General features: G+C 32.4%; 5 protein-coding genes and 3 long non-coding RNA genes across 8 annotated transcripts; 3 read left to right on the top strand and 5 right to left on the bottom strand.

The window, feature by feature from the left end:
- Positions 1–16,347: 16,347 nt before the first annotated feature.
- On the bottom strand, positions 16,348–17,631 carry LOC139492652 (uncharacterized). Its single transcript, XM_071280805.1, has one exon. It carries the CDS (start codon positions 17,629–17,631, stop codon positions 16,348–16,350), a length of 1,284 nt encoding a protein of 427 aa, XP_071136906.1.
- A 2,025-nt stretch (positions 17,632–19,656) lies between these two features.
- On the bottom strand, positions 19,657–24,463 carry LOC139490687 (NXPE family member 2-like). Its single transcript, XM_071277608.1, has 3 exons — positions 23,779–24,463; positions 22,121–22,170; positions 19,657–20,781 (listed from the first exon to the last, which is right to left on the bottom strand). The coding sequence occupies exons 1-3, from the start codon at positions 24,387–24,389 to the stop codon at positions 19,997–19,999; spliced, it is 1,446 nt and encodes a 481-aa protein (XP_071133709.1). The 5' UTR covers positions 24,390–24,463; the 3' UTR covers positions 19,657–19,996.
- On the top strand, positions 21,926–29,048 carry LOC139490688 (uncharacterized). The gene is made up of 2 exons (XR_011656375.1): positions 21,926–22,005; positions 28,903–29,048. It is a non-coding gene; the product is annotated as an uncharacterized lncRNA (long non-coding RNA).
- Positions 29,049–40,810: 11,762 nt separating this feature from the next.
- LOC139492653 (uncharacterized) lies at positions 40,811–41,356 on the bottom strand. Its single transcript, XM_071280806.1, has one exon. The coding sequence runs from the start codon at positions 41,354–41,356 to the stop codon at positions 40,811–40,813; it is 546 nt and encodes a 181-aa protein (XP_071136907.1).
- An 8,260-nt stretch (positions 41,357–49,616) lies between these two features.
- On the bottom strand, positions 49,617–56,138 carry LOC139490689 (uncharacterized). The gene is made up of 3 exons (XM_071277610.1): positions 55,271–56,138; positions 54,547–54,603; positions 49,617–52,033 (listed from the first exon to the last, which is right to left on the bottom strand). The coding sequence occupies exons 1-3, from the start codon at positions 55,866–55,868 to the stop codon at positions 49,767–49,769; spliced, it is 2,922 nt and encodes a 973-aa protein (XP_071133711.1). The 5' UTR covers positions 55,869–56,138; the 3' UTR covers positions 49,617–49,766.
- A 9,029-nt stretch (positions 56,139–65,167) lies between these two features.
- On the top strand, positions 65,168–66,246 carry LOC139490690 (uncharacterized). The gene is made up of 2 exons (XR_011656376.1): positions 65,168–65,289; positions 65,882–66,246. It is a non-coding gene; the product is annotated as an uncharacterized lncRNA (long non-coding RNA).
- Positions 66,247–72,095: 5,849 nt separating this feature from the next.
- Positions 72,096–188,855, top strand: LOC139490712 (midasin-like). The gene is made up of 104 exons (XM_071277642.1): positions 72,096–72,260; positions 73,967–74,175; positions 74,900–74,972; positions 78,860–78,990; positions 79,855–79,965; positions 80,637–80,808; positions 81,509–81,718; positions 82,842–83,077; positions 83,346–83,460; positions 84,108–84,262; positions 86,571–86,748; positions 87,378–87,484; positions 88,076–88,224; positions 89,401–89,461; positions 89,791–89,905; positions 90,821–90,905; positions 91,461–91,573; positions 92,335–92,471; positions 94,027–94,131; positions 94,602–94,787; positions 98,939–99,014; positions 99,287–99,552; positions 100,360–100,538; positions 101,461–101,552; positions 102,112–102,228; positions 102,622–102,768; positions 103,088–103,232; positions 103,610–103,889; positions 104,422–104,554; positions 104,931–105,200; positions 105,859–106,055; positions 106,709–106,878; positions 107,563–107,769; positions 108,528–108,733; positions 109,587–109,709; positions 110,028–110,225; positions 112,710–112,817; positions 113,459–113,566; positions 114,465–114,545; positions 117,524–117,751; positions 121,582–121,710; positions 122,069–122,219; positions 123,190–123,303; positions 123,943–124,114; positions 124,734–124,850; positions 125,272–125,356; positions 126,038–126,310; positions 128,126–128,316; positions 129,068–129,369; positions 130,517–130,640; positions 130,958–131,037; positions 132,017–132,147; positions 132,662–132,798; positions 136,492–136,793; positions 137,642–137,997; positions 145,534–145,665; positions 147,062–147,282; positions 148,003–148,393; positions 149,711–149,902; positions 150,509–150,739; positions 151,035–151,118; positions 152,572–152,741; positions 153,265–153,523; positions 154,130–154,397; positions 154,949–155,025; positions 155,394–155,537; positions 155,942–156,037; positions 156,346–156,440; positions 156,944–157,052; positions 157,413–157,572; positions 158,103–158,212; positions 158,617–158,721; positions 159,045–159,182; positions 159,522–159,657; positions 159,933–159,982; positions 160,288–160,384; positions 162,427–162,541; positions 163,278–163,383; positions 163,845–163,960; positions 164,457–164,541; positions 164,972–165,163; positions 165,754–165,824; positions 166,734–167,086; positions 167,528–167,622; positions 168,299–168,535; positions 169,441–169,578; positions 170,415–170,687; positions 171,293–171,463; positions 173,092–173,230; positions 175,498–175,616; positions 175,814–175,909; positions 176,228–176,389; positions 176,833–176,934; positions 181,323–181,427; positions 181,928–182,119; positions 182,634–182,834; positions 183,222–183,311; positions 183,935–184,050; positions 184,416–184,590; positions 184,787–184,860; positions 185,809–185,923; positions 186,778–186,990; positions 187,656–187,703; positions 188,378–188,855. Exons 1-104 carry the CDS (start codon positions 72,216–72,218, stop codon positions 188,513–188,515), a joined length of 15,990 nt encoding a protein of 5,329 aa, XP_071133743.1. The 5' UTR covers positions 72,096–72,215; the 3' UTR covers positions 188,516–188,855.
- LOC139490713 (uncharacterized) lies at positions 142,517–144,277 on the bottom strand. Its single transcript, XR_011656379.1, has 3 exons — positions 144,203–144,277; positions 143,394–143,462; positions 142,517–142,617 (listed from the first exon to the last, which is right to left on the bottom strand). It is a non-coding gene; the product is annotated as an uncharacterized lncRNA (long non-coding RNA).
- Positions 188,856–204,557: the final 15,702 nt, after the last annotated feature.

Raw genomic sequence — 204,557 nt, forward strand, 5'->3', positions numbered from 1 at the left:
ATAAGTTATAACTAAGTACCTTTAAGTGCATGTTTGTTTACATTCTTTTATCCCGTTTTTCATACGCATTGCTGCTGTGCGGTAGCCGAAGTTCTGACGAGAGATTCCGTAGTGAAGGTCACTATATATGATAATAGTTATCAAATTAAGGTACCAGGACTATAATTTATAGTACGCCAGGCGCGCGTTTCGTCTACATAAGACTCATCAGTGACGCTCATATCAAAATATATATAAAGCCAAACAAGTACAAAGTTGAAGAGCATTGAGGATTCAAAATTCCAAAAAGTTGTGCCAAATACATCTAAGGTAATCTATGCCTGGGATAAGAAAATCCTTATTTTTTGAAAAATTCAAAGTTTTGTAAACAGGAAATTTATAAAAATGACCACATTATTGATATTCATGTCAACACCGAAGTGTTGACTATTGGGCTGGTGATACCCTCGGGGACGAAACGTCCACCAGCAGTGGCATCGACCCAGTGGTGTAAATAGTTATCAAATTAAGGTACCAGGACTATAATTTATAGTACGCCAGACGCGCGTTTCGTCTACATAAGACTCATCAGTGACGCTCATATCAAAATATTTATAAAGCCAAACAAGTACAAAGTTGAAGAGCATTGAGGATCCAAAATTCCAAAAAGTTAAGCCAAATACATCTAAGGTAATCTATGCCTGGGATAAGAAAATCCTTAGTTTTTCGAAAAATTCAAAGTTTTGTAAACAGGATATTTATAAAAATGACCACATTATTGATATTCATGTCAAGACCGAAGTGTTGACTACTGGGCTGGTGATACCCTCGGGGACGAAACGTTCACCATCAGTGGCATCGACCCAGTGGTGTAAATAGTTATCAAATTAAGGTACCAGGACTATAATATCTGCAAATTCGAGTACTGGAAGACAATGTATCAAAAGCAATTAAACTATTAATATTTTGATCATATAAGGGATTTATTTCACGTCCGTTTTTTTCTAATAAAACTTAGCCATTCAAGTGTATAAAATAATTCATATTATTATTTAATTTGAGGTATCAGATGACATATCGTTTTTTGTTTAACATCATCATGATTATAGGGAATAAGTATTTGGTTAATAGACGTATTTTGAAATATACAATTATTGGCCAAAATACAGATTTAATAAACAGTGCCGCAATCATGAATGACGTTTTTGATTTTGAAAACTTAATGAAAAGAAAACAATATTATATAGGCAAAATATGATGATAACTCATTTAAAGTTTCTAAACGACATTCCAGCTGGGTACCCATACCCGTTAGTTCAATCGTTCCCGTAAACACATACACAAATTGAACTTTTTACTATATTCAATATGATAAAACCCTGTTAATTTAGACAAACTGAAAGTGCTGGAATGATTCCATCCTTCTTATATGCTTATATATTTCTGATATCAAAATAAGTTCTATCCAGCAAAAAGCCATCAATAGCATCGCTTTTTATTGTTTTATGGAACAGTCAAATTCAGCTTGTACTACGAAATCATATTCATAAAGGTATGTTATAGAGGTAAATATATTAGGCATTAAAGTCCCTCTTAATATAAAAATACGTCAACTATATTGTGACATCTTAGCGAAGTTCTACTGAAGGCTAATGCATTTCATCATACGGGATAACACTGTAACTCAGACTATGTTCTGTATTACTTTTGTCAATAGTGATAGACTGGTTTGAATTGTTGAAGAAATGTTTTCTACCTGATGCTCTTTAAGGAACCTTTACAGAAAAGCTCAATTGAAACCATTTAAATATGTAGCATCGGTGCTTTAGATGGATTCAACTTATTTATACATATCCGTTTCTTCAGATACTTATACATAATATATAACATTCACAGCTGATGTACTTTTTTTTCTTCAAATGTTTCATCAGTTCACAAGTAAGTGCCGTTGTATCGACAATATTTATGAAAGACTGTTTTAATTCACCGTTGATTTTTTATAAGTTATTACAGAAGTTTTCAAATTCATTAACCAAAATTGACTTAAGATGAAGTTTATTAATTTCTAGTCTTTTGTTCTGTCATAAAGCTTTCCACGTAACAGCCGAAATTGTGACGTTTGTCAGAGACCTTTAGCTTGTTTGGCGTCTTCAATAGTTTAAAACATTTTATTTCCTAAATACGCAAATTGATGACATACAAGTGAATTAAACTTGTGTTTAGAGGTAATTAACTGAATATGAAGAGTACATAATACAGAACTCACTTTAGTACTTCATAATGACAATTGAATATCAATATTATTTAAGGAAATTTTGTTATCTTACGTCATGTTGTTTTTTGGGTCTGCATTTTAAACTGAACAAAGTTTAATATACTCATCATAGATACAAGGATTGACATTTTGTTTTTGCGCCAGACAATGTTTCGTCTGCAAAAGAATACCTTTGGGAAATAAAAACTCCTCAAGCACTAGCATCAACCTAGTGGTTGTAAATAACTTCATCATAGAACCAAGGATTGACATTTTTTTTGCGCCAGACAAACGTTTCGTCTGCAAAAGAATACATTTGGGAAATAAAAACTCCACAAGCAGTGGCATCAACCTAGTGGTTGTAAATAACTTCATCATAGAACCAAGGATGGACAGTTTTTTTGCGCCAGACAAACGTTTCGTCTGCAAAAGAATACCTTTGGGAAATAAAAACTCCACAGGCAGTGGCATCAACCTAGTGGTTGTAAATAACTTGATCATAGATCCAAGGATTGACAGTTTTTTTGCGCCAGACAAACATTTCGTCTGCAAAAGAATACCTATGGGAAATTAAAACTCCACAAGCAGTGCCATCAACCTAGTGGTTGTAAATAACTTGATCATAGAACCAAGGATTGACATTTTTTTTGCGCCAGACAAACGTTTCGTTTGCAAAAGAATACCTTTGGGAAATAAAAACTTCACAAGCAGTGGCATCAACCTAGTGGTTGTAAATAACTTCATCATAGAACCAAGGATTGACATTTTTTTTGCGCCAGACAAGCGTTTCGTCTGCAAAAGAATACCTTTGGGCAATAAAAACTCCACAAGCACTAGCATCAACCTAGTGGTTGTAAATAACTTCATCATAGAACCAAGGATTGACATTTTTTTTGCGCCAGACAAACGTTTCGTCTGCAAAAGAATACCTTTGGGAAATAAAAACTCCACAAGCAGTGGCATCAACCTAGTGGTTGTAAATAACTTCATCATAGAACCAAGGATTGACAGTTTTTTTGCGCCAGACAAACGTTTCGTCTGCAAAAGAATACCTTTGGGAAATAAAAACTTCACAAGCAGTGGCATCAACCTAGTGGTTGTAAATAACTTCATCATAGAACCAAGGATTGACATTTTTTTTGCGCCAGACAAGCGTTTCGTCTGCAAAAGAATACCTTTGGGGTATAAAAACTCCACAAGCACTAGCATCAACCTAGTGGTTGTAAATAACTTCATCATAGAACCAAGGATTGACATTTTTTTTTGCGCCAGACAAACTTTTCGTCTTCAAAAGAATAACTTTGGGAAAAAAAAACTCCACAAGCAGTGGCATCAACCTAGTGGTTGTTAATAACTTCATCATAGAACCAAGGATTGACAGTTTTTTGGCGCCAGACAAACGTTTCATCTGCAAAAGAATACCTTTGGGAAATAAAAACTCCACAAGCAGTGGCATCAACCTAGTGGTTGTAAATAACTTCATCATAGAACCAAGGATTGACATTTTTTTTGCGCCAGACAAGCGTTTCGTCTGCAAAAGAATACCTTTGGGCAATAAAAACTCCACAAGCACTAGCATCAACCTAGTGGTTGTAAATAACTTAATCATAGAACCAAGGATTGACATTTTTTTTGCGCCAGACAAACGTTTCGTCTGCAAAAGAATACCTTTGGGAAATAAAAACTCCACAAGCACTAGCATCAACCTAGTGGTTGTAAATAACTTAATCATAGATACATAGATTGACATTTTTTTTGCGCCAGACAAACGTTTCGTCTGCAAAAGAATACCTTTGGGAAATAAAAACTCCACAAGCACTAGCATCAACCTAGTGGTTGTAAATAACTTAATCATAGATACATAGATTGACATTTTTTTGCGCCAGACAAACGTTTCGTCTGCAAAAGAATACCTTTTGGAAATAAAAACTCCACAAGCAGTGGCATCAACCTAGTGGTTGTAAATAACTTCATCATAGAACCAAGGATTGACATTTTTTTTGCGCCAGACAAGCGTTTCGTCTGCAAAAGAATAACTTTGGGCAATAAAAACTCCACAAGCACTAGCATCAACCTAGTGGTTGTAAATAACTTAATCATAGATACATAGATTGACATTTTGTTTTTGCGCCAGACAAGCGTTTCGTCTGCAAAAGAATACCTTTGGGCAATAAAAACTCCACAAGCAGTGGCATCAACCTAGTGGTTGTAAATAACTTAATCATAGATACATAGATTGACATTTTTTTTGCGCCAGACAAACGTTTCGTCTGCAAAAGAATACCTTTGGGAAATAAAAACTCCACAAGCACTAGCATCAACCTAGTGGTTGTAAATAACTTCATCATAGAACCAAGGATTGACATTTTTTTGCGCCAGACAAACGTTTCGTCTGCAAAAGAATACCTTTGGGAAATAAAAACTCCACAAGCAGTGGCATCAACCTAGTGGTTGTAAATAACTTCATCATAGAACCAAGGATTGACAGTTTTTTTGCGCCAGACAAACGTTTCGTCTGCAAAAGAATACCTTTGGGAAATAAAAACTCCACAAGCACTAGCATCAACCTAGTGGTTGTAAATAACTTAATCATAGATACATAGATTGACATTTTTTTTGCGCCAGACAAACGTTTCGTCTGCAAAAGAATACCTTTGGGCAATAAAAACTCCACAAGCACTAGCATCAACCTAGTGCTTGTAAATATCTTAATCATAGATACATAGATTGACATTTTTTTTTGCGCCAGACAAACGTTTCGTCTGCAAAAGAATACCTTTGGGAAATAAAAACTCCACAAGCACTAGCATCAACCTAGTGGTTGTAAATAACTTCACCATAGAACCAAGGATTGACAGTTTTTGTTTGCGCCAGACAAGCGTTTCGTCTGCAAAAGAATACCTTTGGGGTATAAAAACTCCACATGCAGTGGCATCAACCTAGTGGTTGTAAATAACTTCATCATAGATACCAGGATTGACATTTTTTATTTTCGCCAGATGCGTGTTGTAAACAGTAGATTTTTAATTATGGCCATATCAATGATAATTCATACTTATATATCCTAAACTAATGAATGACAAGCAGATAAACTGAAATTGAATTCATTAGAAAATATCACAATAATGTAAACTAAGAGGATTATCTTATATAGAATATAAATAACTAAGTAAGAAATGCTAAACTTACAAATCCTATATCACCAAAGTCGTTTGATGTTTTACTTAAATGTATATGAATGGTGGTAAAATATATTTTTATTTGACTGTTGTATAGTTTTTCTTGAAATTTTTTTAGAGTATGTAAGTACATATTCCCATGTGCAAAAAAAAATTATTGATCCCCAATTTGATTTTATAAAAACTATTGAACCCCTCGTTTTCCACTTACAGAAAAAAAAGCTTGATCCCTCCTGTATTCCGACCCCTTTCCATGATAAAAAAAATTCTTAGTCCCCTATTTCATTGGTATCGATTTTTAGAACTAAGTTAATTTGTTAGATAATTTGTAAAGAGTATATAATATAATCAAAGCCACTTACCATTACATGTAATATATAATGTGGTTGCTAGCGCTAGGATCCTTGCATTGAGAAAGTTTGTGTCTACTTGATCATCTAATGACATAACATCCAAACTGTCTCAACGTGACAATGTATCTGCCTATTGGCAAATTGTTTAATTTTGCCCTAATGGTACATGTAAATTTTAAACCAAACCTGTCGTGTCCACATTTAGAAATAAATAAGTTTGTGGCAAAAAGTATAAACATAAGCAGAAGAGATCAACAATCGATAGCACATGAAATATCTTGTTTGATTGAAATTTATAATATTGTCCATGCATGCATTAGCCAAAAACTTTAACGCCATTATGCCTTTCGACGATGAAACAAAAACAAATATGCAAGGTATTGAAGCGATAATGTGCAGACAAAACTAAGTCGTGTGAACTTAATTATAACAAGAACTTATTGAACAGTCATTATTTATCAGCTGAGGTCTCGGTGTATTTTATTGGGGTTGAGAGGGGGTTATTACCACTAATATCACACAGCAGCGGGGTGACATCAAACACTTTATTTTACTGAGGGAGGTGGGTCATAAAATGAAAGTTTGGATGTCAGTCAAGTATATGAATTGTTAACAATATTGAAGTAAGCGTGCAATTTCTGTCATTTTTTAACCTTTGGTATTGCAGCACCAGCTGGATGCCCAATTTCACAAGGATAGTGAATCTGATCACTCATCTCTTATGGTTCATTATCTATAGGATGTGAAAATTTACAACCCGACTTAAGGTGATAAAATCATGATATTTCTGGGGATAAATGTAGGACTATAAAAGCTGTGTATATTCCAAAATCATTTGTAAACAGGTAAATTATTACAAAGATATATAGAAAAATAATACATAATGTTTCAATTAAGGGTCTTCAATTTTGCTGCGCAGCATGGCATTCGCACACACAAAACAATACATGGAAGTTTTAATTAAAAAAAAAAGGTTTTGAAACTCAACCCTATCCTTCCCTTTGTGATATGTAACTTTGTGATACAATTTCAAAGATATCCATACACTTACACATTGTTATTGTTATTGTCCGGAAACTACAAAAATGCTTCTTTTTGGCCCCTTTTTAACAACTAATTCTTTAACTGATGGTATCATGACCTCAAAAATAAGTCTTTGTTAGATCTTTAAATATATATTTCTGAAATATTCCTCAAAAATGTGTGCAACAGGTCAAGTTCATGTTTTCCACAAAAAAACTACACATCCTCAAATTTCTTATCATTCCAAAATTTGCTAGTCCAACTTAAACACAATATCATGGTCTTAAAACACAAACATGGAAGTTGTAATAATAAAGAATGGTATTGAGATCAACATATAAATGATATGTTTCGTGTAATTATCGTATACATGTATATTTCATGTTTCTTCCCATTCGATTTTTATAATCTTTATGCCCGCGTCACACTGTCCCGATTTTTACGCCGATGGCAACACGATTATGGAAATTTTCAAAATCGGGAGTGATCGTATTCAGATCGGGCTATTCGTAGTGCCATCTTTAACCATCGTAAAACCATCGGCCACTTTTTCTAGCCTTCGGGGACAACTTCGGGAAGCGTTCTAAATCTTTTAACATGTTAAAAAATCCCCGAAGGTGCGTCCGATGTTGAGGGTTCGTATTGAGTTCGTATCACCATCCTCACCATCGTAACGTCACCGGGAATGCATCTTTGAACATCGTATTGCATTCGTGTTTCCATCGTTTCCATCGGGCAGTTTTGACATTACGATGTCTACACGAATGAATCACGAAGCTACCCGAAGGTCTTACGATGGCAACACGACTTCGTGAAGACCTCGTAATCCCGTCGTGTTGCCATCGAATAAAAGTACGAAGGCGACAAGATGGAACTACGACGGCAATAAATCCAGCTAAATGTAAGTTAATTTTTGCGCTAAAATACATTTAAAGTGCCATGCGCGATATGCACTGATCAGTCTAATACGACAATTAAGAAAGACGTTCACAAAACATGGAGCTCATATCATATGATTCTATGAGAACAAGAAAGGCGACATCGTTGTTTCTATTAATTCAAATGGAACAAGAAGAGTAGCTATTACAGGCTCAGGATTTACTTTTAGAAGTAAAATATTATTTTTTGTCAATTTTTCATATCAAGTAACATAATGAAATCATAAACGCGCCTCGTACACCAACACTGCAGGTACACGTATATAGGGAAACCAACTTTTTCTTCATTATTCTGATTTTTTATGTCTCGCCTGAGTTGTTGTCACACGAATGTTTACTCCATAACCATTTTGTTTTCTATATGTCATATTTTGCCGCATTTGTTGCTTTCCCCACATCATTCCTTTTGTCTATATTATTATGATATTCTCCTGGAAAGAGCTCCTTTTGAATAAAAGGAATCAACGAACCTATTACCTTACCTTTAAGATAAATCAGTAAACATGGGCATACTTATGGGTGATTATTCAGACTAGTCACTAGGGCACACATTTTACAGTTCAAACAAGGCAATGCCGAGCGTGACATCCCCTCGTATGTATTATATTGCGGACAAATATGGACACTATATTTGTATATGACACATGCAGAAAATGGTAAATTGAATATGCATATTTGATACATAAACTATTTTTTTAGAAATCAACCAAAACATTCAGTAACTGGAAATATCTTTAATATTGTCTTTACCCAGCAGGTAAAAAATGAGCAACCAATTTCCTGTGTATTATGCTATTTCAAGGAGAAAAAACAATAAAATTGAGAATGTAAATGGGGAATGTGCCAAAGAGACAACAACCCGACCATAGAAAAAAACAACAGCAGAAGGTTACCAACAGGTCTTCAATGTAGCGTGATATTACCGCACCCGGAGGCGTCCTTCAACTGGCCCCTAAACAAATATATACTAGTTCAGTGATAATGAACGCCATACTAATTTCCAAATTGTACACAAGAAACTAAAATTAAAATAATACAAGACTAACAAAGGCCAGAGGCTCCTGACTTGGGACAGGCGCAAAATGCGGCGGGGTTAAACATGTTTGTGAGATCTCAACCCTCCCCCTATACCTCTAGCCAATGTAGAAAAGTAAACGCATAACAATACGCACATTAAAATTCAGTTCAAGAGAAGTCCGAGTCTGATGTCAGAAGATGTAACCAAAGAAAATAAACAAAATGACAATAATACATAAATAACAACAGACTACTAGCAGTTAACTGACATGCCAGCTCCAGACTTCAATTAAACTGACTGAAAGATTATGATTTCATCATATGAACATCAGGCACAATCCTTCCCGTTAGGGGTTTAGTATCATACCATCATAACATATATGAGAAGAACATAACCCGTGTCATGCCAACAACTGGTTTTTGAATAATTGTGTTTAGTTCCGATGCAAAGACCCTATAAGTGAATCAATATTAACACCAAAATATGAAATCTTTAATGACCTGACAACAGTATCGTAACTATACCCCTTCTTAATAAGTCTATTCAAAGGTTTTGTTAGTTTTTGAGGTGAATACTGACACCTTTGTGCTTTATAAAGAATATTTCCATAAAAAATTGGATGTGAAATAAGTCCATCTGCATGACCTTGACCTTTGGCCTTAAACGTAAGAAAATTTCAGATCATTACAAGGAGGAACACTATACCAAATGTAGTTAAAATCTTTTGAAGCATATTGGTTTTAGAGTGTCCACACGGGTGATATTGCCTTGTATTACAACTGCCACTGTGACCTTGCATCGTAAGCTGTACACGACGTCTTTAAGACATCGTATGGTCATCGCACCATCATCGTAATCCATCGTGTAGCCTTCGTAATCCATCGTGTAGCTTTCGTGATCCATCGTGTAGGCTTCGGCTGAGATATGAAGCTTAAATACCGGTCTTCGGTTAACCTTCGTATGTCCATCTTTTGCTATCGTATATAACTTCGACACCATCGTATAGACTTCGTTATTCATCGTACTTGCTTCGGTCACTTGTTAGTATTTTAACGAGATCGGGACCAACTTCGTACGAACTTATAATTTTCGCATTCGGGTGTTCATCGGATATAAAAATCGGGACAGTGTGACGCGGGCATAAATATTATTTTTTTTAATTGAATAAAAAGTCAAGACAAACAATGAATAAGACAGCAATCTTATGAAAAGACACGCGGTAAAGAAGTCACGTTTAAATACAAAATGTAATACCTGCTCACACGTCCATTCGTTGTCACGAAAATATATGTTCTATATATACCAGAAAATAAATCAAGTCACTTGATTTTTATTTATTTTTTTATTTTTTTTGTGTTTTAACGTTTTATTTTTATAAAGGTCCTGTTTACAAAACTTTGAACTTTTCGAAAAACTAATGATTTTCTTGTCCAAGGTATAGATTACCTTAGCCGTATTTGGAACAACTTTTTAGAATTTTGGATCCTCAAAGCTCTTCAACTTTGTACGTTTTTGGCTTTAAAACTATTTTGATATGAGCGTCACTGATGAGTCTTATGTAGACGAAACGCGCGTCTGGCGTACTAAATTATAATCCTGGTAATTTTTATAACTATTAACGCCATTTTTTAAGCACCGCATTTAGGTTTTTTATAGGTGGTCAGTTTTTATTGTTGGAGGATGCCGGAGTGCACGGAGAAAATAACCGACCTCGATCGGAAAACTGACAATCCTAGTCAACTACGATTGGAGTCGAGTGCACCCGCACGAGCGGTGTTCGAACTCACAACCTCAGTGTTGACTGGCTTAAAACAGTAGTAACAATTTAGACCACTCGACCACCGAGGCTCAAAGTCACTTGAAATAAAGTAAATTTTTCACACTGGTGAATGCTGTTTTCTAAAAGTCCCATCAATTTTTATAAAAACAAAATGACTTTCTACTGCTTCAAGTTAGTACTTAAAAGTTTAAGAACATGTTGGGTTTTTTTTTTCAGGCACGTGCTCATAACATAAATGCAAAGATGTTATTGTCTAACTTGTATTTGCTCCCATTTAGATAAAAATATTGGTCAACCTGTTGGTAAATAAATGTCTTGAGTGTGACGTGTGTTCATGTAAAAATTATATAAACTTACCTTTAAATAACATTTCTAGGACAATGCCGTGTTCGTTGCTGTTTTTCAAGTATAGCTAGATTTACAGTATCCTGTTAGCCGGTTGAAGTATGTTGTACTGGCAAATACTTGTGATTGTTCCTGTAATGTTATTTTTTATTTCCCTAATTCGTTGACAATTTATACCTATCTGAACTCATTTTATAAACAAATTTAATCAACATATGGTAGTCGTCGATCTCAGAACATGATTAGATGAGTTTCAGGGTCATAACCTTTATCAGCTAACTGAATGAATCAAATATGATAACGGGTGTTACTGAAATTGACAACTTTGTGAAATATGAAAAGCACTCGAAGGGGATTTTCGTTCAATTCACATTTTTTTTTTTAATCATTAGAGAAACAGATTCTTGTATAGTTACTCGTTGATTATCGGATTTATCCAAATCGATAGTTAAAATATAAAGTTAAAAACAAAATAATAATTTAATAATCTCGATTGAAAAATTCGATAATACACTGGTATCAGTGTGAGAATCTACATACATCAAACGTTAAACTGTGGATTCATTTATTTTCGTTGGTACAAATATTCGTGGGTTACGAAAAAACTTGCCTGTTCGTGGATATCTAATTTCGTGGTTTTGTCGAAGTCTGCGTATAAGCCTATAGAATATTTGTTATTCGTTGAACATTTAATTTCGTGGTTCACATGTACCCACGAAAGCCACGAAAATTGGTATCCAACGAATAATAATGAATCCTCAATAACTTTTTTTGTTCAATATTGACGATTTATAAAAAAAAAATGAAAAACAAAACAGCCATTCAATTATCAATATCATACCGAAAAAGAAAAGAATAACCCTACAGTTGTTCCCTTGATGTACTGTTTAAAGATTTATCTTCTCAAGAAACACCAATCATTGTGTTTATTAGTTTAACCTTTAAATGGAATTAACTTTAATTCAAAAACAGTATTCCTTGATATATCATTGTTAAGTATCTGATAGGTTTGAGGAGTGAAAAAAAAGAAGATGAGGTTGTGTTTTAATTGGTTTTTCTATCGTCCGGTATCACTTTGATAACGGTATATTCAGTTTTTATTGTGTGGATTAATTTATTATCACTAAGTTCGTATGCCAAAAATAAGTTAATCCTTGTGCATTATAAGGTTTGGCTTTGAACATTACTGTTGGAGGTTGAGCCAAGCTGTTGACATATTGGCTTTTTGCTAATTAATTTTTAAAATTATTTTTTTAAATTTTATTTTTGTATTTAACATTTGGTCCTTCCGATGGTTATCCGGACTAATTGGTGAAATACTAATTATTTTTGAGTATTAGTGGGTATTCAACAAAATGTGTTCTTACAGCAAAATATTCGTCGAAAGAGTCTCGAATATCCAAACTTTCAGGCCATCTGTGTATATTTGTTCCATTTTGTCCAGATGTGCTACTTATTTGATAGTTCATACAAGTCAATTAATATTCTGCCTCACTGCTAACCAATGTTGACTGTTGTATGTCTGTTAACTTTGTTATGTTCACGCATTGTTGTCAATATAATGGAATTTTATGCGACTGTCATACAAGTGAGGGGTTTGGCTAGATATAAAACCAGGTTCAATCCACCACTTTCTACATGTCTGTACCAAGTCAGAAATATGACATTTTTTTCCATTCGTTTGATGTGTTTGAGCTTTTGATTTCGCCAGTTAATTAGGGGCTTCCCGTTTTGAACATACCTCGGAATTCAGTATTTATTGTGCTTTTACTTCTTAGCAACAAATCAAAACTAACAATTGTTAAGTAATAATTTCAAGATGAGGTGTGCATCTACTGAAACTGACATTTTCTCGCCACGATGAAACAACACACAATGATGTATAAAAACCTGAATAAGTACTAGTATATTGTCAAAATGGACATAAAAAGAATACCCACATATATCTAAGTATAACTATGATTTGTTGTTAATGCGAATATTTTGAATTAGCATGTCTTTAGGTGCAATTTTTGTTACAAAACGTGTACAATTGGCAATATTTGTTAATATGAGGAAGGCGCTACATTTAATGCCAGCTTTATACTAAGACTATACTATGTATATCCATTGGTTGTTGGTTGTTTAACGTCCAGTGGCAAATATTTCATGCATGTTCAGGACTAATGTCCTAGGCTACATTAACATATAGTTTTTGTCTAAAATAAAATTATAAGTTCAGATGGAAAATGTTTAGGAAACGATCATTGAACTTCAAATGGCAGGAGGGGGTTATGGTATTTTTCCTAAAAAATATATTCTTATTCCCAAATTGATGAAAAAAAATCTGTTCAAGCAGAGGACAAAAAAAATATTTTGAATCCAGAGCTTCACCAAAAAAGATTTTATCTTTCAGATATGCAAAATAAATTTAACTTTTATATATCTAAAAATATTTTAAACTTCCCAAACCGCACAGGTAAGTCTGTACACAGTAATTTTTTAGGTGATAATACGGCTGTATTTGCCAATTTGTAACGTTATGATGAACCTTAATACTATAGTGTTAAATTTTGACTAAATAATTTTAATTGAAGCGATGAAAGGGTTCAGTGAAAACAATCTGACTCAAACAAAAAACTTTCATATTCCTGATCATCTTCAATTTGTTAGTTCTACATCAATTTCATGTCCTAATTTAGAGTCAGTTTAATGACATTTCTTGCATATTTATTTTTTTTAGCTCACTTTTCAAGTTTTTATATGACAGTAAAATAAATTTGAGAATGGAAATGGGAAATACAAGCATGTCAATAATTTGTTTTCGAGTAATGCTTCATAGTTGTTTTCAAGAAGACACATTTGATTTCAAGACAATAACTTTAGTATAAGTGAATGGATCTCTATGAAATTGTACTAGAAGGTTCAATACACAAAAGGAAGATTAGAATTGATTTTGGGGTTATGGTACAACATTTTTGGGGGTGTTTTTTATCAAAATTTTGGGTTTTTCTTTAAAAATTTACCATATTTACATTGATTATACTCATCTAGTATATAGATACAACAAATACTGATTTGGCAGGAGATGCACACAAAATAGGGTGTTTTAATTATTTTATCTGTAATTTGTGCATTTTTACTATGATGTGCACTTTTTCATAATGTCGACATGAGTATCATGATAAAGAAAATATATTTGGTAAGTATATTCACAATTGACACGCGCCAGTGCGAGGCAAAAGGATCTCCTTTCCCTTTAATTCCCAAAATTGCACATGGTTTTTTTCTCACAGAAACACATGAGTTATTTGGTAAATAAAACACTTGTCATTGTATAAAACTTTCAGTAATAAAAATTAAGTTTAGCCTTTTTGAATGTTTCACTGATTTTGTGAAAATTTTAAAAGAAAATGTACAAAACACTTGATGAAATTGCAGCAGCATTATCTGCAGAATTATTGATAACTTTCCTCACTATATATTCACAAGGATATAACTAACATATTGTCCATGCTATTCTGATCTTAGTTTTTATTCATACATACATGTATACTGGCATGGCTGGTGCTGTTCCAAGTTGTCTTCTTTTTATGTTTCTTTTGAAGTATTTGTTTAACCTGTTCCGTCACTATAAAGTGTTACAATTCTTATTTAGACGCAACACACAAATAGTGACCAAAAAGGTACCGCTTTCACATGAGAGAAGCTAGGAAAAAATAAATGTACACATTTTCAATATTTTTGTAGGACTTAAAACTATCAATATCATATGAAATTAGGGAGACATGTAAAAGAGACTTCTGCTAAATAGAAATGTTTGGGTTCACTTGATATCTGTTTTCAAATTAGTCCATATTGAAGTTTGAAGGGTCCCAAATTAAAATATGTTTGATTTCAACTGACATAAAAAAAAATGTGTTTTTATATGCTAAATATACATTGTACATCTGTGGTCATATCAGGCTGTGCATGGCAAAGCATTTTATAGCCTTTAGGTTTGTACTTTTTTTATTTTGGACATGAAAATAAATGTGTAGTTTTGTTGTGAAGTTGCTAACATGAGAGTACCCAAATTGCACCTATATTGTCATTTTTTTTTCTCCAACTTTTTTTTATAATCCAGACGAAAGTTTATTCTGTGCTTATTTTTTAGACTATCTTTGTTTACAATATATTTACACCAATTTAATTTTGAGTCCATGCAGAGTCATAGAAAAATGGGTTTGAACTGACCTCCAAACAATCCATGATTCTGTAATGAGGTCAGTACCCAAATTCCATACATCATTACATGTTATTTTAAATCCTTAAAACTGGAATATAAACAGATGTTTTGTTTTATTTCTTCAAATATTTTGAACAATTTGACATTATTCCATGCTTCAACTTTTATTTTTGAAGAAAAGGATGCTGGTAACAAATTTAATTTGCTCATTTTAAAAAGATGATAATTAGATACATGTAACTGCACATGGTGAAAGAAAACTTGTTAGATTTCCACAGCTTTTTTTGTTGAATAGGTGCAATTTTGGTTACTGAGTGCAGTATTGGTACTGTGATGTTATATAACCATAAGTGTGTATTGCTAAATAGGTTGAAATGTGACTGTTGCAGTTTGAATTTTTAAGGATGTAGCCCACATACACGACATACTCCTAAGTAACATGCCCTATACATATATATACCTATCAAAGTCATGGTATTATCATGGGTTATCATATTAACTCCATCGTCCCATAAAATCCTATTTTGCATCGTCAAAAGTCGAATAACAGCTTTTGTTTATTTTTTTTCAAATATTTTGGACAATTGGATATTTGTCTATGCTTACTTTTTTTTATTTAAGAAATAAATACTTGAAACATATTGTATTTGCTAATTTTAAAAAGATGACGTTTTGATGACGTCGCATGGCGACGTTTCAGTACATTTTGCTTTTTCAGTAAACACTTCATCTGTTGATAAATACTGTGAACGTTTTGTGTATATTATCTAAATATATTTACCTATTTTGAAAGACATTGATAGTATCAAATCATAAAATACAAATTGTTTAGTCTGTAGGAGATCTTGACGTACGCTCTGTTGAAGGATGTCAGCTCATCGACAGCCAACTGACAGCCTCGAATGCCGTTTCTCACTCTCTTATATACCCCAGGGCGAATATACTATTTTTTGGATAGGGGTGTTCTCTAAATGTTACCCTTACGGAGCATAGAGAGTCCCTTACGATCACCCCTATAACTTTCGACTCTGCCACTAATTTCTCCGCAAAACGTCTTAATCAACACAACGCTTCTTTCTGTATAAAATATGCATATATAATAAAGATTCTCCAGATTTATAACCATAACGACCAATAAACATTACATAACCCACGCCTCAATCTACATGCGTCCCGCATGATACATTCAAAATTACAAAATATAATTCAACAAAATTTATACACAATATGAATTTTACTTATTTACATAATCAGCAATACAGGCTGGTCTCTTACTCTGGTGACGACCACTGTCCTCCTCTAATCTTATTGAGACATGCCTCCTTTTCATTGGGCGTTTTCCTCCTATAATATTTAGCACAACTAGCGACATATGCCCTAAGGTCGGACTGTATACCAGGCCAATAGTAAGACTGACATATCTTCTCTCGAGTCTTATGCGTACCTAAGTGACCAGCATACTCTGTGTCATGACAGTATTCTAATACTTGCTTGCGCTCCGACATTGGAATTACCGCTTTTAATTTCACAATGTTCCGTTCCCGATCGTCGTGGCGTCTAACTACTACATCACCATGGACTTCTAAACACCCAAACTGACTCCATAATGACCTCATAGAGTATCCCTTACCGGATACCTCATTGTACTGTGGCCTTTGACCCTCTGTCAACCACCGCTTAACAAGTTTAAGGTCCGAGTCATTTGATTGTAACTCTATTAAAGACAAGTCTTTACCTTTGTGCTGCATCTGACTTGTGACTATGTTGACCGGACTTTGTTCTCTCTTAGACCAATCACGGTCCGTTTTTGACTGTCTGTCTGATGTTAACCGACAAGGTTTTCTACAAACATCAGTATATCTCGTTTTTGTACCTTCAAAGAGCAGGGGAACACTAACGTTATCAATATGTAATAGGTTAGCAGACACGTCAATCAGACACTTATTTTTCTTCATAAAGTCTAAACCTAGAATGCCATCGACATGTAAGTCAGTTACAACAGCCTCTGAAATAAACTTCTCCTTACCAAACTCAAGTGTAAAACTACCCTTACCATTAAGGTTTAAATATTTATCACAAACTGACTTTATCTGTGACTTTGTTTCACTTAAATGTGGCCTACACAAGTCAGGTATTAAATCATACACTCTTGTAGAAACTAAAGTTAAGGTAGCTCCAGTATCAACCACAAACTTTACTAATACATCTTGAATACTCAATTCAACAAAAATACCTTTACTCTCTGAAGCTGAAACAACATCCACTTTGTCATTGTTTGAAGACTTAACTTCAGACTTCGGTGTCTTGACCGTACCGTCTGTATATGTTCTGTTGTTATCTGTTTCCCGAGTACTTTGCTTCTGATTATTACTAGAACAATTTCTTGCAAAGTGCCCTATCTCTCCACAACTAAAACAGGGACCACTCCTTTTCCTTTTACTTTGTGTGTTATTTATCTTCCCCCTTTGTTGGAACTTTCTTTGGGACTTTAAATCTGTAATCTCTTTTGTTATGGTCAGTAAATTATTCTCAATCGTCTGCATCCATGTCGTCATTTGTCCTATAGATACAGCCATAACAGGACTATAAGGTGTTTCTGTCTGTTTGTCACTAGTAGTATATGTCGTACATGACCCATACTGTTCAGTGTTTTGCCCTCAGTCGTGTTATAAGCTTCAAGTTCAACTGCCAACCGTATAGCATCGTTAAGACCTTTTGGACGAGACTGTTTAATTCTCAGTCTCATTTTAGAGTCTACTAACGCATCTATAAATTGTTCTTTGGCGAGCGTGTCCCTTAATTCTAACGGAGCAGTCGGGTATCCCAGATTAGAAAGTCTTCGAACTGACTGACCTAACCCGGGCAAAGTGTCACTTGTTTTTTGTCGACATTCCTTGAATTGAACTCGATATAGTTCAGTTTGACTTGAAGGAGCAAAGCGTTCCTCAAGTGCATTAACTAGGTCTGAAAATATTTGTCTCTTTACCTTTGGTAAATCACCAAGGACTACTTGAGCCTGTCCAATTAGTGACACGGCCAAGTACAAACCTTTTTGGTGTTCAGACCACATATTGACTAGGGTACACATCTCAAAGTGTGCTAAGTAATCGATCCAAGAAGTATTGCCATCATATTTTGATGGTTTGATTTTCACATCATTCGAACCAGAGAAAACAGTATGAGCAGTACTTTGATTTTTCGTTAATTCCTGTTTATGATGGAAATATCGATCTTTACTTTCAACAACCTTCGGACGTACACCCTGATCTCTAGGTGTAGAAGATATAAAACCTTGTCCATGTTGTATTGTGCTCTCGCTAAGAGACTGTATTTGTATACTTATTTCAGCAATCTGATCGTCAATATTTGCCATATTTATTACAGTACAGTGTAATCAAAATGAAACAATTTTTATTAAATAATACACTCGTGTTACAACTCAGCCGTGACTTACAACTATGCCTCACGGTTGATTCACTTTAATCTTTTATTAAAGTAAACATTGATGTTAACTGACAATAAATTAAATGCCGATCAATCAATCAAATAGTATTTCATAGACAACTTGAATCCCAACCGCTAGCCACCAAATATGTAACGTGTAACCAGGCGTTGATATCCCAAACGTCCGTTCCAGTCAATACTTGGATCCAAGTTGTCCACAAACAATACGATAAAACTAAAAACTACAACTATCTATGTTATGCACAATGAACTAAAATATACACACTGATTCTTTGTCGAAATAAAGTTACAACAGACAAATATATATACAACTATAATACAACAGAACAGCCTGTCCTCAAGATGGGACGATGTGTCACTAAAAGACAGTATGGCTGGTACAGTCTGTCTGTATCAGACAGCGTGTGCTGGTACAGCCTGTCCTCCGACTGGGACAGTCTGTCACTTTCAGACAGTGCGAGCTGGTACAACTTGTCCTCCGAGTGGGACAGTCTGTCACTTTCAGACAGTGCGGGCTGGTACAGCCTGTCCTCCGAGTGGGACAGTCTGCTATGTCAATCCTATCAACGTGTACGTCCAATTTGTACCCAGTACAAAGTGTCCTCTGAATATCAAGGCTCTTCCAGCACTTAATATATCTGACGTACGCTCTGTTGAAGGATGTCAGCTCATCGACAGCCAACTGACAGCCTCGAATGCCGTTTCTCACTCTCTTATATACCCCAGGGCGAATATACTATTTTTTGGATAGGGGTGTTCTCTAAATGTTACCCTTACGGAGCATAGAGAGTCCTTTACGATCACCCCTATAACTTTCGACCCTGCCACTAATTTCCCCGCCAAACGTCTTAATCAACACAACGCTTCTTTCTGTATAAAATATGCATATATAATACAAGATTCTCCAGATTTATAACCATAATGACCAATAAACTTTACAGAACTTTGTTTTGACCTCTCACTTAAAATGGAAAAATGAAGCAGACGAAACATGGCGTCAGATGTTGTTGTCCAAACTTCGGTAATTTCCGTGGTACAATAAAATTTAAATAAACTTCACAAGTTACCAAAATTTCTGAATTCTTGTTTTTGTAAACAAATAAAAATTCATGTCGTATTTCACATCGAAATTATTCCTATCTGTCCCATTTTTTCAAGTTCGCGTTGAAACGTTAAATTGGCAGCCATTTAAAAAAAATAGTCGTACGAGATTTAACGAGAGTGACGAAACTTTTCAGATGGGTCGTGTAGAGAGAGTTATCGTTCTTTATTCCAAAACGATGCTTCTACCATAAGTGCCAGCTAAAGCTGGCATATAAATTGCAATGTTTCTGACAGGGTAACATTTTTATTTCATAAATTAGATACAATTGTTTAAATTTCATATAGCATATTGAAGAGGGACGAAAGATACCAAAGGGACAGTCAATCAGTTAGTTGAAGTTAGTTAATCAGTTAACAAATATAGGAAAACAATTCATGAACCATTTGAAAGACTATATCCTTGGTTGGATGCATTTCATTATTTTCAGAAGCAACTGTGATATCCCATTGATTTAAATAAACAACTTTATGTTTGATATTGTCAAAAATCGGGAATAACAATTTATCATGCAAATATCTGACAAAATCATATGGAACAACTTCATCATTCTTAATTTTGTGTGGACCTTTAATGAATATCTTAGCGCTAGGCACACGATCCAATAGTTCAATAATGGCATCTTTAGCGTTCCTTACGTGATCTTCATACACTGATACTGGAACAAAGCCCATATGAACATACCAGTGCAGAACAACGATCGGGTTTTTAGAACGTATGACCTTGAGGTGATATCTTGCAGGTAAGAAAAAATCTAATGTGGCATCAGGTGTATAAGTGAAAAATGGGAACTCATGCGCAGCATATTTTACAGTAATGTTGTCTCTCTTATTTTTACTGAAAGCGTTGATCGTTCGATGATAACCTCGTAGATTTCGTATATTCGGTATGACAGAGTATGAAAGATTTAAAATCTCAGTCATTTCCACAAACCATTGTCGCTGTGTAGAATCTCCAACCATATAAATCTCCCTGTTTTTAAGACAAGATATAAGTTTTTTACTGTGTTCAACTTTGTTTTGGCATAAAAGATTATGCCATGTTCTATTATAAAAATATCCCATCGGGGACGAACTGTTCCATGTGACTGAAGGGTTTATTTCTCTGCATAAAAACTTTGTCGGACATATGGTTTTATCTGCAATAAACAAAAACGCTCATTGATATTCAGAAAGCGTAGATAATATATATATAAGCCAATATAAAACCTTCGAGAATCATAAAAAAAATCGAAAATTGCCAATCAGAATCACAAAGACAAAACAGACCATATTTTACTTTTGTGTATTACTTGAAACTAATAGAAAAATATTTTCAATTTTTCACACTCTGATAAGTATTATAAAGAACAGTAGCATAAAAACCTTCAAGTGGTAGTTACAGCAGCCTATGTATACGAAAAGACAGTTATTCGGTTGGAAGATAATGGTAGGATAAAAGCCTGTTGATTTTGGGGTCAATAGGTCAAATGTTAAAACCAATGCAGCTACAAAAAGAACGAATTGGACAAATGGTTTCTAGACGGATTTTGAGGTCAAAGGTCAAGGTCTCTTACTTAATGTTTTACTTTAATTGATATGGCAAAAGTCTAAAGCGCACAACTAATACAACTTATGATCTTGTTGGTTTCCTGCCAAATTATGCGTTCTAACTGTCCTTTTTGTATCCTTTGACCCTTTTTCAATCAGGTATGCTTGAATACAAAAATATTATGATGTCATACATGTAAATATATGCCTTTTGGTGTTACTTCGAAAACTTGTTTGTTGCTCGTCTTTCATTTTTGCTATGTGCTTTGTTTATTTGCCTTTTAATATTTTCTCGTTACATATATGACGTGGCTCTGTGCTATACATCCCGTCATTGTGTTATTATACTATGGTGAATTTATGTATTCTTGTCTTTAATTTTTACTAATATTCTTGGTCTGTATGCCATTTTCTGCTTCTTTGTTACGTGTTTGTATGGGTTGTTTTAGTGATAAGGATTAAAGCACAATATTGACTGCTGTTTTATTGACTTTTTACCTATTATGTCTGTTTGTTTTGTTCACGCATCGTTGGCAATATTATGGAATATGCATTGTCATACAAGTGAGAGGTTTAGCTTGCCAGGTTCAATCCACCATTTTCTTCATAAGAAAATGCCTGTACCAAGTCAGTAATATGACAGTTGTTAAATCCATTCGTTTGATGTGCTAGAGCTTTTGATTTTGCAATTTTGATTAGAGACTTTCCGTTTTCAATTTTCCTCGGAGTTCAGTATTTTGTTGATTTAACTTTTTAGATCGGAGAATGGGTTATACAAAACAATCTACTTTACACGGTACAGCCAAGTAAAAATCTCAAACCAGCATCCTCAGGTATTCTTATCAGAGTATTAATTAAAAATCTAAATAACTGTTATATTCTTCTTAAAGCGAATCTTTTAACAAATTCGAATATCGAATACCTTTTGTTGTTTTATTAATAACTTACCACCATGTACATCGACTTTAATTTCCTTGATGATTTTATTACTGGTAGAACTGCAAGTAAAAATAAATTTAAATTTTATGTTTGAAAAAAAAAGTTACTTCGTCAACTTTTCCACTCAAAATATATTGTCAATGATTTATCCTTGTCTTTATTCATTTACCTTTGGTAATGTATGGTTTTCAATATATTATGTAACGGAAATGATCACGTTGAATAACATATATTTTGCCTTTTTTACAAAACATTTTTTATCTTTGTATATTAAACTGCATAACAGTAAAATTACTTTATTCAAATCGTAAAAGACATCAGAGTTAAAGTTAGCCAATATGTCAGTTATGCAAATAATTAACGTTTTAATAATAACCACAATTATTATCATGTTTAGACCAATCAAAACATATAAAATCCATACATATAACAAAATAAAAGTAACAGGATGTGGTATGCTCCACCAGAGACCAAAGCAGATGACAGCGACATCTATAAGTATATACATATCCTTACAGGATTGGCAAATCCCATACAATATTGTTCACTTGATAAGGCATTGGCATGCCATAATCTGATATAATTAAAGAAAGAAACCAACTGTCTGCTTCATTTTAAAACTATTTTAATGAAACACAAATATGGTAGACAATAACCAACGACACCTAGCTGTGAATTACAAGATCCTTACTTTAGACATGAGCATAAAGAATGGTAAACACGTGTGTCAGCACTCAGTCCTATCATAACGTGACACAGCTATGAAACAGTACAACTGTAACAAATTGCAGCTATCTATTTATGTATATAAAATTGAGAATGGAAATAGGGAATGAGTCAAAGAGATAACAACCCGACCAAAGAGCAGATAACAGCCGAAGGCCACCAATGGGTCTTCAATGCATCGAGAAATTCACGCACCTTGAGGCGAGCTTTAGCTGGCCCCGAAACAAAAATGTATACTAGTTCAGCGATAATGGACGTCATACTAAACTCCGAATGTATAAAAGAAACTAAAATTAAAACTCATACAAGACTTACAAAGGCCAGACGCTCCTGACTTGGGACAGGCGCAAAAATGCGATAGTTAATATATTTATTTCATATAGGACTATATTTTATGTTAGGGCTTAATTTAACTAACACCAGACTATATAGTCAAGCAGATAGTTAATGTGTATCACGTGATTAAACACATATTCGTCATTATTCATTGAAGTTTTTACTGCATAATATAATCTTCTGTTCTTTTCATCAATTTAGATCAACCAAAGATGTGTGCAAATAGTTATTTTCATCCGTTTAATATTAAAAGGAATCTAAGGGAAACAACCCAAATGTATACTAAATTACATGCAACGTTCAACATTACCGGGAAGTGTGCAGGTGTGCAGACTGTAATTGTTTCAATTATGACTCGTAAACTCACTCCAACTGAATTTTTTTAAATGATACAAGTTTTCTTCCAACCTTCCTGCCTAAGTAAACATATAATGTTGTAGCACTTTTTATGCTCTCAGACTATTTCCTTTCTGGTAATACTTAAATAAACGTCTTTGAATATAAGTAAGATACGACTGCGATAATTCGGTTAAGGAAAAGAAGATCAATGGTGTATTGAAAATATATCCTTTAAAAACACACCAATTAGATATAACGATAACTACCTTAAGAGGAACTTCTGTGTCTTGGAAAGTTTCGAATCGATATTGTTACGGTCATCTGCTTTCGTATCTCCTTCTGTTCTAAACCAGTCGGTACATATAAACCCAGGTGTATCTGGTAATGAACAAAACCATCGCATTCCATAATTAAATGATGTAAAGTCACAGAGATCATGGTTTGTCAGTGTGTGAATCCCACATATACCTTTACCAGTTTCACCACGAGCATTCTTAAAAAATCCAAATATAGGCCGCAACATTCCATTCCTATATATATGGTTTACAAATAGTCCAATGGATTCTTTCGGAAATGCCAGCTTAATTGTGATATTCGGAGATCCGCTCCATAATGCTTTTATCACTCCCATATACGTACCATTACCATGATCTACTACATAACCCGCTGAACCTGCGCCTTTCCCTTTCTCAGACATCCAAATGTTTATAAATTCACCACCACCAGTTAAAACGTCACCTTTTTCATTATGGAGAATTATTTTAAGTGTTATTATATCACCAGTACTAAATGTAGCTGATGTATTGTTTATTATTTCTACTGTAGACTTTGGCAAATAAACCAGAGATTTACCGAATTCGACGCTAGTAAAGTTCATATATTTTTTATAATACTTGAAGTCAGTAGTTGTAAAAGTTCCAATTTCTTTTTTGTATCCAAAAAACGCAATCTGGTATCTGAAATTGTAAAACTTATATATCAATATATATATTTGTTGGGTTGATGTTTAGACAAGTTGTATATACATTATGTACACAGCCATGTATCACCATCATTGATGGCGATCCGGTGGATATGTTCCAGACCGTATGAGTATTTGGACCGTACGCGTACGGTCTGGACCGTATGCGTACTTTTTCAAAATACTCATACGGTCGGACCGTACGCGTACGGTCTGACTAATATTAAGAAGTTGCTGAAGTTTATTAAATACAAATGCATATAACAGATCAACATAACGTAACTCTCAAATTGTTATAAAAAAGTGCAATTGTAATTGAAATAAAAACTTTATATTTTAACTATTTAACAGATTCACGCTATTTAAGGTAGCACAATACAAAGATTTTTTTTACTTCCAATCACTAACCTTTGAAATGCTGTAACTTTCTTATGAATGCATAGAAAATAATAAAAGAGGTATATATGGATAGATAAAAGATTAATCTTTTAAATAAATGCAATATTTTTATTATGCAATCATTATGTAATCAATTATTATGTAATTAGTGGCAAAATCTGGGTAAGTTCACTTGAATGAATTTAGCTCTATCATCTCTTTAACTATACAGAAAGTTTTAACGAAATCTTAATCAACACATCAAGGGCTTCAAAAGGGTGTCTCAGATTGTCTCTATGGTATTCCATTCTCTCATAAATCTCTAATTAGTGTAAACATCCTAACCACATAAAAGAGATAATTTTTAATTAGGTGTAAAATTTGTTCTATACATTCTATCTGAAATCTGAGACACCCTTTTGTAGATAATGGCCATAGGAACAGCATATAATATACCTATGCAGAAGCTAATTTCATTTGAAAGTGGAAATTTGCTAAAAAATATTTTAGACACAGTTAACATTATAATTGGTTACATAATTGTTGCATAATACTAACATGGCATTAATTTGAAAGAGTAATCTGTTAGCTATCCAAAACTACCACTTTTATAAATTTGCAAGCATTATTAAGAAAGTTGCAGCATTTTGAAACTTGGGAGTTGGAGTTATAAAATCTTTGTATTGTGCTACCTTAAATCTGTTAATCTCTTGTATAAAGTATGTCGATCAGTAATAGTTAACATGAATTGAATAAGATCACTGAAATTGAAGATATCGGAAGTAAACATAATGTGAGAGAACAACTGTTTTCGAATATTTATCAACTTTACCAAAAAATGTAAATGCAAAGGAAAATGCATAAACTGCAAACATTTAAATGTAAAAAAATTTACGTTACTTGTGGAAGCAAGCGTCACCTTGGGTGAGAGTCCCAAAATATATAGGATTCAGATATACAATTAAAAAACTATTTAATTTCAATAGTTCGTTTGTTCATTTAATCCATCTAATTGTAATAATAACAATTTGTAAAACAAAAAAAAACAAAAATTGTGATATTAAACGTTTGTTTAAATTTAACCCATATGATGACATGTATGGTTAGCTCGTACTGGACCATACGCGTATACTCATACGGTCCGACCGTACGCGTATGGTCGGACCGTACGAGTATACGTATATGGTCCGGACCGTACGCGTACGGTCCAAATACTCATATGGTCTGGAACATATACAATGAAATGTAATGTCAATTTTTTTCTATAGTACTGGACAGGATAAAACTTTCCCGTGCCAAGTTTTTCTTTATTTGAAACAAAGATAAATTCTACACAAATTTTTTAACAGTGCAAATTTAACAAAATAGGGGAACATTAATGGTGGTATTACACCTAAAATTGCACCTTTGACCTTGTGAGTTCTCTCATGTGTTAAAATTTCTTGCTATTGAAGTGAAATATTACAAAAAAGAAAGATTTTGAGTGAATTGAGTCTCCAAAACACATTTTATGAGAAAATTTCCTTGAAATAGGACTCTACCATGAATATTTAGTTGATAGAACAAGCCATTCTTAGAGCTTTTCCTCCTTATTTCTTATATTCTGCTATGATAGAACATTTACCTAGGAAATACTTTAATAAAGATATAGTTATAAATATACGAAATTATTTTTAATGCTGTAACAACAAATTATGCACTAAAAGAGAAGCCTTATAATATGTCCCTCTCTGGAACGCGGCGTAAATTTAATTTTTACGTAAGGACTTATTGAAACCTCCTTTGAGACTTTTATATGGATTGTTCATTCTGCTTGAATACTTCAATTACTCATTTCTTATGACATTTCTATCATATGTGAGTGAAAGTTATCCCATTATTTTTTATTTATTGGCCTGAAAGTTGAAATTTGGAGGAAATGAGAGGTATAAATTGACAAAAAGAGACCTTATGAAGAAGACAAAGAGGTTCATTAGTGGTATTTATCTTCATAAAATCATCTTGTGTATCATATTCAACTGTTTGTAGGCAGATGAGATAAATATATGATCATTTATTGGTCCACACTATATTCTGTCTTGATGCGGCTTGGTTTGGATTTGTAGAATAAATTTTGCTCGAATCGCTGTAGATGTCGTCTTTCTTTATACTAGATTTTTTCTCAAACTGTTGAACTGATTATGACAAAACTTGACAGGAATGCTTGAAATAACCAGTATTACAAAGGAAAAATGTTACATTCAATTTATTAAACAATAATGTCTTCTTTAAACATCATAGATCATCATAACACATCTTTTTTTTCTCCATAGAAATGCAAAATAGCATCGAAAAGGGGCGCTTGTGTAGGAATAAGTATCTATAAGAATTTAACATTTACAATACGTACCCGAACAATTTTGTAGTTACGAGGTAAAGTGTTAGGACTGCAAATAACAAAGACCACAAGACAAGTTTCTTATTCAATTTGAATAAAGTGCACCTTCTAAAAAAATGAATTCAACTTGATATAATGTGAGACGATATGAAATAATAAAAATGATAATTTTTATGAAAATGAATGTCGATTGTGAATACATATATGACGTCCTTATTACGCTTTGTAAACAAAGCCGTGTTCTAATGAGCACAAAATATGTTTGACACATGCGCACACATTTACTGTTTATATTAAAGTTATTTCCATCGTTATCCTATAAAGTATATACTTTCAAGTAGCTTACATAAACTTTTATAATATATGTTATATTGAACAACATATATTTACCCTGCTCGTATTTTTCAAATATGAAATGTAATGTACAAACTCCTCGGGGAGGAAACTGTAACAGCTAAACATTTTTACGGCATTTTCTTACGCTTCGACCTATAAACATACTGTATTTGTCCTATTAGAATAGAAATAATTCCTTCATGTCATGCTCTATGCTCATTTTAACATGGGTAGGCATTATATTTTACCACATTTTACACCTCGCTAACGTTCAGTGTAACATATCGACAAATATAATGCATACCCATGTTAAAATGAGCATAGAGCATGACATGAAGGAATTATTTCTTGAACAAACTTCAGATTTGTCTTTCATTTTTTGGTGGCGTGTTTTGTATATGCGACTTTTTGTATTTCTTTGGTTCTTATAACGTGACTCAGTACTTTAAAAGATCCCGTCGGTATGATATTTTTCTATTTTATGTCATTATGATATATTTCTATTATGAATTACAAAATACGTTGAACCATAAACGTCAAAATCATTCAATCGTGTAGTGGAATTAACTATTTGTGGATTCTTATAAATTCTATATATAACTTTTGGACTATTTTCAATCTCGGTCTATATCTGAAATTTATTCTTACATACTTTTGATTTTTTAACCCAATATTCTAACATTGCCTATGTAAATTTTAAAATTGCTTGTATGCACATTGAACGACAAATCTATGTGACGTATAAAATTTTCTGACGTCAGACACACAAATCAATGAATGTGTTTGTAGATAGATGTTTTTGTGTTTTGTTAAATTGTTCCTTTTAAAATTGTTATACGATGATGACTGATGTACTCATATTTTGACTATTTTATTTATTGTGTCTGTTTAGTTAACGCATCAATGTAAATATAACGGAATTTGATGAGACTGTCATCAAAGTGAGAGGGTTAGCGCTATAAAACCAGGTTTAATCCACCATTTTTTACATTTTAAAATGCCTGTACCAAGTCAGGAATATGACAGTTCTTGTCCATTCGTTTTTGATGCGTTTTGTTATTTGATTTTGCCATGTGATTATGGACTTTCCGAATTGATTTTCCTCTAAGTTCAGTATTTTTGTGATTTTACTTTTTTAGATACACATTTGAACGTTATTAATGTAATAAATGTCTTTTAATATGCATAATTGATATATTCGCATAGTCATTATGATATCGTGTAAGGTTATACGGCGATTTGTGTAAGCTAGGTTATACTGCAATTTGTTTATATTTGGTATGCAACAGGGGTTTTGCATTGAAACTTATAATATGGTTCTTTTTTGTCTACTTTCAGTTCGTACGTAAACCTGTGTAACACCGTATACTAGATCATGAACTTTGTATAACGTTAGACAACTGGGTGAATGTAAAAATGTATGCGATGCACTGTATGTTTATTGGACAAAATTTTGCGACATGAATAAAGTATCAGAACTTTCAGTGTATTTTCTTTGCGACGCCCATAGCTACAGATGATTTTGTTTGTTTTACGTCAACCATGGATTAAAACATTTTATTTCTTAAATATCCAAAATGATGAGACACAAGTGAATCAAACTTGTGGAATTATCTCTCCAATGAGGTCTTTATCCATGTCTGCCTCAGGAAAAAGTAGCCTCTACAATTTTTGCGTTTCGAGAACAGGTAGAAAATTGTCTTTAAGAATGTTTTGTTGCTAGTGACGGACAAATTCCGGATTGTTATGCTTTCTTACTAATAGTTCGTTATTCAATGTCTTTGAGAACGGATATTGAATGGATGTAAACATCATCGAGTATAAAAGCATGGCCTCCCGTACACCATGGACTGACTATTTCAGAACTAAAATAAGTTGGAGGATATTTCATTAGCCTCCATTTAAAAACATAGATTATAATGAGAGAATAATGGGTAGATTGGGTGCTAAAATACAAAGTAAATATTGAGAATAGAGAAAATGACCTAAACATGAAGAGTATAGAATAAAGACCTCACTTTAGTACATTGTACTTCAAAATGAGAATTGAAAATCAATACTATTTTTTTTATCTTACGTCATGTTGTTCCTTTGGGTCTGCTTTTCATACTGAAAAAAAATAATATACTCTTAACCTATAAACGGCATGCAAATTTACTGAAATGAACTTCATTTGAAAACACCACAAATGATGTAAACGAAGAGGATTATCATATAAAGAATGTAAATACATGTAACAGTAAGAAATGTAAAACTTGCAAATAAGACTAGAACTTTTCTGATGTGTGTTTTGTGACAAATTGCTTTATAGTGTATTTATTTTTCGATTTTTCATCTGACTCGTTTAATGTTGTCCAACCCGTTTTTAAGTGATGTTATACTCGTTTCATATAATATATTTTACTGTATACAATGTTGTTTTACATTGCGATCTGATATCGGCTTTGTAAGTATAATTTTCGAGTGATTAGTAGCTATATAAAGAAAGATTGTTATTTTGTTGTTATTAAATATTTGGTAACTACTGTATTAGTATTAGCTGCTGTACAGGACTTCCTCCAGACCTATTAAAGCTACAGGCATCGTTGTTGGAACCATCAGAGCCGACATCAATTCAAAATAAAATTGTAGTCTGCGTCGACCAGGGCTATAAGAAGACCCAGAACTCCATAGACAGGTGACCGCAATATTAACAAACATTTGGGTAAACTTTCCACAAATGCAAAGATTCCCATCACCAACATTCATTCTTAAACCTCAAGACTTGACACCGTTTTTATAGAGTCGTAATGACTAATTGCCTTTTTTTTACTAGAAATATATATATATATATATATAATTAATTTACGGTGTTTCGGGATTTTTTTAGCTAAGTTTTATTTTAGCAAGGGTCCCTTCTCAAAAGTCTCCCTATTTAAAAGTCTTGTTTTTGCTAGGTGCTCTTTTAAATTTTTACTGCGTTTATACGCAATGATAGGCATCTGTTTAAATATTGTTTCACAATATTCATCTCTTTGCAAAATTTGCCAATGTTTCTTAATAGCTCTGTTAAGATTTATAACTGTAGGGTTATATTTAGTTACTAGTGTAAGTGGAATTTCCCTTTGTCTAAAATTATCTGACAGAGTACTGCATCGTTTAATCTTGTGTTTCACATCTTTTATGTTTTTTGCAGTTTCCAACTTATCATAGCCTCTATCTATAAGTTTATTCTCCAAAGTCAGAAGATGTTTGTTAAGATCAGCTTCGTTGCTATTGTTTCTTATGTGACGAATTGTTTCACCTGTTATAATACTTCTAAAAGTATGTTTAGGATGTGCACTTGTAATTGGGAGGTACTGATACGTTTCAGTTGGTTTGACATGTAACCTGATGTCAAGGACACCACTCGATTTAAAACGCTCCCCTTTGTACACCTCAGTATCTAAGTACGTCAATCATTGAAACACACTATAGAATTTTATTCAATGACCGCATAATAAATCATATTTACAAAATACATCAAAACACAGATGGAGACAAGAAATGTAAATGATGCATGCATGTCAGTTAAAACTGACACTAGTAGTACCATGAAATTTGGACCCAGTTATAGTTCTGATTAATGAAAAATGACCCCAATGACAATTCTGGATAATAAAATTAGCCCCACTTTCTAATATAGAATGATAGAAATTGGCCCCAGTGACCATGCTGATAGTAAAATAGAAATTGACCTAGTGACAATCAGTATGACAGTTACGTTGAAACACCAATAGTACGTGCTAGGAAGCGTGCGCTGTCTGGCCGACAGAACCAAGCCGAAAAGGAATTTATATGAAATTGCTGAAGGGGATAATTTCATTATACCAAGTCATTAGTATGGTCGTGTTTCAACTGATCTTTGAAATATTTCAAAACTTATAATTCAATCTGGAGAAATTTGGTACCACATTGGAACAGCTCTAGGAATTTTGTTAAAGAATATTTGTCTATAAATCAAATTGAACCTCATATGTAATCACATTTACAGTTCATGAGCTTCAACTTTTACTACGTGAAGCAGTTAGATAAAGACAACAGTCTGTAAAAAAGTTTTCAGAAACTGGTGGTCTTTGTCTTTCATGTAAATACGAAAATAACAAAATATAAAGGCAAACGATGTTGTGCAATTCCCGCAGACATAATTCACTCAAATGCTCAAACAAATGATATAGAACTGTTTGTGTATTGTGTAATAAGGTTTATTGTATTGTCATTGAAAAATAGAGTGTTGTGTTGTTGTCCATTCGTTTGATGTGTTTTGTCATTTGATTTTGCCATGTGAGTAGGGACTTTCCGATTTAATTTTCCTCTGAGTTCAGTATTTTTGTGATTTTACTTTTTTTATGCTTTTTTTTATAAAAATAAAAAATGTACAAGTTATGAGTGAATTTAGGTCAAATTTTGAACAAATTTTAATTTGCACAAGTACTTTGTGTGTACAAATGTCAATTTGTACAAAGAAGAAATACAAATTGCTATTTGTTTAATATTTTTGTACAAGTTATAATTTATACACAACATATTTCAAACAATTTCGTATCAAATTAATAAATTTATTCGTATATAATTTTTTTTAAAGATAATACATACCGAGACAATATAAGTTAAGTTTATTTTTTAACACTAAAAGCAGTTGTTCATACTTTATTTCATTGGTATCAATTTGAGAATAAAATAATTTGTAAAAAGAACACTTTTAGACATCCACAAATTATTATTGTACATAAGAAAATTAAATCCGCTTACCATTACGTGTTATATATTTTGGTGGGATCCAAATTGTTAATTTTACACATTCCTTGAGAAAATTTGTTTCCAAGTTGATCATTTCATTACATAATATTCGTCGCAACGTGGCAATTAATCTGCCTATTGGCAAATTGTTTAATTTTGCCCTAATCGTACATGTAGATGATATATCAATCTTGTTGTGTTCATTCAACTTGTTGAGATCAACGATCGATAGCGTTACATGCAAAACCTTGTTTGATTGAAATTGATAATATTGTGCATGCATGCATAAATTAAAAACTAAAATGCAATAAAGCCTTTTGACGATGAAACCAAAAGAAATATATAAGGTATTGACAGAACAACGTACAGAAAAAGTATTGAAGGAATAATGTGCCGAAAAAACTTATGTGTGACCAAAAGATCAAGGTACACGTCGGAAAGATATTTTATAACAATAACTGATTCGGGTTTGGGATCAACAGGGCCCTTATTTCCACATATAGAGATAATAAAAAGGTGGTTTGCAAACATACTCACCAAAGTGTCAACATTGATTGAGAGAAAGGGTTCACTTACCTTCAATCGGCATAAATATTTATTTCTATAACGATATGAACACTTATTGTCCTACAATCTGTTGATGTTTATATTTCAACATTGAAGAAGGCCATATTTTACTTTCAAACTGTGTATGAAATCTTCTCACTAAATCTGTAGGAATAGTTATCAAAGGTACTAGGATTATAATTTTATACGCCAGACGCGCGTTTCCTCTACAAAAGACTCACCAGTGACGATCAAATAAAAATAGTTATACAGCAAAACAAGTTCAAGATCATTTATGACCAAAAACTCCCATAAGTTGTGCCAAATACGGCTAAGGAAGTGTTATGATAGATATTTTAACTTTGGAAGCCGTGGTTGATTTATTAGTTGAACTAGTTTTCAGTAACTAAGAGTATTCTAAGACCGGTACCCCGTGGGTTTGCTATTTGAGATTGTTGTCCGTCATATATTTTCTTCTTCTGTTTATTGTTTATAGCATAACGGTGTCAGATCACTATATAGCTAATTCAAAATCCAAATCTATTCATCAAAATTTTTCAATTTTCACAGTGTGAAGTTACTATAAGTTTAATTTCATAGAAAATAGAACTATGTTTAATCATACATGTATCACCTTTCTACATGCCAATTTTCAAGCTATGTTTAGAGTCTTGTAACGAAGTACAACCGTTTGGAAGCTAAGAACTACTAAAGAGACTCTGGTTTTCTGGAAAATTAGTATACCATGGAATGTATTAAATCTCATTTTACAATGCAAATCCGTATACAAGTTTTAGGCAAGGTTCATTTATGGCACAACTTCATCATTAAACACCAAAAAGGTCACAATTTGGTTCGTAAATGGGTCTATTTCGAATACCTTTAGGCCAAATAAATCAGTTCTTTTCATAAAAGTACATAATATTTTCCAAAGTGTGGACAGTTTGTCAAATTAAGATGATTTTGTGCAATTTTCAGACCTAAAAGCTTGAGGAAAACCTTGGCCGCCACCTACAAACTAAAGAGTTCTGTTATCAAAAGATTCAAATTTCGATATAGAATTCATTAATATAAAAAAAACTTTTTTTGATCGTAGATGGCAGCCGAGGTTAATTATGCCAAAAACAATTAAAATTGTGTAAAAAAAATATCAAAATTGACCTTATAAACCAAAAAAGTTTATTTAAGAGTTATAGCTTCATAAACTTTAAAGGAAGGTGAAAATCAAATATACTTTTGACTTAATAGTATTATCATAAGTATTTCTATGTGAAATTTGAATTTAAAAAGAAACAATATTAACCATCAAATATTTAGGGCCAAATCTAACCCTTCGTGAACCCTCTCCTGTTAAACCCTGGTCACAACGAACCAACGACACATCTATGCAGCGGCACGAAACAAAATTTGGTTAAATCGCGGGTCATCTGTGGTCGTCGTACGACAATCGCATGACAGTCGCATGACATTTTGAGCATCGTGGCGCTGTCGTGTGTCGTGGGACGAAAATTGGACATGCACCTTTTTTGCTCTACGATTTTTTTGTCGTGTCAGTCTTGTGGCTGTCGTGAAAGTGTCTTACGACCGTCGTGCGATAAACATATTGTTGTGAGTATCAACATAAACCATTTTAATCAAACAATCGTCGCACGACTGTCGCAAGACACTTGTGATACAGTCGCACGATTGTCTAACGAATACCAAATTTCGAACGATGCTCGCGCAACATTGATTGTCTATTGTTTGACAGTGGTACGTTCGTCGGCCAACATATTTTAGTTATATTTATAATAATAAAATTCGGCGGTAATGAATGTTTGGAAAAATATATCGTCTAGAGAATGACTATTCCATCAGAACGATTATGCTTGGTCCTGCTGAATAGGCGCCTTCCCGGATTCCAACAAGGGCAAAATATGGTTCTGTAAGCGTTGATTCGAGCCCGTGAACAGTAAAGGAACCAGCGAAAAACCGGACATTGGTTGGTAAGCCATGGATCAAACGGCGCATGATGTTTGGCCATAATAGTACACTGATATAAGAGTTGGAGCGGGAATCTGCCGTTGATATCGTTGGATTCATACAGATGGAGCCTGGTCGTTTCAAGATATTTCTCTGAGAGATGCGTCACAGTGGCAAAACAGTCGTACGACAGTGGCAGGACAGTGACACGACAATAACACGCGCATCCCATGACATGAAAACCTGAACAATAGCCCCAAACAACTCACGATCGTCGTACGATTATCGCACGACTGTCGCACGACTGTCACACGACCGACTTGTGACATATCCACGACAGTACAATTACAATTCTTCTGTTCTGTCTTGTACCCATCGTGGAACCATCGTGGACATGTCTTAGCTGATGTGACCACTCGAAATATTTTTTTGACCAATTTGCACGACAGTGCCACGACAACTATTTTATATATTTTCTACGACAAAATATTGTACGATCTGTTGTGACCGGGGCTTTAGTACCAAATGGTATACATATATTTCTCTTTCATCAACAGTTTAATTTCTTCAAATATGGAGGTGAGTTTAAGTAAACAATGATACCAAAAACACTATTTTTTTTCGAAGGGCTACTTTTATATATGATCTGAAATATGAGTGGTTTAATTGGTGGTCTGACCCCTAAAGAAGGCCAATAGTTGCATCTTTTGAATTCTTTCAATTGGTTTCTTTTTTGGCATTCATTTACTATACGAAATGTGTTTTGTCTATTTTTGAACCCCATACGATGACACCACGCATCGTTGTAAATATAACGGAATTTGATGGAATATGACAGTTATTGTCCATTCGTTTGATGTGTTTTGTCATTTGATTTTGCGATGTGATTAGGGACTTTCCGATTGAATTTTCCTCGGAGTTCATTTTTTTTGTGATTTTACTTTTTAAAGTAGTTATATCAATCCTTTGGTCTCTGTAGGACAGTTGTCTCATTTCCGCAATTTTACCACATCTCCTTATGTTTATCTCGTTTTATTATTTGTTTTGAAACTTGAAAATATATTGTCTTTAAAGTGAGCACATCAATCAATCGTATTAATCAAATAATGTGCATTCATTTATTGTCAAGGGTATTAATTTTTTTTTATTTAGGAATACTTACATTTCCATGGATATTCGTGATTTAGCCAGTCTGCTTACAAGCATTTAAACAATCAAATTCATTGCTCATCTATTTACACGAAAATTGGTATCACAATAATAATGAATCCAAAGTAAAATATGATGGATAACTCCAATTCTGATGTATTTTACAACATTAGTAAAATAAGCACAATGTTGTGTTTAATGTAGTAAAACATAAGCTGAAACATTTAATGTTGATCGAAAATGAAATAAAAATCATCTTATGCAGTATGAGTCTCAAAATTGAAAATATATTGAATCAACTACAATATAAATAAAAATATATGAATGTCAATGAGAAAACTCTCCATCAAAGTCACTATATTAAAAAATAAACAATTAATGGTCAAAGTACGACCTTCAACACCAACCCTTGCTCAAACCGTATAGCAAACTACTAGGGACACCGAAATGACTAGTATAAAGCAATTCAAAGAGGAAAACAAACTTTTTCAAGCTATATAAAATATGATGGCAACTATGAACCATACCAACAAACGACAACCACTGAACAAAAGGCTCTCGACTCAGTAAGAAGAAAAAACTATAATTACCCAGATTTGTTTTAAATTTAGTTCCAAAAGCATAGAAATTTGACTAAGTATTTTCAGTAGGAATTTCATTCTTACAAACAAACGTGAAGCCTGTGGTGATTTCCTCTTGTTGGTGAATTGATTTTAACATTTTTATATTATCTCTTTTTGTCCTTTTGTATCACCAGCCCAGTAGTCAACACTTCGGTGTTGACATGAATATTAATAATGTGGTCATTTTTATAAATTTCCTGTTTACAAAACTTTGAATTGTTCGAAAAACTTAGGATTTTCTTATCCAGGCAAATATTTACTTAGCCGTATTTGTCACAACTTTTTTTGAATTTTGAATCCTCAATGCTCTTCAACTTTGTACTTATTTGGTTTTATAAATAATTTGATATGAGCGTCACTGATGAGTCTTATGAAGACGAAACGCGTCTGGCGTACTAAATTATAATCCTGGTATCTTTGATAACTATTTACACCACTGGGTCGATGCCACTGCTGGTGGACGTTTAGTCCCCGAGGGTATGACCAACCCAGTAGTTAACACTTCGGCGTTGACATGAATATTAATAATGTGGTCATTTTTATAAACTCCTGTTTACAAAACTTTGAATTTTTCTAGAAACTAAGGATTTTCTTATCCCAGGCAAAAATTACCTCAGCCGTTTTTGGCACAACTTTTTTGGAAATTTGGATCCTCAGTGCTCTTCAACTTTGTACTTGTTTGGCTTTATAAATATTTTGATATGAGCGTCACTGATGAGTCTCATGGAGACGAAACGCGTCTGGCGTGCTAAATTATAATCCTGGTACCTTTGATAACTATATTCAATTTTAATTTAAACAATGTTTGTTTTTGACTTTCAGCTCTCAAATCATCAAGAAATTAAAGATTTAATTGATTTAAGATTATGTGCTATGTGTGCCAATGGGACAACTCTCCATCCAAGTCACAATTTGTAAAGGTAAACCATTATGGGCCTAAGTACGGTTTTCAACACGGAGCCTTGCGTCACAGAAAAGCAAGATATAAAGGGCGCCAAAAATAGCTAGTGTAAAACCATTCATACAGAAAAACTCACAGTAAAATTGTTTATACTAAAATGAATGTGATATTTTCATTTTTGTAAGTCAAACGATCTTAATTGAAATTGTTGTTTTTAACTGGAGATTAATGCAGGATTCCAAAAATATCAAATTGGTATGGTTTGGTTAAGCGATTAGCATGTTTCAACTAAGTGTCTAGAAATTCGTCGTGGTTTTGATTAAATTTATCATGGCTTAGATCCAAATTAATACATATTTGTTTCAGCTTTATAATTAAAGTTTATTTAAAGGCGCGTGTGATAAATATAGATTATAACATGGCATTTTTAGTATCCAACCCCTTATCAGCCCTAGGTCATGATTTCAGCCAGAGAGCCGACAGGCTCGAGGGATGATGTTGACCATTTATCCAATTTTCGTTTTACACAAAGAAACCAGTGAGGTATATTTTCCGGAATTAGCCGAATGACGTCGATGTCATCCGATAACGTTACATCAAAGCATGCGATATCAACCGGAAGCAGTTGATATGAAACGGAAACATTTGATACATAGAGATTAATACATGGCCTTTTCCATATCGTGCTGATATGGGTCGAGGGATGATACCCAGGCTGATATGCAAAAGGCCATGTATTAATCGCTTTATCATATACTTCCGACAATAGTTTTATGTAAGGCAAATAAACTAATGCAATAACTAAAACAGTCAAACATTTTATAAAGAAAATTAAAATTATGAATCAAATATACTATAGTTGTCCAACAACAGCATCATTAACTCCTTGTATATTTATGGTAACATTTCCTATAGAGGCATTTTGAAACATTGAACATTTGGAAGAGTTTTACGATCATTACTACTCCATGTTTGTTGTACTATAAAATGATTCATAATTGTCAATGGCATTTGTTAGCAAGTATTAAACTATCCCCACAAAAGTTCCCGTAAATTTTGACGTCGTCATAAAAAACATCTGACGTCACAATGGAAAAGTAAACAACCGATACCGGAAACACCGGAAGTAACTTGCACGAGAGGCACTGATATGGGTTTTTTGCACGAGTGGCACTTGATATGGGTTATCAGCCCGGGTGGGAAGATATGGCTTGTGCACTTCCGCCCATTACACATATGCAAAATCTATCATATTAATGCTAAGTATATGATAAAAACCGGAATCAGTTGATAACAAAAATCATATCACACGGCTACGGCTACGTCAATTCTTCAAATTTAGTGAATAAATATATGTACAAATAAGATTTATCAAAGGTTACAATTATACCATTATTTTAGTATGTGATAAAACAAAGTTACACAATTTACCCATGACAATAATGTATGTGAAGTTGGCAGCCGGTTCGTTATTCGTTATTCGATATTCAATATCGAACCGGCTGCTAGCAGTCGATTGGATATTCAAGTTCAAAATTTTGTTGAAAATAATTTTAAAAAAAGAAATACTTGATAGCATTAAAAACATAATTTTCATAGTTAAGAGGATTGATAAGATATGTAGGAAATCGTTAAATGACATTTTCAAGCTGTTGTAAATTTTCATTGTCCTCGAATATAAACCCTTTTCTAAGTTTCATGTTTGTCTTTATGTAGTATAAATTTTGTCAATAAAACGACTGCAAAGAAGTACTTTTGTACATGATATATCTTTTAAAAACAAAAAGAAAAACTGATAACTCTAGAAAAATTTAGAATAATAAATAGAAATATTTATGGAAAGCCGCAAAAACAAATCTTCGGCCATAAAATGTCAAAATTTTAGGACAAAGGGCACAGGGCAAGTGTGAGAGCCCCCTGATCTCTCAATCTGTCTAATATTATGCACACATTTAGTCAATTGGTAGATACAAACGTGATACTTCCTGTCTTCAATGTTTACGGAGCGCCCAAAGTGCCAGTTGGATATTCAAAATAAATAACGAAAACCAACCCGAGACCACTTAAATGAGATTGAGACACCCCTTGTCATTTAATGTCCATAAAATTAAAGCCAATCATAGATTTTGTATATATAAAGATTGTATTAGAAGGATTTTCCAGAATAATGTCATATTCGATATTTACGGAGCGCTTAGATTGTCGCTTTTTAGCCAAAAAATGTAAAATATTTAGATCAAAGGGCACAGGGCAATGGTGAGAGCCCCCTGATCTCTCAATCTTTCTAATATTGTTCAGACATTTTGCAAATAGGTAGATACAAACGTGATTTAAAGAAATTTGGGTACACTTTCTGTCTTCCATGTTTACGGAGCGCCCAAAGGGCCAGTTGGATATTCAAAATATATAGCGAAAACCAACCGGAGACCACTTAAATGAGGTTGAGACCCCCCTTGTCCTTCAATGTCCACAAAATTCAACTAAATCATAGACTATGTATATATAAAGATTGTATTAGCAGGATTTTCCAGAATTATGTCATCTTCGATATCAATGGAGCGCTTAGATTGTCACTTTTTAGCCCAAAATATCAACATTTTAGGACAAAGGGCGCAGGGCAATGGTGAGAGCCCCCTGATCTCTCAATCTTTCTGATATTATGCAGACATGTAGTCAATAGGTAGATGCAAACGTGACTTAACGAAATTTGGGTACACTTCCTGTCTTCCATGTTTACGGAGCGCCCAAAGTGCCAGTTGGATATTCAAAATATATAGCGAAAACCAACCCGAGACCACTTAAATGAGGTTGAGACACCCCTTGTCTTTCAATGTCCATAAATTTCAACCAAATAATAGATTCTGTATACTAATATATAAAGATTGTATTAGAAGGATTTTCTAGAATAGTGTCATCTTCGATATCTACGGAGCGCTTAGATTGTCACACAGATTGCTGTCTTCGAACCTCATCGTTGATTTCATCGATGCCGTACGAGCCGGTATACGTACTTAGTACAATGAAAAATCAGTGGGTGTCTTCTCGGGAGAGTAACAGAAGGAATTGTTACCCACATGAATGTTGGGAGTGGAGTAGTAGGTCTTCAGGTTTACCAATGCCATTTCGTAGGTCTTCGATTCCTTAAATTGTAGTGGGGGGTGAACCGGGTTAGTATGCGGCTATCGTTTCCAGAGACAATGATGGAAAACCCTTGTTTTGGGTCTGTGTTGTCGCAATTTGCTGCAACAGTGTGGTGTCCATTTATTTTTTAAAACACGAAGTTCATCTTCTGACCGTCAGATTCGAACTAGAGGACTCTGTCAGAGATTACAAGTGCAAATGCTTCGGTGTTGGCGGGAACATTGCGCTCGAATTTGGCTCGAATATGGATGTCCACCGTGGATTCTGTTAGCCACTCGGACTGATGACGTACATCGATGATAAACAGCGGGTATAAGTCAATGAAGTCAGAGGGGTTGACTTCACCGTTACTGAGGAGGGTATCAATGTTGTAGAATTTCTTTCTGAAGTCTGCAGCCTCATTGAACACTCTGGCAACCCTGTTTTTGGTAAAACCGGCATTAAAGTCGACGGCTGAGTAGCGTTCAACCTTGAGGGTGACATGGATATTTTGCAATCGACAGTGATTGAACACGGAAGTATTATGGGTTTTGTCACTATCTCTGTCGGTTTGGAAAGCAACAATGATATATCTAGGCTTTTCGCGACCACTATTGGCAGCTAGGCGCCAGTTTAACTGTGAGGCTTGGGGAACGGCTATGGAATCGCACAGTCTCATGCGAAATCCACAGTGGATCTTTGATTTATTCTGGATGGTTGTGTACAGTCGCATCTTGTTTTCGTCTGAAGAAGTGACGTGAGTGACGAACCAAGAGATCTTACACAGGATTATTTTTGCCACGTTAATGACGTCGGCTGCCCTCAGAATGGCATTTGAATTGCGAACGAGTGAGAGTTCGTGCCTGAACCCGTACACTATTTTGTTGTAATCATCTGCGAATCCCAATATATGTTTCAGGGGGATGGCAACCAGAGTACGATCCTTTGTTGTTGGGCTTGGTGATAATGTCTCAGTGGCGGGCTGCAAATCCAGTGTTCTCAGCCACGGCATCGGTGGAAGAATCCTTATACCTCAGTTGGTCGAGACCCTGCGATTTGGAGAAGTCGTCGGGGTAGGTAACATTCCCAGCATAGTAGTGGTGATGCCGGGGTCGTTAATGTGTTCAATCTGCTGGCCGGAGAGCCGATAGCAGATAGTTTTGAATACATGATACCATTGTGAAGGAGCGACACGATATCAACGTCGGCATATGCAGTGCCGTCGTGCTTTTGAAGTCGTCCTTCTACCAAGAGATAACTCTCGATGGGGTGGAGGAACAGGTCCTGCGTTTCGATGTTGATTCGTATCTCCGCTCCAGAGTTGGTAAGTTGGGCGCCGGCTTGAGGTTCGTATTCGTGAACCTGGTACTCATATTTTTGAAAGACTTTCATCGAAGGTCAACCCTCCTGTGATTGTAGGGATGTCAGACATAATGTATTTATTTATAGCGTTGGACGAAGTCGTGGATAGTAAGGATGTTACGACCAGAGAGGAGATTGTTTAACTGTGTTTGGTGCTGGGGCTTACTGCGTTGAACTGGGTTTTCGAGGGCGGGTAACTTTGTCAACGACATGGTCGACAGCTTTGGCAACCACCTTTTCAACACCTTTAATGGCTGCATTGGTGGCGGCGCTCATGGCCTTCCTTCCCAAGGTCTTGACAGCAGAGGAGGTGAACATGCGACCAGCGATACCGGCGATAGTGTCAAACAAACAACCGTATGCATGCTTTCAAGCATAGCCTTTCTTGATTCTTAACATTTATTTACAGGATACTACGATGGAGTTGCTTGTATTCCTTGATGCTGATGTGTTCACCTTTCTTCATGGCATCGAGAATCGCTACAATCTCGTTGCGCACACCATTGTTTACAGAACAGTAGGCAGCGTTGTACAGATCCAAGCGATCGAGGAGCTGGTTAAAGTCGGAGGGTAGAAATACGGTTTGCAGTCCGCTACCATGCTTATCTTCCTTGTAGATGTGCGACACAATCTTGTAACTCTTTATCGCCTTCGGGTTCTCGAGAGGGTTAATTGCCTTGATACATGACACCGGAACTTTTCAGGATCTCTGCTTAGTCGATTCTGGTTTCTTTTTCACCATGAGTTCCCAGAGACCAAGGGTTCCTTTGTACCTCACACCATCCACGAAGTATTAACTGGTTAGCTTCCGATGAAGATACCATTGTTTTCAGACCGCGATCCAAAGATGTGGTTGGCGGAAGGGTTGATACTGAGCTGCAAATACTGCTGTGCTCGAGGTCCGAGGATGGTGTCTGTAGGTGGTGCGATGGGTAGTGGGTAGCCAAACTTGGGCGGTTGAGAAGGGAGGTCTGTCACTGCAGCAGGAAGGTCTACGATCGTTTCTGTGATCGGTGAAGCTGCATCTCGCTGAGCCTCAACCACAGGCTTACCAACTTGGAAAGGTCCCGGTTGAGTCCAATCTTTTCGAGGCGAAGCTGCTTGTTACTGGCTTGAATCTTCTGCTTGGTGTCTTGCAACTCCCTGACGATCGCCTCACACTGTTTAGGGTCTGTAATCTTGATAAACGTCATTTATTTATAGCGTTGCCGTGAACGCCCTAAGCGTTTGTTTGAACGCCCCTAAACGTTGGTTCGAACGCTCCTAAGCGATGAAATGCACATGAAGATATAACACAGCTGATACGGTTTCCTTTTTTTCGAAAGATTCAAGTGTCTGAGGCATAGGTCTTTACGCGGTTGACATCGGTATGTGCACTGGTGGCCTCGAATCATCTTGGCAGGGCATTGGGGTTGAGCAAAGCGCTCAACCTTATCATAATGGCGACCAGAATTCCATGTGTTTGTGATTCCTCACCTTGTCCTCTACGAGCTCAGCATTACACAGCCAGCACTGTGTCCTCCCGGTGATTTTTCTTGTCCTCTTCCGTCAAGACAATCGACTTCTGAAGGTTGTTTTCGGATTAAATGGCTTTAATTTCTTTTTCAAGGCTTTCAACAAAGACATGCTCCGCGTCTTCTACTGGCTTCTGCATGGTACACATTACCGGTGCCGTCACATACACACTGTCGTCAAAGCACCTGATGTAAAAACAAAATCCCGACGGCGTGTGCTTCTGGTAGGCTTTGGTATGTGCTTTAGGTAGCAATACACAGTCCAAAATATGGTCCAAAGGAAAATGTTAATCAATTACAGTGATACCTTTCCTGAAACCATAGGCACATATCTATCAAAAGGTACAAAAAAAATCATATGCATTTCTGCTCGTTTTTCCATAAAATTGAATTGAAAAAATCGAGCGTCAAATCTTTGTTGATAAACACTAAAATAAGTTATCGACCTATGGGCGGTACGGATAGGAAAATACGGACTGTCAAAAAGATAAATGCCCTATAAAACATGCTAAAACAATCTAAATGTTCATATAAACCCACTATATAATTAAGAAGGCTATATTATTCTTCAATTATCTAAAAATCAATTTTATTGTACAAAAACTTTCACATTTAAAAAATTCACCATGGCCATAATGCGAAACTAAACTTTTAACTGTGTATTCCTACCTTATCGTTCTTAGTTTCAATCTTCTCGGTTTCAACCTTATCGGTAAAGTACTCAAAGTCCGCGTACACCACGAAATGGACTCTCATCAAGTGGATGTTGTTAACAAAGTTCAGCTGGTATATCCCTTCCTTTGGCAGCTCGATCTTGACTGCCTTGTGGTTGACGCAACACTCATTGTTGGTCTTTAGGAGTTCCTTGCTATAAAAGTGGTTCAAGCACCTGTAGCACAGGTAAATCTCTCCATCGTGGTCCGAAATCTGGTTCGACACCAGCCGGGACATATTTTGGACCCAGCAGTAGTTCTTTCGCCCGTCGTCACTGTCATGTGTCCAAATACATTAACCGCCACGGTGGAATTGGCCTTCTCAAAGGAGTAGGTCCGGTAAGGGCCGATTTCGGCCTCAATTTTCAAGTTCAACTAATGAAAGATTTTAGACACTTTCTAAACACTTAAGTGTCTATTTCAATTGATTCAATTAGTTAATGGGGAAGATTTTAACTTAATAAGTCATTTAAAAAGCCCCGATTCAAGCTTTAATATGAAAAATCTATCAAATATGCCAAAAAACGTCACTTTTCAGATGATTTTTGTCAAAAATGAAAGTGTCCGCATCCGTGTTCATCCTTAACCTTTATATATATTATGTATTATCATCAAATACAACTAACATTTCAATATTATGAATGAACACGAATGCGGCCACTTTCATTTCAGACGGAAACCGTCTAAAATTTAACTAAAATGCTAAAATTGTGAAGATTTCAGTAATTTAGCATGACTTAATGATGCTAGTACCCGATATGTGTGCATTGTTTTGTCAAAAACAGCCCATATTTATGTAGCAGAAGCATTCTACTTTGCAATAAATATCTAAACGATTACATTTTCACAATTTTCTAAAACTGCTATATTTTGAGGCCAAAAAGGGGTCTTACTAAACCTACTCCTTTGTTAATATCCTTAAGACTAACTAGATTGAGCTCTTTCTGCCAGTGGTGGTACTGTGTAACTCTGTCAGTTTGTTTTGGGTCTACCTCGTCATGGTGCAAGGCCGAAAGTATGGCCCACTTGAAACACTCTTCGTCGTTATTTTTAACATTGATTCCAGCCTTCTTGGCTTTGATTCACGCCCGCAAATCAATGTACTGTTAATATTGACTTGAAGTTTTACAATTGCCTTCAATGTCCAGCCACTTTTTTCATTGTGCAATCTTTTCTCCGATCTTTTCATCCATCTCTTTAAGGGTTTCAACCAAGTCCGTGGTTCAGGTGAAAAGTAGCCCACGTTCTAATCATCTATCTTACCTGTTGGGTTAATCTTCACAAAGGAACAGTGCAGCACTACATTTATTTTTGCTCCTTTCAATGCCCAATCGTCTATAAGTTCCACCCTTAACATCCGAGAGACCACAAGGAAAGTCTGCAAATCCATGTCAATAATGGGGGTCATCTTCCAGGTTGTAAATACATCTTTAAAGGTTTTCTTTAGTGGATGTACCTCAATTTTATCCCAAATGGCTTTCCTATCTTCTCGTATCTTTTCCTGTAACTTCTCCAGCAGTCGATCTTTCGACAGCCTGCTAACCCCTATCAACCCATGTTGTTTTGCCTGGGTGATAATTTCCTTCCTCGTATAGAGTTGGGACGGCGCTCAAATAATGTTGGTCTACGTTTCGATCAACTAAACCAACTGATCTTTCCTCATCCGGGAGTACCATCGGAGGTGGTTCATTTTGGCAATACATCTCAGGTCTTTGACGTTTTCAACAACTAATTCCATTTTAGCTAATGGATCCATGTCTTTATCCTAACAAACCAAAATAAAACCTATTTAGGTCACCCAAAACCACAATCCCCAATTCAATGGTTTTTAGACCCGGTTTTCGATCTTTCGATCCGACCGTCCTTATCAAAAAATATAAAAGTCGTGGTAATCATACCCGGTTCCTCTGGGGTTTTTTTTCATTCCATAGCTCACAATTTGCTGAGCTCAATCGGTCTCTCTCTTTGCCAAGACGGTGGTCAGCTGCTTGTTTAATCTCTCACATCCCTAAGTGCGGACAGTTGCCCCCTTCCAGCATAAGCTTATAATTTGTGCCTACCTATTAACTAAATGTATTCATAATATTAGACAGATTGAGAGATTAGGGGGCTCTTACCATTGCCCTGTGCCCTTTGTCCTAAAATTTTGAAAATATGTAGCTGAAAAGTGACTATCTAAGCCCTCCGTAGACATCGAAGACGATATTATTCCAGAAAATCCTTTTAATTCAAGCTTTAAATAAACTTATTCTAAAAGGTTACCAATAAACTTATTCTAAAAGGTTACCAATTCAACACTGTAATAAGATCATTGAATATTGTTTTTATTGGTAAAAATATTGATTTTGTTATCAGACAATTAAAAGCAAACTAACTATTACTAGTATGTTATATACATATGCACATTCATGAATCTACAACATGTCGATACCTGTAACTTGACATTGCACAAGGTCATGTTTTTCTCTGACTGTTTATGACGTCTTTACACTAAATCCATTGGATGTAGGATGTGTACGGATTGATAGTGTAATCTTAATTGCATGATTTTTTTATTAGTTGTTAGTGTCTCTGAACTAGCTGTCAGATAACTGCAAGTACTCTCAGATCTGTTCCTTGTGTCTTTTTGTTGTAGGGATGTATAAGTACCCGGCCACGTCTACTCGTATTTTTGTCAATCTGATGAGTTAACATTGTTCACATTGCGATAAGACGTGTCACGGTACTTGTCTATCCCAAATTCATGTATTTGGTTTTGATGTTATATTTGTTATTCTCGTGGGATTTTGTCTGATGTTTGGTCGGTTTCTGTGTGTGTTACATTGTAGTGTTGTGTCGTTGTTCTCCTCTTATATTTAATGCGTTTCCCTCAGTTTTAGTTTGTTACCCCGATTTTGTTTTTTGTCCATGGATTTATGAGTTTGAACAGCGGTATACTACTGTTGCCTTTATTTAAGCCTTTATCAACTGATTTTTATAGTTCGTTCTTATGTTGTACTGTTATACCACTGTCCCAGGTTAGGGGGAGGGTTGGGATCCCGTTAACATGTTTAACCCTGCCACATTATTTATGTATGTGCCTGCTCCAAGTCAGGAGCATGTAATTCAGTGGTTATCGTTTGTTTATGTGTTACATATTTGTTTTTGTTCATTTTTTTATATAAATAAGGCCGTTAGTTTTCTCGTTTGAATTGTTTTACATTATCATATCTGGGCCTTTTATAGCTGACTATGCGGTATGGACTTTGCTCATTGTTTAATGCCGTTCGGTGACCTATAGTTGTTAATGTCTGTGTCATTTTGGTCTCTTATGAACAGTTGTCTCATTGGCAATTATACCACATCTTCTTTTTTATATTTATATATTCAGAGTCTATGATTTAGTTGAATTTTATGCACATTGAAAGTCCAGGGGGCTTTCACCTTCATTTAAGCAGTCTCAGGTAGGGTTTCACTATATATTTTGAATATCCAACTGGCACTTTTGGCGCTCCGTGAACATGGAAGACAGGAAGTGCATTCAAATTCCTTTCAGTCACGCTTGTATCTACCTATTAACTAATTATCTGCATGATATTAGAAAGATTGAGAGATCAGGGGGCTTTCACAATTGCCCTGTGCCCTTTGTCCTAAAATGTTGACAATATGTAGCTGAAAGTGACAACCTAAGCCCTCCATAGATATCGAAGACGACATTATTCTAAAAAAATCTTCTAATACAACCTTAATTTATACAGAGTCTATGATTTAGTTGAATTTTATGCACATTGAAAGTCCGGGGGTGTTCACCCTTATTTAAGGCCTTAGCGGTCTCAGGTAGGTTTTTACTATATATTTTGAATATCCAACTGGCACTTTGTGCACTCAGTAAACATGGAAGGCAGGAAGTGTACCCAAATTGCTTTTAGTCACGTGTGTATCTACCCATTAACTAAATGTCTGCATGATATTAAAAAGATTGAGAGATCAGGGGGCTCTCACCATTGCCCTGTGCCCTTTGTCCTAAAATTTTGACAATATGTAGCTGAAAAGTGACAACCTAAGCCCTCCATAGATATCGAAGACGACATTATTCTTGAAAATCCTTCTAAAACAACCTTTATATATACAGAGTTTATGATTTAGTTACATTGAAAGTCCAGGGGGCTTTCATCCTCATTTAAGCGGTCTCAGGTAGGTTTTCACTATATATTTTTTTTTGGGCGCTCCATAAATATTTCTATTTATATTCCTTAATGTTTCTAGAGTTATCGGTTTTTCTTTTTGTTTTAAGAAATATCATATATAAAGGTACATTTTTGAAGTTTTTTTATTGACAAAGATCTATATTACATAAAGACAAATATGCAAGTTAGAAAAGGGTTTGTATTCGAATTAACGATAGCTTGAAGAGGTCATGAAACGATTTCCTACGTATCATATATATCAGTCCTCATAACTATGAAAATCATGCTTTTAATGTTATTAAGTAATTTTTTTTAATGATTTTCAACTAAATTTTGAATATCCAACCGACTGCTAGCAGCCGCTTGGATACTGAATATCGAATAACGAACCGGCTGCTAACTTCACACACATATGACAATATATGAATATTTTGACTTAGCCATTTCAGAAGAGATAATTCTTCTTTTTTTTTTTATAATAAGAGAATTTAAACGGAAAACTCAGCATTTTTATGCTTAAAATGCTCATTACTCATGAACGATATAAGTGACATCACCAAATTTTGAATTGATCTGTGTTTTGTGGTGATATGTATTGTGTATAAGTTATAACATTTGGTGTAGGCAAACTAAAGTAACAGAACGGAAACCAATTTTTGGGACGTATGGACGGGACTGACTTTTTAGACGTACGTACCTGACGGACAAGGGTATCACTAAATGACCCCTCCACCAAAACGGTGGAGGCATAAAAATAAAAATTTGTCTTTATAAGATTCGTGATTTCTTAAAGTAATTAGTTGGCTTAGAACTCAAGGAAATGCAAATACTCACAGCTCCGTTCTTTGTGTCTTTATTATATGACTTGGTTATTTTGTTTTGTATCGATCTGATGAATCAAATTTTTTTCAACTGATTTTTATAGTTCGTTTTGTTTCTGTATATCACATTTGGTTTTTGCTTATTGTATTGAACATAAATCAGGCCGTTTCATTTTCTCATTCAGATTGTTATACATTCAATTTTGTCGGAGCCTTTTAATTATTACTTACTAATAGTTGAAGGACGTACGGCGACCTAATATGTACGTCATTTGGTCTGTTGTATACATGGTAAAATTTGTCTCATTTGAAATCATACCGCCTCTAATTATTAAACTATGTGCATTTTTTTCCAAATAAAACTACTTAAAAATGGTATTGAAATGCATAAATATATTATCTTAGAGGTTTCTTTATACATGCGTGTGCTATAATGACAACTGCAGTGTTTGTATCGAATTATGTCTATGTTCGTGTCATTTATAACATTGCATTGCCCGACTTCCATTCACTTTATTAAAATGCCATACATGAATATGATAACTGTTTTAATCTAAATCGACAGTTTCAACATCTTTGTTCATGTTGCTCTATAACCGATATAATATCAAAACGCTGTTTTTTCACTGCAACGTCACGTGGTGTTTTGTTACTCATACTACATAGTCTTGTGTCAGCGCCATATTTCAGCAATAAATGGACTAAATCTTCATGGCCGTTCTCGCAAGCACAGTGAAGCGGAGTGTAAAGCGCTTTTGACTGAATGTTAACGTCTGCTTTGGCAGATAAAAGAGCACGTGCAACATGCAGGTATCCATCGTAGCATACTCTGTGTATACATGCAACACCAAAGTGATCTTTCATGTTCACAAAAGCTCCTTTTTTGATAAGAATAGTTACAATATGATGAAGGCCTTTCTTTGTAGCGCAAAATAATGGTGTCCAACCTTGAGTTGTATACTGATTTATATTGGCGCCATATTGTATTAAAAGAGTAACTATTTCAATGTTATTTTTTCCGCATGCAAGATGCAAAGGCGACCAATTTGTGTTTGATGTCAAACGAAGAGTTTTCTCTCGTTTGATTAGCATTCTTATTATATCATTTCCATTGCCATCAAAAACAACATTTGGCCAGCCAGCAGTGGTGACAACATTGGATTTAGCACCCTTTTGTAAGAGAATAGTTACTAAATCAAGGTCCATGTTCCAACAGGCGTAATGCAAGACAGTACCAAAGTCAGCATGTTCTTTATTAACATCAGCTCCGCGAGAAAGAAGTAAACGTGTGATATCCCTATTTTTCTTAACACATGAGATTAACAAAGGCGTAAAACCGCTGTTATCAGTTGCATTTGTGTTAACCTTGTGATTTAAAACCATATGCACACAATCAATAGATTCACTGTAGCATGCACCATGTATAACATCATTTGTAGGGTCTTGATCATCTAAAAAGAATTTGAGGAGAATTTTGTTGCCTGTTCTAGCTGCCCAATATTGTACTGACAATCCTTTATCATCAATGCACCTGGTGAACTTTAAATACTTTGATCTAGTTACTGATGAAAGATATGTACACCAAAATGTAGTGAATCCAATATTATGTACGGATTGGCTTTGAAATGTAGTGTCCAAATGACCACTAAGAACATCATCAGTTAGTCTTTTCGCAAGCGTTTGAAAGTATGGTTCCCTTACTACAACCATTGTTTCATCATTCTGGACGCCATCGGCCTTGCATGTGGGATAGACAGTAACTCGTTGCTGGATAAAACAGGGAGTTGCATTTTTCAGCACGAATTCAATATCTTCACCTGCTAAAACAACACCAATCGTTTCAGAAATTGACTCATGTACGAATCTATATTGACCATTGTCATAAACGACATAAATTCCTAGCATATGTTCAATGCCATTTCTAAAATCTTCTATGCGTGTTACTTTTGGTAACTTTCTTATTTGTTTAATGCTTTCAGTAGCTTCATGTATCCTAGTATTTTTTGTTTTATTGCAGCAAAGGTATTTCATCCATGGAAAAAATGATGAAATTGCCTTAGACTTCTCATAATAATCACTATGCATTAGATGACAGTTCAAACATCCGTCAAAAAGCATTAACAAAACAAGACCTGCGAAAGCAATGTTGTTTGTCTTTGAAAGAATAATTATTTCGTCTTTCAGTTGATTAATTGGATTTTCAAAAAATGCAGCACCTTGATTCCGAAATTGCTGATCTGAAGCAAACAATCGGCATGATATCGGAAATCGTGGTGTGGAAGTCGTTGATATTGAGGACTCGATATTTATATCAATTTCATTATTTAAATGACTTTTCAAAATCTTGACTCTTTCACTTGGAGTCAAACATCGGCATAGGTCATTGATATCAACAGAAGGTCCAAACAAAACAAGTTTTGTAATAAGGTCTAGGGAGTCCCGATAAATTGAGCGTCGAGTAGTTGCTATAATATACGTATGCGTTTTGTCGATACAGCCGCGTAACAGATCTTGCAATTTTAGCCAGGCTTCAACTTTCTCTGGGACCAATTGCGATTTTCCAAAGCAGTCATCAACGAATAATATCTGTTTAGATGTTGGGGTCCATTTTGATTGCCATTCATGGGGTGAATCTACTAAATGAAACTGGAAGCCTTCGATTAACGATTTGAGGATAATGTGCCATGCACTGAAGGTTTTTCCTTCTCCTGGATCTCCAACGATTAACACAGATCCGTTACGTATTAGTTGGTTTTCAATATCCAGAAAAGCACGTGTTTCAACAAAACAACGGTCCTCCTTGGCCCTGAACTCAATGATCAGTTTGAGTTGATCTGAAAAGAGAAAACATTTTTTGCTAGGGATATTGAATTAGATTTTTTCCAAACAGTATAACAAGGAAAAGTCTTTATAGTAGTACTTGATTATTTAAAACAAAAACATAAAGGATGCATGCATATTCACAATGGAGGTGTGTGTGTGTTTCAGAAGGTAATACGTGACGAACATGTTTACATTCGTAGAGAAAAATTAATAAGGAATCAAAGGATGCATCAATTTTCTACTTGTACCTCGATTCAACAATTCATCAATAAAAAAGAACCGTAAGACGTAAGAGCCATCTCGGACTAGTATTGCTTTATCAGTGACAACAAGCGTGTTTCTTATGTTTAATCTGCGGCGTTAGATTATTATGTGTAATAAAGCAAAATATACATAATAACGAATTAGAGGACATGTCTTTAGTCTTAAATTAGGTAATTTACATATTCATAAACAATTGGTACATTTAAATTTTCTCACCTTACTACAAGAACAAGTATTAAAATTTAAACAGCGGTTTGTTGATAGGAAACTAGCAAGGTATGATATAAAGACCTCAGCAACGTCTACCCTATAATCAAGGTTCTACGGAAAGGTATGAAATCATCCCTTGAATTTTTTACGGACACCATCACAAGTTGGTTGGTCATTATTGAATATCTGTTACACAGATGACGACGGATACATGTACGTTCTAATTGTCCTTTTTTCTACGACTGTGACCTACCGAATTAGACTTATCACCGGCCTTGTACTTTCATCACCAACAAGACGGGTGTAACATTTTGAGCAGAACCTGCTTATTCTTATGGGGAACCTGAGATCACCCCCGGTTAATTGTGTTGTTTCTGTTGCTCAGTCGTTTGTTTTTTATCTTGCGTTTTTTTTTTATGGTTTTTCGTTTCGTCGTTGTTTTTTTTCGGCACTATATATTACCAAGTTTCGAGTTGATTGGACTTCAACTTAATCAAAAACTACCTCGACCATAAACTTTAATCTGAAGCGGGACAGACGGATGAACGAACGAACAAACGAACGAACGCACGGATGCACAGACTAGAAAACATAATGCCCATAAAGCATAAAAATTTATTGTTGAAAGTCAAAGTAGTGATTTGGCAAAAATGAAAGTAGGTAGAGGTTAGAGGGAGGCAGGACCTTTTTTGGGACGTCGGAATCGTGTGTTTTTAAGCTTGGGATTTGGGGATTAAACCTTATGGGATCCGGGAATATATTTTTCGATTACGGGATCTCTGGATATGAATCTCTCTTAATTCTGCATCTCGGAATTTCATGTTTTTAAGCACGGGATTTCGGGATAAGGACTCCTCCTATCACCCCTTAGTTGGTCTTAGTCATTTATACAAGATTCATATCCTACCATTGACATGTTAATAAGGGTCTCAAAAGAAAAAAACACTGATGGACTGTCCTAGAAGCATATTTCATTCGAATAATAATGGTCTATATATAAGCAGTTACATTTATTTCATATTTGAAAGCGGTGCAAATTTTTAATTTAATTTCACTTTTACCAAAAGATGCATTGTAGCAAAGGAAAAGAATAATTATGGTCTGAGGCCAGAAACACGAAAAATAACTGAATTTAACAGAAAGGAAACAAATATCGGACTTTGGAAAAAGAGAGAGGGCTTTTGATACCTTTTATGAAACTCTCCATACATAATATCTTTTACAAAAAATCATCCTACAACAGTTCACAAGCTGAATATGCCCGCGATTTCGCAGGTGTGTTCTAGTATTATATTTAAATGGCTTAATTGTTATTTCAAAACCAATATTATTTGTTCCATCTTTCTACAGGGCATATTTTTTTGTTTTGTTCTTATTTGCCTTTTCGTATTTCTTGGGAATAACTACAACTACAACAGGTATTTCGAAATGATGAAAAATGTTTAACATGTATCAAGGACGTATTTCTAACAAATATACGTCCTTGCATGTAAGAACTGATATAGACAAGCTTCCTTGTTCGAGTCTACAAAAATATATGACCTATTATGTAACCTCTCAATTGATATGTAAAACAGGAGCTTCCTTGTACCCTTAAACATATACTGAGCATATATAAATCTGCAATACTTACATGACAATATGGATTGGGTTTAATGACTAGAGAATAATACGTAATAGACCAGTTAATTTTTTAAACTTCAGGATAACATTCAATTTGCCTTGTATAAATCGTACAGTAGCCAAAAATTTATCGAATGAACTTTTTATATCCCACAACAATAACTTTCAGTTCACAATAATGTATCAACAGTTAGACAAACAAATAAACTTATCTTACCTCCTATACATTTCTATGAACATGATTGAGTAAAAGCAATCGCGTGGAAACCGTGTAAATTTCAGGTTAGTAGGCGTTTTATAAAATTTGTTATGTTTAAACAATGAATTACATAGTAATCTTATGAAAACACATTTATTGGGCCGGCTTGTAATAATAACATGCGGTAATAGAGTCCCGTTTAAAGAAAACAATTAATAGAAAAACTACCTTGCTCATCTGGCGTGGCCATAGATGTCACAATGTTCAGGATGTTTGCAACTGATTCTGGAAAGAAAACATAACTTATATTAACATCTATATTCACTCGTTATGTTCTTATACAAAACAAATGATGCATATATCTATCCTGAAAATATTTTCTATAGATATGTCTTAAGCATCGTATTATACTACACAAACAGGAAAAATTATATGAGTCTGAAAGATTGTGTAACAATACCGATAAATAGATAGAAAACAAAACACTAAAAAGTGTTGAATATCATTGCACAAAGATGGAAAAACTGAACAGATGATATAAATTATATATCATTATATATGTATAATTTATATCATCTGTTCAGTTTTTCCATCTTTGTGCAATGATATTCAACACTTTTTAGTGTTTTGTTTTCTATCTATTTATCGGTATTGTTACACAATCTTTCAGACTCATATATATATATATATATATATATAGATTGCAGTTGCGTTTAAACTGCGAGTTACCATTTTTTACATAAGAAATTGCCTGTACCAAGTCAGGAAAACGACAGTTATTATCCACTCGTTTGATGTGTTTGAGCTTTTGAATTTTCCATTTCAGTTTTGTTTTTAAATTTCCTAGGAGTTAGGTATTTTTACTTTTTCATTTCTACGTGGCTTTAAGTTTCATATTGAAAAATACGATTGATAATTCACAAAAAGTTGTAAACAATCTGAAATGTATTACCTTCTACAGCGTCTAGTCGTTTCGAACCTTCTGACACCCAATCCGAAAATCTCCTCATATAGTCTTCATCACTGTCGGGGTCCAATGACACATACCTCAGGCGATATATTATTTGTTCATACCTCTGTCCGCCAAGAGAAATCAATGCTTTAGATAACACTAGCCAATTTTCCTCAAATATATATTCCTGTAAGCATGCACGTAGAACGTGACCGTATATATCATTTCTGATTTGTCTTATTTTCTCGATGTTTGCACTAATACTGTTATCTGAGGGATCTACTTTATTTCCCCAGCCGTTCATCGGTGGTTCCATATTACACGTTTCCCGAAGTAAAGTATAGAGTAAAGAAATGTCAAAATCGTTAGACAACGGTTTACCATTGTCAGGGTATAGTTTCTTTTTTTGGTATTCACGTAGATTTGGTTTTTTCTTCAGTTTAGCTTCGTGCTTGGACAAAAAAATGAATAGATCTGCTGGAGGAGCAAAGTTGTCGAATACGTATCGAAATACATCTGTTCCTACATCTAACAAAAGACGACACAGTCTAGCATAGTTCGAGGATTCTTTTGTCGTAGAATATATATTATCACTCATGTTAGCCCCCTGCAACAAGGTACACAATGCCAAAATAAACTAGAGTTCTATTTACAATGATTTTATGTTTTATTACTTTTACCTGTGGATAGTAAATTTGTTTTCGATAACATTTATAATTTATAATGTTGAATTCCAAACATGTAAATATATTTAGGTAAGGTTATCAAACTTCCGCTTAAAAGATCATACACATACTAAATTATGAGCGTCGGTACATGTACTGTTGCTAGGAAGTGCTTGTTAATAATTCAAAAATAGTTTTGATGGCAACTTGGTAAAATGTGTACTATTAGAGCAGTTAATTAAAGCTAGGTGATTATTCAAAATGAGGTTTCTCTATATGATGTAACTGTACCTTATTATTCAAAATATGTTTCCAGTAAATAGAAACAATCATCTATTTTTTCATATTGAGTTGTGTCTCCTTCAGTTGATTTTTTATAGTTTGTTCTAATGTTGTGGTTAGTGGAAGTTTGAGCGTTCGCTAACATGTTTAACCCAGCCTCATTCTGTATGTGCCTGTAGTTAAGTAGTTGTCATTGGTTCATGTCTGTCATAAAAGCTTTTGGTAAATTGTTTTGTGATATAAAATAAGCCGTTAGTTTTCTCAATTGGATTGTTTTATATGTGCTATGTCAGGGCCTTTTAATGCCGACTATATGGTATGAGGTTTTCTAATTGCCTACATCCACTTCATTGGTGGATAGTTTTGTCTTATTGACTATTATACCATATCTCCTTAATTATATCAAGAGTTGTTAACGAAATTTATAAAGTGTTACTAAGACCATTGACTAGCACAGGGTCGATATTGATACTGGTGGACTGTGTGTTCCTAAGGATGTCATCTTAGTAGTTCGTACTTCAGTACTGACATAATTTATAACATATTTTACTGAATGATTCTGTTTCTAAAATAAATTAGTCAAGAAAGGTCCCACTCTTTCATGCAAAGTTGACCTTTAGCTTAGCTAAATTTTGCTCATCGATTTTATAAATTCCTTTTGATAATACATGTATATCCCATCATGTTTCTGCATATTTATACATCATTGTGTTCAAAATGTTAACGTTGTTATTTTCATTTACTAACACTGGGTCAATACCTCTACTGGTGGACTTTAAGTTCAAGGGTGATAATAAGCTCAGAGGATTGTGCTTTGGTACTAACATGATTTTTAACATATTTTTTCTACAATTACCCATTGTTTGAATAAAGAAATTACCAAAGAAGGTTAATTTCCAACTCCCTCATGAAAAGTTGACCTTAGCTGATTGTGGCACTTCTTTGTGTTCTTGTTGTTCAAATAGGGCTTACGTTTCTATTAATTCATCCATGGATTACAAACGAAATATTCTTACTATCCCTATCTTCTACTGTTCACATTTAAACAAATTTATCATTTTCTTTATTGAATTGTTTCAATGTTACAATGATTTTATGTTTTATTACTTTTACCTGTGGACAGTAAATTTGTTTTCGATTACATTTATAATGTTAAATTCCAAACATTTAAATATAACTAGGTAAGGTTATCAAACTTCCGCTTAAAAGATCATACACATACTAAATTATGAGCGTCGGTACATGTACTGTTGCTAGGAAGTGCTTGTTAATAATTCAAAAATAGTTTTGATGGCAACTTGGTAAAATGTGTACTATTAGAGCAGTTAATTAAAGCTAGGTGATTATTCAAAATGAGGTTTCTCTATATGATGTAACTGTACCTTATTATTCAAAATATGTTTCCAGTAAATAGAAACAATCATCTATTTTTTCATATTGAGTTGTGTCTCCTTCAGTTGATTTTTTATAGTTTGTTCTAATGTTGTGGTTAGTGGAAGTTTGAGCGTTCGCTAACATGTTTAACCCAGCCTCATTCTGTATGTGCCTGTAGTTAAGTAGTTGTCATTGGTTCATGTCTGTCATAAAAGCTTTTGGTAAATTGTTTTGTGATATAAAATAAGCCGTTAGTTTTCTCAATTGGATTGTTTTATATGTGCTATGTCAGGGCCTTTTAATGCCGACTATATGGTATGAGGTTTTCTAATTGCCTACATCCACTTCATTGGTGGATAGTTTTGTCTTATTGACTATTATACCATATCTCCTTAATTATATCAAGAGTTGTTAACGAAATTTATAAAGTGTTACTAAGACCATTGACTAGCACAGGGTCGATATTGATACTGGTGGACTGTGTGTTCCTAAGGATGTCATCTTAGTAGTTCGTACTTCAGTACTGACATAATTTATAACATATTTTACTGAATGATTCTGTTTCTAAAATAAATTAGTCAAGAAAGGTCCCACTCTTTCATGCAAAGTTGACCTTTAGCTTAGCTAAATTTTGCTCATCGATTTTATAAATTCCTTTTGATAATACATGTATATCCCATCATGTTTCTGCATATTTATACATCATTGTGTTCAAAATGTTAACGTTGTTATTTTCATTTACTAACACTGGGTCAATACCTCTACTGGTGGACTTTAAGTTCAAGGGTGATAATAAGCTCAGAGGATTGTGCTTTGGTACTAACATGATTTTTAACATATTTTTTCTACAATTACCCATTGTTTGAATAAAGAAATTACCAAAGAAGGTTAATTTCCAACTCCCTCATGAAAAGTTGACCTTAGCTGATTGTGGCACTTCTTTGTGTTCTTGTTGTTCAAATAGGGCTTACGTTTCTATTAATTCATCCATGGATTACAAACGAAATATTCTTACTATCCCTATCTTCTACTGTTCACATTTAAACAAATTTATCATTTTCTTTATTGAATTGTTTCAATGTTACAATGATTTTATGTTTTATTACTTTTACCTGTGGACAGTAAATTTGTTTTCGATTACATTTATAATGTTAAATTCCAAACATTTAAATATAACTAGGTAAGGTTATCAAACTTCCGCTTAAAAGATCATGCACATACTAAATTATGAGCGTCGGTACATGTACTGTTGCTAGGAAGTGCTTGTTAATAATTCAAAAATAGTTTTGATGGCAAATTGTGCTAGTAGAGCAGTTAATTAAAGCTAGGTGATTATTCAAAATGAGGTTTCTCTACATGATGTAACTGTACCTTATAATTTAAAATATGTTTCCAGTAAATAGAAACAATCATCTATTTTTTCATATTGATTTGTGTCTCCTTCAGTTGATTTTTTTATAATAAGCTCAGAGGATTGTGCTTTGGTACTAACATTATTTCTAATATATTTTTTCTAAAATTCCCCATTGTTTAAATAAAGAAATTACCAAAGAAGGTTAAGTTCCAACTCCCTCATGCAAAGTTGACCTTAGCTGATTCTGGCACTTCTTTCTGTTCTTGTTGTTAAAATAGGGCTTACGTTTCTATTAATTCATCCATGGATTACAAACGAAATATTCTTACTAATATCAACTAAATTGGTTCTTATATTTTTTTATTCTATTTGTGTAATCCCCCCCCCCAAAAAAAAAAAACCCAACAAGAAACTTGACAAACACAAGGATATGATTGTTTATTTTAAATGCTATGATGTATTCTTGATTTGTTGCCTCAAAAATCTTTATCTCCCTATCTTCCTCTGTTCACATTTCAATAAATTTATCATTTTCTTTATTGAATTGTTTCATGTTATGTGCATCCCTATTACTGAATATTACCTGGCATATCTAAAAAAAATATATAATATTTCACAAACTCCAAAATAAAAAGATTTTATTTTTCTCACAAATTACATTTAACAATTGTGTATAGTATGATGGTAATACATGTTTACTCTATACAAGGTCAAATAAATACATTCCATAATGACCTTGACCAGGACACAATAACAGTTACCTCTGATGCAGCTGTCAATGACATTCACTTATCTTGACCATTTGAAGTCAAAATGTTTTTCTATATATATGTTTATATATATTATATGATATATACAAATGAGCAATCAATTGAAGCACAAAATGAATTTGGCTTTTATGGCACAAATTAAATGTAAAACTTAGGGATGAACTAAAACTTGAGTAAAGCAATTGTGAATAGCTTTTTGTTAAATAAAAAATAAAATTGAGAATGGAAATGGGGAATGTGTCAAAGAGACAACAACCCGCCCAAATAAAAAACAACAGCAGAGGGTCACCAACAGGTCTTCAATGTAGCGAGAAATTCCCGCACCCGGAGGCGTCCTTCAGCTGGCCCCTAAACAAATATATACTAGTCCAGTGATAATGAACGCCATACTAATTTCCAAATTGTACACAAGAAACTAAAATTAAAATAATACAAGACTAACAAAGGCCAGAGGCTCCTGACTTGGGACAGGCGCAAAAATGCGGCGGGGTTAAACATGTTTGTGAGATCTCAACCCTCCCCCTATACCTCTAACCAATGTAGTAAAGTAAACGCATAACAATACGCACATTAAAATTCAGTTCAAGAGAAATCCGAGTCTGATGTCAGAAGATGTAACCAAAGAAAATAAACAAAATGACAATAATACATAAATAACAACAGACTACTAGCAGTTAACTGACATGCCAGCTCCAGACTTCAACTAAACTGACTGAAAGATTATGATTTCATCATATGAACATCAGGCACAATCCTTCCCGTCAGGGGTTTAGTATCATACCATCATAACATATATGAGAAGAACATAACCCGTGTCATGCCAACAACTGTTTTTAGAATAAATGTGTTTAGTTCCGATGCAAAGACCTTATCAATGACTCAATATTAACGCCAAAATATGCAATCTTTAATGACTTGACAACAGTATCGTAATTATATCCCTTCTTAATAAGTCTATTCAAAGGTTTTGTAAGTTTCTGAGGTGAATACTGACACCTTTGTGCTTTATAAAGAATATTACCATAAAAAATTGGATGTGAAATACCTGAACGTATTAAAAGTCTGCATGTTGAGCTATATTTACGAATAATGTCTTTATACCGATGATAAAATTTAGTAAAAGTTTTGACTAGTTTGTGATATCGAAAACCCTGGTGTAATAATTTTTCAGTAATACATAAATTTCTCTCGTTAAAATCTAAAACATTGTTACATACACGAGCGAATCGTACAAGTTGAGATATATAAACACCGTAAGATGGTGACAAGGGAACGTCACCATCTAAAAACGGATAATTAACGATAGGAAATGAAAAATCATCCCTTTTATCATAAATTTTAGTATTCAGCTTTCCATTAGTGATATAGATATCAAGATCGAGAAAAGGGCAGTGGTCATTGTTAGTATTAGCTTTATTTAAAGTAAGTTCAACAGGATAAATTTCATTAATATACATACTGAAGTCGTCATTATTGAGAGCCAAAATATCATCCAAATATCTAAAAGTATTATTAAATTTGTTTATCAGATGTTGTTTCGATGGGTCTTTGCTTATTTTTGTCATAAATTGTAACTCATAACAATACAAAAACAGGTCCGCAATAAGTGGTGCACAGTTAGTCCCCATTGGAATTCCGATAATCTGACGATATACGGAATCCCCAAAGCGAACAAAAATGTTATCTAGTAAAAATTCAAGGGCATATATAGTATCAAAGCATGTCCAATTAACATAGTTTTTTTGTTTATTGCTACTAAAAAATGACCTAAAAGAGTTTGAACATATATATTCACATTCTGATTTTTTGAATGCCCATTTAATTAGGTATGTGAATTTTTTCTTAATGAGAATGTGAGGCAATGTGGTATACAGGGTAGAAAAATCAAAACTTTGAACAGATTCAAAATCACCAATATAAGCATGCAATTTATCAAGTACTTCCAACGAGTTCTTGACACTCCAAAAGTAATTTATTCCACTATTTTCGAAGGCCTTATTTGAACAATTTATTATCAGGTTTTTAATTGAACCAAGTGTGCTGGTAAGAAGAATAGACAATTTAGTAGTTGAACAATGGCTTGAAGACGAAATAAATCTATATTTGTAAGGGGTTTTGTGTAGCTTCGGAAGCCAATACATAGTTGGGACTTTCATTGTATTTGGCTCTGCTTGTAAAGCGGTGCCTAAAAGTTTATGTTTGTTACAGATTTCGTTTTCTGAAAATGGAGTCAGTTGGAATGTTGGTGAATTGGTGATTTCCTTTTTCAGAACCTCAATGTAAAATTTACGTCAAACAATAATAATATTATTAGCAGCTTTATCTGCCGGGACAAAAACAAATTCCTTGGCTAGTTCTTTTAGTTTATGTTTGATACGAGAAATAGGTTTATTGTTGTAAGGGTTTATAGTAAAATGTTCTTTAAAATGTTGAATACGTATATCAACTATCTTCATTACTGAATTAAAGAAAGAGTCCAAAGATTTTTTGTCAGCTTTTTCCCGTTTTATCCATTTCATACAGTAAGTATGGAGTGAGTCGTGGATGATATTACGACACTCATTCCAATTAATAATTGACGGGGGACGATATTTAGGTCCTTTACTGAGGAATGATTTTAACTCTCGGTCTTGAACGATGTTAAGATCTCCTGTAATAACATGGGAAATGGGGCAATAAATATATTCGGAATTACTGCAATTACATGAAGTAGGTGTATTTTCACTGATATTAACATCTTTACACAATTGACTATAATTAAACACAAATTTCCGGGTAGATTTCTTGTAAATATAACAAATAAGAGGTAGCTCAGTATTGTCAAAATATCCAGGAATTTGTTCTTTAACAGAATGGTCGTTAAATATACCGGCAATATTTACAAAATCAAAGCCTTTATTGACATACTTAATTTTAATAAAATGTTTTTTATGATCTTCAGGGCGATCAATTTTGGGAAATAATTTAGAATAACAATATGCCATAATAATTTGAACAATTTCATACTTAGGACTGCTATATGAAATTGTGTTGCAATCCTCCAAAATTTTATTTAACTTATTAACCGGTAACGAACAGAGTTTTGTTAACAGATAATGTCTGCCGTTGTTTTTTGAAATAGAAATTAGGTCCGAAATATTGGTATGATTGGCCCGAAATCTTCTTTGATTGCGATTTGTTCTACGACCGTGAGAACGTTTTTTACGAACAGTTTTAGAAACTATATCCAAAATGTTAACGGAATTGGTTCTAGATATATTACCAATTCCCATGATATTATCATTTAGACCGAGAGGGTAAACTGTCTGTAATTTTTTAATCAGCATACATTGAAGTTGATTATATCTGATGTGAATTGAGAATCAAAAATATATATACATTAGTATCTGTGTTTATATATTTATCTTCTGTGTGACTATCATAATCCTTTGAATAAAAGGTTAGGCCAATAACTCCTAATTTATTTAACACCAGGGTCTACCAAAATTGCTTTTAATCTTTATTTAAACATACAGTATCACAGCTTCATGAGTTTACTTACAAAGTCTGAGCTATTTTAAGGAGTTTTCATATTTCTGAACATTACTAATTTTTACTGGCTTAATGACTAAAAAAAAAGAAAATTCTTTAAATTTATAAAAAAAAATAATAAAAGTGATACAGCTTTGGCCAAAACAAAAATCTAAAAAGATGGAAAGAAATTTGTTGTCTTTCAAATATTAAAATTTTATAAACTTGACAAAACAATTTACCTCATAAAATTAAATCCAGAAACATCATTTTTTTTGTCGTGTTTTAAATTGCATCCAATTTGTTTAGTGCTCAATTACATTTTTGTATGGTTATTGGCAAAATCAGAAAACCTTTCAACGTATGTTATGGACACCAATATTCCAAGTAACTCTAGGTACTATGAACTTTCTGATTGTAATCCAATGATTAAAATAAATACAGGGGAAATTGGCCATACCACTTCAACATTTCATTACATGTAACATATATATATTTCTATTCTAATCTATTCTTAATCTGTATCATCCACAAAATGTATTCCCATTTGGTTAAAAACATGTTTTTAGTTGAAGACTGTTTATGTGGATATCAAGAAGTCTTTAGTTATCTCATAGGTGTAAACTACAGGCAGTTTATTCATATCTAATAAATTTCTTTCCTTTCGTAAAATTCTATCTTAACATTAGGAGTTTTAGTGATCTAAATTCATTTGAAAATCTATATTAAGAAATTAAGGAAAATGATATAAAATAAATTGAAAATTGTATGTTTTGACTTTGCAAATAGGTTTAAAGAAAAGAGTACTCATTTTTTTTTCTCTACCAAACAATTTATAAACAACCGATCAGTCATTACATAAGCTGAAAAAGCCTGTACCTAAGAATAGCACTGCTAACTAAGTGAAAGTGTTAGTACTTAAATTAGTCTACAAAAAAAAATGATATCAATACAAATGCAACATGAGGTGACGATTTATCTACAATGATGACCATTATATATATATTGAGAAGGCACACACTGCTGGCTATCTGTTTATCTGACTGCTAATACATTACAATAAATAGGGAAACAAATGTAACCTCATTGGTTGATATCTTTGGCGGAAGTACATGTGATACATCCTCATTCTTTCAATATCCAAGCTGTGGGAAGGTCGTGCTCCACGTGTTGTCGGCAAAGTTACTATATTCTTTAACTTTTACTTACATTTGCCTTGGTGGCAATATAGCCTTGGTGGCTTTAAGACCTTGGTGGTCATTTATATATGCCTTGGTGGCAAAAGACCTAGGTGGTCATTTATATATGCCTTGGTGGCAATAGACCTAGGTGGTCATTTTTATGATTTTTTACATTTGCCTTGATGGCAACAATGAATTAAAAATACTAGCCTTGGGGGCGTCAAGACCTTGGTGGTCATTTATATTCGCCTTGGCGGCTTCTTGATAGAACTAGATGGTAATGTTTGACCTTGGTGGCAAACTGATGTTTTGGGATTTAGACCTTGTGTAGATATTATCAACCCAGGTGGTCAGATATTTGTTATGCCGTGCGCCGGTTAAGCGCAGGGCAAAGTGCTATCGCTATATAAAATATATGTGGAAGTGGGGGCTTTGGCCATTTTGGAAAATTGTAGTTGAAAGGAGAATAATAAATTGTTTATAGGGTAAATAGTTTCTTTTGTTACTTTTGACTGTGTTGTGGACTTTTCATTTATTTTTACATCGTACATACTGATAGAAATGCTATTTAAAGACTTTGTTAGAAAAGAATAGAATTATTGAGAAAGTGGAATAATTTAGTGTGACATGTCACTTGATATTCATGTTTTTTATCGGAGTGATGTGTATTGAATTATAAGGTGTCTTCGTCGAGGTCCGCGTTCAGCGGTCTTTTTGATTGTACATAGAATTGAATAGAATGTTTTTGTTTTCAGATGGTGTTACCTACAGCTTTGACAGAGTGACGAATGAAGGAGAAGTAATATGACATTGCACGATGATTCATGTCAATGAGTTTCAACAACCTTTTTAAAAGGAAAGGATTTTTTCTAATCAGAATATGGTGAGAACAAATTGCAAATGAAGTAATGTTTTGATTTCTGAAAATAGGAAAATAATGCAAGGGGAAAATATTGATACTACACTAAATTATGTATGTCTGTGTTGAGAAAGGCAGAAGATGCCAATATGGCACGGTACTAAAAAAAAAAAAAAAAAAAAAAAAATGTGATGGAAGCAGCTTTATGTTCAAATGAACCTATTTAAAAGTAATGCTAATAATTTTTCCGTAATTTCATGATGTTTTCTATTGGATGTGTAATTAATTTCATTGATGTGTTGAAATATGTCACAAAAATCTTTTTGTCATGGGAGATTAAATAATGGTTGCAATATTTTTGTTTTGTTTTGTTTTATCTAAATTAATAAATAAATATAATGTTGAATGATTTTGTATACTAGTACAAATGTATACTTAAATTTAATGTATGGTTGAATTTTTTAATTTAAATTTCTTTGTCTACAGTTCGAGGGACACTGATTCCCTAGTGGTTTTCCACGTGGATTGTAGGCAAAGGGATTTTTCCTTTTCAAAGTGTGACTAATGCTGTCTTTAGTACAAATACACAATTTGTTATTGGTTAATATATTTTCAGTAGACATGTGAAGAATCGAGTGGAAATACAATTGTCAATGTTCCTGATTATGAAGTAAAGAGTGTGTTTGATTCAACAACAGTAAAGAAAGAGACAAGCCAGAATAGTTTACACTTGGAGGTTAAGTCCCTTTGCTTACAAGCTTTCCACATGCTGAAGATGTTATTAGAATAATGACAATGTTCATTTTGATATGAGTTCATTGCCTTTACTCAACTTTTAAAAGTCTGTATGTGGTCAAATTCATGAGAATTTATTGAATTATGAACGATTTATAAAGAACTGTTTACATGCATCTTTAAATGTTTAGAAGTGTTTTAAAGTAATTTTAAAAGGAATAATATTTAATAAAAGTGTTGAATTTGTTTTGAGTATTGGGAATACTATTCCTTAAGGGAAAGCCTTGCTAGTGGTATATTTTGAGATTGGCCTGCAAATATGCTGTATGGACTATAGAGTTTTCTATGCCCATAACTTAACATGAACTGGATGCAAGATTATATCAATCACTGAGGATATGTGTATAACCTCATTGGTTGATATCTTTGGCGGAAGTACATGTGATACATCCTCATTCTTTCAATATCCAAGTGGTGGTTGGTTTAAGGGCTATGTTTGGTCAGGCAATACATATTGCCTGTTTGGGTTGATGAGGTTCTTGATAAGTTCCCCCCTCTCCCACCCATAAGTACCAAAATGTGGATATGTTTTTATATTTATATTTCAATATTAGTTTTACATGTATGCATTTTGGGTTGATGAGCACGAGACAACATTAGAAAAACATGAGCATTACCATGGGATCATGTTGACAAAACAAACCTTTGCTTTATCGATTTTCAAGGGAAAGGTCAATTAGGGCAAGTGTATTGGCATGTTTGTGTTTGCTTTTTCATTACAACAGTAAAAATAATATAATCTGGGATGAGACATAAGACATAAGACATTAAGCTTTATTTAGAGTCGGTATAAGCAAGCAATTACAAACATAAGCTCTGAAGAGCTTTTAAAACCGACATAACAACAAGTAAAACAAAACATACATATCGAGTCATGCACACAACATTAAACATATAAAGCAAGAGTTCATATCAGTATATAACCATGCAGCACAAAAGTGGATGACAATAATGTTGATTATAATGCTTCATTTTATGAGCTCCAGAGTAGTTTTATAACTGAAAAACAACTGTGCACTATATCCAGTGAGCTCTTCTGCATTGCATTGTGCATGGTAGTCCACATTTTGGTTTCTGAAACGTTAAGATATTATCTTGTATTCGGTTCTTTCCTCTAGAGTTTTCTATGCCCATAACTTAACATGAACTGGATGCAAGATTATATCAATCACTGAGGATATGTGTATTTTCTTTTTGTAATCTTGCATACATGAAATGAACTCACAACAACATAAGACCCATGCCCCTTTTCTCAAATATAGAATTTCCATTACTATCTTTCCATATTTATTTAAATGGACTGTTTCCTATGAATATTCAAGTAAAAATTTAATAGCTTATTTCTAAGTCCACAGCAGCATATTATAACAAGTAATTGCACAGATCAAAATTAAACAATATATTCAAACGCCTAGATAGCTTGACAATTTAATACAAATTGTAGTGTTCTTATGAGGTTGTTTCCCTTTCATTATATTGACTGCAATTAATTGTGAGACCCTCATTATATCAATCTAATTAAAAACCGATCTCTCATCGCTCCTGTTTCTGATATGTCGCGTGGGAGATCTAACGAAACCCGCTTTGAGGTCACATGTGAGTGACCTCGTAGGTGTGTCTTTTTCGACCATTGAAATTGAGTCTTCTACGATCTTGGAAGTTTAACGTAAGGCAAAGGGATGTAACTCATTTTATTTACGACTAAATCGTCAGTCAAAATAATTCATAAACTTTTTTGATTGGCTTATTAATAGGTCGTCAACTCATTTGCATATCTTTATAAATTCATAACTTTTAGTTCACTCACATGTGACCTCAAAGCCGGTTTCGTTAGATCTCCCACGCGACATATCAGAAACAGGAGCGATGAGAGATCGGTTTTTAATTAGACTCCCACGCGACATATCAGAAACAGGAGCGATGAGAGATCGGTTTTTAATTAGATTGTCATTATATACAATAATATATAAACCTTTATTAGAAAGTATATTGGCACATCGTCTACAAATATACATTTCTGTGACAAAACAGAGAAGTAAAAAATGTCAAAGTTCAATTGTGTATAAATGACACATTGGCAATCATACAACTTCTTATTTTTTTTTAGTAATGACATATATATTTGAGAACAATATGTTTTTATATGAAGGCTAGTAAATATTTGAAGTCAACATAAAACAAAAATGAAATTTTATGCGACTGGCATACAAGTGAGAGGTAAAATTTGCTAGCTATAAAACCAGGTCTAATCCACCATATTCTGCATTAGAAAATGTCTGTACCAAGTCAGGAATATGACAGTTGTCAAAAAGTTTGAGAATAAAACACGAATATCTTCTTTTGCATGTTTTCCGAACAAATTCAGAGTCACATTAGCATGATAAGGTTGACTGAAATATGTCTGCTTATTGTAGCATCTAACAGGATGACGCAGCTATACATAAGTTGGGTGATGCGTCCATCACAGGCGACACTTACCCTGTCGAAGTACCTTTATTTGTTTCTTTAGTTGATTATCTAGATTTAAACAATGGTAAACTACTGTTGCCAGGGGCGGATGCATGAATTTTCGAAAGGGCGGGTGCTAACCCAGGGCAAAGGGGGGATGCAAAACATATGTCCCGATATGTCCCGATACAAATGCATTGATCGGCAAAAATAAAGGGGGGTGCGCACCCCCGGAACCCCCCTCCCCTGGATCCGCCACTGGTTGCAATAACTCATCAGATTGTGTAGACCAAAGAATTTCATTTAGGCATTGAAGTTAGATACTCTGCATCACAAGTAATCATGGTCTTATATGGCGAACCCATGCTGTTTATAGATGGTAATTTCATTTGCCTGTGCAGGATATATAAATTCGATGCAACTTTCCTGTCCCTATGTCAGATGTCTCTGTATTTGATGTATGGATGTTAACTGTATACACCCACTTTGATTGAGGGTCTCAATGAAAATTAGACTCGTACCCTTGTTAATAAAGAATTTCATCACGACATGACACAAGGTAAAGCAATTGATAATAAGAAAACAGTGTTCGGGGAAATGAACTATTACAAAAAAAAAGTGTAAGCTCAAAGGGTCAGTTTCAAAGGTTTATTAACTGTACGATATCATATCCAACAATACAGCGCAAGAAACAAAATATGCGGAAGAAATAAAATGTTCAGAAAACAACTGAAGGTTTTATACCAATACACCATAAAATTGATTTGAGAAAATGTCACTGCTGGTTGAGTTTTTATTCCCCGAGGGTATCACCAGCCCAGTAGTCAGCACTTTTGTGTTGACATGAATTAACATCTATATGGTCATAATCATAATTTAACTGTTTACAAAACGTTGATTTTTTTAAATACTTTTATTTAAAAGCTTTTCTACCTCAGGAATAGATTACCTTAGCAGAATTTGACAAAACTTTTTTTAACTTTTGGTCCTCAGTTCTCTTCAACTTTGAACTTTTTTGACTTTTTTTTGACTTTTTTTTTATTCGAGCGACACTGATAAGTCTTTTGTAGACAAAACTCGCGTCTGACGCATATACAAAATTTCAACCCTGGTAATCTATGATGAATTTATTTACAGAATCAAATGATAGCTAGATATACGCTGATTCCCAAAATATGTGGTTTTTATACACTTTTGTTTTAAATAAGGGAGATATACAGAAACTAAACAGACGAAAAGATCAGTAATACAAGATCAACAAATAAGAGAGTTTTGTCATGAAGTATATTCTTGTCTACAAACATAAAATGATGATACTAATGAGACAACTCTCCACAAGAGACCAAATGACACAGAAATTATAAACTATAGGTCACTGTACGGCCTTCAACAATGAGCAAAGCCCATACATCAAAGTTAGATATTAAAGGGCTCGAAAGGACAAATGTAAAACAATTCAAACGAGAAAACGGCCTAATTTATGTACAAAAAAATAATATGTAGCGCATCAACAAACGACAACCACTGAATTACAGGCTCCTGACTTGGAACAGGCACATACATAGAGAATGTGGCGAGGTTAAACATGTTTGCGGGGTCAACCCCCCTCCAAATCCCTAACCTGGGACAGTGGTGAAACAGTACAACATAAGAACGAACTATAGAAGTCAGTTGAAAAAGAATTAACTCATCAGAAGGATACAAATAGAAATACATCTTACAAAAACGCAGGGTGGACTTGACCGGGTACTTGTATATCCCAACAACAAAAAGACACAATTTATTAAGCCATGAAACTTCAACGTGGTAATTTCTATTCTTAAAATGAAATTTAATACATTGTTTTCCATAGTTATCAAAAGCATATCAATTAAAAATGTAATAGAATGATTATTCATGATAAATGGCATCTAAATTACACAATACACACTTTCTAATTTCTCATCTTCCAGTTTTCGTGTTCAGAGTTCGAAATTTAAAAAATAACGATATATGTCTGTCATCCAAATTACTAAAATATTTCTCAAAATCCAAAGTATCCTTACATAAACGACAATTCAATGCGTTTGGTGATTCATGTAGACTTGCTAGCCAAGTTTGTTTGAACGGATCTATTTATTTGAATGTCTGTTGTATGGTTACATGTAACCATGTTTTGTTAACAAAAAAGATGTTGTTCCATTCATATGAGAAGCCTCACGTATTTAAAATTGATTTTACTTGTTTTTACCATAAAATATCTGCACTTTATTTGATAGTAACTTATTTATACAAAATAAAGGTAATTTATCAGGTTTTCCAGTTACCAACTTAAAACGTTAATAAATCCTTCTTAATTTGATTGCAATTTCTAATGGATATCTTCCCAATTCACCATATATAATAAAATCAGGAGTAGACTTTTTTTTCTTCACGTAATAATTTAAGAAAAACTTTATGGGATAATGAACACTTTCGATTTTTGAATTCATTTCAAAAACCTCAAGCTTCACACCCATACAGAAGTATTGGGTTGACAATTTTATCAAATAAATCAAGTTGGCATTCAATATTGACAGATTATAGATATAAGGAGGTGTGGTATGAGTGCCAATGAGACAACTCTCCATCCAAGTCACAACTTATAAAAGTAAACCATTAATTATAGGTCAAAATAATGCCTTCAACACAGAGACTTGGCATACACCATAAAAAAATAAGTTATATAGGGCTCCAAAAATGACTAGTGTAAATCCATTCAAACAGAAAAACCAACGGTCTAATCTATATATAAAAAAAAAAAACGCTTATGGATCACATCAACAAAACGAAAACCACTGAACCACAGGTTCAAGTCACAGGACATGTGCAAACCAATACAGCGGTTTTTAAATACGTTTTAACAGGCTCTAACTTTCCAAAGCATCCTAACCTGAATGTATCATCACAACATAGTAAGACACACTTTAAAATCTCGACTGAAATGGCTCAATTAAAAGACAAAAACAAGTAAGCATTCGCTGAACGAATATACCGGTATTTGATCTAATACACAATGTAAATACAATATTGATATAAAAAGGGGAGGGGGGGGGGGGGGTGTAAAACAATTTCAGCGGAAAACAACTATTATAATCTTGGAAAAAATGGCGTTTGATAAAATAACATACACAGATAACTTGATATAATCATTTTGTTGTAAAGAGTACATGGAGTACGGAAATATTTTTTTTTACGAAATAAATAAATTTGTTGTTCAGAGTCAGTAGTATGAGAACAGAAGGATAAAGGGTGGAGAGGGTTCTAACCATATGTTCCATTTAAGAATGCATTAGTCGGGGAAAAAAGCACTGATAATACTGATATATGTCTCTGGTTCAAGTTTTTAGAAAAGAAAATCATGTGGCAAACAGTCAAATGCTTTAGACAAATTCTACAAAAGCATATTTTTTTGTAAATTGGAAAATGGACATGCTGTTGACTGATTTTAGATACTTTCAGTCAGGGAAAACAATGATCAACAATGGTCACCTTTACCCACAAAGCTACAAAGTTCTTTGATTTGGCATCCGGAATAATAACATTTAACCGTTAAAGTTTTTATACTAGAATTGCTCACGAATTTCCGGTCGTCTGAACACACGTGTTTTTGTTGACATGAAATATGAATTGGGTTCGTTCTTAAAGAAACAGTTCATTGTCGAAAGAAGATAATAACTGGAAAGAAAATGTCAGCTTTGAAGCAAATTCAGCTTCTGTTCGACAAAGATCAGGTAACCATGCTTTGTTACACAAATGAAAATATGTGACCAACATGACCAACTGAAGTCCCACTGAACGTTGAAGAAGAAATTGTTATTTGTTTTAATACTATGATTTTTTTGCATTGATGTGGAAACGTAATTTTTATGTTCATTGTGCTACTTTTGATTATTTACGGACGTTAGATCTGGACCTTAAATTGTAAAAAATATAAAAAAAACAGTTGACGTTCAGCTAGCCACCTATAAAAAACAAATTAAAAATTGTGAGAACCTCATTGTTTATATTAGTGTGTATGTCAACATTTTTTAAATGAAATTTAGTCATCATTTTATATGTTCTTTTTTCTTTGCATAAGCAAATTTATAGATCTAACCTTTTGATAAAATTGAGAAAGGAAGTCTATTTGCCAATTCCTGTACATTTTTATTGACCCTGTTATTAGAGATCCCTTTTTTTGGTTGTCCACATGAGGACATTAAATTTTATTTACAATGGAGAGCTAGCAGGAATGGCACATTTACCTGTGTGAAATGTAAGTAAATTTTCTAATTAAATAATATATGTCTGTTTACGGTTACCCGACCTACCCTGTTTTTGAGCGCCGACCCTAAGTCATTTTATTTCCGTTGTAAAGTGAAACATAAACTGAACTCGTGCCAAAAGTGAAGTAAGTATTGCCAATAATATAAATCCATTGCCTGATACATCCTAATGTTCACAATCGTGAATATGTCAGCTGTTTTAAGAAAATTCGTGACTCGTGTGATAAAATAGACACTTTGCCACCATTTTTCCAACTAATAACAAAGGGGAATATCCAATCATTAAAAATACAGGTGAACTTAGCCCATTATCAACTCAGACCAAGATAAAACGCAACTGTATGACTCAAAATCATGACACCAAAAGTAAAATGAAAAAATAAAATAAAATGGAAATATCGACAAACCTACCCTATTTATTTTAAGTATGTAACCTTAAACAGACATTTTTTTTTTGGCCTTACATTAATTTGTTGTTAACATGGTTAAGCTGAATATTTTTGACATCAGAAATTATTTTTCATGAAAATTTTGGTTAATAGCTGATACAACACTTTCAATTGATAATGTTTTGCACTGGCAAAAGCCAATTTTGTCCAGTATAGAACCAGTCTACGATTGACAAGGGAAAGTAATTTGTTTAAAAAGTGTGTAATAACAGAATCAAATCCGTAATTGGTAAATGGACTATTTGGCTTTTATTTACATGATTTAGAGGAATTATATATACAGAATGTGTTTTCATCCTTTTATCACCATCACTGGTGATCCGGTGGATAAAAATCTGTCATAGAGTTGTCACTGGTTCAGTTTGTTAATCCTCAACTCCTGGAAAAGAGTAAGATTGAATGTCATCTTTCTTGCACAGATTCTTCTACCAGACATACATTTACACCTATAATGTAAATTTCTTTGCTATGATTTTTTGTTTTTCAGATATTAACTGATAATTGACATAGTTGTGTTTGCTAAAATTATTTAGAGACTTCAGACAACACAACTTGTCTAATGGAAGACTCACACATTTTTATATTACATGTTCTGTTCTTCGCTGTATGTTTTTTTTTTTATCCTTTTTTAAACTTTAGCTCAAAAATATCCAACCCTTATTCCTTATAAAGAAAAGACTTTTATTTTGAAAATTTATTCAGAAATAATATATCTTTTTGCAGATTTTGTCAGTGCATCAAAAACAAGATTTGATGAACAACTTGACAGAACTATTTATTAAACCTAAGTTTACAGAAGATGTTTGTAAAATTTGTCGCTGTGTGATATTGGATATTGTTGCTAGAGCTGCAGAATCAGTGAAGAAGGATAATCGGGAAAATTTCTATATTGCATTGAGCAAGGGCATTACAGTGTGTCCTGATTTAAGAAGGTAAATATTCTTAGTTAGTATTTTCAATCAACCAACAACACGCAGCCAATAGAAATTATTTTTGAAACCTGGTTAAATGTGCGGCCATAAGGAGTCGCTTGTACTACATTTTTGCTTGGTGTTCAACAGCGTGGTTTAGAAAAAAATAATGTATCATCAACAGATTTAAAAAAAAAAAAAAAGGACTCAAGTCAGTGCTAAACTAAGAGGAATAGTGCTACTTTCTAAGGCAACCCTTAAAAATATTTTGGTTCTCAAACCCTACCAGAAGGTAGAGAAAGTGGGTAGGCAGACATTTTATTTTATTTTTTCTTACGTCAGGACAATTAAAGATTTTGAGTAGGCAGCAAATTTATTGATAGGTAGGTTTAACATTTTTAGTACATGGTCTATGAATCTTTTCTTCCTTAATTTTTTGTGATATCTGTATATTCCCTTCTAAAAAGAAATATGAATTCAATTTAACAATGGTGAAAGAAACAGATAATTGCAAAACTAAAGCAAGTAGGGATATATATCAGACATATTAGAGACGGCAGCAAATCCCCTCCTACTAAAAAAAAAAAACAGAAACGCATACACAAGAAACCAACGTCACTGTTGATTGTTCCTTTTATTTAATAAAACATTTATTTCCTTTTTATTTCTTTATTTGGGCAAGGTAGTTAACCACAAAAATTGTATTATATTATGATCATGATTATGATAAATATATCTTCCATAGTTATGCAGCTGATTATCTTCAAAAGAACAGTAAAAGTTTACCTCTGACAGAAACAAAACAGCACAGTTCAAAGGTGGGTAGTCTTAAAGAATATTTGCTGCTTGAATAGTCTAGATAGAACAGCACAGAAGATACTTGTCAATGAATATTTACAATTTCTGGAACATGACTCCCTGAAATTTAGCATCTAGAAACATGCGAAAACAAGCATTACAGTGTGATGATAATATTAGATATGAGTTGCTCAGCAACTTCATATTTATCTAATACATAAAGCAAGGGGAATTCTTAATGAGCAATATCTAACAAAACATCTTGTGTACACCCACTGATCATGGATTTTTTTTTTCAATATGTAGTGGTGAGTGGGGTTTTCTTCAAAATCTATTAAACTCCTTGTTAAAATGATATAACATTTTGTATTTTATTGTCTTGATATATCTATTGCAAGCACTAGACAACATGTGTCAATGCTTTTGTTTTAGACAGTAGATTATGCAAAAATCCATTTATATTTTGTAATTGACTTAACACTAAATCATGGTGACTGATACAGTACGCCCAGAGAGTTTGTAATCGCGAACTTTTATCACCGATTTCCGAGTGTAGCGGTGTGACACCGCGAATCACGGATTCTACTCCCAATTTCCTCCAAAGATTCTCTCCCAACACCGCGTGGCTGTTAATTGGTTTATTGCCCATCGGATGAACTGAAAATTAATGACGCGTGACAACATAATCGGATTAGCCAGATTTATTACCTTTGTACATTTAATCGATCTTGATTGCACCTGTGTGCTTTAAAATACGTTATTTAAATGTCCATTCATTGTCAGATAAAAGTGTGACATTTTTATTTAAAATAAGATAATTATTCTTGTATGTATATGCCCATGTCATTGTCATATGAAATAAAACGTAAAAACGTATAAAAATACGAATAAAACACTTATTTAGTATTTTCATTATAGTCCGATCAGGTCATAATTTTTGTTTTTTCAACAAAGTTTCAACAAAGATGATTTTACCACAATTAGAACCTTTTATGACCTACTCAGTGAGCAAAATCCGGTTCATTAATAGTTTAATATTATATAATTAATATCAACTGGCTTAAAACAAAATGATGTTTTTACGGTAATTTGTACAATCTAAATCAAACCATAGAGTTAATTTATCGGACCAACAAGTGAACTCTGTTACTTTCAATTTATTTTGAAATGTAAAATATTATGTTTCACTACCTCGGTAGATTACTGACTTGAAATATTTGAATTTAAAAAAGAAACAAATAGTTTTGTATGCAATGTGGCAGCCCTATATTCATAAATACTGAGATAATTCCCCGCCCAGACACAACACAATAATCACAACCTTATTTAATTATATGAAGAAATAAAATCATGTGTTTTTTATCTGTTATGATCTGTTATTGATCTTTTATTTTTTTAAATAAAATTGGATTGGCGCAATCCGTATTTTACTGCTCGTTAAAAGTCCTCGGCGAAATATAAAAAGAAGTATTTCAACAATTTATACTATAGAATATTAAAATGAAATTATATCGTACAAGAAAGAAATATGTAAAAAAAAATGTGGATCGGATTTTTACGATCGACACATTTTCACAGAGGATCTCACCAACGCCCATCAGGAACTGAACGACATGCATCCTGTTTTCATCTACCATTAATGTATAGTGTTGGCTATGGAAGTATAAATAATGTCCAGGTTTATGTCCTCTGTTGACTGAGAAACGTATAAATAAAAGGCTGATGTTCGTTTATTCAGAAAAGGAATAAAATTTAGAATCCGGTTAATCAATTGTAAAAGGACCTTCTAGAGCCTCAATCTTAACGCACACAAATGTCAATCATTACAAAGCAAGTTTAAACCTTCAATGAATTTTCCCACGGTTATCCAGAAAGGTCACCTGAGTTTACTGTTACATGATACTATTTCCCGCCAAATAAAAATCTCGTGGACAAAATTGATGTCACTATTTTTAGCATTCAATATTGTGAGCGAAGTCAAGTTCAAGTTCAACCACGCACTGTTGATCACTGAGATGCGTGTCGTCTTCCCACGGCAATTAATTGTTTTAAAAATATTTAAAGATCACTGTTCTAAATACAACACAAAAGTTTACATTCATTGTGCGTAAATGAATATTATGCAACGACGAGTTGATGCAGCTATAGCAGTATTCCTGTTGTAGCCGAAATGTATTATATCCTAAAGTAATGCTAATCGTGAAGAGAAAATGCCGTAGACTTATTAAGCATAACGAATGGTGAATAGTATTTTCTTTTTTACTTGCATATACAAGTTTTAAGACACGTAATTTTCTTTAAACTCACTGCTCACATTTTATACCTTCAGCGTTAGTTTCCGTTTAATTTCACGCAAGTATGTCTCTTTTCGTAAGTTATATAAATTACCGATAAATAAAAAACGAGGTCATAATCAAGTATAGATTTTTTTTATAAAACTTTAATGCAATTGAAAGCATTAACAACAACGTTTTGGATTTTAAAACTTTTATTTTGTAATCGTAAAATGGAAATGGTGTAGAATTATTAGCATAACAGATAGTGAATAATATTTTCTTTTTTACTTGTAGTATAAAAAACTTTGAGACGTGTAATTTTTCTTTAAACTGCCCTCATTTATTCTCCGTTTATTGTTGCACAATTATATCTCTTTTAGTAAATTAAATATTTATTTACTGATAAAAAAACGGAAGTCAAAATAAAATATAGTTGTTTAAAAACTTGATTAAAATTGGTACAGTGTAATTGAAAGATTGAAAGAATTAACAACAACGTTTTGCTTTTTATTTTAATCTTTCATTTGTTTCAAGCAATCAGATATAACCTGATAATCAATAGACAGGAAATACAATTGTTTAATTACATTAGAAATCTCACATACCTTGACTGTCGCGTGCCGGCATAGATCAGACGGATTAGGGCAATTAATTACCTGGTGTCACACCGCGTCACACCAGACTGGGAGAGATGTCGCTAATACAATAAACAAAAGGTAGCGGATTTACGCGGAAGTCGGAGGGAATACTCCCAAATTTCTACGAGAATTTTGGGAGGGATGTCGGAGTTTCCTGGTGTTACACCAGGAAAAATATCGGAGTATGGAGTTTGGGATTACAAACTCCTTGGGCGTACTGTATAATTTTGTCAGGTATTTTTAACCTTATTTTAGGAGGTGAAAAAAATTTCAACCTTGTATAGTAATGAAAATAAGAATACCGTATTTATTCTATTTAAAGCCCCCTTCTAATTAACGCCCCCCCTACCGAAAATCGTGTGTTCAAAACTTTTGACTTCTAATAAACGCCCCCATTTTGTAGTTAAAAAATAAAATTGAAACTTACACATTACAATATTGCAAAGACATCGACCCGGTCACTCAGAAACATGAAACGAAAAATCAATAATGCCCATGTTTTAATCCACTCCGATAATACAACACAGTGTGTACAAGTTCCAAAAATAGATCTGTCAGTTACACAGTACGCTATTAAGGTTCAACGTTATAAACAGGCATGCATTTCTAAACTAATATTGAATAAATTTATACATCAAATGTTATTTTTATTGCACGCTTGTTCATTTGAAAATGTTAACAAATTATTTGATGAGGTCACATTACCGATAAACGCTATTTATATATTATGGAGACAATAAGAAACTTGTGTATGTTACTATAGTCTGTTTCAACAAAATTCAGGTAAAGGTCAATGAAGTAAGGTACGAAATTCGTTTCTCTAATTGATGCCCCACTTTTGGAAATTGTCTTCGCCCCCGGACGTTTATTAAAATAAATACGGTAATTGAGCTTAACAAAAATTATAATCAATATTTTGGAGGCCTGAAATTTATAAATAGAAGTTTAATAAACAGATAAAGTTTCATACTTTTTAAAATATTTGAATTTCAGGCTGTAGTTAAAATAGCAAAAGCAACATGGCGATTGGTCAAAGAAATAGGGGACAGTTTGAAGAGTTGTATTCAAGTGGACAATGTTTTAAGTTTCCTGTCACAGTATAAGGACAACTTAGAAGCTTCATGGTAAAAAGTGTTTATTTTTCTGATAAAATGAAACAACTGTATAGCAAAATGTATCATGAAAAAATCTGTCAAAATAGCTGTTTGCAACTGCAGTGAACAACAACAAATTATTGAAAAGTTTTGCCTATTTTATGCTTTGAGTTTATACAAAAGCAACGTACAAATTTGTACAACTATATATACTAGTTAAGCCAAGCAGAATCAAAATGAGATGAAGAAAAGAATCGGATACAAGCTGAAACCTAATCACAATTACAGCTCTTTTTATAGTGCTAGCAAGACGAAGGCTTGTTTGGTTTGCTTGCTTTGTTTGAATCAATGTTTGCTCAAGCATTGTAATTAAGATTGACATATGAAAACAACATAAAAAGGCAGATTTAAATTTGTATACATTATATTTAAATTTGATTGGACATTTTCAAATAATCAAATTTACCTATACACAGGTTTAACTCCGCCTACTTTTATTGTTTGCAGATGTCAATCTTAATTACAATGCTTGAGCAAACTTTTAAACAAACAAAGCCAGCAAGTCAGTTTAAGTCTTGCTAGCATTATGAAAAGACCTGTAAGTATTTGGAAAAAAAAAATTTAAATTTAAAAGTAACCAAAAAATGCCTCAGGTTGACATCAGACTTGACTTTGGTTACTTGTATTGAAACAGCATGTTAAACAGATTTTGTCTGTGGTACATATAAAAATTTTGTGTTTGTAAACAAATTTTAAGTTTACATGGTTTAAGAGGAAAAGATTGTTGTGATTTATTCTACATTGGTATATAGATATTGGTTTTACATCTAATTTTAAAGGTTTACAAAATTATAGTAATGTGATAAGATAATGATTATTTATATAAATGTACAGGTTTTGTGGAAATGCAGTGGCTCAGATGCTATGCATGTCATCATCACAGAGAGAGGAATTCCTGTCCAACTTCTTCCCAGATAAATCAGTGTTTGCTGACTATCAAATCAGGTTTGTTAATACAAGAATTAAGGAAATAAATTAAAGGTCACTGAAAATTATGGATATTAAGCTGACGAGGTTAATAAGCAGATATATGTTACTTTTAACATTTTTATTCAAATGAATTATATTTCCAAGTGTTGTAATTGTAATATAGAAGACATTTTATATAATTAATAATGATGAATAAATTAAACCATATTTAAAACAGAGAGTTACAATATCAACTTTAAGCCAACAAAAATTTCAACTACATGTATGAACATTTTGTTTGAGAGTTTGAATGCCATTTTGATCAATAAGATTTTATTACCATCCATAGCTTCATAGGAGGTAGGGGATAAGATTTAGTATCAGGGGAGATAACTGTTTACATGATAATATTTGATAATGTCCTGTTGTTTAACGTTTTCTTAATAATCAAGCATACATAACTAGGTAATCTCCTTAAAGGAATTAATGTATAAAGTATTGTGAGAAAGAGAGTAAGGTACAAAACAATTTTGAATGGAAACCTATGTTTTTATTAATTGATTTTTTAAAGTAATATGTTGTTTATATCATATAAACAACATATTTATTATCACAAAGTTGACAATCCAATATTAAACTTCTGTCTCACCTAAAGTGCAGAATATATGCAGTTAATTATATGAATTAATGTAACTCATCTTCTGTAGGTATGGAAGTATGTGTAGAGACCATACCACTGAGGAATCAGGAACACAGTTAGCTGGTCTCAGTTCCAGAATACAGGAGGTCTTGGCATCATTTACTGAGACAGATTTTCATCACAGTATTGTTATGGTAGCAGGCATCATGCTCCCTAAAGCTGTAGTAGTAGAAGATCTTGTAAGTGATCAACCCCTGTAGCTAACTTAACTATTTTCTTAAAGCCTTGAAACTTCAATAAAAGTTAGATGTGGTTTTATCCTTATTCATTCTGTACTACAGAATTGTTACTGGCTGATTTTTAACTACATTAATATATTAAATCCTATTATACTGCCTCAATTTTAACATAGCTGAATGAGGACATTGCTTATTTGCATGATATGCTGTTAGAAAATTGTCTTATTAATCATAAATCAGTTCTTGACCAAAGTTGAATGCCTTTTTTTTAATATTTTACACAGGAAATGAATCAAACCTTGAATGAAAAATATGTGAAAAATGCATGCTGTTTCACAAATTTATGGCCTTAAAAAGGGATTAGTTTAATCTCATATCAAACTTATGTTGTATAATTTCATTTTGTTGACTAATACTGTGGATTCATTATTATTTGTTGGATATCAATTGTCGTGGATTTTGTTGATACAGTTGAACCATAAAATTGATTTTCAACGAATAATGCAGACTTTGGCAAAACTACAAGATTCAATATTCACGAACATTTTTAAAAGTTTTCCTTGATTCATACAAATTAAAACCAGGGAAAATAAATGAATCCACAGTATGAGATTATGTTGAGCATGTTGAACAATTTAACTTTTTTAAATGCAGTCATTTTGTCAGTTGCAAAATCACATTAAAATCGTAAATCTTATAGATGACAACCTGCTCATTGATACCTGTTGAATCCACTGTCAGTCATCTGAGAAGTCTTGCCTTGGCTGTAGCCTCTGGGAATCCTGTACTACTCCAGGGACCTGTAGGGTGTGGTAAAACCTCGTTAGTAGAACACCTGGCCCAGGTAACAGGTAGACAGAAATCACCAGCACTGATGAAAATACAACTTGGTGATCAGACAGATAGCAAGGTAAGAATAAGATTATTAGAAGTAATTATCAACAGATCACCTGATACAAAGGTACATTGACAGCAACTTCACAAAAAAAATTACATCTTGGTTCCAAAACTACCTTGTCAAGTTGAAAAAATATTGCATAAATGCTGGGGAAAACCTTGTAATAATTGCCATAGTTTGTAAATATTAAATAAATGCTGAGAACGACCTTGAATTTGTGATGTTCAATAAAGACCGTTTCATTATAAAATACTTGGAACCTATGGAGAAACCACCTGTAGTGTCATATTATTATTTCATATTTTCAAGATAACTATAACTAAACAAGAAGATTGACTTTGTTCACTTTCACCAGCAGTTTTATTATGAGCAATAAAAATATTCATTCAAGTGTAAAGTATTTAACAGGCTGATCAATTAGGGAAATACTTTCTGTCTTTAATAGTTGAAATCCTCAATTTATTAATTAAGTTGATTTTTATGCCCCACCTACGATAGTAGAGGGGCATTATGTTTTCTGGTCTGTGCGTCCGTTCGTCCGTCCGTTCGTCCGTCTGTCTGTCCATTCGTCCGTCTGTTCCGCTCCAGGTTAAAGTTTTTGGTCAAGGTAGTTTTTGGTGAAGTTGAAGTCCAATCGACTTCAAACTTAGTACACATGTTCCCTATGATATGATCTTTCTTATTTTAATGCCAAATTAAAGTTTTTACCCCAATTTCACGGTCCACTGAACATGGAAAATGATAGTGCGAGTGGGGCATTTGTGTACTGAGGACACATTCTTGTTTTTATTTTTATGCCCCACCTACGATAGTAGAGGGGCATTATGTTTTCTGGTCTGTGCGTCCGTTCGTCCGTCCGTCTGTCCGTTCGTCTGTCTGTTCTGCTCCAGGTTAAAGTTTTTGGTCAAGGTAGTTTTTGATGAAGTTGAAGTCCAATCGACTTCAAACTAAGTACACATGTTCCCTATGATATGATCTTTCTAATTTTAATGCCAAATTAAAGTTTTTACCCCAATTTCACGGTCCACTGAACATGGAAAATGATAGTGCGAGTGGGGCATTCGTGTACTGAGGACACATTCTTGTTAGCAGTTATGCATATTTTTGACAAGCATTATTAACATTTTTCAAACAGGCATTACTGGGCACTTACAGATGTACAGATATACCTGGAGAGTTTCTATGGCAACCAGGTATATTGACCAGGGCTGTGACTGAGGGTCATTGGGTGGTGCTTGAGGATATAGACTCTGCTCCAATGGACGTTGTATCAGTGTTACTACCACTGCTGGAGCGGAATGCTCTGTCTTTACCAGGACATGGAGACAACATTCATACTTCCCCAAACTTTAGACTGTTTGCTACACAAAGGTACCCTAGTTACTTATATCATGTACTGTTATATAACATTCATACTTCTCCAAAATTTAGACTGTTTGCTACACAAAGGTACTCTAGTTACTTATATCATGTACTGTTACAACATTCATACTTCTCCAAACTTTAGACTGTTTGCTACACAAAGGTACCCTGGAGTTTTAGCTTGAATCAAGTCATATCTAATTATAAACATGTACAATCGTAAAAATGTCTGTTATATAGCTTATTTATTGTTTCTTAACTTTAATTTTTCTTTCAGACTTCTTGGTTCACACAGTGGATGGCATCGTCAGCATAATAACAGCTCAGTTTTGTTGGAGAAAATGTGGACAAAGATTAGTGTGGAACCACTGTCTAGAGTGGAATTAGAGCAGGTTTGATAATATATTAATAACATAATTCCAGAGGATATTAGAAAAATTAATCATCTCTTGTGTTTAAATAAATCTCCATAGTTTGCTAGGGGCCTCAGTGGCAGAGTGGTCTAAGTAGTTAATACTGTAATCACTAGCCAGTCAACACTGAGGTTGTGAGTTTGAACCCAGTTCATGCAGGTACACTTGAATCCAATCTTAATGAACTAGGATTGTCAGTATTCCTATCGAAGGTCAGTGGTTTTCTCTAGGCACTCTGGCTTCCTCCACCAATAAAAACTGGCCACCACGAAACACAGAAAAAAATCATAGTTTGCTACAACTTGTAGTTGATGTCATCTTCATAGATTTTGGATTTAACATGAAAAATACCAAACCATAGACAACTTTTAATTTGTGCACTTTCTTGTAAGTTTCCTATCACAATGCTTATATTATTATGCATAGTAAGAACTGATTATTTGATGAGGTTATTTACCCTGATTGACCCTGGGTCGACTAGTGAATTTGTTCATAAAACACAATTTAAGATTAGTGTATTAACTGAAAAGGTTAAGAATAAGGGCAAACAATAAACTTAAAATGTAAATGGAGATTTTTTTTTTAACAAGGTTTAATCTGTTAATTCCTTTCTGTTTTACCTACAGGTAATAACAACACAATATGCTGACCTTAAGCCTGTAGTAGATAGACTATTAGACATATACTTCATGTTATCAGCTGGTAAACATGACACGGAAGGGAACCAGGAGGAATCAGTCGGCAAGTTTCTGTCACATGATGGCAGACTAATATCTACAAGGTAAACAACAAAACCACCCGCAATTTTTACTTTAATGATTATTCGTCTAGAACAAAATGACATATATGAAACAATTTACCTTATATTAATATTATAAATATTTTTTTTTAGTATAACCTGGAATTGAACTTCTTGCTAATTTCATATTTAATATAATTTAATTAGTATGAGCTTCGTTTTTATACGACCGCAAAATTTGAAAATTTTTTCGTCGTATATTGCTATCACGTTGGCGTCGTTGTCTGCGTCGTCATCGTCGTCCAAATACTTTTAGTTTTCGCACTCTAACTTTAGTAAAAGTGAATGGAAATCTATGAAATTTTAACACAAGGTTTATGACCACAAAAGGAAGGTTGGTATTGATTTTGGGAGTTTTGGTCCCAACATTTGAGGAATTAGGGGCCAAAAAGGGCCCAAATAAGCATTTTCTTGGTTTTCGCACCTTAACTTTAGTTTAAGTTAATAGAAATCTATGAAATTTTGACACAAGGTTTATGACCACAAAAGAACGGTTGGGATTGATTTTGGGAGTTTTGGTTTCAACAGTTTAGGAATTAGGGGCCAAAAAAGGGCCGAAATAAGCATTATTCTTGGTTTTCGCACAATAACTTTAGTTTAAGTAAATAGAAATCAACGAAATTTAAACACAATGTTAATGACTACAAAAGGAAGGTTGGTATTGATTTTGGGAGTTTAGGTCCCAACAGTTTAGGAATTAGGGGCCAAAAAGGGACCCAAATAAGCATTTTTCTTGGTTTTCGCACCATAACGTTAGTATAAGTAAATAGAAATCTATGAAATTTAAACACAAGGTTTATGACCATAAAAGGAAGGTTGGTATTGATTTTGGGAGTTTAGGTCCCAACAGAATAAGGGGCCCAAAGGGTCCAAAATTAAACTTTGTTTGATTTCATCAAAATTGAATAATTGGGGTTCTTTGATATGCCGAATCTAACTGTCATGACTGTGTATGTAGATTCTTAACTTTTGGTCCCGTTTTCAAATTGGTCTACATTAAGGTCCAAAGGGTCCAAAATTAAACTTAGTTTGATTTTGACAAAAAATGAATCAGTTATGTTCTTTGATATGCTGAATCTAAAAATGTACTTAGATTCTTGATTATTGGCCCAGTTTTCAAGTTGGTCCAAATCGGGGTCCAAAATTAAACTTTGTTTGATTTCATCAAAAATTGAATAAATGGGGTTCTTTGATATACCAAATCTAACTGTGTATGTAGATTCTTCATTTTTGGTCCTGTTTTCAAATTGGTCTACATTAAAGTCCAAAGGGTCCAAAATTAAACTTAGTCTGATTTTAACAAAAATTGAAATCTTGGGCTTCTTTGATATGCTGAATCCAAAAATGTACTTAGATTTTTTATTATGGGCCCAGTTTTCAAGTTGGTCCAAATCAGGATCTAAAATTATTATATTAAGTATTGTGCAATAGCAAGTCTTTTCAATTGCACAGTATTGCGCAATGGCAAGAAATATCTAATTGCACAATATTGTGAAATAGCAATTTTTTTTTAATTAGAGTTATCTTTCTTTGTCCAGAATAGTAAGCAAGAAATATCTAATTGCAAAATATTGTGCAATAGCAAGATTTTTTTTTAATTGGAGTTATCTTTCTTTGTCCAGAATCAACTTAAATCTTTGTTATATACAATATACAATGTATATTCACTTTTTACTACCAACTGATAAATTAAAATAATCTTTACCATTCAGTGATAACAAGCAGTTTTTTTACATCTTAATATTTTATGATGTATTTAAATGAGTAGTTATTGTTGCAAACTCCATTAGAAATTTTAATTGAGATTAGTTTTGGAATAAGGGAAAGGGGGATGTGATTAAAAAAATTGGGTTCAATTTTTCTCATTTGAAATTTCATAAATAAAAAAGAAAATTTCTTCAAACATTTTTTTGAGAGGATTAATATTCAACAGCATAGTGAATTGCTCTAAGAGAAAACAAAAATTTTAAGTTCATTAGAACACATTCATTCTGTGTCAGAAACCTATGCTGTGTCAACTATTTAATCACAATCCAAATTTAGAGCTGAATCCAGCTTGAATGTTGTGTCCATACTTGCCCCAACCGTTCAGAGTTCAACCTCTGCGGTCGTATAAAGCTACGCCCTGCGGAGCATCTGGTTAAATGTTGATACAGTTTGGTCAGGCACAATTTTATATTTTCAAGAAAACATATCATTAGGGTATCATTTTAGAAAATGAATTTCAAGAATAATAGGTGTACTACTAAATTAGTATTAAGGCAAATTTTACAGTTTTTCATTTTTACAGGGATTTAATGACATGGTGTAGAAGAATAGCAGTGGACTTTGACCTCTCCTCTACAGCTACAGCTAACCTAGTCCTCCAGGAAGGTTTAGATTGTTTTGTTTCATGTCTTTCTTCACCACAGAAAAGATTGTTAGTGGCTGAAGCCATCGGTGCCAAACTTAATATCACTAAAGTCAAGGTAATTGATCAATGTGTAAATGTATTGGTTGATACTGACATTAGAACTAACCTGAAAATTTAAATCTGCATTAAATATTAATCCTAGTGTATGTTTCAGTTGAGTGACCATATTGATACGTTTTGTTTGTGTAATTGCCTGATTGACCCAGGACCCACCTCCTATTAAGTTTATGACTTAAATGACAAATGTTGTGGTTCATATATTGTTGTGGGTACCAATTTTTGTAGATGGAGGAAAATCATGTATTTTTTTGCTATTTGATTTCCTGGTTTTACCTAGATTTGCATATAATCTTATAGACAATGACTATTTTGTTGATCATTTGAATTCAAGGTTCAACTTTACTAATGAAATCCAGGAAAACTGTTATATATATATCACAAATAATAAAGATAAACATTCGTTCCGTTTAAAAAGTATTAAATATTGTCAGTTTAACAATTACATATTGAAACTTGTTTTTGCCACTACAACAATTTAAAATACTTGTTATTCTATTACTTTATGTACAACAACACAACAACACCAGAAAGTAATTTCCACTTTTTGTCATTTGTTAAAGATGAGATCAGTTATATATTTCAAGATCTTAATGTGTATATGCATCATGTGATTTTATATTTCAGGCTGAATATTACTGTTCTAAATATAAACCAGAAGTGAAAATAACTCAAAACAAATACAACGTAGGGAGAGCTGTACTTCAAAAGTCAGATGATTATGTTCTCTCCAGGTTTGTGAGATATTCTTCATTTTCAATGATTATCACAGTACCCAAATTGCACTGTCAAGGTACCAAATTTGAACCCGTTTTACAAAAAATTCAAACAAAAAGTCCACAAAGAGTCAATTCTTAAAAATGAGCAATCAGAATAAGTCATAGGCATCCATTTTTATGCCCCATTTATGGGCATTATGTTTCCTGGTTGGTGCATCCATCCGTTTGTCTGTCCCGCTTCAGGTTAAAGTTATCAGGTTAAAGTTTTTGGTCGAGGTAGTTTTTGATGAAGTTGAAGTCCTATCAACTTGAAAGTTAGTACACATGTTCACTATGATATGATCTTTCTAATTTTAATGCCAAAGTAGAGATTTTCTCCCATTTTCACAGTCCACTGAACATAAAAAATGATAGTGTGGATGGGGCATCCGTGTACTGGAGACACATTCTTGTTTACAAACTGTACAGAAAGTGTTGACTTATGACAAATGTAAAGAAATAGAACCAAACATAAGTTATTGAACCGTTGATGCATTTTTTTTAGCAATAACAATGATGTCTTACAATACATTTATATAACACATTATTTTTATGTATCTTTTCTAGGTCTCATTCAACATTTTCCTTTACTCGTCAGTCATCATCCTTGTTGGAAAAGGTAGCAGTCAGTGTGATGAGCAGTGAACCAGTTTTACTTGTTGGAGAGACTGGTACTGGCAAAACCTCTTCAGTCCAGTATCTAGCCCAGCAATTAGGTATGCTTTTATGTTAAATAAAAATATTCATGTACAGTTTCATGTTAATAATAAAAAAAATCTACACTCAATTTAATTGTGATCGAGCTATGATTGAAAGATTGGTTGTTAATTCTTGATGCCATTTTTGAGCTCACTGGCAAAAGTGGAAAGCAATTTTGAAAGGTGGAAGATATGGAATGCTTAAAAAGAGAAACGGCCATGTTTGGTAGGAAACTGGCAATCCAAGTCTAATGTGCCTGCCACATAGTTGGTGTTTAATTATTGATTACAGAAACTTTGATGAGAGCCATCATAACTTTAGATGAACATGCTATACGTTGTGATGTAGTTTTACATTTTAAAAGCTTATTAAGGGGGCTCGCGGGTCTAAATGATTTTTTTTATTTAATATAGGATTTCTCTTTATTTTTCTATAAATGAACTTTATCTTATACTTAATAGAAAAATGAAATAAAAAAATGGGGTCACCGTTCATTTACGCTCACAATCTGCCTTTGAAAGAAGCATACATTTTTGTTGATGTCCTTTTTTTCTGTTGAACTAATAGGAGAAAAAACGGTGATATCGAAATAAAAAAAGAAGTAAATTTCAGAAATCGCTCAAATTTTACAATTATTTAGTTTATGTACAGCTTATTTGAAAACAACAATAAAAAATATAGGTCACCGATAAGTTAAAAAAGATATTTCAATTTTAATGCCAAAAAATGGCATTTTTGCACCAAAGGGAGATAATTTGGAGCTTTTTACATGATATCTACATTTTAAAAGTCACCTGGGGTCAACACAAATTGATTTTTTGGAACGATTTTTGTACCAAATGATAAAGTTACAACTATTAAAGGTTGTAAATAAAATTTGTATTGAAAAATTAATGTTTATTTTTTTTCTGAAAATCTTATACCCGCGAGCCTCCTTAACTGCATGTTTACCCAATACTTACTTATTCTACCACAGAATGACCATGTATTGAAATATTCGTCACATTTATCTTAGGACTGAGAACCAGTGCCAATTTATATTGAAATCAAATACCTAGCTTCATGTGTACATGCTATATTAAGTGATGTGTTTTAATCTCTTATCAATTTCCTGTTTATCCTAAAACTTGTAGTAGGGGCATGATAAGGGCTAACAGTAACGATAGGTCATAGTTCATCTTGATATATTTCAGGTCACACTCTGAAGGTTGTGAATATGAATCAGCAAAGTGATAGTTCTGATCTACTTGGAGGGTAAGTAATATAGTAAGTGATAGTTCTGATCTACTTGGAGGGTAAGTAATATAGTAACGAAAAATGAAATATTCATAGGGCTTAAGTCTACTGTGGTTTTATTCATTTGGTAGGTACACATTTTCATGCATGTATAGAAAGTGCTTATTCTCATCATTTAGCTGTGACTTATTAATAATTGACAATGACTATTTTTTATTTAAGATTGAGGATGGAAATGATAAATAAGTCAAAGAGACTCAGAGGCAGGCTTTAGCTGGCCCCTAAGCAAAAATATGTACTGTTTCATTGAAAACTATATGACCACATACACATGTACTTTTTTCCAGATTCAAACCAGTTGACATAAAACATGTAGTGAAACCTTTTCATGAAGATTTTGAAATTTTGTTTTGTGAAACATTTTCCAGAAAAGAGAATGTTAAGTTTATTACACATTTGCAGGTAAGTTCATTATCTCATAGGTATGGCAGGTATAAATAAGAAAACAACACATTTTTAGGGTTCAACAAAATACTGATAGTGAAATCCAGTTTTCCATAACTAAGCTTTCATACAACTTTTCTTTCCAAAAGTCTTTATGAAATTTTGAAATTATTATACGTTGTTAGGAAGTTTCCATGGGATATGTATAACCTAAAACATTATCTGCTGAATAAAGAAGACTTTTCAAAAGAAAAATTTATTATCTCCCGTGGAACCTCCTAACAAGGTATTGTAATTTCACACATATTTAGTTAAATATAAAATGTTTTAATTCAAATGATGTCTGATTCTTATGAATATAGAAGACTTTTGGTCAGAATTTTTAATCGGTTGTAATAGGTAGAGACCAACACATGCAGTCAAGTCACAGTAATTTTCTTACATTATCTTATTTTCATGCAATTGGATGTTGTTTTTTTTAAATTGTGTTACATGTGTGCAGACAACTCATTCATACTATATTATTTATCTTTTTATGCCCCCACATAGGGGTTTCTTGTTTCTTGGTCTGTGTGTCCATCCATCCTTCTCTCCCACTTCTAGTTAAAGTTCTTGGTCATGGTATTTTTGATGAAGTTGAAGTTCAATCAACTTGAGAGTAAGTACACATGTTCCCTATGATATGATCTTCTGATTTTAATGCAAAATTAGAGGTTTTACCCTTATTTCATGGGCCACAGATGACAGAAAATGATAGTGCGAGTGGGGCATCTGTGTACTATGGACACATTCTTGTTTACAGTTAATTGTTGTCACACACAAAAATTATCTTACAAAATTTTGGAAATCTGTGTTCTTAATTTATATCAGTTACAGAACAGAATTAAGTCTTCATCTAAATAGGTACAGAATACTTACTGCTGATATTTTTAGGATTGTTTTATAAAGAAGAAATGGAATATGTTGTTAACACTGATGGAACACACAATGAAACCAGCTTTTCAAAGGATAGAAGCAGGTATTTATTTAACGTTTTACTCATTATATTTTGAGTGGAATAAGGTAATAAATAAGACATGTATAGGTCCCTAAATCTTAAAATAATTAGATTAAGGCTACTATATTACTAATAAGACAGTTTATTTAAGATAAATTAAATTTAATCAAATTTGCATAAGTAATCGGATAGTGGCTTCCCAGGAATTTCTTCCAACTGCGCAAATTATAAATATAAATAGTTGTAGTGTTGTTGCATGAAATCTGTGAGTGTAATAAACATGTCTACGAGGTATACTTTTCATTTAAATTTATATTCATATAATAATCCTTTTATTGTAACCAGTCAGTTTTCATATTGAACGTCGGTTGTTTTCTTTTGGAACTCCAGTCTCCTCCACCAATAAAAACTGGCCATAAAATAGCTCAAAAACAGTGCTTACAAGTGGTGTTTAGAACACAGTAAATAAAAAAAAAAATATTTTCATACAGTGGAATTGATCTTTAGCTTACCTTTTACTGTGTTCTGAGTGAAATAGATTGTTACAATACAATATTTGTTTTTATTATTCAATAGGAAAGATGTCTTCAGATCGCAGTGAGAAATGGAAAAATATAAAACATCGTTTACAGCAGCTGAAAGTCCAAGTACAACAGACAGAAAATGTTCTAGCCTTTGCATTTATAGAGGTAGTTTTTCATCCAATATCAAATTTACAGCCAATTTCATTGAATATGTAGCCAAAGGTAATATCTTTGGTTAGCTTGCTTATAAGCTGAACTGTGAAGTCATTGTTAGGTTAGGTAAACTACCCTCCTTTAAGAGTATACTAGTCCGACAGATATTCAATGTATCTGTCTGTTGGACTAGGCTACTTCGAAAGGAGGGTAGTATACCTGACCTAATAATGATTTCATGGTTCAGCTAACAAGCAAGCTAACCAAAGATATTACCTTTGGCTACACACTGAATGAAATCTGCTGTTATGCAACTAGACTTCAGTTGATTCAATCATGAAGATGACATTGAATGTTTCAATAAATTATTTCATGTACTTATATGCACCTAAAATTCACAATTTTTCTTACTTTCAAAAAAAGGAAAACATTAAATAACATAGCATTTAAAAGAAATATACTGCAGAAACAAGATTATTTTGAATATGAGCTTTTAGTTAAAAAAAACACCCCAAAAGGCACATATTAATTTCGCAATAAAATAATTTTTGATGAATTTTAAAGACATTGAAGAAATACTAGATTCATGAAGAAATGGACAAATTTCTTTTTTGCTTTATTTAACGCAAAACTCTTCTTATAAGACTACAATCAAAGAAACTATTTTATTTGTTAAGAATGTTGAAGTTATCATATAATTGTTGTTTAAAGTTTTCATGATTTATACAATAGTTACATTAAAGGTTCAAAAACGTTTGTCTTATGTTATTAAGGGTACCTTGGTAAAAGCTTTGAGAAATGGTGATTGGGTTTTGTTGGATGAGATTAACTTGGCAGCTGCTGAAACGTTGGAATGTCTGAGTGGTTTACTAGAGAGCCAAGCTGGTTCATTGGTTCTTACAGAGAGGGGGTAAATGTTTATATTTTATTTAAAGTTGTAGTTTTTTGTCTCACATTTGACAATACAGGACATAGGAATGCTTATTCAATGGAACTATTTTTTATTATAAAGCTTTATATTACAAAAGGTGGAGGACCTATTGTCTTTATATCTATAAATAGAATTATGTTTTGAAGTTTCAGTGGGGCATATATGTTAGACTCAGTTCGACGTCTGGCCTCCAATCGACGTCCGTTTTTCAAATCGACGTCTAAATCTGACGATACATTCTCAAATCGACGTCTAATATTTTGATACCTTTATCGCTGTCCAATGTGACGGAATGTATTGACAAAACTACGCATGATTGATTGTAGTCCTCTCTAATCGATGTCTAATGTCTATAAATAATAAATTCCTGGGCTTATTTGTTAAAACTTATACATGTACATGTTTTGTAGGGTTCAAACATTTATACCTACTTTCCATATAGATTTTTTCAACCCGAAATAAGTATCATGCATATTAAAGTTTATCTTGATAAAAAGTTAACATGGTTAATCGAAGCGATCTACATAGTAGTGTGTCATTCCTATTCATGTTAATAAATGACGTGCACATACTAAGTGTATGTCAAGAGAAAGCAACCTAACGACAAATAAAACCAAACGACATCTATATGTAATCTTCAACAATAGACAAAATAAAGAAGTACAGCCAATGTTTTTTTTGTATTATAATTCGGACGCTGTAAGATACTTTGATTTTTAAACCTGGAGTGAAACATATACGCAAGAAATTGGCATTTTTTTATGTTGTGCTGTTACACAACTGTTCTAGGTTGTATGCTCATACACACATTTAACCCAGATATATTCTTTATGGGCCTGTAGTACAGTAGTTTTCGATGGATTTTGTCTGTCATTTTTGTTTTTCGGATTTTATTTGAAATGTTTGCATCATTCGTATCATAACACATCTTATTTTTATGTAATCTCTGAAATTAAAAAATATGATATCACAACCTGTTTACATATTTAGTCTAGTATATTGTAAGTCTTTAAAAAAACACTTTATTTTTAAATAGATCCTTTTTGTCACCGATAATATGTTTAAAGGTCTAAAAGTTTCAGCTGCTGTCGGTTCTGGTCAATTGTGTATTCTGTGTCCAAAACGGACGTTGATTAGAGAAGCTACAAATTGGCCGTCGATTAGAGAAGTCAAAAAATGGACGTCGATTTGATAAACATAAAATTGGTCGTCGACTTGGAATGATATTTTATTGTGACGTCAGATTTGGACGTCGATTTGAGGAACGGACGTCGATTAGAGACCGGACGTCGATCTGAGTCTTACATATATATGGCTAATTTAAAAAAAAAATATGGGGAAATTAATAACTCTTAACATACCTAGCCTCCTCCTTTGTAAATTGTTTCATTTGATTTTAAAATTTCTCTTACTGATAGAAATTAGACAACTTTTATCATGAAACTGATGATTTGTTTTAAATTTAGTTATTTAAAAAAAAACATTAGCATAAAGTATTTCTTTCCCTACAATTAGAAATAAATTTACATTTCAGAGACATGGAGCCTGTCGTACGACATAAAAATTTCCAACTATTTGCCTGTATGAATCCTGCCACAGATGTTGGCAAGAAAGACTTACCTATTGGTATTCGTAACAGGTAAAAATATCAAAATAAAGTTAATTGTCAATTCAGTAATTATTTATTAATGCACAAATTGTGACTGTTGCAAGTTCACAATAATAAAAACTTGTAATCATAATTTACGTTGTGATTTTCCTTGAAATAATTTGCAGTTATAAGTTTTTGATTTTTTTTCGGAGAATAAAGGATTAGTAGTGATAATAACACATACATTTCTGAATTATTGGGAAATTTTCTTTAGAGATTTGATGTTTTGGTGGAAGTAGAATTGATTAGTAGGATTTTAAGTGGTCTAGTTGTAAACATTTTAATGGAGAGAGAGAGAGAAAAAATCAGAAATTCTGCAGTCTTTAATATATAGTAGCCTCCTAAATGACATGTTTATGTAAAAAATGATAAGAAAAATTACATTCTTGTAAAATATCATTATTTCGTAAATGTTCTGTCAATAATCGTGTACAGATGGTTTATTTTATAAATTTCAGGTTTACAGAGTTTTATGTAGATGAATTAGAAGACATTCAGGACCTAAAAATACTGGTCAGTGATTACCTTAGAGGTTTGGCCCCTACATCAGGTCAGATAGAGGGTATTGTTAAATTCTACTTAACTGTCAGAGAGGAGGCTGTTAAAAAACTGACCGATGGAACTGGACATAGACCACACTTCAGGTATACAGTACATTAAAAGGACGCTATGGTTTAAGGTAGTTCACATAAAGTCATATTCACATAAGACTAAGTTCACATGTTCATTATGATTTTAACTTTGTAAAATATATGCCAAATTCAGTCTTTTACCCAGGGTGGGACATGCTGTCAGATGTACACATGGTTTTTGTTGCAATTCAAATTAAAAAAAGGTATCTTTAAATTTGCTATCACTACAAACTCCTCAGAGTCTGAATTGACCAGTTTTTGTGCTCGACCAGTAAAATCGAGCACACATTTTACTCGACTAGTCTCGACATTGTCTCGACTGTACTTAACTGTACTTAAGTGTACTCGACTAGGTCTCGACTTTACTTAATTAGTCTGATTCAGTACTTGATGATCTTTGTGTAGTCTGAAATGGTCTTGACCAAGGCTCGACCTGTCTCGACCTGTCTTGACTAGTCTCGACCTGTCTCGACTAGTCTCGACTCAGTCTCAACCAGTCTCGACCTGTCTCGACTAGTCTTGACCTTCAAATTTAGTTTTGACTGGTGTAAATCAGCCCATCTAACTAAATTAAATATTGATCTTAAAAAATTCAAGCTTATTAGGTAGTTTGATTTATTGCTGTGAAATGAAAGAATTTAATTTTACAATATGTAAAAAAAAATATTATATAAAAATTCAGACATGTCAGATAGGCATCTTTAATTTTTTTTATAACTTTTTCAAATCAACTTGGATTTTCATCAAACTATGCAGATATCTTACATATATATCAAGCTTACTGTATCCCATTTCATTTAGTTTTTTGTTGTATTGCTGTAAAATTTAAGAATTAAAGTAATCTTGGTATAAAAAGCTAGGATTTGCAATTTGGACAAAATAGAGATAGTACACTTTAATTTTTTTAATAACTTTTTCAAATCAACTTGGATTTGCATCAAACTATGCAGCTATCTTACATATATATCAAGCTTACTGAATCCCATTTCATTTAGTTTTTTGTTGTATTGCTGTAAAATTTAAGAATTAAAGTAATGTTGGTATAAAAAGCTAGGATTTGCAATTTGGACAAAATAGAGATAGTACACTTTAATTTTTTTAATAACTTTTTCAAATCAACTTGGATTTGCATCAAACTATGCAGCTATCTTACATATATATCAAGCTTACTGAATCCCATTTCATTTAGTTTTTTGTTGTATTGCTGTAAAATTTAAGAATTAAATTAATCTAGGTCAAAAAAGCTAGAATTTGCAGTTCGAACAAAATAGAGATAGTACACTTTAAGCTTTTTAATAACTTTTTCAAATCAACTTGGATTTTATTAAAACTATATAGCTACCTTGGTGATCTTACTAAATCCCAGGTTGTTATGAAGTTTTAAAATATATTTTTTTCAAATTTAATGACATGACACTATACATGATTTAATTACATCAGTACACGTGGGTTTTACAGGTAAAAAGAAAGCCCTACTTTTCTTAAACTCGTGTATTACTTATCTAGTGTATTAAAAGCCCTGCGATTTAGATTTAACAGGATGTTGCAACTTTGAATAAATGTTATTTAGAATTTAAAACTCTCTGGTAGATGTGATCTTTTTAATAAGTTTGCCCCAAGCAGAAGATATTGCTTTATAAATCACCACAAATCAGAAGAACTATTTTAATAATTTCTAATGTTTCATCCCTTTTTGATATATTTATATAGTGTATATAAAAAGGAATAAAACATTAAAGGAATTATATTAATATTTTATGTATACTTTTTCCCAAATTATGAGAAAAGATATATTTCTAATATCGTAGCTTTTTGACCTAGGTTAATTAAATTCTTAAATTTGACAGAAATACACCAAACAAAATAACAACCTATGATTCAGTAAGATCAATATATTGCAAAGATATTTGTAGAGTTTGATGAAAATCTAAGTTGATTTGAAAAAGTTATGAAAAAAATTAAAGTGTACCATCTCTATTTTGTCAAAACTGCAAATCCTAGCTTTTTTTACCTAGATTAAATTAATTCTTAAATTTGACAGCAATACAACAAACTTTATAACAACCTGGGATTCAGTAAGAAGAATACATCACCAAGGTAGCTATATAGTTTCAATAAAATCCAAGTTGAATTTAAAAAGTTATAAAAAAAATTAAAGTGTACTATCTGCATTTTGTTCGAACTGCAAATTCTAGCTTTTTTGACCTAGATTAATTTAATTCTTAAATTTGACAGCATTACAACAAAAAACAAAATGACCTGGGATTTAGTAAGCTTAGTATACATTTAAGATAGCTGCATAGTTTGATGAAAATCCAAGTTGATTTGAAAAAGTTATTAAAAAAATTAAAGTGTACTATCTCTATTTTGTCCGAATTGCAAATCCTAGCTTTTTTTACCAAGATTACTTTAATTCTTAAATTTTACAGCAATGCAACAAAAAACTAAATGACCTGGGATTCAGTAAGCCTGATATATATGTAAGATAGCTGCATAGTTTGATGCAAATCCAAGTTGATTTGAAAAAGTTATTAAAAAAATTAAAGTGTACTATCTCTATTTTGTCCGAATTGCAAATCCTAGCTTTTTATACCAAGATTACTTTAATTCTTAAATTTTACAGCAATACAACAAAAAACTAAATGAAATGGGATTCAGTAAGCTTGATATATATGTAAGATAGCTGCATAGTTTGATGCAAATCCAAGTTGATTTGAAAAAGTTATTAAAAAAATTAAAGTGTACTATCTCTATTTTGTTCGAACTGCAAATTCTAGCTTTTTTGACCTAGATTAATTTAATTCTTAAATTTGACAGCATTACAACAAAAAACAAAATGACCTGGGATTTAGTAAGCTTAGTATACATTTAAGATAGTTGCATAGTTTGATGAAAATCCAAGTTGATTTGAAAAAGTTATTAAAAAAATTAAAGTGTACTATCTCTATTTTGTCCGAATTGCAAATCCTAGCTTTTTTTACCAAGATTACTTTAATTCTTAAATTTTACAGCAATGCAACAAAAAACTAAATGACCTGGGATTCAGTAAGCTTGATATATATGTAAGATAGCTGCATAGTTTGATGCAAATCCAAGTTGATTTGAAAAAGTTATTAAAAAAATTAAAGTGTACTATCTCTATTTTGTCCAAATTGCAAATCCTAGCTTTTTATACCAAGATTACTTTAATTCTTAAATTTTACAGCAATACAACAAAAAACTAAATGAAATGGGATTCAGTAAGCTTGATATATATGTAAGATAGCTGCATAGTTTGATGCAAATCCAAGTTGATTTGAAAAAGTTATTAAAAAAATTAAAGTGTACTATCTCTATTTTGTCCGAATAGCAAATCCTAGCTTTTTATACCAAGATTACTTTAATTCTTAAATTTTACAACAATACAACAAAAAACTAAATGAAATGGGATTCAGTAAGCTTGATATATATGTAAGATATCTGCATAGTTTGATGCAAATCCAAGTTGATTTGAAAAAGTTATTAAAAAAATTAAAGATGCCTATCTGAATTTTTATATAATAATTTTTTTTTTACATATTGTAAAATTAAATTCTTTCATTTCACAGTAATAAATCAAACTACCTAATTATATATATAATAAGCTTGAATTTTTTAAGATCAATATATATATTTAATTTAGTTAGATGGGCTGATTTACACCAGTCAAAACTGAATTTGAAGGTCAAGACTAGTCGAGACAGGTCGAGACTGGTTGAGACTGAGTCGAGACTAGTCGAGACAGGTCGAGACTAGTCAAGACAGGTCGAGACAGGTCGAGCCTTGGTCAAGACCATTTCAGACTACACAAAGATCATCAAGTACTGAATCAGACTAATTAAGTAAAGTCGAGACATGGTCGAGACCTAGTCGAGTACACTTAAGTACAGTTAAGTACAGTCGAGACAATGTCGAGACTAGTCGAGTAAAATGTGTGCTCGATTTTACTGGTCGAGCACAAAAACTGGTCAATTCAGACTCTGAGGAGTTTGTAGTGTATTGTAAATGTAGTAACATAAATTTGTCATTGGTATTGGTCAGTATGAATGTGTAGTAGAGAGACAAAAAAGACTATCTCTATTGCCTAATAAATACGTATAATTTGTTGTCAACATATTTGTTATACTATAATATTTTCATTTCAGTTTGAGAACTTTATGTAGAGCTTTAAGATATGCTTCAAGTAATCCATGTGGTCAAAAGGCTCGTTCTTTGTATGAGGTGAGTCTTATTGAAATTTTAGAGAAAAAATTTAATAAAATTAGGAGGTTGGTTTTGAGAGTCTATATATAGATCAGGAAGTTTGTTTTGTGAGTAAAATTCTTAAAAAATAGATTTTCTGTTAATCACCACACCATTGACTCTTTGATCCACCTTTTATTTTATTTATTTTTTGGGAAGAGGGGGGTGGGGGTGATATATAAATCTTTTTTTCATTGACCATGCAACTACTAATTATAGTTACTTTAATTTATGAATTCTATTTTCTTTAGGGTTTTTGTTTGAGTTTTCTGACACAGTTGGACAGGTCATCACATCCTATTGTGGACAGTTTAATATGTCAACATGTCCTTGGAAAGTCCAATATAAAATCCATACTTAAACAGCAGATACCCATGCCAAGTCAAGGACAGTATCTTAACTTTGAAGGTTATTGGATCTCTACTGGGAAGAAGAAAGCTCAAGTTCCTGATCATTACATACTAACCCCATCAGTCAGACAGAATCTGAAAGATCTATGCAGAGTTATATCAGGAGGGTTAGTATTACTATAATAAGTATACATCATTTGATGCTTGATGTGGAAAATGTTTATTTTCTATATAGATAATACAGATGATTTTATATATAGAAATACAGATAATTTTATATATAGAAATACAGATAATTTTATATATAGAAATACAGATAATTTTATATATAGAAATACAGATAATTTTATATATAGATAATACAGATAATTTTATATATAGAAATACAGATAATTTTATATATAGATTAATATATGAGCTATAATTTTGTCCTGTTGACATTTTAGAAAAAATAGTTAAATCTGTATTTTAAAGGTTTAAACCGTTAGGAACTTGAGTGTACAAATGTGAGATCAATTATACCTCTTGTTAATATGAGCCACATATGCTTAAATTCTCTTAAATTTATACAGGATGGATATTGATGAAACTTTACAACATTAACTTAGCATGAACTTGAAGGAATATAATCCTAACCCTACATGTTAGAGGGGAAATAATCCAACTTACTTTAATATTGTAATCTGCAGTACCGGTAATAGTCTTTCCCAAATATGGGGACCAATATTGATGATGGACTCAGTGGTAAAATTCAATCTGTGCATACAGAAATGAAATCTTTCTCCAACAAGCTAATAATTGAAACTGTGGGGTAGAGGGTATTCTATAATGAGTTCACTCACAGTTCTAGTTAAAACCATGTTAATAAATAATTTTTGTTTGCTGGGCAGAGGATATCCTGTTATGAGTTCAATCACAGTTCTAGTTTAAACTGCACACAAATTAATTGTTAACCTTTAGCTTGTTTCTTACAGACAACATCCAGTACTTCTGCAAGGAGAGACATCAGTAGGTAAGACCAGTCTAGTAACGTGGCTAGCCAAGTCTAGTGGTAACCACTGTGTCAGAGTTAACAACCATGAACATACAGACTTACAGGAATACGTAGGATGTTACTCAGCTGATGAAACTGGTAAACTCGTCTTCAAAGAAGGTAAGCTGGTGCTTTTAAATTCATGTCATTTAAGAAAAGCAAAACCTTTTAGGTTTTAGTACATAAGGCAGAGCTGATAAAACATAAAATGACAGCAGAAACAACATCAATGGTACGTACCAATTTTAATAGTTAATAGGAAATGTGCATTAGAAGCAAATTTTTAACAATTTTTGTCTCTTCAGTGATGCTCAGGGTTAAAAATATTTGAAAATGAAGAACATTAATGTGAATTTTGACAGAGTTGATAAAATAGCATGACAGAAATGACCACACATTTTAGACTTTACAGCATACCTTACCAACCAGGAACACATGACTCCTTAAAAGTCCTGATACAAACAAAGACAAAACAGCATGCATGGTTTAGTAGACCTTATTGCTATTTGTCCCCCATATTAAACACAAAAGTTCCCATAAAATTTTGACGTCATAATAGAAAATATCTGACACCACAATAGAAAAGTGATTGTTGTATGATGTCAAAAATTTAAACAGAACAGATTCTCGGGTCAAGCGGGACAGATTTTCAAATAGCTATAAGATATAATGTCTAACTATATATATAGCTAGGTGTTGGCACAAAACATAGTGGGGTTAAACCTGTTTTACATATATACTAACTTCCTTTTTGCTTATCTAGATCATATGTTTTAAATGGAATATTCTATGTAATTAGAACATACTTTATATTACTAATTTATATATTTGCATCCAAGTATTCATAATAAAGTGTCTTATATTTTTTACTAAACTTACAAGATAGCTGTATGTTGAAAGAAGTTGCTACAATATGAAATATCAGAATCATACCAACTTATTTCACAACTCATTAATACATAATATTGAATTTTTCATTTGTCATGTTTATTTATTTAGATTTGTTGATTATATTTAAAATGAAAGTTTCTAAATTTTGCAGGAGTTTTAGTGGAAGCTATGAGGAAAGGCCACTGGATAATATTAGATGAGTTGAACTTAGCTCCTACAGATGTTCTAGAAGCACTAAATAGGGTTAGTATCGTTACAGACTATCATATTTTAAAACAAATTAGAAAAGAATAATTCATGCCCTGCATGTGGCAGGGATTGACTAGGATTGTCTGATTTCTTCTTCATGGTACATTAGTTTTAAAGGGAGTTCAAAAGAGACAATTGCTATCGTATTGCTAAATATTTCAATGTTAATATATTTTTGCAAGAAGAAGCTTTCCATTCAATTTATACACATCTTATCGCTATTTGCCCGCCATTACTGGGCGTCACAAAGGTTCCAGTAAAAGTTTGACATCAATACAAAATATCTGACGCCAGAATGGAAAAGTGATAGTTGTAAGACATCAATAGTTCAAGCAGGACAGATTCACCAGTTAACCAGGACAGATTTCCAAATAGAGATACAGTGTACTAAAAAAGTCTACATGGTTACTTTAATTAAGAGTTGTAAAGGATATAAAACCATTACATTGCTAGAGCAGGATATGTTATCTCAGATCGTTCCATTTCAACAATGTCAGCTTACAATCTTATAAGATGGTTTCTGGTTTTCAAATTAATTCATATATTATTTCAGTTATTAGATGACAACAGAGAGTTGTTCATACCAGAAACACAAGAGACAATCAAGGCACATCCAAAGTTCATGTTGTTTGCTACCCAGAATCCACCTGGTCATTATGGCGGTAGAAAGGTAAACATTTTAGATATTCAATATTAAAAAAGTACAGTTTGAATTGTTTGAGAGATCCAAAGACTTTTCCAGACATGACAAAATGTGATACAAATTCCCACTCCCTGATTTATGATAAAACAATAAACAAAAAACAAAAATATTACAGACAGTAAGCAATGACAACCACTGAATTACTTGGTAATGGTAGATAAAACATTTTGCTGGGTTATTAAACATGTTTTTGAGCACTATCAACACCCCTTTGGGAAAATTGTGAGACACTACAACAAAAATCATACTGTATAAATCTGTTACAAATGACTTAAATCATCAGTTTCTTATAAAAATTCATTGAAAATGAAGTATTGCTTGGTCATTATGATATATCAACACATATTTAATTCATTACAGATGTTATCTAGAGCGTTTAGAAACCGTTTTATAGAACTCCATTTTGATGTGATACCTAGTGGGGAACTGGAGACTATACTTCATGAGAGGTGTAGCATACCTATGTCTTACAGTAAAAAACTGGTAGCTGTCATGTTAGAATTACAGGTATGTTTAAATTTATTGCTTGCTTTTCTTTTTTAAGTAAAATAGATTGTTTGTTTTACAGAAATTTAACGATTGGTTTGTTGTTTTTTTTGCTGATCATGCTTAACTAAATAAGCAAAAATTTGCTTACTATACATTTTTTTGTCATTTGCATTCAATACAATATTGCCATGGAAAATTAGTATTAATTGTTTTGGTTTACATAGAAAATAGAATATTTTGCATTTAGAAATATCTGATGTAAATATACTGTTTTCCCCCAGAAAAAAAATGGATAATAGTTTAATAGATGTTATTGATAACATTTGTGTAATTTCAGACCAGACGAAGAGGATCTGGAGTATTTGCTGGTAAACAAGGGTTTATGACATTAAGAGATTTGTTCCGATGGGCAGAAAGATACAAGTGTAAGACTGCCGGAAAATCCAAGTTCTATGACTGGGAACAGCATATGTCAGATCATGGTAAACATTTTATTGTAGTTACAAGTGAAAAAGCAAATAGAATAAGCAAATAATCTTCATAGAATTTTAAGTTATCAATGTTTTTATAATATATTTGGTTTCTTCTCGACCATTACATGACTATAGTACTTAACTTTTGTGCAATGTTTTCTTTTATTTGATTTAAGTCTAAAACAAGATCTTTCAAACAGAATATGGGGCCTTTAAACGAGATTTAACATTTGATAGTTTCTAATTGGAAACATCATTCTTAGATGGCATACATGCTTTATACATGATATTTAATTATGAAATTCAGAAATGAAGAGGAAAATTGAGACTCATTATTTTACAAATTGAAACCTTGTGTGATATATATACATATATTACTTTAATAGGGTACATGGTACTAGCTGGCAGAGTTCGTAAACCAGAAGAAGAGCTTGTAGTCTGTGAAGTGATTCAGAAACATTTCAAACGTAAAGTTGATCCAGATAGATTGTTTACCTTAAGTCCCAACACTTCAACAACGACTGCTGACCTGCTGAAGGCTGTCATTAATGAATCTTCTAGTGACTTTGAACATGTAGTGTGGACCTATGGTATGAGAAGACTGGCTGTACTGATTGGACAGTGCATTCTGTTTAAAGAGCCTGTGCTTTTGGTTGGAGAAACAGGGTAAGATGAAGTCAGTTAAATTGCACAGATTTATGCCAAATAATATATTTTTGATTCAATTAGAATAAATATATAGTTTAAAAACACTTGCAATTGACAGATGCTTAGCTTCTGCATCTCAGCTTTTCATATTAACGCTTTCTTATCAGGGGGTATTGTAAGGCCCTGTTTAATATTATTTAAACTTAAAGGTGGTAAGTTTCTAAGATATTGTTCAATAAAGAATGTCAAATGTCTTTACATGCTCTCTGCTTCACAGACTAAAATAAGAAGCTTTAAGTGGATAATATTTCCCCAAAAAATGAATAAGAAACATTTAGTAGTTTTATCTTAACAAAGATGTTTTCTGCTGTTTGTCCAGTTGTTGTTTCTTTGACACAATCCCTATTTCCATTCTCAATTTTATAAGGAATACAATGTCACACTGTTACTTTGGCCTTAAAAATTCTGTAATTTCACTTTTAAACTTTACAAGAGGTAAGAATTCACTGATTAGCATCTATACTAACAAATTTTGTTCTTTTACTTCAAGGTGTGGAAAAACAACCATGTGCCAAGTACTATCAGCCATAAAGAATATCAAGCTCTATTCCATTAACTGTCATCTACATACAGAAAGTTCTGATTTCTTAGGAGGACTCAGACCTTGTAGATCTCATGATCAGGTAATAAATTCTCATTCACTGATTCAATTGTAAAGGATGTTTTATTTTATCTCACATGTAAGACAGGGAAGGTACTCTTACACAACTAGTATCTGAAACTAGTTTATTTTAATATTCACAGAAACTATTTCTCTTGGTGTCTATCCCAGCATCATTTTGTCTTGAAACATACTTGACTTTTGTTCGTCATTCATATATTGTAAAAAAAAATTATCTTTCTATACTAAATCAAAAATTCAGTATTTTTATTTGAATAAAGAATTTCTAGTGAAAGGGCAAAGACCTTGCAATGTACACTAAATTTTCTCTGTCTATGTGATCTAAGTATCGTAATTATCAAATATGATTGAAATAACTGTCACATTGTTTTTTAAAGAAAGGACCACAGAGGCTTTTTGAATGGGTAGATGGTCCACTGGTCACTGCCATGAAGGAAGGGGCAATGTTCCTGATTGATGAGATATCCTTGGCTGATGACTCTGTCCTTGAAAGGTTAAACAGTGTCCTTGAACCTGAACAGATGATTTTATTGGCTGAGAAAGGTGGAGGAGATGGGTCATTAAATGAAGTGGAACAGGTCAATGCTAAGGAAGGATTCCAGGTGTTTTCCACAATGAATCCAGGTGGTGATTTTGGAAAGAAGGAGGTAAGTTATGGATAAGTTACATCCTAAGTGAAAATGAAAACTGACTGTTTACCACTGTATTTACCTTATCATATTAATAGAGTAATGATTTGTCTTGTAGAACTGAACACGTACATTTTTTCAAAAGCAATTTGATCGCAGTGTCTAGTCTTTGAAGCTTGAAGCCTACCTGTAAAAGTTTAGTATTACTGTAACCCTGGAAATTAATGAAATGGAGGGTTTGCTTAAGTTTGATTAATAATAGTGTCTAATGAGTTTATAGTTTAGTCATAGAGGATTTTATTTGTTCATTTTACTTATCTCTTGCACGCAAACTGACCCACATCTTACATTGAAAGCTGCATAAAACTTAACAACCTTTCTTCAACTTATACTATATTTAACTTGTAGGTCTTCAATTTATAATAGGCAAAAATTAAAGTATGATAAAATTGATTGATTGTTATTTGCTTTTCGCTGCATTAGCACAAAAAGGCGGCAATAAACAAAAACAAATACATTCCTTTATAACAATGTTAGCAGTCAGTAATACTATAAAACTCTGTATATAAAGGGACTCTATCGAAATGATTCACACAGGCGTTGGTTCATCATACAGAGTTTAATCTGTACATAAAGGTATAATATCAACTATACTTACAGTACAACTTCATTTTAGCTTTCACCTGCATTGAGAAACAGATTTACAGAAATATGGTGTCCACAGACCAACAAGCGACAAGATTTCGTCAATATTATTGAGCACAACATTAAATCTGGTATCCACCTGTGTAACATGGAGGATGGTACCAGTGGTATAGGCAAAGCTATCATTGACTTTATAGAATGGTTTTCAAATAATGACTATGGAAAGAGGTAAGCAGATTGTCTTTCATATTTTTTCTAAAAAAAAATGGGAATATTTTGTCATGCCTTCACAATGCTGAAAAAAACAAAATCGTAAGTGTTGTGAATGAGGATTGCCTTTCTTATACCAATAACAAATAATGAATGAGATAATTGACATCTTGATGGTATTAAAAAAAAAGTCGTTTTCAAGTTGGTCCAAATTGGGGTCCAAAATTAAACTTTGTTGATTTCAACAAAAAATGAATATATGAGGTTCTTTGATATGCTAAATCTAACCATGCATGCAGATTTTAGATTTTGGGGCCCCATTATCAAATTGGTTCACATTGAGGTCAAAAGGGTCCAAAATTAAACTTTGTTAAAAATTGAATTCTTGGGATTCTTTGATATGCTAAATCAATCCATCTATTTAGATTTTGGATATTGGGACCATAATAGGTAAATTAAATTTTTTTAAGTTCATTAGACCACATTCATTCTGTGTCAGAAACCTATGCTGTGTCAAATATTTAATCACAATCCAAATTCAGAGCTGTATTAAGCTTGAATATTGTGTCCATACTGGCCCCAATTATTCAGAGTTTGACCTCTGCAGTCTTTCTAGCTGTGCCCTGCAGAGCATTTTATTAGATTTTGATATGTTGAATTTTATGTTTTAGATGTACAGTGAGTATACGTGATATCCTATCTTGGGTGAATTTCATCAATGTGACATCTACAACACTACATGATGACGAGGATGATAATACATTAAAGTATAACAAAGTAGAGGCCCCACTAGCCTTTATACATGGTGCTTGTCTTGTCTTCCTGGATGGCCTAGGTTCAGGTAAAATTATAATTATTACTTACTGGGATACTTATTTTTTGGGGGAAAGGTGAGCCCCAAATTTAATTATTCCACTATGTACAATCTTTATACCGCTGATATGCAGACTTTGGCAAAACCATGAAATCAAATATATATACAAGAAAATACAATTTTTCTTCAATTCGCAAAAATTGGTACCAAAGAAAATAAATGAATACAGTTCCACGATAAAGGAAAATGTAAAATTTAATTGTCATTCAACCGTTAAAAGTCATGTTTGGAATTTGGCATAGTTGATAGCTTGTGTAATATTCCATCAAATCATAATTTGAAGAAATTTGGAAATGGTGTCAATGACAGATTCAGATTGAATTTGACATATCTCACTATTTTTGCTAACATTATTTTATTGAATGAGAATATTGGGTGGCTTTATCAAAGTTAGACTATATTTTAAAAATTTATTAAAATTGAGAAGGGAAATGGGGATTGTGTCAAATAGACATGTGTCAAATAGACAACAAGCTGACTAAAGAGCAGAAAAAAGCCAAAGGCCACCATTGGGTCTTCAATACAGCGAGAAAATCTGGCACCCAAAGACGTGCTTCAGCTGGACACTAAACAAAAATATGTACTGGTTGCTTGGCATTTAGGCTAAGGATTATTTTGTCCGCATGAAATGAATGTTTCATTATTTTACAGGAACTACAAGTAGAGGTTCTGACAGTGAGATAGAACAGACTAGACTTATATCTCTACAGTTCTTACTGAAACAAGTCAGTCAAATGACACACCAGTCATATGACCTGAAATCACTTGGTTTAGTGGATAAATATGGGGGCGTGTCCAAAGATACTGTCACAATCATGGAAGATAAATTCTGCATCTGGCCATTCAGTATTGATAAAGGTATATGCATGTAAAATTAGCTAAAACTTTTATTTAGATGGAGAAAAGGTTCTATAGATTATAATATATTTTGAAGTATATTCTCAAAGGCATTAATTATAAATGAAGTTTAAAACAATGATAAAGAAGAAATTTTTAAAGAATTAACCCTTAAAGTTAGAAAAGTTCGAGCTTTGTGTTTTAAGTTTATCACATTATATTTTATGAAAAATTTGTTATGTAGTATATGTGCATTATCAATCTGTCCATTTATACATTTTTTGTTCAATCTGATAGTATTTGTCCTGCATGATTTAGCTCTTGTAATAAGAAATAATTTTATACTTAGTATTTAGCTTGAAAGTATTGAGTGACATAGAGTTGGATTTTACATTTATTTTTCAATAAAAAAAAATTGAATTATGTACCACATGTAATAACCAAAGAAAAGATGATAAGACAGGAGATAAGACTAATATTTTCCGATTAGGGAGCAACCTGCCACAATGTGAAAATTAACGTAAGCACTATGTACATTTTATTAAAAAATAAAGGTGCCTAACCAAAATTTTAGTACCATTGGCTACTGGGCCCCTTCTAATATAATCTTTTTCCCTGCTGAAGATTGTTATATTAAAACAGTTGGACATATCCTAGGTCATCTCTGGCACAAATATTCCATCAAAGAAAACCATATCATGATAGTATCTAAAATGCTGTCAAAGTGATCAATTTGACAATATAGTAACCTTTGTTTGAAAATATATTTTATATTTTAGGTCAAAATCAGGATGCTCACATGGACAACTATGCCTTACAAGCACCCACCACATGTGTCAATGCTCAGAGAATATTGAGGGGATTACAGTTGCCCAGGCCACTCTTATTGGAAGGTTCACCAGGCATTGGTAAGACTAGTTTAGTGGCAGCCATTGCCAAAGCAGCAGGAAGACATTTAGTTAGGATCAACTTGTCTGAACAAACAGTGAGTAAAATACTGATATACCTGATTAATGATATACTGTAAATTCAAAAAGTATTGCTAGGTTTTTATTATTGCCAAAAATGTGGCAGGGTCATCATCGCAATAATTTCAACTCACATTTTGAAATTTTTTATATGAATCAAACAGGATTCTTCTGAATTTCGCAAAAATTAAAATCACATTTTCATCAAAATGACAAAATCTCAATAATTTCTGAATTTACAGTACTGTTAACTCAAAAATTATTGTGATGTTTTTATTATTGCAAAAGGTTTACAAGGATTTAAATTGGCATTTAAATTTTTTTTGACAAAATCACAATAATAAATGCACCCATTAATTTCCACAATTTACAGTAGTTCAGATTAATATGAAATCAGGGAGAAAAGGGTGGCAATAACAAACCGTAAATCCAATAAAAACATACAACACCATGACAGATATGAAAAACAAAGAAAAAGACTACCTGTAACAACAGTCTGCTAAAACATTCACAGAAAAATAAAGATTGACCAACAGGAACTGTTCTTTTATGTTTACTCTTTTATTACTTTAACATGATATTTGAAATCATAGAAAATAACACTATTATTATAATTGTAAACAAAGTATGCTTCTAGGATACTTCTTTTCTATTGTACTTTTAGAATATTTTATTAACTGTAGATTTGAAAGAGTTCCATTATTTATTACAAAGGACACATGGTAAATAATAGGTTCCTTACAAAGTTACATCCAATTTCTTATGTTTATAATATTTCTGGTTTAAGCTAGAGATCATATGGTCCTTAGGTCTGTGTGCTCATAGTTCCCTTGTCCTTCTAATAGTTTGCATGTAATGATTTGATTATAGGATATAACAGATTTATTTGGAGCAGACTTGCCTGTAGAGGGAGCAGAGGGTGGAGTGTTTGCCTGGAGAGACGGCCCACTTTTACAAGCATTAAAGGCAGGACATTGGATTGTATTAGATGAGGTATGTGTAATTAATTTATTCAGTTTTATTATGAATTACAATTTATAAAATTCAATAAATGTATGAACAAAGTAAAGAAATCCAATTAAGATTTTTTCCAAAAAAATATTTTTTTTGGCACATTTGTTCTATATTTTAGATTCTTTTGACCTAATTTTGTGTAATTAATTTTGTCTATTATAAAATTTCTATGTAAAAATAATCGAATAAAAGAACAAATTATTTGCAGTGAAGCATGGTAACATAATGAAGGAGATGGAAATATTTATTCATTCGATCAATTCAATAAAAGGTGACAATAATATATTTTGTTTATAGTTAAATCTGGCCTCACAGTCTGTACTGGAAGGTTTAAATGCCTGTTTAGATCACAGAGCAGAAGTGTATGTACCAGAACTGAGTAAAACATTCCACATACAACATGAGAAGACACGATTATTTGCCTGTCAGAATCCATTAAATCAAGGTGGAGGAAGAAAAGGGTTACCAAGATCATTTCTTAACAGATTTACACAGGTAATTATTATACCCCCGCTTTAAAAAAGGGGGGTATACTGTTTTACCTCTGTCTGTCCTTCCGTCAGTCCGTCCGTCCCATGAATATTTTTCGTCGCATTTTTCTCAGGAACTACAATACAAGGATTTCTGAAATTTGGTTTCAGGGTTTATCTAAGTCAGCTATACCGTGTGCAGACTTGGGGTAATTGTAATTGTAATCGTTAATCAGCTGTAATTGATTACAATTTTTCAAGTAATCATTGTAATCATTAATCAGCCAAAAATCTGATTACATGTAATTTAATTTAATCAATTACTTTTCAAAATACCTGTAATCCTGATTACTTTTTGATTACATTCTGATTACAATGAAAAATCTAAAACTGTGTTTATGATCAATAAATGAACCTTTTTGTTTTACATATTTAATAAATATTTAACATGTTAAAATAGTTTTGTTTACTTTAAGCATGTTAATTGATTTGTATACATTGTACTTCAGTAAAAAATAAACTGTTACAGTATTAAAAAGTCATCATTAGCCTAAGCAGAGACATATAATACAATTATATGTCTCTGGCCTTCGTAAAAGATATTGTACAAATATTCACAATTTTAAGATGTACACATATATATTTGGTAATAACTGTTATATTCAAGTAATACTTTTCTTTAACTCTGAATTATAATCTTGTTAATATTGTGATTTTTGTCAACTATGAATTGACAGGTAGGAGACTAATTAAGGTTTGTTTTTATTGCAATTACCAATTGAGTGTAGCTGTAGGACAATATATATATGATTAAAGATAAATCAGACATATGAAAATTTATCTAATTACCATAATCTAAATTAAAAGTTGGACAAATATGTACAAATTTTGGTATGTTTTGGGACTGGACATGTCAAATGCAATCACTTTTAGTAATTATATTTTGCTTACAATTTGATTAACCAAATCTATTAAAATTTTACATAGTTTTTAACTGGTAAGTTTATTTCATCCATATTTTAACTTCCATAAACTACACCTTGAAATACAGATAAAGTCTGGAAGAGGTCAGAAGACAAACAAAAACTCTTTATAAACCTTTATTCAATTAAAGTCAAAATAATTCAGAGATCAATGATGATAAAATGTAATTGGTCATTACCAGTGACACAATGTTCATGTATATATATATATATGTAGTAAAATTTGGGGTTTATTAAATAGATGAAGTTTGAAGTTATCATTTTAAAATATATCAAATAAAATCCTTTCCCAAAAATGCTTTAGTTATATTAAACGTTTATGCATTCAAGTCATTCAATTAATTTTTTTTAATTTCATTGTAATCAGATGTAATCCTGATTACTTTAGCAATGTAATCATTAATTTAATCAGATACTTTCAGAAATGATGTAATCATTAATTTAATTTAATCATACAAATGACAAAGTAATTGTAATTTAATCAATTACATTGAAAGTAATCAGACCCATCTCTGACCGTGTGATGCGTTTTCAGATTGATCACTCGACAACTTCCTGTTTACCGAACACTTGTATGATTTTACACATGATAGCCAAGTTGAAAATTTTCGTCACATTTTTCTCAGGAACTACAATATAAGGATTTCTGAAATTTGGTTTCAGGATTTATATAAGTCAGCTATACCTTGTGATGCGTTTTCAGATTCATCACTCGACAACTTCCTGTTTACCGAACACTTGCATATTTTTACACTATTAATATTATCCACTTGCGGCGGGGGTATCATCAGTGAGCAGTAGCTCGCAGTTTCACTTGTTTCTTACAGGTAACTTGGATTTTCAGTAACTGCTGTTTTGAATAAAAATATTGTTCACATCATTCAAAAGAGGTTTTGCATCTTTTGTACTTTTACTTTTTGTACATTGTGCAATATATTAACTTTTTGTACTTTGTGCACTATATTAACTTTTTGTACTTTGTGCACTATATTAACTTTTTGTACTTTGTGCACTATATTAAGCAGAACTACTTACCACAGTTTTATATTCAACAAATTTATTACATATTAAACACAAAAGTTAAATACCATGAACCAATTTTTTCCCCCACAAAGTGTATATCAAAAACATCATTTATATTCATTGTTGGAGGACATTGGAGTAAATGTCAATGAGATAGAAACCTAACAATACAGGTGAACCAAAATGACATATTTAGAGACAAGAATACAGTCTTAAGATTATACTGTATTTCATTTCAATGTTCAAGATAGATATGAAGTTACCCTGTTTAGAATGTGTATTTCATATTTACACAAAAAATGACACTCCCCATTTCACAATCTTATGCTTTGTGGGCGAAACGTACACTAAAATATTTTGATTGGTTGAGGAACAATATAAGATAACGTCATTGGCTGAAATTCCATTTTTCGTACGCCAAAATTTTAAGAATAATAATTTTACCCATAGGCCTTTAGTTTCTGATATGGCAAATTACCTGGTTTTTTTTTTCTATATTTCAGGTGTATGTTGAACCACTTACATCAGAAGACTTACACTTCATTGCATCAATTATGTTTCCAGTAATTCCTCAGTATATTCTGGAAAATATGGTCACATTCAACATTGAAGTGAGTATTGGAGGGTATCTAAAGTAAATTATAAAGAGTGTTCCATGAAAACATACATCACACCCAGGGAAGGCACTTAAAATCTTTACTATGGATGGGTGTTTTGTACAGTTTCAGGGTTAAGAGAAAGTTAATATTTCCTCCATAGATGGTTATAACCCTTTTTCAAAGTGCCTTCTTGGAGTACCATATATGTTTAATGGAACAGCCCTTTGAAATTATTGGAGTAGGTAACTTGTGTTATCATTACAGATACCTACAATTACAATTTTTTTCATGTTTTTGCCATATGTTTTTTTGCCCTGGTGTATATAATATGCATTGTAAATATACTTGAATTTCTCCTGTAATTTGTCTTCCAAATGTTTTTTTTTTAATTATCTTTTTAATGGTCTGTTTGTCTGTCTATAGATCTATTCTGTATCTTTTATTTTTTATAGTTTCAGTTAGTTTAACATGAACTTCATTATGATGGACAATTTTTAAACATTTATGCCAAGTTAAGATTCACTGAACTAGGAAACATGTTTGTATGGGCAGGGCATGATGTTCAGTGAACACATGTTCTTATTTTCATATCTGTTATTGCAGTGATACCAATAGACATAAAGCTGTGTAATTATTAAATAATTTCATTTTAGATGAACAAGGAAACAGTTATTGAGAGAAAGTGGGGACACAAAGGAAGCCCTTGGGAGTTCAACTTGAGAGATCTATTTAGATGGTGTCAACTCCTCATATCACAGCAGGTATAGGTCTTTATCAATAAACTTTCTTGTCTGCTGTTTAAAAACAATATTTATTGCGTATAAATACTGTAAATTCAGAAATTATTGCATACATTTATTACTGCGATTTTGTCATTTTCGACTAAAATACAATTTTAATTTTTGCAATATTGAGGAAAATCCTGTTTATTTCATAAAGAAAATTTCAAAATGCTGTTATAATGTAATGCCATTATAACCCTGTTGCATTTTTCGCAATAATAAAAACATCGCAATAATTTCTCCATTTACAGTAGTGAACATGATGTATATGGTTTCGTCTTTCCATGTTTTAGATAAAACATTTTTTTTAATGCAGTTCCAAGAAATCTTATTCTGTTGTGAAGCAATGTGTGGATTATAAGAAAAGAATTTTATCCTGATCAATAAAAAATAAAATTGACAACCTGACTAAAGAGCAGAAAACAGCCCAAGGCCACCAATAGGTTTTCAACACAGCAAAACTTATGTATTTTGTGGCTGATTTTAAATAGATGATATACAAAAAGTAACACATTTTAAATTGAGAATATGCTAAGGGATCTAAAATAATGTATCATTGGTAGAGTATAATGGATTTTTTAAATAACAAACTGTCAAACTTGATAGCCTTTTGTCTTACTTAAAATCATTTAAAGTGTTAAATCTTTTTGATAAAAGGGTAACAGTAAAGCTAAGCAATGGAAAATAACTCAACAAATTACACAAGTGTATGAAATGCACACTTTACCAGAATATGAACGAACACAAAGTACATAAAATATCATAACAGAACAAGATGTACAAGGCGTTGATAGCCACATATTGATAAATCTTAATGCTAGTGTCAGCTTAGTGTTTCCTCTGTACTCCCTATTTCAAAAAGCTGGTTACTTTACAGAGACTAGAGGATCTGAACCCTGGAGAATATGTTTCTTTATTATACAAGGACAGAATGAGGACAGTCAAAGACAAACAGATGGTATGGTTTTATTGTTGTATAAATTGAAAATTCTAAAGAGATGCCATTACTGTTTGAAATAATATTTGACAACGTTTAATTAACTTGTTTGCAACACATGAATAACTTTAACATGGACAATAGTTAATTATGCTCAAAATATGCAATTCATAGCTAGTTTTTGGGGAAGACGGCTTCAAGCCGTCAATCCCCAATGGGGTTGACCAGAGTGACATTCCCTCACATCATTCATTTTGTTTTTATAGTGTGGAAAACCCCCCAACAAATCTTACTAAGAATGATGAGATGGGGAGACACAAATGAATAAATTGACTTTAAACACTTTTTTACACATTTCCCTTCTGTTTCTCTCGAAATTATCGTATATCGAGCTCTCCTTTACACTATTTACGTTTCTTTTACAATCCGGAAAAATCAGTATGACGAGATATTCTAAATATATCCAACCTACATTATATTTTATAGTGACGTCATTGTTGGAATGCCACACTACGCATAAGCAGGGATATCCTTCACTGGTTATTTAAATCATTCTCAAAGATTGTTCACTTATTAAAAAATAGTATTTGTTGAATTTAAACATAATGATGTTTGCTGTAGATGATTTAAACATCAACATTGAGATCGGGGAGAGAAACGATCTTTTCTATTTTTAGCTCACCTGGCCCGAAGGGCCAAGTGAGCTTTTCCCATAACTTTGCGTCCGTCGTCGTTAACTTTTACAAAAATCTTCTCCTCTGAAACTGCTGGGCCAAATTAAACCAAACTTGGCCACAATCATCATTGGGGTATCTAGTTTAAAAAATGTGTGGCGTGACCCCGCCAACCAACCAAGATGGCCGCCATGGCTAAAAATAGAACATAGGGGTAAAATGCAGTTTTTGGCTTATAACTCAAAACCCAAAGCATTTAGAGCAAATCTGACATGGGAATTGTTAAACAGGTGAAGATCTATCTGCCCTGAAATTTTCAGATGAATCAGACAACCCGTTGTTGGGTTGCTGCCCCTGAATATGTAATTTTAAGGAAATTTTGCTGTTTTTGGTTATTATCTTGAATATTATTATAGATAAAGATAAACTGTAAACAGCAATAATGTTCAGCAAAGTAAGATTTACAAATAAGTCAACATGACCGAAATGGTCAGTTGACCCCTTTAGGAGTTATTGCCCTTTATAGTCAATTTTTAACCATTTTTCGTAAATTTTTGTAATCTTTTACAAAAATCTTCTCCTCTGAAACTCCTGGGCCAAATTTAACCAAACTTGGCCACAATCATTATTGGGGTATTTAGTTTAAAAATTGTGTGGCGTGACCCGTCCAACCAACCAAGATGGCTGCCATGGCTAAAAATAGAACATCGAGGGGAAATGTAGATTTTGGCTTATATCTCTGACACCAAAGCATTTAGAGCAAATCTGACTAGGTAAAATTGTTTATCAGGTCAAGATCTATCTGCCCTGAAATTTTCAGACAAATCAGACAACCTGTTGTTGGGTTGCTGCCCCCAAATTAGTAATTTTAAGGAAATTTTGCAGATTTTGGTTGTTATCTTTAATATTATTATAGATAGAGATAAACTGTAAACAGCAATAATGTTCAGCAAAGTAAGATTTACAAATAAGTCAACGTGACCGAAATGGTCAATTGACCCCCTAAGGAGTTATTGTCCTTTATAGTCAATTTTCAACAATTTTTATAAAATTTGTAAATTTTTACTAACATTTTCCACTGAAACTACTGGGCCAAGTTTATTATAGATAGAGATAATTGTAAGCAGCAAGGATGTTCAGTAAAGTAAGATGTACAAACACATCACCATCACCAAAATACAATTTTGTCATGAATCCATCTGCTTCCTTTGTTTAATAGTCACATAGACCAAGGTGAGCGACACCGGCTCTTTAGAGCCTCTAGTTTTCTGTAAAACTCTGTTTTGAGAATCTTCCTCCAATTCAGGAGCACCTCAATTTATGAGCTAATTATGACATTTAGTATATGATAAGTAGTCTTTCATTAAAACTAAATTTTGTGTACCAACATAATCATTGTAATAGTTACAAAAAAATTACAAATGTTGCATTTTGTAGTTTAAACCTATTTATTCATGAAATTTTACAAATATTTCAAAATGTAGGATTTGGAAACAAGCTTCACACAGTTTACATCAATCATTATTATTTTTATTAGTACCTGTATCCCTGTGATGAGAGATATAACTGGGAACTTTATCAATGGAAATTTAAAACTGAATAGATTTTTCAGTCCTAACTTTCTTAAGAAAAAAATTCAAAATTTTAAGAGTACTGTCACAAAAATTGGAAAATGGCCCTAGCCTACAGTTCAGTCGTACACTATTAAGATTTCAAAAATAATTGTAGTTGTTGTTAAATGACAGAATTCAACTAGTTGAATTTTAGATAATTAACTACCAACTTTAATTGAATGTTTAGATTTAGAAGATGCAGATCTCTTCCATTGGTCTAAATTGAATCCTAAGCTAAAGAAACGAAATTACATTAAACAACAATTGATTCCAATAGTGTCAACCTTCCACATGTTCTAGCTGTTCTTTTTTTCATTCTTTATATGAAGACTATCAAAAGATAACCCCCCCAACCCCCAACCCCCACCCCAAAAAAATTAAATAGAAACAAGGGCCGTCTTTCCCCTCAGAGCTATTCAGCTCTTTGATTATTTTGATGTAGATTGATTTTGAAGGCAAACTTTTACAGTATTCTCTTTTTAAATTAGAACTTGAACATAAATGTACATACAGATGCTTTGATATTTATATGTATAATACAATTTTCAGTTATTTTAGGATTTTAATATTTTAAATATACAGCATCAATAATAATTGAAAAGTAGCATTCATAATTTCATCATGTGCAAGATTTCATATTGTGAAATGTATCCCATCAAAATTTTCACATTGATAATAGCATTACAAATATTAATAATTTTTTTCATCTCAGGTTATGGAACTGTATCAAAGAATTTTCTCAGAAAAGTTTCCATCTTATGAGCCAAGCAAGAAATTCTGTATAACATCAAGTCAAATGCAGTGTGGTCACTCCTTCCTTCCCAGAATACAACACAGCCAGCCAATCAACAGTGGGAGTTCCATTCACCTCCTGCATCACTGCTTGGAACCATTAGAATCAGTAATGAAGTGTGTAGAAATGAACTGGCTTTCAATTATTGTAAGTCATGGTGTCATAGGATTAATGTCTTATCTTGTGACAGTCAGACCTGCCAACTATCCCGATTTTGGCGGTATCATCACGATTTTCATGCCTCAACCCGAATCCCGATATCAGGATTGAAAAACAGGTCAAAATCCCGATTTTCACAAAATATACCCGAAAAAAATATTGGTTATCGATTTTGATAAATTTCTTTTAAATTAACAAAATCAGTCGGTCAGCATTTCAAATCAATTTATCATACGATCACAATTTGCAATGTTTACCCTAGTTTCATGACAAAATAGGAATTAACTGAAAGACGAAAACTGTAATGAACTCATTATAAACAGCGTCGATCTCTTCAAGAATCCGTTTTAATTTTTGAAATCAGATGTGTTTCTGTCCAGATCGAGTGTTTTAAAATCGACGCCATTTTGTATTCACTTGTACTGTGTATAAGGCCACAGACCACAATTAATTCCTCTATTAGTTCTTTATAACTTTTTGTCTCATTAAAAAAAATGGACCTAATCTTTTTGTCAAATTTTTTGTGTGTGTAATGTATATTACTAGTCCAAAAACATATCCAAAATTCAGAAAGATTGCTCTGATGTAACTTACAATTTTAGCCAATACACATCCATACCCCTATGGACAAGTCAAGAGATGTTCCAAAAACTGAAAATATTACCTTTTTGCACTTGACCTAATCACTCTTTCCATATTAAAATCAGTTAAAATACCTTCAACAAAAAGTTATTTCACCTCTCTTCTTTCATTTCCACCCCATAAAAACTAACAAATGAATGAAAAAGGCAAAGAAAAAAAATAAAGAAAAAATACACTATAATTAAGGGGAACTATATTCGTGAACAACGAAAAGTGGGGTCATTAATTGTGGTCTTGGGCCTATTAGGGGCCAAAACCTTGACCAATTCCAATAAAACTTGGCATGATTTAAGCTTAGTGTATTATAAGTCAGTTTACAAAGTTTAAAAGCCATATGATATATATTATAGAAAATGTGGCATTTTTTATATCTCAACTTTGGTTGCTGAATTGAGACGTTGAAATAGAAAAATTTCAACTTTCAAATTTTGGCTTCAAAAATTTCCCCAAAACACCAAATTGCACTTTTTTATGTCTCAATGTGTAAGATATTATATATTCAAAGTAAATGATAGCATACTTAATGTATGAGACTTATAAAAATTTGACAAAAAGTAATTTTATATGTGCCTATGCCAAAAAATAGAGGTTTTCAAATGAAGCGAGGCCTTATATGAAATGCAATATTTTCCACTAACAACAATTTTTTGAAGTTGTTAAGTTAAAACAAAACATTTAACATATCATAAATGTTCTTTTCATGTAAATATAAGTTTCAAAAAGCATAACACATGAGTTTTACATGGTATTAAGCAATGTCAAGCTTAAAATAACAAGTTGTCAATTTAGGCCGTTCCCTATATTTCCATATTTAATTGCATATAAATGATATTGGAGATGGAAATATGCTTCTTTTTGCCAAAATCCTTGCTGAGATATGATCAAATTTGAAGCCTGGATGTAACAAGACTGTTGCTTTTAATTGTATATGTAGAAAGTATGGTCTGATGCAAAGTTTTTTCAATTTACTGTTTAAAACCTGCATGGAATTTCAGTCTTAAAATGCCAATATTTTAACCAACAGCCATCCAGCAGAAGAAAATAAAGGTATTCTGTGAAACAGACAAGTTTAAACAACCTGCAATAAGTGCTTTTCATATAGATTCAGTGCAATCTGTTTAAAGAAATACAATTTTAAAGTGCATAGAACTTCATATTTCACTTGCTTCGTACGGACCGCTAGACCTAGACTATTAAAACAGCACATTTTATACTCTTTTTATGCTTTTATCCACTTTTCCTTGTGTTCAGAGTTCACAAATGAGTAAAACACATGAAATAAATACCACAAACACAAATAGGTATCAGAAAAAAATTGTCAGAGAAAAAATAAGGATGCTGATTTTGCAAAAATGTGGAAAAAAGTGAAAAAGCTACTTTTTGGGCATATTAGCTGAAAAGTGACTTTTTTTACAAATTTCTATCAAATAAAAGTGGAAATCATTTCTTCTCATATAGTTTGACAAATCAATACCAATAGATCATTCAGAGAAGTTGTCAAAGTATAAATTCAAAATTTGCTGAAATGCACCTCTTAGGCCACAGACCACAATTAATTCCTCTATTAGTTCTTTATAACTTTTTGTCTCATTAAAAAAAATGGACCTAATCTTTTTGTCAAATTTTTTGTGTGTGTAATGTATATTACTAGTCCAAAAACATATCCAAAATTCAGAAAGATTGCTCTGATGTAACTTACAATTTTAGCCAATACACATCCATACCCCTATGGACAAGTCAAGAGATGTTCCAAAAACTGAAAATATTACCTTTTTGCACTTGACCTAATCACTCTTTCCATATTAAAATCAGTTAAAATACCTTCAACAAAAAGTTATTTCACCTCTCTTCTTTCATTTCCACCCCATAAAAACTAACAAATGAATGAAAAAGGCAAAGAAAAAAAATAAAGAAAAAATACACTATAATTAAGGGGAACTATATTCGTGAACAACGAAAAGTGGGGTCATTAATTGTGGTCTTGGGCCATAAGCCTCCGCCGGTAAGAACACCTCTCAACTCAAAGAGAGATAACTCAAATTTTATCCATTTTCTCATTAATACTGAAAGACTAACTCAAAATCTGTCTTCATCCTTCCTTCTTTAGGACATTAAGGTTTAGGTCTTTTGAGTCATGGTGCAAAGATGAGAAGAAGACGAGAAGACGTTACTTAGTTGTAAAACTTGTGTCTGATCCTTTTGTCATTTTGAACAATAAAATATGTTTACATTAAAGATTAGAAGGTCTTTGGAGGGTGAAAAAGGGGAGGGGGAGCTGTGAATCCTTTAGTTTTTAAGGTGATTTTTCTCTGCAGTTATTTTGTACAAAAATCATGCAAATAAGAGAAATCAAGGCTTATTAGCTCATCATCAGTATATCAAAAGAAAAAAGAAAGAGACGCCGCAAAAATTGTAACCCTTAAAAATCTGGTCACGCACTAAATCCCCCATGGGGATTTTCAAAAGTTGGCAGGTCTGGACAGTTTACATTGTAACATAATTCTAATGACTTAAGTTGAAGTTTATTCTGTAATTGAAATGTTGCTACAGTATTTGCTGTATGAGTCATTGATACATAATATTAACATTAAATCACTCAATTACAAAATTTCAGTAAGAATGTTCAATATTTACAAGCAGAAAAACAAATTAAAGAGTGAAGAGAGTAAAACACACACAGTCATTTGAATTTTATTTCCTCAGACACTTTCATTATATTATACTTGTACATATACATGTATGAATGTGTCACTTAAACAGTCTGCACCAAAAACTTTTTCAACTACTAGTCCGAAGACCAATATTCTGACATTTTTCTTATTGGGCCAAACAAAATTTGGCAAAAACTTACTAGTCCGAATGAAATTTTACTAGTCTGGGGCATCAGACTAGTGGCTAACCGTGCAGACTGCTTAAATTTGCATTCATCTCAAGAACAATATATGACAGTTTTATGACGTTTCGTACAATACTTCTTTTGAACCGACACATTATTTCTATTTCATACATATCTTCTGCAAGTATTATAGAATTAATTTACATATTTAAAGTATTATTCAGTCATAGTTAATCAAATTCTAGTGATAAGACAATTTTATTATTAGTAGCAATCTATTAATGGACCGGAATAAAAGGAGACAGTTCTTTGTTAATTAATTGTTTATTTTTATTTACAGATAGGTCCTCAGTCGTGTGGGAAAACATGTTTAGTCCAACTGTTAGCCACACTGTGTGGACAGGATTTACAGGTTTTAGCTATGAACAGTGATATGGACACTACAGAATTGTTAGGAGGATTTGAGCAGGTCAGTAGTCTATATAAACACATGTTGTATAAGATTTAAATTCAAATGAGGACCAGTTCACTTAATCATTTCTACTTTGTTGGAATTACTTTATGCATGGTCGTCTTGACAATTTAACTTTTTAACAGAATGACAAAAGGTATTAAAAGCCTAGCAACAACACATTTCTTCATCAAATATCTTTAAAAGATTTTACAAGAACTGACCACTTCATGAAATTTATTATAAACAGCTATATGTCACTTTAAAGAAAATAGTTGATATGAAAGAACTCTTGTACATGAAGTTGGCAAGATAAGGTATATAAATTGTAGACAAAATAAATATGTTTTGCATTAATTTGTTGTTGTATTTGTAGTCTGATCCTGCTAGACACATTGAAGAGTTAGGGAGTGACATCCATACATTACTGACTAGAATAGAGGAGTTCCTACTTTGTAAAGGTGATTTGCACCAGGTGATTGGACTTCATAAATCATGGAAGATGTACACAGAGGCCAGTAAACATGGTTAGTATTTAGAAGTCTTGAGATGGACACGACTAAAAGAGGCTTTATTTTATTTAGAGATCTCAAGATATTGCCTTAAAGAACCATATAATTAGATCATTAGTAATATTAAACTGCTTATAAAAGTACAGTTCTTTAAAGCTAGTGCCATAAGAAATGAAGGCATTACTAAGTTATAAATTGAATGTGTTAAATTTTTATTCGTAGAAATCCATTTATAAATTTTTTTTAAATCACAAACATTTTAATAAAGGATTGAGCTTTTTAAACAGTTATATAAATGATAACCAAAATTGACAACAACACTTCGAATGGTCTGCAATTTTATTTGCTATGGTTTACATGTTTCACCTGCAAGGCGGCTTCATCAGGACAATTTTTATACAGAAATTAATCCCTGAAGTAATTTCTGTATAAAAATTGTCCTGATGAAGCCTGCCTTGCAGGTGAAACATGTAGACCATAGCAAATAAAATTGCAGACCATTCGAAGTGTTGTTGTCAATTTTGGTTATTATTTTAATGTTGCATTTATTTGCATAATTTGACAACCCTGCATACCAAGGTATCCACTTCAGGGACTCTAACGAAATGATTCACACAGGCGTTGGTTCACCACATGGAGTTTAAAGTTATATAAATGGTTTATTTATTCTTATCATGTTACAACTTTTGATTAGTTCCTTTAATATTGTTATTTCAAGTATATATAGCCTAGGTGGTCGAGTGGTCTAGTGCGTCGGTCACAGTGCAATGCTATTTGGTGCCACGATATCTCAGAAGTATATATAAATATAATTTGTTTAAACATCAGCCCAACAATGTTAGATCTGTAAATTTACAGATCTAACATTGTTGGGCTGATGTTTAAACAAATTATATTTATATATACTTCAAATTAAAACTGACATATATGTGTGTAGATTTGTGTTTTTTCCCCCTTTTTATTATTGATTCTGTTTATATTTTAGTTGAGAAGATGTCAAGTGTTGAAGAATTACAACAGATGAAGAAACAAGTTGATTGTTTGATGAAAGTGTTGACAGATTGTTCTCGTGTTGTTAAGAAATATACAGACTTAAACAGTTAGTACTCAGTTAATGATTTGAAATGACATATTGGAATTTGAACAAAAGTAGTACTACAGCACAGAGTGTGAAGTTCGAAGTTGAAAAAGAGTTGTTTACACATTCATATCTTTAGAAGTGCAGTTAAATATATTTTTTTTATCTCTTACATCTTAACCTGTAATTATGATTGTAAATATATGTTAATTTGAAGTTTAAATTATTACATCTATATTTGTTATTTGTTTTGTATTGATGCAATTCAAGTACCATTTTACTGTAAAACATAAGTTAATGTATGGCTCATGATAATATAAAATTGAATTTTCAATTACTGAATGTAAATGGAACATAAATTGATTTAATACCTCTTTTACATTGAAACCATTTTAATAATAAAAAAAAGAATTGGTTGAGTATACCATGTAGACATCAAAAGTCAAAGAGAAGCTGACAGACAACAGCATGACGGGAAACAAAAGACAATGAAGAGACAAATAAGTACACACAAAAAACCAAACTTTAAACCTTGAAAGGAAATGTTTGTACATGGTACAAGGTATTTTAAAGAGTGTGTTGTCTGCTACAGTATTGTTACATAAAATCACTTATGTATACCTGTTTTATTTATAAATATTGTTTTTGTTTGTAAATTAGCTGTGGTCAGTGATTGGTTTATACTGATAGAGAAACTGAGAAAACTACAAGTAAAGTTAGCTGAGAGTAAAGCTGGGTCAGGTGGTGGCACATTCGAATGGGTGGACAGTATTCTAGTGACGGCCTTACAATCTGGACAATGGCTACTTATTGACAATGTCAATTTCTGCAGGTAAGTTATAAGAACAAAAAAATGGATGAATGGACATTATAGTAGAGACAAGATTATATTTAGGACAACAATTAGCTAGTTTATATTTTTCATTGAACAAATTCCATAACAAAATGTAGTTTAATTCTAGGTATTTTCACCAATTTTTACTACAGTTGATTTTTAAAATATTTTACTGAAATGTTCTTGACTTTCAAGTATATTTGATTGATAAATTTTTTGTGAAGAGTCTTATTTACCAGATTTTGACATCATTATTTCCAGGCGTTCAGAATTAAATCTGTTTGCTATCAAACCTACACTTAACTAACTAAAGTTAAGCACACAGTAACTGGAAATCACAAGAATTAGTAGAAACACTAATTTTTCGTGGGGTTAAAATTTTGTGGATTTATCTCTTGTTTTCAAAATTCCAATAGATATTTAAGATTTAATTGGGATTTAATTTCGTGGTTTCCAGTAAATGGAAGTGATATTATATGTAGGTTTAATTTTCATGGAGTTTTAATTTCGTGGATATATTCTTTCCACGAAATAAACAAAATTAAATCCTGCAAGAAAATTTCTGCTTTAACAGTAATTCTTTTGTATATTTAATTCTGTTATTGTTGTTTTCCAGCCCATCAGTATTAGACAGACTGAATGCTTTATTAGAACCTAATGGTGAACTGACGATTAATGAAAGAGGAGTCATTGATGGACAAATACCATCCATTAAACCACATCCAAACTTCAGGTAATATATATATGTGAAGGGATAAAGGTTGACTTGATTTAATAGTATGTTAATTGATCAGGAGATTGTAGATGTTAAAATTTGTTAGAATTATGAACAAAAACTACATGAATGTCTGCTTACAAAATCATGGTCACTTCTCGTGCATAGTTTTAATTAAACTTTACCTGATCATCATATCAGCGAGCAAAATATAGATTAAATGAGTATCACATACAAATGAATAAGTTATAGGGTAAGTTTCATTTTTAGGGATCATTATAAGAGTGATAAGAACTCATTATGAAACTTCTTATAACATACTGTTTTTCTGTATTGAAGCCAATTGAAATGCTTGTTTCAAACCTTCTAAATGGCTGAAATCATCTGTTTATATTTTATATATAATATCCTGTATTTATGATATTGTTTATTTTGACAGGTTATTTTTAGCTATGGATCCTAAGTTTGGTGACATCTCTAGAGCAATGAGGAACAGAGGGGTAGAGATATATATTACTGGAGAGGTAAATAATAACATATGGCTGTTTGATGACAGATGTTTACACCTTATTGCTATTTGTCATCCATTACTGGAAATCACAAAAGTTCCTGTTATTGTTTGTACGTCATGTAGAAATTATCTGATGCCACAATTAGAAAAGTTATTGTTGTATGATGTCGAAAGTTCAAGCAGGACAGATTCTCGGTCAAGCAGAACAGATTTCCAAATAGTGATAAGGTGTAATGTAGGATACTGTTGTCTGTCTGCCTATTAATTATTCCCTACTTCAGATCTAGAGCATGTGTCACTTTAACTTAAGTTTTTTTTTAAAGAAACTTAATTAAAATTGCAAAGAAATGTTTTATTTTGTGAAAGCAACCTAACTTTCCATTTGACAATTTTTCTGATAGATTATGCTTATGATATTTCAATTTTGCTTCAATGAATCTGTACGGAATATTACAAAATAATCTTGGTTTTGAAAATTGACTGTTTTTCCAATTTTCCAATTACAAACTTTCTTATGAAAAAGGTTTACTTATAGGTATCAGGACAAAATTAGAATAGACCAAAAAGTTTTTGGGAAAAGTCATTCTCATTTAAGTTGTGGTTGATTTGTTACATAAAGGTGTTCCAAAACAAAAGAAAGTTATTAAAAACTTCAATGTTATCTAATCTTCAATGGAGACTATTTACTTTTTAGGATGAAGGTTCACCATACTCAAACAGAGATGTAAAACTTCTCCTGCAGACACTAGGTCTTGTGTGGAATAAAGCTTGTGATTGGTTAATATCTTTCAATGACCTTTTGAGGTCAGAGTTATCTAAAGGGGAACAACCAACCATATTAGATCTTCTGTGTGTGGCAGCAGTAACCAAACAGCAGATAGATAGAGGAATTCCATTGGACAAAGCACTTAAACTGGCAACCAGTGATATTTATGTTAAGAGTGTGAAATATTTTACAACTAAACAGGTAATTAAGATGAAAAGATATTACTATTTTTGCTTAGAACAAACAGGTGTATCACTTCCAATAGATGGTTTGAAAATAGATTTAAAACGGTTTGAAAAGCGGGTCGAAAGATACCAGGGGGACATTCAAATTCATAGATCAAAAATAAAGTGACAATGCCATGGCTAAAAAAGAAAAAGACAGACAATAGTACACAAGACACAACATAGAAAAATAAAGACTTAGCAAACAAACCCAACCATAACTGGGGGTGATCTTGGATGCTTAGAAAGGGTAAGCAGATCCTGCTCCACATGTCTCATTTATACCTGGATAACTGCACATTGTTAAAAATTATGTAATAATCTCTTTCATATATACTGAACTCAACAAAACTAAGAACACTTTAAAAATTTCATAAATCAGAACATTCTTTTCATTTTTGAGCATAAGACATGAGTAAGAACTCTGATATCACTGTTTTAGTCTTTTAAATCAATGGTTCAATGTTATTAACCTATGGAATGCAGACAGAATATATCATCGCTTTATATGCCTGACACAGGGTTTAAGCTAGGATTTTGAGGGCTTTAGTCACTTTTGCGCGCTATAAAAATCAACCTTTTTTTTGTGTAACAGCAAGGGACCAAGGATTTATATTACTAGCTTGCCTTCATCTTTGACTTTGTCAGATTTTAAAGGACTTAGGCATGATTGGCAGTCAGTATTGTATGATTTGACTGTATTGGCCCTTATTATGAAAGATTCTGACATGGGATGTGGAAACTTAGTTCACAATTTCTCTTCAGTTTGTTCCAGAGGACATTCCTAATCGACAAAAGTTGGATTCTTTTTTTTTAAACAAGGTCAAACAAGGAATCACAGCAGAAATTAACTTGCAATAATTATATCACTGCATAATCATTATCCTTATAAAACGTCTAAATCGATATTTAGAAATCATTTCCATTAAGTTGTAACTGTATAAAATCCTTTTTGGAACGAGTATAACAACTGAAAGGAGGTAGTAAACAACTCAACGGGAAGTGACACGTGGATGATAAATTCAAAACAAGTCCAGATTCATCAGGAAATTATAATTTTTCAATTTAAATACCTTTAGTTAGCATGGTTAGAGATATATATTTGTCTCTCGTTTAATTGATACTAAATGATTTCGTATTTTACGTTTTTGGTGTCTATAAATAGTCATAGGAATACTTTCACGCATATGTAGCACACAGTACAGGAAGCACCTGTTTACTCGTGAAGACTTCTCTAAACATTTTGAATAAAGTTCTATATTTAAAATGGAAATTGTTGAAAGTTTTTTATGGCAATTTATATTAATTATGACGAAAATGCGTTCGAATGACAAATCTTAACAACAAAAGAACTTCAAATTGTGATCGTTTGAGAAATATTGAAATTCAAATGCGAACTGTCCGGGGGGTAACAATTTCAATCAAATGACGAAACTATACTCCTGGTTGTTGAAATTCCAACTGACTGATTTTTTCTGGGGAAATAATTATGATGGTCAATTATGAGGTTTATTAATAATTAACGGATTAGTGACCCATATGATGGCGATAAGCGGATTAGTTGTAATCACAACTTGTAACACCTGTTGAAAATGTTAATTACCTAGGGGTCATAAACTTGTCACAAACATAAAGAAAGGTAGATTTATAGTATTTTAATGCGAAAATATTTTTACACTTTCAAAATTTAAGTGACGAAATTGATTTGAAATACTTTCGTAAATTACAAAAGTGACGAGTGCTAGCAAAATCACTGCCTGACATAACAAATATGTTATGGTATTTCTTATAGATTGCTAAATCCATTTGGAATTCTAAATGTGAAGAATTAGAAGAGAAAGATCTTATGTCAGAGACCATGATTTACATTACACCAACAGTAACAGATCTAGACTGTATGTCTGATGTAAAGTTAGCCAATATACTGATAGATGGTAGCAGTGTTATGTATTATACCAAACAGTTAATGGATAATGTTAACAGGTAAATAGAAAACTGTTTAGGAGAAGGTATATTTTGGGGATTTATTTTGTAATGCAAATATACAGAATATAGAAAATGTGTAATACCAGTATTAATCATATTTTATAAACTTAAGAATAAGGTCTTCTAAAATGAGAATGAAAAATTGAAAATTTACAAAATGATGTACCAGTAGAGCATGAATTGATCAGCTCAAAATCTAGAGGCACTTGGAAATAGCCCTTATTGACATATACGAATATTTTTTTCATGAATTAAGAAGACTTCAATATTCAAAGAAATTATAACCCTGCCTACATGGGACAGAGGGGTCTTCTAGTAAACCTCTATTGCTCTGCTGATGCAAGTGTTCGTCTTTCTGATACATACTTTCTGTTGCATTTTTCGAAGCTACCTCAAGTCCGAGTTACTTTTGCATTTTGTAGAAAGCTTTAAATTGTGTCGGGGAAACACATATATAAGAGTTTTGTTGCCTTTTTTCTCAGCAACAACAAGTTAGTGCTTCTGGATATTTGGTAACAAGGTTAATTTTGGTAAGTTATATCTTATGTGTATCTTCTTTCTGTTGCCAACTTTGGTATTGTTTGGTACAGGCATATCCTTTTACTCAACAACAAGAGAGGTGTATGAAGAAGTGAGCAGTAGCCCAAACTATGTCTTTATTTTCAGATAACTTGTATCTCTGTTTTAAAATGAATACAAAACAAATAGTTATGCATTTATTGATTTAAAAAAAATCTTTTTTTAACAGGAAATGTGAATTTGATGTTACTTTTGAAAGAACATTAGCTGAACTGAAATATGCTTTTCAAATTTTAATGAATGGAATGCCATTAAATTTTTGGAAGCTGTATATTAAGTGGTTGGACAATTATGTACAGAAATTCAGAACTGACATCAAGAGTATTCAAGACCAGGTATTGAGTAAAACATTGTTGACCTCTGTGAAAGAATTGAGTGATAATGTCAGCAGTACTATGACCTTGATGGATAAAGGTGGATTCACAAATAGTTTGGAGGATTACGTTAAAAACTTGACAGATAAATATCCAGGTAAGAAGTATATTGTTAATGTTACTTGTAAACTTAAAAAAAAAGGGCTCCTCTGATTAATTGACAGAAGGCATATAGTAATCTACTTTACCGTCCAAGTATCCATGCCTCTGTCCATAACAAATTGTTTATGCTCTCTAACTTTAAAACCTCCTAGAGTTAAGAGATGAAACATGGTATGATTTATTGGTGTCACATACAAATAAGAAAACTACATCAAAAGTCATGGTCAAAATCTTAGTTTAACTAATTAGAAACACCCCTGCATATGTGTACAAAAATCAGGCTTTAACTCTAAAACATCTTGGTGTTCAGGGATGAAAAGTGGTTTGGTTATTTACAACTAGCTACAAGAAGATGTGTTGATTACACATCAGAAAACTTTATAAAGAAATATGTGGTCCGAGACCACAATTGTCGTCCCTTGATTTTAGTTGTCCACGAATATAGTCCCTAGTGTTGGCAGTGGGTTACTTGCCATTTATTTTTATACCCCTTCCAAATTTATTTCTCCATGTTTAATGCCTCAAATTGTAAGTAGAGGGGTAAAATTACACTGTAAAAAAATTTGGGTTCAGAATTTTAAAGGAAAGTAGTGATTTGGTCCAGCTGAAAAAGGTTAAAAATTAGCACTTTGGACGCTCTCAAAAGATTTCAAGACGCCCTAAACATAAAATTGTCCATATTTTGAGTTAGAGCCAATGAAGTTTTCTATAATTTTGATGTACTACTTTTATAATTTGTCCCAAAAGTAGTACAACACACTAAAATTTTCATTGAGAAAGCGCAGGTGGGATTTTTTTAATTTTCGTTTATGTTCTAAAAGAAATGCACTACGAAATAATTGTGGTCTCGGACCATGTTCTTTTAACTGCTATATTTTCTATAGATACAACCAGTTTGCTTGTCAGAATTCCTTATATAAGGGAATTTAGCTACTTGTGTTTCAATGACGCCATATTTGGTAATAAGCTTTAACAAGGATGATTGTAAGGACATTTAAGATATGTTGCCTAGCTGTTTCCTGATTGACAATACCATATAATTATTCTGCAAAAAATAACTTAAACATTCTGGTTAAATTTAGAATTTGAATGCCTGTTTTGCTACTTTTGGAACATTAAGTGTCACTTTATTTTATATATAGAATCCTCATTCCTATTGGAGATACCTTTTGATTTAAGATGGAATGTACAGATGATTGACAGAGTTATCAAACTTTGTGACTTAGATGAAAATAAGTTGGCTGAATTTCATTCTACTGTTAACAGGTTAGAATACTTTATGATATCATTCTTACTGTTGTTGTAACAATTCTTGATTTGTATCCATACGTTTTAATGAAATAAAAATATTTACCATTATAGTTATTCCTTTTGAAATAATAAAATAGCTGTAAGCTAGAATTTTAAAAAGCAATAAAAAAAAACCACAAATATATTTGAACCATTAAACTTTCTATTAATTAACCTGAAGAACTTCACTACAAATTGTTCCCATTGGGATATTTGATAGAGGATTAATGTTGTTATTGATTTGTATAAATCCAGTCAATATTCTGTATGTATTTGACTATATATCATTTTAGATTTCACCTACAACAGTCTGTGGTTCATACTATTTGTGCTGACAATATACGGTTGGAAGCTATTGAGGAAAACTTGCAAGGTAATGTATAAGATAAACATGTAATATAATACCTGAAGATGCTGATCTAATCAGGGAAACAAGTCAACTAATAGAAGATGCAGTTTTCTTTAGTGTTTTTGTCAATTAATCGGTATTATTTTTTTTTATCTGACAAACCTGCATACCATCTGGTATCCACTTAAGGGAACTCTACCTGCACAAAACATAGGAGACGTTCTCTTAGCAGCTTTTTAAAAATATAAGTATAACAGTTAGTAATATATAATATTTGTAAAAAAAAATCATATATAATGAATACTGGCTTTCATATCAATGAAAGTAAATTCTCAAACTTAATCAGTTTGCATTAAGTTATCAGATTCAACTGAAATCTAGTCTTCAGCATGTACTGTAAATTCAGAAATTAATGCGAGGTTTTTATCATTGCGAAAATTGCGACTGGGTTGTAAACGCAATAATTTAAACTCGCATTTTGAAATATTTAAGATGAATTTAACAGAATTTATCTCAAAATCGTAAAAATTAAAATCGCATTTAAGTCTTAAATGACAAAATCGCAATAATAAATGCACGCAATAATTTCTGAATTTACAGTAATTATGATGGAACCATATATTTTTTATCCTTCACCTTTTTAAGTAAGAACTTGCTCTATAAAGTATATTTATACATAGACTACCAAGACACTTGAAAAGATTGTATGAAAAATTTGATGTACCATACATTCAGGAATTATTACATGTATTTATTATTGCAACTTTTGCAGAACGCTCAACAATGTACAATTAATTATTGGGATTTCAGGAAAAATCTGCAACCAGATTCAGACATTTTTATTGAATTTAGAATGCAAGTTCTTATTATTGTGATAATCACCCAGTCACATTATTAACATTTATAAAAACCTTGCAATAATTTCTGAATTTGCAGTATTTGACATTTCATGTTTTCACAATATGAGCATGTATAAATGTCAGAATTGTTTATAAACTTGCAGGTATAGTTAAAAAATCGAAGATAGAAAATGAGATGATCTTAGAGGATGTTTACAGACTGCTGACAAGGAAGGACGATTTTCTACAGATGATGTCTGATCTGGATATAAACACATTTACAGAAGTAGCTCAGGTAAATCAATTGAGGTGATAGTAGTGACTTCAATGGAGGGCTAAAAATAACAATTGCTAACAGAAATAAAGACAAAATGACAAACAATTGCTAACAGAAATAAAGACAAAATGACAAACAATGGATAACAGAAATAAAGACAAAATGACAAACAATGGATAACAGAAATAAAGACAAAATGACAAACAATGGTCTACAAAACATAACATAATGAATTATGAAAAGATTGATTTAAATGAACCGCACTAAAAACAGAAAGTTATCTGACAGAAGTAGTTCCTGCTTCATTTGTGGCATCTGTTTTCTTGCTTTTGACAAATGTGGTAAATAGTCATGTTCATGTGATAAGAGTTAAGTATAGGATTAGTATTATTCCATGTCTGCTTGGTTTTTTTAAAAGATGGTGTTTATAATTATTTACATGTTGCCAGAATAAAATTATTTGAAAACTGTCATAGTTATTCAGTATTTTTTTTATAGATATATTAAAACCAGCTCCTTTCACTTATTTCAGGTATTAGATGTATTTAAATGGAGATCTTTACTGTTAGAAGTGTTGGAGAAGTGTTTCTGTAATGAGGCAGATATTCATACATTGACACTTTATTGGAACTGGTTCTATGACAAGTTTATCAGTACAATAGTAAATAGGTAAGTTTGGATGAGATATTTGAATATTTGTAAACAGATGCACTGTTGGTTCAATGATGTATTTCTATCTCTTGTTTAATTGGCACTATTTTCGCATATAATTGATTTTCAAATGAATTGTAAGACGTACTGATTATCAGGTTGTCTGCATGTTGATAGTGTAAGATATCAGCTGTGAGTCACAATAATCAAGTTAAAGCTTTTTTGTGGAGTGAGCCCAAGACATTTTGGATCTGCTGATGTCTCAAAGCTATGGTATGAAAAATTACTTAGTGACTGAGCAGGGTGATATAGGTGAAGGGAATGACAATTCAGGTTTTAATCATTGTAAAAATTGATTATACATATTAGTCATTATAAAATAAACGCATTAGTTATGTTTTCTCCTATTAAAACCAACTATCAGAAATTAATAAGATTTTCTCAAAATCTGCATATGCAATTCAATTGAGCACTTCTATCCATTTGATTTTAAGGATTTCAATATGAAAATCATGAACTTTTCAGGGCCAGTGTCATCTGTTAGTGATACTTTTATAGGATATCTGCAGGTTGAAGATATGAATTCAAAACAATTGGGACTCTATGGGTTCATCCAGTATGATTACAAACTTTGTACCGGTTTTAAATAAGGCCAACTAAAATTAATTAGTAGATTTTCATCCAAATTTTTGAAAAAAATGGGGCGGGTGGGAGGATTTTATTTTTTAAATTTTATTTCATATGAAACCCTTTTGTGCCGAGTTCTTCATATATGCAAGTGTAATAATAAGCTTATATCATGTATACACAAGTATGAGGAATCTTACATAATATTTCAAATCCTTTAAATAAATATATCTAATTGCGGCTTTAAAAACTTAACAACAAAAGCGTGCGAGAAATACTCTCTTCAGTTGGACTACCTACACCAAATGTATTTGGGTTTCTAAACAATGGTTTGTATTCCCATAAAATGAAGCAAATGCATTGGTATGCAACACAATTATTATGAGTACAGAATAAAATGAAAACTCAGTGTTGAAAATAATAGTGTTGGTACTTTATATGCCAGATGAAAATATTCATGATTATCATGTAAAACATGAAGGTTGTACCGTGACCTATAGTTGTTAATTTCTGAGTCATTTTGATCCTTTGTGGATAGTTGTCTCATTGGCAATTATACCACATCTTCTTTTTAGCTCACCTGGCCCGAAGGGCCAAGTGAGCTTTTCTCATCACTTGGCGTCCGTCGTCCGTCGTCGTCCGTCGTCGTCCGTCGTCGTCCGTCGTCGTTAACTTTTACAAAAATCTTCTCCTCTGAAACTACTCGGCCAAATCAAACCAAACTTGGCCACAATCATCATTGGGGTATCTAGTTTAAAAAATGTGTGGCGTGACCCGGTCAACCAACCAAGATGGCCGCCACGGCTAAAAATAGAACATAGGGGTAAAATGCAGTTTTTGGCTTATAACTCAAAAACCAAAGCATTTAGAGCAAATCTGACATGGGGTAAAAATGTTTATCAGGTCAAGATCTATCTGCCCTGAAATTTTCAGATGAATCGGTCAATCGGTTGTTGGGTTGCTGCCCCTGAATTGGTAATTTTGAAGAAAATTTGCTGTTTTTGGTTATTATCTTGAATATTATTATAGTTAGAGATAAACTGTAAACAGCAATAATGTTCAGCAAAGTAAGATCTACAAATAAGTCAACATGACCAAAATGGTCAGTTGACCCGTTTAGGAGTTATTGCCCTTTATAGTCAATTTTTAACCATTTTTCGTTAATTAAAGTAATCTTTTACAAAAATCTTCTCCTCTGAAACTACTTGGCCAAATTAATCCAAACTTGGCCACAATCATCTTTGGGGTATCTAGTTTAAAAAATGTGTGGCGTGACCTGGTCAACCAACCAAGATGGCCGCCACGGCTAAAAATAGAACAAAGGGGTAAAATGCAGTTTTTGGCTTATAACTCAAAAACCAAAGCATTTTGAGGAAATCTGACATGGGATAAAAATGTTTATCAGGTCAAGATCTATCTGCCCTAAAATTTTCAGATGAATCGGTCAATCGGTTGTTGGGTTGCTGCCCCTGAATTGGTAATTTTGAGGAAATTTTGCTGTTTTTGGTTATTATCTTGAATATTATTATAGATAGAGATAAACTGTAAACAGCAATAATGTTCAGCAAAGTAAGATCTACAAATAAGTCAACATGACCAAAATGGTCAGTTGACCCGTTTAGGAGTTATTGCCCTTTATAGTCAATTTTTAACCATTTTTCGTAAATTAAAGTAATCTTTTACAAAAATCTTCTCCTCTGAAACTACTTGGCCAAATTAATCCAAACTTGGCCACAATCATCTTTGGGGTATCTAGTTTAAAAAATGTGTGGCGTGACCTGGTCAACCAACCAAGATGGCCGCCACCGCTAAAAATAGAACATAGGGGTAAAATGCAGTTTTTGGCTTATAACTCAAAAACCAAAGCATTTAGAGCAAATCTGACATGGGGTAAAAATGTTTATCAGGTCAAGATCTATCTGCCCTGAAATTTTCAGATGAATCGGTCAATCGGTTGTTGGGTTGCTGCCCCTGAATTGGTAATTTTGAAGAAATTTTGCTGTTTTTGGTTATTATCTTGAATATTATTATAGTTAGAGATAAACTGTAAACAGCAATAATGTTCAGCAAAGTAAGATCTACAAATAAGTCAACATGACCTAAATGGTCAATTGACCCCTTAAGGAGTTATTGCCCTTTATAGTAAATTTTCAACAATTTTCATTAATTTGGTAAATTTATGTAAATTTTTACCAAATATAGTTCTCTGTTACTAATGGGCAAAGTTCATGATAGATATAATTGTAAGAAGCAAAATCGTTCAGTAAAGTAAGAACTTCAAACACATCACCATCACCAAAATACAATTTTGTCATGAATCCATTTGTGTCCTTTGTTTAATATGCACATAGACCAAGGTGAGCGACACAGGCTCTTTAGAGCCTCTAGTTTATATTAATAATAAAAACAAGTTGTATTTTTTTGGGTGTATTGGGACATTTGCTGTTTGTCAACATAAAAAGACAGCCATGGGTAAAATCAAAGGGCTTGCATAAGTAAAATGCGTATGTTAGTCGACTTTTTAAAAATTTCAATAAACGGTCATCCTTCTGACTAGTTCGTGCTTCTGTTTCAATATCTAGAATCCAGTCATGTTTTCTGTATCAATGGTTTTCACGAATCTTGCGCTTTGGGTATCATTTACAGTTTAAATTTCCTGAAACAAAGTCATTGCATAAATAAAAAAAAGTCCGCAGTTTAATTTCTAATCACAGAAATTTGTGACATACCACGATTTGCAGTCTTTAAAACAGCGTGTTTCTCGTAACACCAATATTTCACGTCATTCTCGTTATCAATCTTTACTCTCGGAAGATGATGTTGTCATCATAGAGCAGCAGAATATGTCGACTTAATCATTTTGCTTAGATTTACTCGAGGTACAAAACCAAAATTTAAAACAGGAAGCTTTGAATGAAACGAAATTTTAACGGTTACCGGAAACGGGAATGAACAAAATCCGGAAATCGTAAATTTTATAAAATAAAAAAATTCGGGGCGGGGTGATTTCAGAGGGGCGGGCGGGGATTAAAATCTATCAATTAATTTTAATTGGCCTAACCAAGAGAATTTTTCATTTTGCAGGATGCCAGCAGAGTTGTCTTCTATTGTCCAACATATTCATTCAAAATTAGGACAGAATAATCAACTAGGGAAAAGATACATGAAGTTTTGGAACACAGCAGGACATCCACAAGCTTACAAAACTAAAATGGAGAGTCAGTTTGATTTGTGTTTAACAGACTTAGCCAAGCAGATTGATGTCCACTGTCCATTTGTTAAATTATTAGCATGGCCAAAAATTCAATTGCACATTACTGATAGCAGGACTGTTACAGATCTTTTATTGTTCTGTTTTAAGTTAACTTCATCTGGACTGATTGACGGTAAGCTATGTATGGTCATTTTAAAAAAGTGGGGGTGTACTCCTTTGTCTATTGAAACATACAACCCTTATTAAACAAGAAATTAATATCAAAGTTTTCATGGTTTTAATGATTTTAAGGAACAAGTTAAACTTCTGTATACATTTTACCTCAATAATTGCCACAGGTCCAGCCAAGACATTGGTATAAACATATACATTCCAAATGAAATTCAAGACCATTACAGCTGATTTCCTAATGCTTGCAAAGTAAAACGTTGGTTGGCTTGCTTGCTTTGTTTGTATAATTGTTTATACAAGCTTTGTGAATAAGATTGACATCTTTAAACAATATATATAGCCATATTTAAACCTGTACATATTATATCTGAATTTAATTGGGTGTTATCATAATATGATTGTACAATATACAACAAAGTAAGCAAGCTAACCAAAGTTTTGCTCTACATGCATTAGGAAATTAGCTGTAACAGCAAGAAAAGTATTTGTTTTAATGATAAAATACATATTATGATAATAATACATTTTCAGATCAAATCAAAGTAAACAAACATAAGAGAAGTTTTATTTTGTAAATAAGAGATTTTAATTTCTTACTATTAAATAAGTATATGTTAAAAAAATGTGGTAACGGTTGTACATTAATGAAACAGTAACCTGATACACAAATATTATAAAGGAACTTCTATTGTATGACATCAACATAATTTAAAAAAAAAGTCAAGTGTCTGTTCAAAATGTATTCTGATTATAATAAAAAAAGAACCGTTATATAAAAGTGAGTATGTTTATTTGTGAATAAATTTAGTAGAAACTATATGTAATCCACTATGACATTTTTATTTACAGAAAATAAAGACATCTTGTGCAGTAAAATTTTGGAAATTAGACAGCTTATGTGCAAATCGGGGATCAATTCTGATTCAGTGAACAAACATTTAAATGAGTACATACGTGAAGAATCTCCAATGGATGTTGGCCAATCAGAACAGAGTATTTTACAGACAAGTCACTATTTACCCAATGAATCTGTCAGCTTGTGGCCACTGTATGAATCTGTAATAGCTACGGTTGGGAGGAGTTTGATTCACCATATGAGTGACATCACTTCAAGTTATATGTCAACATACACAGATTATTGTTTGCATTTTACTTGTATGTCACCATTACAGATCAATATGTGGCAACAGGCAATAGAAACACCAGTAAGTATATAAAAATAAGAAGATGTGGTATGACGGCCAATGAGACAACTATCCAAAAGAGACCAAATGACATAGAAGTTTACAACTATAGGTCACCATCTGACCTTCAGCAATGAACAAAACCCATACTGCATAGTCAGTTGGAAACGGCCCTTAAATGACAAACGTTAACAATTCAAACATGGAAACTAACAGCCTAATTTATGTACAAAACAATGAGTGAAAAACAGATATGATATACAGTTACAACCTGGCTTGCTTTACCAGAAACAATTTTAAAATACTATAAATTATTTTAAATGTTGAGGTTTTTTTTTTAAATTTTAAATGCATATAAATATATTTATATAATTTTAATATATATGTCAAATGTTTAAAAGACAGATAAATTTATGGATTTAATGAAAAATTCAAACTTTCTTTATGCACGACCTACAATAATAGGTGACATTGTTTCCTGGGCAATGTTCCTGTCAATCCTCCATCCCTTTGCTCCTTTGTCCTGTATTAGCTTAAAATTGGTTTAAGATAGTTTATCTTGAATTGTGGCCAAAATTAACTTGAAACCCAGGACACATGTCAATTATGACAAATTAAAGTTATGATCAAGATTTTTGTCGAGCCTGCAACTTTTGTTGCAGAAAGCTCGACATAGGGATAGTGATCCGGCGGTGGCGGTGTTAGCTCACTTCTTAAAACCTATATATTTTAGAAGGTGGAAGACCTGGATGCTTCATATTTTGTATATAGATGCCTCATGTTATGAAGTTTCTGTCAGTCACATGTCCATTGTCCTTGACCTCATTTTCATGGTTCAGTGCCCACTTGAAAAAAAAGTTCAGATTTTTTGTAATGTTAAATTCTCTCTTACTATAAGTAATAGGATAACTATATTTAGTATGTGCGTACCTTGCAAGGTCCTCATGCCCGTCAGACAGTTTTCACTTGACCTGGACCTCATTTCATGGATCAGTGAACAAGGTTAAGTTTTGGTGGTCAAGTCCATATCTCAGATACTATAAGCAATAGGTCTAGTATATTCGGTGTATGGAAGGACTGTAAGGTGTACATGTCTAGCGGACAGATGTCATCTGACCTTGACCTCATTTTCATGGTTCAGTGTTCAAAGTTAAGTTTTTGAGTTTTGGTCTTTTTATCTTATACTATATGTCATAGGTCAACTATATTTGGTGTATGGAAATATTTTATGATCTATATGTCAGTCGTGCAGGTTTTATTTGACCTTGACCTGGTTTTTATGGTTCATTGCTCAGTGTAAGGTTTTTGTGTTTGGTCTATTTTCTTTAACTATAAGCAATAGGTCAACTATATTTGTTGTATGAAAGCATTGTTAGCTGTACATGTCTGCCTGGCATATGGTTCATCTGACCTTGACCTCATTTTCATGGTTCATTGATCAATGTTTAGTTTTCTTGGTAAATGTTAAGTTTATGTGACAGTCAATAAAGATTTATATTTAGGAGTATCAACATAATATCAATGATTAGTAAAGAAGGCGAGACATTTCAATGTGTGCACTCTTGTTTCAGTTTATTGGACTACGAGATATGAAAGTGTATGAAAGGCATGATGTCCATAATGGACATCTATTCTAGCTTGTAGCCAAAATGCATAATTGTAAACTCAGTTTTAGGATAATTTGAATTTATGACACAAAAGTCACTCTCAAGTTGTGCCTGTAGGGAAGGTTAATGATAGAACGTTTGAATTGGATGCATTTTTTAATGACCTTAAATATATAGAGATTAATACATGGCTTTTTCCATATTGGCCTGGGTATCATTCCGAGACAAAGTGGAGGTGCTGATATGGGTATACATTTACAATTAATTCTCCATAGGCGGTAATGGTAACGTTTTCCTCCGTTGCTCAGTCCATATCGTTTACTTGAACATGTATGATGGCTCATATCGAAGCTGATACATTTATACATGTCTGGTTAAATTTTCGGGGTGGCAAGTGAGATTACTTTTTTCGTAAATCGCTGGACCCCGGAAGATGGTGAAAAATGTCACTCTCCTCATGAAATAATCCCAAAATTCTGATCATAAAATTCAATAAAAAAATTGTCCTTTCTAATAATTTATTTCAGGTCAAATCTACATCTTTCTTTTCTCATCACATCAGCTCTATAAAACAGTTCTTATTGTTCATTTATGTCCATTTTTAAAATCACAGCATTCACAATTGTATGGCGGACTAATATTTTTAGCTCACCTGGCCCTTCTGGCCAAGTGAGCTTTTCTCATCACTTGGCGTCCGGCGTCCGTCGTCGTCCGTCGTCGTTAACTTTTACAAAAATCTTCTCCTCTGAAACTACTGGGCCATATCAAACCAAACTTGGCCACAATCATCATTGGGGTAGCTAGTTTAAAAAATGTGTGGCGTGACCCGGTCAACCAACCAAGATGGCCGCCACGGCTAAAAATAGAACATAGGGGTAAAATGCAGTTTTTGGCTTATAACTCAAAAACCAAAGCATTTAGAGCAAATCTGACATGGGGTAAAAATGTTTATCAGGTCAAGATCTATCTGCCCTGAAATTTTCAGATGAATCGGTCAATCGGTTGTTGGGTTGCTGCCCCTGAATTGGTAATTTTGAGGAAATTTTGCTGTTTTTGGTTATTATCTTGAATATTATTATAGATAGAGATAAATTGTAAACAGCAATAATGTTCAGCAAAGTAAGATCTACAAATAAGTCAACATGACCAAAATGGTCAGTTGACCCGTTTAGGAGTTATTGCCCTTTATAGTCAATTTTTAACCATTTTTCGTTAATTAAAGTAATCTTTTACAAAAATCTTCTCCTCTGAAACTACTGGGCCAAATTAATCCAAACTTGGCCACAATCATCTTTGGGGTATCTAGTTTAAAAAATGTGTGGCGTGACCTGGTCAACCAACCAAGATGGCCGCCACGGCTAAAAATAGAACAAAGGGGTAAAATGCAGTTTTTGGCTTATAACTCAAAAACCAAAGCATTTTGAGGAAATCTGACATGTGATAAAAATGTTTATCAGGTCAAGATCTATCTGCCCTGAAATTTTCAGATGAATCGGTCAATCGGTTGTTGGGTTGCTGCCCCTGAATTGGTAATTTTGAGGAAATTTTGCTGTTTTTGGTTATTATCTTGAATATTATTATAGATAGAGATAAATTGTAAACAGCAATAATGTTCAGCAAAGTAAGATCTACAAATAAGTCAACATGACCAAAATGGTCAGTTGACCCGTTTAGGAGTTATTGCCCTTTATAGTCAATTTTTAACCATTTTTCGTAAATTAAAGTAATCTTTTACAAAAATCTTCTCCTCTGAAATTACTGGGCCAAATTAATCCAAACTTGGCCACAATCATCTTTGGGGTATCTAGTTTAAAAAATGTGTGGCGTGACCTGGTCAACCAACCAAGATGGCCGCTACCGCTAAAAATAGAACATAGGGGTAAAATGCAGTTTTTGGCTTATAACTCAAAAACCAAAGCATTTTGAGGAAATCTGACATGGGATAAAAATGTTTATCAGGTCAAGATCTATCTGCCCTGAAATTTTCAGATGAATCGGTCAATCGGTTGTTGGGTTGCTGCCCCTGAATTGGTAATTTTGAGGAAATTTTGCTGTTTTTGGTTATTATCTTGAATATTATTATAGATAGAGATAAACTGTAAACAGCAATAATGTTCAGCAAAGTAAGATCTACAAATAAGTCAACATGACCAAAATGGTCAGTTGACCCCTTTAGGAGTTATTGCCCTTTATAGTCAATCTTTAACCATTTTTCATAAATCTAAGTAATCTTTTACAAAATCTCCACTGAAACTACTAGGCCACAATCATCTTTGGGGTATCTAGTTTGAAAAATGTGTCCGATGACCTGGCCATTCAACCAAGATGGCCGCCACGGCTAAAAATAGAACATAGGGGTAAAATGCAGTTTTTGGCTTATAACTATGAAACCAAAGCATCTAGAGCAAATCTGACAAGAAGTTAAATTGTTAATCAAGTCAATATCTATCTGCCCTGAATTTTTCAGATGAATTGGACAACTGGTTGTTGGGTTGCTGCCCTCCAATTGGTAATTTTTAAAGAAATTTTGCCGTTTTTGGTTATCTTGAATACTATTATAGATAGCGATAAACTGTAAACAGCAATAATGTTCAGCAAAGTAAGATCTACAAATAAGTCAACATGACCTAAATGGTCAATTGACCCCTTAAGGAGTTATTGCCCTTTATAGTCAATTTTTAACAATTTTCATTAATTTGGTAAATTTATGTAAATTTTTACCAAATATAGTTCTCTGTTACTAATGGGCAAAGTTCATTATAGATATAATTGTAAGAAGCAAAATCGTTCAGTAAAGTAAGAACTTCAAACACATCACCATCACCAAAATACAATTTTGTCATGAATCCATTTGTGTCCTTTGTTTAATATGCACATAGACCAAGGTGAGCGACACAGGCTCTTAAGAGCCTCTAGTTTTTTAATTACGTCATCTGACCCATATTGAAATCCATACTTCTGATTTTTCCAAATATTTTTATGTGATCTTCATCGGTATAACATTCTGAATAAATCTGTGTATTTTTGTCCATTTCTGAAAAAAAATAAAGTTGTTTTGCACTATAATTAAGGCAATGACACTTTCGTCGCTAAATTCATTTATTTTGAATACAACGTGTATGTATAATTAATTTCTTCCAGAATACCTTCACTAGTCAAAACAAGGACAAAACTTCTGACTATAATTTTTAATTACAATACACAGACCCTGTAAAAGCATTCTATAAAATTTGCTTGTGCCTTAAAGTGCATTTTGACAGAGAAATTATGCAAAATTGAAGATTTTATAAAAAAAAACCAACACCAAAATAATTATTCTTACTAGCATGACTAGTGGAAATCTGGTATTTAAAACTGTGGAAAGCACTCTTAACTACTGGGAAAGTCATCCTTATCATATAATTAGAGTGCAATATAGTGCAAATTTTCAAAACTTGTCCTTTCACATAATTCTATTTGAGAAAAAATGTTTTTAACAAGTATTTCAGTGAAAACCTTTTATTAGTGAGAAATCCACATGAGGTTTTAAAGGAAACATTGTGACATCACATGTATTATGGCGTCATTAAATAACGACAGATCAAAATAGAGCTAATTATAGTTTGCCGTGTTACGTGAGAAACAGTTGCCGCAAGATTTAACTCGAAATATTGAGTCGAAACGATCTGTAACTAAGTCTTTTCATTTAATACCAAGACCATAGCAACAGTTTTCATATTTGCATATTTTTAACATACTGACTGTAATTTCAATTGCATAAATACCATAAATAAACAATTTAGAGCTTGCCTAATAAAACAAAATGCTTACCAGTTATTCAGGACTTTGTAAAACCTCTAGTTTGCCATCTCAGGTTAAAAAGTAATGATATGTCTGGAACTGAAATAAGACAAAAAAATTACTCAGGCTGTGTTATCATTTGATTTAAATACATAAGTACTATTGAGAGAGAGAAAATCTAATTCTTGAAAGTTTAATCACAAAGAAAGACAAATGCTTCTCCCTTGTGGCTTAGTCACCTTCATTTAAACCTTTTATATTAGAAGCAATGGGTAGTAGCTAACTATCTTAATAGTTGAATAGGTGCAGAAATATTGTTTTCAAAAAGGTTTGACCCTCCCCCTTTTTCAGTGAGAAATGACAATATCTTTTGTTTTGCTCAAGTGCATTAAAAATAATTAATGATTTTCTTAAAACATGTACATGTTTTTTCTGTTTTTTTGCATATGATATCTACTGATCGAAGTCAAATCATTGGATAAAAGCACATGCGATGATGTATCTCACTTTACTCGTATGAAGTGTGTTATCTCCCTTGATTATCAGGTATTCCTGTAGACCGAAGTGATAATTACATAACAAAGACTATATTGTGTCATGTTTACTTACAATTTAATAATATTTAAAAGTTGTTTCTTGCCTTTTTCAATATAGTAAACAAATTCCTTTCGGATCTCTCGGAAGTAAACAAAGTTATGATTGTGCCTAAAAAAAGTGTTCAGCCCCGTGCCAGTAATGCATTTTAAAAGCAAAATTTCATTGAGTTTTTGCTGATCTTTATCAATAATATTTATCTTAAACCATTTATAATAACTAGGTATAAATAAAAAACTACTAACTATTATTTTCGGTGGTGTACAAGGTGAAATCATCCATAAATCAGCCTGAAAACTTCTGGAATTAAGCTTCTATACATTTACAATTAATTCTCCATAGGCGGTAATGGTAACGTTTTCCTCCGTTGCTCAGTCCATATCGTTTACTTGAACATGTATGATGGCTCATATTGAAGCTGATACATTTATACATGTCTGGTTAAATTTTCGGGGTGGCAAGTGAGATTACTTTTTTCGTAAATCGCTGGACCCCGGAAGATGGTGAAAAATGTCACTCTCCTCATGAAATAATCCCAAAATTCTGATCATAAAATTCAATAAAAAAATTGTCCTTTCTAATAATTTATTTCAGGTCAAATCTACATCTTTCTTTTCTCATCACATCAGCTCTATAAAACAGTTCTTATTGTTCATTTATGTCCATTTTTAAAATCACAGCATTCACAATTGTATGGCGGACTAATATTTTTTTTTAATTACGTCATCTGAGTTCCTCATCTCAAGGTCTATTAGGGATCCTGACCCATATGGGTCGAGGGATGATACTCTGGCCAATATGAAAATGGCCATCTATTAATCTCTTTATCATATACTTCCGACAATTGTTTTAGGTAAAGTAAATAATCAAATAAAATGACTAAAACAGTCAAAAACTTTATAAAAAGTTAAATTATGAATCCAACAAATACACTATAATTGTCCAACAATAGCATCACGACCTATACATTTATATATGGTACCATTTCCTATAGAAGCATTTTGAAACATTGAAAATTTGGAGTTTTTTTTTATCATTATTACTCTATGTTTGTTGTACTATAAAATGATTCATAATTGTCAATGGCATTTGTAAGCAAAAACTAAACTATCATCATTTGAAAATCTAAATCATTGGATTTAGTCATGTTAACATCTGTTTTTCAATAACAGCTGGTTCTGTACAAAAAAATTCACCACTGGATCCAATACCTTATAGCCATTTGTACGTCATTTCTGAACATCATTTCTGAACATCATTTCTGAACATCACAAAAGTTCCTATAAATTTTGACGTCATCATAAAAAATATCTGACCTCACAATGAAAAGTAAACAGATGATATCGGAAATAACGGAAGTAACTTGCACGAGAGGCATTATTATGGGTTTGGTGCACGAGATGCCCCTGGTATGGGTTATCAGCCTGGGTGGGAAATTATGGCTTGTGTACTTTCCCGCATTACACATATGCAAAAGCTATCATATTAATGCTATGTATATGATAAAATGTTGATTTGTTAAAAGTATAAAATAATTGAACAATTTGATAACTGATATACATGCATATATTTACAGGGGCACCTCAATGAAGTATATCCATTATTGAAAATGAAACTATATAAACAACTATGGAATCTAACGCCAGCTCAGTGTGTCAATAGATATCTAAATTTGAATACAGAAATAGATGGTGGAGATCTTTCTTTGGTAAGTTACATTTTTAGCACACCTGACCTGAAGGGCCAAGTGAGCTTTTCCCATCACTTTGCGTCCGTCGTCGTTATCTTTTACAAAAAACTTCTCCTCTGAAACTACTGGGCCAAATTAAACCAAACTTGGCCACAATCATCATTGGGGTATCTAGTTTAAAAAATATATCCGGTGACCCGACAAACCAACCAAGATGGCCGCCATGGCTATAAGTAGAACATAGGGGTAAATTGCAGTTTTTGGCTTATAACTCAAAAACCAAAGCATTTAGAGCAAATCTGACATAGAGTAAAAATGTTTATCAGGTTGAAGATCTATCTACTTTAAAATTTTCAGATGAATCGGACAACCCGTTGTTGGGTTGCTGCCCCTGAATTGGTAATTTTGCCGTTTTTGGTTATTAACTTGAATATTATTATAGATAGACATAAACTGTAAACAGCAATTATGTTCAGCAAAATAAGATCTACAAAAAAGTCAGCATGACCAAAATGGCCAGTTGACCCCTTAAGGAGTTATTGTCCTTTATAGTCAATTTTTAACAATTTTTCGTAAATTTTTGTTATCTTTTACAAAAATCTTCTCCTCTGAAACTAGGAAGACAAATTTAACCAAACTTTTCCACAATCATCATTAGGATATCTAGTTTAAAAAATGTGTCCAATGACCCTGCCTGCGAACCAAGATGGCGGACATGGCTAAAATTAGTACATAGGGTAAAATGCAATTTTTGGCTAAAATCTCAGAAACCAAAGCATTTAAAGAAAATCTGACACTGATACATTTGTTCATTAGGTCAAAGTCTTTCTGCCCTGAAATTTTCAGACCAATCTGGCAACCCATTGTTGGGTTGCTGCCTTAGAATTGGTAATTTTCAGAAAATTTTGCAGCTTTTGGTCATTATCTTGAATATTATTATAGATAGAGATAAACTGTAAAAAGCAATAATGTACAGCAAAGTAAGACCTACAAATAAGTCAACATGATCAAAATGGTCAATTAACCCGTTAAGGAGTTATTGTCCTTTATAGTCAACTTTTAAAAATTTTCATAAATTTTGTTAATTTTGTAATTTTGTATTCGTTTAAGATATACACATAGACCAAGGTGAGCGACACATGCTCTTTAGAGCCTCTTGTTATTCTACCCCAAGAAACATATTGTTAAGACAAATTTAATAAAAAGAATAATTTCATTTTATATTTACTGATTTAAACAGATTGTCCTAGCTTTCACATCCTGTAACAGATTCACTTGATATTCTTGCTGATTACATCCATATCAGAGATATAAGATTAATCCAGTTTCCATTGTTTGTTAGGCATTATTAATTCAGAAGTATCTCACAGAAGAATTTTGCCTTAACTATATAATACTTTCCATTATTTTGTAGGGACCAGGATTTCTGTTCACACCAACCTTTTCCTATTTAGCATCACACTATCTGTCTAACTCGGAAAATTCTAAAGACGGCAGGAAAACATATGAAAACAGATTACAACCTTTACAAGTACCATTGGGGAACTTCTCATGTGAAATAGAGAAGCTCAATTTGATGTCAAAACAGCTCTGGTGTAATTGTTCATTCTTAGCAGAAACTCAGTATGATCCAAGGTTTGTTCAACTCAAAATTATAGAAAACGATCCTGGATTTCACAACTTTAATTTTCAAGTCTTATTATTATTTTTTCATCTGAATATTCAATTTCTTGTAGGCAAAACCTCAGTATGATCCAAGGTTTGTTCAACTCAAGATTACAGAAAATTATCGTGGATTTCACAACTTCAAGTTACAAGTCTTACTCTTATTTCTTCATATTAATATGTCGTTTGTTGATAAGCAGGCAGATGATGTAAGAAAAAGTCTTTTAATTAATTATCTTACCAAAAATGAGTTTTATTAGAATGCAAATAAACCAATGAATGTTGAAATGAATTGAGGAGCCTGTAATTCAGTGGTTGTCGTTTGTTTATGTGTTACATATTTGTTTTTCGTTCATTTTTTTACATAAATAAGGCAGTTAGTTTTCTCGTTTGAATTGTTTAACATTGTCTTATCGGGGCCTATTATAGCTGATTATGCGGTATGGGCTTTGCTCATTGTTGAAGGCCGTACGGTGACCTATAGTTGTTAATGTCTGTGTCATTTTGTTCTTTTGTGGATAGTTGTCTCATTGGCAATCATACCACATTTTCTTTTTTATATAAGTATAAAAACAAGTTGTTATGTTCAATGCATTTCTGTTTTGTTTTGTTTTATATTTTATTTTGATTATTATTTAAAAAAAAAATGTAAATGGTGTATTGATCTGTATTATTTTAAATATTTTACAGAACATCTGAAAGAAGAAATATTGCTTTTGAATTTAAACACCTGATGAAATCCATAACAGCATCTTTAAGTGAAGAAAACCAATCTGTGATGGGACAAATATTACCAGTGGTAGAACTAATGTCTAATGGCCAAACAGATCAGATTCAACCTTCAGAATTTGTGGAAAAGTTCTGTTTTGTGTTAAAATCTATTTACTCTGAGCACAATGCAGTTGAAAATTGTGTGAAAAGTGTTTTGGACATTGTAACAAGTAGTGAAACAAGCACTCTACAGTCTATAGGTACAGCATGGGTATATCTTGGATTAGTTAGCATTGAACTGTTGACTCCATACCTGTCTGTTGATCCCGTTGAAAAGGTTGCCATCAAGATTGAAATACTTACAAATGAGGTGAGCTACCATAAGATGCTTAAGTGTTTTTATGGCCCAGCAACAAATATGTCGGTGCCATATAGTTTTACCCTTGTCCGAAATTCCGTTATTCCGTAATTCCGTAATTCCGAAATTCCATAATTCTGTAATTCCGAAATTCTGTAATTCCGTCATTCCGTCATTCCGCAACAAACCATTATACAGACTTTTTTTCTAAACATCTTCAGATATTGGGCTGAATTGTGGAATGTGAGTTAACCCTGATGAGTTACATATCAAGTTCAAGTTTCGTTCCGCTTCACTAATTTTTGCAGACATTACGGGCTTTGGACTTTGAAAATTGTTGAAAATCACAGTTTTATGGGGTTTTTTTCTAAACTCTTTCAGATATTGGACTGATTTTTGGTTTGCGAGTTAACCATGATGAGTTACAGATCAAGTTTTAGTTTCATTCCGCTCCGCTAATTTTTGCCGAAATTACGGGCTATGGACTTTGATAAATTGTTGAAAATCATACTTATACGGACTTTTTTTCTAAAGTCTTTCGGATATTGGATATTGGGATGATTTTTGGCATGTGAGTTAACCAAGATAAGTTACAGATCAAGTATAAGTTTTGTTCCGCTTCGCCAATTTTTTGCTGAAATTACAGGCTATGGACTTTGATAAATTTTTGAAAATCACAGTTATACAGACTTTTTTTTCTAAATTTAATGCTTTCAGATATTGGGCTGATTTTTTGGTATGTGAGTTACTCGTGATGAGTTACAGATCAAGTTTATGTTTCGTTCCGCTCCGCTAATTTTGGCCAAAATTAAGGATTTACAACATTGAAAATCACAGTTATACAGACTTTTTTTCTATACGCCTCCAGATTTTGAGCTGATTTTTGATATGTGAGACTACCATCATGTTTGTGTCCACATGTGTTATTGAAATTGCAGATTTTTCAACTTTTTGAGATGGGGTCATTCGTGTTGCTTTGACACATCTAGTTCTTTTTTAAAATTCTTTGTTAAATTGGCAGAATCAGTTCTAACTTAACATTAAGTGTTGTCTTATGACACTAGTTGATTAGATTTTTGTAATGTAACAATTACTGTTAATATTTTGTTGTGAAACTATTCTTGGTTTATGTGCTGCAATATTTGGGTAAGGGTATCATCAGTGAGCAGTATGTTGCAGTTTCACTTTTTCTTGAATAGGTAATTGAAACTTCCTTGACTAGGAATTTACGGAAAGAAGAAAAAAGTTACCAATTTTTGGAAATTATTTGGTCTTTTGATTACATCTATGTCTGTGTAGCATTGAATTAATACAGGATATGTTTTCCAGTTGAATGAAATAGAATATGAACTAGCAGCTAGAAGTACACACCATTTTATACAGACCGGTGACAGTCTGGACAGTCTCCCTGACAGTTTAATGCATCCACATGTAGTACATCTGAAGGAGAAACAATGCATTCTACAGCAGAAAATACAGGCATTACAACATCAGCAGGCTTACAGACCGAAACCATCACAGGTAAACAGCAAAATACACTCTCACAGGTAAACAGTGAAACACACTTGCACTGGTAAACAGCAGAACATACATACATTACATAATCAACAGGCATACAGACCAACACCATCACAGGTAAACTGTAAGATACATTCACACAGCTGGTAAACTTTAGAATAAACTTGCCCAGGTAAACAGTAAAATATATTCACTCGGGGAGACAGCATAATATACTCAAACAGGTAAACAGCAAAATATACTCAATCAAGTTAACAGCAAAATATACTCAAACATTTGTGGCTGCCATCTTAGATCATAAGAATTGATTTTGGTAGCTGTTTTTTTTTTCTTTTTGATAATGTAAGATTTTTAAAGGCAATGTCAGCCATACTACTGATCAATGTATTTCTTATATTTATTTGCCACTGTGTGAAATAAACATTTTTATCCTGTTGAGTTTGTAAATTTAAAATTTATCTACTTAATGATGATGTTTGCTTAATGATGATGTTATCAATGCTTTTTATATATATATAATGCTGCTTCAGAAAGTAGAAACTTTTTTCTTTCTATTGCAAAATATGTTCATGAATTTTATGATCAGAATTATTTTATGATTTATTACAGTTCAGGTCAGTGGTTTCATTGATCACAAACTTCAAAACCAGCATTGGATCAGTTAATCATGTGACTAATCTACTGAAAAAGTTGATGCAGACTACTGTTGCCAAGACAACCAAAACATTAAATGAGGAAGAGGCTTGGCAGAAATCTGTCACAAGTTTTATACAGAACATGGACGAGAATTTTCCTCACTACAGAGACATAACTATTCCTTTCTTAGTAGCTCTATACCAGGTAAGAACGTTTTTATTTTCTTATAGTACTCACAGTTACATACAACTAGGTCAAACCCATATCAACTATAGATCATCCATGTTTTACCAGTCTAAATTAAACACAATTTAAAATGCTAAAAATATTACACATGTCGAAATGCTAGAAAGTTTTTAATTGAACCTATGATTCTAAACAATATCAGCCCATTTCAAGATTTTTTGTGTTAATTTCTGGTAAACATTTTAATTTTGAATTTATACAACAATACAGAATCAGTGCCATATTGTCTATAATTTTATTTCTTTATTTGTAGATAAAACATGGAATGAGATTAGTAGCCACAGATATAAAACAGTCAAATTACCATAAAGATCTTACTGGAAGACTTCGTACACAGGTAATAATTAAAGATCTTACTGGAAGACTTAGTACACAGGTAATAATTAAAGATCTTACTGGAAGACGTAGTACACAGGTAATAATTTAAGATCTTACTGGAAGACTTCGTACACAGGTAATAATTAAAAATTCTTCATAACAAAATCATTAGATAAAATGTCAACATTATTTTATGCCAGCCACTTTAATATGACAGTTTATATTATGTATACATATTGAACCCTTAAATTAAGTACTGAACAGCAGGTTATCTTAACCCTTTCGCCGATGAGTCCCGGTTTACCGGGATTCACGCTTCAGACAACTGACGATGAGTCCCGTTTTACCGGGATCGGAATACATCTTTTATGTTTCCCGCTCAAAACAGTGCAAACATGAGTTATCTTTCTTTGATGAATACCCGGATGAAAGTGTAAACATGGGGCTTCCGTTTGTTGAAAACCGTGTCAAAATCAGACGAAATTTACGGAATTTACCAGAATTTGAAATGAGGGAACATTTTTTTTGAAAGAATATGGAAGAATTGAAGCCAAACTAGTATACTTTTTTGACATAAAATGTCGTTTTATGTACAAAACACTTGGAATGGACATCGTTCAGTGTGAGGAATTTGTACAGCCTCATAAAATTTTTCAAAAGTTTGCCGTTTTGGGTTAAAAAATTACGATTTGGGGTCAAAGAGCAGAATTTTGAGAATTTCACCTAGATAATGCCGAAAATTTGAAAATTTGAATATTTTATGAGGAAAAAATTATCAAAACATGAATAAAACTGTGAACATGGTGTTAGTGAATGAAATAAATACACAAATAACTACAAACAAGTTTTTATTGACATTTATTATGAAGATCTCCCACTTGAGCAATAGTAGCCAGGGAAGCCATCGTCTCAGAGTAGCTTCTGTCTGGGCAGCAATCGGTGAAAGGGTTAACGAAGAAATATTTGAATGAAATAGTTCATTATTAAAAATAGTGATTAAGATGCTTGTAGATGGTCTAAGATGGGTTCCACTTCAGGACATAGTTGTATTGTACGTGTTTATTGAATTGAAACATTAAAGAAGAAAAAAAAGGATAAGGGGTGTCCTTCCATGACACAAAATCAGTACACACACAGCAAAAAACACAATAAGCAAAGGAACAGTACTACTATTTTAACAACCAAAAGTGCTTGTAGAGTTAAAAGTTATCTTTTGCGATTAGCCTAGTTGTTTAATGACTTGTGTGACCTTGGTTATTGATAGTTGGAAAACTTCAAGAAAACATGAGTCATCTATGGGAAAATTTAATTCTAGAACAGCCCTCAACTTCTTTTCTCCAAGGTAGAACTATTATAGGATGTTATGAAAGCTTGAATCTTGCAATGAATTCTAAAAGATATATGAAGAAATGAATTTTAGTCCTGTTTCAAACTATCTGTCTTACCAGATGATTAAACATTTTCCTTTACAGAATGAAGACCTATTAAGTACAGTGATGTTACAGCTGTCAGAGGTGCCTAGTGTATCTTTGAACAGTCCTGACTTTCTTTATCTAGCACAAAATATCAACAGTACAGACACACAAAAGGTCATTGGGTCATTGGTACCTGATTCCACAACAGCAAACTCACTTTTGTCTAGGTATGTTGTCAAAAGGTTTTGTGATATTTTTTTTTTCTCTAGATAATACCATTTTTATAGTTGTCTTGCATCTGACTTGTACTACATATACCCATGTCTCAGATTATACATTGGCAGTAAAGACCTTATTTGCACCGAAATGCTGAATTATAAAAATTGAACTAAGACCATTATATATATGACTTTGTGTTCATGAAACTTTTTTTTTTTTAATTTCAAAAGTAGTAAAATTATTATTAAAGTTATTTGTTGTTTTCTCTATAGTGGAAGAAATATTGAACATGGTCCGGTCCCTCTTAGAAAATTCTTAGTTTTTACGAGATTCTGTTGCCATGCTTATTCCTAAATGAAGCAATGTTTTTCAAAGTGATATATCAGCAAGGATTTTAAAATTTGATTAAAAAAATGATTTGAATTAGAGTTTATTTAAAGTGTGTTTGTTCAATGTTTTTAGAAGTCATTATTACAAGTATGTGTCAATGCAGATGTCATTCATAATGCATTATTCATGTTTCCATTTTAGTTTAAGAAGCAGTGGACTAGATTTAGTTAATAGTGATAGTTTCATCAGGAAAGAGTTGACCCCACGATTGATCTTCACTCTGTCTAAATTATTGGACCAGTTTGTAGAGACCTGGCAACAACAGGAAGAACGGAGAAGACAAAAGGAAGAAGAAGATGATTGTCTTTATAGATATAAAGCTCAGCTTCATGGGGATGAAAGGATGGAAGCAGAAAAGGAAGAAGATGAATTCAAACAAAATTTCCCTTCATTTGAACAAGTAATTAATTTATATTATTTAAGGGGGTAGACCTTGGTTCAGGGAGATAACTCTTTAAATCAGTTAAGCGTTTGTAAAAGTCAAGTTCATCAATGTATTTTAAACAGATTTAAAATAATCTATGTAACCTAGAAGCTTAGAATATATTTTTGAAAATGGTTGACACAAACGTACTGATGATTTTAAGAGTTATTTCCCTTAACCTAGATCTACCTCCTTAATTTACACTAAAGGTCTCTTTTCAGTCATTGACAATGACCAATGGAAAATAATTAAACCAGTATTTGTTAACATAATGTCATAATTGATATAGAATTATTGCTCATTGGTACCAACATTCTTATATATAATAAATAACGATTTTGACCCAGATCAGGGCTTAGTGTCCAATGAAAACATTTTTTGTTTAAGAGCTGTTTAAGAAATTGTTGCTCAAGTGATGCAACAAATTTTAAGAAGGCCAAGCTTAAAATACAATACCTGCATCTCCATTCTAATGCAACAGAAAATAATGGCTTTCCTTAGTTCTTAGTTCTTCCAAAATATTTTTCAACATCCATGAAAATTATTGCTCCAAATGAATTTCATTAAATTTCTAATTTTTAGGATTACATGGATGTTTCTGGCAGACCAACTCTGGAGGGACCAGAACCTGTTAAAGTAGACAGTAATAATACATCACAAGATTCTATCTCAGAGGAAGAAATGAATACAATATGTAGAATCCACCAGGCTATATTTACTTTGCTAACAAATGCTGATTGGCTAAAACAAACTTGTAACATAGAGGTCAAAGTTCAGGACATTATTAGACCTGTTCTAAGTAACTACATGGTGATGACATCATTGCTGAAACCGACCTATCAGTATCTTAGTAAGTTTATTTTCTTAACTTTTTATTTAATAGGGGTGTAAATATTTGCAAGGTAAAAATTAATTAGACAGTCATTTGACATCATAAGTTAATCAAAAATAGTGATCTGAAAAAAATTGATAGTACAGTCTTAAAGCTAAGCACTCACACCATATTGTAACCTGTGAGCTGTTATTATAATTTGGAGTTTGTAAAGAAGTTTTACAGATGATTTATTATCTGTTCAAATCTAGTTTTAAATTCTGTAAATTCATAAATTTTTGCATTCATCTATTATTGTGTTTTTTGAAGAATGAACAAAAATGCAATATTGTAATTTTAGGAAAAGCTACATACAAATATATGTATCAGATATCAGAATACAAAGAAACATTTCAATCATTGTTTTTTAAGTTTAAGAGAAAAATCAACACAGAATGGAAATTATAATTCATTCAAATGAGAGAAAAACAAAAAAAAAGAAAGAAAATTATCTTAAACTGTTTGTAAAAACTAGAAATTTCTGTTTTTAATCCTTAAATAAAAGGTGTAACATTTTTTTGGTATTTTAGATGAAAAGATAGACAAACCAATGTTTGGTGGACATCTGATAGTGGCTTCAGTGGTGCAGGAACAGATTTCTCAACAAGTAAGTCAGCTTCAGTTTGCATGTTAAAAAATCTAAAATTGAAGTAACAATTAAATGATGAAAATACAGAGGGAGGATTTATTTCCTTAAAACCTTTTTCTGTCTTTTTTGTATAAAACCCTGTCATTTGAAAGGGTAACACTGCTACTGGGTCCAGCAAAGCTAACTTATGTGAAAATGAATAAGCAACTAATCAAAGCACATAGAATTACCATTTTATTATAAGAGACTATTCAAATCACTGGTCGTTTAATAGTTTATATAACAACTTAGCTTAGCCTTATAATTATGTTCAATCAAAAGAATTTTTTTTACAACTTGTACAAAATTTGGATGACATTTAAGTGGAATATTTGTATATTTAACAGGGAAGTAGTATAACAGAGGACTATGATATCTACTATGATAGTAATGTATCTGAGGCAGTTAAATGTCTGCCTGTTATTGACAAACTAGTCCACAAAGTACAGGAGTTACAAATTGAATGGCCTGGTCATCCTACTCTCAAGCAGGTAAGAAATTATATTTTCCATTGGGAAGTGTATGAGCTAAAAATCTGTTTAATATTTGAAGTCTTTTCTTTACAGTCATGATAGCAATTTTCTTGTTTATAGTATGTTACAATTTTTTGCCCCTTTAAACAAACACAATTTAAATAAAATGATATCTGATATGAGTGATCATGGTTATGTACATTGTTTTAAGAAGATGATATGTTCAAAACTTTAGTATTTGTATTTCTGGTCCTCTTGAATCCAAAGTTGAAGACTTGGGTATCGTGATCTCTTGTATACAAACTAGATTTAGGACCTTACTTGAAATGATTTCAAAGCTGGCATATAAAATCACAATGACTTTTGTCATTAACTAAAAATTATAAATTTCATGCTAATATATAAATATCTATATATTTCAGCTGGTGATGATTGGGGATAGAATAAAGTCATTTGCAGTTACCTCCCCTGTTATAAAGTTTTTGACAGGAATTGAGTTACTGTTAGAGAAAGCTCAGGTAAGATAATAGACAAGTTAAATAACTAGAATTCTGCTTTGGGATGTTGGTACAACATTCACTTTCTTCTTACTCATATTCATATGGCAATATTTATTACTGACGAGCTGCATATCTCATCCATTTAAAATGTGAAATATAATTCTTTTTATGTATTTTCTGTTGATGTAAGAATCTGTTCATTGTAGAAAAAAATAATAGAAATATGAAATTAAAGACAAAATTAAACTTATTTTATGACTTTGACCAAAATTAGTGAATGGAGTTGTGATGGTATGATAATGCAGGTTGTTATCTTTTCTATGTAGGACTGGGAAAGTAATGCTGCCAAACATGTATCTATGATGACAGAGCTGTCAGAAATAACTGCTGTTATCATTGAATGGAGAAAGTTAGAACTCAGGTATATACTTACACAAGCAGAAGAAATTTGGTTTTTTAAATTGTCAGGAAAATTGAATTCGCTACATAGAAGACTTACTTTTTAAAATATTGTGTAAAACTCTAACATTAACAGTATCCATTTTACTGCACCAGAGGCACATTTTGACTATTTAAAATGTCTCTTCATGTGATTCTTCAGGCCAAATTATTTTTAAAATGAAAAACAAACTTTATATAAAAAGTGTGAAAAGTTAATCTAACTGAAAATGACCTAAAGTAAAGCAAATTCCAGACAACAGTATGATAATATATACTTTTTACTCTCTTGAGAATATGGATACTTTTGTAAAGACAAAATCAAATTATTTATGTTTCCAAATCTAAGGTTAACAGACATTCTGTCTATTGCATTGTAATATATGATGAATATTTAAAATGTGTTCAAGTGGTGTATTTATCTCTCTTTTGAATGAATACAATTTAAAAATCTGAGATATCAATATTGAAGTTGTTTTGTTTCAGTTGCTGGAGTAAATGCTTGGATACAGTCTGTAGAAAACATTCAAGAAAAGCCAGTAGATGGTGGTTTCATCTGTATCAATTAATTCAGTCATATCTAATGCCTAGCCAGGTGAGCAATATAAACAGTTAATTTTCCTATTTTACTATTGAACCAACTTGAAACATGTGGTATATACAAATCTGATAAAAAAAAATCCCTACTAGAATATAGTTTGATATCAAGCAAGGTTAAAAGAAATTAAAATACAAATGTAGTTCAGAAAACATCTTTTTTTTTAGTCTTTCAGACATCAGTGAAGTTTTGCAAACTTATGAAGGAATTTCTGCATTCTGTGATGAAAGGGAAGTAACTCTTGTTCATATTGTGTCAATATTTATTATTTAAACTTCTTAAACCTTCTACTCAATTTTCCAATGCTTGCCTAAAATATGTGTTATTTATGAATTCATTATTATATTATATTTTTAGGTTGGAGAAGGAGATAATACCCCGATGACAGATAAGGACATTCTTAAGTCATTGTTGGAGTTTATGGAAAAATCTACCTTGGGAGAATGCAGGTCTCGTCTGGAAATGGTGAAGAGCTTTCATTGTCAACTTGTTAATATGGATTCGTCTGATAAACAAAGTATGAAAATCATGCAGTGACCTACATTTCCTAAGTTAAAGGATTGATATAGATTATTGTATATCACTTCATTATACTTACTTTACCTGAAACACTGTGGAAATCTTTTATAATGCAGTAAAATTAGCAAACTGTGGATTCTTCATCATTATTTTGGGATATTATGGGTATATATATATGAACCTTGAATTTTGATGTTCAATGACATACAAATTTGTTATAGGTTTGTATATAGAATTTGTTGATCATAAATCAACAAATGTAATTTTTTTCTTGAATCTTTAAAGTTTGGTTCCCAAGAAAATAAATAATCATCCGCACTGAAAAGTGCACAACCACACATTGAAGAAAAGAAAAGCTTAAAGTTTAAAGATATAAATCCAGCTTGAAACACTTTTCAGCAAGATAGTTTTGTGAAATAATACTAAGTGCATAATTAATATAGAACGGTACGATTTGATACAAGAATACAAGTATAAACAGCAATAGAAAAGTCAGTGCACAGGTATACCTGCATTTTTATATTGCAGAATATCTTGTTAACCTCCTCTGGAATATATACCAGTTTTACAATCAGTTCTCTGGAATGATAGACGAAGAAATACAACGACTGAGAGCTCCTGTTGAAAAAGAACTTAAGGTAAATACATAATTCTAAGGATTGCATGAACATGTTGTTGAACTCTATAGTAATTTTCTTTTGTTTAGTTTTAAAGAAAGAGCTTTTGAAATGATAGAAGGAATGGTCATGGAAGAAGATTTTTAACGATAGTCCAATGTTCTATAATGTAATTTGATTTTGGAAGGTATTCCCTACACTATTTTCTTTTTTGAAGGATTCTATCGTATTGAAGATTTACACTTTTCCAAAATGTTAGCATTTGAATATTATGTTTTAACTTGTAATCAAATAAAATCTTTCAGACAAAAGTTAAAAATGTTGTTAGATACTATATTCCTTCAATGTTTCATCTTCTCAGTGTGTATATACCATTGCTTTATTATTAGAACTACTGCATTCGTTATATGAATATTTTTTTTCAGGGATTTGTTAAGATAGCTAGATGGACTGACATGAATTACTGGGCATTAAAAACGACCACAGAGAAGACACATAGAACTCTTCACAAACATGTCAAAGCTTTTCAGGTAAATATGTTGGCTACTCAGTATGTCTAGTTTACTTTGAACTCCAACTGAACATACTATTGATAACTTTATAAAAATTAAATAAAAAATCATTGGGCATTTTAAATACTTTAAAAAACATTTTCTCAAGAGCTTGCAGTAAATCAAATAAAGAAAACACATATAACATTTTTGGGTATTTGTATGAATTTGTTTTGTAGCTGTTTATTTGCAATTTTTATTGTTATAAACAAGAACTTCTTCTCTATCTACAACATTTTATCTGAACTATTCTGAAAATTTATTTAACAAATTATTTTATATTCTGATCTTTTTGCTTGTAGGACATTTTAAACCAGCCAGTGAGAGCTGTTTATCAAGAGAAAACTACATCTATAAGCTCTGAACAGAATATCTCTAAATGGAGGGAAGAGTTTGTAAACCTGAATATTATTACCAAGAAACCAATAATTATTCAACAGGTACATAAAAAAACAGTGTTTGTGTAAATTTGGTTTTGCCTCATGCAAATTGGAGGTGCCCTGCAAAGATTGTTTCACATTTATGCTCTGGGAGTTCAACTTTGTTGATGTATCAATTTCAAATGAGGTCTTCATTTAAAATAACATGCTACCTAGAGAAAATGCAGAAACCATCTATAGAAGCAAATAAAATTTTCTTACACTTTCAATGTTCAAAAAACACCAACTTATAGTTTTGAAGTGCCTGCATTGGGTCCCAGGTATGCTGTAATGGAACATCCCTAACTAAGAGTTGATTGCTGATGTAACTTTGATGCAAGTCTTAATATTTGTTTCTAGGTGGATAGTCCTGATGTTGATCTTCCTTTACTGAGTAGAGCACATACATTGTGTGGTAAAGTTTACAAGCATTGGCGTGGTCTGACAGAAAAGATGCAATACAGAAGTATAATATCAGAATTAGATGAGTTTATTGGTAAGTTATCAAAGAAATATTAACACTTCTATAAAGTTGTTTGTCACTTCAAACATAGCCATAAAGCATGTAGAAGAACTTAATATATCAAAAGTAAAATAAGGTTTTATCCAGAAAAATCTGAAGTTTTATAATAGTTGCATACTTGCTTGATACAATTTAATCTTTGTTTAAACAGATTAGGGACAAATGAAATTAAGATTTTTATTGATGTATTTTATGAAAATGATACCCCTCATTGTTTCATTTTATACATGTGTACTCATGCATTACAGGTGACATGATTGAGGAAGTGCATGAGTTACAGGCCAAAGAAGTTAATCAGGTTCGTTTTTTCAAAGAATACAAGATTTTATGACAAAGCACATGTACAGATGTAACTTATGTAATAATTATTCCTATATAGATATAATCAAAATGAATCAGTAAAATAAAAAGTGTTATAAATTTTTACAATAAATGAATGCAGTTGTCTTGATAGAATCAATTGAATTATATGCATCTCAACAATGATAACTCATATTAACTGGACAACAAAGAGTCTTATATTTTTGGAGTCAGAAGCCAGATAAAAATTTGAAGAAGCTGGGAATTATAATGTATGATTTGTTTTTCTCTTTTCACATGAAGTCATTGGAAAAAGATAAACAGAAATCAGAAGCCAAACATATTTGCCATTTGAGGAGAAGAGCTTTGGCTGATCTCTTCAAACATTTAACAGCTTGTGGTAAGTCATTTTGTAGATATTCAGAAAAAAAAAAATTTCAATTCTCAAATGTAAAGACATGTATCATCTTGACAACCTTGAATGCTGTTAGTAGGAAGATTAAAAAGACTAGTCTAATATACTTTTATAAATTGTTATTTGGATGGAGAGTTGTCTCATTGGCACTCACACCACATCTTCCTATATCTAATAAGAGAATAATGGTCTGCTTCATACTATTATTTTATGTAGTCAAGTCTGGATATAAATTTTCATGTGTCTGACAAATAATTTTCATTTGTTGTCTTAAAATCTTCAGGTTATTCTAATTTCTAGAAAAAAGATTTACTTGGTACACAAGTTCTTCAACTGTATACTTCAGAGATATTTTCTATGATCAGTATATTGTAAATTCAGAAATTATTGTGATGTTTTTATTATTGCGAAAAATGCCCAATAATCACAATAATTTAAACATGCATTTTGCAATTTTTTATATGAATTAAATATGATTGTACTCAATACCGCAAAAATTAATATCGCATTTTAGTCTAAAACAAAAATATCACAATAATAAATGCACGCAATTATTTCTGAATTTACAGTATAGAACATAATCTACCTGTCATCAGCATTTCCAAGCTTACTTAAAATAAAATTATGCTCATTTCATTACCTAATTTTGTGAAAAACTGAAAGAAATGTGAAGGAAAATATAAACAATTTGATATTACAGTACATTCAGGTTATTTGCATAGCCTATTTGTCAGACGAAATTATGCAATAAAGCGGAGTATGCTTATATCCGAAATGCCAAAATACGGAGTCAAATAACATCGATAGTGCAGATCATTAGACAGTTAGAGGAAATCCTGAAGAAAGATGAACGTCCATAATCCACTGTCTTACAACATATTGAATGATTATGTATTCTAATAAAAGTTATTTGTCTAGTGTCATGCATTTTATTTCATTGTTTATTCTTTCAATAAAGTCTATAAACACATTTAGATTTAGTTTATTTATGTACCGACTTTTCCTTTACCTGAGATACGAAAATAAAATTGTTCTAAAAATAGATTTGTTTCTATGACCCGGATGTACAAATTATATTGTTACGTTTTGATTAAAATAAACTGCTGAACAATGCTACACAGTTTATAATCATTTGATACAATAAATGTGTAATGAACTGCCTTTAATATGCAGTATTTACCGATGGCACAGTGATGTAACACTGTTACTTTAACCTCGTTAGTTTCATATATGCAAAGCAGTTTAAAACAGGTAATGGGGCCCTGCACAGGTTATTTGCTGGACACGAGTGTTGAAAGTGAGAAAATATAATAATTTTAAGTTAATGTTCTTTTCAAAAAATATTAAAAATGAAAGATTGGTGTATGAAATTCTTCAACCATATATAAATGCCCTGTAATATTTAACATAAATGTAGATCACCCCTAGCCAAATTACGAGATTGCACATTGGATAATGATCGATAATTAGTAGGCGTTATTGTTTTTAGAATACACCCAAAATGTAATCTATGAACAATGTTTGAAATGCAATCAATAATTAACACCTTTTGAGACAGAAGATCATAGAATGGTTGTGTTTTTACAACAATCAGCTGATTGACATTTTTATGACCTCGAGGCTTAAAATAGAATATGGGAAACTTTCCCTGTGTACACATCAAGGCCTTTTTTATAATCATATAAACACGGAAGAAACTGTTTTAAAACTTTATTTAAATAACACAGAAGTAAATGTGAAATAATATCAAAAATTATGATGCATTCAAGAAAAATATACTTACCAAATTGCTGTTTCCGGTCAAAAATCTCGTCAGTTTTAACTAAGCATATCTAGCTGGCGATTATTTTCTATGCAATTAACCGAAATGCCACTTGTGGGGCTATGCATATAACCGTACAATTTAACATTAGATGAATGGGAAATGGTTATGTGCAGGAGAAAAGTATGCAATTAACCGAATTATGCTATTAAGCGGTATGCAATTAAGTGGAATCTACTGTAATGCTATGTTTAATTTATTACAGGACTGTCATACAGGAAGGGACTAACCATGTCCAGTCGTGAAGACAAGGACACTCTACCTCTCACTGTTGATCCTGTCGATTTTAATGTTCTTATGGAAAGTTGTACCTACTCAAAGTAAGTCTGAAAATTAGGACAATACTTGTTTTGATTGTTTGTTATATTATATATAGTATGTACAATATCGAAATGTTTTTTAATATTATTGTTTGTACAGTCTCTCATAAATCTTTTAAGATTGGCACATACAATGTGAATTTAAAGTTGTTGTTATACATGTATGTTTTATGTACCTGTATGAATATGTTATTGTGTAAATATAAGTAATTGTATGTGGTGAGACTTTAATAAAATATTGAATCTTGAATCTTGGAAAATAAACAATGATATTTCTATCAAACTTTCACTTACAAATAAAAAGTTCAAAACCATCTTATGTCAGCTTTGCTTGAGGTAATTCTACCTTAGGAAAAGAGTATTTAATTTAAGGCGATAGACAAAATCATGTCAATATTGATGCGTACGTTGACTAACAAATCAATTTGTTTCAATTTGCAAACATTTGTTACTCTTGTCAGAGTTGATATTACATTTAAACTTACAATTCACTCCCCAAATAAGCTTTCAAGTTTATTAGGTTTTTTTTTTTTTCGCTTTTTGCTTTTTGCTTTCTTTTTTGGTGGAACAATCCATATGCATTTTCTCTGTTAGATATTATTTCTTCCATTTTTGTAGCAAATAATTGCTACAGAATGTAACATTTAAATAGGCGTATTTAAAAAGTAAGTTTTAAACAAACCGAGTAAGATCTTCAGTGTAAAGATAACTAAGCTATCTCTTGATTATATTACAGTTACAGTGACATGGTTTGTAGTACATGGAGTGGATGCCAGCAGTATTATTATAGATGTATTTCCAGGAAAGCTAAGCTGGCTTCAGCATTGATGACTCCATCACAAGTAAGCATGATTACTGTAAAAAGAAAATCTGGTATGCTTCACTTTAATTATTGTTTTACAAATATGAGAACTGTATAACAATATGAAATTCTGTAAAAGTAGAGCTACAGCTAAGCGATAAAGTCAGCTTTGTTATGAATCTTTCAAGGAAGATGTCTTGTTTGATATTTGAGGTTCAATCTTCAGTAGTCATAAGTAGGTGCCAGGTTACCAAACCATGGAAATAGCATTTGAAATAATAATAGAATCACTTCTCTTTTCTAAATCAATAATACAAATTAGAACATTGTGGCTCTTGGGCTGATTTCATGATCTTCTAAGGGCCGATAAAGGGTCTGATATGAAAAATTCCATGTAATAATCTATACATATTTCACATGTGAAATTATTGGTTTTTATTTCTCTAAGAAATCAATGTAATTCATTGCAACCAATGTTGTATAATGTTTTATACATTGTAGGAACTTGGTCTAGGTAATATGGATAGATGTAGAGGTTTTACAGAACATCTGATGTCACTGGTTGTACAACAGTATAAAGATCTGTCCTCTATTGGACAGCATTATAAATCTATCAGGTACCAACAAATATAAGGTTTAAGAACTCACACATATAATTAAAATTAGATGTTATCCAATGTTAATCATAAAGATAATTATGTTTTATGCACAGGGTTCATTGACCATGCACTCTCAAGATAAATGAACTACATACATGTACACACCTTATTTTAATTTAATTTTGAAGGGTTATTCAAGAATTAATTGTATGTTTGTTGGTTAGAAGGCTCCTGATATAAATAATATAGGGGTATTACAAGTTACATTTCTTATTACAATTATAAAAAAAGAAGATGTGGTATGATTGCTAATGAGACAACTCTCCACAAGAGACCAAAAAGAACATAGAAATTAACAACTATAGGTCATGTACAGCCTTCAACAATGAGCAAGGCCCATACAGCATAGTATGCTTGGGGTCTTGGGATTAACTTTACTTCCAATCCTCTCTTCATTAGATTTTTGTACAGCCATCATCCTGCAATGTCACTACTCTTCTTCTTCTTTTTTCAGTATGTCTTTAGAAGCACTAACATCTGTTATTAAAGATGGTGACAGTACAATACAACCAAATCAGATAGATAGTAATAAATGGCATGTAAGTTGGTTTTAGAATAATATGAAGTGAATGAGTTGGGATTCTACTGGACCAAACCATTTTATTAGACTTTACAAGGGTCAGATTATTAAATATTTCATTTTACATGTCTTATATATCTGATTGCAAAGATGGTTGTGTAAAAGATATGCAAGTGTATTATAACAGACTGTATTTTAAAGTTATGTTATTCAATTGCTGTTTTTTGTTGTGGCAACAAAAAAATGGAGACCTGTGTTAATACTGACATGGAAAGAAGTTGGTACACAGACAAATGATTTTATTTTTCTAAACATTTCAACTGGTTTTTACGTGGAAAAGTGAAAAAGAGTGAATTTTTTACCATAGCTATGAAATGATGATGTACAGCTTTTAAATTTTATGATTTAAGTGAATGAAAATTGTGAAATATTATAATATTTTTTCACAGGTTGACTTTAAAGAATTACTTACCTCAATAGCAGAAGGAATGATTCAGTTTGAAGCCCTGTTACAGTCTTGTCCAAAGTCTATAGGGGAGACAACTCACCATCCATCTCCAGTAGGAGAGGAAAATCTCTCTAAAATGGCTCTAGTTAAACATGGTGATACAACTTGGACAAACTGTATGACTTGTGTACAGGTAAATTATTTTTGTCAACCTGTACGGTTAATAATAGGAAAATTACTCAGTTCAGGATATGACTTTTATCAAACTAAATACTGTGGATTCATTATTATTTGTTGGATACCAATTTTTGTGGATTTCATGGCTATGGGTGAACCACGAAATTAAATGTACAACGTATGACAAATTTTCAAAAGGCTTGTATGCAGACATAGGTAAAACCACAAAATCAAATACCCACGAACATGTTTTCCTCAATCAGCGAAAATTTGTATCAACAAAAATAAATGAATCCACAGTAACCCATATACAACTACTAAATAACCCATGTACAACTAATGGTGTAGGTTAGGTAATGATCCTATTTGGGTCTCAAAATTAAACTATTGATATGATAAGAATGAATAGGTTGATTAGGGATGAACTTTATATGTCAGCATTTGTTTAAGGTTAATATCTATGTCAAAATGCTTCATGAGACCTGTTCATCCAGTAAGGTCAATAGAAAAAGCATTTCATATTAAGGAAAAATTAACCTGATGTGGAGTAAGTTTAATAACTGATATCACAGCCTGCATTATTGACTTCAACTTTTTATTTTTCAGACAATAAGACAAAGAACTGTAGAATTACACAGAAAGTTAGTAGGAGAGAATAAGACTGTGATATGGACAATGTAAGTTCGGATACATTGTCAACAGTAACAGAATTGTAACATAATTTGTGTAAACCACTTCCTGTATGTCAGAAGATTTTTATGCCCCACCTACGATAGTAGAGGGGCAATATGTTTTCTGGTTTGTGCGTCCGTTCGTCTGTTCCTTAGTCCATTCGTTTGTCTGTTCTTTCATCTGTGCGTCTGTTCATCCCGCTTCAGGTTAAAGTTTTTGGTCATGGTAGTTTTTGATGAAGTTTAAGTCCAATCAACTTGAAACTTAGTACACATGTTCCCTATGATATGATCTTTCTAATTTTAATGCCAAATTAAATAATTGACTCCAATTTCACGTTCCACTGAACATGTAAAATGATAGTGCGAGTTGGGCATCCGTGTACTATGGACACATTCTTGTTATCCATTTAATAGATTAGCTATGTCCCTGAATTTGACCTAGGTATGGACATTTTTTATCCAATGTTAGTCTTTTAAAAGAGATATGTATAATTTTGAGCTGAACACTGAGTTAGAAATTTATTCAGTTGATAATTCTATTGAAAAACTACAAGGTAGGTCATGCATGCACAGATGCTGGATACCTTTGTTATAATTTTAATTATTAGTTTTAAATGTGGATTTCCGTGAATCTTGATCTGTTATAATTGAGACAACTATACATATTTGAATCAAAATAAGACAAAGTACATGTACTTTAGTGATTTTAAGACATCAGTAGTATAATTTCAATTAACTTTACTGTTTCTGTGTAAAAATATGTTTCTTGAATTAATTTGAAGTATAGTCATTACTGTTTTTATGAAATTTTATTTAATATGATAGTGTTCCTGTTAGAAAATATAGAAAATGTCTTCATGTATTTTGGAATTGACCTTTATAAAACAATGCATGCTATTTCTATTTTTTTAGGATTTCAATGAGAACTCTATCTGAAGCAGCTCAGTCACTTGAAAGTATTGTTCCTGACATGCAGGATATCATTAACTTGTTTAAAAGTCCATCTGACAATTCTTTGTGCGAATTCACGTCTAGTTTGTCTTATCTCAGTGAAAGAATTAATAAATTTGTGGCAGAGTTTAAATCATGGACATGTCTTGAAGAACAGAAGATGACACATTATAAATCTGAGAGTGGAGAAATAAATGAAGAGGTTAAACAGTTTGCATCAAATGCAGAGGAACTTGTTTCTAGTATTTTAATGGTGATTCAGAATATCAGGAAAAATCATGAGAGTGAAAAGCCTGTCACTGATGCTGAAAATGGTATGTTCTTTTGGCTTCAAAATGTAAATAAATAGCATGCTCTAGGTTAATAATGGGTCCTACAAATAAAGTGTTTGTAGGGTTAAAAATAGGCTATGACCTATAATGGTTTACTATTACAAATTGTGACTTGGATGGAGAGCTGACTCATTGGCACTCATACCATATCTTTTTATATCTATCAAGAATCTATAGTAGTTTATGTCATTGAACAACTATTTCATTTTTCAAATTGACATTTTTTTTGGTGTAGCTGCTTAAATATGTTTTTTTCAATATAGCTACACAGGGTGAACATTGATGATACTTGACCTTTTTTGCAAAGATTTTATCTATTTTTTCAAACATAAGAGAAAGGGGACTGTTGTTTTATAACCTTTGCTGATTGCTTTTCTAGTTTGTATATGATTTTTGTAAAAATGGTCGCATTTAACATTTTAGGTGAAAATGAAGCAATGAAATTTGAAGATGGACTGTTTGTTAAACAAGTAATTGAAAAAGTGAAAGAGGATGTAACACATGTATTAAATACAAAGGTATTTGTAGGATCTTTTCTTGGAGATGTAATAATGTGTATTGTCAATTTGAAAATAGTGTTTAGTGAACAACTATCACTCAGTTCCCATACAATTGAATTAAAAAACATTTGCCAAATGGTTTCTTAGTTGTTGAATGATATTGGAAAGTGCAACAGACCAACCAACAACTGACTCACAAAGCAAACAAAGTACTTGTCATTGAAGTAAAATACACAAAAAAAAACACCTGCACCGAGTACAGGATAACCACCTACTTGAACAAAGACTTCAAAATGGCTTATGATTTAAAAAATGGGCTCCCTATTAATAATCTTAAATCCCTTTATCTTATGTATGTAATTTGGCATGGTGATTATCAATGCAGATTGATGATCAAGCAAAAACTTATTACAATACTGTGAATTAACTTAAATATTTTAATGTACATTTTGATTCTACATTCTCAATTATTTTTATTTGTTCTTTTATAAATAATATATTTTAAGAGTAACAAAATGATAAAGATGCAAAATTGGATACCCTCTTTGTCTTTGTCAATATAAGCATTCAAATTGTTTTAATTTTAGCTCCTTCTTGAAGAAATATAACATCTTTCATTAAAAAAAATAGCAACTTGTGTTCAATTTAAATGATGTTTAATAAAGTATATTTACATAACTATTTTAAATTGCAGATAACCAACAGTATTCAACATCTGATGGATCAGTTATTATCTCATTGGAACAGTTCAGATCCAGAAATGTTGAAGTCCAATGTACCATGTGTCAAGCTTGTATCACATTGTCTTCCTTTGTTACAACAGTATTGTGATGTTATAGAATATTACTTACTGCAAGCCCTAGCTGCTAACAGGACAACTGCCAAACTTCTGTCCGTATTGTTGGGGATATTTACAGAGCTAGCTTCAAAGGTGAGTTCTGTGCCCCATCTCTAGCCACTAACAGGACAACTGCCAAACTTCTGTCTGTATTGTTGGGGATATTTACAGAGCTAGCTTCAAAGGTGAGTTCTGTGCCCCGTCTCTAGCCACTAACAGGACAACTGCCAAACTTCTGTCTGTATTGTTAGGGATATTTACAGAGCTAGCTTCAAAGGTGAGTTCTATGCCCCGTCTCTAGCCACTAACAGGACAACTGCCAAACTTCTGTCTGTATTGTTAGGGATATTTACAGAGCTAGCTTCAAAGGTGAGTTCTATGCCCCGTCTCTAGCCACTAACAGGACAACTGCCAAACTTCTGTCTGTATTGTTAGGGATATTTACAGAGCTAGCTTCAAAGGTGAGTTCTATGCCCCATCTCTAGCCACTAACAGGACAACTGCCAAACTTCTGTCTGTATTGTTAGGAATATTTACAGAGCTAGCTTCAAAGGTGAGTTCTGTGCCTTGTCTCAAGCCACTAATTATATAACAGGACAACTGCCAAACTTTTGTCCTTATTGCTAGGGATATTTACAGAGCTAGTTTCAAAGGTGAGTTCTTTAATCAATCTCTATCCTCTAACAGGAAAACTGCCAAACTTCTCTCCGTATTGTTAGGAATATTTACAGAGCTAGCTTCAAAGGTATGTTTACAGTCAAGGTTAAAGTCAGTGAAAAAAAAAGGAGGGAATTTGCTCAGAAAAGTAGATTCAGTCATGTGGTAAGGCTGACTTTTCCTTATTATGCATACTTTTTCTTATTATGTTCAATTCAAAATTAGTTATCTCCAGATGATTAAACAATATATAATTCTAAAAAGAAGTATAAAAATAAGTGTTTTTTCTTCTTCACATTTTAAGTTTATTAATAATCACAAGTCCATTTTATTATGTGCAGGGTTTCTGTACTCCAGCTGAGTTTTCAGATGAGGTTGCAGGTGAAGGGGCTACAGACTTTGAGGACATTGAAAATGCTGGTATGGGTGAAGGGGAAGGTGTCAAAGATGTCAGTGATCAGATTGAAAACGAGGATCAGGTAAGGGAAAAAGATTTTTTATCCTTCTATAAAAAATTTCAAAATGTATAAGAACTTACAATCAAGTTAGGTAACTTGATGTTATGCAATTTAACTATCAGCTGACAATTACTATTTTAGATTCTAATATATCCAAAGTAATATTTATGAAAGTGTCTACAAGAACACTGATTGGTAAACATCTTCCTAAACAATTCAAATCTAACAAATGGTGTAACAATATTTTCATTTTTAGCCGGATTTACAAAGTAAATATCGGTTATTGATTTGGGGACATAAGGTGGTCGGGCTGCAGCTAAATGTTGTCCGTGCATTAACTCATATACTGTGCAACCAAAGCTTTTAAATTTTTGATATGTTACTGACAACAAAATGAAGGTCAAGGAGTTATGGTTCTTGGAAGATTGAAAAATGGTGTTGCCTGTCGTGTCCTTGCATTTACTCATGAACAGTTCTACCAAAGCTTTTCAAATTTAAACATGTTGTTACTGATGACAAAATTGAGGTCAAGTTCAATAATGACGATTTTTTCTTTTCCTTTTTAGGAGTTATAGTTCTTGAAATATTGAAAAATGGTGTTTCAAGTCATGTCGTTGCATTTACACATGAACCTTTCAACCAAAGCTTTTTAAATTTTAAAATGTTGTTACTGTTGACAAAATGGAGGTCAAGTTTGATATTGATGATGGTTTAGGAGTTTTGGTCCTTGTGATATTGATTAATGACAGGACACAAATAAATGTTAGAAAATCCAGTTTACTGTCATTCTGACAGCTCTTGTTAATGTTTGAACAGTGACATACATAAATATAAAATACATATTTTTTTACATAAAGCTTGATGAAGCCAGAAAACCAGGCGACAAACCAGAGGAAAAAAGTGACCAGCCAGACATACCTTCTGAGGACAATGCTATAGAGATGTCAGATGATATGGATGGCAAACTTCATGATGTAGACCCCCAGGAGGATGGAGACGAAGATGAGGAGGGTGAGGAGCAAGAGGAAATAGATAAACAGATGGGAGAGGTCGATGATCAGGGAGAAGATAAATTAGATGAACAGATGTGGGGTAGTGATGAAGAAGAACCTGAAGAACAAGAAAATCAGGTATGTTTATTGACTTATTTATGCATGTATGCAAATTTGTCCCCCATTTAATACTTAAAATCATATGAGTTCCCACAAAATATTGCATCACAATTTAAAAAGAATTACATCAAAATTAGAAAGAACTTGTTGCCTGACTTCAAGAGGTTATTTGGAGACAGATTTAGGCTCATTCGAGACAAAGTTCAGCTAAATACCAAAATTGTAAATATGTCTATAAGCAAGTATAAGTAGGTAGTAGGTAGGTAACTTAATGCATTTTTTTCTAGCTTTTGGAATAAAATAAATGTTCATTATCAGTGTCTCTCACAAAATTTGTAAATAATGCTGTAATATTCTTGCTGTTTAGATTTCATTATCAGTATTTATATGCATTTATATTTGTACACAAGTTGAAAATAAGACACTTGACCTTACATTTAGACCAGTGCAAAATTTTATAAATTTGATTACGGATTGAATATGTATGCTATATTTTCCAGATACAATGTTAAAATTCCAAGAATAAATGAGACAAACAGATGTTTCAATTTTCAATTCCTTTTTGCAGTGCAATTAATTATTTTATGATATCAGAATAAAATTTACATTTATATTTTCCATAGAAAGAAGAGGAGGGACCAGGATCTGGCCAGGAAAGTAAGAGTGAACTAGTGGCCAAGGATGATAATGAAGGAGCTGAGGAAGATGATCAGAATAAGGAGTCTTCAAAAGAAAACAAGGACAATCCAGATGAAGAAAATAAACAGCCAAATGAACTTGATCAAATGGACACAGTAAGTTTTAAGGATCATGATTTCTCAGTGTTCACCAACCATATGAATTTATCCAGGATTTGTTAAAACATTTTAAATGAACTGTGCAGCATATGATAATGAATCTTTAGTATATCAGCAGTGTAGTAAGGGTTGTTAATATTTATTGTTTTTGTTTATGAGTGAAGAAAGTGATAGCTTCCATTTGTCCTTTCTTTTGATCTGCTTTGTGGTCTCTTCACATCATCTCCAGTATGGGAGGTTAAACTAATGACTTGATGTTTTGTATTCTATACTTTGTTTGAACTGAATTCATAAAGAACTTGATTAAAACATGCTAGATTACATGTTTAACAGTCTGCCAGGTGACAAAGTACATTTTCTAGACACATTATTCTACCCTTAGATTGCTTTCCCTCTAGCTATTTATCTGTTAATGTTACAAACAGTTCAGATTAGCAAGAAATTTACTGTAAGAAAAGATTTAGATTAGCAAAACATTCATTGTATCTTTACTGCAAATCTTGGATGATAAGGGAGTTAGAAAGAAAAAGTGCTTTCAAAAGCATAAATTGATGGTGTGGTTTCGACAATTAAGCTCAGGCCTAAATTAAAATATTGTTTGTTTGCCCTTTTCCGACCCTATGTTTTGAAACAGGGTAGGTAGGTAGGTAAAATATTTTATTTTTTCCCCCAAAAAAATAACTTGGCTCGGTATATTATTTGTCATGGGTAGGCAGGTAGGTAAAATATTTTATTTTATAGATACAAAATCTGCATAATGTCATTTTTTTGTCCGTTTTGTTTTTGCAAATAAGTTTTCCGCTGGGACTATTAGTTTTGAAAAAAATATATATAAGAGATAACTTTGTACTGGTAAGATAATGTCCGGGCAGACATATATTACTAGTAGAAAAAGTCCCTAGAGTGTTACAAATTTCGTGTGTGCCTTTTTTTCAATAAAAATGCTATAAGACTTAAAACTCAATTGTCAGTGCACGTATTTTGCATCACATTTATAAATGATCTGTATGAAAAACTTGGCGATTTTACTGCCAGATATTCTCCACTTTACAGGGTTTTGTCACTTTTGGTTCATGTCAGATATAAATTATTTAGCGGCATCGTTAACATAATCATTCTGATATGCGGATCACAAAAGGCCATCCCTACATAGAATACAACGTCCGTTTACAAATTAGTTTGTACACACGTTAATACTTTTGTATCAAACGAACTTTTTTGTAAATGAACCCTGCTCTTTAAGTTTAAAGGTACAGAGTAACGTACTTCATATCATGATTTCAGAAAGCGTTCAACATCGATTTCAAACAAATGCTTTGAAACTTCAAATGCAAGTGTTCATGTCAAACGCTCAGGTGATACCAAACGGACTGGACCTTATACGTAAAGATAAAACCCGAGGATTCCGGTAAAAAAGTTTTGAGCGGGAAATACAAATATAAGATTTTTGGTAGGAACGAAAAAATAAAATAAAATAAAATCTTGCTGGTAAATACAAATAAAAGATTTTCAGGAGGAACGAATTGATAGGGTCGGTCGGTAAAGGGCAAACAAACAATATTTTAATTTAAGCCTCACCCTAACATTTATCAGTATGTTTAAAATAATTTCTTTTACACTCTTAGTCAGAGTATGATGAGGACAAGGTAGATCCTTACCAAAATGAAAAGGAGCCAGAAAAACCTCCTGATGGCATGGACTTGCCAGATGACCTTCAGCTAGATGATGACATTGACAAAGAGGAAGAGGGTCCTGAAGGGCAAGGTAACTAAATTCAGAAATGGTTTTGTTAAGTGTTTTGAATTCTTGATTATGTAAAATGATCAAGATTTCTGGTCCATACTTATATTAGTCTTTGAACTCCTTATACAGTGAGTATATTCAGTTAAATTGTAAAATCTTCTATGCATACTGGTTTTGTGCAGATATTTAATTTTTGGATTATGATACATTTTTAGCTCACCTGGCCGAAAGGCCAAGTGAGCTTTTCTCATCACTTGGCGTCCGGCGTCCGTCGTCCGGCGTTGTCGTCCTGCGTTAACTTTTACAAAAATCTTCTCCTCTGAAACTACTGGGCCAAATTTAACCAAACTTGGCCACAATCATCATTGGGGTATCTAGTTTAAAAAATGTGTCCGGTGACCCGGCCAACCAACCAAGATGGCCACCATGGCTAAAAATAGAACATAGGGGTAAAATGCAGTTTTTGGCTTATAACTCAAAAACCAAAGCATTTAGAGCAAATCTGACATGGGGTAATATTGTTCATCAGGTCAAGATCTATCTGCCCTGAAATTTTCAGATGAATTCGACATTTCGTTGTTGGGCTGCTGCCCCTGAAATGGTAATTTTAAGGAAATTTTGCTGTTTTTGGTTATTATCTTGAATATTATTATAGATAGAGATAAACTGTAAACAGCAATAATGTTCAGCAAAGTAAGATCTACAAATAAGTCAACATGACCAAAATGGTCAATTGACCACTTAAGGAGTTATTGCCCTTTATAGTCAATTTTTAACCATTTTTCGTAAATCTTAGTAATCTTTTAGAAAAATCTTCTCCTCTGAAACTACTGGGCCAAATTTAACCAAACTTGGCCATAATCATCATTGCAGTATCTAGTTTAAAAAATGTGTCCGGTGACCCGGCCAACAAACCAAGATGGCAGCCATGGCTAAAAATAAAACATAGGGGTAAAATGCAGATTTTGGCTTATAACTCAAAAACCAAAGCATTTAGAGCAAATCTGACATGAGTAAAATTGTTTATCAGGTCAAGATCTATCTGCCCTGAAATTTTCAGATGAATCGGACATTCTGTTGTTGGGTTGCTGCCCCTGAAATGGTAATTTTAAGGAAATTTTGCTGTTTTTGGTTATTATCTTGAATATTATTATAGATAGAGATAAACTGTAAACAGCAATAATGTTTAGCAAAGTAAGATCTACAAATAAGTCAACATGATCAAAATGGTCAGTTGACCACTTTAGGAGTTATTGCCCTTTATAGTCAATTTTAAATTATTTTTCGTAAATCTTAGTAATCTTTTAGAAAAATCTTCTCCTCTGAAACTACTGGGCCAAATTTAACCAAACTTAGCCATAATCATCATTGGGGTATCTAGTTAAAAAAATGTGTCCGGTAACTCGGCCAACAAACCAAGATGGCCGCCATGGCTAAAAATAGAACATGGGTGTAAAATGCAGTTTTTGGCTTATAACTCAAAAACCAAAGCATTAAGAGCAAATCTGACAGGAAGTAAAATTGTTGAATAGGTCACGATCTATCTGCCCTGGAATTTTCAGATGAATCCGATAATTGGTTGTAAGGTTGCTGCCTCTGAATTGGTAATTTTGAGGAAATTTTGCTGTTTTTTTTTTTAATTATCTTGAATATTATTTTAGATAGAGATAAACTGTAAACAGCAATAATGTACAGCAAAGTAAGAACTAAAAATAAGTCAGTATGACCAAAATAGTCAATTGACACCCTAAGGAGTTATTGCCCTTCATAGTCAATTTTTAACAATTTTCTTAAAATTTGAAGATTTTCAATAACATTTTCCACAGAAAGTACTATTATAGATAGAGATAATTGTAAGTAGCAAGAATGTTTAGTAAAGTAAGATCTACAAACACATCACCATCACCAAAACACAATTTTGTCATGAATCCATCTGTGTCCATTGTTTAATATTCACATAGACCAAGGTGAGCGACACAGGCTCTTTAGAGCCTCTAGTTTTTTTTAAAGTCAAACAGAATATTTTTCACTTCTTCCCTGTAGGGAGAAATACCTTCAAAATTGATGGACATCAAATGTTTTCAGTAAAGACTCACTTCTATGGTGTTTTATCACATGTAAAGTGTCATAGATAATTATTGATATCATAGCAGTTATTGTTTAATTTCATTTCATTGATATAATAATGTATTGAGTAACTTATTCCATCAATGATTTTCCTGATATTTGGTGACATTTCACACATTTATAATATAATGTATTATTTGTGATTCTGTTTTATGTTATAGAAGAATCACAAAAAGAAGAACCATCAGATGACATGGATACAGAGAATATTCCTGATGAAGAAAATAGAGAAAATACAGATGATAAAAATGATGAAGAAATGTCACCAGAGGAGAAAGAGGTAAACAGATAAATTCAATATATAATTATATACCACAAAAGAGGGAGTATAGCAGCGAATATGGAACATTGTCCACATTAACATTTTAATTCAGAATAACTACATGCTCTCGTTGGTGTCACTACTTCAGTCCCGTGTTTATATTGAGTTTAATCTGCACAATTTAGGAATGTAATTTGACCTTTGTATATTAGCAGGAACAATCTGATGGATTAGAAAAGGAAAACACAGAAGATGAAAATGATGAGAGACAAGAAGAGGAAGGAAAAGATGAACCAGGATTTTCTGCACAGGTTTGTCTGAATGCAAAAACAAATGTAGAATTTTTATTGTAAATCAGATCAGATAACTAAAATAAATACAGATACAATGACAATATGATGATATACTAAAATTTAAGTATCTCCTGCAGAATAATCTTTTAGGTGTTCTTTCTTTGGTCTCATTTACATGTAAATACTTTTTTGCATAAAGTTTTAAAAGAAAATTACATATTTTATGGTAGTAGTATTGTGAACTCATATAAAATTTTGATGATTTATCAGGTAAAAGAGGTCTACATTTGATACTACTTTGCTGTTTCTTTACATTTGACGTACTCTGTTTTAAAGGAACCAAGTGAAGAAAACCCTGAAGACCAAATCAAGGAGGAAGATAAAGAACAACCACAAGGGGCTGAGGTCAAAGGTCAGACAATACATGATTCCCAAAATGTGGAACAAAGTGATACAGCCCATGACCAAGCAGGAGAAAGTGAAAATAATCAGGAAGAAGTAATTAATTTTTAGATCATTAAGGCATTAAATGTAACATACTATACGGTAACTCATTTTGATGGATAATTTATTTGGGATTAAGCACTTTCTACACCACATCATTGTAATTTAATTTCCCTTTTTTCAAAACCATTTGATGTTTTCAAGTAAAGGAATATCCAAGTTTTATGTATTTGTGATGATTTTTTTATTGACATTATTTATCTACTCACAAAAGCGAATATCTCAAGAAAAGAGTTGGTTTGCAATATATAATGGAGTCAAAAGCAAAGCAGCATCTTACATGTATGTGACGAGCTGGCTTTTATATAATGATGATCTGTTGTAAATATTGCAAGGTTTCATAGTCCCCATTAACTTCTCATTTCCTAAAGTTGTCTTAAATATTAATGGAAGTTTTAGAATGATCTTTTCTAAAGTTTTATAATTTTCATTTGTAGGCTGAAGGAACAGGAACTGCACAGTCAGAACTAGAAGAAGGTCATCAAGGTCAGAGTTCATCTAAGGTTACACAAGGTTCAAATTCACAGCAACAGAAGCAGGTATATACAAAATGAAGTATTAAGTCAATATTTTGGTCCTCCAATATGAATTTTACAACAGGATATTTTTCCATATCATTGTACACATAAATGTTTGGACTTTAGTCTGTTGGTGTGTATAAAGCAATATTTTAATCTCATCATTAACCAGTTGAAAAATGTTATGTTACAACTTTTATCTTTTTAGCTCACCTGGCCCAAAGGGCCAAGTGAGCTTTTCTCATCACTTTGCGTCCGTCGTCCGTCGTCCGTCGTCCGTCGTCGTCCGGCGTTAGCTTTTACAAAAATCTTCTCCTCTGAAACTACTGGGCCAAATCAAACCAAACTTGGCTACAATCATCATTGGGGTATCTAGTTTAAAAAATGTGTGGCGTGACCCAGTCAACCAACCAAGATGGCCACCACGGCTAAAAATAGAACATAGGGGTAAAATGCAGTTTTTGGCTTATAACTCAAAAACCAAAGCATTTAGAGCAAATCTGACATGGGGTAAAAATGTTTATCAGGTCAAGATCTATCTGCCCTGAAATTTTCAGATGAATCGGTCAATCGGTTGTTGGGTTGCTGCCCCTGAATTGGTAATTTTGAGGAAATTTTGCTGTTTTTGGTTATTATCTTGAATACTATTATAGATAGAGATAAACTGTAAACAGCAATAATGTTCAGCAAAGTAAGATCTACAAATAAGTCAACATGACCAAAATGGTCAGTTGACCCGTTTAGGAGTTATTGCCCTTTATAGTCAATTTTTAACCATTTTTCGTTAATTAAAGTAATCTTTTACAAAAATCTTCTCCTCTGAAACTACTGGGCCAAATTAATCCAAACTTGTCCACAATCATCTTTGGGGTATCTAGTTTAAAAAATGTGTGGCGTGACCTGGTCAACCAACCAAGATGGCCGCCACGGCTAAAAATAGAACAAAGGGGTAAAATGCAGTTTTTGGCTTATAACTCAAAAACCAAAGCATTTTGAGGAAATCTGACATGGAATAAAAATGTTTATCAGGTCAAGATCTATCTGCCCTGAAATTTTCAGATGAATCGGTCAATCGGTTGTTGGGTTGCTGCCCCTGAATTGGTAAATTTGAGGAAATTTTGCTGTTTTTGGTTATTATCTTGAATATTATTATAGATAGAGATAAACTGTAAACAGCAATAATGTTTAGCAAAGTAAGATCTACAAATAAGTCAACATGACCAAAATGGTCAGTTGACCCGTTTAGGAGTTATTGCCCTTTATAGTCAATTTTTAACCATTTTTCGTAAATTAAAGTAATCTTTTACAAAAATCTTCTCCTCTGAAACTACTGGGCCAAATTAATCCAAACTTGGCCACAATCATCTTTGGGGTATCTAGTTTAAAAAATGTGTGGCGTGACCTGGTCATCCAACCAAGATGGCCGCCACCGCTAAAAATAGAACATAGGGGTAAAATGCAGTTTTTGGCTTATAACTCAAAAACCAAAGCATTTTGAGGAAATCTGACATGGGATAAAAATGTTTATCAGGTCAAGATCTATCTGCCCTGAAATTTGCAGATGAATCGGTCAATCGGTTGTTGGGTTGCTGCCCCTGAATTGGTAAATTTGAGGAAATTTTGCTGTTTTTGGTTGTTATCTTGAATATTATTATAGATAGAGATAAATTGTAAACAGCAATAATGTTCAGCAAAGTAAGATCTACAAATAAGTCAACATGACCAAAATGGTCAGTTGACCCCTTTAGGAGTTATTGCCCTTTATAGTCAATCTTTAACCATTTTTCATAAATCTAAGTAATCTTTTACAAAATCTCCACTGAAACTACTAGGCCACAATCATCTTTGGGGTATCTAGTTTGAAAAATGTGTCCGATGACCTGGCCATTCAACCAAGATGGCCGCCACGGCTAAAAATAGAACATAGGGGTAAAATGCAGTTTTTGGCTTATAACTATGAAACCAAAGCATCTAGAGCAAATCTGACAAGAAGTTAAATTGTTAATCAAGTCAATATCTATCTGCCCTGAATTTTTCAGATGAATTGGACAACTGGTTGTTGGGTTGCTGCCCTCCAATTGGTAATTTTAAAAGAAATTTTGCCGTTTTTGGTTATCTTGAATACTATTATAGATAGCGATAAACTGTAAACAGCAATAATGTTCAGCAAAGTAAGATCTACAAATAAGTGAACATGACCTAAATGGTCAATTGACCCCTTAAGGAGTTATTGCCCTTTATAGTCAATTTTTAACAGTTTTCATTAATTTGGTAAATTTATGTAAATTTTTACCAAATATAGTTCTCTGTTACTAATGGGCAAAGTTCATTATAGATATAATTGTAAGAAGCAAAATCGTTCAGTAAAGTAAGAACTTCAAACACATCACCATCACCAAAATACAATTTTGTCATGAATCCATTTGTGTCCTTTGTTTAATATGCACATAGACCAAGGTGAGCGACACAGGCTCTTTAGAGCCTCTAGTTTTTCTTTTTCCCATCATTGATATAAATTACTGCTAGGTGACAGTTTAGTACTTAAACATCAAAGTTATAATGGTTACCAACAGTAGAAAAAAGAAACCAATCTGACTTAATCAAGTTCATTTGGATATATGGCTTACATGTGAGATATTGCCATTTCTTAGCATTTGATTCTCTATGTTTTCTTACCGTTACAATAATGTTTTTATTGTAAATTACTGGCCCACATAATATCAAGTAGACTTATCATCTACCTTAATAGGGGGGGGGAAAAAATATACAAATGCATTGATTAAATAGGAATGATGGTAACTTGACATTTTTGTTGTTGATTATTCAATAATCTTTTAATTACTGTAAATTCTGAAATTATTGCAAGGGTTTTATTATTGCGAAAAATGCCACAGGGTTATAATTACAGTACATTCCGGTTATTTGCATAGCCTATTTGTCAGACGAAATTATGCAATAAAGCGGAGTATGCTTATATTCGAAATGCCAAATTACGGAGTCAAATAACATCGATAGTGCAGATCAGTAAAGGAAATTCCTGAAGAAAGATGAACGTCCATAATCCACTTACAACATATTGAATGTTTATTTATTCTAATAAAAGTTATTTGTCTAGTGTCATACATTTTATTCCATTTTGTATTCTTTCAATAAAGTTTATTAACACATTTTGTTTTAGTTTATTCATGTACCAACTTTTCCTTTACCTGAGATACGAAAATAAAATTGTTCTAAAAATAGATTTGTTTCTATGACCCGGATGTACAAATTACATTGTTATGTTTTAATTAAAACAAACTATTTAACAATACAACTCAGTTTAAATCATTTCAAACAATAAATGTGTAATGAACTGCCTTTGATATGCAGTATTTACCTATTGCACTTTGAAGTAACACTGTTACTTTAAACTCGTTAGTTTCGTATAACAGGTAATGGGGCCCTGCACGGGTTATTTGCTGGACACAAGTGTTGAAAGTCAGAAAATAAAATAATTAGAAGTTAATTTTATTTAAAAAAATATTATAAATGAAAGATTGATGTATAAATTTTTTTAACCATATATGAATGCCCTGTAATATTTAGCATAAATGTAGATTACCCCTAGCCAAAATACGAGATAACGGACAGTTGATAATTAGCAGGCGTTAATGTTTTTAAAAATTCACCCAAAATGTAATCTATGAACAAGGTTTGAAATCCAATCAACAATTAACACCTTTTGAGATAGAAGATCATAGAATGGTTGTGTTTTTACAACAATCAGCTGATTGACATTTTTATGACCTCGAGGCTTAAAATAGATTATGGGAAACTTTACCTGTGTACACATCCAGACCATTTTATAATCATAAACACTAAAGAAACTGTTTTAAAATTTTATTTATCTAACACAGAAGTAAATATGAAATAATAACGAAAATTATAATGCATTCAGGGAAAATATACTTACCAAATTGCCTTTTCCTGTCAAAAATCTCGTCTATTTTTAACTAAGCATATCTAGCTGGCGATTATTTTCTATGCAATTAACCGAAATGACACTTGTAAGGCTATGCATATAACCGGACAATTTAACATTAGATGAATGGGAAATGGTTTTGTGCAGGAGAAAAGTATGCAATTAACCGAATTATGCTATTAAGCGGTATGCAATTAAGTGGAATCGACTGTACAACAATTTTAACTCACATTTTGATTTTTTTATAAGAATTAAACAAGATTTTATCCATATTGCAAAGAATAAAATCACATTTTACTCTAATATAACAAAATCACAATAATAAATGCATACAATAATTTCTGAATTTACAGTATTGACATCTTATGATTGGGACTGAGGGTATGTGGATATATGTTTTTGCAGAGGGATTTTTTTTTTATGAATATGAGACTCCTAACAATTTCAGTTGAAGAGAAAGCCTGGTAAATCTGATGTTGATAGAAGTTTAGGTTCTGTGGAAGATAAATATAAGAAATTGAAGACCACTGACACTCCTGCTACTGAAAGTCAGGTAATAGTTCAACCTTAAGCATGTTTAGTTTGGACAATTTTATTATCTCTCGGACATAACAATATCATTGTACGAATACTCTATGATTGGTTACCCATGATGAAAAACTAAAATGAAAACTAGCAGTAGAAGAATTAATATATTGTTTATGTCCAATATATATCATTGTATTTCAGTCTCGTTTGAAATGAAATTGTTATCTGGTGTACATTCATCACACATTTTGTTTTCTATTGATTACCATATGTACAACCCAGTATTATAAAATTCAAATACATCAAAGACTAATAAAAGAAATACTGTTATATAGAAGGAAACATTTTCAAGTCATTGATAGTTTTTATTCTTTTTATCAAATTCCACATAAGTTTGTTATCTTGCATTATATAATTCTGATAGGAAATAATAATTCTGCTTAAACATGTAGTGACTCACATTGGTATCAATAAAGAGTGAAAAGCTTGCATTTTGATCATAATCCATATTTTCATATTTTATAGGAAGATGAGTCTACGAGTAAAGAAGCTGATTTATATGAACATGTTAAAGATGCCACCTCTAAATATGATACACAGACAGTTGATACTGCTACGACAGAACAGCAGCTAGAACAACCTCTAGCTAGTCAGGAGGGGGAGGAGTGTGAACAGGATGACGATGTAGATATGGCAGATGATGATACTGACCAAAAGGTAAACTAAAAAATAAATTATAATAGTGTAATGGAAATTCAGAAATTATTGCAATGTTTTTTTTATTGGGAAAGATGTGACAGGGTTATAATCACAATAATTTAATGAGTTTGAATTTTTTTTTATATATTAAAAAGGATTTTTTTCTCAATATCGCAAAAATGTAAATCCCGTTTTAGTCTAAAATGACAAAAATTGCAATTTTTAATAAATAAATGCACTCAATAATTTCTGCATTTACAATTATTATATTTGGCTTCATATATTAGCTAAAAAGTTTATGACAGAAAAAGAGCTGCAATCTTGAACGTTGGAATACCAGTCTTTGTCTTATTAATGATCATGAGTTTATAACCTCCTGAGTAAAAGTATCTATAGACTTGCACCGAATAAATTATTCTCTCATGTTTAAAAAATATATATTTATGTTTCAATTTAGGGAATAATGGATAATATAATTTTTTTTACAATCTATTTTGCACAGTTATGTTATTACTGTTTATATTTACTGCAGACTGAAGACATTGAGATGCAGCAATCATTGAAATTAAAATCATTGAAAAAAGAAATGCAGGGAAATGGTGATGTGAAGGAATTAGATGATGTTACCATGGAGAAAGTTAATATCCCTGGTGATGTTATAGACACATTGACAGTTGGTAGGGGTCCTGTGTCCACCATACATACAAAGATGGAATACCTTCACACTGATGTGGTAAGATCCAGGACTGGACTTTTTTTCATAGCAAAAGTCTTGTTAGTTAAGTTTTTTTGGGGTGGTTTATTAAAGAGGGAAGGTTTCTTAGCGAAAAAGGAATATTTACAAGGATCTACATTCAATATAGTCTGAGCTCTTCTCTGTGGACATGAGATTATCTTAGTTGCATGAGAAGTGTCACAAATGTATTGAATGTGCCAAAATTTAAAGGTGCGTGCCATAAGATACACTGCATTGCAAATGATTGATGGTTGATGATTTACTAAGTTGATATATGTAGATGTTGTAATGCTACCAATAATGTTTGTATTACCATAGAGAGATAACTATGATTGAAATGAATTGATATATAATGTTATTAACCATTGGTAAAATTTATTTCAGAAGGAGGAAGTTAATGTTGAGAAATTGAGAGAAGAATTAGAAAGTCAGCTAACATCCTGGTCACATACAGATAGTGATAATGCTCTTCCTGTAAGTAATCACATACAGATAATGATAATGATCTCACTGTAAGTAATCACATACAGATAGTGATAATGCTCTTCCTGTAGGTAATCACATACAGATAGTGATAATGCTCTTCCTGTAAGTAATCACATACAGATAGTGATAATGATCTCACTGTAAGTAATCACATACAGATAGTGATAATGCTCTTCCTGTAAGTAATCACATACAGATAGTGATAATGCTCTTCCTGTAAGTAATCACATACAGATAGTGATAATGATCTCACTGTAAGTAATCACATACAGATAGTGATAATGATCTCACTGTAAGTAATCACATACAGATAGTGATAATGCTCTTCCTGTAAGTAATCAAATCTAACAAGTACACTGTTGTGTGATCATAATTTGGATACATACTTAAAAATTTATAGAGATCATCAGTTACTAAAATTTAATATATTGCACAAGAAATATTAGTCAATATTGAACTGTACTAAAAAGAAAACTAGATTTATATAGTACTACGCTCATGATAAAATTTGAATATCACGGCCCAGGCCATACATTAGTAAATTTTCAATAAATCTATGGCTTCCATGAATTATTTCGTAATTTTAACATTGTTTGTACAAAAATTTACAGGAGGAGGCAGCTGCTGAGGCCTGGAACCAATATGAAGTTTTGACCTCTAACCTTTCTCAGGAATTATGTGAACAGTTGAGGTTGATATTAGAACCATCACAGGCCACCAAACTCAAGTACGTTTTGAACTCAATACTCTATCATAACATACAGATCTGTTTATACTGATACCACCACTGGCCTCTTGGAATTGTCTGTGCTGCAACAATAGATTGGACACAGAAGCTTTCAATTTGTACCAAGATGTCAGATGAAATATTTTGCTACAGATTATTTGTTATTTTTACAGAGGAAAATGAAATTGATTATTGACATAATGAGATAATCTACTTATAAGAAATCATCACATAGTGGTATATAATGATTGAATTTAATGAAAAAGAATAGAAATATTTGCTCTTTGTTTTCAGTCATGTAAAGTTTGATTTTTTCCCCCCTATGATTTAAATATTAGAAAAACAATATGCTTGTATATTCTCAGGGGTGACTACAGGACAGGAAAAAGATTGAATATGAGGAAAGTAATACCTTATATAGCTAGTCAGTTCAGGAAAGACAAGATCTGGTTGAGACGTACCAAACCAAGCAAGAGACAGTACCAGATTATGTTAGCTATAGATGATTCCTCTAGTATGGTGGACAATCATTCTAAACAGGTGAAGAATGGTCAAATTTTTTCATCTCAATTTTTGAATTGATTATTGAAATGAAGATCCCATAGCTATGTGACTCCAATACAGTCAAACTCAACCTGATATTGAACTTTAATGGTTGTTTCAAATGAAATTCATTGACAATAGTTTATGTTCATTAAGCATTTCTTTTATAACTTTTTATCTGTTTGTCTTTCAGCTTGCGTTTGAATCTTTAGCCATGATATCCAATGCTTTGACATTATTAGAAGCAGGAGAACTGGGCATTTGTAGGTAAGTTGATAGAGCAATTGTAATTGAAACAAGATGGTAAAAATACCTTAAGAAAATAAAAAAAGGATTGTTATAAGAGGTTCCAAAGTTTGATGGAAATAAATAATAAATTATATATTAAGTTATAACAAAAATCAGAAATAAATTCAAAACATATAAACTGAAAGTTTAAAGAATTTATGCATCCATGATCTTTTCTTTGTAAGCAATGTTCTTGCATATCATACTAAGAAAAATAAAACTTTATAGCAATTGATTGGAAAATTGCTGTTTCAGCCTGCATGCCTACATTGTATTGAAACAAAATTGTTGGAGTTATTGCCATGGAACAAATAAAGTATGTGTGCCAGATCATGATTTTATGTTAAACTGTGCATTGAATGAGATAACATCAATGGAATAATTTTCTCTTAAAATGTTTCGGCAAACATCTTTTTTTTTCAATAATGTGCAAAAAAAGTTCTTTCTGTGAAATGACATCAGTCTCATTCACCTTTCTTTTTAATATCACAATAATCAAATCAAAGTAGTTATGATGTCATAATTGAATTTTGACCGAACAAGCCAACCTCACTTTTGTGAAGATGAGGTTGGATAGGGATTAGAGGACTTATTAATGTTTGTTAATAATTGCTAACATTGATATATATTTTACTTTGTATTTACAGCTTTGGTGAGAATGTTAGACTGGTTCATGACTTAGATAACATTGATATATATTTTACTTTGTATTTACAGCTTTGGTGAGAATGTTAGACTGGTTCATGACTTAGATAACATTGATATATATTTTACTTTGTATTTACAGCTTTGGTGAGAATGTTAGACTGGTTCATGACTTAGATAACATTGATATATATTTTACTTTGTATTTACAGCTTTGGTGAGAATGTTAGACTGGTTCATGACTTAGATAACATTGATATATATTTTACTTTGTATTTACAGCTTTGGTGAGAATGTTAGACTGGTTCATGACTTCAACGAGCAGTTTTCTAACCATTCAGGAGCCAAACTTTTACAGCATTTTACTTTTGAACAGAAGAAAACAAAAATTGCACAGGTATGTCAAAGAAAGAAATTGAATAGCTTTATTATTCCCTTTTTTATGCCCCACCTACGATAGTAGAGGGGCATTATGTTTTCTGGTCTGTGCGTCCGTTCGTCCGTCCGTCCGTCCGTTCGTCCGTCTGTCTGTCCGTTCGTCCGTCTGTCCCGCTCCAGGTTAAAGTTTTTGGTCAAGGTAGTTTTTGATGAAGTTGAATTCCAATCGACTTCAAACTTAGTACACATGTTCCCTATGATATGATCTTTCTAATTTTAATGCCAAATTAGAGTTTTAACCCCAATTTCACGGTCCACTGAACATGGAAAATGATAGTGCCAGTGGGGCATTCGTGTACTGAGGACACATTCTTGTTACTGTTTATTTCTAGTCTATATTTCATTTGTGATAAGTAATATAGCAATCCATTCTTGCTATAGGTCAAGAGCTTAAGGGGTTTGACCGTATGGGTTTTGCTATTTGTATATGAGAAGTTACCTTTTAAAAGAAAAATTGTCATGCCTTTACATATCTGTCAGACACCTACTACCTGTTGTCTGAACCTGGGAACTACTGGTCAGATATGCTTTGCATAACTATATGTGCATTCTTGTTCTGGACAGTTTAATATGGTTACCAATCCCTTAAGAAAATTGTTTTTAGATGAATTGGGTTAATTTCTTGGGTGTCTTTATATATTTATACACATTTGGCTTTTTCAGTTTTTGGTTTATTGCATTCCTGATGAAAAAAAAACTTACAAATTTGATTGCAATAGTCATTGAATATGTGTATTTAAATGCTGCAAAATATTTTACCTTGATTTTGTAAAAATCTGCCAAAAAGTGAACTAATAGAAAATTTAATTTCAGCTTCTGAAGCAGATTACTGTACATATGATGGATGCTAGATCTAGACAGCGTGGCATGATGGGTAATCCAGACACTGCCCAATTACTATTGATAGTATCAGATGGGCGTGGCTTGTTCATGGAAGGAATGGAGACAGTAAAGTCTGCTGTTAGACAAGCAAGAGAATCAAACATATTTCTAGTGTTTGTTGTCATTGACAACCCTCAGGCAAAGGTATTTTACACATTTACTTCCCTTACCAACTCTACTAAACTATTCTTAGGGCATATCAATAAAGTACTACAATCTTTATAAATAGCCAATAGCCCAAAAAGACTAGAAGTATTAGATACATACACATGTAAGAAGTACCTGTATAAGTACCTGTATAAGTACCTGTATAAGTAGAATTCAAAAGTACTGTTTTTGTAGTAATTTCCAACTATACTTTTGAACTGTGGGAAATTATAATTAAAAAGTTATGAAGCATTGACAGTAAAACAAATAGGCTAAAACTTTGTTATGCATTTATACATTGACATAGACATTCTTCTACACATGAACAGTGTTTTACACACGCATAAACATTTCTATTCAACCACACATACACATTATTCTTTATACAATTTTCTTTATATATATGTATCATGTATATCTTTAATAAATAAAATATTTTATTCATATCATTGTTATTCCAACCTAATATAAAAAAATAAGATGTGGTTTGATTGCCAATGAGACAACTGTCCACAAGAGACCACAATGACACAGAAATTAACCCATACAGCATAATCAGCTATAAAAGGCCCTGAAATGACAATGTAAAACAATACAAACGAGAAAAGAAAACTAACGACCTTATTTATGTACAAAAAATGTAAGCATTGTATATTTTGTAGGATTCCATTCTAGATATCAGGGTACCAGTATTCAAAGGAGCAAATAGCGTAAGTCAGACATTTCTGATGGAATGGATTTAAAAATATGATTTAAATATTATAAAGGGTTTGTCATTCATTTCCATTGTGAACAATTTCTGCAAAACTTTAATAAAAGTAACTGATTCAGCTGCCAATGTAGGCAAATTTTACAAAGCAATAATTGATTAAAAAAATGACATGTAGCTTTCTCCTTTCTTAGAAACTTTTATAAATTGCAAATTGTCAGTTGCTTTCAAATTTTTGAATCACAACGGATATGTTAAATGCTGTCATTTTTGACCAACAGTCTTACAATACAAAGAAGATTTCATTACAAACTGAGAGAAGTTGCTTTTAAACTTTTGAGAAATGCAGCATTTGTTTACTTTTTATAAATATTGTTTCTTTGTTTTTCAAGAAGAAATGCTTGTAGATTAAGGTAACATGAAGTTTTTTATGAATTAACTGATAAACATACCTGTTTTTTTAGTAAAAGAAATGTATAGCAAGTAAAACATTGTTTAGATTGATTATTGCTTGCCTAACATTAGTATCATAAAATACTTAGAACAAGTGAAAACTCAATAAAAAATATGAATAATATGAGATTTATTGTAAAGATCAATAACACTGTTGCATCACCACATTAATTAATCATAAGACATAGATATCTTGACTAAAGCAACATTTTTTTTTTTCAGATGCCAGAGATTAAGTCATACATGGATAACTTCCCTTTTCCATTCTACATTATACTGAGAGACATTAATTCTTTACCACAAGTGTTATGTGATGCCTTAAGACAATGGTTTGAACTTGTGACATCTACAGACAGTTGATGATACAGTGTTGCAAGCAGTGGTTTTAAATAGTTCTTGTGGAATTTTTATGCCAGTAATTTGCAAAAAAGCTAAATTGTCAGGAAGTTACTTGCAATAGTGTTCAGTGTTAAGCATTTTTAATTTTGAAACTAGTATACATATGTGATTGTTTAAAGTAATGTATGCAAATATTTTTAATTTAAAATTTGACTTGATATGATTGCCTGAAAAAAATTCACAGGAAAAGGATTTCCTTGTTAGTGGATAGTTGTTGTGTTTATAGACTGTTACTGAAGAAAAATCATTTTATGGAAAAACTTAATACGATTAAGTTTATTAATAAAAAACCTAATATCTCTGATGTTAAATTATTCTTCCCCTGTTATTAGACTATGCCTAACTAGTTGTACACCTACTGATAAATGTGTGGGATTGTATATTTGTCTTGTCTGTTTTTTGTAAAGTAAGAAGATGTGGTATGATTGCCAATGAGTAAATCTCCATTTGAGACCAAATGAGCATAACTTAAACTACATAGTAATCTATAAAAGGTCTAGAAATGAAAAATGTCAAACAATTCAAACAAGAAAATAAACTGCCTGACTTCAAACAAAACAATTAACAACTATTAAATCACCAGGTCCAATCAGTCATGTGAGCTATTGCCATTTCAAAAATCTCATCTGAAACCATTGGATGAATCTCAAGCAGACATGGGCTGAATTTTTCTTAGTGTTTCTTGAAAACCATGGTAAATAGCTATAGAGAAAAGATGATATGACAAAAATATTGAAGTATTCAAGATCTGTATACTATCTACTTTCCCAAAAATTACATGACCACCGTGTATCATCAGTACAGCGGATATGGGCACTAACCAAGCGGGATGTGATTGATTTTTACCTGAAACGGTACGAAAATCGTTGTTTTGTTTTATCTACATATATAGTGTACATTTCTCAACATCTGAAATTCCTGCTCCCAAATAATTGTCGCATCAATTTTTTCCTATTTATAAGACAACATTTTGAATGATCTTTTGGGGGAATGATTGAATGAAATGCTATCAAAACCTTATAGTACTAACTTGATATCTAAATCGTTCAAGATTTATCACTACCTTTGAGATACACAAAATATAGTGCACTGATCATTACATTATAAACATCCATGAACATTTCCATAAATTTATCAAAGAAATATATCCTCAGATATTAAAGCCACAAAATGATTTTGTACTTGTCAAGAAAATTACATAGCTTTTGCAAGGTGCAGGAATCTAATACTAGTCCAGTCAAACTAAGATTTAACTTCAAACTAATTGCAACAGAAAATGTTTTAGTTATAATCTATAGCATTATGCCCTTTATATGCACAGAAAAAAGTCCCATAAAATCTAACTTGAGGAAAACTCAAAATCAGCATTTTTAATTTCCTATGGAATTTAACATTGGAAGGGGAGATAACTCTTGCAAAAATGAGTCTTTTTTGGTCAGGTTTTGGTTGTTTTTCTTGAAATTTATGTAAAGTATGATACTTTGATGGGGTTATAAGTTTGTATTTGACTAAATTATATAATCTTCTGCTCATGAAATGTACAAAACAAAAGTGTTATGGGTAATTTTATTTTTTTCGTTCATTTTTTATTAAAGAAATTGCAAATTTGAAGCTTTGTGACCATTTTGAAAAAATAATGTGAAAATTTGGTATTGTTTATATCTGTATATTCTATTTTTTCAGCAACTTACGTATCTAAAGAAACTTTAAACCACAAAATGAAGAATACTTGCTTAATTGTTTTGATTAAATTTGAGATTCTTTACCTTGACATGTTGAAATATTCAATAATTGGTCAACTAATGAATTACAAAATCTAGAATATAGCTTGATAAAAGATATGATAACACCTTTAGAGATGTTTGTTATACTCTTAAGACTGCTAAGACTGCTAAAAAAAAATCAAAGAATCAAGCTATGATTGATTGAGAGAATTGTACAGTGAAAAGGATCAGCAAGATAATATCTTCCAATAAGTTTCTTACCAAAAAATTTCAATTGACTTCTTATAGAAGCTGTTGTTCTGAAATTAGGTTTTTTGTCCATTGTACGTGTTTTTTTCCTATTATCTTGAAAAGTTTTATTGATATATACCCGTCTTCAGTGAAACTTATTGATCAGCAAATCAAAATATACAGATCAGCCTATATTTCCATCAATGGACACCTTTAAGTAGTTTTATTGCCTTTGAGTAAAAAGTTTTGCCAATTTTTTGTGTTTTGCTATTCATACTTATATATATAATTTATAGAGATAATCAGTAATCAGCAAAAGCTTTCAGCAAGATAAGACTACAAATAAATCATCATCTCAATTGTCAATCTTCTCCATGTAGAAGTTATTACCCTTAATTTGCAATTTCTTTCACATTATTTTATATACTAACATGACGTCCTTCACGGGTAGTAAGGTCGTCATATCGAGGAGCGTTTAGTACAGTGATTTTGTCATAGTTTGGATAAGTTTGACATGACGGTGTTAAGTCTTTTTGATGACAACCAATGCAAAAATGTAAACATTGGGATATTTTGTAAACGGAACTTCTGATCATTAATTCAAGCTGGTAAGTACCTTTGTATAAAGTAAATATGCTAGTACATCACAAGTTGTATCATATAGCGAATGATTTAACACAGAACAAAGCTTGCGTATGTCAAAATTTAAAACCTGCTAATTGGTTTATCGTGTATAAAAAAAGTTATTTTCTTACAGTCTGTTACATCACATATATCTTCGTGATATAACACTGCGGTCAATTATTCTGAAAAATACCTACTTTTGCAATCAAATCAAAATTACTGAAATATCTGCGTCATGGTTTGGTTCATTCGTGTCATGGTTAAGTTCATGTTCGACATGGTTCAGTTATGTAATTCTTGTCGTGTATAATGAAGAGTTACTATCGAAATTAACAAAAATCGTTCCATTTGAAACACAAAAGGACATAAGAACGCACATACAATGTAGTAATATGTTATAAGTAGATGTAATATGATTGCCAATGATATGACTATCCACCTGAGATCAAATTACGTAGATGTTAGCGGCTATTTGTCATCAAGAGGCCTTCAACATTCAACAATGAGCAAAATCATATTTCTTAGCAAAATATAAAAGGCTGCGACAAAATTCAATGTATAGGAATTCCAATTAGAAAACCATCAGCCTAATTTCTGTCAAAAATAAATAGCAAAATATGATACACAGTTACATACGATCTTAACGGCATTACAGACACTTAACTTGAGACATTATAAACAAAATATTGCGGAGTAAAACATGTTTGCGGGCTCCCCAACCTCTTCTTCGCCTTAAACATGCCACACATGTAAAACTCACCAGATCGGGTTTAAACAAGAAAATCAAGTAACAGAAACACTAAAAACACAAATAAAGTACTGATATTTAGTGGGACCTAGTTTCAAACAAATAACAAATGATCAAAAGTGATGATTCTTAGATAGCTTCTTTTAAATTTCAGGATGGAATTCTGCTGCCAATATTGTGAGCATCTTTGGATTATGTCTAGCAATAAATAACGATATATATTTAACACTGTAGTTTCATTGAATAGCATTATATGAAACAATATTGAGAGGATCCTATTTTTCAATATTTGTTTCTTAATTTTTAAATCTTTTATTGCCGCAGTCATATTATAACCTTGAATCCTAAAGAACTAATTAAACAATACTACATTTATTTATTTCAGCAGCCATGCAATGTTTGACCAACCTCGAAGATCCACTGCTAAATGTAAAAGTGCAATCGTGAACCCATATGATGGATTTGCACATGGTGCTGAAGGAATTCGTCAGTACCATAAAAGAGCATGTTATGATATCTAAGAATGTCATTATCTTGAAAATGAGACATTTCATTTAAACTTTATGAATGCTAGAAATGAATCAGTATCACCAACAGCTTCAAATGACCCGTCTAAAGGAGCAATAGATCCAATTGCCTCTGAAAAATTGTATGAGTCCAATTCAATGCATTTGTGTAAAATTTGGAGCCTTATCGTGTAAATAAATAAAAAAAACAAAAAAACAATTATGAATTTGACTTCGTTGTTTTTATGCTAAACATATTTAGTTACACAAATTGAAAAGAATTTATAAACTACGAAATCATGAAAATATAAGTTTTCAACACAGACAACAAACAGGCATTCATAAGTGCTAACTATTGTGAAAGGAAGGGTTTTACACATTTAATTTCAAAAACATATTTACTGAATTCCGAAGTTGCGACTCACCAAAAATGTCCAGAACCTAGTGACGCGACAAGTTGTCCTATGTCATACCTAAACTGTTTTACGCTATACTGAGAATAGTTTGATGGTTTCAGATCTCTGGTTGTCTCTGTCCAATTTATTTACCCATTTTATAGAAACGGGCAGATACAGAGTTTGGCCTATTTAATATATCCTATTGTTGAAGAATTCATGTTTGTGTTGTTGGTTTGCTGTCTCATTTATGTATTTCCTGCGTCATCTTACATTTGATATTACCTAGTAAATTGAAAATCAAATAAGCAAAAATGATAAACGGCAAATATAAATAGCATAAAAATGTCTAAGAAGTTCAAATGAAGTGTATTTGTGATATATATCAACAAACTTACCATCTGTTTCATCTTCGTCCATCTTATAATGCATTCTGTCCTTTTAAAAACGATGATTTCTTGTCTAGCCAGGTCAAAATTAACAGTTTAAATGTACATGTAGCAGACAATATAACACGTGTTTCTTTGATTTTCAATCCTTTTTTCAATCGCATTTAATAATATATATCACCTCATACTTAAAACTAGATAGCAGGAGTTTTTCCAGATAGTAAAGAAACTATATTACATAAAAAGTAAAATATTTGAAATAATTTAATGATACTATACACGATGCATTTATACAATATTACAAAGATTTTTATTGATTCGTATTAATAATTGATAAACTTAAACATTATATCGGCTTAAATCCAAAATTGGAGTTGTGATCTTTCATATTTTAAATTCGAACTTTGAAAGTACTTTTTATTGTAATTTCACCTATTATAGTTTTAAAACCAATAATTACGTGTTATATTATTCTTTTATTTGTCTTTATTAATATTACTTTTACTGTTGTCTGTTTTTAGAGATATCCTTTTGACGTAACTCTGTGCTCATGTATCCCATCATACTTTGAACGACAAAATTATTTTATGATGTGACTCTGTACCTATGTATCTTGTCATACTTTGAATGACAAAATTATTTTATGATGTGACTCTGTACCTATGTATCTTGTCATACTTTGAATGACAAAATTATTTTATTCATTAATATTACTTTTACTGTTAACCAACTTTTTTTGTGATATACATTTTACGTGACTCTGTACTTATGTATCACGTCATACTTTGAACCACACTATTATTTTATTTATTATTATTACTTTAACTGCTCAGTCAGTGTTTGTTATATCTATTTTGCGTGACTTTATTTATGCATCCCGTCATACTTTGAACGACAAAATTATTTCATGTCTACCTGTGCGAATTTCAAACGCGCAATTTTACACCAGTACCCATACCCTCCTTCCTTGATGGGTGCATTTTACATAGACAAATATAATCGTATAATATAATCAAAATGAGGATGTTAATTTGATGTATGCCTTTTTTGTGCTTCTTCGTTACATTTGTTGTTTTTATAGTGATTAAGATGATAACACAATGTTGACTGCTGTACCCCTATTTTTGACATTTTTACCTATTATGTCTGTTTGTTTTGTTCACGCATCGGTGACTATATAATGGAATTTGATGCGACTGTCATACAAGTGAGAGGTTTAGCTAGCTATAAAACCAGGTTCAATCCACCATTTTCTACATTTGAAAATGCCTGTACCAAGTCAGGAATATGACAGTTCTTGTCCATTCGTTTTTGATGCGTTTTGTTATTTGATTTTGCCATGTGATTATGGACTTTCCGAATTGATTTTCCTCTGAGTTCAGTATTTTTGTGATTTTACTTTTTTTTTGTCCATGTCACGCGTAACTATTCGGTTTCGCAAATGGTTGAAGACTTATGATGTCCTCTTAATATCTTTTGGTTAGTTTTGTAGTTGGGTTACTGTATCATGGACCTATAACCCCACATCTCCTTTTATGCATCATAAATTGGTACAAAATTTAAAATAAAGAAAAACCAACAAATGTATAGTTTTCTAGAAAAGAAAATGAAAAACAAGAATTACTTTTTGACTGGCTGCCACTTTTGAGTAGAAGTCTTTAGCTTTTTGACCAGTGATGCCGCTCATGATATCCCCGGCAGAGTCAAGCATGGACAAATGGAAAAAAGATTATATGTGAAACAGAAGCAACGCTTTGTCTTTTTTTGGTAAAATTATATCGAAAGCTAGTTTAAAAGAGCAGTGACTTTTAAATTTATATTGTAGAAAACATACGAAAAGTAACATGACATGTTTAATTTACGCTTTGACAATTACACCCAATAAATTTGGTTAAACAGGCTTTTTATCTTCTCATGCAGTTAATATATAGTGTAACTTCGTTCAATAACAGGTGCTATCAATCAAATTTTCATTATTAAAGTGAAACACATATATATTTATTTCGATCTAAACCATGACAATCTTGACCAAAACCATGACGAATTTCTAGACTCTTAACCGAACCATGTCAATCGCTTAACCAAACCATAGCAAATCCGATATCTTGCTTATTCTGCGTTAATTTCGTGAAACAACTATTCCAATATAGATCGTTTGACCTCCAATACAGATTGAAGCATATTATTTGCTTGTTATCTGCTCGTGTGAATAGAACTGAGGCAATAGTTTGGGGAAGCAACATAAACTTATCCAAACTATGACAAAATCACTGTACTAAACGCTCCTCGATATGACGACCTTTCTACCCGTGTCCTTCAAACGCTTTGAGTACACACCCGTGGTAAAATATGAAAATATTGCCTAGGCTGTTCCAATCGTACTCCCACGTCATATGCTTTTTTATGAATGAGGTACCCAACGTCATAGAACGATGATGTAGGAATATAAGCATTTTACGGGAAAATACACGCTTGTAAAACCGAAAATCATCACAACAAGTAAACGTAAACAAACGATGCTAAAATGTGTTATAAGCCATATTTTTTAATACATTTAAGACATATACGTAAATTATCAATTAAAAATATCTAAAACTATTTAAAAACGTTATTGTAAATAGTTTAAGCATGTCACTAATTCAGTTTGATTCGTTCTTTTACGCCAATTTAAAAGTGCGTTTATTTATTTTTTTTTTTTTTTTTTCAATAGTCAGGATTTAACATCACCCTTACAGCACCACCTGACTAAGGTGTTACAGGGTTTCAAATATATAACAACAAAAGACTATTGTTTTATCAAGATTTACACAAACTAAAAAATAAATATTTTGAAAATCTTTTTTTTTTCTCTCTCTCTCTTTCACACTCTCTCTCTCCTTCTTTCTCACTCTCTCTTTCTCTCTTTTTTCACAATCTCTTCATATAGAAATATCTATAGATTATTTTAAAATAGAAGAAAGAAAAAAAAGGTTTACATGTGCTATGCATATATTACATGTTGTTTGCTCTGTTCCATAAATAGGTCAAAAAGATATATATATTGATATAAATTTGGTTGTTAGATTACCATTCAGGATAAATAATTAGCATAGGGGCCCAAAGTTTTTCAAGTTCAAAAACTTTGTTGTATTTTCTTGCTGTATATAACTCTAAGTTATAAAAGTTTCTCAGTCTATTTTTTAATTCAATTGCATTTGGAAGCTTTTCTTCTAGCTTGCATTTATATATGTATTTTTTGGCAAAAATTACAAGAAAATTTAAAAATAAGCTTTCTTCTACAAAACCAAGAAAAAAGTTTTATTTGTTAAAATCAATGTTAACATAGAAATTTTTCAGGCAAGCACAAAACAAATATAAAAAATTTGATGTCACTTGACAATCATAAAATAAATGTCCAATAGCTTCATCTACACATCTACAAAAAGAACATAACTTTGTATCTTTGATTTTAATCTTATATAAAAATGTATTTGTAGGAATAGTCCTATGTAAAAACTTATATTGGAAATTATACAAATATGTATCTCTACAACATTTCTGAAGTATACAAAAGTATTTCTTCCAGTCTTCAATGTTAGAATGCAGCTCATCCTCCCATTTTGAAAATTTTACAACTGGAGGATGTGCACATTTTACAATAAGATTATTATATATGAATTTGATATTTTTACTGCTAGTAATTTTCTCCAAAACTTTTTCCTGCGGAGTAAAATTTTCTAAGTCAGTATCAGTGTTTTCCCTAATACACTGTTTTACCTCCATAGGGATATTTGATATTAAACTGTAATAGTGCATATAATTATTTGTCTGAACTTTTTGTTTAATCTGATCAAATGTGAAAAAATCTCTTCTTTGATGGTCAAAAATGTGGCAGAGGTTTTGCACACCGGCAACTCCCCATCTGTTATATAATGGGAAATCTTCTGTTTTCACAAAATTCAAGATATCCATCGAGAGACACTCCTTGACATCAGTTTTAACATGTGGTTTAGATGAGTGTAAAGCTTGAAAAACATCTTTCCAAAAAGGATTGCTGAGTTGATTTCCAATCTCTAAAAATTTGAAGTTTTGTAAAGAAAAAGATCTTGCACCCCCAAATTTTTTCAATATCAACTTAAGAATATTTTGCCAGTCCCCATTCAAATTTGAAAAAAATCGCCTCACCCAACCGACTTTAAGATAAAAGTTGAAAGATTGTAAATGAACCATTTTCAAACCTCCCTCCTTTTTATCTGCAATCAGTGTATCACGTTTGATTTTTTCTGTTTTTCCATCCCATATAAAATTAAAGAATAATCTGTTGATTTCATTCAACATGGATTGACATATATTAGGTAAAGATGTAAGCAAATGAATCAATTTCGGAAGTGCAAGAGTCTTAATAACAGTAACCTTGCCAAGTAGTGTTAGCTTCCTATGCTGCCAACTTTTCAATAATTTTGAAATATCAATGATTTTTGCTCTGAAATTCAAACTGGGCATACACTCTAGATCCAAAGAGAAATTTAATCCTAAAACCTTAAAGTTTGAACAGGACCAGCTTAGATTTGTTTCAGGACATAAAACCAAGTCAGAATATCTCTTACTTCCAATCCAAACAACTTTTGTTTTAGTTGTATTTATCTTTAATCCTGAGATCATAAATCATATAGAAGTCTAGTGTTCTCTCCTATGAATCTCCCTTTCATAAAGCCCTTTTGTGTGTCACTAATAATGGCGAACAGTACCTTTTTAGCTCTACCAGCAAGAACTGCAGATGCAATTTTCATATCTGTGTGCATTAAGCTGATCGGTCGCCAGTTACCCATGTACCTCCTATCTTTCCCTTCCTTAGGAATACAAGTAATAATACTTTGGTATTGAAAATCTGAAAAATGGCCCAACTCATATCCAAATTGCAGAGATCTAAAGACAAATGGACCAATATCTTTCCAAAAAAATTTGAAAAAATCCACTGTAAATCCATCAGATCCTGGAGACTTTCCATTTTGCATTTGTTTTAAAGCTTCCCCACATTCCCTAAAAGATAAGTTTCCCTCACAAAGAAGTTTTTGTTCTGCACTGAGTTTTATGTCATGTTTAAAAAATTGATTGTCATCATTACTGAATGACTTAGATGTATAAAGTGTTCTATAAAACTGCTCCTGTTCAAACAATATTTTAGATTGATCAGAAATTTGATTACCTTGGTCAACAATGAGTTCAGTCATGGTTTTATTTAAGAAGGCTTTCTTTTCTAACTTACAAAAATAGTTAGTGCATCTTTCCTCATTCTCATGCCAATTTACACGAGAACGGAGAATAAGGCCCTCAACTAATGTCTGTCGTCGCTTCTCTAATTCACACTTTTTCTGATTGAGTGACGTCACATTAATTTCGCTAGGCTTTAAATTTACACTGTTTTCTAAAGACTGGATTTCTAACTCCAGTCCCTTGAAAACATCTTTTTCTTCCCTTGATTTTTTAATACAGTAGGAGATAGTAGGACTACGAATCTTCATTTTTAGAACCTCTAAAAATAGCTGATCACTGCAAGATAACTGAAAATGAAGAAAATCTTCGGAATCACCCCCAGAGAAATACTCAGAAACAGTGTCTCTGATGCAGTTTATAACTAAATCTCCATATGCAGGTTCTCTTAAAAGCTGAGAATTAAATTTCCAGTATCCTTTGCCCCGCTTAGCTAAGGATGCTGTAAAAGTAAATATAATGGCAGAGTGATCTGTCCTGTATCCAGGAATAATTTTTGTTGATTCCATCAATGTAAAAAGGTCCTCAGATACAAGATAATAATCAAGACGGCTCTGTTTAATGGGAGATTTCTGACGCCATGTAAATTTTCTATCACTAGGATAACAAGTCCTCCAAGGGTCTAACAGCAAAAGTGTGTCCTTAATTTCATCAATCTTTCTCCTGGAGTTGGGGTTTCTGTCATGTATTACATTATAAGTATCTTCATTCTTATCCTGCACTACATTCCAGTCACCCAAGAAGATGAAACTTGTATTCGAAAATCTCATAGTTTTCTGTAGGATATCACAGAAAAAATCTGGTTTATCTGTGTTATAACCATATAAACATACCAAGGTTAACCTAAGATCGTATAGAGTCACGTCTAATATGATGTATCGTCCATGTTGGTCTATAAGAGATTCATGAACTTCGTAATCATAACCCCCTCTGAACATGACACAAGCCCCAGCACTTCTACTATCTCCATGACTGAAGTAACACTGATGACCCCATTCATCCCCCCATATAGTTTCAATATCTCTTGTACTGTGTGTCTCTTGAAAACACACAATCAAACTATTTTTTGATTTCGCCCAGTTGAAGACATCAGATCTTTTCTTAGCACTAGAGAAAAGACCCCTAACATTCATTGACAAAATGTTTATATGATTATCCATTATGTTATATTGACTTGAGATACAATATTTTTGTCTATACACAAGAGCAAGCAAAACAATGTAATACAATGAAATAAACTTAAATAAACTACATTTGCACAATCATTTACACAATCGTTCTCTCTCACATTTATACTGTTAAGATAACCCACATCCATATAGATGTTCTCTTTGAGGTGTTGCAGCTTTTATGGCATTAAATACTACAATTCTGAAATGCATGTTATTTTCACTAACAAAAATGACCTTCTATTTTAATTGATTAAAAAAAACAACAACAAAAAACAGAAATTCTTATATACACAATGTACAAGAGATAAACAAAAAGCTTAATTTAAAGTAAATATGTTGAAACAAGGAATTGAATGCTTGTCAAAAGATAATAATTGAAAGGTCATTATTAATCATAAATTTCACATTGAAAAAACATTAAAATGAAAATTTTAAGTCTAACCCCCCCCCCCCCCCCACCCCCCCCCCCCTCAAAAAAAAAAAAAAAAAACAATGATAAGATAAAATAAATAATGATAATATTAATCATTAAAATAATGAAAATTTGGGTGCATAGTTCCCATAAATACTAGTATGTTTTGAGTGTAAGTAAGATATCATATATTAAAACAATTAAATTTCAGTTGAAATGTATCTGTCATAGTCAAATATGTTCCTCAATTAGTTAACAGCTATTTCAATCGCTTAGCAATGTCATCAAAAATATCAAATTTCAAACGTCTACCTGCTTCAGTTTTCCCATATACAGCACAATTAAAATACCAAGCACTATCAAGTTGATCACTATCACGTAGTCTAGTAATCAGTTCCATGTTGGATTTTGTAACATCATCGACTAGTCTAAAAGTGCATTGTTTAAGCATGTTTTTCTTTTCTCTCATAATGCGGTATTTCACTTCAGAGTTGAGGAGTTTTACAATGACTGGTCTATGTTGTCCTTGTTTACCTGGTATCCTATGAATAGCCTGGATTTCATCAGGTCGAATGTTTACCTTTAAAGTGTCTTTAACAATTTTACTTTTAAAGATCTCTCTTAAATTTTCATCATTGTTTTCTGGAAAATTCATCACTTTTATGTTGAACTTTCTACTATACTGCTGATTATAGTTAGACATTTGTAATGCTTGTTTGGAAATAATACCATTATCTTTAACATTTATCTGAAGTTCATGGATCATTTTTCTTTGGCTAGCGATCAACTCTCTTAAGCATTCATTCTCTTTTGACAGTTCTTCAACAGCTTTTGTCTGCTTATTTGTCTTATCTTTTAAGTTACCTTCTATTTCTTTTTTCATGCTATCAACCAATTTAGTGCGTTTATTTATGGGAACGGCAAATATTTGCCTCCACCTAGAGCGCTTCGATCCAAAAGAATTGCCGAAAGAATTGCCGTATTTGTCCTATTAGAATCGAAATAATTCATGAGGGATTGAATATATCGGATTTTACCACGGGTTGTCCCTTTATGCCGATATTTTATCCCTCGCTATCGATCAGGGTAAAATATTTGTCATAAAGGGCCAACCCGTGGTAAAATCACGATATATTCAAGCCCCCATGAATTATTTCTTACTTTTATATTTTCTTAAAACTGTAATTGATCAAGTGTTCAGCTAGACCAGATCTACAAAAGACAAAAGCAAATAGCTAGGATTGCAATATATTGAGATGACAAATTCATGCCAGGTGATTTATGCTCTTAGGAGCCTTTTATCTAAGAAAATAGTCTTAACTGAAAACTCCCAAAAACTCAGCTGTGGTTCTGTCCTGCACTATTAAATTGACAGGGTAACGTAAAATGATTGACATCTGTTCTGCTCAGTATCAGTTTAACAGCCCAGATACTTTATGCATATCTTGTGCTGTTGAAATGACCTGATAAAATAAAAACTGCTAGACATCTGTCTTGCCCTGTGGCAGTTCTAAATGGATTAATTAAATGGATATGTATTATTTGTATCGAAATAAGCACTATTAGTTGAAATTGACTCTGCATTAGTTTTCGCCTTGGACTTGATACTATGTATCTTTTGTCTTTTTGTTACTTGTTTATGTGCTTCATGCTAATTTAATGAGTAAAATCTTATGTAAGAGATTGTAGCAGTTGTACTGTTACCACAATGTCCAATGATAGGGGACCGGAAAATTGAGTGCTCATGATAATGATTATCCTCACCACTTTCTCTACGTGCCTGTTCCTAGTCAGGTGCTTGTAGTTTTGTGGTTTTAGTTGGTTGTGGTTTTGTTTGTTGTTTTTTCTTTCATTTATTAAGCTTACATTACAAATTCAGACATTGGGTTTTTACTAGTTTGAATTAATTCTTTTACATGTTGTCATTTGAGGGCCTTTATGAAAACCAATGATGTATAAATACATATATACTTGAGGACCAGTATGACTTAAAGAAACTTAAAAATTTATCCACATGTACCCAAGTTTAACGTTCCTTCCGGAATTGGAACCTAAGTTTCGTACTGATTTCTTAATTTATTAGCAGAGAATTCATGAAATGTATGTTATAAATCATGTCGGTACCGACGCACTGTTACTGAGCTGATCATGGAAGCCCAATGGTGATAAACATCAAGGGTTGTATAGCCCAGTGATATGTCACCTAATATAAAAAAAAAGTAAACTCTGTCTTATATTGCATTACAAATGCAGCATACGTCAATATATTATTATTAGTTTAATAGCCACAGGAACAATGTATAAAATATTAAAAGGATAACAGCAATTACCACAAAATATTTCATCCACTAAATTGACATTTGCGCGTTCTGCAAGCTATATTATCACCTTGAATAAGTACTGAAACTTAAGTTTAATAGATATTTGATATTGGAGTTAAAACTGTTTAACATTCGAGTTATCACCTGTTTCATAAAATAATTACAAAGACTTCCCCCTGTTTCATCTCCCATTACAAATGTATTATACGCACAATGAATAAAACATTAAAAGTATGACAGGATTAACCATAAAATTTAACAACAGACCACATCAACCATCGACATGACTGGGAAAACAACCAGACGTTTATACAACATATATTTAGGACTAAATGACCGAACTTAGTTTTACAAGGCATGTATACAATGGATTAGATCCCTGTCACGTGTGCACAAAGCACCATCATTCCCTACCAAGGCCATATATGATAAAGGTAAAACACATATATCGAAAGATGTGAAATATCATTAATTTTCTATTCATACGTTTTAAGTGATAATTGTACTTTTTGCAAATAACCATATTAACCCCTTGTTATCTGCCTCCGCACTATCAAACTGAAGGCGTTAGCAAACAATGTGTGAATTTCTTTCAATTATTTGCAGTTATATATTCTTTCGAATTTCTTTCATACAATTATTCCTTTCGAGAAAATTCAAGTATGTCGAATGTGGCAAATGTTTCTCACAGTTTTAAGATGAATTCCACATCATGTATTCATCCGTACGGTTCTTTGACAGTCTTTGTAGTAGGACTTTTACTTAGTTCGACTGTAACATTTATAAATGGATTTGCTATTTTCATACTCTTTAAAGCGAAGAATTTAGTAATTCAGATCAGAACGATCGTGGTCAATCTAGCTATAACTGATACCTTACTGGGACTAATCATTGTTGTGTTTTCAATATCTAACTTAAACTGTATGCCTATTCCAGAGTATTTGTTCGTTGCTGCTACTAGAAACTTTGCCGTAACTTCTTATATATTTACAATGATACTCGCTTTGGAACGTTTTATTTCAGTAGGCTATCCAAATTACTATGTTCTGCATGTAACGTACGAAAAGATTCGAAATGTATGTATCTGCACATGGATTTCTACATTCATCGGAATATTGTTGATTGTTTTGTCAAAGTATGGGGAAAATAAAGATTTAATTCAGAACATTTCGGATGTCATCGTTCTAAGTGTTTATATTCTGACCGTTAGTGTTCTATCTACTTCATCTGTACAACTCTACAGGTCTGCAGAAGCACACATCCAAAAAATAAATATATTTCAGAGACCATCATCGAGAAAGTTTATCAGTCAGACATACAAGAAAACAACAACTGCTCTAATAATCTGCGGGCTTATGTTAGTGTGTACATTTCCAGGATTTGTGATGTCCCTTATCAAATTAATCGATAAAGACACATTCAATGCTGTTGAACATATCTTGAATTATCCATTTAAGATCTTAGCATACCTTAACCATTGCTTGAATCCTTTTTTGTACATCTTTAGATTTAAGGAATGTAGACGTAAAGTGGATATTTACTACCTACGCTGCAAAAAGAATAATTAGAAGAGTGCTACTAATTTGTGTAATAGAACAATATTGGATTGTAAAAGAAAGGTACCCAATTCACTCATATGTGTACTTAAGATGTAAATAGCTCAAATACTTTAATAGATTTGTCGTTGCGTCATTATGTTTTTCCTTTTGCATATCTTCTTTATTAAATAAACTCATCATAAAAGCCAGGATCAAAGTTGTCTTTTTCAGACACACACTTCGTCTACAAAGAATCGATCATCATTGATACTCGAATCAAAACAGGCCAAATAAAGAAATTTATGAGCACTGAGGACCAAAAGTTCGAAAAGCTTTGCAAATTACGACTAGGGTATTCTATAAATTTTGTAAAATGTTAATTTATGATAATGATCATGTCAAATCATGTCAACACAGAAGACTATTAGGATGGAGAAATCCTCGGGTGTAAACCTCCACTAGCAGTAACATCGACTTAGCGGTGGAAGTTACCTCACTATAGATACCAGACAATGGTCAACATATATTGCGCACTGTTTTTTATACCTTGTTAGCAGATATAGTTAAAAAGGTTCAAAAGTAACATTTTTGCGATCAAAATCATAGTCCATATGACTCCAAAGCTGCAAACAAAACTGACAAACAAGTTCACAGAATAACAAACAGTATAAAACAGAAATCCAATAATTAAGC

The sequence above is a fragment of the Mytilus edulis genome, chromosome 10, assembly GCF_963676685.1.
Source record: "Mytilus edulis chromosome 10, xbMytEdul2.2, whole genome shotgun sequence".
Taxonomy (NCBI): Eukaryota; Metazoa; Mollusca; class Bivalvia; order Mytilida; family Mytilidae; genus Mytilus; species Mytilus edulis.

Excerpts from the sequence above, each read along its gene's own strand:
- LOC139490687 (XM_071277608.1), bottom strand. The coding sequence starts at position 24,389 with ATGAACTTTACTAGCGTCGAATTCGGTAAATCTCTGGTTTATTTGCCA. Across the intron at positions 22,171-23,778 it reads ACACAGAAGTTCCTCTTAAG|TTCTACCAGTAATAAAATCA; the intron begins GTAGTTATCGTT and ends TTTTACTTGCAG. Across the intron at positions 20,782-22,120 it reads TAAAGTCGATGTACATGGTG|ATAAAACCATATGTCCGACA; the intron begins GTAAGTTATTAA and ends TGTTTATTGCAG.
- LOC139490712 (XM_071277642.1), top strand. The coding sequence starts at position 72,216 with ATGTCAGCTTTGAAGCAAATTCAGCTTCTGTTCGACAAAGATCAG. Across the intron at positions 154,398-154,948 it reads ACCGACCTATCAGTATCTTA|ATGAAAAGATAGACAAACCA; the intron begins GTAAGTTTATTT and ends TTGGTATTTTAG. Across the intron at positions 167,623-168,298 it reads CACATGTATTAAATACAAAG|ATAACCAACAGTATTCAACA; the intron begins GTATTTGTAGGA and ends TTTAAATTGCAG.
- LOC139492652 (XM_071280805.1), bottom strand. The coding sequence starts at position 17,631 with ATGACGACATGGATGCAGACGATTGAGAATAATTTACTGACCATAACA.
- LOC139492653 (XM_071280806.1), bottom strand. The coding sequence starts at position 41,356 with ATGCGACTGTACACAACCATCCAGAATAAATCAAAGATCCACTGTGGA.
- LOC139490689 (XM_071277610.1), bottom strand. The coding sequence starts at position 55,868 with ATGAGTGATAATATATATTCTACGACAAAAGAATCCTCGAACTATGCT. Across the intron at positions 54,604-55,270 it reads ACGACTAGACGCTGTAGAAG|AATCAGTTGCAAACATCCTG; the intron begins GTAATACATTTC and ends TTTTCTTTCCAG. Across the intron at positions 52,034-54,546 it reads GGCCACGCCAGATGAGCAAG|ATCAACTCAAACTGATCATT; the intron begins GTAGTTTTTCTA and ends TTCTCTTTTCAG.